The sequence below is a fragment of the Peromyscus californicus genome, unplaced genomic scaffold (genome assembly GCF_007827085.1).
Source record: "Peromyscus californicus insignis strain IS unplaced genomic scaffold, ASM782708v3 Scaffold_24__1_contigs__length_46423439, whole genome shotgun sequence".
Classification (NCBI taxonomy): domain Eukaryota; kingdom Metazoa; phylum Chordata; class Mammalia; order Rodentia; family Cricetidae; genus Peromyscus; species Peromyscus californicus.
The window spans coordinates 44,990,627-45,269,370 of record NW_026294535.1 but is presented as its reverse complement, the minus strand read 5'-3'; the positions used below and the strand labels follow the sequence as shown (position 1 = coordinate 45,269,370).

The 278,744-nt window shown below is 46.5% G+C and overlaps 15 protein-coding genes, 1 long non-coding RNA gene and 1 other non-coding gene across 41 annotated transcripts in view; 8 read left to right on the top strand and 9 right to left on the bottom strand.

The window, feature by feature from the left end:
- Positions 1-5,247: 5,247 nt before the first annotated feature.
- LOC128119967 (olfactory receptor 6C4-like) lies at positions 5,248-6,186 on the top strand. Its single transcript, XM_052753739.1, has one exon. The coding sequence runs from the start codon at positions 5,248-5,250 to the stop codon at positions 6,184-6,186; it is 939 nt and encodes a 312-aa protein (XP_052609699.1).
- A 15,523-nt stretch (positions 6,187-21,709) lies between these two features.
- On the bottom strand, positions 21,710-22,648 carry LOC128119566 (olfactory receptor 9). The gene has a single exon (XM_052752897.1). The coding sequence runs from the start codon at positions 22,646-22,648 to the stop codon at positions 21,710-21,712; it is 939 nt and encodes a 312-aa protein (XP_052608857.1).
- A 25,980-nt stretch (positions 22,649-48,628) lies between these two features.
- Positions 48,629-51,624, bottom strand: LOC128119958 (uncharacterized). 2 transcript variants are annotated; one of them, XR_008221737.1, is made up of 3 exons: positions 51,349-51,624; positions 49,952-50,083; positions 48,629-49,608 (listed from the first exon to the last, which is right to left on the bottom strand). It is a non-coding gene; the product is annotated as an uncharacterized LOC128119958 (long non-coding RNA). The 2 variants fall into 2 exon arrangements; XR_008221736.1 differs by lacking the exon at positions 51,349-51,624 and adding an exon at positions 50,367-51,337.
- A 10-nt stretch (positions 51,625-51,634) lies between these two features.
- On the top strand, positions 51,635-57,676 carry Tmt1b (thiol methyltransferase 1B). Its single transcript, XM_052753727.1, has one exon. It carries the CDS (start codon positions 55,155-55,157, stop codon positions 55,854-55,856), a length of 702 nt encoding a protein of 233 aa, XP_052609687.1. The 5' UTR covers positions 51,635-55,154; the 3' UTR covers positions 55,857-57,676.
- A 45-nt stretch (positions 57,677-57,721) lies between these two features.
- Positions 57,722-81,253, bottom strand: Itga7 (integrin subunit alpha 7). 5 transcript variants are annotated; one of them, XM_052753723.1, is made up of 26 exons: positions 80,816-81,253; positions 76,086-76,213; positions 75,906-75,985; positions 74,267-74,522; positions 73,625-73,756; positions 73,270-73,389; positions 72,261-72,468; positions 71,961-72,154; positions 71,630-71,718; positions 71,386-71,513; positions 71,165-71,260; positions 70,978-71,039; positions 70,698-70,867; positions 69,372-69,521; positions 68,752-68,867; positions 68,069-68,261; positions 67,182-67,262; positions 67,015-67,094; positions 66,842-66,916; positions 66,611-66,713; positions 65,942-66,118; positions 65,660-65,791; positions 60,974-61,087; positions 60,667-60,765; positions 60,453-60,578; positions 57,722-58,526 (listed from the first exon to the last, which is right to left on the bottom strand). In XM_052753723.1, exons 1-26 carry the CDS (start codon positions 81,019-81,021, stop codon positions 58,296-58,298), a joined length of 3,546 nt encoding a protein of 1,181 aa, XP_052609683.1. In that variant the 5' UTR covers positions 81,022-81,253; the 3' UTR covers positions 57,722-58,295. The 5 variants fall into 5 exon arrangements, with proteins under 5 accessions (XP_052609683.1, XP_052609678.1, XP_052609679.1 ...); XM_052753718.1 differs by lacking the exon at positions 73,270-73,389; XM_052753719.1 differs by lacking the exon at positions 73,625-73,756 and having other exon boundaries at positions 80,816-81,252.
- On the bottom strand, positions 70,097-70,198 carry LOC128120135 (U6 spliceosomal RNA). Its single transcript, XR_008221782.1, has one exon. It is a non-coding gene; the product is annotated as a U6 spliceosomal RNA (small nuclear RNA).
- Positions 81,254-89,848: 8,595 nt separating the features above from the next.
- On the top strand, positions 89,849-93,589 carry Bloc1s1 (biogenesis of lysosomal organelles complex 1 subunit 1). Its single transcript, XM_052753726.1, has 4 exons — positions 89,849-90,016; positions 90,671-90,743; positions 92,820-92,952; positions 93,410-93,589. Exons 1-4 carry the CDS (start codon positions 89,956-89,958, stop codon positions 93,518-93,520), a joined length of 378 nt encoding a protein of 125 aa, XP_052609686.1. The 5' UTR covers positions 89,849-89,955; the 3' UTR covers positions 93,521-93,589.
- Positions 93,590-93,712: 123 nt separating this feature from the next.
- Rdh5 (retinol dehydrogenase 5) lies at positions 93,713-99,869 on the top strand. Of its 2 annotated transcripts, none has more exons than XM_052753725.1 (5): positions 93,713-94,351; positions 94,914-95,258; positions 95,382-95,640; positions 98,955-99,118; positions 99,315-99,869. In XM_052753725.1, exons 2-5 carry the CDS (start codon positions 94,949-94,951, stop codon positions 99,536-99,538), a joined length of 957 nt encoding a protein of 318 aa, XP_052609685.1. In that variant the 5' UTR covers positions 93,713-94,351; positions 94,914-94,948; the 3' UTR covers positions 99,539-99,869. The 2 variants fall into 2 exon arrangements, with proteins under 2 accessions (XP_052609685.1, XP_052609684.1); XM_052753724.1 differs by having other exon boundaries at positions 94,919-95,258; positions 99,315-99,868.
- Positions 99,870-100,360: 491 nt separating this feature from the next.
- Positions 100,361-118,975, bottom strand: Cd63 (CD63 molecule). Of its 4 annotated transcripts, XM_052753711.1 has the most exons (9): positions 118,872-118,975; positions 116,301-116,399; positions 102,805-102,881; positions 101,674-101,862; positions 101,435-101,509; positions 101,247-101,342; positions 100,994-101,134; positions 100,667-100,810; positions 100,361-100,520 (listed from the first exon to the last, which is right to left on the bottom strand). In XM_052753711.1, the coding sequence occupies exons 3-9, from the start codon at positions 102,868-102,870 to the stop codon at positions 100,455-100,457; spliced, it is 777 nt and encodes a 258-aa protein (XP_052609671.1). In that variant the 5' UTR covers positions 102,871-102,881; positions 116,301-116,399; positions 118,872-118,975; the 3' UTR covers positions 100,361-100,454. The 4 variants fall into 4 exon arrangements, with proteins under 4 accessions (XP_052609671.1, XP_052609669.1, XP_052609672.1 ...); XM_052753709.1 differs by lacking the exons at positions 116,301-116,399; positions 118,872-118,975 and adding an exon at positions 103,449-103,539; XM_052753712.1 differs by lacking the exons at positions 116,301-116,399; positions 118,872-118,975 and adding an exon at positions 103,449-103,532 and having other exon boundaries at positions 100,727-100,810.
- Positions 118,976-119,469: 494 nt separating this feature from the next.
- Positions 119,470-128,551, top strand: Gdf11 (growth differentiation factor 11). Its single transcript, XM_052753703.1, is given in 4 exon segments — positions 119,470-119,637; positions 119,639-119,960; positions 124,760-125,157; positions 125,787-128,551. Coding segments are annotated over 4 exon segments (1,227 nt in total). The 5' UTR covers positions 119,470-119,511; the 3' UTR covers positions 126,168-128,551.
- On the bottom strand, positions 127,432-192,330 carry Sarnp (SAP domain containing ribonucleoprotein). 4 transcript variants are annotated; one of them, XR_008221735.1, is made up of 14 exons: positions 192,198-192,273; positions 189,319-189,371; positions 181,085-181,184; positions 180,859-181,000; positions 175,787-175,833; positions 173,675-173,742; positions 165,764-165,815; positions 163,367-163,440; positions 162,892-162,920; positions 157,540-157,565; positions 155,328-155,396; positions 137,365-137,454; positions 130,828-134,228; positions 127,432-128,929 (listed from the first exon to the last, which is right to left on the bottom strand). XR_008221735.1 is itself a non-coding variant. In XM_052753714.1 (13 exons), the coding sequence occupies exons 3-13, from the start codon at positions 181,085-181,087 to the stop codon at positions 134,187-134,189; spliced, it is 636 nt and encodes a 211-aa protein (XP_052609674.1). In that variant the 5' UTR covers positions 181,088-181,184; positions 189,319-189,371; positions 192,198-192,274; the 3' UTR covers positions 127,432-134,186. The 4 variants fall into 4 exon arrangements, 3 of the variants coding, with proteins under 3 accessions (XP_052609674.1, XP_052609673.1, XP_052609675.1); XM_052753714.1 differs by having other exon boundaries at positions 127,432-134,228; positions 137,365-137,448; positions 192,198-192,274; XM_052753713.1 differs by having other exon boundaries at positions 127,432-134,228.
- A 46-nt stretch (positions 192,331-192,376) lies between these two features.
- Ormdl2 (ORMDL sphingolipid biosynthesis regulator 2) lies at positions 192,377-195,873 on the top strand. Of its 2 annotated transcripts, none has more exons than XM_052753716.1 (4): positions 192,377-192,611; positions 193,717-193,891; positions 194,060-194,211; positions 195,381-195,873. In XM_052753716.1, the coding sequence occupies exons 1-4, from the start codon at positions 192,484-192,486 to the stop codon at positions 195,514-195,516; spliced, it is 591 nt and encodes a 196-aa protein (XP_052609676.1). In that variant the 5' UTR covers positions 192,377-192,483; the 3' UTR covers positions 195,517-195,873. The 2 variants fall into 2 exon arrangements, with proteins under 2 accessions (XP_052609676.1, XP_052609677.1); XM_052753717.1 differs by having other exon boundaries at positions 192,502-192,611; positions 193,640-193,891.
- A 339-nt stretch (positions 195,874-196,212) lies between these two features.
- On the bottom strand, positions 196,213-208,994 carry Dnajc14 (DnaJ heat shock protein family (Hsp40) member C14). Of its 3 annotated transcripts, none has more exons than XM_052753699.1 (8): positions 208,886-208,994; positions 207,604-207,741; positions 205,667-207,132; positions 201,257-201,363; positions 200,551-200,670; positions 197,500-197,660; positions 197,309-197,411; positions 196,213-197,158 (listed from the first exon to the last, which is right to left on the bottom strand). In XM_052753699.1, the coding sequence occupies exons 3-8, from the start codon at positions 207,074-207,076 to the stop codon at positions 196,948-196,950; spliced, it is 2,112 nt and encodes a 703-aa protein (XP_052609659.1). In that variant the 5' UTR covers positions 207,077-207,132; positions 207,604-207,741; positions 208,886-208,994; the 3' UTR covers positions 196,213-196,947. The 3 variants fall into 3 exon arrangements, with proteins under 3 accessions (XP_052609659.1, XP_052609660.1, XP_052609661.1); XM_052753700.1 differs by lacking the exon at positions 208,886-208,994 and adding an exon at positions 208,422-208,543; XM_052753701.1 differs by lacking the exons at positions 207,604-207,741; positions 208,886-208,994 and adding an exon at positions 207,321-207,429.
- Positions 208,938-213,414, top strand: LOC128119948 (transmembrane protein 198-like). 4 transcript variants are annotated; one of them, XM_052753705.1, is made up of 6 exons: positions 208,949-209,052; positions 209,388-209,471; positions 209,939-210,198; positions 210,991-211,572; positions 211,985-212,145; positions 212,266-213,414. In XM_052753705.1, exons 3-6 carry the CDS (start codon positions 210,024-210,026, stop codon positions 212,401-212,403), a joined length of 1,056 nt encoding a protein of 351 aa, XP_052609665.1. In that variant the 5' UTR covers positions 208,949-209,052; positions 209,388-209,471; positions 209,939-210,023; the 3' UTR covers positions 212,404-213,414. The 4 variants fall into 4 exon arrangements, with proteins under 4 accessions (XP_052609668.1, XP_052609664.1, XP_052609665.1 ...); XM_052753708.1 differs by lacking the exon at positions 209,388-209,471 and having other exon boundaries at positions 208,938-209,052; positions 211,988-212,145; XM_052753704.1 differs by lacking the exon at positions 209,388-209,471 and having other exon boundaries at positions 208,938-209,052.
- Positions 213,415-213,584: 170 nt separating this feature from the next.
- Mmp19 (matrix metallopeptidase 19) lies at positions 213,585-222,692 on the bottom strand. Its single transcript, XM_052753702.1, has 9 exons — positions 222,500-222,692; positions 221,984-222,069; positions 218,675-218,805; positions 218,176-218,391; positions 217,190-217,435; positions 216,489-216,608; positions 215,473-215,637; positions 215,193-215,320; positions 213,585-215,036 (listed from the first exon to the last, which is right to left on the bottom strand). The coding sequence occupies exons 1-9, from the start codon at positions 222,587-222,589 to the stop codon at positions 214,638-214,640; spliced, it is 1,581 nt and encodes a 526-aa protein (XP_052609662.1). The 5' UTR covers positions 222,590-222,692; the 3' UTR covers positions 213,585-214,637.
- Positions 222,693-241,692: 19,000 nt separating this feature from the next.
- Positions 241,693-264,908, bottom strand: Pym1 (PYM homolog 1, exon junction complex associated factor). 6 transcript variants are annotated; one of them, XM_052753697.1, is made up of 4 exons: positions 264,628-264,908; positions 259,674-259,786; positions 242,946-243,039; positions 241,693-242,599 (listed from the first exon to the last, which is right to left on the bottom strand). In XM_052753697.1, exons 1-4 carry the CDS (start codon positions 264,783-264,785, stop codon positions 242,119-242,121), a joined length of 846 nt encoding a protein of 281 aa, XP_052609657.1. In that variant the 5' UTR covers positions 264,786-264,908; the 3' UTR covers positions 241,693-242,118. The 6 variants fall into 6 exon arrangements, with proteins under 6 accessions (XP_052609657.1, XP_052609655.1, XP_052609653.1 ...); XM_052753695.1 differs by lacking the exon at positions 259,674-259,786 and adding an exon at positions 261,963-262,019 and having other exon boundaries at positions 264,628-264,781; XM_052753693.1 differs by lacking the exons at positions 259,674-259,786; positions 264,628-264,908 and adding exons at positions 261,963-262,019; positions 264,024-264,577.
- A 3,751-nt stretch (positions 264,909-268,659) lies between these two features.
- Positions 268,660-278,744, top strand: part of Dgka (diacylglycerol kinase alpha) — a 32,706-nt gene continuing 22,621 nt past the window's right edge. The window contains exons 1-2 of one of the 2 annotated variants that reach the window (XM_052753688.1): positions 268,660-268,784; positions 269,638-269,792. The gene's annotated coding sequence lies outside the window, so the exon portion shown is untranslated. Of the gene's footprint in view, positions 268,785-268,808; positions 269,793-278,744 lie in introns of those variants that run through there. The other variant, XM_052753689.1, reaches the window with a different exon arrangement.

Here is a 278,744-nt window from a genome sequence, read left to right as displayed (position 1 = left end):
GGACCACAAAGGGCTGTGTAGCTTTTACCTGCAGATGGATCCCCACAGCCCTCAGAGTGCCCCTCCCTGGAGCACACCACAGCAGATCAATCCCCTGAGGAGCTAATTCTCAACAGAGGGAGGAAAGTGGAGGAAGATGGGGAAAAAGAGAAGCAGGGAGGAAGTGGCTTCCCCTTCATTGTGCCTACCCCTAAGCTCCCTGCTGTTGGGCCTGGGTCTGGCTGGTCCTCCTCCTCACACCCAAGCACAAAGGGGAAAGCACATGTGGAGGAAGATGGTGTGTACAGAGTCCTTCTGCTAAGCACCAAGTGAGTTGGGCTCAGAAACCCTGTGCTCTAACTCCTTGGCTGGTTTCTCTAGGTGGGATTGTCAGCCATTGCCCCAAGGGCTGAAAAGCCTTTCCTGCTCTCAGAATTAGTCCTTAGCATTCTTTCCATTCCTGGAAAACACCTTTTCTCCCAGTGCTGGAGATGGAACACGTGGCCTTGTGGATTCTGGTTGGCTTCTTGCACTGGACTGTACCCATAACACTCCCAGGCCTGGCAAGCATTTGTAAACCCTTTTGTAAAATAGTGTTAATCCCTAAAGAAAATAACTATTGAAATAACAATGAGGCTGATTCTGGAAGAACTCCCAGCCCAACACAGGCCTTTGACTTACCATCTAGCTGCAGAGAGAAGCAGTAGCCTCTGAGTGTCAGAAATGGGAAATACTCTTTAGATCTCAGCCAGAAAAGACAGCACTCACAAGAGCAGATGACAGAGGGACCTGAGGGGATGCCCAGAGAATCAAGACTAGAGAAATAGGGCAGGTCCTTTCAATGATGTCACTTAATAAGAAAAACATGGCCATAGCTTGGAACCCAGTTAGATAATCAAGAAATATCTTCCTATTCAAGGTAGTCTGTTGTCTATTTGGCTCATTTTCCACTTGGGTGTGAAGGTGTGAGAAAGAGTCCAAATGAGGGACTAGGGAGAGGGCTCTTCAGTTAAGAGTGCTTGCTGCTCCTACAGAGGTCTGGAGTTCAATTCCCAGTACCCACATGGTCAACTCACGGCCGGTCTGTTCCAGGGGATCCAACACACCCTCCTCAGGCAGTGCATACACATTATACACAGACATACATGCAGGCAAAACACCCAAACATATAAAATAAAAAATTTCTTAAAAAAATTACAAGTGAGTCTTGATAAGCACACTATAGCATGCATGCATGTGCACACACACGGGCATACACACACATACACACACACACACACACACACACACACACACACACACACACACACGATTAATTAATTATCAATTAATTTTTAAAGTGTGGGAACCAGAAAGATGCATCAGAAATTAATAGCATGAACTGCTCTTCCAAAGGACACATTAGAGTCCTGGGCCCCCATGTCAGTTGACTCACAACCACCTATAATTCTAGCTCTAGGGGATACAACACCTTCTTATGGCTTCTACAGACAACTCACTCATGCTGGATAGACGGCTCGGGATTTAAGAGCACTGGCTACTTCCAATACTGACACACAGACACCTAATTAAAAATAAAATAAAACCTTTAAAAAAGACTTCTTATACATGACAATGTTCAGTTTTGTCTGTACAAAGCACATTTTGACAAGACAGGGAGATTGTGATATCATAATGCTCACTTGTGTCTTCCCAATGCTGCCTTGTGGCATCAGAGTGCTCCAATGTGTCATCACTACATTTTCTGGTCTGGTCATAATGTGACTACAGAATGTACCCTGTGCCATCACGGTGCTCCAATGTATCATCAGTATGCCTCAAGGTCTGAAACTGAGAATGCTGGGAAGGAGAGCAGAGTCAAGGAGTCACCAGTGAGACACAGAGGAAGCAAGATGAGAATGCCACAGTGAGAAAAGGTACCAAGCCACACAGCTAAATATATATAAGAATTATGGGTTAATTTAAGAGTTAGAGCTAGTTAGTAATAAGCCTACACTACCAGCTGAGTATTTATAAGTAATATTAAGCTTCCGAGTCAATTATTTAGGAAGCAGCTGCTGGGTATTTGGGAACAGGCAGGCAGGAGAGAAACTTCCGCATACATGACATTACACACAGAGAAAGAGAACTTAGAACACACAGCTCTAAATGTGATGTCTCCATCAAATGCCTCCCGTCAAGAGCTCAGGGAATGCCATGGAAGAGGAGCCAGGAGTGGGGGAGACAGGGGATGGAGGACCCGAGGAGAGCAACTGAGCAAAGCTCATATGAACTCAGAAGACTGGAGCAGCAATCAGAGGTCCTACGTGGGTCAGCGCAGGCCCCCTAAGTCAACTGAGCAAAGTTGTCCTCACTTAGAAGTCTGTTATTTTCTAATGAGAGACAGAAAGGGAGTGGATCCAGATGAGAGGTGGGGAGGGTAGGAACTGAGAGAAGGAAAGGGAGGGGAAACTGTATTCAGATTATATTCTATGAGAAAATGAGAAAAGAGTCTATGTTTAATGAAGGCAGAAATTGTAAAAAAAAAAAAAAAAAAAAAAAAAAAAACACCTCACTTCTTCAAGATTCCATATAGAATGACAATCAGCTGAGACATTAAGACCCATGGACTGAACAACTATTGGATTCTTGGCCTTCCTTTTGGGAGGCAGCCATTGTTGGTCCAGTCCAACCACAGCCCTTAAGTAAATCCACTATATGTGTGGGGGGGGGGGGGGGGTATGTGTGAGCCATGTATATACACACACAACAACAACAACAACAACAAAAACAAACTATTAGTTCTGTTTTCTTAGAGAACCCTGGGTAAAACACTTCACTTTCTCCCACTTCCACGGTTATTGCTTCAGTTCCCACAAGGCTATTACTCTGACTCATACGTGGAGGCAGCTCCCTCATGGGTCTGTTTGGAGCATCTTCCCTAGTTACCTGTTAGATTTAATTCCCAGTACCATTTTTGAGAGAGGATAATTAGCATTTCCTGGGCCTGAGTCTCAAGGCAATCGCTTATCCTCCAATGGTCTCTGTTGAGTAAATTAAACAAGAAGTACATTATTGAATCTGATATAAAGTTGGAAAGAAGCCCATGACCACCCTTCAGACAAAATACAAGCAGTGAGACTCTCAAGGGTTCACTGTTCCTGTATCCTGTTGCTTTCAATAGGCAGCATCTTCGGGAATTACAGGTGGAGTCTGTGTGGACCAATGAAAGGGGCAGTAAGTGACTGGTTAAAGACGAGGAGATCTAGAATCTTTCTTTCAGACAACCTCCCCAGAAGCCTGTACCTGTGCTTTGTGAGAAAGGAGTGCACACGTTTTGTTCAGATAGGAATGTTCCAATGTGTAACAAATTCCATCTACATCTGATGTCTCCATTCTGACTCACAGCACCAAGAATCCAGAAGCCTGAATCTGTGCTTTGTGAGAAATCAGGGAAGAGGTTAGTATTAAAAACTAAATTTTAGCCGGGCAGTGGTGGTGTACCCCTTTAATTCCAGCAATCAAGAGGCAGAGGCAGGAGGATCTCTGTGAGTTCAAGGCCAGCATGGTCTATAGAGCGAGTTCCAGGACAGGCTCCAAAGCTACACAGAGTAACCCTGTCTCAAAAAAAAAAAAAACTACATTTTAGTACTAGTTACTATTCCAGCATCCATGCTCATCCAACCTCTCCATTCTGACTCACCCCACCTAACATCCAGAGGCAAATCCCTCAGTACCTTTCCTGTGTTAAAAAGTGAGTATGTCCACCCTTCCTTGGGGCTAAAGACATCTGAATAAGAATGTTTTCTACTACACTCTGCAACTTTTCTTATTAAAGAACACATTTTGACCTGTTTTAAACATTTCTAATAGTCAAGGTAACCATGAAGTAAAAAGAAAAGTCTTTACAAAAAAGAACCAATCCTGGCCACTGGGATTTTTCCAAACGCTAGTCTGTGCACACAAAGATAGAATCACACTGTGTGGTGGGGGACAGCTTGCTATTTTAATGATATATTATAGTTGTATCAAAGTCACAAAATATATTTTAATGATATATTATAGTCATATCTAAGTCACAAAATATAAATTCCCTATATTATTCCACCATAGAAACAATTATAATTTTGTCATTTACCTATTCATATAATTTTATTGTTTACAATATTTTATTAACAGAAGAATGAAATGAAAATATGTGCACATTGACATGTGTGTGCTTATGCTGATTCCATTAGATTCTGAATCCATTCATATCTGATTAGATATGAACATGAAGCTTTGAAAGAAAAAGCAGAGAAATTATCCAAAAGCAAAATACTAATGAAGAGAAGGTGTTCCAGAAACCCAACTACCACAAGAAAATCTTTCCAAAGTCTCCTCTAACAGAGTTAGCAAATACTGAAAGAGCCTGTGGGAGAGCTTGGGAAACCCTTCATAAAAATATTGAAAATCTTGAATAACAATGCCATTACAGTAAACAAAAAAAAGGGAGGGAGGGAGGGAGGGAGGGAGGGAGGGAGAGAGAGAGAGAGAGAGAGAGAGAGAGAGAGAGAGAGAGAGAGAAGAAAGAAAGAAAGAAAGAAAGAAAGAAAGAAAGAAAGAAAGAAAGAAAGAAAGAAAGAAAGAAAGAAAGAAAGAAAGAAAGAAAGAAAGAAAAAGAAAGGAAGGAAGGAAGGAAGGAAGGAAGGAAGGAAGGAAGGAAGGAAGAGATTCATACAGAATTCAGTATTTGAAGTTTTTTTTTTTTTTTTTAGCTCTGTCCTAGGCACAAAACCTAAAACACATAAACAGGGGGGTGAAAAGGAGAGAGAGACAGGGAGATGGAGAGAGAATGGGAACTCCATCCTGCCCTGCGCTGTGGGTTGTTAGCAAACAGAGATTAAAGCAGAATAGAATACACAGAGTAAAGCAGGTGGCGAATGTGTTGGAGATGACAGCAATAGAGTGGATCATCAAGAAACTAAGGCTGGGGAGAGATGGGAGGCGCTATCACATCCTCTGAGATTTGAAGTAAGAATAAGGCATAAAAAGAAAAACTGAAGAAGATGCACCCAGGAAAGCCCAGTTGGTCATGGCACTGCTCTCAACCGAGACATAGGATGCACATTTTAAGAGAGACTTTGTGAAGGGCACGTTTGAAACCAGCAGACATGGTGTTTGGATCCAGATGGATTTCCAAAAAACAACTTTCAGGAGAACTCTGAGACTTCCTCTCTGTACTGCTAAACTCAGTTCACCTTCATCACCCATTTCTCTCTTTCTCAGCTTCACAGGGTATCAAAGCAGATGATAAAAAATCAGACGTTCAATGAATTCATTCTCCTGGGACTCACAGATGCACCAGAGCTTCAAATCTGTGTTTTCCTATTTCTCCTCCTCACATACATTCTCAGCATTATGGGAAATCTCACCATCATCATCCTCACACTGCTGGATTCCCACCTCCAGACACCCATGTACTTCTTCCTCAGGAACTTCTCCTTCCTGGAAATCTCCTTCACATCCACTTTCACTCCTCGAATGCTCTTCAGCATCTCTACAGGAATTAAGACCATCAGCTTTGCAGGCTGCTTCACTCAGTACTTCTTTGCCATCTTCTTTGGAGCCACTGAGTTTTACCTTCTGACTGTCATGTCCTATGACCGCTATGTGGCCATCTGCAAACCCCTGCACTACACCACCATCATGAGCAACAGGGTCTGCACCCTGCTGGTCCTCTGCTCTTGGCTGAGTGGCTTCCTAATCATCTTATTCCCAATCATCTTGACCAGTCAGCTGGACTTCTGTGCATCCAATGTGCTCAATCATTATTACTGTGACTATGGACCCCTCATAGAAATAGCTTGTTCAGACACAAGGCTGCTGGAATGCTTTGACTTTCTCTTAGCAGTTGTGACCTTGATAGTCACCCTGGTGCTGGTGATTCTCTCCTACACTCACATCATCAGGACCATTCTGAAGATCCCTTCTGCACAGCAGAGGAAGAAGGCCTTTTCCACGTGTTCCTCCCACATGGTTGTCATCTCCCTCTCTTATGGAAGCTGCATCTTCATGTACATAAAGCCTTCAGCAACAGAAGGAGTTGCCTTCAATAAGGGTGTGGCTGTGCTCAATACCTCAGTTGCCCCTTTGCTGAACCCCTTCATTTACACCCTAAGGAATAAGCAAGTAAAACAAGCTTTCAATGATGTGATCACAAAAATAGTGCATCTTTATTCCTTTTAGTGGCCTCAAAATAAATGGAAATGTTGGGTGACATTCAGGCTATGCCTCCTCTTTGTTGAAGTGAATTCTCAGGGAAGCTTGGTGTGAGCTGGTGTCTACAGTCTGTTTCAAACCAGTTCAAGACTTTCTGCTATCTACCTTTAAAGAACGAAAGGGGCAGAAAAATTATCTTGGCACACTGTATACAGAATACAACTAGCTAAAACTCTATTGCTTGTCATAAACTGGAGGATCAGCCTAATGACTGCACCTGTATTATTTCAATCATAATCTCTTGACACCTCAATTGATAATCATCAAAAATGCAAATACACTGTGTTAGAAATTGCTACCTCTTTCTCAGAAGAGATTATTATACTATGCAGAAAATTCTTTTCTAGATCACTTTTCTTTGGGCTTTAAACAATTGGTTTCTAGAGTTTCTTACTCTGATAATTCTTAAGATTACCTCTCTGAGCCGGGCAGTGATGGTGCACACCTTTAATCCCAGCACTCAGAAGACAGAGCCAGTAGGATCTCTGTGAGTTCAAGGCCAGGCTGGTTTATAGAGCGAGATCCAGGACAGGCACCAAACCTACACGAAGAAACCCTCTCTCAGAAAAAAAAAAAATTGAAATTGAAAACAAAAAAGATTGCCTCTCTGGCTGAGGAGATGGCTCAGTAGATAGAGTGTTGGCTTTGAAAATCTGAACCTGTGTTCAGATTCCCAGCACTTATGTACTAGCTGGGCATGGTGGCTTACACCGGTAACCCTAACATGCAAGAAAGGGCCAAAGACAAGCTGATTCCAGATATTCACTGGTCATTGACCTAAAAGGGAAGCCACATGCTCAGTGAGAAATCCTGTCTCAAATAATAAGTTGGCAAGCTCTTGAGGAAAGACACCAGATGTCAACATCTGGCCTCTACACCCTCACAGATAGGCAAGTACATACACACAGAGGGGGGGTGTATTTTTTAAGGCATCTCTTTAAACATACAGACATCTTGCAAAGTCATTTCCTATTATACAGCATTAGGTTTCATGAGTACTCCCAAGAACATTTCTAACTGTTTCCTGAGAACAAAATGAAAACTCTTATGATGGAATTATCTGGACTCGTTTTAAAGGAAGACTCAGAAAAAGAAAATTCTTAGGCAATCTTGGTGGTAATAGAAATCTGCTAAGAGAAAGCGAAGCAAGGGCATGCTTGAGATTTAGATAACACATAAAAGATGATTTCTGGAGAAGTTAGGGTGAGTATTTAGGGTGCTTTGTCATGTTCTACTATATCCACAATACCCAGCATTTAAGATCTCTTGGATGCTTCTTTGACCTTGCCAATCATTGTAGTCATGGCAGCCTGAGTTCCTGTACACACAGAGCCATCTGGGTTCTAATAGGTCAGTTCGTATTGTCTCTGCGTCCACTCCTCCTACCATTATCCTTTGGGAACAAAAACCATCACTGAATCTTGGTGGTTCTGGTGCCTCCTCAAAAACATCAACCTCATATCCTGGGTAGATGGAGGGCCTCATAAGGGGCAAATATTTTAGTGACTCTCATGCTCTTATGTATCCATTATATCACTCTTACTTTACTCAATCCCTTTGTTCATTCCTTTATCATCTTTCATTGAAATTAAGGTATTACCATATCACTGAACATTGGATATCACTTTTTCTAAGTTCTAAGAGCAACCTCAGTCCTTACTGGAAGGTGAGACCCATACTTTGAGAAAATGCTCTCAAGTAAATTCTAGTCTGCCAGCCGGGCGGTGGTGGCGCACGCCTTTAATCCCAGCACTCGGGAGGCAGAGCCAGGCGGATCTCTGTGAGTTCGAGGCCAGCCTGGGCTACCAAGTGAGTTCCAGGAGAGGCGCAAAGCTACACAGAGAAACCCTGTCTCGAAAAAAAAAAGAAAAAAAAAAAAAAAAAAAAAAAAAAAAAAAAAAAAAAAAAAAAAAAAATTCTAGTCTGCCTAGTTTTCCATAGTGGACTCTTAATAAAAACCTAATCCCAAGAGCATAATTCTGACTCCTGCTGGGACAAGTCATTCAGTCACTAAAATTCTTTCACTATGTAGGGTCATTCTTCCTTAACTAAATCCTGTATGTCTCCAACTAGATTATAAGGGGTTTCACCCTAATACCACAATCCCACTTATACAGAGACATTTTGTGTTTATTGATAACTGTTTTTAAAATGATTGCTCTTGCAGCATGCTGGAGGAAGCCAGAGAGAAATGGAGGGTGACACAAACACAAATTTCCATGGAAATACAATCTTAATATTATTCCTGCAGAGCCTGAAGAACTACTTCCCCATTCTCTGCAAGTCTGAACACTTTTCTTGAAAATATATAGGTCATTAAGGGCTTTGAACTCTCTGCTCCCCTTTAGGAGGTTGTCACACACTTGAGAACTGATGTCTCTGAACTGGTGAATCTCTATGGTGCCTCACAGATAGTAAATCATTATACAGAAAGGAAAAGCCTGCAAATCAGAGCTTCTCTAAGCAGGTGACCCAAAACCATAGTTTCTAAATCATTGAGTGAGTACTGTACCACCCCAGGTACTCCCTCTTGTTCATTCTAAGGAAATAATAGATCAAAACACCTTACTTAATATATTCACTTTATATGTTACTAGGCTTCATAAAAATATTTTCATATTCACGCACCCATACTGTCTTAAGGTTTCTATTGCTGGGAAGTGACCACGGCAACTCTCACAGAGGAAAACATTTAATTGAGGTGGCAACACACAGTTTCAGAGGTTTAGTCCATTGTCATCATGGCAGGAAACATGGCAGCTGGGAGTATGGCTAAGTGCATGCAGGCATGGTGCTGGAGAGAGAGCTGAGAGTTCTACATCTTGCACAGGCAACAGGGAGTGAACTGAGACATTGGCTGTGGCTTGAGCATATTTAAGACCACAAAGTCTGCCCCCACAGTGACCAAATTCCTCCAACAAGGCCACACCCACTCCAATAAAGCCACACCTCCTCATAGTGTCATTCCCTTTGGGGGTCATTTTCTTTCAAGCCACTACAATTCCACTCCCTGGCCCACAAAGGCTTGAAGCCATATCATAATGCAAAAATGCATTCAGTCCAACATCAAAAGTCTCTGTGGTGGTTGGAAAGAAAATGGTCCCCAAAGTGGCACTATTAGGAGGTATGGCCTTGGTGTAGGAAGTGTGGCACTATGGGGACAGGCATTGAGGTCTCTTTGGCTCAAGCTTCCCTCAATGTGACTGTCAGTCAACTTCCTGTTGCCTTCAAGATGTAGCAATCTCAACTCCAGCCCTATGTCTGTCTGTACACCACCATGCTTCCTGTTATGATGATAATGGACTGAACCTCTGTAACTGTAAGTGAGGCCCCTCAATTGTTTCCTTTATGAGTTGCCATGGTCATTGCATCTTTTCACAGCAATAAAAACCCAAACTAAGACAGTCCCATAGGCTATCATAGTCTCAACAATGTTTAAAAGTCCAAAGTTCAAAGTCTCTTCTGAGATGCATGCGATGTCTTAAATGTAATCCCCTATAAAATCAAAATCAAATACTTCCAACATATAATGGCATGGGATATATATTACTATTCCAAAATGTAGGGAAAGATGCAGAGTGAGAAAATACTGGACCAAAGAAAATCCAAAAACCAGCTGGGCAAATGGCAAATGCTGAATCTCCATGTCTGATGTCAAAACACTCTTCAGATTTCCAACTCCATTCACCTTGGTTGACTGTAACTTCTTTCTCTTGGGCTGGTTCCACTTCCTGTTAGCAGCTTTCCTCAACATGTATCCATGGCTCTGGCACCTCTAACATCTTTGGGTCTCCAAGGCAATCAAGGCTTCAGCTTCACAGCTTCACACTGTGGCCTCTCCATTCAGGAAAACCCTGACACATGCCTGGCCTCAGCAACTTTCCTTAGCTGAGGAGGCAAATTCCATAGCCCCTTTCTTCTATCCTTAAAGCCAGAACTATGTGGCCAAAGATGCCAAGTTCTGATGCTTACTGGGGCTAGAACATGGCCCCCTTGTTCAGCTACATCTTCAATAACTTTCTGTTTTCAGTGATTTCCTTCACTGCCTAAGCTTGGCTATCCTGAAACTGGATCTGTAGACCAGGCTGGCCTCAAACTCAGAGACCTTTCAATTATATCTTCACCAGATTTCTGGTTTTAATGGTTACCATCACTTCCTAAGTTTGGCTGTCCTGGAACTTGCTCTCTAGACCAGGCTGGCCGAAAACTCAGAGATCTACCACTCTCTGCCTCTGGAGTGCTGGGATTAAAGGCATACACCACCACACCTGTCTCTAAGCTTTTCATTAATTTCTTTTCACAAGTTGGAAATGTAGAAGTGTGGGATCTTGTCCTGAGTCACTGCTCCCTTTATTCCATTTCTTAATCTGCACTTGTCTATATGAAATAAAACTTGAAAATCACTCAGAAGTGTCCAGAGCCTCTGACAGGAATTCCTGGGCATCTTTCACAGGGACTATAAAACCCTAAAATAAAGGAGATGCTCCACAGGAGGGGAGACCAGAGCTGCCCTGTCTGCCTCTGTCTCCCTCCCTCTCTCCATCTCTGTGTCTGTTTCTCATTCTCACTCTCTTTTCAACATCTTTTCCTTTTTCCCAAATCCAGCAACATAGTTGGTGAGCTGGGTTAAACAAGTGCTGTTTGTGACACTCTATGGTCTCAGTTTGGACATACACAGCACTAGTACCTAGTAAATCCATTCCAAAACTCTTATGTTGCTAGAGTTTTTCTGCCTGGCCCACAGTCAGGACAAATCTCTCTCACCCGCCAGTCCCAAGCCGCTTAAACCCGATCAAATAAACACAGAGACTTATATTGGTTTCAAACTGTATGGCCGTGGCAGGCTTCTTGTTAACTGTTCTTACAGCTTAAATTAATCCATTTCTATTAATCTATATCTTGCCACGTGACTTGTGGCTTACCGGTACTTTACATCTTCCTTGTCCTGATGGCGGCTGGCAGTGTCTCCCTCTCTCAGCCTTTCACTTCCCAACCCTATTCTCTTCCTTGTTAGTGCCGCCTATACTTCCTGCCTGGCCACTGCCAATCAGTGATTTATTCATTGACCAATCAGCAACACATTTGACATACAGACCATCCCACAGCACTTCCCGTTTTTTTTCTTAAAAAGGAAGGTTTTAACCTTTACACATCTCCAAAGTCAGATTGGTATATTTGGGAATTTGGGCGTAGCTTCTCTTACTACTTCCTGCTGGAGGGGGGCGCTGTATCTTATGGGGACACAAAGAACATTGTAGGATTATGAGGGTGTATTCGTCTGAGCCAGTTGCCTTGAAACGGTTCTGGATGTTGGATCATCTGGGCCATGGTGTCATCGGAGACCTTTCAGGGGGTCTTGGTTGGTCAAACCTGATGTATCTTAATCTGGAATAAATCCATAGCCTCTGGCTTTCTGTGGGAACAAAAGCAGAATCTCCTTTTCAAAGCAACATATCCTTATATCCAAATTTTGAAGTCAAGGTACCTTTAAAATATGCATATTGGTTTAACTCAGTTTCCTTCACAATCAAATATCTCTCTGTAGTTAAGAATCCCAAAGACAACACAATCCAGATTCTCTGTGTAATATTTATCTTTACGTGGCTTATTTTTTATATTAATTTTACTGTCTCTTTAAAGACTTTATTTTTTAAAACTATGTATTTGTTTCTATATTGTATATATCATCTTTTTTGTCTCTTTTAAGCCTACGTATATTTTACACATATTTTAAACTATTACATCTGAATCTGTCTTATTGTGAATCTATTGCTTTAAGCTGCAGCAGCTGTGGCTGCTGGCTCCGCCCACCTCAGCTTCCCAACATGGCGTGGTACTTTACCACCAGCTCTGGGAGCTATCGTGGGTCTATGTTTTTACCCAAGCAGCGTGTAGCCCGGAAACCTCTTTTGTTTTGTACTAGCAAAGTCTAAATCCACAATGTAGCTTAATGTGCCACTTGTAGAGGCCTCATTCCCGCCATACTGCAGGTCGAGCGCGCACGCCAGCAACCCGCCTGTAGCTCAAACCAGCAGCTGCCGCTCATTTGAGAGAAACAATTAGGAACTGTTTTTAGCTCCGTTTTAGAATCTTTTTTCTCAATTTTTAGGTGGAAACTCTTGCCCCACGTTGGGCGCCATTTGTTGCTAGAGTTTTTCTGCCTGGCCCACAGTCAGGACAAATCTCTCTCACCCGCCAGTCCCAAGCCGCTTAAACCCGATCAAATAAACACAGAGACTTATATTGGTTTCAAACTGTATGGCCGTGGCAGGCTTCTTGTTAACTGTTCTTACAGCTTAAATTAATCCATTTCTATTAATCTATATCTTGCCACGTGACTTGTGGCTTACCGGTACTTTACATCTTCCTTGTCCTGATGGCGGCTGGCAGTGTCTCCCTCTCTCAGCCTTTCACTTCCCAACCCTATTCTCTTCCTTGTTAGTGCCGCCTATACTTCCTGCCTGGCCACTGCCAATCAGTGATTTATTCATTGACCAATCAGCAACACATTTGACATACAGACCATCCCACAGCACTCTTATACTGTGACAGCAATTCCAGTGCAAAGTCCAAATAGAAACTACAAAGGAGGGCAAAGTCTGAAGGCTTACAACATGTGTATTTAAGAAAGAGTTCAGATTCTCAAGGCATGACATCCAGAGTCTAGATACAAGTAAGTGGGTGCATGGCTCCCTCTAGTGGGACATCGTGTTCTTGCAATATTACACACACCTTGCCTTGCTCTATGGCTTTTAAAGATAACAATTATAAAATACTTTAAATAAAAAGGTAAAACAACTTAAAGTTATCCTGTGATTGAATCACTGCTTGAAGAATCACCTAAGCAAGCATTGCTCTCAAATGCAGACTGTTTCACTTTTGAGAAAATGTCAAACATTGCCTACCTCTTTGCCTACACAAAAATCAATCCACAGGGGATCAGAGACTTTAATGTACAACCTAAAACTTTGAAACTGCTAGGGAGAATATAGGTAAAACACTTCAATATATAATTATGGGCAAGTACTCTAACAAGGGCTCCAATATCACAGGAAATCATCCTAAGAATTGAGAGAGGGCAATAGATTAAAGTAATTCCACACAACAAAGGAAATTATCACAAGTCTCCATTTTAAAATAGCCAACTATATATCACACGGGAGAATGATATCTAAGATATATAAAAAATTACAAAAGTCAAATACAAAAAAATTATCAATACAATCAATAAATGAACTAATGGAGTATACAGTTCTCAAAAGTAGAAATACAAATGGCCAAGGGGTACTTGAAAAATGTCAAACATCCTTAGCCATCAAGGAAATACAAATTGAAATTGCTTTGAAATTCCACCTCACCTTAGTCAGGATGGCTATCATCAAGAAAACAAATGATGACAGATTCTGTCAAAGATGTCAGGAAGGAAGAATCCTGACGCTGCAGATGAGAGTGTAAGCTGATGCAGCCACTGTAGGAATCAATATGGGGGCTGTGTTATTTCCCTGAACAGCAAACAGCCATGTAGAGATGGCAAGGTCTATCTCAGCTTGCAGTTCAAGATACCACAGTCTATCATGACAGAGGAGGCAAGATCAGCAAAAGGTAAGATAGTAAGAATAGTAAGATAAGATAAGAAGGAAGGTAAGATAAACAAAGATAAACAAAATTGATCATCTTTAACTTGAATAAGTAAAAGATTCAAATAAACAAAATCATAAATGAATCACTAAACTACAGAAATGTAAACCATTGGAAGAGCTTCTTGTAAAATATTATACATCAACTAGTTGAATCACCTAGAAGAAATGTACTACCCACCAAGACTAGCATGGGACACCACAATTGTGCATTCTGATATTACAACTTGACTGTAACAGCATTATGATACACTATGTCATGGCACTGAATCTGGTTCCCAGGACCCACATCAAGGAACTTACAGCTGCTTATAACTCAAGCTCTAAGGGACCCTCTGCAGGCAACTGCACTCCTATGCTGACACAGACACACACAAATACACATAATTAAAAATAAAATCAATCTTTAAAAATATTCTCTTTTATGTAACAATGATCAATCATGCCATTAGAGATACATTTTAATATCACAGTTCAAACTACAGTGTCACAATGTTCACTTTTATCATCACAATGCTCCATGGTGTCATCACAAAATATTTCATTACCCAATGGTGCATTGTGGACTCAAAGAGCCAATGTGACCTCACAATGCTCTCTCATGACATCACAATTCTCAAATTTGTCTGCGTGATATTCCATTCTGCCATCACAATGCTGTTTCATTACACAACAGTGCTCAGTTTTCTGTCACAAAGATGCATTGTGATAACAAGGCTCAACCATGATATCACAATACAATGCCTTCACAATGCTCAACTGTTTTTAGATAACAATGTCCCATAAACCATCGCAGTGATGCGTCGTGAAATCACAGCTCCATTGTGACATCAAAATGCCACATTCTGTATTACAGGGTTCAACCTTGTCTTCACAATCCTTCCTTATGCCACCACAATGCTCCATGTTGGCATATCAGTGCTCAGTTGGGCCATCACAGTGGTGCATTGTAGTATCACATCTCCAGTATGACATCACAATGCTCCAATGGGCCAATACGATACTGCAATGTGACATCACAATGCACCATTGTGCTGAAACAATTTTTCATTGTGACATCGTAGCTCCTAAGTGCGGTTCTCCACTGTGACACCACTAGGCTCCATTCAATGTCCATATGATGTCTACACAACACAGTGCTACATTCTGCCCTCACAGTCCTTCATGTGCCACCACAATCCTCCATTTACATAACAATGCTCATCGTGATATCACAGCTCCTTTGTAATCTATCAGTGCTCCATTGTAGCATCATAGTGCTGCACTGTGATGTCACTGGTTCTACTGCTATATCCCAATGACCCATTGTGCCATTATACCTCTCCACTTTATATGGAAAAGCTCAGTCATGCCATCACATGGTGCATTATGACATCACAGCTCCACTCTAACATTACAGTGCTCCATCGTGACATTGAAATCATCAAATTTGCCATCAAATGTTACAATGTAGCATCAAAATGCTCCATTACATCACCACAGACTACTCCATTATGACATCACAACACTCAACTGTGCCAACATGAAGCTGCCTTGTGATATCACACTCTATCATGACATTATGATGTTCCACACTGACATCACAATGTTTCATTGTACCATCACATTACTTCATATTTATATGAAAGCGCTCAATTGGGCCACTACAATGGTGCATTGTGACATCTCAGAACCATTTTCACATCTTAATGCTCCATATTTTCATAACAATCATCAACTTTGCCATCACAGTAGTACGTTTTGGCTTCACATCTCCACTATCATATCACAATGTTACATTGTGACATCACGTTGTTCATTTTACTTTAACATTGCTGCATTGTGCCATTGAAGCTCCCCTGTGAAACCACAAGGCTCAATATTGCCTTTGTGATGCTGCTTTTCGGCAGGATAAAGTTCCAGATACCATGTCAATGCTCTACTGTGACATTACCTTAGTCCCAACTGAATGCTCCATTGTTGAATCACAATGTTCCATTAATGCCATCAGGATATATCAGGGAAGGTGGCACAGATAATAGGTATGATATGCTGGAATCCCCAAGGAATAGCTAAGGAAAGTAGGATAACAGTTATCAAAAAGAGGTGGGTAGCAGTTTAAACTCTGCAGTTTAGTAAAATGGGAAATTTTACAAAGTAAACGGGGTAGGGGGGATCAAGTTTGACTCAGAGGGATTGGCAGGAATGAGGAGCCAGCTCTCCCAGTGAGAAAGGGTGACTGCAGCCATGATTAAGATAGAGAGCCTCAGAAAAGCAGTATAGTACTCTAAGTAACATATTCTTTAAAAGAGAAAAAAAGAGGAGGGAATGTTGTGCAGAGCAGCAGCAAAAGAAAGACTGATGCCGGAAAAACCTCTTCTCTCACAGGAGCAGCAGCCAGGTCCTCTGTCACCACAGATCCACGAGTCACACTCATGGGAAACTCAGAGCAAGTGTCACAAGACTACAGGCAGAAACATGTCAACAGAACAACCTCTAAATAGGGGAGAGAACCTGAGTCAGAATCACTGAATCACACAGAATTCGTTGAACTGGAAACCTGATCAGAGCCAAAGTCTGCAGGGGAACAGAGACAAGGATTCCAAGCACCATGCTGGAGGACTGCCTGGAGGAAGGGCCAACATTCACAAATGGATTTCTGTAGGACCACCCTGAGTTGTGATGAGTACCTATGACCTGACTTCATGAAGGATAGCTCACCAATGGGACCAGCATCTGTGACCCCGCCTTGCAAAGAACTATCTAGAAGTATGAGAGACATCTGAGAGCTTCTTAATATCCTTCTGCTTCACTTTTTGTTCTCTCTCTCTCTCTCTCTCTCTCTCTCTCTCTCTCTCTCTCTCTCTCTCTCTCTCTCTTTCTCTCTCTCTCTCTCTCATTGTTAACAGTAGCCCTGCCATGGCCTGGATGCTCTCCTGTCTTGAAATTTCCTCCACCAAATAATTAGTCCATCACCTTTCAATTCAGTCCTCACTCAAGTTCTCAGGACACTGGCAGAATGAAGCCGGATTCTTTCCCATATGATCGTATTCATGGCCCCAGCCCAGTTCCCATGGAGTTTGCACTGGTTGTTTTTCCTGTTGTTATTGTTGTTGTTGTTGTTGTTTTGTCAAAATGTAACAAGCTATGTAGTCATCCGGAAGAAGAAACCTCAGTTGAGAAGATCCCTCCATCAGATTGTCTATAGGCAAGTCTATGAGGGCATTTTCTTGATTATTGATTTATGGGATGCCCAGGCCAAATGGTGGTGGTGCCCCCTTGGGCAGGTGGTCCTGGGTCATATAAGAACACAAGCTGGGGAAACCGTAGACACAAAGCCAGTAAGCAAAGTCCCCTCATGTTTCTGCTTCAGGTTTTGACTCCAGGTCCCTGCCTTGGGTTTCTACCTGGACTTCCCTTCATGGTGAACTGTAAGCCATAAGATGAAATAAATGAACCCTTTCCCTCCCGAGTTGCTTTTGGTCATAGTCTTTATCAAAGTGATAGAAACAAAACAGAGTCCTTGTTCCCCTGTGAAACCTCATGAGCTGGGTCTCCCACCAGAATGGCTCAAGGGATTTTCTAGCCCAAAGTGCCCAACTCCTCTGTTTTTCCAACAAACCAGTTCCGAGAGCTCAAGAACTGTATGGTCAGGTTTTCCCAGCAGTACCCCCACTTATTGGTACCAATTTTCTGTATTTGTTACATTTCCTGTTGTGATAAAATGCCCTGGCAAAAGTAACTTAAAGGAGAAAGGGTTTCTTTCAGTTCACAGTTCAAAAGTACTGTCAATTGTGGTGAGATGTCCTGTTTACAAGATCTTGAAGCAGTTGATCACTGACCCATTGCATCACAGTCAGGAAGCAGGAAACAGTGAGTGCTCATAGTCAGCTCCCACTCCTTTTCTTGCAGCCCAGAACCTGAGCCCAGGGAACTGTGAGGCCCACTTTTAGAGTGGTTCTTCTACCTCAGTTTACCTAATTAAGATAATCCCTCACAGGCATCCCAGTGGCTTGTCTCCTAGGTAACTCCAGATCCTGTGAAGCCAATAATATCAACCATAATGCCTCTTCTAAACTGGCATGCCAGACTTTCAGATGAAGGTCCTTCTGAAGAGGTGGAATGTGAGCTGAGACCACTTATATCATCCATAAGCTTTTGGGGATGAGTGTTGGAGCACCACCCTTGATAAGGCCTGGCAAGGAATCTGTCAAGATGAAGCCACTGCCACAACTGCTCCCTCCAACATCACCTAACTTCCACCTTTATCCTTGCCAAGTAAGACGGATGACCCAGACCCTGCCTCTTGACCCCCATGGTCCTGAGATAACTTCTACCATAAAAAACCACAACTTGGGCCGGGCGGTGGTGGCGCACGCCTTTAATCCCAGCACTCGGGAGGCAGAGCCAGGCGGATCTCTGTGAGTTCGAGGCCAGCCTGGGCTACCAAGTGAGTTCCAGGAGAGGCGCAAAGCTACACAGAGAAACCCTGTCTCGAAAAAACCAAAAAAAAAAAAAAACCACAACTTAATTTGTGAGAGGGAAGGGGTGAAGCAGGTAAATCCTCTGCCTCAATTCTTCTGTCTTCCATGTCTTCCAGAGGTGCCTCACCTTGGCTGAAGTTAGGCTATGAGTGGAACTTGAGCAATGGGGGAGTTTAGGGAGTTTAATCTTCAGCTGTCTAGACTCCAGAAAGAGAAACACAAGCGTGGTTTTTCTCCCCTCTCCCTTTGAGTGGACTGAAGGAATAGTCGGTGATGTGTGTAGAACACCTCTTCTAAGCTGTGTGCCAGTCCCTTCTAAGCCTTAAAGTCATGGCTCTGAGCAAAGCAAAGACTCTGCCTTTAAAGAATATACCCTCTAGCAAAGAAGGCCTGAGCTAAATACACACTCAAGCAAAAGAGCAAATGTTATCGTTCTGAAGTAGGTATATGCCGTGAGGTATAAGAGTGGCCACCATATGGTCCTACTTGAGGGATATTCAAGAAGGTCCTTCTGAAGAGGTGGAATGTGAGCTGAGGCTCAAATAATGTCAAGTTACCTGTGGTTTAAAGTATGAGTTTGTGGACAATATGAGCAAAGTACAATGACATGTATGTGAAAACTGTATCATGAAACCCATTCTTTCTTGTTTGCTAATTTAAAAATTAATTTAAAAATAGATAATTTTTTTAGAAACAGTAAAGTTTATTTTAATCCATAAAAAAAGGAATTTGTAGACAGAGAGCCTAAATGCCTAGGAAAGAAGAATCAAACCAGCAGAAACATATAATGTGAGTAATTATAAAGATGTGAAATGTGTATGGAGGGTTGATGGTTGGTGAGTATGAGGTGTTCCTAGAATGCTTTCTGGAAGAAGCAGCTCCTGGCAGGGCCTCCAGTTTTCTCATACCATGAATAACATTTGAATTATACATCCAGGTAAAACAAAGTGAATTTGTCGGGAACTTGGAAAATGATCCCACATAGAAAACATCATTGCATTTTGTATTACAAAATTATAAGGAAAATATGCCACTAGAGAAGTGTTTAAATACTGATTTATGTAATAGTTCCCAAACACTGCTTGCATCTGTGAACATAATTTTTACATTAGGTTTTGTGCCTGAAAAATAGCTAACTGTCCAGACATATAAAGCACACCTTACTCGTAGCACTTAAGAGGCAGAGGCAGGTGAATCTCTATGAGTTCACGGCCATCCTGGCCTCCATAGCAAGTTCCAGGCCAGCCAAGGCTACATAATGAGACCCTGTCTCAAAACAACAACAAAAACTGGTAATGTTGAAAATTCTTGTACTAATGATGTTTCATATCCAGTTACACCTTCTTAGTATCAAGTATTTCAGAATAATAGATGCTGGAAAGTCTAAAATGTGCATGCATGGATTTCTTAGATACTTGAATGGGACTTATCAGCAGATAACAGACAGAAGTGTACCTATGAACAAGGGAACAGAAGCCAACAATCACCACAGAGAGGTGAGGGAGCCCTCAGGAAGTCCAGGGGCTCACAGCTCCAACACCTGAAGCCCTCACCTTAAGCTTGCGTTCTTATGTTCAGACACTGACTCTGCCTGAAAGTAGTCCCTTGGGTTACATTTTGATGCATCTTGGTGTATTTCCAATCCACATGTCTCACCTTGTCCTTGATCATCTAAGGAAATGTGACTCACATTTGTCTTATTCTTTCATCTCAAGAAATTTTCAAAATCCTTTCCTCATCCTTCTTCTCTTTGGGTTATCTAACCCCAACTCCTTCCTGACCCTTGGACAACATCCCTGCCCTGAAACTTGAGGGAAAGGTGCTCAATTGGGCAATAAAACACAATAAAAATTCTTGTGGCAGGTAATTTGACAAAGTATTTCAAAAACACTTTTACTCAGCAATCCTGTTTCAGGGAGTTGTACTAGAGAAAATGTAGGTAAAGATATGTGTGAGTACGTTTATCTCAATGTCTGTAACAAATGTTAAATGCAAGGACAGGACATTTCTTAAGATTATAGAACCCATACTGTAAGATATGACAGAGACATTGAAAGAACTCCCTAGGAGCCATGGCACAATGTTCAAATGTCTTCAATAGAGTAGAAGCTGTTAAAACACAGTTTAGACAATATAATGTTATTTTTAATTTTTATAAACAAGCATGTATACAAATACTGAGTGAAAGCAGGCAGCAGTAATTTCCCAAAAATATTATTAACATTTTGCTGATAGATATATTTTCTTCTGTATGCAAATTTATTACAACTAACAGAGTTCCTTTTTGCAAACTGAGAAAGAAACTCAATGCTGTTTCTAGGCCTTCGTTTATACCTTGGGCACATTTTCCCTGCCTCTACTTTCTCCCACTTGTGACTAATAGCTGAGGAGGGTTCTAGAACAATCAAGAGCTGACTTTCCAGAGAAAGGGACATGTGCCAAATCCCTCCAACCAACAACCAAAGTGGACACCAAGTGAAAATAATGAACAGTTTTTTGAAAAAAAAAAAAAGGTACACATAAAGTAAAAGTAAGTTTTAAAAAAAGAACATAAAGGGGCAGGAGAGATGGCTCAGTGGTTAAGAGCACTGACTGCTCTTCCATAGGACCCAGGTTCAATTCCCAGCATTAGCATAGCAGCTCACAACTGTCTGTAATTCCAGGACCAAGGGACCTGACACCCTATGGCAAAACATATAAAATAAAAAATAAGTAAAAAAGGAAGCAGTGCAATTTCAAGAATTGAAGGCCGCATCAAACTTCAGAACAGAGGGGGAGAAGGCAGTATGTGTCCTCTACCTGAGACCAAAGGAGGGAATGAAAGGCACTTCTTTCAAGACAGCTGGAAAGAAAGTTAAGTCGAGAACACCAACATCTTAGGAGGGTCCAAGGAGATAGGGAATCATTCAGGAGACAAGTAATTAAATAGACCAAGGCTACAGCAATACAAGCAAAACTCAGGAGCTGAACTTGCAAACCAGCCAGTCCCTGTCCCTGTCCCTTACTAGCAAATGGGAATGATGTCAGAGAGAAAGGCTTACAATAAGGACTCACTGGGAGAAGCAGGAAGATGGATATCTCAAGAGCATAACCCCAGGAAGGCACTAAACCTCAGCCATGACCAGGAATCACATCATCACACAAGGTTATCTCAGCAGCCTTCCCCTTGACCTCCATTCCAGTCCTCAGCTCTGCTCTTATCATGAAGCCCAGTCAAAGTCTTAAGACCAGGTCCCAGAAACAGAGCTCTGAAAAATACACCTGTGTCTTGGATGCTCGGGGTGGGTGGAACACACCAATGCACAACAGACTGTGCCCTGTGGTTTCAGCTTCTCTTTTTCCTTAAGAATGCCCTTAGATCCAAGATCTTGGGAGGAAGGTAGAGTATGGTCAAGGACCCCCAAGGTATCTCTTCATGAGGCGCCTCATGGCCCCTATGACCTCCTTATTCCTCAGACTGTAAACAAAAGGGTTGCACATGGGGGTGACAACCGTGTAGAAAATGGAAAGAATCTGGTCTGTGTCCCCAAGAGAATCTGCCTGGGGTCTCATATAGGCAACAGTCCCAGTCCCAAAAAAGAGTATGACCACAAACAGGTGGGAAGAGCAGGTAGAAAAGATCTTTTGACGCCCCTCGGATGTTGCAACACCAAGTATAGTGGCAATGATACAGGCGTAAGAAGCCACAATCAATGAGAAGGGCGTGAAGATAAAAGCTACCGTGATGAAGAGATTCCCCACTTCACCCCAGAAAGTGCTTGCACTGGCCAGTCTCAGCACAGGCAGGATGTCACACAGGAAGTGATGGATGGTGTTGGCACCACGGAAAGGCAAAGTGAAGATGCAGACAGAGTGGGTGGTGCCAGTGATGATGCCCGCAAAGTAAGAGGCCCCCACCATGCTGGCACATGTTCCCTGGTCCATCAGCGTGGAATAATGTAGTGGAGAGCAGATGGCAGCATATCGGTCATAAGCCATGGCAGCGAGCAAACAGCATTCGGCAACACCAAAAAGGGCAAAGAAGTACATCTGAGTGAAGCAGCTGGCCCGGGCGATGATGGGGCAGGAAGACCTGAGGTCAGCCAACATCCTAGGCACAATGGTGGTGCTGTAGAGGATCTCCACCACGGAGAAGTGACGCAGGAAGAAGTACATGGGGGAGTGGAGGGCAGAGTCCGCCAGTGTGAGGAGGATGATCAGAGAGTTGCCCAGCAAGGTAACCACATAGACACACAGCACACCCCAAAACAGATGGCCCTGGAGAAAGCCAAAGCCCGAGAACCCCAATAAAATGAACTCTGTTACTTCTGTACCATTGTCACCTCCCATGTCCCCAAAGCCAGACTAGAAAAAAGAGGGGCCAGAGAAGGGTAGCCAGCCAGAAACCTTTGCAGCAGTAAGGATGAAGAGTCGTCCATGAGTGCAGCTCAGCTTGCTGAGGAGGATGCTGAGGATGCTGAAGAGGATGCTGAGGAGGATGATGAAGAGGATGCTGAGGAGGTTGCTGAAGAGGATGCTGAGGAGGAAGATGAGGAAGATCCTGAGGAAGATGCTAAGGAGGATGCTGAGGAAAAGCCTGAGAACTTCAGCTGACTCCCACCAAAAAAAAAAAAAAAAAAACTCCCAAAGAGGAAGAAAATCCAGAGAAGATGAGGCACACTTGCAGATCCTCTTACTGTTGCAAGATTTCTCAGACAAGTCTGCTCCACTCACCCAGGCAGGAGCTAGGAGCAAAAAGCTGAGGGCAAAAGCAGCTTCCTTCAAGAAGGGGGCTGAGGACGTGGATAGAAAACTGAGTGAGCAGACAGAGAACAAATAATCTGGGTCCACCCAGAGGCAGAAAGTGAGTGGAATAGGCAAGAGCAGGAGACAGGAGCACAGATCTGAGGACCACAAAGCGCTGTGTAGCTTTTACCTGCAGATGGATCCCCACAGCCCTCAGAGTGCCCCTCCCTGGAGCACACCACAGCAGATCAATCCCCTGAGGAGCTAATTCTCAACAGAGGGAGGAAAGTGGAGGAAGATGGGGAAAAGGAGAAGCAGGGAGGAAGTGGCTTCCCCTTCATTGTGCCTACCCCTAAGCTCCCTGCTGTTGGGCCTGGGTCTGGCTGGTCCTCCTCCTCACACCCAAGCACAAAGGGGAAAGCACATGTGGAGGAAGATGGTGTGTACAGAGTCCTTCTGCTAAGCACCAAGTGAGCTGGGCTCAGAAACCCTGTGCTCTAACTCCTTGGCTGGTTTCTCTAGGTGGGATTGTCAGCCATTGCCCCAAGGGCTGAAAAGCCTTTCCTGCTCTCAGAATTAGTCCTTAGCATTCTTTCCATTCCTGGAAAACACCTTTTCTCCCAGTGCTGGAGATGGAATACGTGGCCTTGTGGATTCTGGTTGGCTTCTTACACTGAACTGTACCCACAACACTCCCAGGCCTGGCAAGCATTTGTAAACCCTTTTGTAAAATAGTGTTAATCCCTAAAGAAAATAACTATTGAAATAACAATGAGGCTGATTCTGGAAGAACTCCCAGCCCAACACAGGCCTTTGACTTACCATCTAGCTGCAGAGAGAAGCAGTAGCCTCTGAGTGTCAGAAATGGGAAATACTCTTTAGATCTCAGTCAGAAAAGACAGCACTCACAAGAGCAGATGACAGAGGGACCTGAGGGGATGCCCAGTGAATCAAGACTAGAGAAATAGGGCAGGTCCTTTCAATGATGTCACTTAATAAGAAAAACATGGCCATAGCTTGGAACCCAGTTAGATAATCAAGAAATAGCTTCCTATTCAAGGTAGTCTGTTGTCTATTTGGCTCATTTTCCACTTGGGTGTGAAGGTGTGAGAAAGAGTCCAAATGAGGGACTAGGGAGAGGGCTCTGCAGTTAAGAGTGCTTGCTGCTCCTACAGAGGTCTGGAGTTCTTTTCCCAGTACCCACATGGCCAACTCATGGCCAGTCTGTTCCATGGGATCCAACACACCCTCCTCAGGCAGTGCATACACATTATACACAGACATACATGCAGGCAAAACACCCAAACATATAAAATTTAAAAAAAAATTACAAGTGGGGGCTGGAGAGATGGCTCAGAGGTTAAGAGCACTGCTTGCTCTTTCCAAAGGTCCTGAGTTCAATTCCCAACAACCACATGGTGGCTCACAACCATCTGTAATGAGATCTGGCTCTCTCTTCAGGCCTGCAAGGATACATCCAAAGAACACTGTATACATAATAGATAAATAAATCTTTTTAAAAAAAATTACAAGTGAGTCTTGATAAGCACACTGTAGCATGCACGCATGTGCACACACACAGGCATACACACACACACACACACACACACACGATTAATTAATTATCAATTAATTTTTAAAGTGTGGGAACCAGAAAGGTGCATCAAAAATTAATAGCATAAACTGTTCTTCCGAAGAACCCATCATATTCCCGGCCCCCCATCAGATGACTCACAACCATCTGTAATTCTAGCTCTAGGGGATCCAACACCTTCTTCTGGTTTCTACGGACAACTCACTCATGCTGGAGAGATGGCTCAGCAGTTAAGAGCACTGTGGCTACTCTTCCAGAGAACCCAAGTTTAATTCCCAATACCTACACACAGACACATAATTAAAAATAAAACCTTTAAAAATACTTCTTTTACATGATAATGTTCAGTTGTGCCTGTACAAAGCACATTTTGACACAACAGTTCGATTGTGATATCATAATGCTCACTTGTGTCTTCCCAGTGCTCCCTGTCTCACCACAATGCTCCCTGTCTCACCACAGTGCTCCAATGTGTCATCACTAGGCTTCCTGCTCTGGTCATAATGTGACTCAGAATGCTCCCTGTGCCATCACAGTGATGTTTACAATGCTACATTTTGGCATCATAAGTTCCAGGAGAACCAATGCCCATATCTGGCCCCCAAGGGTACCTGCACTCACATACACGTGCCTGCACAAAGATTGCACATAATTAAAAATAAGAAGAAAGAACCCCACTTTTGTAAACTTTTAAATTTTTGTTTGTTTTGTTTTTTGTGTTTGTTTGTTTGTTTGAGACAGAGTTTCTCTGTGCAGCTTTGTGCCTTTCCTTGAACTCACAGAGATCCGCCTGACTCTGCCTCCCAAGTGCTAGGATTAAAAGCGTGCTCCGCCGCCACCACCACCACCTGGCAAACTTTTTATTTTTTTAGACAGTATCTCACTATGCTGCCTTAGACAGGCCTTGAACTCACAAAGATCTGCCTACCTCTATTTTCCAACTACTTGGACTAAAGGTGTGCACTGAAAAAAGCCTTTTAATGTGTTTGAAACTGGAAAGATGTCTTGGTGGGTAAGAGCACTTGCTCTCTCAGAGGATCAAGTTCAGTTCCCAGCTCCCATGCCAACAGCTCTCAACCACCTGTTACGTCAGTCCCAGGGGACCTAGTGCCCTCTCCTGGCCTCCACAGACATGCGCACACACACACACACACACACACACACACACACACACACAAACACACACGAGTATGATCAACGGCGGGGTTAAAAAGAACTGTAATTATTCTATCACATCTAATATTTTGTATAAGTTAACTCACAAGCCAAACAGGACTTTTAAGCCTCAATAAATCTTAATTTAGAGTAGTCACTTTGCTTTTTAGTTTTAGTTTTTATGACAATATTTTTTCTAAGAATCTGGATTAATATTAACATTCTAGGAACAAAAGGTTATACTGTGTTCAGCACATTTTCAAATAACGTAGAAGAATATGAAAAAGAGAGAAAGCACAAATTGGTGAACTCAAAATGGTGTTTGAATGTTTATGGTATTATTCTATTATATTTGCAAATTTGAAATAAAAGTTTGAACAAAAGTATAATGATAATAAACACTTTTGAATATTTAAGAATTTCAAGCTGCACATGGTGGTTCACAACTATAATTCAAGTACTGGGAGACTGAGATAGAAATTGCTCTGAGCTTGAGGCTAGCCTGGGCTACAGAGTAAGAGATCGTCTCTTTTAAAAAATCCAAATAACTTGGGTATTAGTTTGCCCTCTGTCTTAGATAGGCCTTCTATTGCTGTGATAAAACATGACCAAAAGTAACTTCGGGAAGAAAGGGTTTATTTCTTCTTACAACTCTCAGGTTACACTCCATCCCTGAGGGAAGTCAGAGCAAAAACTCAAACAGGACCCTGGAGGCAGTAACCAAAGCAGAGGCCATAGAGAAATGCTGTTACTGGCTCACTCCCCATGGCTTGCTCAGCCTGCTTTCTTACACAACCCAGGACCTCCTGCCCAGGTGTGGCAGCATCCACAGTGTTCTGGGCCCTCCCCCATCAACCACTAATTAAAAACATGTCCCCCAGATTTGCATACATGCCAATTTCATGGAGTAATTTTCTAAATTATCGTTGTCTCTTCTCAGATAACTCTAGTTTGTGTCAAGTTACCAAAATATATATATATAGCTAGCAACTGAAAAAAATATCCAGCGTTGACTTCTGGCCTCTGCCTCAGAGTGGGAGAACACAAGTCTGTACTCCTTAAGTGTGGGATGTGTGTCAAATTGCTCGTGTAAGTGAGGAAAGGAGTATAAACCATAGGTCAACTTGGCCAACACTACCTCAGCCAAATGACCAAGGTCAGCATCAACACTGGTAAAGGTGAGGTTCATATCTTTAATAGGATATAATGAAAACATCATCCCTGTGCCTTTCTTCCCACAGCTTCATGAGTAAAATGTCTCACAGACTCCAATGGAAGCACATCCCTCAAAGTACCTGAGCAGTATCCCTCAAGGCTGTCAAAGTCACCACAATCAGACAATCTGAGAAACTACTGAAACATGACAACTAATGGAATACGCTATCTTGGGTGGGGTCTTGGACATTAAGTAATAACTAAGGAAATCTTAGGGGCTGGAGAGATGGCTCAGTGGTTAAGTGCACTGGCTGCTCTTCCGGAGGACCTGAGTTTGATTCCCAACACTCACATGGTGGCACACGACTGTGTGTAACTCTGGTCCCAGGGGATCTGATGCCTTCCTCTGTCTTCCGAGGGCACCAGGCACACGTGAGGTGCACAGACATACATGAATGTAAAACACTCATACACACAAAACAATAAAATAAGAAGTTTTAAACTAAGGAGATCTGAATAAAATACAGACTTTAGTTAGTCACTATGCATTAGTTCATTAACAGTGATAAAATGCCACATTAATTCCAAGTGTTACTAATAAACAAAAGGTTTAGTAAATGGGAATTCTAGATGCTATCAGCAATTTTCTTGTGACTTAAAAACTATTCTAAATTGAAATGTTACTCTTTAAAAGACTCTCTGAGGGATAGAGGTGGTGTGAGGAATGATAGGGAGAATTTGGAGATAAGTTCAGTGCTTATCTTGCAAGCTGAATTCAGATCCTCAGCACCCGTATAAAAAGAAAGAAAGAAAAAAGACACAGTGATACACCTGTAATTCCAGCATTGAGAAGGCAGAGGCAGGTGAATTCCAGGAGCCTGCTGGCCAATCAGTAGAGCCAAATCCATGTGCCCCAAGTTCAGTGAGAGAACCTGTTTCAAAAAGCAAATTAAAAAACAACTAAGGGGGGCTGGAGAGATGGCTCAGAGGTTAAGAGCACTGACTGCTCTTCCAGAGGTCCTGAGTTCAATTCCCAGCAACCACATGGTGGCTCGCAACCATCTGTAATAAGATCTGGTGCCCTCTTCTGGCCTGCAGTCATACATGCTGTATACATAATAAATAAATAAATCTTAAAAAAAAAAAAAAAAAAAAAACTAAGAAAAACAGCCAATACTGACTTCTGGTCTCTAAACACTTGAGCGCAGACACACACACACACACACACACACACACACACACACACACACACACACTTTGTAAGGATTTTTATGTTTGAGGTTTTTTTTTTAAGAGAGAATATTTTTTGAGGGGAAGGGTATTTCATTTTTTGCTAAAAGTAGCCCAGGCTGACCTCTAACTCATGATCCTCCTGCCTGAGCACCTAGAGTGCTGAGATTATAGTAAAGTCACATAGCTTAAAAGTTTATTTGCTGAAAGAGACACCATGGTAGAGAGAGACATAATAGGAATAGAGAGAAACCTGGTGCTCAGGAAGTTCCCAGAAATCCACAGGGATGACCCCAGCTTAGACTATAAGCAAGAGTGGGGAGGGTGCCTGAACTGGCCTACGCCAGTAATCGGATCAGTGAATACCCTAACCGTCATCATAGAGGCTTTCTCCAGTAACTGATGGAAGCAGACGCAGAGATCCACAGCCAAACACCAGGCCGAGCTCCAGGAGTCCAGTTGAAGAGAGAGAAGAGGGAATTTATGAGTAAGGGGCATCAAGATCGTGATGGGGAATTCTACAGAGACAACCAAACTAGTGGGAGCTCATGAACTTTAGAGTAACACCTGTGGATCCTCCACAGGACTGGACTAGGCCCTCTGCATAAGTGAGACAGTTGTGTAGCTTCATCTGCTTAAGGGGCCCCCTGATAATAGGATCAGGATACATCCCTGGTGCATGAACTGGCTTTTTGTAGACCCCTGCCTGTGGTGGAACACCTAGCACAGCCTTGAGGCAGGGGGAGAGGTTTGGACCTGCCTCAACTAAATGTACCAGGCTCTGCTGACTCCCCATGGGAGGCCTGACCTTCTTGTTGGAGAGAATGAGGGTGGGCTGGGGGTGGAGGCTTGAGGGGTGAGAGGAGGGAAGAGGGGGATCTGTGGTTGGTATGTAAAATGAATAGTAAAATTTCTTAATAAAAAAAGATCAGAGAAGCAAAAAATTTATTTGCTGACATGAGAAGTTTGGAATACATTGTTAAATGATGAAAACATTAAATTTTCAATACAAAATTTCTTCTGGTAGAGAGATAAATACATACCAGAGTATTAACAATGAAGATTCTTAGTGAGGTGAATTTGAAGAATTACTTATGTTTTTGTTAGTCTTTTGTAGCTCAGAGATTAAGAGGTCCTGCAAACACGTGGTGGCTCACAACCATCTATAATGAGATCTGATGCCTTCTTCTGGCACACACATACATGCAGACAAAACACACACACTGAGCATACAGTAGTGAAAATAGTACATAAAATATTACCCAAAAAAGAGGTTTGCATAACTAAGCAGTCCTGGTCAAGGTGTGGTCCCTCCATCAATCATCATTGCCTCAGCTCCAGCCTTTCTCACAAGGCCGCCTAATGTGTGTCAGAACTGCTTTAAAAGTCTGAGAGACAAACTCCCCCTCTGCCTGGCACCAGGTCTCCGCTTTTTCAGTCTTTCATCATCAGATTCCTGGGAAAATACCAGTTTGTGGGGAACCGTTGTTTTAATGGCCTGGTAGCCTAAAGGCAGGACATGGTTCTCTTCTTAGAATACCTTAGCTCCAGCTAGAATGATTACACTACAACCAGTTGGGCAGGACGCCCCGATGTCCCTCCAGGCAAAGATTCCCAGAATGTCAAAGAGCAAAGGGCAAGGTATGAGGAAGCCCAGGATAAGGCCCAGGGTGCTTGGGAATGTCTGCTCACTCACAGGAGAGTCGCTCTCCCCTGTACGATGTTTCCACACATGTGCTCTGTAGGTGAGTAATGCAGAGTCTGAGATGTGCCCTGGTGGAGGGACACAGCAGAAGTCATGCAGAGGGAACTGAAGAGCAATACGAAACAGAAGGGACCAGCAGCCAACACCACAGAGGTTGGAAATGAACGTGATGTCAGCCACGGCTCACCCCTGGTGCAATGGGGCTATGTGTGATGTCAGCCACGGCTCATCCCCGGTGAAGTGGGGCTGTGTGTGATGTCAGCCACGGCTCATCCCCGGTGAAGTGGGGCTGTGTGTGATGTCAGCCACGGCTCATCCCCGGTGAAGTGGGGCTGTGTGTGATGTCAGCCACGGCTCATGCCCGGTGCAGTGGGGCTGTGTGTAATGTCAGCCACGGCTCACCCCCGGTGAAGTGGGGCTGTGTGTGATGTCAGCCACGGCTCATCCCCGGTGAAGTGGGGCTGTGTGTGATGTCAGCCACGGCTCACCCCTGGAGCAGTGGGGCTATGTGTGATGTCAGCCACGGCTCATGCCCGGTGCAGTGGGGCTGTGTGTAATGTCAGCCACGGCTCACCCCTGGAGCAGTGGGGCTGTGTGTGATGTCAGCCACGGCTCATGCCCGGTGCAGTGGGGCTGTGTGTAATGTCAGCCACAGCTCACCCCCGGTGAAGTGGGGCTGTGTGTGATGTCAGCCACGGCTCATCCCCGGTGAAGTGGGGCTGTGTGTGATGTCAGCCACGGCTCACCCCCGGTGAAGTGGGGCTGTGTGTGATGTCAGCCACGGCTCATCCCCGGTGAAGTGGGGCTGTGTGTGATGTCAGCCACGGCTCACCCCTGGAGCAGTGGGGCTGTGTGTGATGTCAGCCACGGCTCATGCCCGGTGCAGTGGGGCTGTGTGTAATGTCAGCCACGGCTCACCCCTGGAGCAGTGGGGCTGTGTGTGATGTCAGCCACGGCTCATGCCCGGTGCAGTGGGGCTGTGTGTAATGTCAGCCACAGCTCACCCCCGGTGAAGTGGGGCTGTGTGTGATGTCAGCCACGGCTCATCCCCGGTGCAGTGGGGCTGTGTGTGATGTCAGCCACGGCTCATCCCCGGTGCAGTGGGGCTGTGTGTGATGTCAGCCACGGCTCATCCCCGGTGCAGTGGGGCTGTGTGTGATGTCAGCCACGGCTCATCCCTGGTGCAGTGGGGCTGTGTGTGATGTCAGCCATGGCTCATCCCCAGTGAAGTGGGGTTGTGTCTAAGATGCTGACGAATATAAAGTTGGTGCCTGAAAACAACTGGAGCCACTTTCAAGAAAACAGGGTTATGCAACTGCATACAGAATCGTGGCTTGGGGTTTCCTCGTCCTTCCCACGGCAGGAGCAGGATAGATTTCAAGGCAGTCCAAGTTACACCTATAGGACATCTATGAGAATCCTGTGCCTCCACCTTCTAGCTGAGTTGGTCCCTTAGAGAAGTTCTGTAGAATTCAGACCCGTTGTTTACAGGATTCAGTTCCAGTGTTTAAGCCCTAGCCTGAAGCTTGCCTTAGTATTCACACCAAAAACCATCTTTCTTGTCTCATATACTCTACCAAGGTGACCAAGATTTAGTTCAAGGTCAGTTTTAGAACAATTTACTCTACCTAAACTAGCTAGTTGTTGTTGTTGCTGCTGTTATTGTTGTTGTTGTTGTTGTTGTTGTTGTTGTTGTGCATTGGTGTTTTGCCAGCACGTATGTCTGTGTGAGGGTGTCAGATCTTGGAGTTACAGACAGGTGTGAGCTGCCATGTGGGTGCTGGGAACTGAACCCAGGTCTTCTGGAAGAGTAGTCAGTGCTCTTAAGAGCCATCTCTCCAGGCCCTCGTCTAGCTATTTGCATCTGTCTTAAGACAACTTGATAAGTAAGCTGTTTTAATTTACAAAAGTCATATAAGATTTCACTCTTCTGATTATTCTACAGCAGTGATTCTCAACCTTCCTAAATACTGTGACCCTTTAATACAGTTCCTTGTGTTGTGGTGACCCCCCCCCACCACAAAAGTATTTCATTATTACTTCATAACTGATTTTGCCACTGTTGTGAATCGTAATGTAAATACTTTTGGAGACAGAGGTTTGCCAAAGGGGTCACAACCCAAAGGTTGAGAATCACTGTTCCAGAGGACTGTATGTATGTGTATGTATTCCTTTACAGTGTGGTCTTATATATTGCCATTGAGGCATATATAAAATTTAAAGCAGGCTTCATTTCACTGGCATACTAAGGAAAGCTTATCTAAAAGTATCTCACTTCTACAACTTGCTTTGTGGCGGTTTTATATGCATCGACATTTTCCTACAAGAGACCATTTAGCAATGGAATGTGACCCTTTTGAAAGAAAGCAGGTCACTGACTTTTACAGATCAGGAAAGGGTTAACTGCAAAGGGTCATGAGGAATTGTGGAGGCTACATATTGATTATGGTTGCATGACTATGCATTTGTCAAATTTATACTTAATAGCGCCAGTTTTACTGCACATAATTTCACATTTCAGCAAACATGATTCAAAAACTGAAACAAGATGGCTTCAAGAGTCTAACACTGTGCTAATTGTGCTGGACTTTTCCCAAGAGATCATAAAACACACACACACACACACACACACACACACCCCTGGAAAAGCTATTGGCCCTGAGTCCCTTCTTGCTGGACTTTTCCCAAGAGATCATAAAACACACAGACACAGACACACACACACACACACACACACACACACACACACACACACACTCACACACACCTGGAAAAGCTTTTGGCCCTGAGTCCCTTCTTGCCTTTCCTGGGCTGAGGTTTTTTGTTTTTGTTTTTGAATGAAAAACAGTGAGTGAAGCTCTTACAGGCAATAAGAGAGAGCTCCTGAGAGAACTTAAGCCAAGCACTGGCCTCTCCACCCCCCTTCCACCCCAGATCATATTTACTCCTAACACGCCTCTGTCCAGATGCAACTTAATGATTAGCAAATACTTTCTCCCTAAAGCTGTTAAGTTTTAATTAATTCCCTGAGGTCACCCTCAGTTTCCTGTCTCCTTCAGGCCTGCTTCCCCAGCTTCCTAGCCCCAGGGACTCTGCAGCAGGAATTACCTGCTATAAATGAGGGCATCTCCACACAGCACAGCAGTAATTACCACCCCAGTAACTTCATAATTATTTTTGTCCCTCAACACTTAAAAAAAGGGGAAAGTTTGCTGCTCGGCAATGAACACAGTATTTGAGTGATATCCGGTTTTGTCCTCATGTCTGCCCTGGTGTGTTGGCCCTCAAAGGTGTTTATTACTGCCTTGTTTTGGTGACAGGAAAGCTAAGAGCCAAGTGACTGCAAAGTTATGTGGCCAATAAAGATGGAACTGAGACTTGAAATCCAGAGGCCAAATCTCTAGCTCCCAGTGCAGGACGCTCCCTAACAACACCCCCTGCTCTGCCCACATTCAGGCTCTTCTTCCTCCTGACTAGATCTGTGCCCACATTTGCCTGCTTATTCTCTGAACACCCAGATCCTTCCAACATCAGGAGACCATTGTCCTACACAGCCTCTAGACCCCAACTCCCTCCCTCACACCTGCCTTGCAGCCAGGCTCCTGGAGCTGGAGAGAAGGCAGCCTGTGGGGAGGTTATGGATCCCAGGCATGGTCCTCACTGCTCTGTCTCATCACCCTGAGCTCTGCCAGACTCCTCCCACCTCCATCCCACAGTTATCTATGATCCTCACTATTTATATTTGCTTATTCAGTCCAGATGTGCAACATAGGTAGCTTATCAGACTGTATAAAACACAGAACTATGACAAAGTTTTAAAGCAGGAAACAAAAGAGAAAGGAAATTACTTTTTAAAGGCACTGATATAAAACGGAGTCAGCAGAAAACTAATAAACATCCAAAGACCTATGTATGCCCTTTGTATGGTGGTGGGGGAGGCCCAAGTTTGTCTCAAAATTGTTTAACAGCCAACTCCAAAAGGACAGCCTAGTCCATTCCAGAGTTAACAGCTCCATGAGATAAAGAGAACAGCTATCCTTGGAACTAAAACCAGACAGAAATTTCCCCCAAGGACAGTCCTAAAAAGATGACTGTGATTCAGCCTTGACAGTGAATTTCCTGAGCTCAATCTAACAGCTGTCCTCAGCGGAGCGGACGGCACTGCAGGGAAGGCCCTTGGTGGCTGTGGGAGGCGCCAGATGCACCCTATGCTCTGCTCCTTCGTGACGGAGCTTGACTAAAGGCAGGATTTCTCAACCTTAGCACCATTAACGTGTGGAGCCAGAGGTTGTTCCGCGCATTTTAGAACGTTTGTCCTCTATCCACTAGATGTCAGTAGCCACCTTCCCACCAATGGTGAAACCAAACGGGAGATGTTTCCTGGGGCGAACCAAAATAAAAACTGCTGTTCCTATTTCTTTTTTGATGGGAGGAGCAACAGAAGGACTGACGTTTATTTTGATGGAGAGAGGCAACAGAAGAACTCTTACTTTTATTTTTATTATTGTTTTGCTGTTTCATTGAAGTATAATGTAAGGCCATAAAATCCACTCCTTTAACATACTTAATTCAGTGGATTTTAGATTCACGGGGTCATATGACCATCACCACTAACCAATTTTGGAAATTTTTTATGACACCAAAAGGAAACTGTGCAACTGTAGCAGCCCATTCCCATTCCTCTCCCTCCCCATGCCTTGGCTGGCAACCACTAACCCAGTGTCTCTCTGTAAATTTATATACGCTGGGAATTTTATATAAAAGAATCATTCTGATTTGGGGTATGCAGCTGGAGAGGGGACTCAGCAGGTAAGAGCACTGGCTGATCTTCCAGGGGACCTGGGTTCAATTCCCAGCACCCACACAGCTGCTCATAACCGTCCATAACTCCAGTTCCAGAGGATCCAGTGCCTCTTCCGGCCTCCACAGCTACCAATCATGCAAGTGGTGCAGACATGCATGCAGAGAAAACATTCATACACATAAAATAATTTTCTTAAAATGTAATATTTTTACATTTTATTCACTTTTAATTAAAATATAAATACATCACTTCCCCCTTCCCTTTTCTTCCTCCAGCCCCTCCCAGGTACCATCCTCCCAACCCCTCCCACACCTGCCCTCCTCTCAAATTTATAGTCTTTGTTAGTGTTACACACACACACACACATATATATATTTGTATGTGTGTATGAACAAATATATAACTACAACCTGCTGAGTTCTTTTTAAGGAGCTAATCCTCCCTCTCAAGCATCCATTAGTTGCCTTTGTATAGGGATGATTCCTCATAGTTTTCTCCTTTTCGAGTTAACGTGTCCCTTGATATCACCATTGCTTACATCTTGTTCGTGCGGCCATTTCTAGGACAGCCTTTTCAAACAGACTTCCTGGTATCCTGGCTCTGATCAGCTTCCTGTCCTCTCTTCCACCGTTTCCTGTGCCACAGATGCAGGAACTGTGATGTAGATGTATCTTTGGGGCCTGGACTCTTCACAGTCTGTTGATCTCTGCCACGGTGTCCAGTTGTGGGGTTTTGTGGTGGTCTCCATTTACTGTCAAGAGAAGCTTTTTGGTGAGGGGGGGGAACTTTTTGGTGAAGGGGTATAAAGTATATATATCTTTATACTGTGGGTATAAGGATACGATTTAGAACGCAGAAAGGAATTATGCTGGTCTAGTAAATGGACAGTGGTAAATCCTTTTCTAAGTTTCATGATCTCACTCGCTGGGAAAACTGGCCAGGTTTCTAGTACCAAGTGTGATTTCCCTCCTACTGAGTGGCCTTAAGTCCAGTGAACAGCAACCTGTGAGCGCCACTTACTGCGTGGTCATGGATATCTTGCTGTTCTGGTCGTGGTTGTGGTTCATGGTGCTGCACTATTAACTGCTTCCCTCCCTCGGCAGATTGCAGTATTTTCCAGTACCATGGAGGTGAAACCACAGGAAGCAGGCTTTCAGGTTAGATCCTGAACATGATGTGGCTTACACTTTTTATTTTACTTTACTTCCCTCTTTAAAGACTTCATTATTTTTAAACTATTTGTTTCTTTCTATGGCTGTCTATACTCATTTTCTTGTCTTTCTTAAGCCTACGCCATTTACATGCTGGAACCTGTTTAGAGGGGGTTTTGTTTTGTTTTGTTTTTTTTATTTTGTTTTGTTTTGTTTCTGTCTGGATCTGTCTTTACTGCATATCTTTAGTCTTTCTTACGTGTGAGCAAACTTTAAACTGCTAAGCTGCAGCTGGGTCCTTCATGTGACTCTATTGGCTGGCTCCGTCCACTTCTCCAGTTGTGAAAGCCAAGCCTAAGCCCATAGACCTGCAGGTCAGAGGTGTGTTTGACCTGGAACCACATTCACCCCCGCCCCAACTCTGGAATGCCAATGCCCTGCACTGTGGCAGGCATTTTTTACTTAGTTTTTTGTTTCTACTTATCGTGAAAAAAAAATCTGTGTAAGTGCTCTGCTGTACAGCAGGGTTTCTTAAAGGAGCCGTATCCTTTTTTTTTTTTTTTTCCAGATTTCTCAGGCTCTAGGGATATTTGAGAGCCCCACATTGAATGCCAAGATGTAGCTGGGGTTTTTTTATTCTTTACTCTTTGCTCTTTGGGGGCCTGCCATTCAGCTCCCAAATAAATACATGGAGACTTATTGTTTCTTATGAATGTCTGGCCTTAGCTTGGCTTGTTTCTAGCCAGCTTTTCTTAAATTAAATTATCCTGTCTATCTCCTGCCTCTGGGCTTTTACCTTCCTATATACCTTTCTTTTCTTCTTACATGGCTTTACTTCTACATTACTTGCTGTGTAGCTGGATGGCTGGCCCCTGGAGTCCTCTCTCCTTCTCCTTCTCCTTGATTTTCAGTCTTCCCAGATTTCTTCTCCTATTTATTCTCTCTGCCTGTCAGTTGTAGCATGAATCTTAACAGGTCTTATTAATAAAATCAAACCTGGAGCCAGGTATTGGGGTGAACACTGGAAGATCAGAGAAACAAAACAAGCCACAGCTTCCTCACCTCGCATTTCCTCAGCTGATCCTGTTTCCTCAGACTGGAAGCCTCTGAGTCCTCATATTCGAATGGATCTCAGTTGAACTGTTGCTAGAAGCCTAAAGGCTTAACCAGGCAAATGCTTCTAGTTTCTGGTCTTCACGCCTTATATATCCTTCTACCATCACTCCCTGGGATTAAAGGCTCACTTTCTGGGATTAAAGGCGTGAGTCACCATGCTTGGCTGTATCCTTGAACACACAGAGATCCAGGTGGATTTCTACCTCTGGAATGATAGGATTAAAGGCGTGTGCTACCACTGCCTATCCTCTATGTATAATATTGTGGTTATTCTATTCTCTGACCCCAGACAAGTTTATTAGGGTGCACAATATTTTGGGGAACACAATACCACCACAGTCAGTCCCACCTACCCTTTCTCCTGCCTTGCTATTGGCCACTCAGCTCTTCATTAGACCCATCAGGTGTTTTAGGCAGGCAAAGTAACACAGCTTCACAGAGTTAAACAAATGCAGCATAAAAGAATGCAACACATCTTTGCATCAATAAACAAATATTCCACAGCACAAATGAATGTAACACATCTTAAAATAACATTCCACAACAAGATCCAGCTCCAGTAATCCAAGTCCTGGTCCTAAGTACATTGTGTCTTCAGCAATCACCCTCAACCTCTGAGAGGCGACAAAGGGCTACGTCACTAGTCTATATTGCCTTGGGAGATATCTGGACTGTCCTGGCCAACGATTTGAAAGGTTTCTCATGCCTGATACTAGGGCCTTTGTTCATCTATGGTCCTTATGGGGAGTATTGTCAGCCCAAGTTCATTAACTTCCTTTAAAGTGTGTGTGTGTGTGTGTGTGTGTGTGTGTGTGTGTGTGTGTGTGTACACATACAATTATATGTATTATGTATAAGTTGGGGTAACTATAAAATATTATTCCTAGAGGCTTTTTCAAACAACCTTGGTGTGATTTGTCCCTTGTCTCTCCACCCTAGCTGGAACCCCCTCTCCATTTCTTAGCTTCCTAATAAATATCTCCTGTATCCTATTCCCTCTCAAGTACCCCACCATGATACCATCATATTTTCTTAGTTTCTGCAGCTACTCCACCCTGTATACTCACACCTGAAGATTTGGAGCTAGAAACCACAGTTTTGAAGGACATTTAGGCTGTTTCAATTTCCTGGATATTGTGAACATGGCTGAGTAAGGGCCTGTGGAGTAGAATGTCAAGTCCTTTGGGCACATGTCAAGGAGTGGAATAGCTGGGTTATGTGGTAGAATTTTTGTTTTTTGAGAATTCTCCATACTAATTTCCAAGGTTCATCAACATAGTATGTGTAAGTACTTCAATATTTTTATTGCCAAATAATATTGCACTATATGGATACATTATACTTATTTATTTATTCATTGGTTCATGGCATTTGAACTGATTGCACATGGGACTATTACAAGCAATTACTGTGAACATCCATGTACAAGTTTTTGTGTGAACCAGTGTTTTCCGATTTCTTGGATACATGCCTAGGAATGAAATTGTTGAGTCATGTAATGATGCTAGTGTCTTAAGAAACTGTCAAACATTTTCCAAAATGGCTACACCATTTTACATTCCCACTAATAGTGAATTAAGCTTCTAATTGTCTGTGTCATTATATTTGTTATTGTCTTTATTTTAATCATCTTAGTGAGTATGAATGGTGTCTCATTGTAGCTTTTAATCTTCATTTCTCAATGGTGGATGATGTTGATCATCTTTTGTGTGCCTAAGGCTATTTATGTATCTTCCCTGGAGAAACATCTGCACAAATCCTCTCCTCAGTTTTTTTTAACTTATTTTTATTATTTTTAGTTTGTGTGGATATGTGAGGCCTGGGGGGTATATGCATATAAGTGCAAGTTCCCAACGAGGCCAGAGCTAACCTCCCCCTGGGGCTGGCATTGCAGACAGCTGTGAACCACTGGACAAGGGGCCAGGAACCAGCCTGGGATTTTACTACCAGAGTGTAAAGATACTCCTTACCACTGAGCAGTCTTTCCAGGCCCCTTCCCCCATTTTTTAATCAAGTTATTTTTCATTTTATTATTAACTTATAAGACAGCATTGTGTATTTTGAACACAAATCTCTTCTAAGTTATGATTTTCAAATATATTCTACTCCTTGGATTGTCTTTTCACTTTATGGATAATGTTATTAGAAATTGGAAGTTGTTGGGCAGTAGTGGTGCACACCTTTAATCCCAGCGCTTGGTAGGCAAAGGCAGGTAGATTTCTGTGAGTTCAAGGCCAATCTGGTCTACAAAGCAAGTTCCAAGACAGTCAGGGCTACACAGAGAAACTATGTCTTGGGTGGGAAAAAGATACATGGAAGTAAAAAATATAGAGATGTTTGCAACTATAAACTTTTTCCCTGACCCATTAGTTATTAAGGAATACATCACTTAACTTCTACATATTGTGAGTGTCTTTTTTTTTCTGTCTTTTCAAATCATCAGCCTTCTTCATTTTTTTTATTTTTTATCTTATAATTTAATTTAATTTTGCATATCAGCCACAGATTCCCCTGTCCTCCCTCCTCCTGGCCCCTCCCACCCTGCTCCCAGCCCATCCCCCATTCCCATCTCCTACAGGGCAAGGACTCCCATGGGGATTCAGCTCAACCTGGTAGATTCAGTCCAGGCAGGTCCAGTCCCCTCCTCCCTTCACCCAGGCTGAGCAAAGTGTCCCTGCATAGGCCCCAGGCTCCAAATAGCCAGCTCATGCACTAAGGACAGGTCCCAGTCCCACAGCCTGGGGGCCTCCCAAACAGTTCAAGCTAATCAACTATCTCACTTATCCAGAGGGCCTGATCCAGTTGGGGGCTCCTCAGTTATTGGTTCATAGTTCATGTGTTTCCACTAGTTTGGCTAATTGTCCCTGTGCTTTTTCCAATCATGGTCTCAATTCTCGCTCATACAATCCCTCCTGGAGCTCCACCTGAGGCCTGGCCATGGATCTCTGCATCTGCTTCCATCAGTCATTGGATGAGAGTTCTACCACAACAGTTAGGGTGTTTGGCCATCCTATCACCAGAGTAGGTCAGTTTGGACTTTCTCTCGACCATTGCCAGTAGTCTATTGTGGAGGTATCTTTGTGGATTCCTGGGGACCTTTCTAGCACTTTGCTTCTTCCTATACCCATGGGGTCTTCATTTATCATGGTCTCTTTTTCCTTGTTCTCCCTCTCTGTTCTTGATCCAGCTGGGATCTCCCGCTCCCCTAAGCTCTCTTTCCCTCAACCCTTGCCCTTCATTACCCCTCCTCATGTCCAGTTTGCTCACGTAGATCTCATCCATTTCTCTGTTGTTGGGCGATCCCTGTGTCTTTCTTAGGGTCCTCTTTACTAGATAGCCTCCCTGGAGTTGTGAGTAGCAGTCTAGTCATCCTTTGTTTTACATCTAGTATCCACCTACGAGTGAGTACATACCATGTTTGTCTTTCTGAGTCTGGGTTACCTCACTCAGGATGATTTTTTTCTAGATCCATCCATTTGCCTGCAAACCTCATGATGTCATTGTTTTTCTCTGCTGAGTAGTACTCCATTGTGTACGTGTATCACATTTTATTTATCCATTCTTCAGTTGAAGGACATCTAGGTTGTTTCCAGGTTCTGGCTATTACAAACAATGCTGCTATGAACATAGCTGAGCAAGTGCCCTTGTGGTATGATTGAGCATTCCTTGGGAATATGCCCAAGAGTGGTATAGCTGGGTCTTGGGGGAGATTGATTCCCAATTTTCTAAGAAAGCACCATATGATTTCCAAAGTGGCTGTATAAGCTTGCATTCCCACCAACAGTGGAGGAGAAATTGAAGTAGATGTCAGAAAATGGAAAGATCTCCCATGCTCATGGATAGGCAGGATTAACATAGTAAAAATGGCAATCTTACCAAAAGCAATCTACAGATTCAATACAATCCCCATCAAAATACCAACACAATTCTTCACAGACCTGGAAAGAACAATACTCAACTTCATATGGAAAAACAAAAAACCCAGGACAGTCAAAAGAATCCTGTACAATAAAACAACCTCTGGAGGCATCACGATCCCTGACCTCAAGCTCTACTATAGAGCTATAGTAATACAAACAGCTTGGACTGGCATAAAAACCGACATGTGGACCAATGGAATCGAATTGAAGACCCTGACATTAATCTGCACACCTATGAACATATAGTTATTGAGTGTCTTAATTAGTGATTCTATCACTTCGATGAAACACCATGACCAAAAGGCAATTTGGAAGGAGAGGGGGCATTTGGGCTTATACTTCCAAATCATAGAATTCATCATCAAAGGAAGTCAAGACAGAGACTCAAACAGGGCAGAATCCTAGAGGAAGAGCAGAAGCCATGGAGGGGTTCTGCTTACTGGCTTGCTCCCCATGGTTTGCTCAGCCTGCTTTCTTATAGAACCCAGGACCACCAGCCCAAGGATGACAACACCCACAATGGGCTGGACCTTCTCCCATCAATCACTAATTTAAAAAATGGCCTACAGGTTGTTTTTGTTTTTTTTACAGCCCAATCTTATGGAGGCATTTTCTAATTTATGTTCCCTCCTAAAGATGACTTTAGCTTATATCAAGCTGACATAAAACTATCCAGCACACTACTTCTGTCTTAGTCAGTGTTCTATTGCTGTGAAGAGAGACCATGACCATGGCAACACTTATAAAGGAAAGCATTTAATTGGGGGCTGGCTTACAGTTTCAGAGGTTTAGTCCACTATCATCATGGTGGGGAGCATAGCAGCACCGTAGGCAGACATGATGCTGGAGATGTAGCTCAGAGTTCTATATCTGGATTCACAAGCAGCAGAAAGAACCAGCGCTTCTGGACCTGGCTTGGGCTTCTGAAACCTCAAAAGCCCACCCCCAATGACTCACTTCCTCCAACAAGAACACACCTCCTAATCCTTTCAAATAGTGTCACTCCCTGGTAACCAAGAACTCAAATCTACGAGCCCATTGGTGATCTGTGTCACATGCTAGTATTCCCAGTACCAGGGCCATAAAGGCAGGAGGATCAAACGTTCACTGTCATCCTTGGCTACATAGCAAGTTTGATGCCAGTCTGGGCTACATAAGATACTAGCTTTAAAAAAAAAAAGTAGGATGTAAAAGTTCCCAACTAGAGCTGGGTGTAGTGTTGCACGCCTTTAATCCCAGCACTCAAGAGGCAGAAGCAAGTGGATCTCTACGATTTCGAGGCCAGCCTGGTCTACAAAGTGAGTTCCAGGACAATGAAACCCTGTCTAGAAAAAAGAAAAAGGTTGTTGGGTTGCCTATTTGTCTCTTCAGCTCTGTTGGGTTTTGCTTAATTTATTTACGAGTCTGTTGTTGGGTGGCTGTACTAAGCAAAAACAATAACATGAACTCTGTTTTTTTTTTTCTTTTCTTTTTTAATGTTTGGTGACAAAGCCTCACTATATAGCTCTGACTGACCAGGAACTCACTATGTGCCCAGGCTAGCCTTGAACTTATAGCCATCCTTCTGCCTCTGCCTCCTGAGTGTTGGAATGATGGGCACGCATCACCACTGTTTTTGGTTGTTTCTGCTCTTTTGGAGGCCCGTCACCCAGCTCCCAAATAAATCACACACAGAGGCATATTCTTAATTATAAATGCCCAGCCTTAGCTTGACTTGTTTCTAGTCAGCTTTTCTTAATTTTAAATTGTACTGTTTACCTTTTGCCTCTGGTCTTTTTCCTTTTCTTACTTTTGTAATCTTACTTTCACTCCTGCTTTGTGGGTGGCTGTGTGGCTGGATCCGTCTTTTTCTTGCTCTTCTCTTTCTTTTCTCCCAGATTTCTCCTTCTATTTATTCTCTCTGCCTGCCAACCCCGCCTATCCTTTCTTCTGCCTTCCTATTGGCTGTTCAGCTCTTTGTTAGAACAATCAGGTGTTTTAGACAGGCACAGTAACACAGCTTCACAGAATTAAACAAATGCAACATAAAAGAATGCAACACAGCTTTGCATCATTAAAACAAATGTTCCACAGCATAAACAAATGTAACACATCTTAAAATAATATTCTACAACATACCACCTCACCTAGTTTAAGAAGAAAACTTTTCAATGATAAATAGGTAGAGGTTTAGTCTATTCTGAAAAAAAAGAAATAAAGATTAAAGCTTAAATAAATGAAACAATAAAAACAGAGAAAGTCAACAAAACAGAAGGTACTTCTTTGAAAAGAATTATATAAATAAGTTATAGCTAAACTGACGAAAACTAAGTATGTAAGAACAAGAAAAAGAGTCAGATTACTAAAATCAGGAAATGAGAATTTTGAGGTAATAATATCTTTCTAGTAGCTCCGCCATCTGGGTTTGTGCAGGGAAGCATCCCTCTGCCAAGCCTCCTGTAGGATCTACACTATTCTGTTTCTTCGTACCTCTTTAAATTTCTCATTGGAAACTAGGCGTGTTAAATAATGTAACTGACAGCTCTAGAAACCAGGTTTTGCTGCTGCTATTTGTTTTTGTGGTTGCAGCTGCTGCTGTATTTGTTGCTGTCTGTCTTTCCTCGACTGATTTTGAAGCCTCTATCCTTTGCTGTGTACGACCGCTAAAGTCTCTGGCTAGCTTCGCAGTCAAATAACGAAGCAGGGATTTCCTTAGATCTCTCTACCTTCCTGGTAGATGCCCCACCCTTTGCTGAGGGTGCTATACCTGCTGCCTTCAGTGCACTAGCAGGCTAGACCTCTGACCTAGAATCCACTTCCTGCTGGAGCAGCACCTTGGCCAGAAGGTGAGCGATGCACAACTGTGTACGTGTGCCGCCACAAGATCCCCAGGACTGAGTCAGAGCTGCTAAAAGGCCCCTCCGGACATCTCTAGAATTTCTTCATAAACTTTGGCCAGTCTGTCTTTTGCTTCAGTGAACAGCACCACCAGAAAATGGCAACTTTAAAAGTACTGCTGACTTTTGGAGGTAACCAAATCAACACAAGCTCTGTGAATGAGGCTGTTCCAACAATTGGCAAATAGAGACCCTTCTCTGAGGATGGGCTCTTTAAGAAGCATGAAGCTGCTGACCGCCTGCACTGCTGGTTTGAGAGTGGGTCTGAGGTTTCGAGGCTGGAAGTGGGAAAGGGTGAAAATGAGACTCCTTAAATACCACTACACTGGCTGCTCTTACAACACAAAGCCATTGCTCTAGGAGACAGGCAGGGGAATCACTTTGTGGGTTGAGACATCTTAGGTTCATTGCTAGAGTTCTGAGAAACTTTGATGTTGACCATTTTTGCTAATGACTTCTTGTTTTACTCCGCCATGCAGGAAGTGCTTCCGGCCCGCTCTGCTCTTTCAATCACATTTCTTTACTAGTCCCCTGGGACTCCGGGAGAGAAATAACCCAACATGAGAGTGCATATCGGAGCAGCCGCTGTGGAACTAGAAGGACACTGCCCAAAGAGATTAAAAATTGAACTACAAAAGGGCCCAGCAATCTAACTGGGTAATGCCTGGAGGAAAGGAGATGGTTCCACATGAAGACACTTGCACTCCCGTCTTCACGGCAGCATTTTTCAGGGAATGAAAACAAGTGTCCATTAACCAGCAAATAGATAATGAAACTGCAATGTGTATATACAATACAGTAAGATATTATATTACCCACCCCCATTTGACACACCATGGATAGGATCAGAAGACATCATTCAAGTGAAATAGGTTACATAAAAATAAAAATCCGCCGGGCGGTGGTGGCGCACGCCTTTAATCCCAGCACTCGGGAGGCAGAGCCAGGCGGATCTCTGTGAGTTCGAGGCCAGCCTGGGCTACCAAGTGAGTTCCAGGAAAAGGCGCAAAGCTACACAGAGAAACCCTGTCTTGAAAAACCAAAAAAAAAAATAAATAAATAAAAATAAATAAAAAATAAATAAAAATCCTAGCTGGGCATGGTGGTGGCACACGCCTTTAATCCCAGCACTTGGGAAGCAGAGGCAGGCACATCTCTGAGAGTTTGAGACCAGCCTGGTCTACATGGTGAGTTCCAGGACAACCAGAGCTGTGTAGAGAGACCTTGTCTCAAAAAACAAATAACAATATATATATATATAACAAAATACTGCATGACCTCACTTCTGTGTGGAATCAAAAACTTTTTTCACAGGAATAGAGAATAAAACAGGGACTGGGGAAATGACTCAGTCAGTAAGGTGCCTACTGCCCAAGCATGAAAACCTGAACTTGGGTCTCCAGCTCCCATGTAAGAGCTGGGTGTAGGCACCTATAACTCATCACAGGAAAGGGAGAGAATAGGCAAATCCCTGGAGATCAATAACCAGGCACCCTAACAGTGAGAAACACTGTCTCAAAAAATGACATGAAGAGTGAGTGATAGAAGACAATACCCAATACCAACCCATCCTCAAAACAGCCATCTGCAGAAATGCACACACACACACACACACACAGAAACATTTGGGTGTTTATTTGTTTGTTTGTTTGTTGAAACAGCGTCTTACTATGTAGCCCTAACCTGCCTAGAACTTGCTACATAAACCAAGTATGAGAGTTTGAATGTAATTGGCCCCCATAACCTCATAGAAAGTGGCTCTATTAGGAGATGTGGCTTTGTTGGAGTGGATATGACCTTGATGGAGGAAGTGTGTCACTCTGAGGGTAGGCTTTGAGGTTTCCTATGCTCAGGATACTGCCCAGTGAGTCACTCAACTTCTGTTGCCTGAAAGATGTAGCACTCTCAGCTCCAGCACCACATCTGCCTGCACACTGCCATGCTCCCTGCCATGATAATGGACTGAACCTCTGAAACTGTAAGCAAGCCACCCAATTTAAATGTTTTCTTTACAAGAGTTGCCATGGGGTCATAGTGTCTCTTCACAGCAATAAAAACCCTAAGACAGAAGTTGGTACTGGGAATGGGTTATTGCTGTGATAGGCCTGACCATGTGTTTGTCTGGAGATTTTTGGACTTTGGTACTTTGGGTTATGAAAGCAGCAGAATGCTTTAAAAAACTGCTTAATGGGTCATAATAGTAGAAGCTTGAAAGACAGAGGTGCTAAGATTTATTTGAATTGTGGGAGACTCACTCAAGAGGTTTCAGTGGAGAAGAATTTTAGTATGTTGCCTAGAAATCATTCTTGTGATATTTTGGTGAAGAAAGTGGTTGCCTTTTGCCCTTGTCCAAAGAGTCTGCCTGAGACTAAAGTGAAGAGTTTTGGATTAATTCCATTCACAGAGGAAATCTCAAAACAGCCTAGTATAGATTCTTCCTGTGGTTATTAGTGGTAACTCTAATGAAGTTTTATAATGAAAAGGACCAAGTTGAGCATGGTAAATTACAAAAAGTAAATTTTGAGTAGAAAAAGAGCACCAGGAAGTGGAATGGAGCAAAATCCTGTGTTCAAGAAGATAAACAATTAAGAAATGGAATAAAGAGAGTGGTCACCTCAGGGCAAGATCCCACCTGGCTAAGTTTCCAAATTGTGAAAAGTAGCTAAAGGAAAGTTTAGAGCTAGATGTGGTGGTGCCTGCCTTTAATCCCAGCACTTGGAAGGCAGAGGCTAACAGATCTCTGAGTTCTATAGAGCAAGTTTCAGGACAGCCAAACTTAGGCAGTGAAAGACAGAAAGCTGGTGAAGATGTCATTGAATGAAGGGGTTGTGTTCCAGCCCCAGCAAGCAGCAGAACTTGGCAGCCTCAGCCACATAGTTCTGGCTTTAGAGTTATGGATAGAAAAAAGGAGTTATGGAATAAAGCCACTGAGACCAGGCATGTGTCAGGGGTGCCCCTGAATGGAGGTCTAGTAGAGAGACCAGTGAGTGAAGCTGTAAAGTTGAAGCCTGGATTGCCTTAGAGAACCCAAGATGTTAGAGATGCCAGAGTCATGGGATACCTGCTGAGGAGAGCTGCTAACAGGCAGTGGAACCAGCCCAAGAGAAAGAAGTGGATTGCCGTCAACAGAGCTGAATGAAGTTGGAGATGTGGAGAGCGTTTTGACAGCAGACATGGAGATGCAGAGCTTGGAGTTTGCCCAGCTGGTTTTCAGTCTTGCTTTGGTCCAGTATTCCTTGCTATTCTTCCTTCTCTGAATTTTGGAATGGTAATGTATATCCTGTACCTTTATATGTTGGAAGTATGTGATCTGCTTTTTGATTTTGATTTTTACAGGGGATTACAATTAAGAGATTGCATGAATCTCAGAAGAGACTTTGAACTTTGGACTTTTAAACAGTTGTGACTGTGATAGACTATGGGGACTTTTGAAGTTGTACCAAATGCATTTTGCATTATGATATTGTTACAAGCTTATGGGGGCCAGGGAACGAAATGTGGTAGTTTGGGTGTAATTATCCCCCATAATCTCATAGGCAGGGGTACTATTAGGAAGTGTGGCTTTGTTGGAGTGCATATGGCCTTGTTGGAAGAAGTGCATTACTGTGGGGGTGGATTTTGAGGTTTCCTATGCTCAGGATACCACCCAATGAGTGAGTCAACTTCCTATTGCCTGCAAGATGTAGCACTCTTAGCTCCAACACCACCTCTGCCTGCACACCATCATGCTCCTCATTATGATGATAATGGGCTGAACCTCTAAAACTGTAAGCGAGCCCCTTCAATTAAATGTTTTCTTTGTGAAAGTTGCCGTGATCATGGTGTCTCTAACAAAGACACCAAGCTAACCACAAACTCATAGAAATCCACCTGCCTTTGCCACCCAAGTTCACTACCAACACTAGACCCTCAAAACTTTTATTTAAAAAAAAAATAAAAATAAAACAGGGTCTCTCTTTGTAGTCCTGGCTTTCCTGGAGCTTACTATGTAGACCAGACCATCCTTGAACTCAGAGAGATTCTCCTGCCTCTGCCTCCCAAGTGCTGGGATTAAAGGCATGCAACACCACATCCAGCCCTCAAAACTTTAAACAGTGGTTACCCCAGTGGATTAGGAAGAAATGGGATAGTAGGTCAAAGGCTACAAAGTAGCAGGCAAGTTCTACTAGTCTAGAGATCCAATATGCAACATGAAGACTATAGTTATAATACACTGTATTCAAATGAATAGATTTTAGCCACTCTTGTAACTCCAAATGGAGAAACTCTGTGGAATGATGGGCATGCCAGCTTGCTTCAGTACAGTAGCCGTTTTACTATCTAGATGTATCACATACCATATGTTGTATACCTTACTTTACACAACAAAATTTACATCACAAATTAGAGAGACAGAGAACCCTAAAAGTTTCTGAGGATTCAGTCAGCCTCCATCAGACCCCGAGCTAAGAAGCCTTAGAATGTCCCTATCTATCTCCCCAGAGCCAGGGTACCAACGGCAGGGAAGTGCAGCAGCCCCTTCATGAGGCCAGAGTTGCCAGGCTAGAGTGGAGTGGGTCGGCACAGGGTGAGGTGAGGACCTCTTGGGCTGTTGGCGGATTGGTGCCTGAGTGTGTTGCTCACTGTGTCAATGCAGTGTACGCCTGTCTTGAAAGGGGGCATGCAGTTTTGTTTCAGAACGCGCAGAATCATGGGCAACATTGGAAACTGCCACAGCTGATTCACGTTCTGTCCATAAGCTGCTTGTGGCGGGCAGGCCAATCGGACGCTGGAGAGGTAGAGAACTAAATATCTTCTTTTTTCATGCTGTAGATATATTTTAAATGAAGAAATGGCAGCAAGGGGTCCCTCAGGAGGGTTGTACTTTTGATGTTTATTGCCAACCAACCAAAAACAAATATTTTTACTTAAACAAATTTTTAGACAGGGTCTCACTATGTAACCCTGGCTGGCCTGGTATTAGCTACATAGACCAGGCTGGCCTCAAACTCACTGAGATCCACCTGCCTCTTAAATGTTCTTATTGTATGTGTACGTGTGGAGGGGGGAGGTGTGGGGGGGGGGGGGTGAATGCCACAAGTGTGCAGATGCCCATGCCCACAGAGACCAGAAGAGAGTGTTGGATCCTGTGGAGTTACAGACGGTTGTGAGCTGCCCTGTGTGCACACTGGGAACCAAACTGGAATCCTCTACTGAGCCATCTCTCCAGCTCCCCAACCAAAATTTGTTTTGTTTTGTTTTTTGAGATAAGGACCCATTCTTTAGCCCAGGCTGGCCTGGAACTCTCTCTGTAGATCAGGTTGGCCTCTGCAGCCTGGGATGAGGGTTAAAGGTGGGAGCCAACACACACAGCCAAAATGTTTAATACAGCTGATGTATATGTGATGGTTAATCTTCGTTAGCAGCTTCGTTGGATTTAAGATCTGTTGAAACACATCTCTAACATGTCTATGGGAAAGTTTTCCAGCAAAGTTTAACTAAAGAAGGAAGAGCCACCCTGAGTGTGGGTGACATCATCCCATGGGCTGGGGAAAAGGAGAAAGAGGGCGTTGAACACCAGCTTTCATCTCTGCTTCCTGACGGTGGACACCATGTAACCAGCTGCCTCCTGCTTCCCTGCCTTCCCTCATAAGGCCCTGAATCCCTTCGTTCTTAGACTGTGAGCCAGAACCAATCCTTCCCTAAGCTGTTTTTGATGGACATTTTGTCACAATGAGAAAAATAACTAATACAAAATGCAAGGATAATGTGCCTCTGTTAATATCAGCAGAGTTACTTGAGGCCCTTCCTGGACACAGGCCCAGGCCATCCTTCTCATGGCCTCTTCTTGCTTCCTCGCTGGGGAGTTCTTTGCTCCCCTACAAGAGGAAAAGAGTTAGAATTCAGGTAAATTAGTCTCATTCTTTCCTGCCAGGATAGTTTCAGCTCAATGGTTCGAAGCTGGATCCTCCTACCAAACTCGTAGGGAAGTGTGCCCCTCCCCCACCCCACCCCCAGTTGGTGTCCTGCTTCCTGTTTCAGGCCTGGAGCAAGTTACCCCCCTCACACTGCTCCTCTCTTGTCTGGCCCGGGGAACCTTTACAGAGCACTTCAAAATGAGACCAGAAGTTATGGCCTTCTCTACATAACTCATTCTCTGCCTCTCTGCCAAGGAGCCCTTCCACATCCAGGTGTTTTATAGAGAGGGGGTTTCACACAGACCTTTTCTTTCTCTCAATCCATGTTCAAGCTCCAGATTTTGGCCAAATCACACCAGAACTTTGTCTGTCCAGCTTTCATCAGATCCTAATGGGGGAGGAGCCGTCTCCAGTTCCACATTCGACGCCAAGCCACCTGGGAAGCAAGCACATGGCGTCATAGCATGGATTGATTTTTCACCCAAATCAATAAAACTTAGTTTTATATTAAGAAACCACGTGTCATTCCCTCTTTTGTTTTTGGTTTTTCTCTGTGTAGCCCTGGCTGTCCTTGATCTCACTCTGTAGACCAGGCTGGCCTCAAACTCAGAGATCTACCTGCCTTTGCCTCCCAAGTGCTGGGATCAAAGGTGTGCTCCAGAAATCCTGCATCATTCCTAATGTTAAAAAGTGTACTCTATTCTTTGCAGGATACTAACTGTAATGTCGTTGCGTTGAGGGATCTTTGGCTGAGCTGGTTAGGGATTGTAGGTCTCTCGGGGCTTCCAAGCCATGGGTGCAGACTCCAGTACTCTCTCTCTCTGACAACAGAGAAAATGGGGTTACAGCGTATTCTAACACATGCACATTGTGCTGTAACTCATACCTGGTGGCTTCAATTATTTTTTCTGGGAATAATAAAACATCATCTTAGAACACAGAAGGTCAGCAGGCAGGAGTCGTACACTGCGCACAGATGTATTTAACACAAGAAGCCCACAGGGTTCTGGGAGCCATACGCTCCTCAGTCACTCTTCCTCATGCTCCCTGTGAGTGTCCTTCTGACTAGAGGAAACTTAAAATCTAGTGCAGGGCAGTTTAACATCCACCCTTTTGAAATGTGCAAGTATTGCCTTGAATTGCAGGAACGGTATTTGCTCTAACTGCTTACAGACCCTGACCTTTACCCTGGTCCTAAACCTTGCCCCATTCCTGGTGCTCACCGATCCCTGACCCTCCAAGTTGAGAGCCCAGCCCCAGTCCCCGCCCCAAGTCCACACCTGCCTTACGAGATTTCTGGCCTGACCTGTGCTCACTGACCGGACCTCTCCCACCATTCCATCTAGGAGATCCAGCTCCTGCAGACCCTAGCCTGCCTAATCTTGACTAGATTTGACTTGAACCCCAGAGCTAAAAGGAGCGAGAGTATGAGGAACTGAGGGATGTTTCCATCTGAACAGCAAGAGGCCGTAGCAGGAGGCGTGAGCAGAGGCCATCACATGCGTGGCTCTATGAGCAGCACCAAGGAGTTCAGGCCTTGTGTTGAAGACCGTGGGAATTCACTAGAGAGTGGAGAGAAGAGAGGGTGGCAGTGAAGAAGTCAGTCACGAGACAAGAGACACAGTGTGCCAGCCAGGGGAGGGTCGTGGTCTGGCAAGGTCACGCCAGATCAACAGAGATGAAGGAAGTGTGTGATCTTACCAAGTCAGGAAGCAGAGCTGACAGGGCTTAGGGGTAGCTCACACAGGCAGAACTGGGGGGAAAAGAAAACATGAGTCCTGTCACCATTCCGAGTGTTGGGCTATAAGCGTGTGCTACACTGTACACAGTTTAAGCAGGACTGGGGCTAAAGCACAGGGTCTCGTGCATTCTAACTAAGCAGCCTACAACTGAGCCACAGCCTCAGACCAATACCGCGTGTGAGTTTTATTTAATTTGTTTTATTTAATTACACCTCCTTTAAAAAGGCAAAGTGGGCTGGTGACTCAGCCAGGAGAGGTTCCTGCCACCAAAACTGACAACCTGTGTTCGACACGCAGAACCACACGGCAGAAGAGCTGACCCCCAACAAGCTGTCCTCTGACCTCCACATGTGAACCTTGGTGTGTGCATGTGCATGTGCGCGCGCGCGCACACACGCACAAGCACACAACATGCGATATTAAATTTTTTATTTTGAAAATGTAATAAAAAAGTAAAGTTTGAGAAAGAGAAAGAGAAGATGTTTGATGTTTGGGGTGTCGCTGTGAAGTGCTGTCCTCCAGGTGAAATGACTGACATGATGTTTGGGGTGTAGCTGTGAAGTGCTGTCCTCCAGGTGAAATGACTGACATGATGTTTGGGGTGTGAAGTGCTGTCCTCCAGGTGAAATGACTGACACGATGTTTGGGGTGTAGTTGGCTGTGAAGTGCTGTCCTCCAGGTGAAATGACACAATGTTTGGGGTATAGTTGGCTGTGAAGTGCTGTCCTCCAGGTGAAATGACTGACATGATGTTTGGGGTGTAGCTGTGAAGTGCTGTCCTCCAGGCATGATGTAGCCATTGAGCTCTTGGTAGAGGCTGTGCATCTGTGGGGCAGATCTAAACAGGAAATTCTCTCTCTCTCTCTTGATTTTGCTGTTATTGTAAGACTGTCTTTAAAAATAGTCTTTGTAGCCCAGCATAGTGGTGCAGACTTTTAATCCCAGCACTCGGGAAGCAGAGGCAGGTGAAACTCTGAGTTCAAGGCCAGCCTGGTCTACAGAAGGAATTCCAGCACAGCCAGGACAACACAGAGAAACTCTGAATCAGAGAGAGAGAATTTAGTAAGGTGACCTCATAAAAATAGGTATACAGAAATCAATAGTGATAATAAATGAAGCAACAATCAATTATACGAAACAAATAACAGAGATTTCTAATAAACAACAAAAAGATGATAAGGCCAGGCATGGTGGTGCACGCCTTTAATCCCAGCACTCAGGAGGCAGACGCAGGCAGATCTCTGAGTTCGAGGCCAGCCTGGTCTACAGAGTAAGTTCCAGGACAGCCAGGGCTACACAGAGAAACAGGGTATGCATAGGTGCTCTGCGTAAATGTTGTGGCCGTTAGCTTGGTGTTCTTGTGAGTCTCCTAACTTTGGGAGTGGATGTGTCTCTGACTTGTTTTGCCTGCTCTTGGGACTCTCTTCCTCCTGCTGGGTTGCCTTGTCCAGCATTGTTCAGAGGGCTCTTGCCTTGCCTTATTGTATTTTGTTTTGTCATATTTGGTTGTTGTCTCTTGGAGGTCTGCTCTTTTCTGATGGGAGATAGAAAGGGAGTGGATCCAGGGAAGAGGGGAGATGATAGGGGGAGCTGGGAGGGGCGGGTGGAGGGGAAACTGTAGTTGGGATGTATTGTATGAGAGAAGACTCTATTTTCAATAATATATATATACACATACATATATAAATTAAAAGACAGTGAAATAAGAATAAACTTGCAAGGTGTGGTGGTTTAAATGTAATTGACCCCCATAAGCTCACAGGGAGTGCCACCATTAGGAGGTGTGGCTTTGTTGGAGTAGATTTGGCCTTGTTGGAGGAAGTGTGTCACTGTGGGGGTGGGTTTTGAGGTCTCATATATGCTCAAGCCATGCCCAGTATCTCAGACCACTTCCTGATGCCTGTGAGTCAAGATGTAAGGACTCTCAGCTCCTGCTCAGCACCATGTCTGCCTGCATACCACCATGTCGCACAATGATGATAACGGACTAAATCTCTGAAAATATAAGCATCCCAATTAAATGATTCTCCTTCATGAGAATGGTGTCTCTTCACAGCAATAGAAACCCTAACTAAGACGCAAGATATCGGATACTTATTGAGTATGTGTGTGTGAGAGAGAGAGAGAGATGGGTGGGGGCCTCATGTAACCTAGACTGGACTGGAACTCACTACCTGGACAAGGCTGACTTTGAACTCCTGATCCTCCTGCCTCCTTCCCAAGCTCTAGGATGAGAGGCATGTGTCACCTGGTTTCTTCAGTTCTAGGAACGGAGCCTCCTGCATGCCCAGTGAGCCCTCGACCCACTGAGCCCCACCCACCTCCAACATTTATATCAACATATTTTAAACCACTCCGGCAAGAAGCAGCGGAGAACCGGAGAACTGGCAGGAGATGGGGTTTATGCAGTTTCTTGGGGATGGAGCTTTCCAGGGTGGGGACTGGTGGCATTTCAAGTCTTGAGCTTGGGGTGAGCCCAGGGATTGGTAGGTTTTCGAATCCAGAGCTTGGACTCCCGTGTCTAGAGGGGCCGGGGACGGCCATTGTGGCCGTTGGGGTCCTCAGGGGAGGGCCCTGACCACCTGAGTGTCTCGAGGGACTGAGTTTATAGCTCAGCGGTGGAGCCCTTGCCTAGCAACCCCCACCCCAGCCCAACACAACAACAAAAAAGATAAAGAGAGAAAGAACCTGGTCACGGCGCCATTGCTGTGCAGCCCTTGAGACTGTCCACAAGGAGTTACCAACTGACCTCCAGAACTGTACCATAGCATGCACACACACTCAAGAGCATACATACAAACACATCATACATACATACCTATGTATATACATATATGAATATAATATATATGCATGTGTATATATATATGCATACATATAATAAAGGGTTTTTTTATTATTCTAAGTGCCCTCTTTCAGTGCGGAGCCTCGAGCACAGCAGGCCAGTGCTCTCCTGCTGAGGCCTGTTTCCAATCCCAGAGCCTTTCTTCTGACCCGTAACCTCCCTCCTTCTCATGACCAATCGGGCCTAACCCTGTACATTGTGTTAGAGCTCTGAGGGAAAAGTCTTTCTCAATGGAAGAGTTACAGCTCTGAAGGGAAAGGAAGCCTGGCAGTCAGGAGCCAAGGAATACCGCAGAGTCACACAAGAAAAACCCAGGAGGGAAGAACCAGGGAGGGCAGCGGCCTCTGCTCCGGCAAGAAGCAGCGGAGAACCGGAGAACTGGCAGGAGATGGGGTTTATGCAGTTTCTTGGGGATGGAGCTTTCCAGGGTGGGGACTGGTGGCATTTCAAGTCTTGAGCTTGGGGTGAGCCCAGGGATTGGTAGGTTTTCGAATCCAGAGCTTGGACTCCCGTGTCTAGAGGGGCCGGGGACGGCCATTGTGGCCGTTGGGGTCCTCAGGGGAGGGCCCTGACCACCTGAGTGTCTCGAGGGGCTTACAGGCATAACGCTTGGTCCCCATTTAGGGCAAAGGCATGCTGCTGGTCGTAAAATCCGAGGGGGTGTGGTAGGGGAATCCAAACAGAATTTCTGGGTTGCACAACCTGGACAGACCTGAAGACAATGAGTCAGCTTTGCCTCCAGCCTCTGGTCTTTGTGAGGCCATGATCTGAAACAGGTCCCCAGGCCCCCTTCCTCCCCTCCTCTGAGGTAAGTCAGCATGCTCAACGCTATTCATCTGCCCATCACACGGTGACATAGGCACTGCCGTGGTCCTTCACCCACATAAAACTTCTGAAGAGCCTGTGGGGCTGTGTGACCCATGCTACTGGAAGAATTTCATACACACGCTCCACCCAGGAAAGAGGATTACCAGGCAGGAGTCAGGGAGCAAAGTCCTGCCATGGGAGGACGGGAGACTTACATCTGCCAGACCAGCAGAGGCAAAAAGCCAGTGTCCCGGGACGCACCAGCTAGAGCGGGCATCATGGATGTGCTGGTCCCGTTCCTGCAGCTGCTGGTGCTGCTCCTCACACTTCCGCTGCACCTGCTGGCTCTGCTGGGCTACTGGCAGCCCATGTGCAAAACCTACTTCCCCTACTTGATGGCCAAGTTAACAAAAAGCTCCAACAAAAAGATGGAAGGCAAGAAACGGGAACTGTTTAGCCAGATAAGTGATCTTAAGGGGACCTCCGGGAAAGTGGCCCTGCTGGAGCTGGGCTGTGGCACCGGTGCTAACTTCCAGTTCTACCCGTCTGACTGCAAGGTCACCTGCGTGGACCCAAACCCCAACTTCGAGAAGTTCCTCACAAAGAGCATGGCTGAGAACAGGCACCTCCAGTACGAGCGCTTCATCGTGGCTTATGGAGAGGACATGAAACAGCTGGCGGACGGCTCCATGGACGTGGTGGTCTGCACCCTGGTGCTGTGTTCTGTACAGAGCCCCAAAAAGGTCCTGCAGGAAATCCAGAGAGTCCTGAAGCCGGTAAGCAAAGTAGCAAGGGTGTGGGCCTGGGGCAGGTGAGTCCGGCCTTGGCAGCTCCGGCGTTCAGGACCCCGGATGGGGAATCCCGGGAAGCTGATGTAGCTTACCCTCTGACAGCAGAATACGCCATCAGAATGGCCTGCGGTCTAGGATCTGTGTGGGACAATAGGATGCTATTAGGAAACACAGGGGAGTGTGCTCAGTGCAGTGGGGAGGGAGCTGTGAAGACACGGAAGACGGTGAGGTTTAAAATGAAGCGTTATGCTGCGGAGGAGGTGGGGGAACAGAAGGTTTTGAGTAGAAATGTCAGGGGGAGTACGGTCTCTGAGAGGTTGAGCTGGGTGTGGAAAGAAAGGAATTTAGGGCAATTTCCAAAGTTTCTGGCTCGCACCACAGAAGGGGGAGTGGATGAAATGGCCACTTGCTGGAATGGCAAAACTGTTCTGAACCGGTTGGGTCTCAGGATCTGCTAAGACATCCATGCGGAGAAGCCACACGGGTCGTTAGAAAATCAGGACATGATGTGGCCTGGAAAAAAAGAGCTATGGCCAGTATGACCTTTTAGTGGTAATTCAGTATGGGAGTGAATGAAACCCCTGGGAAGAGGAGGGGGGCGGCGCTTGAGGAAGCCCTGCAGTAGCCAGAACCCTGGGGTATCCTGGTTGTACTGGACACCAGAGTCTCAGGAGAGGCTGGGATCATGTCTCTATCTAGCAGGTATGTCTAACCCACAGCCCCTGGTTAGCTATGAAAGTGACCCAACACAAAACTGTAAATGTGTTTAAAATACAGTGAGACTTTTTTGGGTGCCTTTTCGTAACTTAATCACAAAGTTCTTGAGGGTGAACATGGTAGACAACAAGTGTCGTGTCACAGTGCTGGAAGGTCCCACGCCTGGACAAACCCTCAGTGTCTCCTGTTCCCCTCCGTACGGTCCTCGTAGTCGTTCTGTGAAGATCTCTCTCACCAGTCACGGCCGCCCAGTTACCAGAAGCTCCTTACAAGCACTGTGAGGGTGTGAGGAGGGCAGGAGCCCTTTGTTCCGTACACTCTCAGGCCAGAAGCTCTTACTTCAGAGAGATCTGACAAGCTGGGTCTGAGAGAAGGAAGGGGGCGTGAGACCAAAAGAGCAACGTGGAGTAGATAAGTGACCTTAACTCCCTCCTTCCTCCCTCCCAGGGAGGACTGCTGTTCTTCTGGGAGCACGTGGCTGAGCCTCGGGGAAGCTGGGGCTTCCTGTGGCAGCGAGTTTTTGAGCCCACCTGGAAACACATCGGGGATGGCTGCCACCTCACCAGAGAGACCTGGAAGGACCTTGAGAAGGCAGGGTTCTTTAATGTCCAAATGGAATGGCAGCCCCCTCCCTTCAAGTGGTTACCTGTTGGGCCCCACATCATGGGAAAAGCTGTGAAATAACCCTCCCCCAGGAGCCCATCTGCTCCCTCCCTGCCTGTAGTCAGAGCCACCCCAGTGAGGTAAAGAATGAGAGAACCTCCTCAGCACTGCTGCTGAGATGACCAGCAGCCTCAGTTCCTCTTACACAGTGAGGCTTTCCTCCCTGCTTTCTCCAGAGGTATAAAACTATACAGTGCCATACTGTCAACTGCAAAGCCCTGGACTTTGCCCACCCACCTTCTAGGACCCCTATTCTCCCTTTGTCCCCGTGGTGAAGTTCTCACTGCTGTTCTTTTGAGACGACACCCATGTGCCCCTTGGAACTAGTCACAAGCCAATGCACGTATTCCCTGCCAGACCTGCCAGACCACCTCAGCCTCCCTCCCTACTGCCCATTCTGTCCTGAGCTTCAGAGGAACAGAGAGAAGGCAAACCCTCAGGATGAGAGAACAGCACTCAATAAAACAAAGTTTTTATTGTCAAATACTTTTTTTTTTTTTTTTTTTTTTTTTGGTTTTTCGAGACAGGGTTTCTCAGTGTAGCTTTGCACCTTTCCTGGAACTCACTTGGTAGCCCAGGCTGGCCTCGAACTCACAGAGATCCAGCAGCCTCTGCCTCCCGAGTGCTGGGATTAAAGGCGTGCGCCACCACCGCCTGGCTGTCAAATACTTTTTAATAAATAGACAAAAACCACTAGGCTGGTACAGCTAAGGTCGGAGGACAGGGCGGGCTATGGAGGGAAGAGCCCCTGAGACAGTGACACAATCTCCTCCCTGACCCTCTGTCTAAGGCACTTTGGGGAGACGTGCTACACAGGGCGGGTGAGAAAGGGAGACCAGGACCCCTACTCCCCATCCTGCACCTTCCAGCCGTGCCCCGCAGCCCATCCCTGATACGCCCCCTCGTCTCACAGCATTCTAAGGGGAAGTCGGAGGGGTGGTTCTCATGGTGGGAGAGGTCTGTGCCCCTGAGGAAGTAGAGCTTGCTGAATCTCAACGTGACGCCACCAACCTACTCCATCCCCAGGAGCCATCTTGGGGAAGGGTGAAAGGGACCCGCAGGCCGGGCCTGGAGCAAGGGAAGCTAGGCAGTGACTGGCACGGGAGTTCCATCGGGACCCAGATCAGGGTGCCAATCGGCATCCAGGATGGGGTGCGCATCAGAGCCCTCCCACTGGGAGTTGCCCCAGTTACTCCTCTGGATGGTGCCCGTCTTCTCCTCCTTGAACTGCTGACGGTCTTCCCGGAGGATCTTCACTGCGTGGTACTGGGGCACAGCGGCCTCGGGGTGCTTTGCGCGCTTGAAGAATCCCAGCTGTAAGGACACCAAGACAGACCATGAGAAGCCTGCTAGGCTGAGGCCCCTAGAAGCCCCTCGCCATGCCTGAGCTAGAAAGAGCCAGCTGAAACAAAAGTGAGGTAAGCTGGCCAAATTCCAGCACAGCGGGCAGCCCCCGGGCTTGCTACCCATCAGTACCAGGGTCCAAGGTTCTCATTCACAGCCAGAGGACCAGAAGGAAACCAAAAGTGTAAAACCAAGGAGATCTCCCTTGGTCCCTGGAGGAGAGGCTGGAAGCTGAACCTCAGGACTTCACAAGCTTTTCTCTCCCACCCAAGCTTCTCCCAGAACACAAGATCCAAGGGATAAAACAGTGTCCCAGACCTCTCGAATACCCAGAATGATGACCGTCCAGCCTCGCAGACATATACCTGTGTGCATGTACACTGAATAGCATCCCTTAGGCCAGGGCTCTTGCATCCATGAATCTAACCCCTCACCTAACAAGGTCATGTTGGGCCTTGCATACTGAAATTCAGAACAGCCAAGACTCCTGCATGCTCAGATGGCACAGAATCTCCTTGCACAATCATCTTTGCACACTCATTCCCACAGAAAAGGCATGCATGGAACCCCACATGCCCACATGCTGACACACTCCTGGCCCACTCACTCCCTGTGCATGCTGCTGGGCTATGTATGCTCACACTTACAGCCTCACCCTTCTGATTACTCCTTACCTCAAATATTCGGTCCCTCATTACCCTTATGCACACTCCCCTCTTTACCTTGCACATTCCTGACCCCCCTCCCAATGCTGGATCTGTACTTAGACACACACACACACACACACACACACACACAGATACACGCGCATGTTTGCATATACACATGCACACACAACAGTTACCCCCACAGTCCCTGGACCCCCGACTTCCATGGCCGAGGGCTGCACGGCCAGATGGGCTCGGTGATAATTGGTTGGAAATGATGATCTTGGACTGTTTCGACGGAAGAAGCCACACTGGGATGTTGAGAAGGGGACAGAGGCAGAGGATGGGAAGGCTGAGGAGGGAGGAGGCCTTTATATCTGCCTGTCTCCCTTCTGTGGGAGTAGTGGATGAGACAGGTGTCCTGAGGCCAATCCTGAAGGCATTAACCATCCCCAAGACAACTGGGCAAGTTCTCCTCAACAGCACTGATGCCGCTCCAGAGCTGGTACACCGATGATGCACGCACACTTGTCACAGCCGGTGGGCAGGGCAGTCGACAGAGCCCCAAGGATGTGCTCTGTTCTGCACAAGCCCCACATGTGGCATGTGGCTCAGGGATGGGTCCTGGTGGGACATGAGATCCCCTGCACCGACATGTGCATGTGTGTGTTTATGTTGGGTCAATAGGATTCTGTCCCTGCTCTGCCAGAACAAGAACGGTTCCGTATGTGGCAGCTCCAGTCAGCTCCAAGCAGTTCCCTGGAGCTAGTGCTCCACGTTGCTGGCCTTGATCACAGTTTCCTTCCCAACCTTTGCTGCCACAACTCTGGTTAAATCGGACCACACTTTCTACTCCTGTGGCTTTATCTACCTTGGTTATTCTGGAAGTCTCACATGCCACTCCTCCCATCTACCCACACCCCTATCCTACCACTTCCCCATCTAAGGCCCCGCTCCAGGGAATCATCCTCCAAAGCCTGCCTTCCTCTGAGTTCCCACCGTCTCAACTCAACACCTTCCTCTTGTCCTTAACTACAAGGCTCTCCGACTCCCACTAGACTACACAATCCTTGAGGACAAGATCCACACTGGAATCCGCTCTGAAAACATCCAGGGCAGATGGAGTTCCTGGGGCGGGCAGGGTAAGTGTTCAAGGTAGAGTTGCTAGATGAATGCATGTGTGGGTGAGAGGCTAACCACCTTACTCTAATTCCAGTTCACACTGGTTCCATCCCTCCCCAAGCCTCACCTTCCACAACAGCAGCACCAGCAGGGCCAGCACCAGCAGCCCAGCCAGTACTGCCAGGAGGATGACCCACCAGGGGACTCCTTCTGCCACCACAGCCATAGGGTCCAAGTACACCATCACTGGGATCTGAGAAACGAGGAGTGAACAGGGCAAAAGCTGGAGTGAGTGGGAAGGGGAAGAGCCCCCCACCTGCGCCCACCCACGGGCAGCTCACCATTGTGGATGCATCTCTGAGCAACAAGTTCTTGATAGAGGACTTCACTGTGATGTTGGCACGGACGATCACTTCCAGGGACTTCACGGCCATGTACTCCTAAGGGATGGAGAAGGAGACGTCTAAATGCCCGTGTTCCCCTCAACCCTCTCCAGCCATTGAGATTACAGATGGAATAGTGCCAGTGCAGAGAGGGTGCTTCCGCCTGGCTTGGCTTTGGAGAGCGCTGCATTTGGACGGGGAAGAGTAAGCACCGAGGGGATTTTCGCCGAAGACACTCAGCCTGGAACCTCCGTGGTGCCCTCACCTCCAGAAAGGTGCTGTTCCAGAGGCGACCCCAGACATGTAGCACTGCCGCGCGATCAAAGCTGTAGAGTGGGCAGCTGAACACCACACAATTAGCCGTGCCCTGGGCGCAGTCCTAGGGAGAAGGGTAGGCAGGACCCTGAGCCAACAGGCCCGTGAGTTTACCATCTCTCCCATGCCCCTCATCTGACTTCAAACTCCTCTCCTCCAGGAAGTCTTCCCAAGCTAACCCTCTGGCCCAAAATAGCTACCTACCTCAAATCTGAACTATGTGGCTTTGGAACACATTGGGAGAGGTCTTTCACTTCTACAACAGGCAGAGTGGCTTCCTGAGTTGATATCTACTCAACTTATTGTCTCAATTTATTAAGCACCCAGTACCCACCTTAGTTAAGCTCCAAATCTCCTGCAAGGTACTTGCTTTTTGAGACAGAGTCTCCCTGTGTAGCCCAAACGAGCCTGAAGCTTATCCTTCTACCTTAACCTCTAAGTGCTAAGGCTGCTCTGGAGTGGGCAACTGTGCCTGGCATCAATGTCTTTCAAAAGAAGAAACTGAGTTTTAAGGAAGGCCACCAGCCTCCTTCAGGTCACAGAGCTAGCAAAGCTATCCAGTGGTGCCAGACATGGTGGTGGTGCACGCCTTTAATCCCAGCACTCAGGAGGCAGAGGCAGGTAGATCTCTGTGAGTTCAAGGCCAGCCTGGTCTACAAAGTGAGTTCCAGGACAGCCTGGACTAGGTAGTGAGACTCTGTCTCATAGGAAGGAAGGAAGGAAGGAAGGAAGGAAGGAAGGAAGGAAGGAAGGAAGGAAGGACAGAAAGAAAACAAGAAAGAAAAAAAGACAAAAAGAAAAAGAAAAAAGAGGAAAGGAAACCAGTCTAGTCAGTGGTGGAGCACAGATTCGTATTTGGCAAAGCCATGTTCTCACTCTAAACTCAAACTCACTGCGGGAGAGGCTGCCTACGAGGTACTGGGGCCAGGAGACCCACACTGTCCTCCTTCCAAGCCTGACTGCAGCCCAGTTGCCTAAAGTTACCTTTAGTCATCATTCGCCACAACTGACACACATAAGAATGGCTTGAGAAGGGGAGGGGGGGTCAAAGGCGGAGACCCACAGAGACCGCTGACCTGAGCTCATGGGAGCTCACGGGAGCTCACGGACTCTAGACCCACAGCTAGGGAGCCTGCATGGGACCGACCTAGGCCCTCTGCACGTGGGTGACAGTTGTGTAGCTTGGTCTGTTTATGGGGCCTCTGGCAGTGGGACCAGGATCTGTCCCTGATGCACGAGCTAGCTTTTTGGAACCTATTCCCTATGGTAGGATGCGTCGCTCAGCCTTGATGCAGGGGGAGGAGCTTGGTCCTGCCTCAACTTTGTTGAGGTGCCATGCTTTGTTGACTCCCATTGGAGGCCTGCCCCTTTCTGAGGAGTGGATGGGGTGGGGATAGAAAGGAGGTGGGGGGGGTGGAATGGGAGAAAAGGGAGGGGAAATTGTAGTTGGTAGGTAAAGTAAATAAAAATTAATAATTAAAAAAAAAGAATGGTTTGACAGTGTTTGGAGTTTTTAAAAAAAAAAAAGAAAAAATTTTTGTCAGGCGGTGGTGGCACACGCCTTGAATCCCAGCACTCAGGAGGCAGAGGCAGGTGGATCTCTGTGAGTTCAATGCCAGCCTTGTCTACAGAGCGAGATCCAGGACAGGCATCAAAACTACACAGCGGAAACCCTGTCTCAGGGGCGGAAAAAAAAAAGCATTTTCTGAGTGGGGAGGGTGCATGCTACCACACACATGTGAAAGTCAGAGAATGACTTGTAGGAGTTGGCTCTCTCCTTCCACCACGTGGGTCCCAGGGACGGAGCTCAAGTCTCCAGGCTTGGCAGCAAGCGGCCTTACTCACTGAGCCATCTCCCAAGCCCCCTTTTGGAATCTTTTATTTTTTTACTTTTGAGTAATTCTTTTATTTTTCTAATTTTGAGTAATTCAGAACTCTTTAGTCGATTTGTTGAAAAGCTATCTGCCTTATTTTATATAAAAGAGTCCAAATGATCAAACGATGGGGTTGGAGAGATGGCTTAGCAGTTAAGAGCACCTGCTGCTCTTGTTGAGATCCTGTGTTCAGTTCCCAGCACCCACAGAGCAGCTCATAACCATCCATAACTCCAATTCCAAGAAGTCCAATGTCTTCTTCTGACCTCCACAGGCACCAGGTACACACGTGGTACATCTACATATGCGCAGGTAAAAACACTCATAAACATAAAATAAATCTTTTAAAAATATTTTATAAAGAATCCAAGAGCTAGGGCTGGAGAGATGGCTGAGAGGTTAAGAGCACTGGCTGTTCTTCCAGAGGTCCTGAGTTCAATACCCAGCACCCACATGGTGGCTCACAACCATCTGTAATGAGATCTGATGCCCTCTTCTGGTGTATGGGCATATATGCAGGCAGAACACTATACATAATAATAAATAAATCTTTAAAAAAAATATTTAAAAAAAAGAATTTAAGAGTCAGGCAGTGGTGGCACATGCCTTTAATACCAGCACCGAGGAGGCAGAGGCAGGCAAATCTCTGAGTTCAAGACCAGTGGGGTCTACAGAGTGAGTTCCAGGACAGCCAGGGCTACACAGAGAAACCCTATCTCAAAAAAACATTTTATATATATATATGATATTACATGAGATGAAATGAGCCAGGGACAGATAGAAAAATGTCACATGATCACCTCGATGTGGACTCTGAAAGAAGGCACTGCACACGTGTGGTTTACGTACATATATGCTGGCAAAACACATACACGTAAAAATTTAAAAAACAATAAAAATCATTTTAAAAGAAACAAAGCCAGAAAAAAGTAAATAATAAATAGGTGCAGGCACAGGGGCATATGCCTATAATTCTAGCACCTGAGATGAAAGAAAAGGATTCCAGCTGGAGGGACACCAGGGCTGCAGAGTATGACATCCCTCCCTCTCCCAAAAGAATGAGGAGCGGGGTCCCAGTTCAGTTGTAGAGCACTTGTCTGGCATAGACAGGCCCTAGCTTAGTCTCCAACCCTGCTAAGTAAAGAGGGAACACACTGTACTTTATGGAACAACATGCTGCTTGGTTCTGAAATAAAAATAAACACAGTTAATAAATAACTAGATACCGTGACCCATGCTTGTAATCCTAACACTGTGAAGGCTGAGGTAGGATCGCCTTGAGTTCAAGACCGTTTCTAAGCTGGGCGTGGTGACACACACCTTTAGTCCCAGCACTCAGGAGGCAGAGACAGGAGGGTCTCTATAAATTCGAGGCCAGCCTGGTCTACACAGAGAGTTCTGGGCCAACCAGAGAAACCCTGTCTCCAAATAGAAAAAAAAAAGAAAAACTCTGTTTCTAAATAAAGAAAGAAACTATGTCAAAGTCCTTGTTATGCCAGCGGTGGTGGCGCATGCCTTTAATCCCAGCACTCAGGAGGCAGAGGTAGGCGGATCTCTGTGAGTTCGAGGCCAGCCTGGTCTCCAAAGCGAGTTCCAGGAAAGGCGCAAAGCTACACAGAGAAACCCTGTCTCAAAAAACCAAAAAAAAAAAGTCCTTGTTAAATGGGGAGTCTCTCGGAGCTGTCAATCCTGTGGAGAAGGCGGGGCAAGATGCTCACTACAGCAGCTAGTCCCATGTTCTTTAGCCTTGGGTTAGGTATCAAAGGGGTATGGGGAGGCTTCAGCCCAGACAAAGGACGAGGCGTGACAGAGTTCACCAACCGATTGCAACAACTGGCCAAGACCTCTGGGGCTGGACTGATCAGGCTGCCATGCCTAGGCTTAGCTCCACCCTCAATGTCTCTAACTGACATCTGTACCACCTGCTCACTGTCAGCACCACCCTAGGAGCAACAAGCATCCAGCTAAATACCACAACTCTGTGGGAGAGCGGGAAGCAAAACTGCTCAAAGGGGATATTTAGCCTAACGAATCCTGTGTACATGCTGTACTCTTAATCATGAGGACAAAGGAAGCTGAGCCTGGCGGCACATGCTTGTAATCCCAGCACTGAGAAGATGGAGGTAAGAGGCTGAGTCCACCCCAGCCCTTATAAAATGCGATGTTTTATATAAATGAGCAGGATCGATGGTTGGCTACCTCGCTGTCCCTGGAGTGGACACTGGGAGTTGCCAGGTCTGGGGTGTCAGGAGCTGCCTCCCTCCTCACAGGTACTGTCTCCCTCCAGCTGGGATGCAAACTGAGGCCAATGTGTCCCTGGTGCTGGAGCACCACATGCCCTGGCAGGCTGGCCTCCAAGGATGCCCGGCTCCCCGACATTCTGTGCACCCGTGGTGGCCACCTCCACCACACATGAACCCTCACTGTGGCTGTGCTGGGTCCTACTGTAGTGGGTAGCCATTCCAGCTTTGATCTGAAGTTCCAACCCCCATTGAGGCTTCGGTGACTGTCACGCCTACAAGGTGGAGCCGAGAGAGGACCCTGAAGACCCGAGATCCGGATGCACCGGCTCTCTTGGTTCCTGGACCCTGGACGCTGGAGGTAGACCCAGCAGAGTTCTCCAGAGAACACCGCCGGACTGCGCTACACCTTTCCCAGACCCTGTTACCTATCCCTTCACTTGTAAGTTACCCCACAAAATAAACCTCCCTTTTAACTATGTGGAGTGGTCTTAATAATTTCACCAATACTGCTGTCCTCACCAGGGTGATGTTTCTCTTTCTCTCAGCAGAGGACACTGGCCACCAGGACGTGCTGGGCTCCAGCTTCTCTGGAGGCTCCTGCGGCTCCGGCTGTTCCAGCTCTCGCCGCCTCCTATCCCTGCTGTCCACATCCTGGACGGGGAAGAGGAACAAGCAGTGAAAGGCCCTCCAGACACCATGACCCTCAGATGGCATCTCCGCTCCACCACCCGCACATACTCCCCCTGCTGCATGACATCCCTCCCATATTCCACCAGGCCCACCCTGCCTAATAAGCCTCACCAGGCGGAGGATGTTGGGTCTTGGAGAGCAGATCCCTTTCTTCCCGGGCCCCTGTCCGCCCTCCAGCTCCACCCGCATGGGGTACAGCAGCCACTTCCCATTGGCAATCTCGTGGGGCCACATGATGTTGAGGAAGGCAGAACCCAGAGTGTTGAGTGACTGGCCTTGATTGGAGACCTATGGGCCCAAAGCAGCGTAAAGAAACGAAGCTCAGATTCTGCGTGGACCCTACATCACAGAGAGAGGCGAGGCTGATGTGGGGGACCTCGGGAAGCACAGCATCACCAAAGCCGCACAATCTAGACCAGACTGGGCATTGTTCTTGCCTCATACCAAACCAGGACAAGCTGGACAGGTGTGGGGGGATCTAGGACAAGCCAGGGCAAAGTATTAAGGAAAGCTATAGACTCTGTCCAAGATCCCACTCCAGCTGAGGCCCCAGGAGACTCATTCCTCTGAGTTCTCAATGCCCCTAGGACCTGCAGGAGAGATGGCCTGTGCAGATGACTCCTGAGACCACAGCACCAACACATGCTTAGAGTCACGCCTGCCCAGTGCAGAAGCCTGGAACCCCAGGGCCACCACCATGCTGCCATGTGAGAAAAGAGCCCATACCTCGAGGCATGTCTCAACAGCCTCTTCTCTGAGGCCACACAGAAGGATGCTTACCGTGACCTCGTACTTGACCTTGCTGCCCACATCCCTCTCTGATCGCATGGCACTTTCGCCCTTCACCTCGCCAGAGAAGAAGAGTTGCTGGGGAGCGGCCACCCTGGTTGTGGGGAGATGAGAGGAGGGGCTGAGGAGGCCTGGGAGCCAGCCAAATGGAGCCAAGATGGTAAGGTGGAACCAAAGCCACGGACTGGGAGTGGCAGAGGGACCCACGCAAGCAACACCTACCCCGAAATGGACAGCGGCAACTCAATGAAGACATGAGCTCGAACAGAGACCGGGTGCAGCTTCTGCTCACTGATCCTGGCATGCAAACAAGGGAACGTGTGGGCAGTCGGCACAGGAACCTCCACGAGGCACTTGAAACCTCTCTACATAACCTAACCAGCCCCCGGTCTTACGTGGCCAACAGCAGCTCCACCTCCAGCTCTGTGGTCTCAATAGTGATTCCAGAGGTGCTGAGGATGAGGTAGAAAGTGACCTGCCGAGTGTGGAATGGCAGGTGAGTCAGGGGAGATGGGTCTTAAGAATGAGCCACTCAGACAGAGAAACAGCTAGATATGCCAACCTGGGCACCTCTCTTCATAGGGTTCCCCAGCTCACACTCGACATGAGAGGCGTTCTCATTGGACAGGCAGAGCGGCTTCTCCTGGATCAGGGAGGGAAGGATAGGTCAGTTTGGGTTACTGAACCCCTCAAGGTCTCATCTCACGTGAATACACAATGGAGTTTTACTCAGTCATAAAGAACAAAACTATGGCCTGGCAGTGGTGGCACATGCCTTTAATCCCAGCACTTGGGAGGCAAAGGCAGGCGGATCTCTGTGAGTTCAAGGCCAACCTGGGCTACAGAGTGAGTTCCAGGAAAGGTACCAAAGCTGCACAGAGAAACCCTGTCTCGAAAAACCAAAAAAAACAAAAAAAAAAAAAAAAAAAAGACTATATCATATGCAGGAAAATGGGTGAACCTGAAGATCACCATGTAAAACAAAACAAGCCAGACTCAGAAAGACAAACATCACACGTTCTCTCATATAAGAAAGCTTGCCGGGTGGCAGTGGCACACTCCAGCCAGACAGATTAGAGATCCCTACATCCCAGCACTAGGGAGGCAGAGGCAGGTGGATCTCTGTGAGTTCAAGGCCAACCTGGTCTACAGAGTGAGATCCACCACCATGTCTGCCTGCTATGATGATAATGGACTAAACCTTTGAACTGTAAGCAACCCCAATTAAATGCTTTCCTTTATAAGAGTTGCCGTGGTCATGGTCTCTCTTCACAGCAATAGAAACCCTAACTATGACACAGAGGAAGAGTATGGGAGTGACTATGATGAGCTAAGCATAGTGACATATGGGTCTGAAAATATCATAATGAGACCAATAACTACTGAAAAAAGTCACAAAAAGGAAATAAAAATTAAAGGAACCCACTGTGCCCTGTCCCAGGTTCTTACCACAGTGTCCAGGGTCCGGACACCTGAGTAATGTAACGAGGCTGGTAGGGTGACCAGGAGCTGGGCTTCGTGGGCGTCATCGCCATCTGCCTGAGGCTGGGCCGGATCCGAGGGCAGATTGGTGACCGTCAGCTCCAGGCCGATGAATGGCTGTCCACTCAGTGCAAACAGGGCCCTTGTTCCATCCACGTCCCTGAAGGATGGGACCCAACTCACTGTAGGACCTGAGCCTCCCACCAACTCCCTGCTTCCAGCCCCCATTCAAGTGCAGACTGCCTCTCCTCCCACCCCAGGCCCCCGAAACCATATGCAAGACAAACCAAGCCAGCTCTTTCAATGCACCAATGAGTCAGGAGACCTCCATTCTTATGCTAACTCCACCACTTTCTGTACGAACAGTGACCTCTCTGGGCCTCTGCTCTCCATCCACAACATGGAGCCAATCATCCCTGCCTCACAGAGGGGTGAACGTTGTGATGATGTGTCCATAAAACACATGGTATTATACAGACTAGGAACACTGTTCTCTGGCCAGGACCCTGTGGTCCCATCCCCGGCCCTCATCTTGGTCTTCTGAATCAGAGCCCTTGTCTCACCCCTCTAAAGAGGCTTCCTGCATTTGCTGAGGCCTGGCCCTCTCCCGACACACACACACACATACACGTGCTCTCTACCCTTCTCACATGGGCAGAGGCTGGAACTCGGTGTCGCTGGTCCGGGAACAGAATCGGGCCTGCACCAGCTGCAGGTTGCTTTGACAGATCTTATCTTCGCCACAGCCTTGCTTCAGGAAGTGGATCTGAGGAGTGTTCAGGAGAAGATCGTGTCTGAGGTGGAGGTCAAATGTGTCACCGAGGCATATGGTGCCTTAGAGACACATGAGAGTAAACAACTCCAGGCTGGTCCATAGGCAGACCACATTTCCCAGTCCAGACTGTACACGCTAGATTCCACACAGAGGCGGTGAAAAACAGTGAAGGCTACCACCACTGGGCTGCCGAGAGAGAATCACGCAATGAGCCCATGCTGCCCCTTCCAGCTGAATGGGAGAAAGGTGATTTGTCCATCTCGGCAGATGACGGGGCCTTGATTATCCCAGGACCCTGAGCAACTACAGGGAGTGAGGGAGCAGGAACACTGTCCTCTTAGACTAGGAGGGGGCACATGGCCATTGAGTCATTTTACCTTTGAGGTATTGTATCACGTACATACATAGGGTTGTACCGGGGCTCCATGTGTGGGTGCCACCGCGTAGGCACCAGGACCACTGTCCCTCCCAGCTCCACTCCCCACCCATGCTCACCTCTGTCCTCTGGGTGCTGGGCTGGTGAGCATTGAGGATGGGAGCCACACGGGGGAGCCCCTGGCCGGGAGCTTGCCGCCGTAACCGAGGGGTTTGGAGACTATACAGCAGGGTCACCACAATGGCCCGAAGTTTGTCTTTGACATTTTCCTGGAAGGGAAAGATTGTTCCTCACTGGAACAACCCCAAGCCCCAGCCCTGACCGAGGCCCCCACCGGTACGCTGAAGACTCTCCTCAACCTCGGAAAGGAATTGAGGGAGACAGAGACACAAGTGGGAAAAGTCGTGAGGATGAGAAGAGAGACCATGGCAGGAAGGAGCTTTCCCTTAGCGTGAGGACCGGACACCCATCCCTGTAAAGTGCCAGACTTCACAGATGTGTGAAAGCAGCAAAGAGTGGCCTATATAAAAAGTTCTAGGCCAGCCTGGGCTACATACAGACACTCCATCTCGATTTAAAAAAAAAAAAAAAAACAGCCGGGCGGTGGTGGCGCACGCCTTTAATCCCAGCACTCGGGAGGCAGAGCCAGGCGGATCTCTGTGAGTTCGAGGCCAGCCTGGTCTCCAAAGTGAGTTCCAGGAAAGGCGCAAAACTACACAGAGAAACCCTGTCTCGAAAAACCTAAAAAAAAAAAAAAAAAAAAAAAAAGAAAATCAGGCAGAGAGGCAAAATTAGGTAGAAAGGAACTCAAAGGGGGCACTGCTGAATGCCTAGATTTTTTAAAAAATATATGGAATTCTTCACAAATTTATGTGTCATCCTCAGACAGAAGTCATGCTAGCTTTCTTTGTCATTCCAATTTTAGTATATATGCTGTCAAGTTCAAAGATTTTTTTTTTTTATTCTTTTAATTGTTGGGGCTGGAGAGACGGCTCAGAGGTTAAGAGCACTGGCTGCTCTTCCAGAGGTCCTGAGTTCAATTCCCAGCAACCACATGGTGGCTCACAACCATCAATAGTGAGATCTGGTGCCCTCTTCTGACACACAGGCATACTGTATACATAATAAATAAATAGATAAATCTTTAATTGTGTATATGCATGTGTGTATCTGTGTGGGGGTATAAACACATAAACGCAGGTATCCAAAGAAGCCAGAAGGGTGTCAGGTCTCCTGGAGCTGGAGTTGCAGGGCACTCCTGGCCACCCAAGGTGGGTACTGGGACCCAAACATGGGTCACCTGCAAGAGCAGGACAATCTCTTATCTGCTGAGCATCTTTCTAGCCCCTTGGAGGGCTTACAACAAGGTGTGAGTGCGGCAGAGAAGAGGCAAAGAAAAGACATGTAATAATGGTGTCACTTAGAGACCAGAAGGCAGTGCTCACTTGCAGCTGGAACATGGTGTCTCCACAGACTCGGTCACGCTGGTGCTTCAACACCACAGTGCCTGAGGACTGATGCTTGAGGTCATCTGGGCCTCGACTCAGGAAAGTCACCCGTGGAACCTGGCCCCGGAGCCTCCGGTCTGTGTCCCCATCTAACATGTAATCCAGGGCTGTGGCATGGAGGGAGAAGAGTGAAGTCAGTGAGCTGAGGACCCTATTCCCGGGGTGTCCTCCTCTCCACCCTGGAAGCCATCAGAGAGAGCAGTGGGTGAGGACTCACCCACAGTAGGGTTGTAGCTTCTGGGCTCAGCAGTGTAGCTGAAACAGATCCTTATGTCCACGCTGCAGGGGAAATGGAGGTTCTTGAGCAAGCAAGACCCCAAACCAGCCCAGACCCAAACTAAGGAAGAGAGGCAGAGGAAGCGAGTGCGGCGTCCTCTCCGCTCTCCCGTCTCGTCTCTCCTCACCAGACCAAGCGTCCACCAGCACAGTTGGGCTGCTCCAGGTCGATGGCTCTTGGAGCAATGACGATCTCTTGGGAGACGTGAAGAACGGGTCTGGCCCTGGGCATGGAGAGTTCATTGGGTAGGAAAGGAGAGGGTGTGAGGTTGGGCATAGTCCGTATGTTCCTAGTGAGACTGGGATGAAGTCAGAGCTACAGGAGGGTCCTGACAGCCTGGAGGCCCACCTGAACAGCGCAGCAGTATCAGCCAGCGAGCCCACGAGCAGGTCTGGGTAGTCGTTTCCGTCCACATCCAGGCCACCAGACAGGGAGTAACCAAAGCTCTTGATGCCCACGGCCTCGCCCTCCAGCACCTGGAGACCAAATGGTCAGCCTCCTTGAACCCCACTTCTCCCAATCCTCCCTCCCCTGCCCTCAGCAGCCCTTACTCCCCCCAGGACCATCCCCTCACATCAACGACTCCCCTCACCTGTGAAGGTTTGACAACCACCCCCAGGCTGCTTCCGTGGTAGATAAAGACTTTCCCATCTCCATCAAAGGGAGCTCCCACGGCAATATCTGGGGGGCATGAGAAGAAGCATCATGGGGCTATGGAGGATGATGGACAAGGTCCATACCCAGTTTCCCTTGTTCAGTCCTACAGGATACGTTTCCAGTTGAGGAGCTGCACACATCATTTTCAATCCTCTTGGCCACTCCCTCCAGATATCATTAGCTCAGCTTGGCTGAGTTATAAAATCCCCTGCTCCCGATTCCACTCCACCCCTCCCCACACTGAGCTTTCCCAATCCCAGTCACACCTGGGAAGCCATCTTGGTTGAGGTCCCCCAAGACAGCCAAGCTGATTCCAAACATGGAGTCAGGGGAGCCACAGATCCGGAGAGGGGGAACATCTGCCCAGTGGCCACCCTGGTTCATGTACACATACACAGCACCTCCCAGCTCTTCTTGGCGCTCAAAGAAGTAAGGGGCACCCACAATCAGGTCTGGCCAGCTGTGGAAGAGGGAGACAGTATGGGGCCCTCTAGACCAAGGGAGTCGGGACAAAGTGCAGAAGCCACTCCTGGACCCAGGGGCACACTCCTCTTGTTTCCTCTCACCCGTCATTGTTGAGATCAGCCACAGCCAGCGAGTAGCCAAAGCCGGAGGTCAAGCGCTCCCCAGACAACACAACCTCAGGTACCAGGCGACTGGCGCTATCCTTGCGCAGAATGACCACGGCCCCCTTGTGGTTGGCACGAGGGGCCCCTGCCACAAAACTCAGCTCTTCTGCACGCAAGAGACCCTTCCCAGAGTCGATGGAGAAACCTGGGTGAGGAGATCACTTACTATGAGTGATTTTCCAAGGGTCAGAAGCCAGGTAATTCCCCTGGAGCCACAAGGAAGAGTTGCTCCCCAGTCACCACGGCTATGTCGGGACTATTCCTCCTCCCCCACCAGGGCCTAGAAATCCTTATAGCCCTCCTGGTCAGACACACAGGATGTGACACAGACTTGGTAAGAGGGGCTGGGCACAGCAACGGAGGTTGGGCCAGAACTACCACCATTCATGCCCAACCTGGGGAACTGGAGAGGAGGGATGTTCCTCCCATTTCCACACCCCGGAGGCCCATTGACATCCAATGCACCTTCTTTACCCCCCTCTTCCTACCCTGCCAGGGGAGAAAGTCTTTACACATATGGGAGGAAGACAAGGGCACAAGGAAGAGCTTGCCTCACCCAAATGTTTCCTGGGCCACATTTCATCCTTGTTCATATGCAGAAGAGAATATAAACAACTACGAGGGCCTCACCCACAAGGCTAGAGCTTCCTCCAACAGCAGCCCATCATCCACCCCCAGAGGAAGTTCCCTAGAGGTCAAGACTGTCCTTCCAAGCAGGGTTAACCCTGGCCCTCTCACTCCACCTGGGTCTTCCTCCATGAAGGCCCGTGGCTCACAGTCCTCAGGCCTGTCAATGTACCTAATTCTCCCCTGCAGTTTGGGCCCAACATGTATTTCCCTGGGCATATGTGTTGGGGGAGAGCAGAGAAGGAAAGGACACTCCCTGGGAGAGAAGCGGGAAGGCCAGGGCCACACCCCAGGGCCCAGGACGCAGGATCTTACAAACCTAAATAGCTATTCAAGGTCAAGTCTCCGGCTGGTCCTGTGAGCCGGTCAGCAGGGTCCAAAGTTTTATACACCAGCTGGTCAGGGTCTGAGCTATCAATGTTGGTCACAAAAAGCAACCCTGTGGGGGGGGCAGGTCGGAGAGAGACAGACACCAGGGAAAAGCCAGCAAGAGAAGGGAACGCAGAGTAGGGAGAGAGAGACGGAGAGAAAGGCCAGAAGAAGGTAAAAAGGGAAGGAGAGGAAGAAAGTGAGCGAAACCAAGAAGCCGGAGACAGAAGGATGGGAGCGTGGAGAGAGAGGAAAAGAGAAAGGATCAGAGTTAGAGTGGTTCTGGACCAGGGAGGGGTCCCTACCAAAGTAGCTGTTGGCAGGGACCGGAATGAGGCGGGGGTCTTGCTCCTTCTCGCCCCCAGCCTCGTAGGGCCCGTCATCCAGGTCTGCCGGGTCCGACGAGCCCTGCGCACAGAGCTCCACCCTGGCTGTGCCTGCAAGGACAGTCCTGTTAGTGCTCCAGGCAGGAGAGAGGCGCACCCCTTAGACCAGACTGCTCGGTGGGACAGACACACACGGGAAGCCCCTCCCCTCCTCCTCGGCCCCGCCTCCACCATCTACCTCCCTAGCCCAAGCTTCTAGGGTGCCCCCAGACACGGCATCACACTCACCGAGTGTCAGTTCAGCCAGTGGCAGCGTGCAGAGATGGGAATGGCAGTGATGAGGTGTGGGCTGCTGCTGTGTTGGAGCATGCAGGCCCTGGCCCAGCCGTGCATGTGGGAGCTCAAGCCAACATGTAGATAAACACACGGCCATGCGATGGAGAGGAGGGACCCCCATTCATTTATGTGCCAGCAAGATGGGAGTGGAAGGCATGGCAGTGTCCCAGTTCAATACGCCAGTGAACTCGTGGTCATGCTTGGCCATGTGCTGCTGGCAATCCCATCTCTGAGGTAAGAGGAGGTTTTGGTCTCCTCCTCCACCCTCCCCAGTGAATGACTCACCCTTCCAGTTATAGGTTCCTGGAGCCCCAAAGACGAGGTAGTGTCTGTCGGGGGAGAAGGTGGCAGCCGTGCCCTGCTGGCAGAACCCAAACTGTTCATGGCCCTGGGGGCGCCCCTCACAGAACTTCCACTCCCCGCCATCCAACTCATCACGGATGGCCAGGTCCTGGCTTAACACAAAGCAGCGGCCAATCACATCCCGAGTCTCCAGGATCTGGTCCACCCTCTGTCGAGACTCATATCGGTGCGCACAGGTCTGTGAGAGAATGGGAGGTCAGGTCATTCCCCTGTGTTTACCAGGGACCGACATGCTGCTCAAATGTATGTAGATTTTTGGCAGACACGCATACACACACACACACACACACACACACACACACACACATGCACACACCGTGCACATGCATACACCCAGCCATTGTGAGGTACTTATCCAGTACCCCATCTTAGCCACTTGAAGAAAGATGGTTTTGTCCTACATTCTACCTGGATACTCAGACATGTAGGTAACAGCACATAGAACATGTCATCCCTGATCATGTGACAACCTTGAAACATGCTGTTGGTGTGTGTGTGTGTGTTCATGCAGATATGTGCAGTTGAACAAGCATGCAGTATTAGTGCACGTGAAGATTAGGGGACAACCTTGGGTATCATTCTTCAGGAGCTGATCACTTTGTTTTTTGAGACAGTCTCTCTCCAGGACCAGGGCCCTTCCAACTGGCCTAGATTGGCTGGCCAGTCAGCCCAGGGGATCCTCCTGTCTCTGCCTCCCTGATGCAGGGGTTATAAGCACAACCTCCAAACGTTGCTTCTTTAATGTTGATTCTCGGAATCCAGCTCAGACGCCCATGCACTCTACTGAGCCCTCTTCCCAGTCCCTGTCCCTAGACCTCCTAAGTGACATCACCTCCAAAAAGAGCACACCCTAATATCTGTTCTCTGGGTATTCTCAAAAGCATGACTCAGCACACCGTGTTTCAGCAGTCCTTTCTCTCTACTCTTCCTTTGGACTTACGGACTAGAAACCAGACCACTTAGTTAACATTGGTTATAGTCCACGTCAGGGTGACTTCTATTGATAATTGTGTTTCTGTGTACGTGAGTGAGAGACACAGAAAAAGAAGAGAATTGTCATAACTAAAAGGCATGGTGCCACAGGACTTAGATCACAGCACTCAGGAAGCAGAGGCAGGAGGATTTCTTTGAGTCCCAGGCCAGCCGGGGCTACATAGTGAGACTGTATCTAAAAAACAAATCAAGATTTTCATAGCTATTTGACAGCGCCGAGGCCTCTGCTATCTTCACACGTCCAATCTCAGAAACTAGCGTGATGCCTGAAACTAAGGAAAAATTCACAGGAAGAATCTGACAGATGCACGGATGGATAGACGGATGGATGTTTTATAACATGTTATATACGATAAGGAAGGGGGCTGTCTCTTATACTTTTGTGTATCACCCAATGGCTCTAGGAATCATTCCATGTGCCCAGTTTGTATTCTGTAGGTGCACCTGTGTGCACACAATGTACACACATCACACCTGTGTGCACACAATGTACACACATCACACCTGTGCGCACACAATGTACACACATCACCGTAACCTCTGCGCTGTCACAGGAAGTAGTACTCACGACAATCTTGCCCCCGGGCCCCTGGCTCCGAACACTGACTCCCAGCCACTGGTTCTCCTTGCTTTCCTTGTGCACATTAGCTGAAGCGAGACACTGGGTATCGGGGAGGGAACAGGAGACCAAGTCCTGCCCTCCCCTCTTCACAGGCCGCCCCCCCCACTCCACCTCCCAAGGCCACACCTCCCTGGTCGATGTCCACTCTGTAGCAGTCTGTCTCCTCTAGGCTCAGGGGACAAGCAAAGAGGCCTCCAGTGCGGTTTGCTTGCTGCCCGGGAAGAGCCAGGGCCTGGGGAGCACCCACCAGCAGCCTGTAGGGTGGGACAAGGGCTAGATTCAGAGGCCGGAGTGCTCCAACCACCCCAGAGCTTCCCTGGACCCAACTCCTCAGTGCCAAGCAGAGTGTTCAAGTACTAAAGAGAAATAAATAAATAAATGTCATTTTTCGAGCCAGGCGGTGGTGGCGCACGCCTTTAGTCCCAGCACTCGGGAGGCAGGCAGATCTCTGTGAGTTCAAGGCCAGCCTGGGCTACAGAGCGAGATCCAGGACAGCCAGAGATACACAGAGAAACCCTGTCTTGAAAAACCAAAAAAAAAAGTCATTTTTCTCAAATCCTGGCAAGGATGTGTTAAAAGACCATGCCACGTATGTCCTTACTCTCTACATAAAAGACCAACAGAAAGAGTGGATATACACATGTAAATACACATGCCAGTCAGAGCAGCCTGCCAGGGTTGCCAGCCTAAGAGAACCGCCTGTCCACAGCACCTGTTCCCGACAAGCTTCCCCACCCCCTGCTTGGCCCCAGCCTCAGACTCTGCCCTCCTCCCTAACCCTAGTCCAGTTGAAACCCCGCCAGAGATGGCAAGAATGCCTGGAGCAAGAGCAACAGGCACACAGACTAAGCACCACAGTAGCTCAGGGACAACTTCAGAGGCCAGGCGAGAGGCTAGACATGGGCCTGCTTCCCTACACCAGCAGAGACCCTACCCACTGGGAGCTCTGCAAGCCCGAAACTCAGTCATGCCCACTGGTGTGGAAGTAGGAAAAGGTTTCCCGTAGCCTCTAACCCCACCCCTTTTCCTCCCCATGTCCCCACTCCCTACCCTGCTCCACCTTTGCCTCCCACCTCCACAGCCTTCTCTTCTCCTCTCCCTCCACCCCTACCCAGTCTTCTCTCTCTTACTACCCACCCCTTCAGCCTTTTTCTGAGTTACAACTTTCTTGGCAGAACAATTTTCCATGATTACAGCCAAAGCGTCTTCCCCAGGGGGGGACTGTGCTGGGAATGAAGGCTGTCTGGGTCCCCCAGGACTGAACCCCCCGAAGCCAGGAGTGACTGGGACGTGAGATGAAGTAACTGATACCCAGATGGCAACCGAGAGACCGTCTCTCTTCAGGAAAGGCTCCAGAGTGGTAGGCAGCAGGACAAGTCCCAAGTCCTCGTTCCCACACTCTTCCATGTCCCATCCTGGGGGTAAATCCCACAACTGTCGGGCAGTATTACAGACAGGCATCTGTGGGGCACTGAGCCAAACCCTTAGGATGCGGGGAAAGGTTCCCACAACTCCTGCCTCTCAGCAGCTGCCATGACATATCTGAGCGGGTGTCAAGCAGGGCCGGGGGAGCACGCAGCTGGAAAGATGGCTCAGCAGTCAAGATTACTGGCTGCTCTTGCAGAGAACCTGGGTTCCATTCCCAACACCCACACCAGGTGGTTCATGACTGTCTGTAATTCCCATTCCAGAGGATCTAATGACCTCTATGGGCATCCATACTCATGTGGGTGCACATAAATTTACGTGGGCACAGGGAACACGCACAAACACATAAATAAAAAAAATTAAAAATAAATCTTTCAAGAGGTGGGATGAGGGATTGGAAGGATAGCTTAACAGTCAGGGGCACTTGTTGCTCTGGCAGAGGATCTGAGTTTTGTTCTCGGCACCCACAAGGCAGCTCACAACCATACTTAACTCCAGCTCCAGGGGATCTAACATCTTCTTCTGGCCTTCGGCATGCACCAGGCATTGCAAGCGGTGCACATACATACACACAGGCAAAATACGCATATATATGTAAATATAACATATATATATACAAAAAACTTTTAAAATGGAGGACACAGGAAGAAAGAGGACATATATTCATCATTCATCTCACCACTGTTTACTGATACCCCATTATACACCAAGCCCTGGGTCAGGCACTGATTGGTAAGACGACATAGCACCTACGATAGGCCAGGCCCCAGGCTGGACACAGAGGTTGCCGGAATTAACCTTTACCACTCTCCACTTGGATTCCTAAGAGACGAGCCACACGCATTATCCCACTTGATCTCACAGTCCTGTAAGATAAGGATCCTTATCTTCCAGATGAGCAAACTCATTCAAATGCCTCAAGCAGCCTGCCCACATTTAGATCCACATCTGCCTAATTACTTGGTCAGTCCACTCTGTTGCCTGGCCTGTTTTCAGAAGGCTGAAAGCACTCCAGAAGAGGAAGGGGAGCGAAAAATGACACCCTAGGGAATCTAGGTGGTGGTGCCCTGTGACAACAAACTCTGGCTTTCGCACAAGTCCGAAATGCCTCAACCCGCAAACACTGAGGGTGTCGTCTGCTGCACCGGGGTTGTTTAATGTCTTTGTGCTTGCCCCATAGGAAGTGCCAGGACTCGTTTACTGGGCTCACAGAGACACCCAGTGCCTCCCCTGCTCAGTGTGCAGCTGCACAGCCCAAGAAGTAGAAGTGTGAGTGTTCAGTGTTCACATCTCCCCGGGAGGTCAAGGGCAGGAAGGAGGGAAGAGGCTCACGCGGAGAGAAGCTAAGAGCCCAATCCTACTCCTGGAAGGAAGAACCCAGCCAGCTCCTCCTAGAAGAAGAGCACCCCTTCACCTCTGCTCCAGCCACACTCTCCTTCCTGGCTTCATCCCAAGAGCCCAACAGCCCCAGGCCTTCAGACGGAACAGTAGTCATAGCCCCAGCTACTGCAAGAGGTGGGGTTTGGGGTGGTGCTGGCTGCTGGGTACAGAGTGAGCCTGGGGGCCTACTGCTGTATCCTACCAGAGCTCCAGCCCCAGTCCAGCCCTTCCCTGACCCTCTGGGAAAGCTGCATGGCCAGGCAGGCTCCCTCAGCCCGGGGCCCCTTCAGCCAAGCCTCTGGATCCAGGATGCTGTGATGCTGTTGCTCTCAAGCTCTCTGAATCCCAACAGGAGAGCTCCAGCACGACAAACACTTTCACAGTGCTCACTACAGGTCTTGTGCTATTCTAAATACTTTACATATATGAAGGACTCTTAATCCCCTCCCCCAAACAACCCCGTGTGATGCTGTTTGCCTTCGTTTCACAGTTGATGGGGATAAATGAGGCGACAAAATCGGAGCAAAGTAAGGTTAGACTTCAGAGTCTTATCTCTAGGTTAGATTGAACACAAAGGAGGTCTTCTCTCCGGGGCTACGGAGGGACTGGGCAAGGCAGCAGCTTATCCATGCCCCCAGTCAGCAGAATGCCCCCTGCTGGAGCAAATTGGAGCCAGACCGTCAGGCCCCTCTGGGAATGCCCCCAACTTGGCTCTGAGAGACAGAATCGGGGGCCACCTTCAGAGAAGGGGAAAATGACAACAGACCCAGCTATTAAAAATAACCTAGAATTTGCCTGGAAATAACTCGAGAGAGTTCAGCATGTCCTAAAAAGGCCTCCGGGCCTGGAACTCTAACAGATGGGGGAAGGAGGGAGGAGGGACGGATGAAGACCCAGCTTGCGGCTGGCTTGAGACATCAATTGGTTCCTATCTTTCCCAAAGGTTTAGAGAGTGCACCCTTCTCCCAGATGACAGGAATAATGGAAGGAGGAAGATGAAGGCTACCCCCACCTCCAGTGGGTGAGGAGAAATGAACTGTTGTCCATGCCTCCTGCCCCCAGACCAACAGTAAGGGGGAGAAGACAGTCCCTGGGGACAGCATCGATCCCAGTAATGGATACTTAAATGTGGCTTATGCATTGGCTATCGCAGGGGAGGGAAAAAAATGCCCTTTGGCGTGAGGGGGTGGGAAGCTTTCTTCCTGTTCTTGCCTACTTTCCTGTGTGGTAAGAACCAGGGGTACGGAAACACAATGAGCTGTAAATGTGTCTGTCTGCCACGGGACCTGAAAAAGATGACAACGGCCTTCTACATCTCACTCCTCCTTGTCTTTCCCTGCGATTGAGGTCTCTGGAGTTGGAGAGTCCCTGAGGAGGAAAGGGAGCAGTTTGGCGTCTTTACTGGATCTTAGCTGCTGCTGCTGCTGCTGCTGCTGCTGCTGCTGCTGGTGTTTGTGGCAGTAGTGGTGACAGCCGCCACCATCTCTTGCTGCTACTCAGAGTCTCTATTTTTCTGCCACTGTGTGTGACCAGCCATCGCTGCAGAGTGCCAGGCCCTTTCGGGTCTTCCTCTAGTCTCCCTGCCGTGTAGAGCTGTGTCACCCCTGGCCTCCCAGGGCCCTGCAGTCCTCGTTCCATCTCATGGTGATGCTCTGGCAGTATCTATTTGCTTTCTCTCCTCTTTCCCGCCCACGGTACCCTCATCCTCTCTGCCCTTGCCCAATCCTTCCACCCTATGCAGAGACAGAATGCCCAGCCTCCCTTCCTGGAGCAGTTCGCCCCTCTGAGGATGAAGAGGAGCCAGAGATGCAGGGCTGGAGCAAGGATGCAAATTGAAGGGAAAGGCAGAGGGAAGTGGGTCTCTGAGAAGAGCGTTGCTCTCCAACTCATCCCCAAGGCAAGATTCTGGAGCTGGGGATCTAGACAAGACCAGGCAAGGCTTCAGGTTAAAGTACTGTTGAAAGACTGAGAGATGGGTAGGTGGGGAGTTGGGAGGAGGGTAGCCCCAGGCTTGAGCCTGGGGACTCTGGGCGGGTACGGTGACTCACCAGCTCTGGGGTCGGGGCTGTAATTGTTGGTGCAGGGCTACCGAGAAGCCGAAGAGGCTGCCAGGTTCGCCTTCCTTGCGCAGGGCGCCCATCACATCCAGATTGAAGGCGACAGCCCGTGGTAAGAGCAGTCCAGCGAACAAGAAGCTAAGAAGGTAGCAAATCCCAGGGGGCCGGAGGGAATCGCCGCTCGGAATCCTGCCCATGGAACCAACCCTGCGAGCGCTCCGTGCTGGTGCGAGGAAATCGTCGCGCGCCTAGAGCCCCCAGTTCTCCCCAGGAGTGTTTCTGGTTTCCGAAATCTAGTTGATCCTTCAGAAGTCTTCCAATCTTTCACCTCGGCACCCCTCTTGAGCCCTCCTCTCCGCTGCCCTAGGACCAGCTAAGTACAGCTACTGCAGAGGGAGCGCCCGCGTGCGCTCCGGCTCTGCCTCCTCTCCAGGATGCCGCCCAGGCCCCGCCCAGGCCCCGCCCCCTGCCTCCCGCTGCGCAGACCCAGACACCCGCGCACAGCCTGGGATGCCCAGACCCTCAGCTCCGGGTGCAAACTGGTCTTGCACCCGCCGCACTCCCTGCCTAGGGCCCTGCCTCCCCAGCCTTGCACGGTGCACTCCTCCCTTCCCCCACCCTCCCCCCAAAAAAGTGGAGGCTGAGCTCAGGAATGCCGAGAGAAGTACAGTAGGAAGAGAGAAGGCTAAAAAGAGAAAGAAGGGTCACGGAGAACTAGGGTGAGGCTGAAGGACTACCTGAGAAGACAGATGCGATGATTAAAAACGGAGGACCTGGGCCTCGACCCGGAGTGGTCCTTTACTGATTCCGCCTCCCCAAGGTAGCGCAGCCGCACCTCTTAGGCTGTAGGAATCAAAGCGCTTCCCACGCCACAGAGCCCACAAATAGCTAGTCACAATGTCAGCATTCTAGGGACCAGAGAGAAGCGTACAGGGAAAACATTCAGCAGGTGTGGAGACTGGAGCAGATGGAGAGAAAAAAGGAACGGAGAGCAAGAGGAAGACCAAGCGTGAGCTCAACGTCTGCAGTGAAGGAAGAAAAAAAAAAGAGTAAAATAAGACACGCAAATTCAGCTGTGGCGAGGGAAGAGGGGGTCAAAGGGGGCAAAGATGAGAGACACTGGACCATGAGACGAAGGCATAGAAAAGGAGTGTCCTGCTAATAGATCTTTCCAGGGCATTTCCCACATGGCAAACTGGGCGGGGCGGGGCATGCCTATGAATCCCAGCACTCCGCAGGGAGAGGCAGGCAGGTCGCTGTCTCTTCAAGGCCAGCCTGGTCTACACGGAGAGTTCCAAGCCAGTCTGAGCTACAGAGTGACACCCTGTCTCAAAACAAAAGAGGGGGAACACCTGCAACCTCGGCACTGGAGAGACAGAAGAAGAGAAGCCGGCCTGGTCTACATAGCCAGGGCTACCAAGGGAGATGGTGTCTCAATAAATAAATAAGCCAGAAGGGGGTACAGAGTTTTGGACTGGTTCAGGCAGGAGCTGGGTGGCAGAAAGATCTCCATAAGCAAGAAAGACCCTGTCTCAAAAACAAGAAGAGTTCTCCACAGGGACCCAAGGCCTACCCGGCTTCCTTTCCCTTCCCCCACTCTGGGACATTTTTTTCCCATCTCTCTGCTATTTATAACTCTAATCAAGAAATGGTGCCAGGAGAAGAGATGGGAAATAATTTGGCAAAACGGTAGCCTCACAGCCTTCCACTTTGCCTCCTGGCTCCTCTCTCTTACCAGGCATTGGTGTTGTGTGTATCCCTCTCTGAAGTTCTGTTTTTACCACCCCACCCCGGCCTGGGCAGGTCACTCTTGAGATCTTTCTCAGACCGTTTCTCACTGTCACGACTGTCTCTGCCCTTCACGTAGCTCATATTTTTGTGATCTCTCTTCTTCCTTTCTTAAAAACTGCTTCTCCTGTGTCCTCATCTCTCTCCTTTGTTCGGGATTATACTTCTTTGGCAGAGGAAAAAGAAATGTGGGCTCGACCTCTGATCATAGGACAATATTTGCTGCCAGGTAAGTTAAAGTGCATGCGATAGTTCGGCCATCTTTGTAATGCTCTGCAGAGCTGTAGCACGCCTCTACACAGTGACTATGAACAGACACATATGCAAGGCTGGCACTACTGGGCTTCTACCTTCAATGTCCCCCAGTGTTTCCTCTCTGGTGTGTTCATGTCTCAGAGCCCTGGTCAGCAGGAAAGAGATGGCATGAAAATGGAGAAGAGCAAAACTGGGGTGGAACCCAGAACTTACAACTCCTCCCCAGGCCTCTGACTCAGGTCAGGATGCCTCTAGAGCCCCGGCTGCCTTCCTCTCTGCACCTGCAGCTTGGCTCGCCTCTGTCTGCACTCCACCAGCTTCCCATAATTCTTAGGCTGAAATCAGATGCCAAGAATCTGCCTCTGACCTCCTCTGCCCAAATATTTGAGAAGTCACCTCACCCGCCACAGGAGGAAGAAGCAGAAAATAAGAGAGATTGGTCACCCAAAATTAGCCTGGCTATAAATAGTGGGGCAAGGGGGGGGGGGGAACACGCAGGACTACTAGACCAGCTTAGTAATGAAGACAAATATATTTCCCTGAGGGATGATCCAGAGCAGAGCGTCGCAGGGCTGAGCCACACTGGGGGTGAACAGACATGAAGAAACTAGAGAAACCCCGAGAGTGAGGAAAAGTCAACATTAAACATCCTGCCAGAAAACGTCTTGTATTTGAGTCAAGAGTTTAGAAATTAGTAAGATTAATAAGCGATGCTCAGAGCCAGACATGGTACTGCACTCCTTTGATCCAAGCCCTCATAGGCAAGATCTTTAGTGTGAGGCCAGCCTAAAATCCAAAAGAGCTCGGGGCAGGGGCATAGCTCGGTGAAAGAACACCTGCCTAGCATCCATGAAGTCAAGGATTATAATTCCCAACATCACATATGCAGAAATACTGCATTATAACATTGATATAACATTCTCAAAATGATAAAACTATACAGATGAAGAGCACACTAGTGTCTGCCAGGGGATAAAGGGAGGTGTGGTGAGTCCAGGTATTAAGGTAGCTCCTTCACAGCTGCAGGCTCTGTATTGTGGTGAAGGTTGAATCTATACACAGGGTCAAACTGCACAGTACTACAAGCATAAATGAATACATATGTAAAGGATGTTTTAAAAATGAATACGGCTTGCAGATTTTTAATGGTATTGTACCGATGTCAGCTTCCTGGTTTTGATGTCACACTGCAATTACATACAATGTCACCATTCTAGGAAACTGAACAGAAGGTCCCCAGGCCTTTGCACATTACTTTTGCAATTTTCTCTCAGTCTAAAATTATTTCTAAAAATATTTTAATTGAGAAATGTCCATACCCAGCCAAGACAGTGGCCATTTCAGTGGCCATTTTCTCTGGTCCCTTCCCAATTCCCTAAACACCTTCCTCACCTGTGCATGGAACCCCTCTTACCAGCTCCCTAAAACATACTTTTTCCAGCTGTTGTCTCTAACTTATAAGCAAGCACTTCTAGAAGACACACTCCATAGGTCACTTTTCCCTCCACCCCCTCTGGCAACAGAAGCTTGGAGTGTATGTCAAGGGTCAGGCTTTCTCTCCCGGAGACACACAGCTTGAGGACTTTCTCACTCACCCCACCCACCTCTCCAGCACTGGAAGCCTTTGCTGGCCTCCGAATTCTGGCTGTAGCCAAAGCTCTTACTGTGGGAGTGGCTGGGAAAGAAAGAACATAAATGTGATTGAGTGAAGTCCATAGGGAAATGGCCTGACCACTCTGGCCTTTGAGGACCCAAAAGAAACTCTTGCATGTTGGAGAAAGGACCAAGGGGTCACTTCCCACAGGGAACCATTTAGACCATCTTAAGGGCCCCTTTTCTTTGAGCCCTGGCTATAGACCAACATTTGGAATTTGGCCACGCTGCCAACAGCCCCCTCTCTTGAAGCCTGGCCAAACTTCCCAGTATGTGAAGACTTCTCCACTCCCTCTCTGTCCTCCCTCCCTCAGCCCTCATCCAACCCCTAACAACTCAGCAGTTCCCAGCACTAAGGTTTGGCCTAAACAGTCCATTTGGAGTTTGTTCAATAAAGCTAACTCTGAGAGAGACCTCAAAGGAGCAGGGAACAGTGAGAAAACAGGAAGGTGGAGCTGCATTTATTCTTCTAAGGGGAAATAAGCTGGGCGCGAAATCATGCAGAGAAGTGAGCAGAATGAGATTTCAATTTTTTTTACTTTGTTTACTTGGAGAATTTGGGGTTTTGTTTGGTTGGTTGTTGTGGTTTTCCATTTGTTTGCTTTGTTTTGTTCTTTTGTTTGTTTGTTTTTGGAGACAGGGTCCACACACTGTAACCCAAGATGGCCTGGAACTTACTCTGTAGCCCATACTGGCCATGAACTTGTGGTACACACCCTGTCTTAGCCTCCAAAGGACTGGAATTACAAGTGTGAGCCACCTCACCCAATTTAAAACTTCCAAGTATTTGTCTGGAGAGGTGGCTCAGGGTAAAGGGTGTGCTATGCAAGCGTGTGGACTGGGGTTCTGATCCTTAGAACCCATGTGAAAACCAAAGATGGGCAGGCATGGAAGCCACCTGTAATCCCAGCACTCAAGACTGGGAACCTCTGGGGCAAGCTGGCTAGCTAGACTAACCAGTGTTGTAGATTATTTTAAGATGTGTCACGTTTGTTTACACTGTGGAACATTTGTTTAATGATGCAAAGATGTGTTGCGTTCTTTTATGTTGCATTTGTTTGACTCTGTGAAGCTGTGTTACTGTGCCTGTCTAAAACACCTGATGGTCTAATAAAGAGCTGAACTGTGGATGGCAAGGCAGGAGAAAGGGTAGGTGGGGTTGGCAAGCAAAGAGAATAAATAGGAGGAGAAGAGCAAGAGGAATCAAGGAGGGGGACATCAGGGGCCAGCCACCCAGCTACACAGCAAACCTCCGAGTAAGAGTGAAGGTAAGATATACGGAAGAAAAGAAAAACGTCTAGGGGCAAAAGGTAGACGGGACAATTTAAATTAAGGAAAGCTGGCCAGAAATAAGCCAAGCTAAGGCTGGGCATTCATAAGAAAGAATAAGCCTCCTTGTACTTATTTGGTAGCTGAGTAGTGGGCCCCTCAAAAGAGTAAAGAGCAGAAACAACCAACAACAAGCCAGAACTGGTGAACCTGGGGTTCAGCAGAAGACCCTGCCTGAATAAACTAAGTGAAGAACCCTTGAAGAGGGTACTCCGTGTCAACTTCCATCCTCAATACATACATACACTCGAGTGCACCCTCACACACACTCAGACCCAAGCAATACAAACACATACACCTGTAAGCACACTACAGAGAGAGTGGGGAGGGAGGAAGAGGGCTGGAGGGAGAGGGAAGGAAGATTTAAAGTGGAGGAGTCTTCCTCTGGAGATACATGGAACTCGTGTCCACTTTTACCAAAGTCAGGTGAAGCTAACGAGCTTCAACTACAGCAGAAACGGGAGTCACACAGTAAATAAGGACCTGGGCACAACCACATTAAAGATAACCCTGTAGAGATCAGCCGGAGTCCCCAGACACAGACACCCCATGTCCACTTCCCAGTTCTAGGGCAGAGGAACAGCCAGTATGTGGGGGAAAAAAGGCGGAGACTGATGTCTGCAGAATCCTGGCAGTCCCTAGCGTGAATGTCAGGAAGTCGTGCCAAGGTAGATGAGGGGAATACAGGATGATGCTAACACTTTTCTCTGAGTCACTCCTGAATTCCCAACACCAACTCCCCTCATTAGCACACCTTCTTATCTCTCTTAATTTATGTCTCTCCTTTCTGGTACCCCCGCCAACCCAAACCCTTCTCTCTCCAGCCCCAAAACTTTGGGAGTGAAGCACCAGGCATCTTCCATTCTGCCTGCTTTTTGCTTGCTCACTGCAGTTAGCAGCAGGAGCCAGAGCAGGAGGGGGTGGGGAGCCCTGGGTCACGCTGCCCTGTGATGCTCTCACTCTTCCCGCTTCTATTGATCAGCCCTTCTATAGAGCAGAACCTCTTCCCAAACGCTCCTCCCCTTCCAGGATTCCCTTTAGCTGGCACCCAACAAGCTCCCCTGAAAAGTGTTTAGGGTCTTCCCTTCCTGGGGTCTTTCCCGTGATTTATGCAAAGCAGACTCAGGCTTTAGAATTAGCCTGAAATTGTATCCTAATTCTGCCTATTAGGTGTTCCATTACTTAACTACTCCCTTCCTCAGATTCTTCATCTGCATATTAGAGATGATAGTAATATTTCACAGGATTGTTCTAGGAATTAAATGAACACACAAAGTGCTTGGCCTATTATGAGTGCTCAGGAAATGTTTATAATAGACATGTAAGCATATAGATACATACATATTATCCAACATTTTTATTTAGCTTTTGTGTGTATTTAGTGCGAGGGATTAATCTCAGAGTCTTGAACATGCTAGGCAAGCACTCCGCCACTAAGCTACATCCCAGTCTAGTCCCTACCTAAAAATTTTATCGTGGAGACTTGGAGAGATGGCTCAGCAGTTTAAAGCTCTTGCTACTTTTCTTAGTTAGGGTTAGCATTGCTGTGACAAAACACCAGGACCAAAGAGCAAGTTGGGGAGGAAAGGGTTTGTTAGGCTTACACTTCAGCATTGCTGTTCATCACTGAAGGAAGTCAGGACAGGAACTCACACAGGGCAGGATCTCAGGAACAGAATCTCATGAAGAGGCCATAAAGAGGACCTGCTTACTGGCTTGCTTCCCATGGCTTGCTGAGCCTACCTTCTTATAGAACCCAGGACCAGCAGCCCAGGGATGGCACCACCCACAATGGGCTGGGTCCTCCCACAGTGATCACTAACTGAGAAAATGCCTTACAGCTGGATCTCAAGGAGGCATTTCCTCAGCTGAGGCGCCTTCCTCTGATGACTCTAGCTTGTGTCAAGTTGACACACAAAACCACCCAGTACACTACCGTTCAGAGGACCTGAGTTCAGGTCACAGCATCACATTAGGTGACTTAAAACTGCCTTGAATTCTAGCTCCAGAGGATTAGGTGCCCTCTTCTGGCCCCCACTAGCACTGTGAGCACAGACACACATACATACAATAAAAAAATGAAAATGAAAGTTCCTAAATGTTATTATGACAGTTAATGAAATTCTGCTTAATTATGTCATTTAACAGTTTTGTGTTTCTTCTCACTCATCCTTTGATGGTTATACAGCTCCCAGGATATAGGATACTGTGGTGATATTGTGTTTCCCAAAATATTGTGTACCCTAATAAACTTATCTGGGGTCAGAGAACAGAAAAGCCACTAGATAGTTAGGATAGGCAGTGGTAGCACATGCCTTTAATCCTAGCATTCCAGAGGCAGAAATCCATGTGTTCAAGGATACAGCCAAGCATGGTGACTCTCGCCTTTAATCCCAGGGAGTGGTGGTAGAAAGCAAAAAGGTATATAAGGCGTGAGGACCAGAAACTAGAAACATTTGGCCTGGTTAAGCATTTGGCTGGTTAAGCTTTCAGGCTTTTGAGCAGCAGTTCAGCTGAGATTCATTCTGGATGAGGACTCAGAGGCTTCCAGTCTGAGGAAACAAGATCAGCTGAGAAGTTGGCCAGGTGAGGTTAGCTGTGGCTTGTTCTGTCTCTCTGATCTTCCAGTGTTCACCCCAATACTTGGCCTCAGGTTTGATTTTATTAATAAGACTCTTTAAGATTCCCGCTACAGGATACCACTCTTCAAATTGCTGAATGAGGGCCAGTAAAATATGAATTTCATCCTCAGGACCCATATGTTAAAAGAAAGATCTGAGCCAGGCAGTGGTGGTGTATGCCTTTAATCCCAGGGCCCGGGAGGCAGAGGCTGATCTAGAACTCCCCATTCTTCCACCTCAGAACTCCTGACAGGTTTGCATCAGCTAAATATTAATCTAATCACCTTTTAACAATAAAACTATTATTGAGTGGGTAAGCAAATTGACCAAATGCCCAGCATGTCTCCACATTTGGTGTCTTGTGGTTCATTCCTTCATTTGTTTGTTTGATTTCGCTTTGACACAGGATCTCTCTGTGTAGTCCTAGCTGTCCTGGAGTTCGCTATATGTGTAAACCAGGCCGTCCTCAAATCCACAGAGATCCCCCTGCTTCTGCCTCCAGAGTGCTAAGATGATCAAAGGCGTGCGCCACCACGCCGGGGTATGTCTGCACACTCGTAATGCACCCCAGAGCCCCAGTTGCTTGCGGGGCTGAAGCAGAAGGTTCCTGAATTACAGGCCATCCTGAAAAGCATAGGGAGTCAAACAGACAGACAGACAGGGAGGCAGGGAGGCAGAGAAAGAGACAGAGACAGACTGCAACAACAGCAATAAATTGATGATGTTTATAATTTTTCTTGTTGGAATTAATCCTGGAAGCATTCCTCCTTAGAGAGGCATTGCATAATTTACCTTTCACTTTGGCAGTAGCACTCTGCCACGACTAACATGGGTTCGCATTCCCTGACCACAAAAGGACAAGGATGGACTTGCACATTCACCACTCACAGCCCGCAACAGTCGCAAAGCTCCCTAGAAGGCCACTTAAGGTGCCTTAAAATGCTTCACTACCGTGATCACCCAGAGCTACCGGAACCTTGGTGGAGCGGTGGGATGACCAGAGGGCTGGGAAAGAAGAAGAAAGCGTTCTCTTCCAGCGAGAGGAAACTGGGAATCCAGTGAGAACCGGCCAGCAGTGCCAGGAAGTAAGGTGAGGGAAGGAAACGAATTTCAATGAGTTCGGAGAGCTTCGGCTACCCCAATAACAGATCGGGGGATGGACAGCATGAAGACACCAGCCCTCTCAGGGCGCATGTGAAAACTAACTCTTCAGCTGAATAAATAGGAAAAGCGCTTCCAACTCTGGAAAAAAAAAAAAAAAATCAGCCCCGTTAAAAGAACAGCTCACCCACCAGCCAACCCTCCACTTCCCTCCCTTAGATATTCACTGCCAATGACCCAACGCCTAAAAGAGAGGGCGGCTCCCCGTGTCACATGATGCTGCGCTCACGTGACCCCGCCCTGCGGGAGCCAAGGCGCGATTCAGCTCCCGCAGCCCGAGGGGGGGGGGCCCGTTGTGCCCACACACCCCAGCCCGGCTCGACCATGCTGTCCCGCCTGCTCAAGGAACACCAGGCCAAGCAGAATGAACGCAAGGAGCTGCAGGGTGAGCGCAGAGTCCCCCCGGCCGCCCCGGGCCCGCGGCCGCGCTGCTGCCGGAAGCCTGGACCTCGGGTAACCTCCCAGATCGAGGGGCGGGCGCCGGCTCGCGGGCCACCCGAGTGCTGGGCAGGGGGTTCGGGGCGGCGCTTGTGGGAACTCCGTCCCCTTGCCAACCCGCTCCGGTCCCCCTGGCACCGACCGGGTCCCTTCGGCGGCGCCCCGAATCCCGCCTAGGCCGGGTCTAAGCCCCGCCCCCGGCTCTTGACACGCGATGCCAATTGGCCCAGGCAGCCTCTCGCCCGGAAGTGGGCGAGAGCTGGGGACCGCCCCGCGGCTGGGCTCCAGCAGGTCTGCAGCCGCAGCTAAGGCCCAGCCAGACTGGGCATCCTGGAGTTACTGATCCACTGCCCAAAGTCGTGGAGAGGGGTGTCTGGGAATCGTCCTGGGGGTGCCTGAGGGAGTCCCTTCCCCGCCCAGGGTGCCAGCTTCCTCACCTCCAAAATAAAGGGGTTTGGTTTATTCTATGTATGTGAGGTCCTTTTTCAGAGGTCTGACGTTAGTGGGCAGTTTCCAGAAGAGGAGTAAGTGCATGGGGAGCCCATTAGCAGCCCCACCTCTCCGATACGAAGTCTACTCCAACCCTTTTCCCCTTCCCCAGAGAAGAGGAGGCAAGAGGCCATCACCGCAGCGACCTGCCTGACCGAAGCTTTGGTGGACCACCTCAATGTGGGGTACGGACCTCTTCCCTCAACTCGTTCCCTCCATCCACCCTGGTTAGACAAGGTCTGGGCCATCGTCCTGAGGGATCCGGGTGCCCCAGTCACCACCACCACCCCTCCCCGCCTAATGTAACTTCATGGAGACTTGAGTCAGCTTTGACCCCTAAGCAGCTGCAGCGGTTGAGAACGCAGCCAGAATTTCCCCTCCCCACACTAACGTCCCTGGCACCGCTTGATGCCATCTGGCCAGCTCGATTCACCCTGTTAAGTCCAGCTGTCACTTGGGTGGGAGGGAAGGCCAACCTCTCTCACCACATACCCCCTTCCCTTCCTCACCTCCTACTCTCTGGCAAGCCTGGAAAACAGCTGGCAGGAAGAAGGTGCCACAGCTGGTAGAAGTGAGGAAGAGCTGATGCCAAGAGCCGTGACAACCAGGCTGTCTTTTCCAAAACTTCCTTTCGGGTCTCCAGGGGCCCTACCAGCAACCTCAACCCTAAATGAGAAGGCCAGGGGTAGCCAAAGACTCGAGAAGATTTCCTGGACCTGTGTGTGACTCATAAGAGTGCAGAGATGGTGACTTGATAGTCCGTCTACGGGAAGCAAGGAGTTACATACTATGCCTTCCACTCGGGGCATGGGGCCGTAGCAGAGCTTGGTTGTCAATCCAGAAACTGAGTCATCCAAGGGAGTCATGCAGGCAGGGGGAGGGGTCATCTCCATTACTCATCTGAGGGGCGATCGGGGGAAATGGCTGTGGTTGGGGCCTCTGGTCTCCTTTGTCTCCAGACAGCTCTCTTCTCTCCAGGCTCCCACACTGGCACCTCCTTTGCTACCGTTTGTGAGGCTGGCTGGACTTCTCTCTTTTCTACTTGCTTGCTGTATGCCACCCCACTTTCAAGCTTAGAGGGAAGCTAAGCCAAATCCAGATTAGAAAGGGTTTTGTGCTGCTACCCACAGCTCCTAGTCTCCAGAAAATGAAACAAAGGCTTAGTGTGTCTCAGCCCTTGTCAGGTGCCCTGCCCACTTTCTTGGACCCCCCCCCCCAACACCCTTTGCCTCCTCTGCCCCCACACATTCCAGTGGGTGGTGGCACCGGATGTGGAGTCTTCTTACTGACCTAGAGCTTTGGGATAGGGAATGAAAAGGTCATCTGCTAGTAAGAGAGGGAACAGTGGTCACACAAAAGGCCAAGCAAAGAACATTGGTGGAAAATGGAGCACCAACCCGTGGTATGGTGGTAGCCACAGCCAGCAGTCTGATTGAGCAGGAGAGAAGTATTGCCTGGAGCCAGGACAGGAGTGTGTGTGTGTGTGTGTGTGTGTGTGTGAGAGAGAGAGTCTGTGTGTGTCTGTGAGAGAGAGAGGAGAGAGTGTGTGTATGTGTGTGTGTGTGTGTGTGCGTGTATGTTTGTGTTCACTCATCTTTATGGGTGGAAGGAGTAAGGGTGAGAGTTGGGTGTGATAGCAGATGCCCACATGCCTGTAATCCCAGCACTTGAACAGTAGAGGCAGAAGGATTAGGTCAAGGCCAGCTTCATCCCCATAGCAAGTTGAGGTCATCCTGGGCTATATAAGACCCTGTCTCAAAAGGGGGAGGAAGAGACAAGAAAATCTCTTGGGATAGGTTTATTTGACCCAGGATTCCTAAGGAGAAGGGTTTACTCTCCCATCCCACCCCGGATTCAGGGAGGGGCCTGATTTCCTTCCCAACTTCTTGCAGAGATCACTGGGCTTCAGATCACTGCCAGATGTGTCCCTGCTGCTGAATTTTCCCACGCCCCCTTTCCCTCAGCTTCTTCCTCAGGGATATCCCCAGGTTAACCCTCCCTACCCCATCTCAGCTACAGAGACTCCTTGAGAGGATAAGAAATGGCATGTTTCTAGTCAGCACCTAAATTGGCTTTCTTGGGAACCCGAGGGTTGGAGGAAGGAGCCTGCTTCATTTGGGTCACATCCAGAAAAGGCCAGAACCCCAAGGCTTCCCCAGTCCTACCTCCTGACTGATCTCCCACCCCTGTAATAGGCCCTGAAGACACCCCCCCCCCCCATGTACTGGGTGAGCTGACATCCTCCCTCCTCCAATCCGTAGTGTGGCCCAGGCCTACATGAACCAGAGGAAGCTGGACCATGAAGTGAAGACCCTACAGGTCCAGGCTGCCCAGTTTGCCAAGCAGACAGGCCAGTGGATTGGAATGGTGGAGAACTTCAACCAGGCACTTAAGGTGGGCCACACTCCGCACATCGTTGCCTTTTTCTGAGCCCCCATTGGCTGTCTTCAGTCTCATAACTGCCCCAGACCTAAGGTTAATGACGAACGGGGGGATGGCCCCAGATACTCCTTCTGGTGTCGGGAAAGCTAGAAAGGAAAAAGGCAGGATCTTGAGATACGGCTCAGTGACGTTTAGGGCCCTGGGTTCAATCCCTAGCTCTACAGAAAACCCTCAGTAGGGTCCACAGACCTGTTGTACCAGCTGCTCTGGAGGCTGAAGGAGGAGGAGGAGGATAGCTGGAGCCCAGGGGTTGAAGCCAGCCTGAGCAATGTTGCAGTAGTCCATCTCAAAGAAAGGCAGACAGACAGACAGAAAAGCAGTTGGTGTATCTGAGTAAGCGACCTCAGCCTAGGAGGCGTAATCTACCCACCCTGATTCCTGGCCTCCAATCTCTTTTCCCCCTCACCAGGAAATTGGGGATGTGGAGAACTGGGCTCGGAGTATCGAGCTGGACATGCGCACCATTGCCACTGCCCTGGAATACGTCTACAAAGGGCAGCTTCAGTCCGCCCCGTCCTAGCCTCTCTCCACCCTCCCAGACGGGAGGGAGACTGGTAGGGCCATCAATAAAACACAAGCTTACATTCTACGTGGTGTGTGGACGGAGTCACTAGCTCCTGTATGGTGGGGGGGGTTCCAAGGTGGTTTCCCTGTGTGACTAGTGACTTGGTGGAGGGTACAATATTCCTCTTCCTACACCTACTCTTCCTTGAACCTGGTGCAGGTGACTTTCAGCTGAGCAGAAAGTATCCTCATGCCTGCCCCGAGGAGGCCTCTGCTCAAAACTTTCTACTTCCAGACTTCAGTTTCCTGCAGAGAATTAAGTCAGGGAGCAGACCTAGTCCTCAGCTCTGGCTCTCTGCCTCCCCACATGCTCATGTGCTCTCCCGGCTGCCACTAAGCAGTGTCATGAGTCTGGGCCAGGTGGGAGATTAATTCTTAGGGGCACTTGAGGGCTGAGAAGGAAGAAAAATGACAGGTCCAGGGCCACCCACAGAGAGGGGCAGCTGCCATCCTTGGTAGTTCCCACCTCCTAGGAGACAGTGGCAAGGATGGTCAGGAGCCCAGGCTGAGATAGACCACCTAAGAGGGGGCAGAACTGCCCTCTGCCAAAACCTAGCTTCAGCCAGGCAGGCTTCAGCCTCTTAGCTCCTCCTCCTCCTCACCACTGCCCTCACCCCAAAACATACAGACACTTAACAGTCCTGCTCCACAGCAAGAGTCCACCCCTCCAGACTTTGGCCTTAGCTGTAGCTCATGTGGGAGCCTGGGAAGTCCAAGAGCAAAGTCTCTCAAGCAGAGGAAAAAGCTACAGCTTCACACATTGTGTGCCTGCCAGCTTTCCCCAGAGGTACGTAAGGGGTGGTGGGAGTGGGGTGCTATGAAAAGACCAGCTAGGGATGGCATGTATTGATCGTCCAAGATTCAAGCTTCGAGCATTGTCCACACATCATCCCTTTGATCTTCCACAACACCGGGATGGGCCTGGTGGGTAGTGTAGCTCAATTTGCTAAATGAGAAAATGGGTCCCAAGACAGAGTAAATGTGCCCAGCCTCACACAGTAACTTTGAGGCCACCGGGACTGGAATGCAGGGCTCTTGGTTCCAAAAGCAAGGCAAGGGATGCTTTCAGAGGGTTTTGATGTTCCTGGATTAGTAGCAGGTACAATGGTAATCCAGGTCCCTCTGCCCCCACACTACATGTTTGCACACAGGACCAGCTCAGGTTTATTTCATTAGCGACAAAGATGGTGTTTGCCCACGTCTGTTTTGCACAGTAAGCGGTTGCTTGCCAATCATCTGCGAAGCAGATAGTTTCTTGATTTGTCTGCTCAGACCAGACATTTCCCGCTAAGTAGATGTTAGGGACCAGGGCTAAAGGGGCAGAGGAAATGACAAGCTTTCCTGCCCAGTCTAGGCTGCCATCTGCAGGGCATCGCATCTAACCATGTGGCTGCCCCTGCTTCTGGGTGCCGTGCTGTGGGCAGTGCTGTGGTTGCTCAGAGACCGGCAGAGACTGCCTGCCAGCCACGCTTTCATATTCGTCACTGGCTGTGACTCCGGCTTTGGACGCCTTCTGGCACTGCAACTTGACCAGAAAGGCTTCCAAGTCCTGGCTGGCTGCCTGACCCCCTCTGGGGCAGAAGACCTACAGCAGATGGCCTCCCCCCGCCTCCACACAACACTGCTGGATATCACTGATCCCCAGAATGTCCAGCAGGTTGCCAAGTGGGTGAAGACGCATGTTGGAGAAACTGGTGAGTGCAGTGGAGTCGCTGAGGCTGTGGGGGAGGCATGGGGTTCAAATCCTCCCAGGAAGGAAATAGGAGAATGCCTCACCTCCACAAAACCCCCACCCTGTGTCTGTCATCTCCCCACAGGGCTCTTTGGTCTGGTGAATAATGCTGGTGTGGCTGGTGTCATCGGACCTACACCATGGCTGACACGGGACGGTTTCCAGCACGTGCTGAACGTGAACACGCTGGGTCCCATTGGGGTCACCCTTGCCCTGCTACCCCTGGTACAACAGGCCCGGGGCCGGGTGGTCAACATCACCAGCGTCCTGGGTCGTCTAGCAGCCAATGGCGGGGGCTACTGTGTCTCCAAGTTTGGCCTGGAGGCCTTCTCAGACAGCCTGAGGTGAGGGTGCACAGCTCCAGGCCCAGCCTGGAGAGGGATCGGGATCCTACTCAGACAGGTGCACCAGATGCTGGCACAGGCCAGGAGGATTAGAACAGGGAAATGGAAGAGGAGACAGGGTTACATGTAGCTGAGACCCCAAGCCTTATCACCTACAAGCTGTGTCCTTAAATGGCTTACACTGTGTGTGTGTGTGTGTGTGTGTGTGTGTGTGTGTGTGTGTGTGTGTGTTGAACTGAGACAAGTCTCACTGTGTCATCCTGACTGACCTGGAACTCACAGAAATCAGCCTGCCTCTACCTCCCCAGAGCTGGGCTTAAAGGTGTGCACCACCACACCAGGCAGGTTACTTATTTTTTGAGTCAGGATTACACTCTGTAGTCCAGGCTGGCCCCAAATTCTTAGCAATCCTCCTATCTCAGCCTCTTGAGCACTGGGATTACAGGTGGGAGCCACCACACACCCAGTTAGGTTATTTCTCTCTGTTTGGTTTTTTTCTTCCAAGTCTGTTAAATCAGAGTGAGACTTGCCTCATGGGGGTTCAGAGCAAAGTGAGGTGTGTTGGGGAAAGCCTTCTGCCCATTCATATGGCATTTACTTACACACACACACACACGTATTTATTGTGTGTATGCATGCACACATGAATAGGCACCATGGCATGCAGGTCGAAGCACACTTACGGGAGTCTGCTCCTTTTCTGAGATGATGAGGGTGGATGGCAAGAGGCCTTCCTTGATGATGGGTCGTCTCACCAGCCCCTCGTATCACTATTAATAGTAGAAAAACTAATACTTTCTCACTTCATTCTCTTGACCAGTCTACATGAATAGCCATTACTATAAGGCTACTTAGTAGGAGCTTTGAGACATGCCCCTAGGCCAGGTCTGCCCCTCATTTTTGAGGCAGGGTCTTACTATATAGACCAGAAGGCCCCCCCCTTTTTTTTTTAATTTTTATGTGTATTGGTGTTTGGCTTGCATGTATGTCTATGTGAGGGTATCAGATCCACTGGAACTGCCATGTGGGTGTTGGGAATTGAACCCTGGTCCTCTGGAAAAACAGATAATGCTCTTAACCGCTGAGTCAGCTCTCCTGTCCTTTTTCTTTCTTTCTTTTTTTTTTTTTTTTTTTAAGACAAGGCATCACTCTGTAGCCCAGACTGGCCTCAAACTCACTATCCAAGTGCTGGGATCACAGACACATGCCTCCACGCAGGCCTTACCATAACAGTTTAGACAATAATGTTCCAAGTTGCTGAGACTACAAAGGTGCTCAGAGGACCATGGGAGCAGCAGAGTCTCAGTTTGGGACAGAAGCCCAAGTTGTTCAGGTGGAGCCCAACTAGTAAGGAAGGCTGCCTTCATCATCACACCCAACAGACAGCTTCACTGTCTCGTGCCCCCCTCCTGTTCTTCCAATCAGCATCGTGGAACCCAGGGACACTGGGATCTCTACCCAGGCCAGAGCAGGGCAGTGGGATGGACCCTCCTCGAACCGTCAAGTCACCTACCAGCTGATACCAGTCTAGACCCCTCACACCAGACTCAGGACTCAAGCTTATGTTTCGGAAGCTACAGCATGAGGCTCTAGATCGAGAACTGGCAGCCTGCAGCTATCACCCAGACGGGCTCAGCTGCCTTCGGGCTAATAATGGTTTTTATACATTTATATAGTCACATTGTAAATGGTTATATAAGTACATTAATTTTGCCAGGTATTGTGGCACACACCTTTAATCTCAGCACTCAGGGCAGAAGCAGGAGTATCTCTGTGAGTTCAAAGCCATCCTGGTCTACATAGCAAGTTCTGGTCCAGCCAGGGCTACATGGTAAGACCCTGTAGCAAAATAAATAAACACATTAATTTTGTCTGGCCTGTAGTACCTCAAAATTTACTATAAAGAAAAAGTAAGGGATGGGGTAGGGAGAGGCTCACCAATTAAGATTGCCATGTAATCACGAGGGCCCATACCCACGCGACACAAGGCCTTCTTCCGGCCTTCACACACATGTCCATAGAGACTCACACATGCACACATTTACATGAATCTTTTTGAAGAAGGGAACAGGATGCTAAGATGGAAGGATCCTGAGTTCAGAGTTATTCTGGACTACATTACCAGCATGAGGCTTTAGGCTTGATCCCAAGCACCCACCACCACCAAAGGAGAAAAATAATAAAGCTTGCTAAACATTAATCTAGTTATCAGAAGAAAATATACAACAGAGATGTGCTTAGTGAGATCCACCCACAATTCCAAGACTAGGGAAGTTGAGGCAGGGGTTTGAGGCCAGCGTGGACTACAAAACAAGATTCATTCTCTCTGTCTCCCTCTCCCTCACCCCTTCCATCTGTCTCTCTCATATACACACACACACACACACACACACACACACACACACACACACTCTGTCTCTCTCCCTCCCTCCCTCCTCCCTCTCCCCTCCTGCCTCTCCCTCTTAGCATGGTGGTACAGGCCTATAGTCCCAGCACTTTCAAGGCCAGCTTCTACTTCATAGCAAGTTCAAGCTACATGAAAACCTATCTCATAAAAATAAAAAAATTTTCAAGCCAGCAAAATGGCTGGGCAGTTAAGACATCCTGAGTTCAGGGGACATACATGGTAGGAGAGAACCAAGTTGAACTCTGACATCCAGACATGGACAGTGGCACACACACACACAGTAAATATACAATTTTTTTTAAGTAAAAGAAAAGTTCGAGATTAGCCTAGGCTATGTAGTGAGACCCTGTCTCATAAAATAAAATTTAAAAAATGAGAGAGAGAGAAATATTCAGACTATCATGACAGCTCACACCTGTTATCCAAATACATGGAAGGTAGAGACAGAAGTTACCAGGAGTTCAAGGCTAGCCTGGGCTACATGAGACCTTGTCTCAGAAAACAAAAACAAGGGGCCAGAGAGATGACTCAGAGGATAACAGTGATTCCTGCTCTTGCAGTGGACCCAGGGTTGGTTCCCAGCACCTACAAGGTGGTTCATCACAGCCTGTAACTCCAGTTGCAAGGGATCTGACACCTTCTGACCAGTGAAGGCTCCTGCACACACACGGTGCACACGAACTCATGCAATACACATATAAATATTTTTTAAAAGGAAAACAGAGTGGAGATACCTCCCCTGGGCTGGTGACGGTGTGGCGCCGTCTCTTACCTACCATGCACAGCCCAACCAGCAATAGCCTTTCCTGTCAGGACACGTCCCCACCCTGCTGACAACTTTCCATCTTAGATCCCTCCCTCTGGAAACTAGGGTATAAACCCAGAAACCCTTCCGCCCACCCTCCAGGCGGGACATGGCTCCATTTGGAGTACGAGTCTCCATTGTGGAGCCTGGCTTCTTCCGAACCCCTGTGACCAACCTGGAGAGTCTGGAGAACACCCTGAAGGCTTGTTGGGCCCGGCTACCACCGGCTACACAGGCCCACTATGGGGAAGCCTTCCTCACTTCTTGTGAGTAGCTGGGCACATGTGAGGGCATGATGGGAAAGAGAGAGGGCCAGAAAGGCCAGGCCTCGTAGGGAGGAAAAGGGCAGGCAGGGGGAGGTGGTGCCACGCCCCAAACTGGGCAGGTGATCTTTAAGACAGCCTAAGATGGGATGGAGGGAGGCAGGCAGCATGGGCACGCTAACTACAAGCATCTTCCAAGATCTCCAGGTGCAGCGCCGCATCATGAACCTGATCTGTGACCCGGACCTGACTAAGGTGACCAGCTGCCTAGAGCATGCCCTGACAGCTCGTCACCCCCGAACCCGCTACAGCCCAGGCTGGGACGCCAAGCTGCTCTGGCTGCCTGCCTCCTACCTTCCGGCCAGCCTGGTGGACGCTGTGCTCACCTGGGTCCTTCCCCAGCCTGCCCAGGCAATCGACTGATGCCAGCTCTCCATTTATGTCTGTCTCCACTCTGGTGCTGCCCCGTTCCCGGCACGGAGTCGGCTCTCAATAAATATGTATTGCTTTAAAAGGCAAAGTAGGTGGGCAGAAATGAAGGTACCTGTTGGAGCCTGGCAAGATTTAGCATCTAAAATCCCTAAACTGCCTAGGACCGGACTCTCTGGCCTCTTTGGTGCCTGCAAAACTTCTGTTGTCCACTGGGGGGCGTAAGGACCTGCCCTGCACTTAGAGATGCTCTTTGGAGCTGCACTTGGAGAGATGGCCACCAGAGGGCACTTCTGGCCGATCTGTCTACGTGGGGTAGTGAGCGTACGTTTGCACCTGGCGCGGCATTATCTAATGTTTCCGGGGACAGGTGATGAGAATGGTCAGGGCAGGGCTGGGTGGCTTCCCTGGGAGAAGGAAATACTTAAACTCCCCTATTATCTAAGGCAAGAACCGGGGACACTGGCCACACAGGTCAGAGACAAGCAACTAAACCATTCTGCAAGGAGCCTGGTCTTGAGGACTGAGGGGGAGGAGTCTGCCGGCCCTCGGAGAATCAGAGGGCCGAAAAGTTGTCCAAAATAGACACGGGCCAGGCTTTACCACGCAGGCCCCTTGTGGAGCACCCCTTTGACTTAGGCAGGACACTGAAGGCAGGCAACACAAGCCGGGTCGGGGAGAGTACTCAGTCCTCCTCAGATCCCACCACCAAGATGCCCCTTTCCCAAACTCCCCTGAATGTGCCTGCCTATTCCCAGAGACAGAAAGAAAAGGAAGGGGCCATCCATCACTCTAAGATAAACTGAGACCATCTCCTTTTTAGGTCTGAAAAAATAATCCGTTTAATTGAAAACCCTGGAGAATCCACTCCCTTAGATGAAAAGACGGAAAAGGACCAGACCCCCCACCCCTACATGACTTCATAGCCACTTCGGATACTTTTCACCAGACAGCAGGAGAAGATGATTCCCAGGACCTGAAAGGAGAGATGGAAGTGAGGGTGGAAAGGAGAAAGGGCCAGCTTCCCCAGACCCATCCAAATCCACTCTTCCAGGCCAGTCCCTCCTGCTCCCCAGATGCCCTGGGCTGATTCAGACCCCCCCAACCCACAGCATATCTTACCTCCACAAAAGCAATGCCCAGGGCTGATTCAGACCCCCACCCACCCACAGCATATCTCACCTCCACAAAAGCAATGCCCAGGGCTGCTGCAGCCACCAACAGTATTTTCTTCCTCAGCCAGACCCCTATACTCTCCATGCAGCCCTGAAGGGAAGAGGCAAGCATGAATACCAGCAGAAATGTCCAGCCTACCTCTCTCCTGGACCTCCTGTCCCCTTCTCCCAACCCCTCTCCTCCCCAGATCTCATCCCCAACCCTGACTCCATTAGCACCTCTCCTGCCTCCTGAAATATTCCCAGGTGTCCCCAGTCCAGTGCCGCCTCCTACCTGAGTGTGGATCGTGGATTTCTTGAAATCAGTTCCACAGCCCACAGTAATGTTGATGCAGCAGGAGTCAGGGACTCGGTCCTTGGCCATACCAGTAATGTTCTCCCAGTCTGTGTAGTTATTGGCTCCACAGCACCCAAACTAGGAGAAGGAGGCGGGAAGGGAGGAAAGGTTGCCAAGTGGAACCTTCACTCTAATTCAGCGATGAGACTCCTGAACCCCCGCTCCCCATCTTCCCAGCCTTCCCACTCACTTCTTTCTGCAACCCGTCCAGAACCAAGGCCGTGTTGTTGTCTTTAAGGTAATTCTGCATCTGCTGCCGGAAGTTCTTATTAAACTCTGACTCCACCTACGAGTAAGGAGGCATGTTGTAGAGAGCGGGATCCAGGCCCTAGAGTCCCAGAGTAACCCAAGCCAGGGCTCCCCTCGTTCCCCGCTTACCTTGTCTCTAAACACATAGCCCGCAATGGCCACGGCCACCTCCACGAGCATGATGAGAGACAGGAAGACAGCGAACTGCAGGAGCACAGGACGGGCGTTGGGTGTGAAGTCCAGATCTAAAGGGCTTGCTCTGACCCAGTCAATTCCTGGAACACTCCCGGTGCTCCTCACCCACCCACCTCACCACAGAAATGCCCTCTGGTACTCCCAGGAGTCACGCTGCCCGACACCCCACTCACTGTAATCATAAGACAGGAGTTCTCCTTGCAGGCCCCACAGCAGCCCACAAAGGCCACCAGGAAGAGGAAGGCGCCCACTGCAATGATGACCACAGGCAACAGGGAGCCAGGCGTAGTCTCGTGGGTGATGGTCTGATTCAAGACGACCTGAACTGCCACACCAATGGCAATCAACCCCACTGCACAGGCCTGGGGGGAAAGTGAGGGTGTGGTCAGATCCTCCGTCCAGTAGCCCTCACACCTGACCCCCACCCAGAAAACAGATGTTTTGCTTGTTTGTTTTCCGAGACAGGGTTTCTCTGTTTAGCCCTGGCTGTCCCAGAGCTAGCTCTGCAGACCAGGCTGGCCTCGAACTCACAGAGATCCCCCTGCCTCTGCCACCCGGGTGCTGGGATTAAAGGCGTGCGCACTGCCACCACCGCCTGACCCAGAAAACAGTCTTAACACCTCCAGGACTGACCGTGGAGAAGGAAGTCTGCCCATCCTGGCCCCACGGTGAAGGCTGGGAAGTTGTTCAGGACAGACAGGTGGCATGCCTTCCTTTAAACAGCTCTTCACCCCAGGATGTGCATTACTTTCTACAGACTCCCAACTACACTTTCCCAGAACTGCCCCCTCACTCCAGTGACTAAGGTTCTAGGGCCAGCTAGGCCAGCGGAGAGGGAGAGGGGATAAGAGCAGCTTCTCAGGGCAGGAGCAAAGGAAGGTGGGCAGAGCCCTTCCTTCCCCCAACATGATGAGAGGATAGAGAAGAGATATGAATAAACAGGGTGGGGAGTGGGGTAAGCCCGTGGCGATACCATCGGGCCGTTGGCAGGTTACCCCACTACCCCATATCACAAATGGTTGGGTCACCAGACAGGAAGGGCCAGGAGGGGGTTGGGTGGCGGTGCTGTCCATCTAGGGTGGCCGTTCTCTGCCCAAACTCTCCTCTGAGGTCCCGGAAAGCAGGGGGAAGGGGGGTGCGTTCCGCCTTCGGCCCTTTCTTCAGGCTTTCCTTCCACATCTGGCCTCCAGCTGCCTTCATTCCCGGGTCCCTCGCCCCCTCCACGGCTCCCGCTCCAAGGCTCCCCGCACCCCGCCGGCGCGCCCCGCCCGTCCCTCTGACCCCCCACCCCCGCCACTACTCACGCAAAAGGCCAGCAGAAGAACGTAGAGCAAAAACTTGACACACTTCATTCCTCCTTCCACCGCCATGGCTGCTGGGCCTGGGGCCGCGGAGAGCGCGGGGATTCGTCAGAGCAGGCCGCGGGGGGCACGGGCTCCGCGGGCTCCCGGCCGCCGGCCCTCGCAGCCTTCCCTGCGCGGCCCCCTTCGCAGCCCTTCCCACCCGGAAACCCGCGGTCAGATCCACGTCTCCCTGCCCCCTCCGCGCGCGCGGCGGCGGCGGCGGCCGGACAGGGGTAGGGGCGCGCGCCACGGAGCGGGGGGGGGGGGGGCCTGCGCCGCGGCCTCGGGGCCCCGGGGCGCACGGGGAGGGGAGGGCGCGGCCGCGCTCGGGGCGGACCCCGACCCCCCGCCGCTGGCCGCGGCCCCGCGCCGAAGCCGGTCCTCGGCGGGCCGCGACCCCGGACCCCGGACCCCGGGCCTCCCTTCACCCGCAGCGCGGCTGGCGCCCCGCGGGGCGTCGCGAACTTCGAGGTGGCAAAGTTGCTCCGCGAGCCCCGGGGCGGGCGCGCGGGGCGCGGCGCTGCTTGCGGGCGGCCCGGGGAGGGGGGCCCGGGCTCCCCCAAAGGCGCCCCCGGGGGTCCCTCGGCGGGGCCCGGCAGCCTCACCTGCGCTCGCCGACGTGCCACCGTGCTCTCCCGCCGCGGGTCAGCCGCCGTCTCCCTCCCGCGCCCCCCTGCTCGCGCCCCGCCTGCCGCGCCGCCCCGCCCCGGCTCCAGCCAGCCCCCTCCCCCGCGGGGTGGCCGCCAGCCTCCCTCATGTGACGCGGGAGCAGCTGCGGCCTGAGTCACCGGGGCTCACGAGGGGGGCGGGCGAGCCCCCCGCCCCGACGGGGCCACGTGGCCCCGACCCGGAAAGCTTGAGCCGGGAGCTGGACCGTCAGGGCTCCCCGGGGGCCCTCTCTGGAACCCCACGGCTTCCCTCCGGTTCTCGCCCCAGGGGCGGAGGGGCAGCCCAGGGTGGCCGGTGGGCAGAGATGAGCCCCGAACCTCCCGCCCCCATCCCCGGGCGCGGAAGGCTGTGGGTTGGCTGGAATTGGGTGTGGCCAGAATAAACACTTTCAGAAAGCCCCTGGCTTCACGTCTTAGGAGTCCCCCAACATTCTAGACTTTCTGTCCCCAACTTCTGCATTTACTGGGGCTCCTGGGCTGAGGAAGCCCTTGTCTAGAGCCGGTCCTCGCGTCAATTATAACACGTCAGAGCCTGGGCCCTCCTTCTGGGAAAAGATTAACCAAGGCTGCGCTCCCTAGCTCCTGAAGAAAGGACACTAAGGCTAGCAAGGCTTTTCTCCAATGGACTTCCCCGTCTTATTCCTCTTCTCATCAGAAATGGCGAAGCCGCCGCGCTTTAATCACACCGTTAATCCCAGCGCCTGGGAGGCAGGCTCTGTGAGTTCGAGGTCAGCCTGGTCTACAAAGAAGAGTTCCAGGGCTGTTACACAGAGAAACCGTGTCTCGAAAAACAAAACAAACAGACCAAAACAGAGAAAGAGCCAGGCGGTGGTGGCGCACGCCTTTAATCCTAGCACTCGGGAGGCCGAGGCCGGCGGATCTCTGTGAGTTCGAGGCCAGCCTGGGCTACAGAGTGAGCTCCAGGACAGGCACCAAAACTACACAGAGAAACACTGTCTCGAAAAAACAACAGTGAGAGAGAGAGAGAGAGAGACAGAGAGAGAGAGAGAGAGAGAGAGAGAGAGAGAGAGAGAGAGAGAGAGAGAGAGAGAGAGAGAGAGAGAGAGAGATGTCAAAGCCGGGTGAAGGCAGGAGCTGGAAATACCTCCCTCCTTTGTGTGCCACTACTGGTTCCCAGAAGGAGCTGCTGTGAAAAGCTGAAAGGGAAACGGCCTTCACACTCCTAGCCTGAGCTCTATCCTTTCACATGGGCGCCTTCGGCGAGTTGCTTCCTGAGTCTGAAGGGAAGAAAGTGTGCACTAAGGAACAATTAGAGCAAAGGGCCAGCCTGGCGGCGCATCTGCAATCCCAGCACGTTCAAATCTTTGTCGTTTTTCAAGACAGGGTTTCCCTGTGCAGCCCTGGCTGTCCTGGAACTCACTCTGTAGCCCAGGCTGGCCTCGAACTCAGATCCATGTGCCTCTGGCTCCTGAGCGCTGGGATTAAAGGCCTGCCCCACCACACCCGGCACACTGTCAAGTCTTAAGCAAAAGAACCAAAAATTCAAAGCCATCCTGAACAATTTAGTGTCACACACACACACACACACACACACACACACACACACACACACACACGCCCCTTTCTCTTTGGAGACAAGGTCTCAATGTAGCCCAGGCTGGCCTGGAACTCCCTGTGTAGCTCAGGGTGACCTTGACCACCCTGCCTCCACCTCACAAGTGCCGCCATTACTGTGTTCACAAGCCCATCTGATTGATGCATCAAACCCAAGGTTTGGTAGGCCAGCACTCTGCCGTATCCCCAGTGCTAGTGAGACTCACAGTGAAGAACAGGGATGCAGCAGCTCTGTGGTAGAGCACCTAGCATGAACAAGAGTCCAGGTTTGGTTCCCAGACTATGAAAAAATCGAGACATGGTGGTGAGGCCTCTTGTTCCCAGCACTAGGAAGGTGAAGGCAGGGGGATTGAACGTTCCAGGCCATCCTGGGCTACACAGCAAAACCCTTGTCCAGCGTGTGAATGAGCCTGGGTTTAATCAGCAGTATGAAAACCAGTGGTATACACCTATAATCCTAGCACTTGGGAGACTGGGGCAGGAGGATCATTTAATTATGTCAAGTTCAAGACCAGCCTGGGCCACAAAGTGAGACCCTATCTCAAGAAAAAAAATAAAAAAGAAAGAAAGAAAGAATTCTGAGCTGAAGATGTAACTCAGTTGGAAGAGTGCTAAAATAGTATGCAAAAAAAAAAAAACTGGCTTGGATTCCTAGCTCCATATAAACCAGGCATTATTATGGTACATGCCTATAATTCCTGTCCTCCTGAGGTAGGGGCAGAAGTCTCAAGAATTTAAGATCATTCTTGACTACCTAAGGAGTTTGAGACCATCCTAAGGTATGAGACTTTGTCTCCAAAAGTAAGTAAATAAACAAGTGATAAATCAGTATCAAATAAATGAAGAACCTTGGCATGATAGTGTATACTTATTATTCCAACACTCAAGAAGCTGAAACAGGATGATAATGACTTCCAGGCCAGCTTGGGCTACATGCTGGGACCCTGTCTCAAAAAAAGGAGGAGGAGGAGGAGGGAGAGGGGGAGGAGGAGGGGAAGAAGAAGGAGAAGAAAAAAGAAGAAGAAGAAGAAGAAGAAGAAGAAGAAGAAGAAGAAGAAGAAGAAGAAGAAGAAGAAGAAGGGGTGGGGGCTGGAGAGATGGCTCAGCTGTTTAGAGCACTTGCTCTTACAGAGGGCCTGATTTCAATTCCCAGCATGCACACGGCAGCCCACAACCCCTGTAACTCCAGTTCCAGTGGATCTGATGGCCTCTTCTGGCCTTCTTGGGCATCAGGCACACATGTAGCACACATACATACTCGAAGGCAAAACACATATAGACATAATTACTTTTAAAATAAGATAAGGGGTTGGGGGTTTAGCTCAGTGGTAGAGCGCTTGCCTAGCAAGTGCAAGGTCCAGGGTTCGATTCTCAGCTCTGGAAAAAAAATAATAAAAAATAAAATAAGATTTTTAAAAAAAAAAGCACGTATTCTAGGGACTGGAGAGATCACTCAGAAGTTAAGAGCACGTGAGTGAACATAAGGACCTGAGTTCTGATCCACATAAAATAGGTGGGACCCACGAGCACCCTGGCACTGTTCACAGGGTTAACAGCGCTGTTAACAGGAGGATCGCAGCCGGGCGGTGGTAGCACACGCCTTTAATCCCAGCACTCGGGAGGCAGAGGTAGGTGGATCTCTGTGAGTTCAAGGCCAGCCTGGACTACCAAGTGAGTTCCAGGAAAGGCGCAAAGCTACACAGAGAAACTCTGTCTTGGAAAACAAAAAAAAAAAAAAAAAAAAAACAGGAGGATCGCTGGGACTTGCTGGCCATCAGCCTAGCTCCAAGTTCAGGGAGATGCCCTATCTCAAGGGAACAAGGTGGAGAATGATGAAGCAGGACACCCAAATGTTGTTGGCTGTTTTCACTCTTTGGGCTCTTTTGCTTTTGGGGGCCTGCCACCCGGCTCCCAAAAATATACACAGAGACTTATGATGACTTATGAATATCTGGACTTAGCTTGGCTTGTTTCTTGCCAGCTTTTCTTAAATTATCCCATCTACCTTTTGCCTCTGGGCTTTCACCTTTCTCTATTTCTGTATTTCTTTCTTTCCTTCTTACTCCGTGGCTGGCTGTGTTGCTGGGTGGCTGGCCCCTTTCTCCTCCTCTCCTCCTTTCCTCATTCCTTGATTTCTTCCTCCCAGATTTCTCCTCCTATTTATTCTCTCTGCCTGCCAGCCCCTCCTATCCTTTCTTCTGCCTGCTATTGGCTGTTTAACTCTTTATTAGACCAATCAGGTGTTTCAGACAAGCACAGTAACACAGCTTCACAGAGTTAAACAAATGCAACATAAAAGAATGCAGCACATCTTTGCATCATTAAACAAATATTCCACAGCATAAACAAATGTAACACAACTTAATTTTCCACATCACCCAACGTCCTTTCCTGACTTCACACACATACAGACATACACCACACATAACAGAGAGGTAATATGCATGAAAACAGACAGACCTGGAGGTCATCATGTTAAGTGAAAGCCAGTCCCACAAAGATAGGCATCACATGTTTTCTCTTATATGAACTCTGGATTTTTAAAAGGACATGAAAGTAAATGCAGGATTACTGTTAGGGATGTAGAAGGGAAAAGAAAGCAGAGGATGAGTAAGAGGGAATAACAGGGGGCTGGAGAGATGGCAGAGTGGTTAGAGCACTGACTGCTCTTCCAGAGGATCCAGGTTCAATTCCCAGCATCCACATGGCAACTCACAACTGTAACTCCAGGATCCAACATCATCACACATATATGCAGGCAAAAACACCCATAATTTTTTTTAAAAAAGAGGGAATAACAAGGGTAAATATTCATGCAAGGAAATGTCATAAAGCCAGGCGGTGACAGTACACACCTTTAATCCCAGCACTCAGGAGGCAGAGGCAGGTAGATCTCTAACTTCTTGGCTAGCCTGGTCTACAGAGTGAGTTCCAGGACAGGCAGGGCTACACAGAGAAACCCTGTCTCGAAAAACCAAAAAAAAAAAAAAAGAAAGAAAGAAAGAAAGAAAGAGAAATGTCATAATGAAACCCTAACTATGTCCCTCATGCAGCTCAGCTTGTGTCCTGGAGACCTCACTGGGATAATGAGGGAATGAAGAAAGGGCAGGCATATGTACAGAAAAGCTGAGATGGGGTGGGGCATGTGTACCTTCTGACGGAGAAGCTCCAGCATGCAATGCAGAAACTCAGTTTACTGTGTACAGTGACTTGAGGAGGGGTGGGAGCATCTGTAGGGGAGCGGTCAGGCTGTAAACAACAGGGGGAGGAAGCTGCTGTTTGATGCTTTCTGTGAACTCTGTCAGCATTCACACAGCAACCAAAGGAAGGCTTTGCTGATTCCCTGAGCCTGATGTGGGAAGACTGGGGAGATGCTTTGCCAATTCCTGTGAGTCTGTGGCACTGGGGTCTTTAGCATGGCTAAAGACTGCTCTGTACACATTCACTCTGGGCTTACTTCACTTCCCACACAATGTAAATCTACTATAAAAGAAAATGCAAAGTTAAGGCGATGGGCCAGTGGGTGGTGGCTCACGCCTTTAATTCCAGCATTCAGGACGCAGAGCCAGGCGGATCTCTGTGAGTTTGAGGTCAGCCTAGTCTACAGAGTGTGAGTTCCAGGACAGGCAGGGCTACACAGAGAAACCCTGTCTCAAAAAAAAAAAAAAAGATAAGGCAATGGTCTGGGCTGGCTGGGCCGAGAAACAGTTTCCAGAATTACATCCTCCCAGGAGAAGACATCAAGCACATTCTAGACCTGGCTCTCCCTTTTCATGCCTGAGAAAAAGAGTATTCATGAGTTTTCTTATTGTGCTTCCATTAGATGCAAGGCCTGTACTGGGCACAGGGCAGCAAGGAGAGAAAGAGAGTGCGTCTGTCCTCTGCCAGAACACAGAACCGTGTTCTGTCCACACTGACGGAGGGCAGAAACTCCTGTGAGCCACAAGAACTCGGGGAGGGAGTAGATTCCTCAGAGGTGAGTAGTATTCTCCGAGGTAACCTTGATGAAGGGGCTAACGCTCAGCTTCAGGGTTGGGGAATGAGAGACAGACATGACAGCAGTTTATTGGGCTTGGAGCAGGGTACCTCATCGATAGAACACTTGCTTATCATGCTCAAGGCCCTGGGTTCCTTCTCTATCAATGCAAAAAAAAAAAAAATGTAAAATAAACTTTGCTAGCTTTGATAGAGATGTGATAATGCAAGGAAACAGTCTAATTCTTTAAAGATGCATACTAAAGAATTGAAGGGCGCCATGTCACGCCTGTACTGTGTTTGGAATACTTTGAAATAATAAATGAAGCTGAACGATGACTAGTAACAGGATGGTGAGTTCTATTACTAGTTATTGCTAGTTATTATTAGTTCTATTACCCGAGGCCACCTTGGGTATGTCCCAAAGGCAAAGGTGATGGGAATGAAACTATCGAGAAGCTTTCAAGAAGGTGATATCATCCTAGAGACTGGGTTTACACTAAATGAATGGACACACGGAAGACACTGAGATGACAGCCATCATCCACAAGAGGAGGATGGGGCATCAGTCGGGAAAGGTCACCTAACACAGAAGTTCCAGACTGAAGTTGGATGTGAAACTCAGGAGACAAGGGACAGCCTAGAGACAAGAGCCTAGTGTGTCCGTGCTACTCAGGAATCACCTGAGTCCAGTAGTTCAGAGCCAGCCTGGATATCATATCGAGAAACTGTTTCTTAAGAATTAATTAATTTACCTATAACTGGATGAGCAAGGAGGAAAAAAGACAGAGCCTCTGGGAGCCTTTATGTTTACAAAACGCATGGGTGTGGCCTGGGGAGATAGCTTACCCAGTAAAGCACTTGCCGCTCCTCCACACACACCTCCACACCCGTGCACACACCTCCACACCCACACACATGCACAGAGGAAACAGAAACTGATCCAAGGGACCAGTAGAGGGTTAAAGGGAGAGGACATAGCAAGGCTGGGCCTCTTTGCTATGCCAGGCTTTGTGCTAAGAACCTTCCCCGGTTCACTAAGGGCTGATCCTCACAGCAGCCCTTTAGGTCAATATTGTCATTCCTGTTGGACATTTATTTATAGTGTGTGTGTGGAGGTCAAAGGACAACTTCCAGGAGTCGGTTCTCTCCTTCCACCCTGTGGTCTCCAGGCGTAGAGGCAACTGCCCTTACCTGTTGGCCTCTTTTTTATTTTAGAGATAAGGAAACAGGCTTGACCATGTGGAGTGACATTCCCAGAGCCAGTTAGGACAGTCTTCGAATTTTGTTTGCTTTTTTTGTTCTTTCTTTCTTTCTTTTTTTTTTAAGACAAGGTCTCTGGCTGCCCTGGAACTCAGTATGTAGACCATACTGGCCTCGAATTCACAGAGATCCTCTCTGCCTCTTGAGTGCAAGGGATTAAAGGTGATTGCCACCACACCCCACCTGTCTTAGAACTTGAACCCAGATCATCTACAAGAGAGAGAATGGGAGCATCATCACCCAGGAGAGGAGGCGGTCACCCAAGGTAGGAAGCTCAAGACTGCCATGCAGTAGATACACCCTACAAAGAGTTAGAGATGCAAAACTCTAAAGCCCATGCCTTTTTCCCTTTCTCGGGAGACTTGTAAATGAAAGCAAGAAGGGGGAGGGTGCAGGAGGAAACTTACAGAGCAGCAGGAGCCAGAGTGCCAAGTAGTGTGGCGGTCAGCTTAGGTGAGAAGCAGGAGGTGGCCATTAGGTGGTGTGGTCTCCTGAACTGTGTCAGGGACACTGTTCTGGGACCCAGGAGCAAAAGGAAGAACTGAGCATAGCTGAATGAGTAGGGGGAGAGTTGGCATGAAGACGAAGAGGATTGGGAGAATAAACCAGTATAGAACTCCGGGGAGTCGGGAGGGGAAGGACCCGGTAGTCATACTACCCACTTCAGAGTCAAATTCCTACAGAATATGATGGTATTGTGAGGTGCTGGGTATGATGGAAGAGGAAGTGTGTTTACAGGTATTCAGTTAAGGAAGATGAAAAACTCTGGAGATTGGGGCTGGAGAGATGGCTCGGGGGTTAAGCTGTTCTTACCATGGTCCCAGGTTTGTTTCCCAGCACCTATATAGCAGCTCACAATCATCTGTCCCAGAGGATCTGGTGCCTCTTCTCAACCCCCCAGGCACTATACACACAGTACAAATACACACACTCAGGCACGCATCTATATACATGAATATATTTTTTTAATTATGGGGATCAGTGGTGGTAATGGTTATAAGATACAAATGACTTAAAGCCATTTAACTCTACTTAAAATGAGCCAAATAGACGGGCTCCACATACTCAGTTCACACGCAATCCTATGTTGAGTTTTGAATCTTAAGGCCCCATCCTTGAATAATAAGGGAAACACTTCCAGACTACAGAGGAAAGAGCTGTGACTACAGATCTCTAGGTCCTGCTGGCAGAAAGACTTGTAGACCATTCCCAGCACAGCTCCCCAGACAGCCTGACACAGCTGCTCTTGTACCAGTACTGAAAGCATCCCTGAGGGGAACATAGCCCACACACGGGGAGAATCCTTCTGCTCTGTTGGCTGGCAGAGTCTGGAGACATAGAGAAGACTCTGATGACCCACTGTGACTGTTCCCACTGTTTCAATAGATCACCGTATTACCCAAGAGGACACATTGCCCAATCCCCTTATGTCCTCACTGTGAGGAAACAGAGACTCAGAGAAATAAAGCTAGTCCCTCAGAGTCAACCTGCAGGTCAAAGTAGGGGTGTCATGTCTGTCCCCAGCAGGATGCTCCCCAAGATGGACTCCCCTGACACCTTGTTCTGTCAGCTCACAAGTGGCACGACCTTGGCAAAACTCTTGTCCAGCCTAGTGGCAGGAAAACAGCTCACCTTCTCACCTCACGGGCAGCTGTGAGGATCAGGAAGGGAATGCAGAGGGCTGGCTTTGTTCCCTTAAGATAGCAAGGCTCGGGGCTCCAGGATGGTTTGGCAGGAAAGTGCTTACCTGGCATGTATGAGGCCCAAGGTTCAATCTGCAGCACTAATAAGAAGTTAAGGGGCAGGGATGTGGTTCAGTTGGTAGACTGCTCTCCAGCCATGCATGAAGGCCCAAGTTCAGCCTACAGCCCTGCACACACTGGGCATGGTGGCTGCAATCCCAGAATTTAGGAGATGGAGGCAAGAGGATCAGGATTTAGAGGTCATCCTCAACTACAAAGAGACTCTGAGACAGACGTGCCTGGGCTACCTGAGTTTGTTTGTTTGTTTGTTTTGAGACAGGCTCTCACTATGTAGCTCAGGCTGTCCTGAAACTCACTATGTAGACCAGGCTGGCCTCCAACTCACAGAGATCTGCCTGCCTCTGCCTTCCGAGTGCTGGGATTAAAGATGTGCGCCACTATGGCCAGTACATTATCTTTGGACTTACGGGAATTAAATAACTTTGCTTGCCTGCCAGGTGGTGGTGCCCAGCACTCTGGGAGGCTGAGGTGGGCGGATCTTTGTGAGTTCGAGGCCAACTTGGTCTACAGAGTTAGTTCCAGGACAACCTTGGCTATACAGAGAAACCCTGTCTCAAATAATAATAATAATAATAATAATAATAATAATAATAGTAATAATAGTAATAATAACAATGTAAAGAAAATAACTTTGCTCTGATGGGCTGGAAAGGTTGCTCAATGGTTATTGTTCTTCCAGAGGACCTGTGTTCAGTCCCCAGCATCCACATCAGGGGATACGGCACCTTTTTCTGACTTCCATGGGCACCTTCATGTTTCTTCTGAGACAGGGCACAGATGAGCAATTGATAATGAGACAAGCAAAGCTAAGGGCTTGTTGGTTACCTCGTAGGTCTAGTCCTTGGACCTGAAAGCCAAAGACTCTCGGCAGGAACTGGGGAGGAACTCGTCCACTCACTCATTCCATGTACTCAAAAACTAAGTGATTCTAGTCCTAGAACTGTATGGAGATGAGTAGGACATGGTCCTGCCTTTAAGATCCTTACAGGCGGGGCTGGAGAGATGGCTCAGAGGTTAAGAGCACTGACTGCTCTTCCAGAGGTCCTGAGTTCAACTCCCAGCACTCACATGGTGGCTCACAACTATCATTCTGTAATGAGATCTGGTGCCCTCTTCTGGAGTGCAGGCATACATGCAGACAGAACACTGTATACATAATAAATAAATAAATATTAAAGAAAAAAAAAAGAACCTTACAGGTAGCTCTGGGGAGATTGCTTGGCTGTTCAGAGCACTCGAGGCTCTTCTAAAGGACCAGAGTTCTGTTCCTAGCATCCACATGGTGGCTTCTGACTGTAACTCTAGTTCTAAGGGACCTGGCACCCTCTTCTGGCCTCCCTGGCACAAGGCACACATGCAGTGCACATACACACTCAGGAAAGATACTTATACACACAAAATGCAAACAAATAAATCTTTTTTTTTAAAGTAAAGGTGGCTACAGCCTGCAGACACAGATGAAACTGTAATGTGGTGATGTCTATATTGAAGAGAGGCCCTGGATCCTGGGAGCTGCCTAGCACGGGATGGTGGGTGTGGGAGAGCATCAAAGTACCTAAGATGTGCCAGGCATGGTGGCACGTACCTTTAATCCCAGCACTCAGGGGACAGAGGTAAAGGGATCTCTGTGAGTTCGAAGCCAGCCTTATCTACCTAGAGAGTTCCAAGTCGGCCAGGGCTACCCAATGAGCTCCTGTTTCAGAAACAAAGAACCCCAAGGTGGTTGCCAAAGAATGAGGGCTTTCTAAGGGGTACCCTGAACGCTGTGCGCAAACCAGTAAGGTCCCTTGCATGCGTGTAGGACTGCAATGGGACAGTGGAGAGAATGGGTAAGGAATGCTGGGAATGCCAAGGCAGACTCTCTGGTCCTCCTCACACACACCCTACACACACACACACACACACACACACACACACACACACACACACACACACCATCCTCTTCTGGACTCTCTGGTCCTCCTCACACACACCCTACACACACACACACACACACACACACACACACACACCCCATCCTCTTCTGGCCACCACTTTGATCGTCACAGCCGCGTGCTCCCTTAACTTCCCCCTGAGATTGCGTTTCCCTCCTGCTGTCCCCTCACCAGCGCCCCTCGTCTGACAGCTCAGGCCGAGCTCCGTCAGAGGCTGTCCCAGCCCATCTGTCAGCGTGTGACGAGTACACCCTGAGCTCAGACCCTTCTTGACCAGGTATGTGGCGCCCCCTGCTGGAAGGCCCCGTCCAACCCTGAAGTTAGGGTTTCAAGGCCCTGGAGGCGGAGCGCTAAGTAAGTAGGGCACGGAAAAGGTGGGGAGACCTGGAAAAACCAAGAGCGAAAAGGAAAGCGCAGGGCTGGAGGGCTGACATCCCCTGAGATGGTTAGGGGAGGTTGACTGGAGTCCTGAGAAGGCTCTCTGGGGGGCTGGAGGCAACGGAAGTCATGCCCCCTAAGGAGTCTTTCTTTCTTTTTAAAGATTTATTTATATTATGCACAGTGTTCTGCCTGCATATATGCCTGCAAGCCAGAAGAGGGCGCCAGATCTCATTACAGACGGTTGTGAGCCACCATGTGGTTGCTGGGACTTGAACTCAGGACCTCTGGAGGAGCAGCCAGTGCTCTTAACCTCTGAGGCACCTCTCCAGGCCCCCTTAGTGATTATTTCAGTCTCCAAACTACTGTGCCTCCACGACCACCGCTACAGTCCCTAACACAATCTTTGGATCCCGGACCCCAGCTTCTCTTAGAGAGGCTGGAAAAGTTAGCGGGCTGCCCAGGGACCCAGGCAAGATAAGTATAGGGTGTGGAGAACATGATATGGAAAGGGGCAATAATTATACAGTAAGGGCCTCTCGGGAGCCGTAGGGTTTGTGGGCTGAGGCCTTGGAAGGATCCACTCCTTCAACATACCACCTCAGCCACAAAAAGCCTCTCCACATCCCCAGAGGCCTATACTACACGGGCAAGAGAGTAGGGAGCTAGGCCTCCAGGGACGCCCTCTCCCCTGAGCTACATACATAATTCAACCATGCCATCCCTCCCCACCCACCCCAAGAAAGCCAAGTGCCAAGGAAAAAAGCCGCTAACTCCCCCAATAAAGCCTCTGAGGGCAAAAAGTGAGAGGAGATAGGCGTAGGCAATCCTGTTACCACCATACCTCCATGCCCTGACCTCACCTAACCTCAGAAGCTGAACAGGGTAGGCCCGGGTAGCACTTGGATGGAAAGACTGGGAAAAATCTCTCAAAGGAGGCAGAAGGCGGGGAGGGGTGCTGCAGGACTGGGAAGCAGAATAGTCCTCCATCCCCGCAGCAGCCCCTCTGAGCACAGCCTTGGCCTCGAACACAGGGCTGGGAAGCAGAATAGTCCTCCATCCCCGCAGCAGCCCCTCTGAGCACAGCCTTGGCCTCGAACACAGGGCTGGGAAGCAGAATAGTCCTCCATCCCCGCAGCAGCCCCTCTGAGCACAGCCTTGACCTCGAACACTGGCGACGGAATCCCCGGGGCAGAAGTTCTTGTTTCTAAGGTTGTTAACAGACCGCACACCCTCAGACGCACTTCCGTCCCTCCGCCAGGTCCCGCCCCTTGGTACATGCCTCCTTCTCACCGGCAGCTCACCACCTTCAAACTTAAACACCAGCCTCAAGCCCCTGCCCACGTTTGCTATGAACCAGTCAGGACCTTGAAGGGGGCGGGCCTGAAGGTTGCCTGGGTAACGCTAGGAGAAGGGGGGCACCCCTAGGAGGAAGGCAGTTACCAGGGAGACCAGGACAGTGGGCTGGGACCCAAGCCAAGGTTGGCACATACTGGGATAAGCAAAGGGTGGGTGGGTTGTTAGGTTAGTCGGTCGGTTGGCTAGTTGCTTGCTTGGTTGGTTGGTTGGTTAGTTGGTTGGAGACAAGGTCTCTCTGGATAGCCTGGGCTGACCTTGACTTACAGCAATCATCCTGCCTCAGCCTCACGACTATTCAGGTTACAGGCATGCGCTTTTACCCCAGCCAAGCAAAAGTCTTATTGTTCCTCTCTGTTCCAACTCCTTTCCTATGAAGCAACCAGCGGCCCCTCCTCATAACCGGGTCTGGGGCACCCGGAGTGCTGACGCTCTGAAAGGAAACCCAAGCGATCCTGCACCTGAAAAGAATCCTAAGGGACCAGGCCTGAGAAGTCAAGGAAAGAGGTGATTCCACGGGGGATTGGAGAAGGGACAAGGCTTACTGTATTTCAGAACTTGGGTTGACGGTGGTGTTCACCGGTCCAGCGTTGCCTCCCACTCCTAGGTTCCAGGTTGAGGAAAGGCACTTCCGGACTTGAAGTCTAAAGGGCAAAATAGAATACCACCGGGCTGACACTTCATATGACTCCACCAGAGGGCAGGATTGTCCGCTTAATGAATTACCTCTAGTCCCCGCGGCGGCGCGGTAATCTGTCTGGCAGATTGTTCCTGCCTCCTTGGTTACTTGGCCCACAACAACCCGTTATGGACACAAATACACAGTTTTCTCCACCCCACACCCAGCTCTAACCAGGTTCCCTTAGTAAGGTTCATGCAACCTTTTGATCGGAGCAGCTAAGGAATACATTAGTGAAAAGGGTCCTGCCCTGCTGGGTGTCACAGTGTGAGGGTTACAAGCAGAATCAAGAGGTGATGACTGACACTGTTTGAATTGTGCGACAGACCTTTAATCCTCACAACGTTTCAAAAAATAGCTGTAGTATTGTATTCCCCTCTTACAAAGAAGAACTCTAAGGTGTAAAGGGGTTCAGTAACTTGGGCTGGCAAGATGGCTCAGCAGGTAAAGGCACTTGCCACCAAGCCCAGGGACCCACATGGTGGAAAGAGAGAACTTACCCCAGAAATTTACTGTGCTCCCTTCACTCTCGTGTACACTTGAGCTCACACTTGAGGGCTCACACATGCATGCACACACACACACACACACACACACACACACACACACACACACACTTATTCAAGTTCACATAACCAGAAAGGGAGGTTGCTTAGATACAGGCAGCCTAGTTCTAGCAGAGAAGCTAGAGTAAGGAAAGGACTCCTGAACGATTTAATCTCAAAATCTCATCTATACTGAGACCTAATAAAAGAGTTACTTTGGCCAAGAGATTTGGAGAGTGGAAGTTGTGTGCTAGGGATCAGGCTTTGACAGGCTAAGTGCACACACACCACACTGAGCTCCTGAGCTCCAGCTGAGTTGTCCTAAGGAGACAGTTCTTCCTGGGACGATAAGACTGGAAAGCTACACCCGGGTATGTAGTCTGGGTGACTGACATTCATTAAGCGAAGCCTGCAGGATAGGGCACATCTGAGGGGAGAGGACTTCTCCTCTTGATCTGTGATGTCTGAGGTGCCTCAGGTTCTCTGGACTATTATGCACCTAATGTCTGCTGCTTGGAGGGAAGGGCTGGCTGGGTCTTAGCATCTCACTTGTCTTTGCATCTTCCACATTGGACAAGAGCATGAAAGCTGTGTTCTCTAAAGAAACAGAAAAAGGAGACACCATTTCTGCTCTCATGGGGTTGGCAGGGTGTTGTTGGTTTGTTTTGTTTTTGTTTTTGTATTTTCAGAGACAGGGCCTCACTATGTCACCTTGCAGTCCTAGAACTCTCTATATAGACCAGGCTGACCTCAGACTCACAGATATCTGTCTGCCTCTGCCTCCCAAGTACTAGGGTAAAGGTATGAGCCACCATGCCCAGTTCACAATATTTTACAGGTTTTAATTCCAGAGAGGAAAGTTTATACATTTTATATTTCCTTAATTTTTTTTTCGAGACATGCCTTCCTACTGAAGTTTATACATTTTGATCAGTGAACATTTTGTGAGATGGCAAACATTTTCAGTTTGCTAAGGGATCTCCAGAGACACGGGTCCAAGAGCTCTCTGAAGGCTGAGGCAGGAAGATAACTGAGTGTGAGGCCAGCCTGGGATGCATTTGAGACTCTGTCTTGAAGAAGAAAGGGAGGATAGGGAAAAGGGTTTAGGGGAGGTGGAGAGGGAAGAGAAAGAGAAACTGAGGTCCGGGAAAAGGTAACCAGTGTAAGAGACCCCCTTGAACCCATTTTATCACTTGGCATTCCTTCTTCACACCTGAAGACTGAGGCTGGCCCCACACCTGAGCTGCCCCCCTGTAGCTTGCTGCCTCCACGTCAGGCATCTAAACATAGACCTCTCTCGCACCCTTATGCCTTAAACTTCAAGCTCTTATTCAGACATGTAAGACCCTGCGAACAAAGGCATGGCTGGGAACGCAGGGGTCCAAACTCCAGGCACCACTTTCAAGCCCCGTCTCATCCGGCTCTTTCCCCCATGGCTGCACCCTTCCCAGCCCGATCGCTCCCTTTGTTCCATTAAACCTCAATTTCAAGCTCACGGGCCTCCTAGCTAGTTTTCTTCCGGTCTCAGTACTTGCCATCACCTCCCCAACTTCTCAGCGTGTTCCCGGCCTCTTCCTCTCCTAACTTCCTTGAGACCTATGATAAGCCGGCCTGGTGTTTCACTTGACGGCTTCTTTAAACATCCTGGGCTACCTCAAGTAGCCGAGGCTATTCTTCACATCCCCATCTCCCCCCGCCCCCCCGGGTGTCTCTCCGTTCCTCCTTCCTTCGGGAGACTCGCGCCTTCTGCTCTTTTCCCTGCACCTGATCCCGGGGGGCTCTCGGAGCTCTCTGCCCGTGTCTGCCAGCTCCCCTGCCCGCCTCTCCCGCTCTCCCCCGCTCCGCTCGGCTCCGTCGATGATCCCGGTTAGCCGCCCCTCTGTGCGGTCTACCTTTGTCTCTGACTCTGTCTGCGCCAACTGTCCCGCTAGTTTTCCGTCTTTCTCTCCCCTCGGCGACTTCTCTTCTCTTTTGTCTCTCCTCTTCCCTTCCTCTCTGGGTCTCTCTGGGTCTGCCTCTTCCCCCACCCCCAACCCCACTCCTCGCTCCGTCTGTCCCCGGTCTCTCTGCCTCGGTCCCTCCCGACTCCCCCTCCCCCTCATCCCTCGCTCGGTCTCTTCATCTTTCTCTGGGCCCGTGCTCTCTCGCTCCCTCCCTCTCTCTCTCTCTCTCTCTCTCTCTCTCTCTCTCTTTTCCTCGGCTCTCTCCGGCTCCCTCTCTCGCCTCGGATGACAGCGCTACCTCTTTTGTTGGCTCCGCAGCCAATCGCGGCCGCTGACGACACGGGGGCCGGGGCTATAAAGGGCCCGGCCCGGGCTCGGGCCCCCCCAGCCGCCCGCCCCGGCCGCCCGCCCGCCCGCCCCGCCCGTGCGCCCCGCCGCCCCCGGCCCCCGGCCCCCCCCTCGGCCGGGCAGCCCCCAATCCCGCGCCGCCCGGACCCCCTCCTCCTCCTCCTCCTCCCTCTTCCCTCCGCCCCCTCCCCGCGGGACTCCGGCGTCCCCGCCCCCCAGTCCTCCTCCCCTCCCCTGCAGCATGGTGCTCGCGGCCCCGCTGCTGCTGGGCTTCCTGCTCCTCGCCCTGGAGCTGCGGCCCCGGGGGGAGGCGGCCGAGGGCCCCGCGGCGGCGGCGGCGGCGGCAGCGGCGGCGGCGGCGGCGGCCGGGGGTCGGGGGGGAGCGCTCGAGCGGGCCGGCCGCGTCCGCGGCGCCGGAGCCGGACGGCTGCCCCGTCTGCTTGTGGCGGCAGCACAGCCGCGAGCTGCGCCTGGAGAGCATCAAGTCGCAGATCCTGAGCAAACTGCGGCTCAAGGAGGCGCCCAACATCAGCCGGGAGGTGGTGAAGCAGCTGCTGCCTAAGGCGCCGCCGCTGCAGCAGATCCTGGATCTGCACGACTTCCAAGGCGACGCGCTGCAGCCCGAGGACTTCTTGGAAGAGGACGAGTACCACGCTACCACCGAGACGGTCATAAGCATGGCCCAAGAGAGTAAGTGGGCTGCGGGGTGCGCGCGGTGCGGTCCAATCTCGGGAAGGACCCGGAAGCCCTTTCTGCAAAAACTTGACGGATTGGGGAGTCTGGCCACTCCACACAACTTTTTCGAGCAGTGAAGATGGGCAGCGGAGTTGAGTGCACGCCCCGTTGGGGAGGGGGGTGGCACGTTGGGGGGAGGGCGGCCAAACCGGGCAGGTTGTGAGATAGTGCTTCCCACCCCTTGTGCGGAAAAAGATTCAAGTTGAAGTGGTCCAGAAACTGGCACCCAACAGTGACTCTCCTTGCAGCGCTAGGCGGGGAGATTCCGTGACTCGTGCAGTCAGTCCCAGCTGGGCCGCAGTGCCATCTGCCCATTGCTTTGGCACCAGCTCCAACTCCTACCTAGGGCTCCGTGAGGCGCCCACCAGGCTGCGGAGAACTGAGGTTCCTCTAACCGCACAGGCATAGGACCCAAACCTGGTGTCCCTCCGACTGACACCTTTCCTCTCTGCACCTGATCTCGCTCGCACTGGGCATCCCCTAAGAGCTTGAAGAGCTTTTCCCTCTTGTACAGAAAGAGTTCGAGCAACTCAACTCCACTGCGCTTGCGACTTAATGAGTATCATTTGGTTACTCCCACCTTAGTGTTCTGTCCCGTATCCCTGTCCTACCCACGGCTGGAGCCAGAGAAGACCCAGGGAGAAAGAACTAGATGGGGGGATGGGAGAACCCAGGCATCCGAGCCCCTGGCCAAACGGAGGATGAACACTCTAATAGACATGAGCTGCTTTGAAATTTTATGGCCTGGAAAATCCAGGCCAATACTACCACCCCCACTGCCTGCTCTCCCCAGGGTCAGGTGACTCCCTCCTCCCCTCCCCCACTGACTGTCGTGTGTGTGTGTGTGTGTGTGTGTGTGTGTGTGTGTGTGTGTGTGTCCCCAACTCCAGGGAACCAGGCTTTCTCTATTCCCTAGTGGTTTGGCAAGCCCCCTCCTTTGGTTTTTATGACTCTGAACAGAAGGGGGGGGAGAGACTGGTTTATTGGCAGATGGGTCATAAAAAGCTGGGGGCTGCGGGAAATCCTAGTAGCCCACCCCCAATGGTAGAGGTACAGGAACCCAGGTGTGCATCTGGAAGGTTGAGTGCCTGGCACTACCACCCAGTTTCTGCAGAATTCAACTCCAACTTAGTCAGGCTTGTAAAGAAAACTCTGAGAACCAGAAAACTCTCTCTCTCTCTGGTGTGTGTGTGTGTGTGTGTGTGTGTGTGTGTGTGTGTGTGTGTGTGTGTAGGCATGGGGATCTGATCTTGGGTTCTCAGTCTCCCTTGTTCTTAATGCTTCTACTTTTGGAAACCATAGTCAGTCTGAGATTGCTAGAGGCAGGGATGGGGAAAGGATTCTATCTAGAAAACAGTTGTAGAGAAATTATGAATGACCTAAAATTTTCTTATTCTGGTCTGTGTGGTGTAAAGTGTGTATTTCCAGGGTGAGTGACCGAGCTGTGGGCTTCCCGTTGCCCTTCACTATTCCTAGCATCCCTTAACCAAAAGGCTTGAGCCCAGAATTAACTCTGGTAGTGGGGAGCAGCAGAAGTGCAGGGAATGAATGCCTGAATTGGGCAGTGGAGGTGAGCCCGGGGGTGGGATACCGGGGGGTGGGAGCGCACCAGTAGCTGAGGCTGGGGTTTCACCCTAACTGCCATTTTAGTACCACTCCAGGACTTTAGGTAATCCAGGAACTGGGTTTCAAAACCAGGTATTGTACTTCCCCTTTAAGAGTCTAGCTGCGACCTTAAGAGAGGGAGGGGGAGCTGAGGGGAGGGGAGGGAGAGAGAGAGGGGAAAAGGAAAAAGAGACTTTTATAGTCTAATCCCCAGGGACCCGCTTTAATAAGAGACTTGTGCTCTGCTAATCGGGGGAGGTGTTTGTCAGCAGAGATGGCCTCTGCTCCCCTCCCCCTGCCTCCCCTCCCCCAGCCAACCCCGGACCCCAGCCCCCACCTTTCCTAGGCTGTTCTGCCTGCCCTAGTTCCCTCTACCCTCTCACTCTCCCACCCTAGCCTGCATCCCTGGGAACCCAGCCCCCTGCTCTTCTGGGAGCCAAGCCCAGCCCCTCAGTTTGTCTCCTGTGCTCACTAAGAGGCCCCTGCCCTCTCGCCCAACCTCCTGCCCCTGGGCCATCCAGCCTGAGTTGGGAGAGGGTGTGTGGTGGGGTGGAGGCTGTAGGCAGAGAGGGGGTTGGGCCTTTGCTGAAAATAGTGCAATGACCTCTCTCCCCCATCAGCACCGCCTACTAAACCTGACCTGCCGCCTGCCACCAACCAAATCAATCCAACACAGATGTGGCCCCTTCCCCTCCCCACTAGAGCTGGGCGAAATGGGTGTTGGGGACTCTCCAGTCCTTTCCTCTGTGGCTTTACCTGCTCCTTTGTTCCTTCTGCACCTCACCATCTCCACCCCAGGAGGCTTGACTCTCCTACCTTTGCCCTCTTAACCCCTGCCCACTCCAGCCTAGCCCACCCAGCCTCCCACTTCCCAAACATTTCCTCTCCTTAGTGCGACCCCACTCTGTTCCTCTGCTGATCTCCTCTAACCTGCCTTCTTCATTCTTACCTTATCTTCTCCAACTTCTTCCCCACATCTTGTTCCTTAGGAACACTGTCTGCACATACACAGAGACATATATGTGGATTCCCTGTGGTAGAAAAGAGAGGAACCCTTGTCCAAAGGAACCAGGCTTAAGAGGGTATCCTATTGCCTTGTCTCAGCTTTAAGTGGGCTGCTTAGTTTATAAAATGAACATTTATTCATTATAAAATCATAATAATAAGCTATTATTTTCCACACTATTTAACGCACAGAATTATCTGTATCACACCGGGAAGTATGGTCAGTAAGGTTAGATAGTGGGCAACAAGCCAGGCAATGGGTAAACTTACTTTGGTTGCTGCCAGAGAAGAGTCTGGGAAGAACCTGCCATTCAACATAATTTACTGCTTGACATTATGGGACACACAGAAACTACCATGACGACAAAACAGTCTCAAGACAAGTATAAACTTTCAGAGAGATAAGAACCTAACGACAAGAAACAGATGGTTCTAGCTGGACCTGGTGGCACTGCATGTAATCCCAGCTACTCAGGAGATTGAGGCAGGAATTTCTGAAGTTCAAAGCCAGCCTGGGCAACTCTGTCTCAAAATAGAGACCGGGAATGTAGCTCAGTGGTAGAGTGCTTGCCTAGCAGGTGTGAGGCCCTGGGTTTGCTCCCCAGTAATACACACACACACACACACACACACATGCACATGCACCGCACACACCACATGCACGCATGCACAAATAATCTATGCTCCAATTAGATGTGATATGCCTTTGGACTCTGATCTCTTCAGTATCTTTCCTGCCCCAAACTGTCCTCCTAATCTTATCCCTACTCTACGTCAAGAGAGAATATCAGAACACTGGGATCTTGGAAGAACAAAAGGAGAGGTGCTACAGGACATGGTGTGTCATGTTCTGAGGCTATAGTCATTAAGTACTTTCTCCCTCACCACATTTGGAGAACCCTCCTCCTGGGGTGATGGGGAGCTAACCAGAGACAACAGATTGTGCAGGTGGTAATGCTGGGTGTGACAGGCAAGGGCCTAGACATCGTCACCACACTTCCATGGCTCTGGAAAAACCTCATACCATTCTTCCTGCCTACAGTGAGAATGGACATACCTGTCCAAAGGCTACATGATCTAGGGCATCTCTAACACACTTAGGAGGTCAGGAAGAGCTAGGCATCATGGCACAGGAAGACTGTTGTTAGCTGAGGCCAGCATGGGCCACTTAGTTCCAGAGAAGCCAAGGACACAAAACAAAGCTGCCTCGAAACAACAAAGACTGAAAAGAGTTTAAGGAAAAATGAGAGGAGCTGGAATAGAAGGGAAGGGAGATATCGAGACCTAGCTGGGCGGTGGTGGCGCACACCTTTGATCCCAGCACTTGGGAGGCAGAGGCAGACAGATCTCTGTGAGTTCAAGGCCAGCCTGGGCTACAGAGTGAGATCCAGGACAGGCTCCAAAGCTACACAGAGAAACCCTGTCTTGAAAAAAAAAAAAAAAGATGGCTGCTTACAGTTGACTTGGTGTGTTAAGTATTATTTCTGATGCTCTGGGCAAGTGGGACACTCCATAGTTTTTCCTTCTCTCAAAAGCCGAGATGAGTATCTCTGCTGGCAGCAGTAGAAACACAGGAAATGGTTGGTCGTTCCATTCTGTAAGATACGCTGTTGGGAATAAGGAGCCTAGATCTGAATTCTGGTTTACTTTATAAATTTAGCCCACACTCCATCTCTTTGAACCTTGGGCTGTTTCCTCTGATGCCTCCTTTGCTTTTTGGGGGGTGGGCTGCCAGGCTCCACCTCCTCACTAGACAAACCAGGGCAGAAATGGGGCAAAGTAACTTGAGGGCAGCAGGTACAGTAAGAGATACAGCTTCTATGAAGAACACTAAAGATCGGAAAAGGCTAGAGGCAGAGAAGGCTTCGGAGACTCAGTAACTACCTTAGCAGGTCATTTGGTCGGTGGATCCTCTGTGCTGGGAGAAATGGTATAGGGAAAGGGTATTGATCAGTAAGTAAACAAATTTATCATCCTAGAGATGAGATGATTTTAGGTACCAGAGACATAGTAGACAACAAGACACAGAAGGGTGAAGAAGAACTGGAAAACAGGCTGAGAAGAATCTGCTAAAGCCACCCAGGGCTGCTAAACCCCTCTGCAAACACCCTTTGCTGACGCTGTGCCCCCTTCTCTCTCATCAGCGGACCCTGCAGTGCAGACAGATGGCAGCCCTCTCTGTTGCCATTTCCACTTCAGCCCCAAGGTGATGTTCACAAAGGTCCTCAAGGCCCAGCTGTGGGTGTACCTTCGGCCTGTGCCCCGCCCAGCCACAGTCTACCTGCAGATCTTGCGACTGAAACCCCTAACTGGGGAAGGGACCGCAGGGGGAGGGGGTGGAGGCCGGCGGCACATCCGCATCCGTTCACTGAAGATCGAGCTGCACTCGCGGTCCGGCCACTGGCAGAGCATCGACTTCAAGCAAGTACTACACAGCTGGTTTCGGCAGCCGCAGAGCAACTGGGGCGTGGAGATCAACGCCTTTGACCCCAGTGGTACAGACCTGGCTGTCACTTCCCTTGGGCCAGGAGCTGAGGGGCTGGTGAGCAGGGGGCCTGAAGTGGTGGTGGATATGTGTAACCTGTCCCCAGGAGATAGGGGTCAGAAAAAAAATCAGGAATGTGGAGGTGGGGCCAGGAACTAATTCCAGAGGAGGTGGAGGTGGGGTGGCAAACTATCACTTCTCAGGGATTAAGCCCTGTAACAGCTGAAAACTGAAACTGGATTGAGGTGAAGGTGTCAGTTAGTGGGAGACCCGTGGGAACACAAAACTGACCCTTGTCTGGGCGTGGTGTTATCTAATCCTAGCACTAGGGGGACCAGAGAGGAGGATCAGGAGTTCTAGACTATTTTCTGCTACATAGCAAATTTGAGGCCAGCCTGAGCTATGTGAGATCCCATCTCAAATCAAAACTAAACAACCTGGCCCTTGATGAGGCCCTGGGCCAAGGAACTGATGAGGTCACACTGCCAGGAAAGGAAGAATGAAGCAAAGTGAGCAGCAGAGCTAGCTGGATGGCAGAGAAGTGGGTAGATCTGTGGGTGGGGGCAGTGAGCCAGCGAAGATGTCAATGGTTTCTGATCTGATGCTCCTCTTGAGATGCAGGTAGGAAAGTAAGAGAAATTGTTCAGGGCTTTGTCACATCTCTTTCCCCTCTCCCTGACCCTCAGCATCCTTTCATGGAGCTTCGAGTCCTAGAGAACACAAAAAGGTCCCGGCGGAACCTAGGCCTGGACTGCGATGAACACTCCAGTGAGTCCCGCTGCTGCCGATACCCTCTCACGGTGGACTTTGAGGCTTTTGGCTGGGACTGGATCATCGCACCTAAGCGCTACAAGGCCAACTACTGCTCCGGCCAGTGCGAGTACATGTTCATGCAAAAGTATCCACACACCCACTTGGTGCAACAGGCCAACCCAAGAGGCTCTGCGGGGCCCTGCTGCACCCCTACCAAGATGTCCCCAATCAACATGCTCTACTTCAATGACAAGCAGCAGATTATCTACGGCAAGATCCCTGGCATGGTGGTGGATCGCTGTGGCTGCTCCTAAGGTGTGGGCTACAGTGGATGCCTCCCTCATAAACCCTACCCCAAGAACCCCGGCCCTGGTCCCCATTCCCCCAAACCCTAGAGCGCCCTCCACCTCTTCCCGTGAACATCACACCTTGTTCCCTGACCAAGCAGTGTGCAATACAACAGAGGGAGGCAGGTGGGGATGGAGGGTGAGGGGTTGGGAGGAAGGAAGGGCAGTCAGGGTGGAATGTATCTGAGATTTGCAGGTGAGAAGGTTTGGCAAGAAGACAGAGATGTAGAGACAGAGAGAGAAGACGGAAGGATGGAGACAGGAACAAATAGAGCAGCACTGAGAAGGCAAAGGAGTAGAGGCTAAAGACTAAGAGACTAGACAGAGACAGAGCAGAAAGACGGAAATGGGAGTACAATGAAAGCCCTGCCCCAAGCCTCCTTTTTCTACCAGCAAGGCGAGAGGCTTGGTACAGTTTGGGGAGTTCCCCTGACAACTCAGTAGGAGGAAATCAAAAGTCCATTCTCCGCTTCTTCCTTCTCCCCTTCCAGCAGTCGTCAGAAGTGGAGTGAGGATGGGGCAAAGGAAGGGCCTGGGAATTTTTTATTTATTTATTTATTGTGACTTTTCATTTTTTTGGTATTTGGCTTTACTGGAACGGGAGGGACCCTGCCCACTGCGCCCCATTGGTCCTTACTCCCCAAGCCCTGCTCTCCCCAATACCAACCTACTTAAGCACTTGTATTACGCCTCCAGGGTTGGGAATGGGGGTAAAGGGCAGGAGGGCTGACACATGGAAGCTTCTAACCCATAATCACCCTAACCAACCTTCTTGAGCCAAACGGGTTGAGCTGAGTGGTCATGGAAACAGAAAGTTCAGACTTAAGAGCCGGGGGGAAGGGAACCTCAACATCCAGAATCTATGAGAGCTACTAAACTACCCCTCAGGCCTACCTTATTCATGGTATTATTTAGCCAGAGGGTACAGCCTGCTTATCCCCAAATTCCCCTCAGCCAAGAGACCAAAGAGCCTGTGGAATGCCCCTGCTCTCAGCCTCTATCTTCAGGTCAATAAAAAGTAGAAATCCCAGAGTCCCCCAGGTCTGGGAAGGGTTAAGGGTCAAGAAAATAGTAAAGAGGCTGAAGGTTACAGGGCATCTGAATCCAAATCACTGCTCTAGGCTAGGGAATACAGCCAGCAGACCAAGGTGGAAGGGATTCTGAAGGGGGGACATTTTAGTCCCCCTACCCCAAAGCTCAGGGTGGAAGAAGGGAGAACAAGGGAGCAGAGTGTCTATAATTTTATCTTTTATTTTTGGAATATAGCAGTACCTGAAAGCAGGGAGGGGACAGTACAGGCATGTGACAAGGCCAGTTACAGCAGAGGATGGGAGGATGGAGAGTCCTTGGTTTGGAAGGCTTAGGAAGCAGGCAAGCAATTAGTTGCCACTTCAAGTCACTAACTGGGCCCATTCATTCCTCCCACAATCCTGATCCACCCTCCTCTGGACTCACTGTGCCTCAGTTCCTTCCCCTTGATGGAATGAGAAACAGCAGCACCCGCCACAGCCAAGAGATGAATTCTGAGCACTTACCACGGGCACTTTATGGACATAAAATACCTCTCGCTGTGGGACTAGATAACCAGGGCACCACAATGTGAGGCTTAAAGGAGTCACAGGCTTCAGAGCACAAGCACCCTCTGCCTCTCAGCTGGACAATGCCTGAAGCCAAGGAGCTGAAAATCTCCACACCCTAACCATACCTCACCAGTGGCCTCTTGGCTCCAGACAAGTCTTAAGAGGATGGGGGGAGAGGGGAGATTACAGCAAAATGATCACGTGTAGAGCCGGCCATTATGGTAGAAAAAGTACTGAACTGAAGCCTGGCCAGGAAGGTCTGTGCTTCCTAAGAGCATGTTTCTCTCACTTGGGCCAGACCATAGAAAGGACAAAGGTATGTGACTATCCTTGGCACCTAACTCCTATTCTCATAGTGAGAAAAGGAGGTAAGATGTCTCCTATGAGGAATGGACAAGGGTTAAGCCTTTCAACTCACTTCCCATGTAGCAGCTGTGAGTCCCAAGCCTCTCCTCTCTGGCCCTGTTCTTCATCCTCTTTTTCTACCCATCTTAAAGAACAAGACACATTTGACCATCAACACTAACCACACTTCCTTGGTGGAGGAGAGGAATAGAAAAGCAGAGAGAAGATGCTTTCCTCCAAGGTCAAATGCCTCTTAATCTTGGAAAAGGTAAGGAAGGGTCGGATAATTAGTTATCAGGTAAACTTCTCTACAGTTTAGAGAGCTGGGGCATTAAACTTCAAATATTGCCTCTTTATTACCACCAAGTAAATACCTTTCCAGGGGGAAGGGGTTCTCTTATGAATACAAACCTGAGTTAAGCCTCAGTTTCCTGGTCTTTCCTATCCCCTAAGAGGCTTGAGGACATGGCCTCGCAGTTGAGTAGGACCTGGTACTTCTCACACCTTACCTGCGTGGACTGGCCAGTCTCCTCTGGAAGTATCGTTACTAGTGTAATTCTTTCCTTGTGTATCTGTTACATCATGTGTGTGATTGCCTTTGTTTGTTAGGGTGTTTGAGGACAGGGGCTGACAGGGGCACTGGAATGCCAGGAAAGGACTTCTCCACTGAAACCAAGGTTTCCAGGAAGGAACCATTACAAAAAGGCCATCAGGCAGTTTTCAAGTTATGTGACAAAGGGCAAAGATGGCCATAGGGTGCTCTGAGTTTTGGGACGGTCACATGACACAATCCAGCACTTGAACCTGAAAAAAGAAAAATAAAAGCAGTCAAAGAGTTTAGAATTCAGTGGTGAGCTCTTCTCCCTAATTGAGGGTCACGTTTACACTGGGAGACTAAGAACTAAAGGATCTAAGAAAAGAACCTTTTTAAGAAAAAGAGGACTAAGAAGATGAGGACCATGGAGCAAGAAAGGAAACACTAAGGGTATGGGGAATGATGACTGGGACACACAGATAGAGGATGGACAGAGGCTGGGAAAGAGAGGACTTAAGGCTTAAATCAACCGGCAGCTCCCCATTGTAGTTAAGTGTTTCAAATGCTGAATCCACTATAAAAACTCCCACATGCCTACAGCACAATTCATAAGGCATCGGAGCCAGGGGTGGCAAAGTAATCTTGCTGGAGTCCCAGGACTCACTGAACCACTTGGCTCTCTCTGTCCCATTTATTCCATCAAAGCTTTCCTGCCAATGAGCTAGACTAAAGGGGCAATGCTTAGGCCTCTTCTCAGTCTCACCCACCTGCCGCCCCCGAAAGAACCCAGACTGCATAAACGGGTGCATTTACAAACACAAAGGCGCAGATTACTCCACTCACCACCTGACCCCCATCCTCTAGCTGGAACCTACTTGTGGTGGGGGTGAGTTTACCACTTATCCTAGATCTGTTTTTGCTTGGGTAAATTTCAGAGTTAATGCTCACAGAAACTACTATGTAAACTAATTAGGAATGTGTGCTTAAGCACATCATAACGTCATTTAATTAATACTGTAACCCTCACAGTAGTTTGCAAACAGTCACAGAGCAATTAAGTAGTAAGGTACAAGGAATCGGACCCAGGTAGTTAACACGCAATAATATGTTTTAATCTATTTAATCTGTTGTTAAATGATATGAGAGGCAGCAAACTGAATTCAGGGACAACACAAAGTGAGAAAGTTGAAAAACACTTTGGATCCAAAGGGTTGGCAGGGTACAGAACCTTTTCCAATGTCTTTCAAGAGAAAAACTAGTGAGCTCAGGGATGGGATGTAGCATGGCTGATAGAGTGCTTGCCTAGTGAATATGGAGTTCCTGCCCAGCACCACATAAAATAAGGCATACTGGCACAGGCATGTAATCCAAGCCCTACAGAGGGAGAAACAGAAAGATCCAGAAATTCAAGGTCACCCTCAGCTTGCTTCATAGCCCATTTGAGGCCAGCCTGGGCTATAAGAGACTTACCTCAAGAAGAAAACAAGAAAGGGATATTAGATTTTGGAGGGATTAATAAACAGAAAATAAGTGCCACTGTCTATCAGAGGCCTTGTATGAGAGAAGTTAAGAAAAACTTATCTGTGAGTTTGAGACCAACCAAAAAAAAAAAGAAAGAAACAAGAAAAAAATTATTCTAGCCAGGCAGAGTAGCACACGCCTTTAATCCCAGCACTCGGAAGGCAGAGGCAGGTAGATCTCTGAGTTCTTGGCCAGCCTGGTCTACAGAGTTCCAGGACAGCCAAGGCTACATAGAGAAACCCTGTATTGAAAAACCAGAGGGGAAAAAAGTCATCTTGTTTCAACTATCTGAATTCCCTCCTCCCTGTTTCTCATGTCAGACTAACACGTCTCAAAGACTCAAGAAATATTGCTCTTATACCTTCCTTCCTATAGCCGTCACCCCTAAAGTTTCTACCTCCAGCAGTTCTCAGAGATGGCAGAACCATCAAAAGGTACAACTGTACAGCTAAGGGAGCCAGCCCTCACTATGGCTAGCACAGATCCCTTAAGAACTTCTGGGGAATGTCGATGTATCAACCACAGAAGACTGGGAGATGAAGAACAGTGCTTGGGTCCCAAACCTAGATGTCTGTCTAGCCAAACAAAATGGACTTGGGTTCTAAAGACTAAATTAGTAAAAACATAGGCATTCTAATCTACTCACGCTCATTGTGTGGAATGACTAAAGGACACAGAAGAGGACGTTCAGGCTTAGAAGTTAAGAGAATCTTCTGACCATTGTATGAACAGCTAGAGAAACGGAACAAAAAGGGTTAATTAAAAGAGAAAAAAGAGCTGGGAGGTGGTGGCGCAGCCTTTAATCCCAGCACTCGGGAGGCAGAGCCAGGCGGATCTCCGTGAGTTCGAGGCCAGCCTGGGCTACGAAGTGAGTTCCAGGACAGGCGCAAAGCTACACAGAGAAACCCTGTCTCGAAAAACCAAAAAAAAAAAAGGGAAAAAAGAGCCAGGCAGTGGTGGTGCATGCCTTTAATCCCAGCACCTGGGAGGCAGAGCCAGACGGATCTCTGTGAGTTCAAGGCCAGTCTGGGCTACAGAGTGAGATCCAGGACAGGCACCAAAACTACACAGTGAAACCCTGTCTCAAAAAACAAAAAAAAAGCCCTGTGGAATAAGAAGAGGACCTGGGGCTAGTCAGTAACTGCCTACTGCTCAAGTATAAAGATCCTGAGTTTGGACTCCTAGTTCCCACATAAAAAGGCAGGTCCAGTAGCATTTGTCTATAATTCCAAAAATGGAGGTTAGAGACAGTAGATCCTTGGAAATTATTGGCTGGCCAGCCTAGCTAAGTCAATGAGTTCCAGATTCAGAAAGGGGCCCTGTCTCAATAAATCAAATGGTGAGAAACCTGATGTGGACTACCAGCTTCAACAGGCACACATACCTACCTATATGAACACATGTCTATGTCATACACACATAAAAGTAAAACCACAAAAAGACTCTTAGCCAGCCGTGGTAGTAATCCTAGCACTCAGGAGGCTGATGCTGAAGGATGCTGTGAATTCAGAAGCAGCCTGGACTACAAAGTGAGACACTGTCTCAAAAATGAGGGTGGATGAGAGCAGAAAGAACCCTAGGTTGAGTGGAGTATGTCTCTGCAAGGTTATGGAGGACAAAGAGATAAAGATCAGTGCTGGGTTGTGGAGTCTCACACCTTAATGAGGGGAGAGGGGCTCTCTGAGTTCAAGGCCAGCCTGGTCTACAGAACAAGTTCCAAGACATCCAGGGCTAAATGGAGAAACACTGTCTCAAAACAACAACAACAAAAAACAAAACAAAAAAAATCACATAGATACCAGGAATGACTTTAACATTGAGGAGGCAGAGGCAGGCAAATCTCTCTGAATTTGAGCCAGCCTGGTCTACAAAGGGAATTACAGGACAGCCAGGGCTACCTACATAGAGACATTCTGTCTCAAAAAACCAACGCCACATTGAAGGACCCCCACTGCTACATTCTATTATCAGCATCTACTTTATTCCTTCAATATTTATTTATTTATAATCATTCTGGGATACAAATACTAAAGAACCTATACTCTGTCTCCTAATACAAAACACCAATTCTCTGGTTTTCAGATGAAGACACTGTGGAGATGAAAAAAGTAACTGGAGGTTACAGTTTTGTGTAAAAAGGGGGGGGGTGGGGCTGACAGAAGAGAATGATGGGAAGAGAAACTCACCCAATTACATCATTGCTGTGGATGAGGTGATATAAGTTTAATCAACTTTTCCTTCTGTGTTCAGTTTTTCCAAGGTCTCAGAGGAGACTAATTTCACAATAAATGGCAAACTTTGCTCTGTTCACCACGGCACCATTGAAGTTCTCCTAAACCTTTCTAGCAGGCCTGAGTCTGCCCCAGGAGTGTTGTGATTACAGGCACACATCATGCTTTATGGCACAAGACTGCAATGTTAGAAAGGTTAACTTTCTATTAATCAAAAAACCAGCTGGTTTTGGTAGAAATAAGGACAAAGATTTACATCACAGCAACACAAGATTTAATTATGGTAGCAAAGTTTTCAACTAAAGTAACTTTTATGACCTTCCTAAAGAAATCTCCCAAACCAAGCATTTATTGATCCAGAAATACAGAGATTAAAATGAGAAACCCAAGCAGGTGTGGTGGTGTTTGCCCGTAATCACAGCTCTTAGAAGGCTAAGAAGGCTGAACCGATTCAAGGCCTCCTCCAGGTTGCAGTGAGATCTCTCTCAAAAACCAGGAGAAAAAAGAAGGGACATGAGGAGAGGACTTAACACATCGAAAAGGCTAAGGAGCAGGTTTCAGACTTACATGTAACTTAGAGAAACAAGCAGTCTGCTTAGTCAGCCAAACCTCTGCTAAGTAGGTGACTCAGAAAAAGAGAATGAATTTTAGTGACACCCACGACACGTTCCCACCACAGCTGCAATAGCACTCTGCAGCAGAAGAGGACCAAGGAGCACAGAGCCTGACTACAAAGTGCAGCCATAACGTGCTTACCCAGCAGATACATCCCTGTGTCTGACCCCACACTGGGATGGGGAGCAAAAACACCAGGCATCTTGTTCTACTTACATCCCAACAACCTAGGTAACAACACTTAGCATCTCTGACATCTGGTCTTGACTCAGGTGTCTATCCTTCTACCAAAGGAGTGGCCAGCCCAGTCACCTGCTTGAGCTATAACCACCAAGGTCCCACACGCTGACCTCTGCTCTAATCAGACAGTGCCATGCCAACCATCCTGGGAAACGGGGCCCTTTCATAATGGATTCTATTTTATCCAGTTAGGCTTCATTCAATGTCCCATATCTTATTCTTTACATTTCCTAAAATCTCCCACACTTTCTCCACATTATCTCAACCTCTATTTATTTATTTATTTGGTTGGTTTTTCAAGACAGGGTTTCTCTGCATAGCTTTAGATGTCCTGGAACTCACTCTGTAGACCAGGCTGGCCTTGAACTCACAGAGATCCGCCTGGCTCTGCCTCCTGAGTGCTGGGATTAAAGACATGCACCACCACCACCTGGCTATTTCAACCTTTGGGTGACTTGGCCTCATCATGAAAAATAAATAAAAGCATATCTGTGGGTATGAAAAACATACTAAGTAGGCTTAAAAGATAGACTCAATCTTTTCTTATCTTCTTTTCCATGGGATGAAGGCATTACAGTTAATTCCCCCTAATATTTGCCACTGACACTCTCTCTGTGTGGTTTTCCTAACCTAGCTCTAGGAATTTAAAGGAGCACCTAATAAAACACATGTTTTCTTTTCTTTCTTTTTTTATTAATAAGCAAAATAATTAAAAACAAAAATATAACAACCTTAAATGCAGAGTAGCAGTTAAACCAAACTGCTGCTGGAATTCAAGGATGTACCAAGGTACACGCTTCCTCACTGTGAGGCACATGGCTGTGTGTGTGTGTGTGTGTGTGTGTGTGTGTGTGTATAAAAAACCAAGAAGAATTTGAGAAATGGAAACCACTATGGGGCAGAAAGCATGAACTTTTCATTATGCAATCCCAAAACGCTCTGCTCTTTTCCTTTTCTTTGCCTGTAATGAAAAAGCAAGAAAAAAAAATTAGATCGCAAGACAATAGCAGATTAAGTTCCTGGCAGCTTTAATCCAAACCCACATTAACTGTCAAAAAGGCCCAAGACGGATTGTAGTAGACTATTTTAAGGTGTGTTACTTCTGTTCATGTTGCAGTTGTTTAGCTCTGTGAAGCTGTGTTACTGTGCCTGTCTAACACACCTGATGGTGTAATAAAGAAGTGGCCATTAGCAAAGCAGGGAAGGACAGGCGGGGCTGCAGGCAGAGAGAGTACACAGAGGGAGAAATCTGGGAGGAGAAATGGAGGAGGACATCAGGGGCCAGCCACCCAGCTATACAACCAGCAAGCCACAGAGCAAGAGCAAGATTTACGGGAGTAAGAGAAACTAAGCCAAGCCAAGTCTGGACATTCTTAAGCCTGTGTGATTTATTTGGGAGCTGGGTGGCAGGCCCCCCAAAAGAGCAAGAACCCTCAACATGAGGTAACCACTGACTTCAAGCCAGAGACTTTGTTCCTGAATCCTTCCAGCTACCCAGCCAGAAGTGGGGAGGTTTAGAGAAAGAGGAAGGGTGAGAAACGAAGGCAAAAGGCATCCATACACATAACACAAAAATAAAGGTTAAACAGAGTGAGAGGTGGAAAAAAGATTAAGTGAGAATGGGGGAAGGAAAGAGTGGCAGGAAATGGGAAGACGTGAGATTTCAGGAGGACAATGGGTTAAATAATACTATCCACAGAGCAGTTGGAATAAGGCAGTAGCTATGCCTTAGGCCTCTAGTCCACAGGGAAGTTGATTCTTCAATGCCGAGAGAGTAAGTTGGAGAAGAAAGGTTGTTTGCAAGAAAGTCCTTATTATGGATCCCTCCCTCCCTCCCTCCCTCTCTCTCTCTCTCTCTTTTTCTCCTTTTTTTCTTTCTTTTTTCTTTTTGGTTTTTCAAGACAGAGTTTCTCTGTGTAACAGCTCTGGCTGTCCCGGAACTCACTTTGTAGACCAGGCTGGCCTTGGACTCAGAGATCCACTTGCCTCTGTCTTCTTAGTGCTGGGATTAAAGATGTGCACCACCACTACTGGTAACCTCAAACACGTGACCCTTTTGCCTCTGCCTCCTTCAGCAAATCCTACCAGCGTGCTCCAACACAACCAGTTTTTGTTGTTGTTGTTTTGTTTTGTTTTTTTGTGAGACAGGGTTTCTCTGTGTAGTTTTGGACTCTGTCCTGAACCTCGCTCTGTAGAATAGGCTGGCCTTGAACTCACAGAGATCCGCCTGGCTCTGCCTCCCAAGTGCTGGGATTAAAGGTTTGCGCCACCAATGCCTGGCTTGTTTTTGTTTTCAACCAAGACTTTCCCCTCATGTCTGAACATTTATTCTTTAGCAGATTCCATCTTGTAAAGTGGTGCTGTTATGTCTCTAAGCATAACATAACATAAATAACTGATAGCCTAGCTACTTTTAGATACCTATTTAATTACCAGGGTCATATGGTGAGTACAATGTTATGTATATTATGCATCTCTTAAAGAAGGCACAAACCAGCTGTAAGTACCTCAGGAAAAAGCACTTGTGTCCCTTATCTTCTTTTCAACTACTGCCCCATAACAAAGGGAAGTTTTCCGTAATCAATTCACATTGCAGGTTTGATGTCGTCTTTTTTGTTTTTGTTTTTGTTTTTAATTTATTTATTATGTATACAGAAGAGGGCGCCAGATCTCATTACAGGTGGTTGTGAGCCACCATGTGGTTGCTGGGAATTGAACTCAGGACCTCTGGAAGAACAGTCGGGCTCTTAACCTCTGAGCCATCTCTCCAGTCCTTGTTTTGTTTTTTTAAGCAGAATATACTCCAAGCCCATTTCACTTGGACTAATGACACAAACTCCTCTGGTCCACAGAAACTGCCTGAGCTTCAGAGCTACTCCTTCCTTATAGACAATGATTCCAACCAAAGCCTCTGCTCCTACTACCCTCTTTAACCTGGAGAAGCCAATGTATGCACTTAGTCAAATACCTAACAACAGCTTCCATGTAAGAAGGAAATAGTTCTACCAGAACTGAAGCAAGCTCATCTTGTTAATCAGTAAGTAAGCAGATACTTACTACAGATAATATTTTATTTTAGTGGAACAAAGTCTACAGATTCCTTTAGGTTTTTTCCTAATGAAGAACATAAATTTATTTGACTATAATTTTTTAAACTTATTTATTTTATGCGTTATTTATTTTATGTACATGCTGGGGATCAGACACAGGTCCTCTGCAAGAGCAACAAGTGCTCTTAACTGCTAAGCCATCTCTCCAGCCCTTGATCTATAATTTTCATGGCATATATACTTATTTATAAAGAAACTTTAGGGAATAGCAAGATAGTTCAGTTGGTAAAATGCTTATTGCACAAATAACCATCAGAACCCACATGAAAGCTAAGCAGTGGCTCATGCCCATAACCCTATCACTGGGTGAGGGAAGACACATGCCCACAGCCTAACACTGGGTGAGGAAAGACACATGCCCATAACCCTATCACTGGGTAAGGGGAAGGAAGACACATGCCCACACCCTATCACTGGGTGAGGAAAGACACATGCCCATAACCCTATCCCTGGGCGAGGAGAAGATAGGCAGATTTCTGGAGCTCAGTGACCAGGCAACCTAACCCATTGGTAAGCTCCAGGTTCAGTGAGAAACCATCTCAAAAAACAGAGGAAAGCTGGGTGGTGGTGGTCCATACCTTTTATCCCAGAGAGGCAGAGGCAGGCAGATCTCTGTGAGTTCAAGGTCAGCCCGGTTTACAGAGCAAGTTTCAGGACAGCCAGAGCTACACAAAGAAACCCTATCTCAGAAAAAAACAAAAAACCAAAAAATAAAAAAAAATTTAAAAATTCTAGAAGGATGAAGGAAACAAGTGGGAGTGTTAGCCAAGCAAGTCGGACACCCTGGGTTCAATCTCCAGAACAGGCACAGCCGGCGGTCTGGAGTAAGCTGGAGATCAAGAACGACTCCCCAGAGTTGTCCTCTGACCTCCACAGAAGCCTTGACATGTGAGGGCGTGTGCATGCATGTTTGCACACAATCCTGGTGGGGTTTTTGTTTGTTTGATTGTATTATTAGCTCTATGAAGCATTCTAAATATAGTTTACCTCTGTATCCTCAGTAGTTCCAGTTCCAGCTGAATTTGTCACAATCCCAAATCTCTCCTTCCTTTTTTTCAGCTTCTCATCATCCTCAGACTGTCAACAGATTGAAACAAGTTAGTCTCAATTTACAAAGTTTATAGGAATAAAACTAATTTATTGGTTACAATATGCAAGTCAACCTTATATCTCAAGAACCAAAAATCACATAAATTGAAAGACAGATAAGAAAATAAACACCCAGCCGGGCAGTGGTGGCAAACGCCTTTAATCCCAGAACTTGGGAGGCAGAGGCAGGCAGATCTCTGTGAGTTTGAAGCCAGCCTGGTCTACAGAGTAAGTTCCAGGACAGCCAGGATGGTTACACAGAGAAACCCTATCTCAAAAAAATAAATAAAAAAAATAAAATAAAATAAACACCCTAGTGTTATAGCTTAGTCTCAATTTGACCCCAAGGACTCATGTGTTCTAAGTCTGGGGACTACCTAGTGTGACAATAGTGGGAACGGGAGATCTTTAAGAGGCTGGGCATTAAAAGTCCTTGGCTAAGTCATGGGTAGTATTACTTCAGAAAGGATTAAGGTTGTTCTTGTAGAAGTCCGAGTGGATTCTTGTGAAAACAAATTATTCTAACAAATCTAACCTCTGCATCATGTTTGGACTTCTTGTTTGGAAATGTGATCTTTTCATCCTGCAACATTCCTGCCATCATGTAAGGCAACCAGGGAGATGGGGGACCCTTGCTGTTTGGGCTTTCAGCCTCTAAAACTGTGAGCTAAGCAAGTTTCATTACCAAGTTACTCAGCCTCAAGTGTTTTCTTATAGTATTAAGAGATGAATACAGTTAACATATAACGTGTTATACCGAGAATAACTGAAACTTTTATGTTAAGTAGGGTCTCAAAACTCCTAAGTAGAGCCGGGCAATGGTGGCACATGCCTTTAATCCCAGCACTCAGAAGGCAGAGCCAGGCGGATCTCTGTGAGTTCGAGGCCAGCCTGGTCTACAAAGCGAGTTCCAGGAAAGGTGCAAAGCTACACAGAGAAACCCTGTCTCGAAAAAAAAACCAAAAAAAAACCAAGAAGATATCTGAACTACTTGTCCACTACTCACAAGTTCCAATATATATGGCAAGCAAGGAAGGAAAGAACAGGGCCAGAATTATATTTCAGAAATTTGCTAAGACAATCAAGGGTTTGACTGAACTATCCAGTAAGTCACAGAAAACTCTAGACAATATATAACTAACATAATCCCTGAGTATATGTCTGTCATCACATGTATGCCTAGTGACCAGAGTCCTGCAGAGGGTGTTGGATTCCCTGGAACCAGAGCTACAGTTGGCTGTGAACCACCATGCAGGGCTGAACCACTCCTCTGGACAAGCAGCCAGTGCTCTTGATTGCTGAACAATTTCTTCAGCACCCAAAAAAGTTTTAAAATAAGACAGGTGACAACAACAGCCATCTACCAGAGTGGCTCTGGATATTTTCCAAGCAGCTGAGATTCATGTCTGCCCAGTAACTGGGGAGAGTATTTCAGCTTACTATGAGTGGGAGTTGGTCATTCTCTTAAAGTTTTTTAAAGATCCAGGCTGCAGCTGAGTAGGGTGTCGCACGCACACCTGTAATCACAGTAGCTGGGGGAGTGTGCTAAGATTCAATGACTGGTGATTGGGTGTAACTAGAAAAGACAGTAAAAGAGGAAATACAAAACAGATAAATAACTAAGTTATTTATAACTCCATAAACAATACTGGAGAAAGCAGAAAGTCTGGCTTTTTGGTTTGTTTGCTTTGAGTCAGGTTTCTCTGTGTAGCCCTGCTATCCTGGAACTCCCTATGTAGACCTGGCTCCTTCTCACTCAGAGATTCCCCTCCTGGAATCAAAGGCATGGGCCACCATGCCAGGCTTTTTGTTTTCATTTTTGAATTGCATTCCTGTGAGGTTCTTCTAGGTTAGATTTTTTTTTGTTTAAATTTTGATTTTTGTTTGTTTAAATCCCAAGAATTTATATCCCATAGGCCACACTACGTCTCTGAGTATTCCAAAACCAGGGGCCAAACCAAAGATAATCAAGAGAAGTACAGAAACACAAGAAATTGCCTTTGGCTTGGGAGGAAGAGGCAGGGAGATCTCTGAGTTAGAGGTCAGCCTGATCTACAGAGTAAACTTCAGGACAGCCTGGGCTACACAGAGAAACCCTGCCTCAAACCGAAATAAATAAATAAAATGAATAAAAAAATTTCAATTTTCAATTCCACACTGAGAGAGCACCTAAACAAGCTCACAACACAATACACCACAGGTGAAACGGCCATTATTGCGAGCACAAGCCTGCGGGCCACGCACCTTACAAATTCCATCACAAAACTCATGTGCATCTGGAATATGGTGAGCCAGCATTTTAATTATTATATTGTTGTTATTATTATGTGAATATGATAGGGGACACCTGAGGAGGTCAGAGGTCACCTTTGTAAAGTCAGTTCTCTTCCATTGTCCATGGGTTCTGGGAGTGGAGTTGAGATCATGAGGTTCGCACAGCAGGTGTCCTTACCTACTGAAGCCTCTCTCCAGCCCAGTGGGTTTTTTGAAAAGGTCTTGTGTAGCCTAGGCTGGTACTGAACTCCCTAAGTTCCTTAGGATGACCTTGAACTACAAGATCCTCCTCCCATGTTGGGGGTGGGGGGCAGCCCATTCTGTAGTTTTAATTCTGATTCAGAGTCTGAATTCACCTTTTAAGCTGAAAGGTGAGAGAAGAATGAGCCAGGAAAAGGTCCTGACAAATTATCTGACTCCATACGAGCTTCTTTTTTTTTTTTTTTTTTTTTTTTTTTGGTTTTTCGAGACAGGGTTTCTCTGTGTAGCTTTGCGCCTTTCCTGGGACTCACTTGGTAGCCCAGGCTGGCCTCGAACTCACAGAGATCCACCTGCCTCTGCCTCCCGAGTACGAGCTTCTTTTTTATTCAGATCTGAGGACTTAAGAGTTTAGGTAAAGCCCAGATATATCTTCCTCAGTCCAACAAAAACCCTGCCTGCCTTCCCTCCCCAACTCAAAACCCTCAGCTCTTTTCTAGTGCTCCTCCTCCTCCTCCTCGCCCTGCAGGAAAAGCAACCAACAGTGCCAGTGAATCACACAGTTCTGACGATCTCCCCAACCTGACCCTCGCAGCACTGACACTATCTCATAGAAACAAATACACAATCAACGTCACACCATCCTGACAGGCAGGTTCTGATTCATGGGTTAGCCAGACCCATCTGAGAAAATGACCACAATCAAAGGACATCTCTCTCTGCATTCATCAGGCCAATGTTCCCGAGGCCATGCTCAAGCACATAAATGAGTTCACTCATCTGCAGTTAGCAGAGACCTAGTGCAGTTTGTACTTGTCAACCTTTCCCTTCATCAAATAGTCCCTCAATCCTTCAACTCCAAACACATTTTCTTTTCTCATGAATACTCCTGTTCAAGAAATAAATGTTTCTATCTGAAATGCTTTATTTCCCCATCAAATGTAAATTCAAAACACACAACTTACATCCAGGACTAAATAGAGAGCCTTTGTCTCAAATATAAGCAAAACAAACAAAAACCTCATTTATAAAGTAAGAATTGTGCACACAGATGAAAAGAACAGGGGATGGCAAGATAGCTCAGCAGGTAAAGACCCTTGCTGTCGCCTGACACCCTGAGTTCATCTCTGGTACCCACCTAGTAGAGGGAGAAAAACAACACACAGAAGAAAAATGAACATCTCCCGGTGGTGGTGGTGGTGGTGGTGGTGGTGGTGGTGGTGGTGGTGGTGGTGGTGGTGGTGGTGGTGGTGGTGGTGCACACCTTTAATCCCAGTACTCAGGAGGCAGAGAGGGGGGATGTCTTAAGTTCAAAGCCAGCCTCATCTACAGAGCAAGTTCCAGAACAGCCAAGGCTACACAGAGAATCTCTGCCTCAAAAAACCAAAGAGAAAAAAAGAAAAATGAACAGAATAACAAAAACAGGATAGGCTGGATGTGGTAGCTCATGCCTATAACCCTAGCACTCAGTACAGTGAAGTCATCACAAGTTTAAAATCAGCCTGGACTACAAAATGAGACTATTCCCCCCACCCACCCCCAAAAAAGGACAAGGAGAAAAAGACAAAAAGAGGAAGAAGGCCGGGTGGTGGTGGTGGCGCACGCCTTTAATCCCAGCACTCGGGAGGCAGAGGCAGGCGGATCTCTGTGAGTTCGAGGCCAACCTAGTCTACAGAGTGAGATCCAGGACAGGCACCAAAGCTACACAGAGAAACCCTATCTCAAAAAAACCAAAAAAAAAAAAAAAGAGGAAGAAGACAGAACAGAACAGAAGCATAAAATATACTTGACAAGCTTTCATTTCAACATTTATTTATTTGTTTATTTTTTGTTTGTTTTTTGTTTTTTTTTTTTTTGAGACAAGGTTTCTTTGTGTAGCCTTGGCTGTCCTGAACTAGCTCTGTCAATCAGGCTGACCTCGAACTCAGAGATCCACCTGCCTCTGCCTCCCGAGTACTGGGATTAAAGGTGTATGCCACCACTGCCAGCCTGCTAAACATTTATTTTTATTTTTAAATTGTGTGTGAGTATGTGTACATGCCTGAGGAGGCCAGAATAGGGTGTCAAATCCCCTAGAGCTGCCCACATGGGTTTTGGGAACAAACTCAGGTCCTCTACTACAGCAGTATATGCTCTCCAGTCCCCATCACTGCATTTCCCACTAGAAAGACAGTGCAAACCTGGCCCTTTAGAAGGCACTCTTAACTTTTCCAAGCTGACTTCTCTCCTTATTCCCTTTTATATTTGCCAAGTCCTCAAGGAATATGAACAAAAAGACCCATTGAAAGAATGACTAAGACATTCAAGAACTTCTAAGATATGAATCACATGAACAAAAGTGCTTACCTTGCCAGATGGCCTTTAACCCCAGTGCTCGGGAGGCAGAGCCAGGCGGATCTCTGTGAGTTCAAGGCCAGCCTGGTCTACAGAGTGAGTTCCAGGACAGCCAGGGCTACACAGAGAAACCCTGCCTCAAAAAAAAGTGTTTGCCATACATAGTAACTATCCTGAGGTAGATAGATGTCAGGTGGTATCACAGTGACTGTTGTCAGGCTGCTTGTCTTACTCAGGTGGCCGTGAATTGTGACACTGCTCTTGCCTCAACTTCCCTGTTCTAGGATTACAGGCAGATAGCATACACAACTCGTGTGTGTGTGTGTGTGTGTGTGTGTGTGTGTGTGTGTGTGTGTGTGTGAGAGAGAGAGAGAGAGAGAGACAGACAGACAGACAGAGACAGAGAGACAGACAGGTATCTCTGTGAGTTCAAGACCAGCCATGGTTACACAGTGAGACTCTGTCTCAAAAAAGAAAAAGGATTTACTTCACCCTAAATACAAAAGGAATGTTTTAAAAATATCTCAGCTGTTCTAAGGGGGCAGAAAAGGAGGTACTGGGTCATAACTACACAATTTACTTCAGAGTTTGTGGCAACCGTTTCCACTGCAGCCAGGAATTAAGCACACAGTAGAAAATTACCTACAGCAATTGGCAACTAATACCATAGATTTTTTTAAAAAGTGATTTTTCTCATTTTTCTCAGCAGAATATCAACATTAATATCTCTTATCCAAAAATGAGTTCAAACTTTTGTTGGCTTCTAAACTCAACTTTTATCTTCAAGATTCAAATTCAAAAGAACATTTTAGAAAACTTACTAATTTTATGTTGAATATACAAAGACTGCTCGTACGTAGACTGATATAATTAGTGCCCTGTGGGCAGTAAATTCAAGCATTCAAAACAGTCACCACTCTAGATCATAAAAAGAAACCACAAGAAACAGTGACCTGAAGTGTAATTCAGGCACATTTAAAAATTTTGAACTCAGAAATTCCCAAGAACACCAAAGTAGTCACTGGACTCAAAATTAGAAAAATATTCATTATCATTATTATCTTAAGAGACCAAACAAATCTGGGTACTCTTTTACTGGTGAGTGCAACAAAGTTATTCATCCACCAGCCCTCTTACACCAAGTGAGGACAAATTCCAATCTGGAGACCTAGATACCTCTACAAGTAGAAAGAACCTAAGGCATCACAATTAATTTTCCCTCAGGAAATCCTTCCTTTGGAGTGACTAAAGAAGCTTGATATGAGCTGAGATAACTGTCTTCTTGGCCCCACCCCACCCCCACAATATAAGGATGTGAGCCCTTGAATGTTAGTGCTCTACCACTGAGCTCTAACCCCAGCCCCAAGCCAGTTATACTTTGCAAAATACCAAACAAGTAGCTAGTGCTTTCTGTAAATGGATTATATGCACTAAGATGTCAGCAGTTCTCAGGCTAATCTGATTTTCTAAATGAATTTAAGGTTGTAAGGCAAAAAGGCCTTAGGCTCACCACCTGAATCTACCACCATGTGACTGACAACAGGATGAAAAGCAGAGCCTAGGGGACAGTGGAAAATTAATGTCGACATGGCCTTGACTTCCCACAGGTAAGCGTTATGAAACACTCCAGGGTGAGTGACAACACTGGTGGCTTCTCTCAGAAACACTTCAATGCTTGAATACACAGCTGTCTGCTCCCCGCTTCAATGCCTGAAACCCACCTGACCTTGTTTTTTCCTGAGTCTTTATGCCAGCCAGTGCAGAGAACACAAAGTGGTCCCCCAAAACTAATGTGCACAGTGAAGGCAGATTAAAGGTGAAACACCAGACTAGTGGGAAGCATGCCATCTTAGCACACACGTGGTAAAGAGGTCTAATATAACACTCCTTAAACACATACACAATAAAGTTATCTTTCCTACACTCACCAGTCTCTGTGACATCAGAATCTTTTCTGGGGCCAACAGAATGTGAGATCTGGAAAGCCAAATTGACTCAGAGACCACCGAGGACCCCTGTTTTCTATCTTTGTGGGTTTTTAAACTAAAGTCATCATCACTCATCACCAAATACTCTTCCCACAAGTTCCTATCACCTTTTCTGGGCACCCGCCCCCTCGCCAGAGGAGGTCATCTCAGCCTTGCTCTCTAGCTGATTGCAGGACAAAGAAAAGCAGGTGGAGGAAATGAAGGCTTCACACTTGAGACCCCAGGAAACCAATTTCTATTGAAAGTTCCCACCTCCTTCCCTTAGAAGCCAGGAAGTGATTGCTTTTAAGGATAAGTGATGCAGAGCTCGGCAGAAATGTCAAGAAGTCGATAAAGGGAAGTAAAACTTTTAAGAGAAAGTGAATGTTATCATAGCCAAAATATTCAGACAGTAACAATGCAAAAAAAGGATTTACTTGAGCACTCAGAAGTGTTTACTTGGACTGTTTAAAAAAACACAGCTCCATGATGTCATACCAACCTAATACATACGGATCTCAAAAGGTCAGCTTATAGAGCTGTGTTCTTTGTTATTATTTATTAATATTGTACATATGCACACACACGCGCACACGTGTGTATGTGTGTGTGTGCGCGCGTGTGTGTGGTATGCCTGTACTGTAACAGTTCACGGTGTGCACTTAATGGTCAGAGAACAATTCTTGGGAGTCAGTTCTCTCCTTCAACTACAGATTCTTGGGCCTGAACTCAAGCTGCCATGCACTCTCACCTCTGAGCATCCTGCTGGACTACTTCAAAGAGCTAGTTCTCTTCGTTGTTTTGAGACAGGGACTTACTGTGTAAACCTGGCAGGCTGGTACTTGCTTTGTAGACTAGACTGGCCTTAAACTCAGATATTCACCTGCTTCTCCCTGGGATTAAAGGCATGCACTACCATGTCTTGCCAGGAACTGTTTTATGGTGATATTTTATTTGTACTGAAATGTGATTTTATTTGTATGTTAATAATAAAGTTGCCTGGGGGTCAGAGCTAATAGCAAGTCACAGCAGAGCTGGGCGGTCGTGCGCACGCCTTTAATCCCAGCACTTGGTAGGCAGAGGTAGGTAGACATCTCTGTGTGGTCAAGGATACAGCCAGCATTGGAGACACACGCCTTTAATCTCAATACTAACCATAGAAGATCTGGAGGTCTGTACAAACAGGCAGTGACAAGGTGGTCATGTGGTTGGGTTTACAACCAATGAGAAGGCAGAACAGAAAGTCTATATAAAGACAAACACTCGCCGGGCGGTGGTGGCGCACGCCTTTAATCCCAGCACTCGGGAGGCAGAGCCAGGCGGATCTCTGTGAGTTCGAGGCCAGCCTGGGCTACCAAGTTGAGTTCCAGGAAAGGCGCAAAGCTACACAGAGAAACCCTGTCTCGAAAAACCAAAAAAAAAAAAAAAAAAAAAAAAGACAAACACTCAGGAAGTAGGTCTCTCTCTTGGCTGAAGAGGATCGCTGAAGCAGGAAGGGTAAGGCTCTTAGCTCTGACCTCTTGGGCTTTTATCTTTACATTGGCTCTGTGTTTCTTATTTAATAAGACGGTTGGTCTTAAAAAGATCCTGGTATTTACTTATGTATAGTCATACTTAGAAATATCTACAATTATATTTGACAAAGTACTGATAAAAAATTTCAAAAACATCTCATCAAATCCAAATAAGGCTGCCATCTGGCTCTATTTCCCCCACAAATAAAGACCTCAGCTACAGAGATTTTTTTCTACAAGTCAAGGAGGGGGAGGGGGCGAGCTGGAGAGGTGGCTCAGAGGTTAAGAGCAGTGGCTGCTCTACTGGAGGTCCTGAGTTCAATTCCCAGCAACCACATGGTGGCTCACAACCATCTGTACTTAGATCTGGTGCCCTCTTCTGGCCTGCCTTCTACATACAGGTAGAATACTTACATAATAAATAAATCAAAGGGCACTGGGTGCTTTTCCAGATGACCCAGGTTCTGACCCAGGTTCAACTGCCAGCATCTACATAACACCAGTTCTAGGGAATCTAATGCCCTCTTTGGTCTGCAAAGGCACTAGATACACAAAAAAACATACATGCAAGCAAAATACACATACACATAAAATAATAAAAAAAATTTTTAAAGAAAAGCAAGGAAAGAATCATATATACCTATTACATTCCCAGAATTCAAACAGAGAAGCAGTGAGAATCTTTCACAAGCATAACTCAACAAACAAAAATATGCCAAAGGCTTGAATCTGGAAATTGAGAGCACCTTGAGCAAAAGAATGAACTATTTTTAAAAAGGCAACAAGATCAGGACACACTTGTGCAGAGTCAAGAGTAGGATAATTAGATTCAACCATGAAAAGACCCTTTAAAACTGATAGAGAAACAGGAGTGTCAACAGAACGGGGAAAGGGATTTCTCTGAAGACACAGACTATTCCAGAACACTAATGAGGTCAATTCTCTTAGGCCTCTCAAAATACTGTTTATTTTCAACTGCTCCTTCTCAAAAATCACTTCCACACAAATGGCATGATAGTGAGAATTCTGTAACTGCTTCTATGTTATATCCTAGTTAATTCTACATCAAAACAGTCTCTATAAAGTCCACACTAAGCATTTCAATCTCAGTATGTTTCTGTGAAATAAATGAGAAATTAAAAATAAATAGGTATAAATAAAAGAAACACTCCACTCCAAAAACAAAACAAACACAACACAAAAAAGTCACAGAATATGTAGGTGAGAAAAGAAATTAGCATGTTCTAGATTTTGACAGAACACCCTAGACTACATTTATAACTATCACTGCCATTACACTCAGTAACCGCCAGAAGAGTCTCGATAGGACACTGCTCAGACATTTTCATTTTCCTGGAGACCCTATTCATGACCAAGGTTAAAGCTGTGCAATTCCCACTCATCAACTTGTTTGTCTGGTTTTTGTTTTTTTGAGACAGGGTTTCACTGTGTAGCCCTGACTGACCTGGAGCTCATGATTTTCATCTGCCTCTAGAGGAGGGCTGGGATTAAATTTCAAAATAAAAAATAAATAAATAAATAAAAAAGTCCAGATGAATTCACTAGTGAATTTTACCAGACCTTCAAAGAACACCACCAATGCTTCTCAAACTACTCCATAAAACAGAAAAAGTATATTACCAAACTCTTTTTCCTAATGAACATTCTCATCAAGATACTTGAAGGCTAAGGATGTATACTACTTTGTAATTAAAAATTATCCTTTTGGGCCAGCAAGATGGCTCAGGCATAAAGACAGTTGCTGCCAAGGCTGACAATCTGAGTTTAATTCCAGGGCCCACACTGTGGAAGGAGAAAACCAACTTTGGCAAGCTGTCCTAACTTCTACAGACATGCACACAGTGGCATACACACCATCACCCCCATAATAAACAATTTTTAGATTATAATTTTAAAAAAGATGTCTTAAGAAAGGTGGACATATGCATAGGTGGACAACGCTTCCTCCACATGTTGTAAAATGAAAATCTAAGTGCCCAGTGTGGGATATTTTCCTATGAATTATAAAGGCTCCCAAAGTAACACAGCCTATTATTGATGCTATAAAATAAGACCTCATTACTGAATACACAGCATTCTTTGCTACTGGGACACAGAAATCAAGCTAGAACTGACTGGGAAACTTCCTTCCTACTGGCTAGCTTTCACAGTGCCACTACATAGAGCACAGAGGAGAGGGGGCATAAAACTCATCAATGCACTTAGCTAACAGTGGACCCTGCATGCTAGAATACCAACAAGACATGCCCACCAGTGAAATAATGGTATGACCATTGTGATAGGTGACCAACTGCTTTCTGATTGATTTTCAGAACTGTTCCACATGTGGGAATTCATGCCTTGTACTATAAGCCTGGTCAAAAGCACATGGTGAGGGAGGATATAATCCCTAGGTGGGAACCTACAATTTTTGATTTGCTAAATGGACACATTGTCAAACTATCTTCTAAATATTTATATTTATACCCACAGGCTACTCCTGCTCTCAACCTTAGCCAGAAAAGCTACTTTTTGCAGTATGTAGCAGTCATGCAGACTCGTAACTAGTTAACATGCTAAGAATGCTCAGCCCTAAACGGGATATGCATATCAACCTCTCATATAAGGCTCAAATAATATCAAAGAAAAGGGGAGTATTAGAAATATAAGAGTTAGGTCTAGAAATGTGACTCAAAAGTTAAGAGCACTTGTTACTCTTGCAGTGTGTTGGAAGCATAAGCACAAAGGTCCTTGTTCCCACAGAACTCCAGAGAAACCAAGAATGTTAAGCAACATAGGATGTCTCTCCAATGGTAAAGATGTCAAAAACCTGTTCTTCAATCCAGAAAGCTGGGAACCAGAAGTGAATAACAGCTTGGTGATCTGCATTATCTGTTGGGCTAGGCCATATCAAGCTCCTATAACCAGGACCAGAGGTGGCAGTCAGGGGCTCCCCAAGTTCCCACAACCAGGACCAGAGATACCTAATGTAGGGAAAAGGGGCTAGCTAAAGAAACCCACCCTGACCCTGGAGCCCAGAACTAGTGAAAGAAACACAGCCTGGATCTGGGACCCGAGCCAGAGAAAAACATTTTATCCCTGAACCCAGAACCAAAGAAACATGCCCTGACTCTGAAACCAGTGCCAAAGAAACACACTTTGTCCCTGGAATCAGAGTCAGTGAAAGAAATATGCCCTAGCCTTAGAATTAGAGCCAAAAGACTAAGAAAGGCCAGTGAAAGAAACACAATTTAGCCCTACCAAAATGTGAGTGAGTGTTGCAACTCTGGAGGAAAGGTGTCCTGACTGTTCCAGGAGTCAGGCAATACCTTGGCTGTAATGGGACAGCTCTGCTCTGGAGGGAAAGGTATCCTGACTGCTCAGGAGTCAGGCTATACCTGGAGTTGGGGTGCAGTGGGGGATGGTCTCACCACAGGATATAGCAATCCTGTTCCTCTCCCTACTTAAGAGGGCTTCCCAGCAGAGCTCTGCTTCTTCTCCGGCCCAAAACGTTGCTTCTTTTGCTTTACTCTACTACAGGGGAAACCCCTGCAGAAATATAGCAATCTCCACCTTGCTCAGTCTCCCAAGGGAACATCTCTGCAAGGATTTTTCTGCTCAGTCCACTAAGGGACGTCTCAGCAAGGTTCTTCTCTGCACGGGCAAATGAAGACCTTCATACCCAAGACTCTTTTGAGACAGAGATTTGGGAAAAGAGGAATCCAGGAGGGTGGCTACCTCTATCAGGGTGAGAAAGAACAACCAACAACTGAACAGGCAGGGTGGTTTATATAGGATTTCTTAGGAGCGGAGTTTCTCCAGGGAGAAGATTTTCTGTCCAGGGCTTAGTTTTTTCTGCTTAGGGATTGGTTAGCTTTGTTGATCAGGGGCAGAGATGGCCCTGATTTCAGAGGCAAATTGTGTTTCTTTCACTGGCCTTTCTTAACCTTTTGGCTCTAATTCTAAGGCTAGGGCATATTTCTTTCACTGACTCTGATTCCAGGGACAAAGTGTGTTTCTTTGGCACTGGTTTCAGAGTCAGGGCATGTTTCTTTGGTTCTGGGTTCAGGGATAAAATGTTTTTCTCTGGCTCGGGTCCCAGATCCAGGCTGTGTTTCTTTCACTAGTTCTGGGCTCCAGGGTCAGGGTAGGGTTCTTTAGCTAGCCCCTTTTCCCTACATCTAACAGTCTAAATGGCTCTTACATCTGTATAGCCAAAGGCTCCCCCAAGCTCCCACAACCAGGACTTGAGGTGGCTAACAGCCCAAATAACCTCTACACTATCTGCATGACCAAAACCAGGCCAGACCCTTCCCTAGGCTGTTAAGCTAGTACAGGCAGCCTATCTCTAGATCCCATCTTTTTAGAAGAAATTACACGTACCCTGAGTTGAGTTACAATGTAATTCCGCTTCAGCTTCCTTATGCACTGGGAAACTTTATACCAAGAAACTTTTTTCCAAATTATGCTGTGTTTAAATTTGTTGGGAATAACCCGCCTGGGATCAGACTCCAAGTCTTGATCCTGGCTGACGAAGTCAATCTCAACTCTTGCTGTTTGCTTTCCTGCCTGCTGTGACTACCTTCAGGGTCCTCCTCAGCAGAGGACCCAAGTTTGACTCCCAGCACTTATATGGTAACTCAAAACCGTAACTCTCATTCTAGGGAATCTGACACCTTCTTTGATCAAAGCCAGCCAGGCCTTAAGCTCTCACATCCAGTCAGGTCTATAAAGTGAGACCCTGCAAGGGGCAAAAAAGCTGTTAGGTATTCTTTAATTTTATCTGAATGGTGCCTATGTGTATAACTGCTATCCTCCTCAGCAATGCTCCAAATAATATTACGTGTTAGCTTTTTGAGTGTCAGTATCTTAAACTTCCCTAAGCTTCTACAATCCATAGATCAGGAAAATTTCCTACCAAAACCACCCCTAACAGAGTTGTAGCTGTAGTTCCATAGTGGAGTGCTTGCTGCTTGAGTCTCTAGGTTCCGTGCCCAATACTGCCCGCCCACCCCATAAGACTAAACCACACATATACACACACACACACACACACACACACACACACACACACACACACACACACAGCAAAACAAACAAAACCCCAATTAACACACAATACAGTCCCACACCCCAAACCAAGCACCCCATTTCCTCTTATACAGATTTTTGTAACTTTTAAATTGGTGTGTTTGTGTGAGTAATACTTAAAAACAACAACAACAACAAAGATGTGTCTAACCTTAAGGCAGAGTGTGAAAACAGAACAACTGAACAAAGAAAACACCATTACCATCTAGTTAAAATTAAGATTATCTTTTCAAAAACTCTGGGCAGAAAAAAAATAAATAATTCTGCACTGGAAGTGTAACAGGAAGGAGAAAAGGTTTGGGGCAGGGGAAATGATGAGGAGGGAGGTGAAGATGTATTTGTTACAAATAAACTGGATAAACAGAGGTCAGAGAGTCCCCTCTACTATTCACTCTTTAAGTAGCACCTTTCTCTCCCTCAAAGTTTGTTCCACTGGGTCAGTGGAGAGAGGAGGTTTTTGTTTTATTTTTATTTTTACCTTTTTTATTTTACCTTAAATAGGTAGAAGAAGATTAGGAAAAACAGATACAGGACTCTACATTGCCTCTCTGATTTTTGAGACAGCATATTATACAGCCCAGGCTGGTGTCGCACATGAGCTCCCCTGCCTCATATCTTCAAAAGTGTTGGGGTCACAGGATGAGGCAACACACACTGGATGGAACTGACTCTTTAATATCTCAGCATATTTCAGAGACAATCTTCTCAAAATTAATAGTCTATTAAATTTCTCATCTTAAAGCAACTCACCACTAACCAATGATAAGCGCGCGCGTGCATACACACACACACACACACATATATATCCCGTGAAAATACCCAGGGATATCTAGGGCAGTTGTAGAATGTTTGACAAGCATGTACAAGGCCCTGGATTTGATCACCAGCCCCATTACCATCTACCAATAAGAATAACAAATCTAGAGAAAGAAACTTAGTAGGATAGTTACCATATGAAAAAGCTCCAAGTGTGGGGAAATCTGGTAATATTCCAGAAAAAGAAAGATAAACTAAAACTAGTAAGGTTACTTTCACTAGGCAAAGAGGAAGAGTATGGGAAGGCAGAGTTGACTAAGTTTCTATGTAATGTCTAATGCATATAACACATTTATAGAGCTAAGAACTGAAATGCATGAGCATTCATGAAAACGTCTGCCAAAAACTGCAAACACTCTACTTCCTCAGTTTTAAAACGTGCAGCCCAAGCTGCACATCTGTACTATGAAAAGTTGAGACTGTGGTTAAGAAGGGGGGGGAGGTATAAACATTTTTTTCTTTGTAGCTCATCTGCTTTTACAATCGTCCTCCTTTCTTTAATCATGGATTGTGACCTGTAGCTAAGTCTACTGACATTTCAGTAAGGCAAGGCCTAAAGTTCAAGCAGTCAGAAGTAAGTCCTGTACAACGGAGATGACAGAAACATCAGCAAGAAGAGGTACCCTCTTTCTAGCTACAACCTACACGATCTGTCCCATACCTATCGAAGGAAATCTGTGTGTGGGGAACTATGAAATTTAAATATAAATGGCAGAATTAAAACAGGCTACACTGGAACACAGGTCCCCAAGATGAGATACAGCTAGGTGTACTGACCTGACTATATCATAAATACAAACCTGACTATGTAACAAACTCTGGGCAACCAAACAATTACAATGTCGGATCAGGTGTGGTGTGTACACCTTTAACCTCAGCACTCAGGAGGAAGACAGGTGGAGCTCTGTGAATTCAAAGCCAGTCTGGTCTACATAGGAAGTTCTAGAACACTGAATATACCAGGCATGATGGCAGGAACCTTTAATCTTAGCATTTGGGAGTCAGAGGCAGGGGGATCTCTCTGAGTTTGAGGCAGCCTCATCTACATGAGCTCTATGATAGCCAGGACTACATAGAGAGACCCCATTTCAAAAAAAAAAAAAAAATGAAACACTGGTTGCTCTTGCAAATGGTAATCAATTCTTTTTTTTTTTTTTTTTTTTTTTTTTTTTTTTTTTTTTTTGGTTTTTCGAGACAGGGTTTCTCTGTGTAGCTTTGCGCCTTTTCCTGGAACTCACTTGGTAGCCCAGGCTGGCCTCGAACTCACAGAGATCCGCCTGGCTCTGCCTCCCGAGTGCTGGGATTAAAGGCGTGCGCCACCAACGCCCGGCGGTAATCAATTCTTGACACCACATGGCAGCTCACAACCATCTGTAACTCCAGCTCCAGGGAATATAATTACTGGCTTCTGACTCCTAAGGCACCAAGCACACACATGGTGCCCAGACATATACACAAGCCAAACACTCATACACACAAAGTAAGAAAATATTTTAAAAAAAATTTTTAAATTCGGGGGCTGGAGAGATGGCTCAGAGGTTAAAAGCACTGGCTGTTCTTCCAGAGGTCCTGAGTTCAATTCCCAGCAACCACATGGTGGCTCACAACCATCTACAATGAGATCTGGTGCCGTCTTCTGGCTTGCAGGCATACACGCAGGCAGAACATTGTATACATAATTAATAAATAAATCTTTTAGAAAAAAAATTTTTTTAAATTCTAGTGGTCTAAATATATGGTTTGACAGATACTTCTATAAAACTGGGCATGGAAGTGTATGCCTGTAATTCCAGCTACTGGAGACACTGTAATAAGAGAATTTTGAGTCCAGTTTCAATTACAGAGTGAGACCTGGTCAAAAAAAAAAAGTGTGTGGGGGGGGACCTAGGAGAATATAGCTCATTGCAGGGGCTGGAGAGATGATTCAATGATTAAACAATGGCTGCTCTTCCAGAGGACCCAGATTTGATTCCCAGCACCCACATGATGGTTAACAACTATCTGTAACTTCTGTTACAGGAAATCTGACACCCTCTTCTGGCCTTCAAAGGGGCAGTAGGCCCAAAAGTATATAGACATATAAACAGATAAAATACCCATACGCATAATTAAAATAAGCCAAGACAGATGGCCTGAATTTAAACCCTAGAGCCAAGATGGTGGGAAAGAGAGAACTGAATGAATCTTACAAGTTGTTCTCTGACCTCCACACATGAGCCATGGCACTCATGTACCTGTACACATATATAGATAAACAGACACAAACACAAATACACAGGTAAAAATATGCATACAAAAAGAGGATGGAAAGCTGGCTCAGTGATGAAAAGCATTTGCTATGCAACCATGAATACCAGAGTTCAGATCCTAGCACCTAGGAATAACCAAGCCAGATCGGGCAGGAGTGAAGTCACTTGCACCTGCAATCTCAGCACTCGGGGCATGGAGGCAGGAAGACCACTGAGCCTTCCTGCCTGCCAACATAGCAGAAAAATATGAATTCCAGGTTCAGGAGAGATTCTGACTCAGAAATGAGGCAGCAACAGAGGAAACCTGGGCCCTTCCCCAGCGTCTGCACGTGCACACAGGTGTAGGCACCTGACATACACATGGGCACACCCAGGCGGCCAGAAGAGGGCATCGGATCCTCTGGAGCTGGAGCACAGCTGGTTATGAGCAGCTGACACAGATGCAAGGAGTAATGCACTCTTGACAGCTGAGCTAGCTTCCCAGTCCCAGAAGTTGTTGTTGTTGTTTTAAGTTGTTTTTTTTTTCTGGTTTGAGCTAGCCTGCTACCACTTAAACTAAGAAATGTACCCCCAGTCTCACAAAACTAAAATTAAAAGAACAAGTACAGTAAGGAAAAAGGAGAATCCTTATCATTTTCCCCAGCATAGCTAACAAAACTCCAAAGACAAGTGTGCCCTGAAAAGTGGTCACCCCAAAATGGTATCAACAAAATCAACAAAGTCATCTTGCTTAAAAAAGTAAACAGTATCAGTTAGCAGATGATCAGAAAAAAAAAAAGAAAAATATTTTACTTTTGTTCTATATGACCTTCAAATTTTATTCTAGGTACCTGCTTTCTCTTTAATTCCCACTATACCTGCATCAGGGTAGTTAAATCACATTTTAACATCACTTTAGTCCACACTGTTTTTTTTTTAAGATAGGGTATCACTACAGAAACCAGCCTGCCTCCCTATATCCAACAATATATCGAAGAGAAACAGGCTGTGTTTTAGTTGTCTGGGTATAAGCTATGAAAATATTCTTAAACCAGGCGGTCGTGGCGCACACCTTTAATCCCAGGACTTGGGAGGCAGAGCCAGGTGGATCTCTGTGAGTTCGAGGCCAGCCTGGTCTATAGAGCGAGATCCAGGACAGGAACCAAACAAAGCTACACAGAGAAACCCTGTGGGGGGGGGGGGGGGGGGGGGGGGGGGGGCGGGGGCGGGGGGGGGGATAATCTATAGGACAAAGTTATTTTGTTTACAGTTCATATGATATAATCAATAGTAAGGCAGTGATATTCAAATGACTTATAAAAATGAAGTGCTAAGAAGCCAGCTTTACAAAATGACTTCATGAAGTCATTTCCAATCTGTATAGGCTTCCCAGGCTGTTCTAATATTCTAAAAACAGCAGTTACAGCAATATATATTACCTTTCTAGAGATGGAAGAGACATTCAAACCAAATCTCTGTGCTCTTTCCTTTAGTTTATCCAAGTTAACCTACAAAAATAGAGATACATTAAAAAATAAGAATAAAAAACAGAGAAGGCAGAAACTATGGTCTAAAGCTGAGTTCAAATAAGCCTACTGACGTCAAACACACCCTATGTGCCAAACTCAGGAAACACGTGACACCTACTCATCCCAATGACAAAAAGCCTCTTCTGAAATGTGGTGAAGGTGAAGGGTTCGGTTCAGCTCTAACTCCTTTATTCATCAATGGTCACAAGGGCTTAAGAGGGCTCAAGATCAAAGTAGGCCAAACACTGCTTGAAAAAACTACCATATATATAAACCATTCTCTCTAAAAACAAGTCCATCATTGACAGTCCAAATCCATGAATTCCTACCACACAAGCTCTAAAAGTAGTTTGTGTGACTGGTTTTTACTTTTCTGAGACAGGCTCTCCCACTATGAAGCCCAAGATAGCCTTGAACTCACTATATACCCCAGCATGGCCTCAAACTTGCAGCAATCCTCCTGCTTCAGCCTCCTGAATACTGAGATTACAAACTCTGCTAAGTGATTCCTAATTGTTATCTTCAAGCAAAGACAAACTTCTCAGCTTTAGAAGACAAATGATACTACTCAGCTCAATTCTCTTTCTTTTCTTGGAAGCCTTGGTATGATCATTAGAACATGTTAACTAATAATAACAATAATAAAATATTTCAATTTCAGTTACAATACTAACTGAAGCAGGATTTCAGTTGAATATATTTTACCACAATATGTTTCTTTTAAAACATGCTACCTAGTCACAAGGGCCCAGAAAATACCAGTCTAATTCTACATTTTTAATTCTTATATGTATATAACATATACATATCTGTGTATAATTTTTACATATATAAAAATACATAACAATATTTGTGTGTGTGTGACATCTGACCGTGTAGCCCTGGCTTGCTTGGCTCTGTAGACCAGGCTGACCTCCAAGTGCATAAAGACCCACCGCCTCTGCCTCTGCCTCCCTCCCAGGTGCTGGGATTAAAGGCGTGCACTACCATGCCTGCCTTCTCTTCAGTTTACAGGCAACAGTAAGAGACAGAAGGCTGGGGATGCAGCTCAGCTGGTGGAGCGCCTGCTGGGCATGCACCCTGGGTTTGATCCCCAGCACCATATGAAGTGGGGCAGACAGAGTGCGGCCAACAGAGTGAAGTATGCCTGCAATCCCAGCATTCTGAAAGTAGAGGCAAGAGAATCACAGTTCAAGGCCATCCTCAGCTGACCTGGGAATCATGAGACCCTGTTTCAAAAAATTAAACAATTAATTGATTTTTAAAAAGAACACTATCTACAGATAGAATTTATTAAGTTGCTTCTACAGATTGTTTGCTGTCATTAAGAATCAGACATTGAACCAGGCGGTGGTGGCGCACGCCTTTAATCCCAGCACCCGGGAGGCAGAGGCAGGTAGATCTCTGTGAGTTTGAGCCCAGCCTGGTCTACAGAGCGAGATCCAGGACAGGCACCAACACTACACAGAGAAACCCTGTCTCAAACCCCCACCCCCTAAAAAAATCAGACACTGGGGCTGGTGAGATGGCTCAGCAGACAAAGGTGTTTGCGCCATAAGCCTGGCGGTTTATCCCCAGAACCCGAGTCAAGGTGGAAGAAGAGAACCAACTCCACCATGTTGTCCTCTAATCACCACATACACATACACACACACTGTGGCATGCCCCTCTCCAAGAACAAATCTTAAAAAAAAAAAAAAAAAAAATTTAATCTCAGCACTCGGGAGGCAGAGGCAAGTAGATCTCTGAGGTCTACAGAGTGAGTTCCAAGACAGCCAGGATACACAGAGAGACCCTGTCTCAAAGAAACAAAATTAATTAATTAATTAGAAAAAATTAGGCATTACCAAAAGCTGTAAGGCCTAAAACTTCAGGGTCATAAAACCAAGGGGTTATCCTTTAGCTAACAAAAATCTACTTATCCTTTCAAAGCGATGGCTGGTAGGAAAGGATATCTATAGTAACTTGAAGATGTGGCAATTTTTCTATCTTCCCCAGACTTCAAATACTTAAAATTCAAGGCACACTATACTGAAAAGTTAGCAAACTCTGACAGAGATTCTATCTGTAAAACTGCACAGGATTCAGATCTGCTTGCAAGAGATTTTAAAGGGTTTCATACCATAGGCTTGGTGTCAGATGACAGACCTGGGGGAAAAAAAGGTTAATTATTTAATATTGTTAAAACTCATAAAATTAAATCTTCAAATCAAATTAAGAGCATCAGCATAATACGCACGATAAAAACCCTTTAGACATACATGAGACCTTGTCTCAAAATTTTAATTAATTGATTCAAAAAGAACAACACCTACAAACAGAATTTAAGATACTTTCACAGACTGTTCTGTGGTTATAAGAATCAGACACTGGGGCTGGTGAGATGGCCCAGCAAGTAAAGGTGTTTGCGCCACAAGCCTGCAGTTCATCCCCAGAGTCCAAGTAAGGTGAAGAAGAGAACCAACTCCATGTAAGTTATCTTCTAGACATGGGTTAAAAAAATTGAAAAACATACACCCATACAAAAACTTACAAATATTCACAGCATCATTAACTGTATCAGATAAATAGTGAAAGCAATAAGCTACTATCAACTGATAACTGGTTAAATAAAACGGGGCATAGCCATATAGTGGAATATACTATAAGCAATAAAATGAATGAAATATTCTTTAATATCAATCTTGGAAACATGTTAGACTGAGAATGTTCAGTGGCAAAGCACCATTTATATACACAAAGAGATAAGACATACATGTCTGGCAGTGGTAGTTCAAGCCTTTGGGAGGCAGAGGCAGGAGGATCTTTGTGAGTTTGAGGCCACTCTAGTCTACAGAGGCAGTTCCAGGACAGCCAGGGATACACAGAGAAACCCTGTCTTGAAAACACAAACAAAAAGAAAAACAAAAAAAGATATACAGAACAGGCCCAGTGATGCAGATCTGTAATTTTAGCATTTGGGAGGCTAAAGGAGAAAGATCGTAAATCTGAAACCAGCCTAAGTAAGCTACACAGCAAGTCTGAGTCCATCCAGGGGTACAAAGTGAAATTCTGTCTCAAAAAAAAAAAAAAAAAAAAATTAAGTACTATACTAAATGAAAAAGCTAATTACAAAAGATCACATATCATACATGCTTCCATTTGTGTGAAGCTAAATTTATAAATGGAGATAAACACCAGTAGTTGACTAAACACTAGGGTAGAAGAGGGAATGAATAACTGGTAATAGGTACAAAATTCCTTTCGTGGGTAATAAATATCAGATTCACTGTAATGCTGCAGAGGCCTCTGAATAAACTAAAAAACTCCAATGAATTACATACTTTATGTATGTATACGATGGCTTGAACGAGAAATGTCACCCAAAAACTTGAGCATTTGAACAGGCGCCTGGCCCCTAGCTGGTAGCAGTGTGTAAGGAGGTTCAGGAAGTGTGGTCCTGCTGAAGGACGCATCACTGGAGCTATGCCTGTTTCAAGCTCACCCTCTGTGCTCTGTGCCTGTCTCACGATGTGAACTCTCAGCTCCCTGTCCTGCCACCATGTCTGCTGCCTGGCGTCATGCCTCTGCTCCACCATCATGGACTCCTATCCTTCTGGAACCATAAGTCAAAATAAATTCTCTCTTCCTCAAGTTGCCTTTCATCATGACGTTTTGTCACATCAACAGAAAAGTAACTAATATAGTATTTATGTAGCAGAGAATGGCCCTGAACCCAAATCCTCCTTCATCCACTTTTCCACCCTCAAGAGCTGGGATTACAGGTAGGCACCACTATACTGTGATAATTATTTGTTCCAAACTGTAACAGGGCCCAAGATCTTAGTAAGCCCTGAGACCTTAGCACAACTGATTCCAGGATGGAAGTACCATTCAGGCTGTAAAACTCACCACATAGACCACATCACCTGCCAAAACTAAAGCAAAGGCCTAATCCATCAAATTCCATAGTCTCTAAATGTACTAACCTTGCTTTTTGGCTTCTGAAGTTCTTTCCACTCCTAGCTAACTGTTCTTGTTAACTGAAGTATGTCAACCAAGGACATAGTTTTTGTGTATAAAAGCTCACCCTGGGAAAGGCTTATACACTGGGATCCCAAACACCAAGTGTATTCATCAGCAAAGACTTTATTTTTTTTAATGTATTTATTTTTAATTTTATGTGCATTAGTGTTTTGCTTGCATGTATGTCTGTGTGAGGGTGTTGGGTCCCCTGGAACTGGAGTTACAGACAGTTGTGCACTGTCATGTGGGTGCTGGGAACTGAACCCGGGTCCTCTGGCAGACCGCTGAGCTGTCCCTCCAGCCCCATAACGACTTTCTACTGACTTAGACCCTTTCTATTGAGCAGTCTTCTCGGGGGCTACCCCAGAACAACACTTTTTAAACTTTCAACTAACCTTTATTTCTCATAGCTTCCCGCTGTAGACATTCAAATATATATGAACTATTAAGTGTCTGTCTTATGCTCTGGTTCAAAAAATATTATTTCCTTTCACATTTCCTAAATTCTTCTAAGAGTCATTCTGTAGTTTGTTTGTTTGTTTTTCGAGACAGGGTTTCTCTGTGTATCCCTGGCTGTCCTGGAACTTGCTCTATTGACCAGGCTAGACTCAAATTTAGAGATCCTCCTGCCTCTGCCTCCCCAGTGCTGGGTGGGATTAAAAGTGTGCACCACCACTACTCGGCTTATTCTGTAGTTCTAATGTCAGAATGTATAAATAACACTGCAAATGTTACTTATATATTACATTATTGACCAAGTTTCCTTTTCAGATTATTAATTTTAGCTTTTGGGGGGGTACAGAGAAGAGTTGTTTTTTGTTTTATTTTATTGTTTTGTCTTGTTTTTGTGGTGTTTTGAGACAGGGTCTCTCTACATAGCCCTGGCTATCCTGGAACTCAGAAAGATAGGTCTACCTCTGCCTCCCAGTGCTGGGCTCAAAGGTGTATACCACCATGACCAGCTTTGAAGTTGTTTAGACAGAGTCTCACTGTAAATCAGGTTGGCCTTGACTCTTGGTGACTCTGCTTCAGCCTCCCAATGCTGGGATTATAGCACTTGGGCCATATCATCTGGCTTAATTTTTGCTTTTATTTTTCTTCATAAAGCATCATCTTTTAAGTCATCTCTGTAGTACCCATACCAATTATACTGAATTTCTTTTGATATAATCAACAGCGACAAAACATGTCATTTCTAAAATATTAGTGATGGCAACCAGGATTTTTCTTATTCTGTTATAAAGTGCTGGGAACAAACCCAGGGTTATGCTCCAAGCCTTGGTGTTTTTGTAAGTATAGCAACCCGACCTCTTTGGGACATTTTTTCTCAACACATTAAATTACTGAAAGATCACAAGATAACAGGATTGGATTGTAGCTACATTAAATCCTGGAGAACAGGTCCTATATTCTTTTCTAAGACACAACTTTGAAGCCATGTGAGATGGTACATGCCTTGAATCCCAGCCCTCAGAAGGCAGAGGCAGGTGGATTCTCTGAGTTAGAGGCCAGTCTAGTCTATATAGAGTTTCAGGTCAGTCAGGGCTACATAGAGAATATATATGTATGTATATATATGTAACTTTCCTTTTTATTATTTTCTTTTTAAAAAATAACACATTTATTGTATGGATTTAAAAAAAAAAGCAAAAAGTCTTTCAAAATTCCAGTAACATGACCTGATTAATACAAACAAATCAGTGTATATCCTTCTGATCTTTTCTTCATGCCCATATACTTTCTCTTTTATAACTAAAACAGTAACATATTTGCTAATATAATTATAGAACTTGCCTTTTCATTTATGTTCCTAATTGATAAATATTTTATACTTCTTTGAGGAGGGTAGGTTTTAAGGATCAAACCTAGGGCCTTGTTTATGCTGGGCAAGCATTCTTCTACTGAGCTACATTCCCACACCTAGAATTCTTTTGGTAGAGTCCCATGCAAAGTTGACCTCAAACACCCTATGTAGCCAATGATGACATGAACTTGATCCTTGTGCCTCCACGATCCAAATGCTAGTATTTCAGGCAAGCATTGTCACGCCTGGTTTACATAGTACTAGGGCTCAAAACCAGGGCCTCCTGCATGCTAGGCAAGTACCTTACAAACTGAGCTACACACCCAGCCACTAGGCTTCTTTTTTAAGACAGCCCCCACACCCACCCCATCTTTCTTTCTTTCTTCCTTTCTTTCTTCCTTCCTTCCTTCCTTCCTTTCTTTCTTTCTTTATTTATTTTTCAAGATAGGGTTTCTCTGTGTAGTCTTGACTGTCCTGGAACTCTAGGCCAGGCTGGCCTTGAACTCTGAGATCCACCTGCCTCTGCCTCCCAAGACTAAAGGTGTGCACCACCCCTCAGTTAAGACTTTTTGTTGTTTGTTTGTTTGTTTGTTTTGTTTTGAGACAGGGTTTCTGTGTGTGGCTTTAGAGCTGGAGCCTTTCCTGGAACTCACTCTGTAACCCAGGCTGGCCTCGAACTCACAGAGATCCACCTGGCTCTGCCTCCCGAGTGCTGGGATTAAAGGCATACACCACCACTGCCCAGCCAGGTTTTTTTTTTTTTACTACATAGCTAAGGCTGGATTTCAACTAGCAATTCTCTTGCCTCAGTCTCAGTGCTAGAACTGCAGGAATACACTGCTTTACCCTATCTTAAAATATTATATTTTGTGTGTATATGGGAGGCCAGAGGACAGTCTCAGGCATGGTTCCTCAGGCTCTGTCCACTTGGTTTTGTTTGGTTGAGACGGGTCTCTCACTGGCCTAGAGCTCACCAATTAGGCAGGTTGGCAGGCCAGAAGGTCCCAGGTATCCCCCCAGCCTCAGCCTGCTCAGCCCTAGGATTATAAGCACGCATCACCATATTCTGCTGTTTTTTAAATCCGAGTTCTGGGGCTCAAACTCTCCTCAAGCACTTTACCCAGTGAGCCACCTCTTCAGCCCTTAAAATAGCATTTGAACATTTTACGTAGTCTACTGCACGACAGTATACACTTAATTAATCCTATATTAGATACTTTTTTTCCAATTATTGATCAATATATGTGATGCTAACCTAAGTCTCATGGCTAAGTCTAAGTGTATCAAAGATCACTTCTTTGTTAAGCTCTTAAAAGTAAAATTGTGACGTTAAATACAGTCTCCTTCACTTTTAGTACTTATGTTTAGCTCAGAGCCCTGAAAAAGTACACAATAACTTTATGCTAATAAGACACAAAAATAAGTAAACAAGATACTAGAAATTTCTCAGATGTCCTAGGAAAGGAAAACAAATGGTGAGATCTCCTCTATCATAATTTCAGAACCTTCTCTTAATCATTCCTAAGGTCTTAAGGGTGCAAATGCTATTAACTCTTTAAGGGCTTCTAGAGCCAACAAATCTACTTTAATTTGGAGGAATGAAATCTATTCTCAGAAAAGAAAGAAAGAAAGTAAAATTTCTCAGAAGAACCTCTGTATTCTCACCTTTTGTTGGAACAGAAGAAATTCCAAACCTGTAGGAAAAAAGACAAGCTGAATTTTAGGAAGCTGTTCACACTCTTAGTTGTCTGTGTCCGTGTCAAGGGTACATGACACTTCTTCCTTGTGATCTCAAACTTTGCAATCATTAGCTAATTCTAACAACCCCATGAAAGAGGTTCAGTTTACTCTCCTTCTCACCAAGAGTCCAAGAGTACACTAAAAGTCCTCAGACTCAGGAGCAGCTGTCTGTTCCTGACTTTTACCTATTATAAAAACCCTGACCATTGATGACAAAAACTAACGCATAAGCGATAATATTCAAATCAGCAGAAATGTTCTGACTATGGCCCAAACTGTATTCATTAATTTTAATGAGAACACTACTCCACTTAAAATCAACAATTATATCTAGAAACAAAGATCTGACCTCCTGCACTAAACCTCTCCACCTTGTGTCCACAGGGCTAGAAACACTCACCTAGCTGCCCGCGCAGCCTTCTTGCTCTCCAAGCTTACAGGGACATTGAATCGTTCAGCCCTCTTCTGCATTCTCTAAGTGATGACAGATGAAAATAGAGAAAACTGTAATGTCTTGTTTAAAAAGAAGCTGGTTAGGGTCATTTCTTAAGGTCTAACTGAAAACACTGACTACTTGAGACCATATCAAGTAGTATCCATTCTTAGGCTTAACACAACAACTGTTTCCAGAAAGCAAGCACGTGTGCACACACACACAAAACTATTATTACATTCACATTCTCAAAAACAACAACAACAAAAAAGAGTAATTCGCCGGGCGGTGGTGGCGCACGCCTTTAATCCCAGCACTCTGGGAGGCAGAGCCAGGCGGATCTCTGTGAGTTCGAGGCCAGCCTGGTCTACAGAGCGAGATCCAGGAAAGGCGCAAAGCTACACAGAGAAACCCTGTCTTGGAAAACCAAAAAAAAAAAAAAAAAAAAAAAAAGAGTAATTCTACACAAACCCCAAAACCCAAAAGTTGTATTTGGTTGCCCTGTGAAAAAGATCAAAGGAACATCTTGGTTCCAGTACAAGTAATCTAAAAGTTAAAAAAACACTACTTGACTGAATTCTAAAATACATAAATTTCTACTTTGAGCAGGGCAGTAGTGGCACATGCCTTTAATCCCAGCACTCAGAGAGGCAGAGGCAGGTGGATCTCTGAGAGTTCAAGGCTAGCCTGGTCTATAGAGTGAGCTCCAGGACAGCCAGGGTGACACAGAGAAACACTATCTCAAAAAACCAAACCAACCTACCAAAAAAAAAAAAAAAAAAAAAACCCTCTACTTTGAAAATACAAAGTTTAACACAAGATCTCAAATGAAACCTGTTTTCATACATCTTGAAATAAGAATCCAAAGAAATTTCACTCTTACCAGCTACTAACTAACAATTTAAAGGGAACATCTACCATTGCTACTTTTCCAAGACACAACTTCTCAAACTCTAATCCTATGCCTGTGAAGTTACTATTAAGACCACAGTGGTATATGTAGCAGATGACAGTTTTAAGGTAACTGCTCACCCTGCCAGCCCAAATATTTTCCTGAGTAGGTAGAGAAAGAAACATCAATTGTCAATATTGAATTTGTCTATTACTAATTTTTTTACATTTATTTATTTTTAATTTTGTGTGCATGCATGGATGTATGCATCTATGCTACAACATATGTAACTCACTTGCTCCCTTCTAACATATGGTTCCAGGGGATCAAACTCGGGTTGTCGCTTTAGCCACAGGTACCTTTACCTACAAAGCCAAATTAACAGCCCTAAATGAAAAATTTTAAATGATGTAGACAGAAGAAAGGGTTAAAAAAAGATGGCCAGGCACAGTGACATGTACCTAGAATCCTAGCACCTGGGAGGTTGATTTGTAAAGATTATATTTGGGGCTAGCTTATGCTACACAGTAAGATGCTGTTTCAAGAAACAAAAAACAAACAAACAAAACCAGCCTGGTGGTGGCGGCAGCGGCGGCGCACACCTTTAATTCCAGCCTCGGGAGGCAGAGCCAGGCGGATATCTGTGAGGCCAGCCTGATGTACAAAGCGAGTTCCAAGACAAGCTCCAAAGCTCCACAGAGAAACCCTACCCTGTCTGGGGGGCTGAGGGGGGGAGGATGGGGACTCAGTGGGTGAAGGTGCATGCTGTGCAAGTCCTAAAACCTAAGCTAGAATGCCCCAGAACCCACATTAAAAAAACAAAAAACCAGAACCATGTAAAAAGCCAAATGTGCTAGTACACATCTGCAAACCAAGCACTCCTGTCACAAGATGGTGGAGATCTGCTAGAAGCTCTTGACCAGTCAGCCTGGGGCACACAACAAACACAGCACCAGAGACTAGAGACCAGATTATGCCAGGGAGATGTTTGCCAGGGAGATAGTTCAGGGGGTAAAGTTGTTTGCTGACTAAGTTTGGTCTCTGCAACCCACATGCTAGAAGAGAACCACCTCCCCCAACTTGTCCTCTGACCTACACATGCAACCACACCCACCCACTCATCCACACAACTGACAGATAAATAAAAGGCAATTTTTTTTATCCTGTTTTTTTTTTTTTTTTTTTTTTTTTTGCAATACAATTCAGTTCTACATATCAGCCACGGATACCCTTGTTCTCCCCGCTATGGCCCCCCTCACCTTCCCCCCCAGCCCACCCATAAAAGGCAAATTTTAAAAATGTTTTTAAAAGAGAGAGAGAGACCCCTACCTCAACAAAGTGGAAGGCTAGAACTGACTCCAGAAAACTGTCCTCTGACCTCCACATGTGTACCATGGCATTCATGCACCCTCACCCTAATAAATATTTAAAAAATGAATGAGACAGGGATTGCTACTAAAAAGAATACTTACTTCAGTCTGAGGTATTCCAGATGTAATTTTTACCACCTTTTTTTCTGATGCCCTGGGAAAAGAGATTTTTTAAAAAAATCAGAAAACTGCTATTTTAAATTAAAACCTTAGAAATGTATAAGAATTTACCCGAGTCATGTCCTCTGCCCCATATATGTCTACTACCCTTTAATCTAAAGAAACATTAAGTCCATAAGAACTCTGGTTCCTTGAACTGTTGTCTATTGAGAGGAAAAAATTAAAACTAAGCTACTTTAACTAAGGTGTCAGAAAGTAATCAGCAAAGAAGTCAGGCTGAATAAACTGGGCTAAAGGGACTAAATCACTCCATGTGCTTTTAGGAACTTTACAGTGACTTTTGAACCCTCTTTCCAACCTTCAATTAAATGCAAGCTCTCCACTCTCATCGCAGTATTTTACCGTGATGTACAAGCCCTGATTTTGATCTTCTCTAAGTCCCTGCTGCTCCCGTGGGATTTCAGCTCTAGTGAGAACAGTCAAAGCAGAACAAACAAAACTGCCACAGGAAGTGGAGGAAAAAGGCTAAGGAGATGGGGTGTTGAATCAGGAAAACATGGTGAGTTACTGGTCAAAAGGTTTAAGAGAAAACAAAAGAAGGGGACCACAGGGGCAGCAGACAAAGTTCAGAAGTCCCAGGATAAATGGAAGGGCATTAACTCTCCAACAAACAACTCCCATAAAACCGTGGGTCATAACCAGTCTCATTAAGGCCCCTTATTTAGAGACATGGGCAGCTTTTGTTCCAATATCCTAAACACTTTTCCCATTTGATGCCCTGAAAGGTAGTAATGGTTTAATGACATTTCAGAGGAAGCAATTCTGGAACAGGACCTGACTCTGTCCTCCATCCTTTTGTTGGAGGTCCTCAGACCAACAGGCAAGCAATGGATGCCCCCTGCTGACCATAACTAAGTCTTACAATATTTAACAGCCTTGACTTGGGGGGGGGGGGGGTTTACACGTAACTTCAGACCAAAGATGATGTAAAGAGATTTCCTTTCGGATATATAAGGGATTCAGATCAGCCCAGAAATATTCAGACTGTTTTAAGAAATTTTATCAACTCTCCATCTTTTCATTGCTTTTTTCTGAGACATGGCTTCTCCCATGAGGTCAAAGCTATCTTCACACTCGTAATCCTCTTGCCTCCACCTCTCATTACAGATGTACACTACACACTCCCCTACTTCTCTTTTTAAGACAGGGCCTCATCCTGTAACCCTAGCTTGGCCTGTAATTTCCAATATAGACTTGGCTGGCCTTGATCTGCCCCCCTCTGCTTCCTAAGTGTTGGGATTAAAAGCATGGCCACAGCCAGACATGGTGGCACACACCTTTAAGTCCTGCATTTGAGGCAGAGGCAAGAGGATCTCTGTGAGTTCAAGGCCAGACTGGTTTATATACCAAATTTCACGGTAGCCAGGTCTACATAGAGAGACCCTGACTCAAAAACAAAAAAAAGGCATGAGCCATTAGGCCCAACAAGACTGTTCTTTTAATGAAATTAGACTTTAAATAAAACAAACTTCTGTGACTTTTTCCTGATTAAGATAGAGGGGCAAAAGCCAAATATGGTGGCAAACACCTTTTAAATCCCAAGGCTTGGGAGGCAGAGGAAGGCAGAGGCAGTCTTCCCCATCAACTTCGGGATAGTGACTTCCACATTCTCATCTGGTTTGTTTTTTGTTGTTTTTGAGACAACTGCTCAAGAATGACATTGACCTCTGACCCTTCTGCCTCCACCTCTCACTGGGATTATAAACATGCAACACTGCATCTAGTTTTACGCAGTGCTGGGGACTGAACCCAGGGCTCTGAGCATACGAGGCAAACACCACACCAACTAAACTACAGTCCCAGCCTCCATGTTCACATCTTGAAAAACAATCATTACAGTAGACCTCAGAGTAGAAAGGGAACCCAAGAGGGAACTTCCTCATATTATATACCAATTCCTTTAGACACAAACTCAGGCAATAAATACAATTACATCCTCATAGGATTCATGGGAAATTTCCATTCTTCATTGACTAATTTCTCTATCCAGTCACATACAAAAAGCATTCCCCTAATGTATTAGTCAGGGTTCTCGTGAGTAACAGAACTTACGAGATGAAAGTCTCTCTTTCTCTTATATGTATATAAAGAATTTATTGGAAAGACTTACAGGCTGCAGTCCAACTAATCCAACAGTCGCTAGCTATCAACACAAAGTCCAAGAATCTAGTAGTTGCTCAGTCCCACGAGGCTGGGTGTCTCAACTGATTATCTGTATATTATATGCTGGAATCCCAAAGAAGTAGGCTCCAATGCCAGTGAAGGAATGGATGTGCTGACAAGGCCAAGGCAAGCAGGTGAAGGATGAATGAACCCTTCCTTCTTCCATTCTCCTTATATAGGCTTCCATCAGAAGGTGTGGCCCAGAGTAAAGGTGTGTCTTCCCACCTCAAGATCCAGATCAAAGGCATGTTGTCTTCCAACCTCAAGATCTAGATCACAAGTGTGCCCTCCATTTCTGGACTGTTCATTCCAGGTATAGTCAAGTTGACATCCAAGAATAGCCATCACAATCCACCCTCTGTCAACTTGACACACAATCATATCTCCTTATATCATGATTAATTTCCAAATGAAAAGAACCAGGTCATAATAACTCCTAAATATATATATCCCATGTACAATTGTAAATGCATTATAAATTTAGAATAGGTGGCAATGTCCCTTGAGGGACATCCTTTTAGCATCTAAAACTTAAATATGATAACCACTGATATTCTCTTGATGTTAAGAAACTGAAAGAAAACACAAATATCTGTACAAACGCATTCTTAACAAAATACAGCAGAAGCACTCATGTCAACTGGTCATGTGGCCTTAGATGGTGTTTAGAACTACCTTCCTCTACTACCCATTCTGTATTTCCTCCACCCTCTGCAAGCACTTCAGCAGGTCTTTGGTCTTTTCCTGAAGGAATGACCCATACCTTCATTCTTGGGGGGTCTGTGCCGTTTATCATCCCTTCTGGATTAGACTGTTGTGGTTTCCCATTCATTTTAATCACAGGGCACAGTAGCATCAAGAGACGCTCTAATGGAGCTCCTGCAGTCCAGACATGATCCTTCTTACCTACATTGTGGAGAGGCAATCCAATTTCCCCATGGTAATCTGAATCTATCAACCATCCTAACAGTTATTCATTTCTTAGCCTGTTGGTTTAAGGGCATTTAAAGTCCAAAGCGGGCCTGAAGAGATGCCTCAGAGGTTGAGAGCATTGGCTGCTCTTCCAGAGGTCCTCAGTTCAATCCCCAGCAACCACATGGTAGCTCACAATCATCTCTAATGAGATCTGGTGTGCTCTTCTGGAGTGCAGACATACATGCAGACAGAGCACTGAATACATAATAAATAAATCTTAAAAAAAAAAAAGTCCAAGGTGACCAAGGAGAAGTCTGATATTCCAGTTCAATGGAATGTTTGTTATGGTTCCTGGTAGGATTACTATATCCTCTATGGAACCAAACTTCTAGATCAGCAGAATTTAGAGCTGTGGGAACAGGAATCAAAAACTTCCCTAATGCATCACTAGGGGTGATACGGTGACCCTAACTATTTTCTTTTCCACTCCTTAATTCCTGGACCCATGGATCCTGGCTATAGGAGAAACAGTACCATATACTGAACACTGATTCAGAGCATATACTGCCTTCTGGAGAACCTTGCCCAAGCCCTCAAGATGCTGCCACCGAATTGGCACTGTAACGGTGTGTTCAAAACACCAAAGTTCATTCCATCTTTCTGTTAGGCCAGCTGCTTCAGAATGGTGGGGAACATGGTAAGACCAGTGGATTCCATGATCATGAGCCCACTGTGGCACTTCTCTGGCTGTGAAATTAGTTCCTTGGTCAGAAGCAGTACTGTGTGGGATACCATGTCAGTGGATAAAGCACTCTGTAAGTCCATGAATGGTGATTTTGGCTTCATTACATGCAGGAAAGGCAAATCCATAACCAGAATAAGTATCTACTCCAGTAAGAACAAAGCATGGTCTTTTCCACAGAGGAAGTAGTCCAATGTAGTCAACCTGCCACCAGGTTGCTGGCTGGTCACCCCGAGAATGGTGCCATATATGGGGCTCAGTGTCAGTCTCTTCCGTTGGCAGATTTGGCACTCAGCAGCAGATGCAGCCAGGATAGCCTTGGTGAGTGGAAGTCCATGTTGTTGAGCGCAAGCATAACCCTCATCTCTGCCACCATGGCCACTTTGTTCATGGACTCACTGGGCAATGAAGGAGGAGAGAGGAGAGAGGCTGACTCTCCACAGAACGGGTCATCCTACCTACTTGATTACTGAACTCTTCCTCAGGGGAAGTCACCTTTTCATGAGCACTTACATGGGGCACAAGTGTCTTCACATTCTTTGCCCATTTGGAGAGATCTAATCACATAGTTCTTCCCCAGATGTTTTCCTCACCAATTTTCCAATCCTGCTCTTTCCAAGTCCCTGACCATCCAGTCAATCCATTGGCTACAGTCCATCAGTCAGTGAACAATCACACATCTGGCCATTTCTCTTTCCAAACAAAATGTAATGCTATGTATACTGCCCGAAGTTCTGCTCACTGTAAAGATTTCCCTTTGCCAGTATCTTTCAGGATGTCCCAGAAAGGAGTTGCAATGCTGCAGCTGTCCACTTCTGGGTAGTACCTACATAATGTACAGAACCATCAATCAACCAGGCCCTAGTCTTCTCTTCCTCAGTCACCCGATCAGAGGCTACACCTCATGAGGCTGTAGGTGCATGCTTGGCACAAAGTCTGTCTTTGTGCTGCCATGCTTCCTGCCATGATGATAATGAACTAAACCTCTGAACATAAGCAAGCCATAATTAAATGTTTTCTTTTATAAGAGTTGCCATGGTCATGGCGTCTCTTCACAGTAATAGAATACTAAGACAGAAACTAATAGCTTTATAAGTATTTGACAGAAATCTATCAAAATGATAAATGCACATTCTGTGTGATACAGCAAATCTTCCAGTACACATTCATCCTCTGGATGTGACTTGAATAACTGTGAGAATAGTTGGATACAGACATAAAACACTATAATTATTGTTTTTACGAATAAATGTTTATCAACAGGAGGCTGATAAGATAAATTACTATTCCTCCAATGAAAGTAAGTTATTAATTGAAGCCAGATGTGGCTGCTCATGTCTATAATCCCAGCACTTGGGATTAGATGATCAAGGTCATTCTTGACTAAATGGCCAAGTTCCACACCAGCCTGGGCTACTTCATCAGACCCAAAGGAGACGAGTGTAATTACTAGAAAGGATAAGGTTCCAAAGTTAATAGCCATTATATCTGGATGATAAGTACAAGAGGGTTCATTATACTATTCTCTTAACTTTTAAATTATTTATTTGTACTTCCTATAATAACAAGCTAAAAAAAAAATCACAAACAACTGACCACTTGCTAGAACAATTAACATCATAGGGTTGATGCAAGGATTAAAACAGAATATTAAAATTATGTCTAACATATAACATTTAAATAAATTATCAATGTAATATAAAAAGATTCCCAGATAGGAAAGAAAAATCAGGAAACAATGTGCATAGCACCTAAACATGTACCCACATATTCAAATACACACCCACACACTCCATGTTAAACACCCACAAAAAACTACTAAAAACCTTTGTAAAGTTTCGTGGAATGTGCTCAATTTCCTTTTAGATGTTTTGAGTGTTTTGCCTGCATATATGTATGTACACGTGTGTAGTGCCTGCAAAGGCCAGAAGAGGGCACTGTATCTCCTGGAACTGGAATCACCCAGGTTGTGAGCTACTATGCGAGTGCTGGGAACCAAACCCAGGTCTTCTTCAGGAATAGTACATACTCTTAACCATTAACCATCTCTTCAGCCCCTGAGTTTTCTAGCTTTTTTTTTGTTTTTGTTTTTTTGTGGTGTAAGGGATCAAATCCAGGGTACTTCACTAAGCAATATACTCAGCCCCTTCATCTGCAACTTCTATAATCTTCTATGATCTATTTAACACCTTCCCTTCTTCCCTGCCTCTCTCTCTCTGTATATTTTGCATTTTAAAGGTTTTGGTCTATTCCAGCTATCCTAAAAATTGAGAATTAAACACTAGGCCTTATACATGTCATGGAAGCCCTCCACCACTGACCTATAGCCCCAGGTTCATACACTGCCTTTTAAGAAATGCACTTGCTGGGCGGTGGTGGCGCACGCCTTTAATCCCAGCACTCGGGAGGCAGAGCCAGGTGGATCTCTGTGAGTTCGAGGCCAGCCTGGGCTACCAAGTGAGTTCCAGGAAAGGCGCAAAGCTACACAGAGAAACCCTGTCTCGAAAAACCAAAAAAAAAAAAAAAAAAAAAAAAAAAAAAAAAAAAAAAAAAAAAAATGCACTTAACAAAACTATAGGCACACACCTGCAATACCAGCATCAGGAGGCAGGACAGGATGACTATGAGTTTTACACCTTGCTGAGCTACACAGAAGATCCAGTTTCAGAACTAACGGCACTGCTATGAAGAACAAAGACGGTAGGAGGACTGCTCCATGCCTGATGTCTCAAAGTGCAAAACGGCTACAAACGTGTGAAAAGAGCCCCAATAAAATGTTTATGATTAACCTTGAAGGATAATTTAAACAAAGCAAAATCTACTTTCTACTTCGGTATTTTGTCTTTTTTTCCTCCACTGTAAATCATAAATCATAGAGGGTAAACTTACATGAGATACAGCTTCTACCAATCTCTCCCTCTGACAAAACTCCTTATACACAGTTTCACACTTTTCTACAAAAGTAAAGTTTTCTGTAAAAGTATAAAATTCTATGAGTAAGGTTTTACAGGACTGGACATGGTAGAGCATGCCTTTAATCCCAACACTCTGGAGGCAGAGGCTGATGCTAAGAAATTTATACTGCACAGGGAATCATAGATTCTAAACTAATAATCTATTATGGTGGCTCACAAAAGAACAAAGGCTAGGAGAACTGAACTGTGCCTGTCTTGAAGTTAACCTGGTTCTAATTATCTAATACATAGCACAGAGAAAAACTCATTTTTTTCAATGGAAACATACCTCAAGCAGGGAGACCTTTCTAAAAGTACCTGACCTTATCAGAAATGAAAGGTCAGGGGGAATGTGTAACAAGTAAACAGAATGAAACTTTAAACCAGTATTTTTTTAAAGCACTATCTGGGAGTCTAAGTATTTAGTTGGTAAATGCTTGCCATACAAAACCAGAGGGACTGTGTTCAAGCTACAGTCTCCCTGTGAAAAAGACAGGTGTGGAGCTGGTGCCTTAGAGATCAGCACTACAAGGTAAAGACAGGAGACGCCTGGGCCTCACTAGACAGTCACTCTGCTCTGGGTGAGCTCCATGCCAGTAAGAGACCTGGTCTCAAAAACTAGGTGGAGTCAGGTCAGGTGCACATCTTCAATCTCAGCACTCAGGAAGCAGAGGCAGGTGGATCTCTGTGAGTTCAAGGTCAGCCTGTACTACAAAGCGAGTCCCAGGACAGCCAGGGCTACATAGTGAGACCCTGCCTCAGGAAGAAGAAAAAAAAAAAAAACTAGGCTTAACAGTGATTAAGGTAGACACCTGACATCATCTTCCACATATATATTACACACTAGCACACCAAAAAATAGAACTTTCTGCTCTTATTTAGATTATTAAAAAGGGCTGGGTGTGGTGGTGCACACCATTAGTCTCAGCACTTGGGAGGCAGAAGCAGGTGGATCTCTGAGTTCTAGGACAGCCTGGTCTACAGAGCCAGTTCCAGGCACAGCCAGGGCTAAAAAAAAAAAAAAAAAACAAACCCAGATTATTAGAAAGGAATAATTACACATCAACAGCTTTTTCAGGAGGTTCTTCCTCTTTAACAGGCAGTTCTATGGGCTTTGGTTCTTCTTCCTAAAACCAAATGAAACAACACGGTTACCATAAATCAAGAATATCCATTCAGAGCAAGGGGGTAGTGGTGTACACCTCTGATCCTAACACTTGGGAGGCAGAGGCAAACAGATCTCTGAACTTGAGGCCAGCCTGGTCTACAGAGCAAGTCCCAGGACAGACAGAGCTACATAGAGACAAAAAAAAAAAAAAAAAAAAAAAAACCAAACCCATGACTGGTACTGGAGAGATGGGTTAGCACTTCAGAGTGTATACTGGGCCTGCGGTGGTGGCACACAACTTTAATCCCAGCACTCGGGAGACAGAGGCAGACAGATCTTTGTGAGTTTGAGGCCAGCCTGGTCTACAAAGAGATTTCCAGGACAGCTAGAGCTGTTACAAAGAGAAACCCTGCCTTTAAAAAAAAAAAAAAAATGCATCCCAGCACCCACATGGTGGCTCACAACCATCTGTAATGAGATCTGGCACCCTCTTCTGTATACATAATAAATAAATCTTACCAAAAAAAGGCAAACTGCTCTTCCCAAGGACCCAAGTTTGATTCTCAGTACCCATTTCAGGAAGCTCCTAACTGCCTATGACTCCAGCTCCAGGGGATCTGAGGCCTCTGGCCTCCACAAGCGCTGCACCCATGTGCAAATAACATACCTACATAATAAAATAAAATCTTCAAAAAAAGTTTTAAAAACAGAAACCCATTAGAGCCAGCAAGATGGCTGGTCAGAAGGCAAGAGTCTGGTAGTGTTGTGCTCGTGCCTCAAGACCACCACAGCGCCGACGTCCAGTGCAAACCACATGGGGTTTACTGATAAGCAGCAAGCCCTGAGTTCTCAGGGTGAGGGGTTTTTAAAGGGAAAAACCTCAAGCAGGGTAGTACAAGCCTTTGCATCATATGACTGGGTGAGAGTGTGTAGCCTTTGAGTTTACTGGTTGGGGATTACAGTTACCTTTTCTGGGCAGGCCTGGACAAGTCCCAGGCTCTGTCCTTGAGCTGCCATGGAGGCTGGCTAACCTAGTACATACTGACTGTGGGGGCTGACTCAGTGGCCCAGGCTCTGTCCTTGAGCTGCCATGGAGACTGGCTGGCCTCACATGTTCACACTGACCCATGCACATAGCTCTAAGTTGGTGAGGGGTCCCAGACAGTAAACTGGCTGTACCTTGAATAGTCAGAGTACGAGTACGTGCAGAGAGGGAGCTACTGCAAGGACTATCTATGTCTTTTGTTCATGGCCCTCCCAGAAACTGCTTGCTCAAATCTCAGGAAACTGAAATTGAGGCCTGATCTCTGAGAGAAGACTGAGTAGCCTGTCATGGTGTCTGCTTGGCCCTTTCAGTAGTATCAGCTTGAAATCCTGAGTTGGAACTAAGGAAAAGTCAGAATCGGTGTGCTGATCTACAACCCAGCAGTCCTACAGCAAGACGGATGGCTGAGACAGGAAGGGTCTGGGTTACTAGCCCAGAGTACCCAGCTCAGCAAACAGTCAGACAGCCCTGCCTCAAACAGGGCGGAAGAGAACTAGTTCCGAAAAGTTCTCCTTTCTATGCGCTTGAGCCCAGTATTTCACACACTTACACATTTTTTTTCTTTGATCTCAGCACTTGGGAGGCAGAGGCAGGCAGATCTCTATGAGGAGTGGATGGGGAAGTAGACAGGAGGTGGAGGAAGAGAATGGGAAGAGAGGAGGAAGGGGAAACTGTGGTTGGCATGTAAAATAAATGAAAAAAATAAATAAGTAAGGAAATAAATAAGGAAACAAACAAACAAACAACAAAGAAAGTAAGTAAAGAAAGAAAGAAGTTCAGGTTATCCTCAGCCACATAGTGAATCTGAGGCCAGCCTGGGCTATGAGACCCTAGCTCAAAAACATTAATTAAAGTTTATTAAGAAAATAAAGGAGTTCCATCAAGAGACAACACAGAACTCGAAAATGAACCAGTCTTTGATTCCTCTCAAGCATCCAAGAACTCAAAGGAGGGACAATAAGCCATTTAGCCAAAGCAGTGGCACATTATCAGGCCAGTGACGACCTTCCCAACTCACCTCGGTCTCATCTCCCAGTACATCCTCTTCGTTCGCTTCCTCTTCAGCTAAAGAACATTAAAACATTCAGGTCAAGTCCTGCTATAAAGCCATCCTCATCACTGTGATAGATAACATTACAACCTCTTTGCTTTCCCAAAATTATATTCAATAATGATGGTAGAACCAATCTTTACAAAATAAGCCATATTTAGAGAAGATAAAACCAGATCTCTATCTAATGTAAGTATAAAATTGAATTCCATCTGAACTGAATAACTAGATGCAATTAGGTTGTAATGAAGTCACACTATAAAATTAATTTAAAACTAATTAGGACAGGGTATAGTGGTGCATGCCTTATAATCCCAGCATTTGGGAGATAGAGACAAAACAATCAGTAAATTCAAAGCCATTCTTGGTTACAGAAGCCAGCTTAGGCTATATAACACCCTGTCTCAAATAAGCAACAAAAAAAGTGTGTGTGTGTGTGTGTGTGTGTGTGTGTAAAGATAACAGTTCAATTCCCAGAACCCACATAAAAATGTCAAGCATGGTAGTGGTGGTAGACCCTTGTAATCCCAGACCTGGGGAGCCAGGCAGAGCCAGATCCCAGGGACAGAGCCCGACTAAAATGACAAGGTGATGGCTCCTAAGAACAATACTCAAGCTTGACCTCTAGTGAGAGCAAGAGGGAGGAGACCAAGAGAGAGACAGAGAGACAGAGAAAGAGTGTGTCACAGAATAACAAAGAAAATATCTCTGAAAGTGGTGGAGGGCTAGAAAGATGCCTCTGCCATTAGTGGCTCACAAGCAAAACAACAAGAGATTTAGTAGTGGGAAAGGAGTTCTTTAAAAAATAAGCAGACAAGCAAACAAAATGGTAGGTACTGAAGAGTTGGCTCAGAAGAGTACTTGCTGCTAATTAGATTCCAGCATTTAAATCGGGCAACTCACACTACCTGTAATCTCAGCACCAAGAAATCTGATACCTTCTACTGGCCTCCTTGGACACCCATACACATATACATGCACACATACAAAATAAGAGAAAATATTATTTTCAAAACTATGCACTACTAAAAAATACCCAGGGGAAAAAACATAAAAGACCAATGACAAAGATACTTGTGTTTAAAACCAGCAAGGTAGTCCATGCCTGCCATTCTAGCACTTGTGAGCAAGCAGTAAACCCACAAAACCAGGAACAGAGGTAGTTTAAACAAATTAGCAAAACTAGGCCGCTTGACAGGATAATGCCAAATATAGGTTTGTGTAGATAAAAGAACCCTGAGTGGGCTGGAGAGATGGCTCAGTGGTTAAGAGCACTTGCAGAGGACCTGGGTTTGGTTCCCAGCATCTACATGACCACTCATAACCATCTACCTTTAACTCTAGTTCCAGGGGATCCAACACCCTTTTCTGGCCTCCTCAGGCACTAGGCACACACACAGTACATAAATACACACAGGCACACACCCATATAAATGAAATAAAAATAATTTTTCCTTTTAATTCTTTGAATCTTTTTTTAATGCACATGGGTGTTTTGCCTGTTTGTCTGTGCACACGTATGTAGTGGCCTTGGTGGCCAGAAGGGGGAATCCTCCTCAGGACTGGAGTTAGAAATGGTTGCGAACTGTTATGTAAGTGCTGGAAACTGAACTTGGGTCCCCTACAAGAGCAACTAGTGCTCTTAACCACCGAGCCAACTCTTTAGCTCCAAATAAAACCTTTTCAAAATAAATATTTTTATTTTTTAAAGAAAAAAAAAAAAAACCTGGCTGGATGGTGGTGGTGCACATCTTTAACCCCAGCAGTCAGGAGGCAGAGGCAGGCAGATCTCTGTGAGTTTTGAGGCCAGCCTAGTCTACAAAGCAAGTTCCAGGACAGCCTGGGCTGTCACACGGAGAGACCCTGTCTCAAAAAAAAAAAAAAAAAAAAAAAAAAAGAAAAAAAAACCACCCAAAACAAAAAACCCAAAAAACAAAAAAAAGGAAAAGGCCGGGCGGTGGTGGCGCATGCCTTTAATCCCAGCACTCGGGAGGCAGAGCCAGGAGGATCTCTGTGAGTTCGAGGCCAGCCTGGGCTACCAAGTGAGTTCCAGGAAAGGCGCAAAGCTACACAGAGAAACCCCGTCTCGAAAAACCAAAAAAAAAAAAAAAAAAAAGGAAAAGAATCCTGATATCCTAATATTTATAAGGCAATTTTAGGAAGCAACTTGGCAGTACTAAATCATATTAAATACATATTTATACATTTGTGGATATATAATAATTACAATATTAATCTAGGTATATACTATATAATCTCACAGGCACATAGAGAAAAGTAGTTTATAAGAGAACCATACATCCTAACAATAATAATAATATGTAATATACAGTACTATATATTACATACTCATAGCACTAAATCACCTAGGGCTTGGAGGAAATACAGGTGTCTGTCCAGGAATGGAACAAAGAACGTGGTAACTTGGCCGGTGAGATGGCTCTGATATTTGCTACCAAGCTTGATAACATGAATTCAATCCCTGGGATCCACATGATAGAAGAGAACTGACCCTGAAAGCTGTCATCCACCTGACTTTGGGATGTGCACCACGGCATGTGTACATACATACACATACACACACACACACACACACACACACACAGACACACATAAATGTAATAATTTTTTTTTTAAATGTGGTGACTATATACCACAGAAAGCCACTCTAGAAATGGAATGAATAAAGCAAATAACCACAAAACCTCATGCCAAAGATACAAGTTTTAGTTTATTTCTGTGTGTGGGTGTGTGTGAGTATGTATGCAGGTGAGTACACCTATGTATGTGTGTGGAGTCCAGAAGAAGTTAAGCATCCTGCTCTAACGTGGTCTGTCTCACATCCTTGAGACAGGGTCTCTCACTGAACCCAGAGCTTTCCAGCCACAAAGCTCCCAGGATCTGCCCACAGCTACTCCCCAGGGCTGAGGTTACAGACCTACACAGATACCCAACTCCCACTTGGGTATTAGGGAACCAAACTCAAGCCCACATGATTATGCAGCAAGAGTCCTTACCCACTAGATCATCTCCCCAGATCTCCCATGTATACAACTTAAAAATAGTAATAATAGCCGGGCGGTGGTGGCGCACGCCTTTAATCCCAGCACTCGGGAGGCAGAGGCAGGCGGATCTTTGTGAGTTCGAGGCCAGCCTGGTCTACAGAGCGAGATCCAGGAACAGCGCAAAGCTACACAGAGAAACCCTGTCTCGAAAAACAAACAAACAAACAAAAATAGTAATAATAATAATTAGAGAAAAAAGTGAGACATACCCATACCAATGATAGAAATTAAAATATTGTATTAGGCAACATATCTGTGGGGCGTTTACCCAACCACCCCCACAGTTCCCCAGAGTTTTCTTGAGTGCGAGCAGCAGGAAATATTAGATAGAAGGATTTATTGCGGAGAATATCGAGGAGATAAACAGATAGAAAATAAAGGATAGCCTCGAGAGGGCCTGGAACCTATTCCAACGGGCCCTGACTGTCTTTGCCCCAGGGTTTTTATAGAGATGCCAAGGGGTGGAGCAAAAGACCTCCTCCCCCAGCACAGCCAAGTGCAGACCATCCCAGACACCTGCACTTAGGCCCGTGGTTTAATCATCCTCTATGCGGACCTGCTGGGTAAAGCCGCGAGGAACCCGAGAACGGGCTCCCACACATATCTTATTTTGTATGTTGATTCTATATGTTTGCATCTATGTGATGCATGTGTACATGTGCACATGTATAGGCCAAAGGTGTTCTGCTCAACTGCTCTCCACCTTATTCTTTGAGATGGGTATCTCACTGAACCGGGAACTAGCCTGGTGGCAGCAAGCCTAAGGAATCCTCCTGTCTTCACACCCACAGCACCCACAGGCTTGTGAGACTACATCCAGCTTTTTACATGGGTGCTAGGATTCAAATCCGGGTCCCCATGCTTGCAAAGCAAATGCCCTTATCCACGGAGCCATCTCTCCAGCCCCTGAATGTATCCTGACTATATCAAATACATAAGAATGGGTGTCTAAGAGTATTCAAAGGAAGTAAAACGAGGAATGGGAATAAAAGAGAATAAATAAAAATTAGAAAGATGTGTACAAACTGGGATGATAAAATGCACCTTACATGGAGGGGGCTATTTATTTTCAAGGTAGAATAGGGGGATATGAGGGCCAGGAGGAACCAGAGATTACCTAGTTTAAGGATTTCAAGGGTCCAGACACTTGTCTTTGATACTGTGAAAGATAAACACTTAGCTATGTAAACAGTGACTGTTCAAACATATTTAGTGAACTTTTGGACAAGATAGATTAAAATTAAAGCCTTCAAACTCTTAAACTAGTGACAGCATGATAGCACTGTATATACATACATATATACATATATACATCATACACACACACACACACACACACACACACACACACACACACACACACACACTAAAGGTATGGCCCCACCAAATTGTTCAACTGGGCCTCAAACTTTGATTCTCTTACCCCAGCTTCTCAAGCACCTGAGATTACAGGACTGGCTAATTTTATAAATATTACTTATTTTATATGTATGAGTATTTTGCCTGCATGTTATGTATATACATCATGTACACCAGAAGAGGGCATCCGATCCCCTGGAACTGGAGTTGCAGATGGTTTGAGTCACGATGTGGATATCTGGAACTGAATCCAAGTCCTCTGCAAGAGCAACAAATGCTCTAAACCACTGAGCCATCTCTCCAGCCCCTTCCATGATGATTTTTAAATAACATGCTAAAATAACCACAGCCAAGTAGGCAACATGACAAGACCCCATCTCTTCAGTATACAACAAATAAAATATTTTAATACACACACATATAGTTTTTTTGAGACAGGGTCTCACTATATAGCTCTGGCTGACCTTGAACTCACTCTGTAGCCTAGGCTGGCCTCAAACTGATTCTCAGGTCTCATCCTATTGGGTACTGAACTACAGACATGTACTACACCATCCAGCTCAGCCCAATAGTATTTTTTGGTAATTTTTTTTTTTTTTTGAGATAGACTCTTACTTTGTAAATCAGATTGGCCTTGAACTTGAGGTGATCCTCCTGCCTCTGCCTTCCAAGTGCAAGGATTAGAGGCATGAGCCACCATGACCATCTCTAAAAGTTTTCTTGATGTTGTTAATTTAGACCTTACATCACCAATGACCTAAGAGAGGAAGAAATCTTTTCAGTGTCAGAGCTTGAAACTTACTGCTTCCCTCATATCATGTTTCCTCCACAAAGTACTCACCATGTTCTTCAAGATATGCCTGGAGCCTATTGATAAGATCTTGTTTTATTCCCTTGGTCTCTAAACCACGAGCAAGACATTCTTGCTTTAGTTCAGCAAGCTGGGAAAAAACAAACAAACAAACAAACAAACAACTTTTTAAATTCCAATGAATGAAAAGAGGTGGTTCTCACAAAAGAGAGGATAATGATCACGATGATGATAAAGGTCAATTCCCAACTTGCAATTATTATCCCTGACCAAGACTCTGGATCCACAAAGGTAGCTTATTTTTCCTTTAACAACATTCAATATACAGTAGGACTTTCTAACATACATTGAAAAAAATCACACTTTAGTAAAATTATAATCTATTTGTACAACTGTTTTTTTTTTTTTTTTAAATAACTAAGGGGGACAGTTCTAAAAGATTACTCTGCCACTAACTGGGGAGGGGCGGGAGGGATTTTCAATCTTCAATCAGAAAATCCAGTGTCCTAAATGGAGACTGTCCCTACCATCCAGCTACAGTCTGGTATGGTAAAAGTGTGTCTTCCCGCACAGTTTGTGTCGGAAGCTTGGTCCTCAGTGTAGTCATGCTGGGACTATTAAGAGGTGGAGCAGCCTGACCTAGTGGCACACAATATTAATCTTACCAACTGTCCTGAACTCTCACTAACTGCAGGCTTTTGGTCCTGCCATGTAATCTCTCCTCAAAATTGCTGCCATCAGCCTGGTGGCAGTGGCGCACGCCTTTAATCCCAGCACTCGGGAGGCAGAGCCAGGCGGATCTCTGTGAGTTCAAGGCCAGCCTGGGCTACAGAGCGAGATCCAGAACAGGCACCAAAACTACACAGAGAAACCCTGTCTCAAAACAAACAAACAAAATAAATAAATAAATAAATAAATAAGTAAATAAAAGTTGCTGCCACCATCATGTCATATGCTATGACACTGATACCAGGGCAACACTATGCTACTGCGACTTTCAGTCTCCAAAGTTGGGAAATAAATAAATCTCTGTTCTTTATAAAGTACAGCCTCAGGTATTTTGTCAAAATGGTAGAAAATTGACTAATTAACACCTATTATCCCAAAGGTGTTATTACAATATACCACACACACATCTATAAAAATAATCATTGTAGAGTTAGATTGATGTGTTAGCTGGCTTAATGTCAACCATGAACTAACTAAAGGCTTTATCTACATCACCACAGAAAGTAATTTAACACCCTCCCATAGCGTAGTGTTTAGGTTTTTATTTGCTGTTGCTGTGCTGTATATCAAATCCAGAGCCTTAAACGGACTGAGCAATTACTCTAGCTCTAGAACTATACATGTCCCAGCCCTATTAAAAACTTAAATCACACAGCAGCTATGATTTCCTGGATATGCACAAAACTGGACCACATCAGCTCCTTGCCATGCAAGAGCAAGGGGATCTTCTCTGAGAATTTATACACAGTTAATGGTCCATGGGGGATTTCTTCAGTGGTGAAACCAATGGTAGTGTTCATGCTCCCATAAAGAAACTCACTGGTGCTCTTACAGATAACCCTACCCAATGAAACTCACTGGGCCACAGGAAAAAAAACAAACTACATAAGTGGAAGGGGGACTAGTTGGGAAGAGGAAGAGGATTAGTGGGAGTGAGAAGGGGGCAAGAGAAGGTAGGGGTACCTAAATATCATCAAAATATATTATGTACATATATAAAGATGCTACATGAGACACGTTTTTATAAACAACTAATATATGCTAATAAAAACACTGAAAAATATTAACATATGAAAAAAAGAAGCCAGATGGCGAAAAGATTGGAAATCCTACCTCATCAGGATTATCTGTAAGGACAAAGCACACCTGAGAAACGCACATGATATACAAATGTAGGAGCAGGTACCTCCTACATAACTGACTTAAAAGGGAGGGTCACGATACTGGAAACCTAGGGACTTATCCCAGTTCTGTCCCCATTCCATTGTTAGACATGCTTCCTTTTTCTTAACAAACTGTCTCCATTTCTCCCAGACACACACTTTTTAAATCAGTGAAAATGTATACTTACCAATCTTACAGACTACAGAAGGAATGACAATGGGTAACTGACAGGACTAAGAGAAAGGACACCCACATCAGAAGTCTCCAAACTGCCTGTAACTCCAGAGAATTTAACAACCTCTTCTTTCCTCCTTGGGGCTCTCTGGCCACCTGCATCACATGCACAATGCCCACACACAGACACACAATTAAAATTTTAAGTTTGCTGTGACATTATGCCTTCTAAGACCGTCAGAAGCTGCACTCATAGGGTCTCAACATGACTGCCTAACAAGAGCTGAACAAAGACAATAAACACACTAACATGGAGGGAGGGGCAAGTCTAGGAACCTCAACCCCACACAAAGAACTACAGCCAACAAGGAATGCTGAGAGAGTAGGAGAAACAGTCTTCCCCAGAGAACGTAACAATTGATTATCAATACCAATGGTCAACCCTAAAAATATACAAAAAAGTAACATACAGACTGAGCGGGTTGTACTTACATATTTAGGTGTGTATATGTAGAAAGACATATGCATGTAATAATAATGAAAAAAAAGGGACCATGAATTTGAAAAGGGGGTACATGGGAGAGTTTAGAGGGAGGTAAGGGAAAAGGTAAATGATGTAATTATATTATAATCTCAAAAACTAAAAGAAACATTTTTAAATTTAAAAAGAGGGGTATAACTCAGTAAAAGTGACTACTTGCTATATATGATGTCTTGGAATTGATCTTCAGTGCCACATGCATAAATAGACGGAGTGAGCTGGAAGAGCTGGCACATACATGCCTGTAATACAGGACTCAGAGGATAGAAGCTGAAGAATCAGAAAAGGTCAAGGTATCCTTAGCTAGATAGTGGGTTTAAGACCAGCCTGAGTTATATGAGACCCCATCTCAAAAAATAAAAATAAAAGTAGATATATATGTGAAATCTTCTATTTAAGATTCAAATCTTCAATCATACAAAAACTAGTAGAGGGCCGATACACGGTTCAACAGGTAAAGACACTTGCTGCGAAGCCTGATGAGTGGGCTCCATCCCTGAGACCCGTGTGGCAGGGAGCTGTCCTCTACCCTCCACATGTGCTCCATATTGCCCATGAACACACACACACACACACACACACACACACACACACACACACACACACAAATTATTGTAAATGAATGAAGATTTGGCTCAACAGTTTATCAAAAAAAGAGAGCCAGAGGCTAGAGAGATGGCTCAGTGATTAAAAGTTTGCTGCTCTTCCAGAGGACTCTGGTTCCCAACACCTATGTTAGACAGCTCACAACTGCCTGTAACTCCAGATCCAGGGAATCCAACAGCCTCTTCTGGTCTCCACAGGTACCCACACACATGGCACACATGCATACAAATATACACACATGCACACAAATAGAAATAAAAATAAAGACAGTCAGGTGTGATGGCATATGTCTTTAATCCCAGTACTCAGGAGGCAGAGACAGCTGGATTTCTGTAAGCTCAAGGCCAATCTGGCCTACATAGAGTTCCAGGCCAGCCAGGGTGACATAGTGGGACCCTGTCTCAAAAACAAAAAAAAAAAACAAACAAAAAACATTCTGCTGGAGCTGGAGAAACGGCTCAGCAGTAAAGAAGACTCACTGCTCTTGCAGAGGATGCAGGTTCAGTTCTCAGCACCCACATGGCTCACAACCATCTGCAAAGCCAACTCCAGGAGGGATCCACCTCCATCTTCTGGCCCCAAAGGGCATTGCACGAACATGGTGTACCCACATGGAGGCAAACTACTCATACACATAAAAATAAATATTAAGAACAAGCAAAAAGATAAGGACCTTAGGGTTTTAGGGAAAGAAGTTACCACCAAAAATAAGTGGAGATTATACACAACTGAAATTATAGATGCTTGATTAAACTATGCAATAGCTTTCCTAAGATGGATATACACTCTTTAAATACTTGTTTGTGTTCATGTTCATGTATAGAGGTGTGCACATACCCTACCACAATGTAGAGATCAGAGGACAACCCTGAGTGTCACTCTATACCTTCCACCTTATTTGAGGCAGAGTTTCTCGTTTGCCACCGTACTGTGTACTCCAGGCTTACAGGCTGACAGCTTACAGCTTTAGGTGTTTTCCGCAATACTTTTCACTTTATATACTGAGACAGGATTTCTCACTTGAACTCAGAACTTGCCGTTTTGGATAGTCAATCTAGTCGCCAGCTTGCTCTGGGGAATCCTCATATAAGGCGAAAAGTAAAAGAGGAAAATGTCTAAAGTCAACCTTGGGCCTCTACATGTATGAATGCATACACTATACACTCATATACATACCCATACATACAAGAAGGATAGCGCTCAGTCTCAACAATGAGGTCACACTAAAAACAAGCTAGATTTAATTCTACCTTTACCACCTACATCTAGGTATTACTGGAAATTAATGTATAGTCTTATGCCTCAGTTTCCTTACCTATAAAATGGGAATACCAGAACCAATTTTATAGGATAATTATGAACATTTAAACTAGTAAACCAAGCGTAGTGGCTCATGCTTATACCCCTAACACTCATAGGTAGAGGCAGAAAGACCATGAGTTTAAGGAACAACAGAGTTCCAAGCCAGCCTAGGCTACATAGCAAGACACTGTTTTTTGTTGTTGTTTTTTCTAGAAAGGGTTTCTCTGTATAGCCCTGGATGTCCTGGAACTCACTCTGTAAACCACACTGGCCTCAAACTAACAGAGATCCGCCTGCCTCTGCTTCCTGAAGGCTGGGATTAAAGGCATTCACCACCACTCTGTTTTTCTGTTTTGCTTTGTTTTTAAATAACCTCTTTTATTGAGACTGAGTCTCTCTACATAGCCTTGGCTGTCTTCTAACTCACTATGTAGACAAGCCTGGCCACAACAAACTCAGAGATTCACCTACCTCTGCTTCCCACATGCTCTGATTAAAAGTGTTTACACAAAGTAACCTGATCATCTGAGTACCCAAGTACCTACATAGTGGAAGGAGAGTCCTGACAGTTTCCTTTGGACCTCCAAGTATGACATGGCACAACCCACCCTAACATATACACACACAAAAAAGGAATGTGAGGGCTGGCCGGGTGGTGGTGGTGCACGCCTTTAATCCCAGCACTTGGGAGGCAGAGGCAGCCTGGGCTACAGAGTGAGTTCCAGGAAAGGTGCCAAAGCTACACAGAGAAACCCTGTCTCGAAAAACAAACAAAAAAAAAGAATGTGAGGGCTAAGAGATGGTTCAGCGGTTAAGAGCACTGTCGGCTCTTCCAGAGACCCAGGTTTGATTCCCAGCACTCACACAGTTCACAACTGGTCTGTTCCACCAATTCTACACCGTCCTGAAAGTGCTCACCTGACATGCCAGCCCAGCAACCTGAGTTCTACCCACTGACACCACTGTGGGAAGAGAGAACAAACTCCCAAAGTTGTCCTTTGTTGTCCACATGTATGCCACGGCACATACAAGCCAACATTCAGACACATACACACAATAAAGTGAAAATTTAAAAGAAATTTAATATGAATTTTGGAGACAAACTGCTTGGATTGACAAGCCAATTATTAGTTGTAATAAGTGAACTAGGGCATATTAGAACTAGGGCAAATTAATCTATTACTATATCAGGGCCTCAGTTTTTCTTCTGAAATGAGGATGTAGAGGCATTTTACTTTACAGAGTTATTATGAGAATAAAATCAGCTAACATATATAAATGTCATCAACTGGTGCTTGCCACACAGCATGTATGTCAGCAAATGAAGAACAAATTCATTTTGAAGAAATAACTTATGCATGGTAGTTGGAGGGTGATAGTGTAGAATAAAGAGATTAGCAGAGATAATAAAAAGGCCCTCTGAGGCAGAAGAGACCATGGTAATAGTCCTAACCAGAGAAGTCTTTCCTCTAGAGCCCATCCTCAACACTGCCAAAAGAACACAAATTGATCAGATCAGTCTCCTCCTCTCAAATTTTCAAAAGCTTCCCTACCTATGCTACAGCTACAAGAATAAAACTGCTCAAGGCTACAGAGATAGATGACTGAGTAGTTAACAGAACTCCTGCCTCCTACTGAACAAGCTACACCTCATGAAATCCCAACACCCGAGAGGTGATGGAGCCAAGGGGATCATAAATTTTAAACCAATGTGGGCTATATAGCACTGTTACACACACACACACACACACACACACACACACACACACACACACACACAAACTGCTTATACAAGTTAAGACTCTTTTTAGCCAGGCAGTGGTGGCGCATGCCTTTAATCCCAGCACTCGGGAGGCAGAGGCAGGTGGATCTCTGTGAGTTCGAGGCCAGCCTGGTCTACAGAGAGTTCCAGAAAGCCAGGGCAGTTACAAAAAGAAGGTTCTTTTTGTCTGAGTTAAGGATCACCTTGAGCCTAAGGTTAGTCTGGAGTAGAGAGAAGCCCTATCTCAACCTAAAAAAAGAGAAGAAGGTTTGAACAGTTCAGCAGGACCTGAGTTTTGATCCCTAGAGCCCACCGACAATCAGAGGAGCTAGCACTCCTACAGTGGAGGCAGACACAGAAAAATCCTCAGAAGCTGGGAGGCCAACTCGCCTGGCATAGGCAGCATGAAAAAAGAGATCCTGTCTTAAACACGGTAGTAGGTAAAAATGGACACAAGAGATTGTCTTCTAACTTCCACAAATGTGGATGCCTGCATTCATACAAAGGAACACACAAAGATTAAAAAACAAATAACAACAAGAACCCCTACCCCAACACTACTCTAATTTACTTTTTTTTTTTTTTTTTTTTTTTGTTTTTCGAGACAGGGTTTCTCTGTGTAGCTTTGCGCCTTTTTCCTGGAACTCACTTGGTAGCCCAGGCTGGCCTCGAACTCACAGATATCCGCCTGGCTCTGCCTCCCAAGTGCTGGGATTAAAGGCGTGCGCCACCACCGCCCGGCCCTAATTTACTTTTATAACCACAGTTTTACTAACTTTCCGAACTATCAGCAACATCAATGTTGACATACTTCATGTTTCAATAACACAAATATTTCACTGTTCTCAACGCTATTATATACCTTCTGGTTCTCTCCACCATCGAGTTCCTTTTATCATGATTAATTATAAATCTGGTTGTTCTACTTCAAGACATTCTCAACTACAATTCAGTCTTTCCAACTGAGTCAGAAGGACTATATTGCTACCAACTTTTCAGAAATTTGCATTTGATAAGGACTTACGTATCAATGCAGATGTTTTAATCCTTCATACTTCAAAGCTTGTTCCTTTCCTCTGAACTAAAGTCCCAATTTCTCTTTATAAAAATGGAAAGAACTTCGGTTTTTTGAGACAGGGTCTTTCTATGTCACCTTGGCTGTCCTGGAACTCACTATGTAGACCAAGCTAGCCTGGAATTCACAGAGATCCACATGTCTCTGCTTCCCAAGTGCTGGGACTAGAGACATGCACCACAATGCCAGGTTTCCAAAGAGTTGACTTTTTTTTGGGGGGGAGGCGGGGAGGAAGTTCAAGTCAGTTTTTTTCTGTGTTTAGCCCAAGTTGTCCTGGAACTTAATTCTGTAGACCAGGCTGGCCTCGAACTCACAGAGATCTGCCTGCCCCTGCCTCCCAAGTACTGGGATTAAAGGTAGCACTACCATGAGTTCAAGGCCAGCCTGGTCTACAAAGTGAGTTCCAGGACAGGCTCCAAAGCTACACAGAGAAACCCTGTCTGGGAGGGGGACGGGAGCAAGGGGGGGACGACCACCACTCCCCAGTGGAAAGTGTTTTTCTTTTTCTTTTTCTTTTCTTTTTTTTTTTTTTAAGGTATTAAAAATCCTAAATCAGACCAGGCGGTGGTGGCACACACCTTTAATCCCAGCACTCAGGAGGCAGAGACAGGCAGATCTCTGTGAGTTCTAGGCCAGCCTAATATACATATCAAATTCTAAGCCAGCAAAAGCTACATAGTCCCTGTCTCAAAGATAAATGAAATAAAATAAAAACTCTAAGTCAATCCAAAAAGTTAGACTACTCAATCAAGATCAACATTAGAGTCTAACATTGTCTTCAAAGCCAGAATTTATATGGGTTCTTAACCAGAGGTCTATGGACTCCTCAGGGCTACAAGGTAATTTTATAGAGCCCCTTACATTGCATGCAAAGTACTGTACATGCCTTTTTCTGGGGAGAGGGTCCATACCTTTCATCAGAGTTTCAAAGATATCTGTGACCTCCAAAAGTTTAAGGAGTGCTCTAGAGAAAAAGCAAAGACAAGCAAACATGATTAAAGAGTGAGTCCTGCTAGGCCCTCAGGAGCGCCTCATGTGCTCTGAACACTATACAGCACCTGAAATCAGGTCAGAAGACATTAGATGGATTTATTCAACCAAATGCAAGTTTATTGAAGTAACAAATATTAATATGCTAGAAGGAGGAACTCCTTAAGCAAATATAATATCCATAAAGGAAAGTCATAGAACAACTAGTGACTTACTCCAAGATTTAAAAAGGGGAATGAACAAGAAAACATAAGATATCACACTAATTTTTAATCTCTTTCACCTAAAAATTAATTTTCTGTGTATATTTTATAATATGTATAACAGTACAGAACTACGTAACTTATACAGATAAATAAAATGGAGTAGTTGCTAAATTTTTCTTACTTGTTCAAGTAATCATTAGGAAACCACTGATAATTCATTTCAGCACCATCAATTAACAGTAACTAAAATAACATAAAAATCCACTAATGAGGTTGGGAGTATAATAGTTAAGAAACATATTGCTGTCAAAAGGTCATATCACCTGAACAGATTAAATTACAGGGACATTTTCTTCTCTTTCTTTCTTTTCTTTCTTTTTTTTTTTTTTTAAAGATTTTATTTATTATAAATACAGTGTTCTGTGTGCATGCTTTGCAAGCCAGAAGAGGGCACCAGATCTCATTACAGATAGTTGTGAGCCATCATGTGGTTGCTGGGAACTGAACTCAGGACCTCTGGAAGAGCAGCCAGTGCTCTTAACTTAACTCTGAGCCATCTCTCCAGCCCACAGGGACTTTTTCTACACACACTTCACTTACACTTTTTAAGAAGGACAAAAAAACTCAACAATTATTAAGGTTTTTTCAAGATTAAAAGTGATTTTCTCTCTCTGTGTGTGTGTGTGTGTGTGTGTGTGTGTGTGTGTGTGTGTGTGTGTGTGTGTGTGACACACACACAGAAGCAGGTGCCTAAGGACACCTGTAGAGAGGATCAGCTCTTGGAGCCGGTGTCCAGGTGGTTGTGATCCACTTGACGTAGGTGCTGGAAACCAAACTCTGGTCCTCCAGAAGAGCAAGTGCTCTTAACCACTAAGCCATTTCTCCAGACCCAATTACCAACTTTTAAGTATAAAAGAAGTTTTCAGGGCTGGAGAGATGGCTCAACAGTTTAAGAGCACTGGCTGTTCTTTCAAAGGACCCAGGTTCAATTCCCAGGACACACAGAGACTAACAACTGTCTGTAATTCTGCAGGCACACAGACATACATACAAACAAAATGCCCGTACACATAAATAATCTTCTTGAAAAATTATCTCAATACAGTAATTAAAATAAAACAAAAAACAAAACAAAACAAACCAGGCATGATGGTGAATGCCTTTAATCTCAACACTTGGGAGGCAGAGATAGGAGGATCTCGGTGAACTCCAGGCCAGCTAGAGCTACACAGTGAGATCCTGTTTCAATAAATAAATAAATAGAACAGTTTTTAGTTTTTACTGAGTAAGTTTGATTTGTACCAGGTTTCCAGGATAAGGTGACCAAAACAACTAATGGCAAAGCTACTTGTGAAAACACAAACAATAATCAACATGGTTTCTTAATTCTTCCTAAGAAGAATTACTGTCCTGACAGAATAATCATCGAAGTGTATGTAAGTCGAAATATACGAGAAGTACGATTACCAAAATTTACAACTCAAAATAGGTCCTGTGGTTCAGAAAGTCACCAAGAAGTGACACCAAGGAAAGATGGCTCAGCGGGTAAGAGCATTTACTGCGCTGGGCGGTGGTGGCACATGCCTTCAGGCAGAGGCCAGCCTGGTCTACAGAGCGAGATCCAGGACAGGCACCAACACTACACAGAGAAACCCTGTCTTGGAAAAGACAAACAAACAAACACACAAAAAGAGTAGTAGCTCTTGTAGAGGACCCCAATTCTCTTTCTCAGCACCCACATCAGGCTGCTTACAACTGCCTGTAACTCCAGCTCCAGGAGATCCATCACCCTCTTCCAACCTCCTCGGGCATACATTCACACAGACACAGACACGTAAATAACAAACATAGATTAAAAAATAATAATAACACCAAGAGACCCAGGGCCCTTCCCAATGATAAAGAGGACAAGCAAAATCCTAATGTTTTCAAACATATTTCATACATTTCCAAAATACTACAGCTATACCTTCTCTCTGGGGGTAGAACAGTCTCAAGGGAGGGCAGCAGGCTGAGACCCTCCTGAGAAAACGCAAACTTCACACACTCGGAGCTGCCTCGCCCCGAATTCCAGGGGAACCTATCTGAAGGCCTCTCTCTGGCTCCAGATTCGAGGACGGGGGCGTAACCCCGCCAGTTGAGAGAGGATGGAAACAGGCTCCGGGTTGTCTGGGACATGCTCGGGTAAACACACGCAAAGACGCCCCTCTACGCCAGCGGGGAACCTCAGCTGCGGGACTGGAGGAGAACGCGTCACGCTGAGGAGAAAACGTAATGTTGGGTCCGCACGGGCCACGGGCGAGGACCACTGACGTAACGCAATCTAATGAGGAAAGAGCAGTACAAAAGACAGAAGAAGGCGCCACAGCCGAGCGGGGAGTGTGACAGATACTAAAGAACGAGAAGAGAGCCGAAGCGATAAAACCCTGAGGAGAACGGGTTTTACGGGGGGCCTAAGGAAGGAGGCACAGAACTGCAACGGGAGCCGGGAAGGAAGGCAAGCGCCTAATGGGAAACACGCAGGAGGCGGCGCAGGACCCCGTGCAGAACTCGGTCTCCAGAAAGCCGCATCCCGGCCCTCCCGGTAACGGTACCTTCAGCTTGTGCAGCTCCACCGTCTCGGTCGCCATCTTGCTGCGCTTACCCCACAGACCCCAGCGCGGCCCCGCCAGGAGCCCAGGCCGTCCAACCAATCGCCGTCGCTCTTACTCCCACCCCACACCAACGGCTCTCCCCATTAGTCAATGGCGGCGTCGCTCTCACGCCTCTCGGCCACTTTCCACGGCTCCCTGAAAAGGTGGGCCCAGGGGAGGGCGGGGTTTGCATGGCCTAACGATAGAAAAGGCGGCCAACCGCACGGCCCCACTGCAGAGCCGACCAATGACTGGGGCAGCGCAGGCTCGCTCCACCAATAGGAGGGCGCGGACGGGCGAAGGGCGGCCACTTCCTGGAGACCACAGGTGGGAGCCTCGCTGTGCCCCAGCCGGACGGGCTTCTGAAGCTGGCAGGTAGGGGCTGTGCGGAACTTAAAGAGGCTACCGAGCGAAACTGATGGGAGTACTGGGAAGGGCGGCGGCGAATACGATTCCGTGAAGAGAGCTTTAAACCGACATGCGAAAGTGGGACTCTGGGAGGAGCATAGGCGGACTCGCTACTTGATTTGGGGAATGTGGGGACAGGCAAGAGCAGGTTAAAAAAATAGGCATTAGCATTAGCAGAAGTTTAAATGCCAAAAGAGCCCTAGAAGGGTGAGGGCTCCATTTCTTGAGGGACTGAACTCAGGTCCCTTCCTAGACTAATTAAAAAACTGGGTAAGTTCTTGCAGCTGAAGCTACTGGCTGTTGACATGCCATAAGGGTGAGAGACAGAACAGACGAGCCCCAGAAAAAGATGGGGACCAGAGGTGGCTTTACCCTCGATGCCTTCTTATTGGTCTCTTGATTAACTGCATAGCTTTCTTGTGGAACTCTGGGTGTGGGTGACCTCTTTATGATTCAATAACTTCCTCAAGAAAGTAAATTAAAATACTCCCAATTCCCCTGATGCTTCAAGTGAATGTCACAGTCTAAGCTTACTGCTTCATGTTATAGTTGAAGTGTAAAGATGGGAGTAAAAATCAGCATGTTTCTATAGTAGGGAGGACCTTTTTTTCCCTTTCTTAGAAACAAACAAACCACTTGTGTGAGTATGCACACTAATGATGGCAGGTATGGAAGTCGGGACAGCTTGCAGGAGTCTCTCCTTCCACTCTGTGGGTCCTGAGGAGCCACCTCAGGTCTTTAAGCTTGGTGGCAAATGCCTTTTCCAGCTTAGCCATTTCGAAGACCCTCTTGCTTTTTTGTTTGTTTTGGAGAAATGATCTCACGACAGTCCTCATGCCTCAAACACCTCCCAAGTACGGGGATGACAAGCATGAGCCACCACACCCAGCTGCTTCCATCTTCTCGAGTTTTAACAAAGTCTTCAGTTTTCCCTTTTTTTGCATGCTAGGGGAATTCTTTCATTCCCAAGAGTTCAGGGGATTTTGGCTTTTCAGGAGACAACTGGGGAACAAGCTCAATCAGGGTTCAGAGGAGACTGAGTTGGACTCCTGCCTGACCCTCACTGTGGTAGGATGAATGTGGGGGTGGCACACAGCGAAGTGAACCCCAACACTCGAGTGATGAATAGTCGGGGCATCTGGCTGGCCTACATCATCTTGGTAGGACTGCTGCATGTGGTTCTACTCAGCATCCCTTTCTTCAGCATTCCTGTTGTCTGGACCCTGACCAACGTCATCCATAACCTGGTGAGCACTAAACCACACCCTTGTACCCAACCCAGGTCTATCCCAACCAAAACAAAGTAAAGTCACCAACTGTTTGGGAATTTATGTCTTCCTTTTGGGATCTTAGCATAATTCTTGATCCAAAGGACTACTTTCTAGCCTTCATTCTGTCCCTTTCCTTCTTCCCAGGCAATGTATATCTTCCTACATACAGTGAAAGGGACACCCTTTGAGACCCCTGACCAAGGAAAGGCTCGGCTGTTGACACACTGGGAGCAGATGGACTATGGACTACAATTTACCTCCTCCAGAAAGTTCCTCAGCATCTCTCCTATTGTACTGTGAGTCCGGGGATAGAGGAGATGCTGGTCACAAGTGGCCTACGAGCCAGGGAAGATGAGCTAGGGGTTGGGGATGGCTCAGTCAGTCACGTGCTCACCACACGCACTCATGAGGACTTGAGTTCAATCCCCACAATCCCCAGCACATATGTAAAAGCCAGATGTGGCCACACAGAACCACGGGTGCCTATCATTCCAGCACTGAGGAGTTGGAGGCAGGAAGAGCCCTAGGGTTTGCTAGGCAGCTAGTTTAGCCAAAGTACTGCACTTCAGAGTCAGAAAGAAACCCCCACCTTACAAAAAAAAAAAAAAGGTGGTGGAGAGCGATCAAGGAAAAATCATGTTGACCTCCGATCTCCAAGCATGGACATGTACCTACATACACAAACACACACACACACACACTAGTGTGTATAGGACTAGCATACTAGTCCTAAGCCTACAGAGTATTATAAAGTACAAGGTAATAGTCAAGCATTCCTTGCTAGTTCTATGGTAATAAGGAAAGGGAGAAGGGACTGAAAATAAACCAAACTCCTGTCTAAATCCAAGTGATTTTACAATCACAAAAGAAGCAAATAGGTAAAGGCAGAATTGATATTAATGGTTAAAAAGTAAAACTGATTTGGGGAAAGGAAGCAAAAAGGGCTCCAAAAGTCATACAGGTGCTGGGCGGTGGTGGTGGTACACGTCTTTAATCCCAGCACTTGGGAGGCAGAGGCAGGTAGATCTCTATAAATTGAAGGCCAGCCTGGTCTATAGAGTGAGTTCCAGGACAGCCAGAACTACATAGAGAAACCCTGTCTCAAAAAAAAAAAAAGTCATACAGGCTGAAACAGCTTTGGCTGTCATTTGCAATTTATCATTAACAATTAGCAAACAGGAGTTGGGGATTTAGCTCAGTGGTAGAACGCTTGCCTAGCAAGCACAAGGCCCTGGGATTAGTCCTTGGATTAATCCCTGGGATTAGCAAACAATATAATTTATAATGTCTAGTTATATCCCAAACCTCATATTAAATACTGTTGATTTAGTTAAAGTAGTTTTGGACTGCAAAGGACTATATGCAATAAAACTAGTAATTCAAAATAGAAAAAACAATCACTGGAAAAGTATGAATGTGGGTATGGAAGGCCAACCTTGGTCATCCTATTTTTTTTTCTCCCTAGCTACCTACTGGCCAGCTTCTACACCAAGTATGATGCTGCTCATTTCCTCATCAACACTGCCTCACTACTCAGCGTACTGCTGCCTAAGCTACCCCAATTCCATGGGGTTCGTCTCTTTGGAATCAACAAATACTGAAAAATGGGTTGAGAGTTCTGCAGGCATTGAGAGAAGGCACTGGAACAAAGAGATGTAATGGTTTCCCTTTCTTCTGTACCTTGAAAGCCTGAGAGATAAGACAAACCTTTCTAAACTCCAAGGAGGAAGAAATTGAAAAATGGGGTTCCTGGGCCCAGCCTTAATAGGGTTAGGATTCTCTGACTCAGGAAAGGTGGATGAGGTTAAGGGCCACACCACTCTTCTCTGTACAGCAAGAAGCCATCCAGGCTTGGGCAGCTTGTCTGGTGATTATGTTTTCCATGTCTTCCAAACCTACCACCTTCAAGTTCTATTTTGCTGTATATTTTCCTTAAAATAAAGTCTTTTCAGTTGTGACTGAAATTTCATAAGCAAGAAGAATAGAGAGATGTTCTCATAATGCTGGGGAGGAAATATGGAACCCTGACTTACTATAAAAAATTTAAGCAAATTTTTATCACTACTCCTTTGATCCATTACGGGGTACCCTTCACTCTCAGCTAACAGCAAGGAAAGAATCCTCAAAAAAGAAAAAAGTGCTCCTGGCTAGGTGTGGTGGTGCAGGCCAGCCCTCAGGAGGCAGAAGCAGAAGAATCACTGTGGCTGGAGGCCAGCCTGGGCTACATAGTAAGACTGTCTCCAAAAGAAAACAGAAAAGGACTCACAGCTACATGGGCAAAGAAAAGAAGGAAGATAGAAGTTGCCAGTTATATATTTATAGAAAGATAATCCCCTGGCTTTAAATAGATATGTACATACAAATATGAACAAACTTAAAAAAATACAAACCCTTGGCTCACAAGGGGGCCTCTGGGAACCCCTCTATCCTTCCCCCTCACCCAAGGGCACAGGGCATAAGTCTGCTTTTTAAAAATTAATTAATTTTGGCCATCCTTGCAACAACAAGCCTGAAGTTAGGTGGTTTCCCATAAGTGAAAAGTCAGAGGAAAAATTCAGTTTCCACTCTGAATTCTGTATCTCCAAAATTAGGGCTACATGCTTTTTCTTTTAGCTAGTACATCAGGGTAACGGGGGAGGAACCCCTGAAATAGGTTAAGAAATAAGATACACTCATTTAAAAAGGGGTGTGTTTCATTTGCTCTGAGAGCAAATGACAAGATAAAGGCATAGAGACCCCAGAGAAATCCCCAGTTCCCACACCTTAGGAACATACTGACTGGACTAGGTCCAGACCCTAAGCTCTTTGCTCTAGCCACCTCCTATTTCTTTGGTATTGTCAGAAGACAAGATTCAGTTCCTAGGTGTTGGGGAAGGGGGGGATAGGTCATGGACTTCCTCTAAGTACTGAGTGAACAATTTAAATTTTTCCCTTTTTAAAGTATTTAAAAATAAACAAATCAAATGCCATCCTGTGCTGTACACAGCCCTTTTGACTCCCTGACATTGATTTGAGGAAGGAAGAGAAGGGTGTCAACGCTGGAAGGGCCGCCTCACTTTCTTCCGCCGTTTAGGTTTGGCTTCTCCCTTGGGTACTGTACTGTTGGGCTTGGAGGTCGAAGTGGCCCCAGGGCCAGGGTGAGGCGCTGCAAAGAAGTTCCCATTGGACATCTGCCCTGGGGGTACTTGAAAGATCCGGCTCAAGAAATCCTGCAGGTCAGCAGGAGGGGCCTCTGGAGTGGCCCTGAGGGAGAAAAAATACAGTGAGGCCGGAGACATTACAGTTAGCTACCGAAATTAACCACACAGTGGGTCAGTTCCCAAACCTAAAGAGCTGGGCATCTGAAACCATACTCACAACTGAAATAGTGGTTAAGTGAGAAGTAACACCTACCTCTGCCGACCACTGGTGCCAGGAACTCGAGAACCAAATGAGATGTGGTAAGGAACTCTGTGGGTATCTGGAGAGATTCCCACACGCTGGCATCCAGCCCACTCTGCGAATAGAGATAATTACCCAAAACATCCATTCACAGCAAATGAGATAAAGAAATATGATCTTGTACTTAGAGGTCAGAAGTGTACCTGTGATGTCATAGACCTTTCCATCCATCAGTGCAAAGTAGGTGATCTTGAGACCTAACATGCTCGACTCTGCCCAAAAGTCTCCCTCCTCAGCAGGATGCAGCCTGTTACACTCAGCACAGTATCTGGCACTCTTAGGTTCCCGGTCCATTTCAAACCTCCTGCAACCCAAAACAAAAATTCCTTAATACTTTTCAAGTGGTCATTACTGTCAAATATAGCCAAACACTAAAAGTTACATTTACTCAGCTATAATATCTGCTTCTCTATACCCTGCCTTCAACTTTCTTTTAGTTTGAGGCAGGGTCATGGTATGTAGCCCAGGCTAGACTTAAGCATATAATGTTTCTACCTTAGACTCCTAAATGATGGGATTACAGGAGTGTAGTTCCACACTCACTTTCACGTTTCTATATTTAAACTAATGTTTCTTTCTTTCTCTAATGTTTTTATTAGCATATAACAATTATAGACAATAATGGCTTTGATTATATTTTCATACATGTATACAGTATATTTTGATCCTATTCACCTCCTATTATCCTCTCTCTTACTCCCATTCCCACTGATACCCTTCCTCTTCCCAACTAATGTTCTATTTTCATGTTCTGGCCCCACCCACCCACCTTTTGTGTGTGTGTGTGTGTGTGTGTGTGTATGTGTGTGTTTTGGGGAGAGAGTTGTAGAAACCTAATTAGTTTCATTAGTGTTGCTTACAAGGGCATGGGCACCTTACCAGTGTCTATATAACTTATGAAATTTTCTTTCTTTGAGGACAGCCTAGTCTACAAAGCTAGTTCCAGAACAGCTAGGATTGTTACTCAGAGAAACCTTGTCTCAAAAAATAAAAAAAAAAATTTAAAGAAAGAAAAAAGAAATTTTCTCTCTTCCAACAACCATTAACTGCCTAGAAATCCTCAAAAAGGTAAGGCCTTGTGAACCCTTTCTTTTTTTCCTACTGCTAATTATATGATACACACACCCCAAAAAGCCACACCCATGTTAAAGATTTTACAAAGGTGATTGATTAGAACTAATGTTGACTGTGGGATCTGAACATTGCGTGTCTATAGCCAAATTATGTTGGACTACCTTTAGCCCCTTCAGTAACCATTCACTGCCCACTTGTGTTTCCCTCACAGCCTAGTGACCATTAGGAAGTCCTTTTGAGTAGACTAACAGACCACTAGCTTCCACCAGCTCAGAACTAAGACTGTCATAAGCTTACACCTGAGGCCTACCTGACTCCCATCAGTGCAGTTAAAAAATATCTTGAGTTGGAAAGATGGCTCAGGGGTTAAGAGTGCTGTTGCTCTTGCCAAGGACCCAGGTTTAGTTTCCAGCACTCACACAGTGGCTCACAACCATCAGGAACTCCAGTTGCAGGAGATCCAATGCCCTTTTCGACCTCTACAGGCACCAGACACACATGGTACATATATGTACATGCAATCAAAACACTCATACACACATAAATCTAAAAGAAAAAAATTTAAGTGCTTGATTTATAAGTTTTATTCTTTAACTATAAAAATTTGGACTGGTAAGATGGCTCGGTGGGTAAAGACATGTGCCACCAAGCCTGATGACCTCCATTCATCCCCAGGGTTCACGTGGTGGAAGGAGAGAACTCCACCAAGTTGTCAAAGGACTTCCACTTCCACACCTCTGGGTACACACACATGTATGTAGCAAGCAAATTTACATGTAATTTAAAAGATTTAAGAAAAATAACTTCAGGAGCTGGAGAGATGGCTCAGCAGTTAAGAGCACTTGTTGCTCTTACAGAGGACCTGGGTTTGATTCCCAGCTCACAACAATCTTAACTCCAGTTCTAGGGAATTTGATACCTTTCTTTTTTTTTTCAAAGGATGGAATCAGTGTCATTTTATTTTGGTTTTTAAATTTTATTTCTTTTATGTGTATAAGTGTTTATGTCTGTGTACCACATGCATATCTGGTACCCTTGGAGGTCAGAAAAGGGCACTGGGTATCAGATCCTATGGGACTGGAGTTATAGATGGTTGTGAGCCACCATGTGACTACTGGGAATTGAACCTGGGTCTTCTGGAAGAACAGCTAGTGTTCTTAACCACCAGTCTCCAGCCCTTGATGCCCACTTCTGACTTTTCTCCAGCACCAGGCACACAAGTAGTATGTATATATACAGGCAAACACACATAAAATCAATTTTAAAATCTGAAAAATAAGTAAATAAAAACTTCCTAAACTGTTACTATGTTTGAACATGGTTTGGCAGATAACCTGAATCTATGTTCCAGGCCATGGTCATTCCTATGTGGCTACAGAATTAACTTTTATTCCCTTTAAGGTGAGATATCTCACATAGCCCAGCCTAGCCTTGAACTTGATATACAGCTGTGAATGGTCTTGAACCTCAGATCTCCTGCTTCCACCACCTGAATGCTGGCATTATAGGCATGTGTCATCACACCTGGTTAATGAGAGCTGTATTTTGGCATCAGTAGTTGAGACCATCAATCTTTTTATTTTAAAGATTAGATTTTAGCCTGGCAATGGTGGCGCACACCTTTATCCCAGCACTCGGGAGGCAGAGGCAGGTGGATCTCTGTGAGTTTGACGCCAGCCTGGTCTACAGAGTAAGTTCCAGAACAGCCAGAACTACATAGAAAAACCCTATCTCCAAAAACCAAAAAAAGAAAAAAGAAAGGTTTGTTTTTATAATTTTTAAGATATATGTATGTATGCATGTAAGTATGTGTGCATCCCTGCAGATGACCTCAGAGCCAGAGCAGTCTGGCTAGAGCTGTAGTTACAGACAGTTGTGAAGCATCTGCTGTAGGTGCCGGTAGCAGAAACTGGATCCTCTGGGAAAACAGCAATGCTCTTAACCATGGAGCCATCTCTCCAGCCCTAAATTCTCAGTCTCTTAGTAGGAGGGCAAAAGTAGACGACTTGGGGTCTTTTCCTCATCGTCTGTACTCCACAGTCATCAACAACACTCCAAGGAAGGCCTCTGGTTCCCAAATCTCTCGGCTGTAGCTGTCACACCCGTGTCCTGTTTCATACCTATGTTTTCCTTGGCACCGGCTACACATCATAGTATTCATTGCCTCCTTGAGGTCATCTTGTAGCTTCGACAGAAACTCATTCACTGACCGGCTCAGCTCATTCTCTGCCATTCGTTTCCTAAAAGGAGAAAGGCTTTCTAGGTCAGGGTATTAAGGAAAAAGAGAGACAGATCTGGATGCTTCGACAGCAGTGGTTCTCAACCTTCTTGATGCTATGACCCTTTAATACATTTCCTTGTGGTATGGTGACCCCCAACCATAACATTATTTTTGATGCTACTTCATAACTGCAATTCATATCTGATAGGCAGGATATCTGATATGCAACCCACGTGAAAGAGTCATCTGGCCCCGAATGCTCATGACGCACGGTTGAGAGCCACTGCTCCAGAGGCTGCTGACTCAGCTAAAATGACAATTTAAGCCTTTCTGACTGGAGTCTCCACTCCAGGGCCTTCTACTGAGGATTTTCCATCTACTTCACCTGCAATGTCCCATTTTTTTTTTTTTTTTTTTTTTTTTTTTTTTTTTTTGGTTTTTCGAGACAGGGTTTCTCTGTGTAGCTTTGCGCCTTTCCTGGAACTCGCTTTGGAGACCAGGCTGGCCTCGAACTCACAGAGATCCGCCTGCCTCTGCCTCCCGAGTGCTGGGATTAAAGGCGTGCAGCACCACCACCCGGCTGCAATGTCCCATTTTAAACTCACATCTCATACTCCTTCCGCCTCTCTGGGTTGCTGACAATGTCCCAAGCTGCCCGCAAAACTTTGAAGGCCTCCTCAGCCCTGGGATGATGATTTTTATCAGGATGAACCTACGTAAAACACAAAGAAATTTCATCACAAATCAATTCCAACCCTCCTCTATCTCAGGTCCTGCGTGTGTGTGTGTGTGTGTGTGTGTGTGTGTGTGTGTGTGTGTGTGTGTGTGTGTGTGTGTGAGCATATCCATATGTACGTACATGCACACCATGTGCATGCCTGGCACCCATGAAGGGGGGTCACATCTCCAGGAATGGGAGTTACAGGCAGTTGTAAGCCACATGAGCAACAAGTGAGTACTCTTAACCTCTGAGCCATCTGTCCAGACCCTTCTCTTTTTTTCTCCCCCAGACAGTGTTTCTCTGTGTAACAGCTCTGGCTGTCCTGGAACTTGATTTCTAGACCAGGCTGGCCTTGAACTCACAGAGACCCGCCTGCCTCTGCCTTCAGAGTGCTGGGATTAAGGTCAAGCACCACCACCGACTGCCCAGCTAGGTTTTATTGTTTTTTTAATTGTGTGTATATACATGTGTGTCCATGTGTGGATGTGTGTACATAAGTGAGGTGCCTCTAGAAGCCAGAGGTGATAGATCCCCTTGGAGTTGGAGCTGTCCAGCATGGATGCTGGGAACTGAACTTAAGTCCACTACAAGCCTGTGCTCCGAACTACTAAGCCATCTCCTTAGACCCTCATGGGTATTATTATATCAAAGAATTCTCTTTCCTTATCCTTTTAGAGAATCAATATAGTTTCATGGTCAATTACTATAGCTTGTGGAAAGATCTGAAATTCAGGCTTTTCTTTTAACATGTATGGCCTTGAATTTTTTTTTTTCCGGAGCTGAGGACCGAACCCAGGGTGCCTTGAATATTTTTATCTGTCATAGATTTTTAAGAGGATTAAGAGGATTAAATAAGAATATCAGCCGGGCGGTGGTGGCGCACGCCTTTAATCCCAGCACTCGGGAGGCAGAGGCAGGCGGATCTCTGTGAGTTCGAGGCCAGCCTGGTCTACAGCGCGAGATCCAGGAAAGGTGCAAAGCTACACAGAGAAACCCTGTCTCAAAAAAAAATATATTTTTTTTTTGGGAGATGTCTCAAAAAAAAAAAAATATTTTTTTTTTGGGAGATGTCTCAAAAAAAAATATATTTTTTTTTTGGGAGATGGCTTAGTGGGTAAAGGTGCTTGCTGTGTAAGCATTAGGACCTGAGTTCACATCCCCAGAACTCACATAAAAGCTGGACTATACAGAAATCAAGTGTCTATAAGCCTAAGCATCCCTACTTTCCTACGAGGAGATGGAAAGTAGAGACAAAAGAGTCCTCAGAAGCCAGCTAGTCTAGTATAAGCAGTAGAAAACAATGAAGAGATGCTGTCTAAACAAGGTAGAAAGCAAGGACCAACACCTGAAGCTGTGCGCTGACCCCACCCCACCCCACATGTGTGACCACATTCATGAACAACACAGACAACATTTCCATATAAAGTATGTGTCACAGAATCTGGCTCTAGGATGATCTTCCATCCCAGTTTGTCTGGAACTATCCCAGCTTAGCTCTGACAGTCCCATGTATCAGGAAACTCCTAACCAGACAAACAGGGATATGTGAATCTTCCCAGCAGACATTTAAAGCCCTTGCATTTTAGTTTTATTAACAGTCTTAACATAAAAGTTTCCAATATGTTGCACCTTCAAACTCATTCTTTTCCAAGTTCAAATTTTCTTATTTGGCAGGGCACGGTGGTGCACACCTTTAGTCCCAGCACAAGAAAGGCAGAGGCAGGCAAATCTCTGAGTTCAAGGTCAGCCTGGTCTACAAAGCAAGCTCCAGGACAGCCAGGGCTGTTATACAGAGAAACCCTGTGTAGAAAAACAAAACAAACAAACAAATTTTTTATGTGAAGTTCCAAGTGGTAGCACATTCCTATAAACCAAGCAGTAGGATCCTAAATTCAAATCCAGTCTCTCCTCTCTTCCTCTCCCTTTCAGATCAGAGGTGAGCTCTCAGCTACTGCTCCAGCACCATACCTGTCTGCTGCCATGCTTCTTGCCATGATGGTCATGAACTCATTCTCTGAAACTATAAGCAAGCTCCCAATTAAACGCTTCCTTTTATAAGTTGCCTTGATCATGGTGTCTCTTCACAGCAATAGAAAAGTAACTAGGAGACCCTCACATCTGAAACTTTCTATTAGTCTGCCTTTCTGTTCCAGAAATGAAAGTGTATTAAGATCTCAGAAGTTTTTTTATATGTTTTTTCAGCCTTTTCTCCACAACAAATAATAGCCTATCCTCCTACAGCTTCCTGATTTTTCCCATCTGCACACCCAAAAGCACAGAGATGAGTCTCATCACTGATGCCAAATAAAAAGAATGCTTTTAAACTTCACAGTCTCAAGCTAATATAACAGCCCTTTAAAGGTATTCACACTGGGGCCTAGGTTATATAAGAGAAGCCAACAGAAATTCTAGCCCAGAACAAGTGAGATTTTTGGGGTAGAACCGGGTATATAAAGGACGAGGGAACACTTCTACTCCAAGACAAGTTGGAAAACAAGAATGTTTGTAAGAATGGTATTCTCCAAGAGAAGATGTCTGCTAAAAGACATGATGGAGAAACAAAGGAGTTCTACTACTATCAGTAACTATTTGAGGAACAAAGTAATTGTTATCTACTCTAAGAATATTCCAGGCCATCCACCAAGGAACATGTCTTTTCCACCAAATTAAGTTCCTTCTAAGTTATCAGTCTGGGGCCTGATTGTACTTCCAACTGTCAAGGAAAACCTTGGGTACCCATTCCACTCTATGTCATAGAGCCACTGTGGTAATCTGTGTATTGTAATGTTTTATTAATCCAGGCCCATACATTCAGTCAAATCAGCCTCAGGTGCAATTTTACACACATTACTTATATTCATACTATAGTTTTACTTGTACAAACAGAAATAGCAAGAGCAGGGCTGGGGGCTTTAGCTCAGTCGTAGAGTGCATGCCTAGAATGAGCAATGCTCTAGATTTGATCCTCAGCACGGCAAAAAAAAAAATTTAATTTCTCTCAAGTATACAGTACATCAAAACTCCCACCTACATAGTTAACAAAAGCAACATATCTTCATGCATATACATGATATACATGTCTCTCTTATGATTTTTGCTCCTTTTTTCTTTCCTTTCACATTCTGGGTCTTAAAATACCTGTTTTCAGGTTAGGAATGTGTGTATATCAGTGGGACAGCACCTGCCTAGCATGCACAGGCCCTGGACTCCATCCTCAATCTCACAAGAAAAAAGGTGTTTTCTTCTTCCTGGTCCTGGAATAACCACTCATGTGGACATCCTGAATACTCCCACACTAGGTCTACACCTGCCTCACTAGGGGAGGCTAGTTTTCTCCATGTTTAAATCTCCTGTTGGGGCTGGAGATTTGTCTCAGTGGCTAAAATACTTGGTGGTCTTGTAGAGGACCCGGGTTCAGTCCCAGATCCCACACAGTGGCTCACAACCATAACTGACTCAAGCTCCAGGGGATCCACACTCTTCATCTCCCCGGTTACCCAGCTGCACATGGTATACATGCACACACGGAGGCAAACCTCATACACACAAAATAAATCTAAAAAGGTAATTTCTTGCCAGGCACTGGTGCACGCCTTTAACCCTCGGGAGGCAGAGGCAAGTGGATCTCTGTGAGTCTGAGGTCTACAGATCGAGTTCCAGGACAGCCAAGGCTACACAAAGAAACCCTTTTTTCTTTAAATTCCTCCTTTACCATTCATGGTAATGCACACTTACAATCCCAGCACTTCACAAGCAAAGGCAGGGGAATCACAGATTCAAGTTAGCTGGAGCTACACAGCAATTCCCCACCCCAGACAACAAGACAAGAATTCCTGTGTTCAGATGAGAGCAACTAAGGTACTGCCTGACTGGGCCTCTCCCTAACCTAAGTAAAAGGATTTCATTTAGCTACTGCAGAGTGAGTGAGTTCAACCCTGCCTGTTATATGACACCCCCTCCCCCCAAAAAAAACTCATGACAAAAGACTAAACAGAGAGAAAGTTAGATCCCTAGTCAGAGAAAAGTCTTTATGACTCTTTCCTGAGAATGTGTCCTTTAGCTAGGAATAGTGACAAGTGCCTATAAATCACAGCACTCAGAGATGGAGGCAGGAGAATCATGAGTTCTAGGTTAGCCTGTCTACATAGTGAAACCCTGCCTCAGAAACAAAACAAAGGGATGCAATCCTTCAGCTCCAAGTTGGCCTCCTGCTCATTCTTCCCTTAATTTTACACTCCCTAAAACTGGAACAGAAAATACAAAACAGGAAGGAGAAGCAGCAAAGGATACTCACCATCACCGCTAGCTGCCTATAGGCCTTCTTTAGTTCAGTATCTGATGCTGTAGCTTCAACCCCCAGCACATGAAAAGGGTTGAGTTCATCCTCAGGAACCCCAGCCATGGTCAAAAGGCGGGCCACTTCCTCTTCTGGCTGGCAGTAGCGCCCACTAGCTGCAGGTGCATTACCTTGCTTATTAGTCCTCTGCTTGACCCAAGGCAACTCCAGCCAGTTCCACTGAACTAATCTTACCAGCTGCTGCCATGCCCTGCTATCTCGAAACAGACTCAAGCCACGATGCAAGGCTGGAGAATCTAGCCAAGAGAACATCCAGGTGGTCTTATCCCTCCAGCCTAAACGGTCACCCAGGCCCACCAAAAACCGCCAGCCCAACTGTAGACAGCCCAAAAAGAGGGCAAGAGCCAGAAGTAGGAAAGCACCCACTAGCCTAAGAAAACGGGTGAATAGCCCTGCTGCACAGTAAAAGCTCTGGCTTAGAAACTGGGCCATTACCTGGGCCCAGCCCCCCAATCTCCCTGCCCAGACTCCCACCCAAACTCGAAAAAGGTCCAGATCACTGCCTTTCAGCTGCCTGCATGCATAAATGAGATGGCCACAAGTTTCTACATACTCTCCCACCAATACCAGAAGTTCAATCAGCCACCAGAAGCCCGCCTGTCCAAGCTGACATAGTTCCTCTACTCCCCACAGTCCCAGGCCTCTGCGCTTATCTGCCTGATTTCGTTTTCGGCCCAGCCGATGACGACCAGGGGACCTGGGATCTCTGCGTCCACTATCCCGAGTATCCTCCTTGGTCAAAAAACGGTGTCTCTGCCTCCGGGATGGGGGTTTCTTCCCACTGGACACACGTGAGAAATCACTGGGAAATTTAAGAGGCTCCTCATCATCATATTCTTCTTCTAATTCTTCATCTTCCCCCAAGGCTGGAGAGGTGCAATGGTGGCAGAAGTTGCTAGAAGGGCCATCTCCTTCCTCAGAGTAAATCCCTTCAGGGACTCCAGGGCTTCCCTGGCAGTTACAAGCAGATGGAATGGAAAGAAAAGAAGGGCTCCCATCCTCCTGGTACCCAGTCTCATTATCTCTTGAGAGTTCCTGGTCCACTCCTGACTCTTCCGAAGACGCATCACTCTCGTCAGGGTAACCTCCTTCCCTAGGTGGTCCCGGACCCCTTGGAGGACCATGGCTTGGATCCGACCAGTGGGCTGGGTTTGGGGGCTGTGTGTACTTAGGACCAGAGTGCTCTGTGAGGCAGCGTGTACCATTAGGAGCAGTCTCCGTTGAGTCCCTGAGTCCTGAGAATGAAAGTTTTTCAGGGTCCACAGAGGGTCCTGAGGTCCTGAGGGAGGCACCACAGCTGTGATGGGCTCCACACAACCCTCCTTCTCCGGGGTGCTTCTGGGCCATGACCCCGGGGCTTCCTGAGGATTTTAGGTCACAGCCATCATGGTGAGTTCTACTGCCTGCAACAAAGGCATCAAGTTGGGAATGGTCAAGGATAGAACCAAGAGAGAAAGTTAAACAATGCACCCACTCCCCCTACCGCGGAGGCGCAAATTCTTTGGGAACATTCGCTAACCCTAACAATAAACCCCAATGAGACTGACCACAAACCTGCTTGCACCAACCCCGACCTCAGACACCCCCTTACCCCCGAAATCTTCACGCTGTTTCTTCTTTTCCCCAGGAAACTAAACTCTTCGATCTGGGAGATGGGGGGTGGGGTTACCGCAAAGGGTGTGGTCTGGGGGGGGGATTACTCTTAGGAAAAAAAAAAAAAAAGACTGCCTGAAAGAGAGAGGCCGCAATCTGTCAGAAAAGGGTGGGGACGGTACAGCTTCAGAGGAAAAGCTAAGGGCGGCGCTTAAGAGGTGCCCCGGCCAAAGGCCCCCCGAAAACCCACCGACCGGGGACCAGGGGCAGAGGCGACGTACCGAACAGCGGCGGTAACTCCTCCCCCTCGAGCAGCTGCGCCTGAGGCCAGGGGGAGCTACGAGAGCAGCTCCCCCGGCTCCGCCTCCCGCTCACGCTCCGCTTCCGCCTTCCGTCCCCGCCGCGGCGGCCTACTTCCACTTCCGGGGTCACCAGGGGGGGAAAAAAGACGGGAAGGGAAGAGAAAAGCGGTTGGCGGCGGCGCGAGCCGGCGCGGCGTCAAGCCGAGGGGGCGGGGCTAGGGCGCCCAGGCCCCGCCCCTTAAAGTGCCCCCGGCCGCCCTGCGGGCCACACACAGGTCGCGCTACCGCCAGCGAGCCGGCGAGCTCTCCACTGGGGCCTGCGGGCCGTACTCCCTGTCCCCGCTGAGACCGGAAGATGAAGGGCCGCCGCCAATCCGCACATCGTCTGTGGCTTGCAGACAGCCAGCGCCCTCTGCCTGCCCAGACCCTTCCCTCTCTCTGGGCTGTCGGGCCGGAGAGGAAGAGAAAAGTGTGTGTGTCCCGGACTAGCAAGCCCCCTGACTGACTACACACGACACTCCTCTCCCAGACCCAGCTGACGAGCTCCCACACCGCTGATCCTGCCCCTTGCGAATGCAGCTCATGCGCCGGGCCAGGGAGTGCGGCCAGGGGATCCGGAGCGCCGCTCCCCGGGGCTCCGAACCCAGCCGAGAGTTACCGAACCCCGCACTCATCGGCATGCTGCTTTGCATCTCATTTGCATAGCAAGCTTGGGGTCGACGCCCGCACGCGCCCCCACCCCTTCGCAGACCCGTGTGGCTCCCTCCTCTCCTCTAGACACGCTCCTAAAGCCTTACAGTTCTGTCATTGTCCCTGCCAGGCCCGTCTGGCTCCGCAAGTTTTTTCCACCCATGAGCACCCCCACCAGCACGGGTAAAAACCCTTCCCCGCATCCCGGATCCCGACCACCCGGTTCTCCAGAAGACAATACTCCAATTCTCTGGGAAGTGGGAGAAACCAAGCTGGACCTGGGGGTGCGTGGGGACCCGGGCTTTGAAAACGTCAAGTTGTCGATTAATCTCCTCGGCATTCAGACACTTTGCATCTTAGTCTTGGTGGGAGTCCCAAAATTCTTCATTAGTATGGTTAGGGGGGTCCCTGATCCTGCATTAGAGAAGTAGGTAGCCTGGGTTCCCCCCACACACAGGGGTAAAGATTGAGGGGGCCCGCCCCGTGATGTCATCCCCCCCCCCATACACACACCCTGTCTCCTTCCTCCACACACACACCCCTACCCCCAAGCTAGTTGCATTTAGCTCACAGGGTTTGGGCTCGGACTTGCAGGAGTTTAGGAAGCAGCGAGCACGGTGGGCCTGGAGGGTTGCCTGCGGCCAACGGCCACCCCTATGCCTAGGAGCTCTGGGCTGGGGTGAAGCTGGAGGTCTAAGCAATTCCACCCCTTTGCTCTCTCCTCAGCCCTGGAGGGTGGTGAGTAGTTTACACCCTCCCTAACCTCTCCTTGTTTAGCGTCCCAGACTCTTAAGCGATTGAGAAGAACCCCGGGAGTTCTCCAGTCCCTTAGCCGAAGACCTCAGTGTCCAAAAGACCGCAAAAGGAACGTGCATCCGCATCACCCTATCAGTTTCCCAATGCCAGCCTCTCGGCAATCCTTCAGGATCAGAATTCAAATCCCATTGGCAGCCCAGGCATGCCAGGATGAGAGGGTGGGTGGAACAATTCCCATGCCTGTCTCAGGCGAGTAGCAAGTGGATACCAGGATGTGAGATGTCTGTAGGCAAGGCAAGCCTGCTTACTCCATGTAGGGCCATGGGATTTGGACGAGCTGTATTCGGCTTTCCCCAGCAACTCCATCTCGGCATGAAGCCAAGACTTCAAATCTTGACAGGGTGATTGGATAACTCTTAATTCCTTATCCAAAACTCTTTTAAATGTCTGTTCCCTTTCTTCCTTGGAGGTTGCATTTAGCTCACAGGGTTTGGGCTCCGACTTGCAGTTTAGGGAGCAACAAGCACTGGCGGGAAGGGGGGCCGGGGTGCCTAGGACCTGTGTCTAGGACCCCTGGGCTGAGATGAAGTTGGTCTAAGCAATTTGACCCCTTTGCTCTCCTCAGCCCTGGAGGGTGGTGAGCAGTAGTCCTGAGACCCTAAGATGACTCATTGCCTCCTCTTCCTTCCTCTCCTCGTTTCATTAACACTGCCCTGTCCGATTCGGCTGGGGGGTTGGTACTGAGTCCCAACTGCAGATGAGGGGAGTTGCTTTTTAGTTGGAACAGGTCTTTTTTTTTTTTTTTTCAAAAGAAATGGAGGGACAGAATCCTCAAGATCCTCATGGTTTCTGCTCTGTTCTCTTCCAGGTTTACCGACCCCCGCCAGATAGTGATGGGTGGATGAGAGACGCTGACTCCAGCCTCCCACTCTGTGACTATCTCCCCGTCTGACATGGAGAAAGCCTTGCTGCCTCTGACTATAACATCTGACCCAAGGCCCTTTAACCAACAACTCCCAGAGCCTCCGGACCTGAGATGTGTCTTGGAACCCCAGGACAGCCTTGAGTTGGCCCCTGCCCTGGTGTGTGCTCTCTGCTGCTGCTTCGGAATTATCTACGGCTGCTTCGGTGAGGGCGGGGCCTGGGGGCGGGGCCTGGGGGTTGGAGGCAGGGGTCTGGGGGCGGGGCCTGGGGCGGGGGGGGGGGGCAGCTGCCTGAGACTGCTGTCCTCAAGAGTGATTCCAACTTCTTCCTTGTTCCTGTACACTTCACCTCCTCTGTCCGGAGATGCATGCCCTCGGGGTTTTCCATACGGCCTCTGCCGGCTTCCTGTCCTTCTGCTTGCTCGTGCCCTCTGGCTTTTGCCTCTGGCCCTGTTATCTGCCTTTATTTGTCTCCTACCTCAAAATTCCATTCCCAGATATCCTCCCCACCAGAGAGTTCAACTTTCCTCAGAATCTGAATCGGTCTGTGGTGATTTCCTATGTACCATGTCTGGAGGAGGAGCTAGACATTGTCCTGTTTTCTCTCCACAACGCATTCACTCTACCTCCTGATTTCTCCACCAACCCCTTCAGAGTCTCTGAATGTTCTGTTTTGTTTTGTTTTGTTTTGTTTTCAAGACAGGGTTTCTCTGTGTAGTTTTGGAGCCTGTCCTGGATCTTGCTCTGTAGACCAGGCTGGCCTCGAACTCACAGAGATCCGCCTGGCTCTGCCTCCCGAGTGCTGACTCACCACCCAGCCTTGAATGTTCTTTGTCTATCACTGGGCTTATCCTTTTCTTCCCCTTGCCTGGAGGTCCCCATGGTATGCTCCTCCTGGCTTCTACTCCTTTGGTTAGCTGTTCCTTTCCCAAGACACCAGAACCATCCCTGTAGGACCCCCTTTCTGTCTCTCAATGCCTCCTGCCTCCCTTCCCAGGCTACCGCTGCTTCAAGGCAGTGATGTTTCTCTCCGGTCTGCTGTCAGGAGCTCTGGTGATCTTCCTACTGTGCCACAAGGAGCGGGTGCTGGAGACACAGTTGAGCCTGGAGGTGAGCGCAGGCATCTCGCTGGGCATCGGACTCCTCTGTGGTCTGGTCACCATGCTGGTTCGAAGCGTTGGGCTCTTTCTGACTGGTCTCCTGCTAGGTCTAACCCTGGGCGCCGGAACCTTATTGGGCACTGAACCCATCTACCAGCCACATTCGGCCTGGGTGCCAGTCGGTGGACTGATGGGGCTGGCGCTGCTGGGAGCCCTGCTCACACTTCGGTGGCCTCGTCCATTCACAGTCCTAGGCACAGCCTTGCTAGGTGCTGCGGTGCTGGTGGCCTGTGCTGACTACTTCTTGGAAGGGCTGGCACTGGGCACTCGGCTGGGTGAACGCCTGCAGGCCCTCCCGGAGTTGCTGCCTCTTTGCTGGTATAGCTGGGTCTTACTGGGGACCTGGCCGATCTTGGGGGCTCTTGGGACACTGGCCCAGTGGAGACTCATGACCGAGGAACGTGGAAGCCACACCAATGGTGAGTTACTGCTGTGGTACAAAAGCAGCCAACCTGCCCTAATACTACCCCAGATTCCTACACTTGAGGGGAAGGGAGAAGATTGAGAGGTGAGGACTGGGGAGGACTCCATGTCAAATAGAGCGGGCCCTGAAGCAGAGTTAAAGCTGGAATAGCCAGAGGAAGTCTGGAAAGAATAAGAAGGAAAAAATGCCAAGAGATACAGGGGAGAGTTTTTTACGACTGTTATGAGAGGGTAGAGGAATCCCAGAGGAGGAAAATACAGAAGAAATCTAATAACTGAAGGGAAGTTGGGGCTTGAGAAGTCCACAACAGGAAGGCCAAGTGGGTTTCTATGGAATTTGATTCTCTTTGGAGTTGGTGTTCGGGACCTTAAAAAGCTCCCCTTGACTCTGTATTGCCTGCTCCCCAGCAGTGATCTTGAGCCACCAGCGAAGACATCTCCAGCTCCTCCGGATCCATCAGCAGGAGGCTAAGCGGCATCGGAACCCGTCTGGAGTGGGACTGTGCGAAGGCAGCTACCGGAGCCGGCTTCCCCCCAATATCCAGAGCCCTGGTGACAGGCTGGCTCCAGTGAGTGGGAGAGTGGGGCACCCTGGGGAGGATGGGTCAGAGCGAACAGTGATGGCCAGGATGAGCTGAGGACTCTGACTCAGAGCCCCCTTCTGCCCTCTCTGCCCTGTGTCCACTCAGAGTTATCTCCAGAGTCTCCGTGAGTGCCAGCTGGAACCAAGCACCCAGGCCACCGCCCCCCACACTACCCTGGACCTGGATTCTGACTGCATTTCCACCCGTCTCCTGACCACACCTTCTCACTCTGCCCAGACCTGAGCCTAAACCTCCAGAGATACTGACAACCCTAGTGAGGGCAAGAGACTGCTAGGTGGATAGGGCCTGAGCCCACAGGACCCACACACATTTCCCTACCTCTTGGATTGGGGATGGGCTCAGTGCTCAGATCAACCCTTTTAGAGACAGGCAGAGAGAATTCTTACAGATGCAGGAGAGTGAAAGCACAGGCACCTACCTCTGTCCAGGAGTAGAGACGCCCTGGTCCCTAGGGACACTGACTCCAAACCAACGTGGTTTACCCAAAACAATTTTTTTTTCCTTAAGTTCCTGTAATGCTGAGATGGAACCCAGAATGTTGCCCATAGTAGGCAAGCATTCTACCACTGAATTACAATCCATTCCCAAATATCCATTAAAATGTCTCAGTGTGCCTTACTATGGTAAAATATGGGGCTTTTTTTTATAGGACCTATAGAAAATTGGGGAGCTCCCTAAGGCATTTGATAAGTTTTTTTGGTAGGGAGAATGGCACAGAAGTACTCCAATATCCCCAGCCCCCAGGCTCCTTATTAGGGGTAACTGGGCTTCTGCTTGGCCTTTCTCTGTGGACCCCATAGTCTGGAGTCCCCTCTACCTCAGTGGGGAACACAATCCTCCATGGTGCTTTCTCCTCTCTCTTCAATGAGGGAGGACCACAGAGTCTGCCTCAACTCCCCTCTCTCCAAAAGCTGGCCCCTTGCTCCAAAAGAGCATTGGCTCGCATGGCTGACTCTTGCCTTTTTGCTCAGAGGGACCTGGGCTTTGGGTCTGCGTGGCAGTCAAGTGCCTTCTCTGACTCCCAGTGTAGGTGATACTAGTTTCCTCCTCAGCCAGAGTTTGGGTCCAGCCACTAACCCCTTCTAAGTCTCCCTCCTCTGACTCTCCTGAGCAAGTCGGCTTCCTGGTTTCCCGGACAGTGTGAAGGAAGAATATCCCTCCCCTGAGCAGCAACTCTGTGATGAGGGAGGAAGAACAAGGGAACACGGGAATAAAATGGCGTTGAAAATTCAACTGGGGAGTTGAACCTCAACTGTTGCTTTTTACTTTCTTTGCATCACAAAACAAAGGCAATCTGTCCCCCTAAAGATCTGCTATGGCACTTTTATCATATACACTGTGTATAGGATGCATATATACGTATGATATATATATATATATATATATATATGAATATACACGAAGTTAGCCTTTATTAAATACAAATGTGTCAGACCCGTCAGACACTTCACATATAGTATTTCATATAACATAGCAACCCTGTAACATTGATATTAACCTTATTTTGTTAATAGAGAATCCAAGGCTTTACAAGGGTAATTAACTTGCTGAAAGCCACCGTCCAGTGGCTCAAGGATTCCAAAGCCCTTGCTCAGTTTACCTGCTGTGCTGTTTCTTCGGTTTAGGTGGGAAGAACAGAACCCAGGCATCCAGTGGCCCAGCCACTGCCTCCTGTCAGCTAAGGACCCAACTGACAGCCAGGCATGGTCACAGTGCCTTAAATTCTTTAAAAAAAAAAAAAAAAAAAAACACAGAACACAGGGGCTGGAGAGATGGCTCAGCAGTGAAGAGCACTGGCTGCTCTTCCAAAGGACCTGGTTTCAATTCCCAGCACCCACATGGCAGCTCACACCCATCTGTAACTCCAGTTCCAGAGGATCTGACACCCTCACATGGGCACACATGCAGCAAAACACGAATGCACACAAAAATAAAAATAAAAGAATGTCTCCAAAGCGAATTCCAGGAAAGGCGCAAAGCTACACAGAGAAACCCTGTCTCGGAAAAAACCAAAAAAAAAAATAAAAAATAAAAAATAAAAATAAAAGAATGCTATCCAGGCATGGTGGCACATGCCTTTAATCCCAGCACTCAGGAGGCAGAGGCAGGTGGATCTCTGTGAGTCTGAGGCCAGCCTGGTCTACATAGAATATTTCAGGATAGCCATAGCCAGTGCTATGTAGAGAGAGACCTTGTTCAAAAAAAAAAAAAAAAAAAAAACAACCAAAACCCTGATCGACAATTTCCCTCCACCAGAGAATAGATGGCACACTTGAAAGAGCTATATGACAAGGAAAAATGGGAATTTGGGACTAATTCAGAATTAAGGGGGCATCTTCTAGGAGCACAGGAAAATGGTGTCCAGAATTGGAATATTTAGGGGCATGAGGTCTATGGCTAGGGCCAATGCTATAACATCTGCACAATCCTAGTGAGCAGATAACATTGATTAGTTCTTAGGCCCCTAGCGGGGTGACATTAGTGGGGGATGAAAGGGTGGCAGAGTCTGTAGTTGAGGGAGTCATGTCCAAGATTGAGTCCATGGTTGAGGGAGTGGTATCCAAGATGGTGTCTGTGGTGGGGGGAGTAGTGTCCCCAGTTAGCGAGTTAGTGTCTGGAGACTGAGGACGGCAGTGCATCCAGTGTGTGATATTTCTGGGATAGCCCTTTGCCACTCGAAGCTGCTGGTTAAGACGCCAGTAGTCTTTGCCCTTGAAGAAGTAGACTTGGCCGTCTTGCCCGCTCATAGCTGCTGAGGGTTGGTCTGGCACTCCAGTAAACAATTCCTTGATTGGTTTGGGGTAGCGGCTGAAGTCAGTGCTGGCCAGCTCGTCCCATTGCCAGTATCCTGAGCCCTGATTTGGAGTGGGTGAGAAGAAGAGAATGAGATAGCTTAGGACCTCAGAGGCTGATCCAAACTGCAGAAGGTCCCCCTGTAAGGGTGAGACTTGCCCCTCAGTATAAGGCAGCCTGGCCCTCCTCAGAAGAGATTATCCCTGACTTTGCTATACCTTAAAAAGGAACACCTTTTTATTAACAGGCCAATAGAGCGCTGCATCCAGGTTGGGTTCTACTCTGTTGAGTTTCATGGGAAAGCCAGGAGACATCTTGAAACCCACGTACCGCCACACCTTGTTTCCTGAGAATGGTAAAGGAAGAACAAGTTGCCTCTGTCATCAGACGGGAGCTTTCGGTCCCTCTCTCACCCTCTCAGAAGCTTCTCGATGCCCCCTCCCGTTTTCAGCTTTTTAATGACCAGGCCCTTAAGCAAGACCTAAGTACCCCACTTACCCTTGAAGAAATGGATCCATCCTGTTCTAGGAGAGTAGACGGCAGCATCTAGGTTTCCAGGGAGCCCCTCCCAAAGAGCAGACACTCGGAACAAGGGGCCCGGACCTGAATCTGTTACAGTCCACACGTAGTCCCCCTTGAAAGCATAGGTCTTCCCACGGGGTCCTGAGAGCAGAAGCATGTTAACAAGTTTAAAAGATAATGAGTGACCCATGAGTGTCTCAGGTAGTTTCCGGACTGGCCACTGATGGGCCCTTCAAAAATTCACTCAACTTCAAAAAAGGCAGAGAAGGAAGACACAGTGCTGAGTCTCTCCCTTCTTCACAGCCCGCCAGTTAGTCAGCTGTTCCTCTTTGGAGAGCTAGTGCCCCATTCCAGGTAGCTTTAAAATCTTAAAACCAGGTACAAATAAAATCCTCTCTAATAGACATTGCAGCCAATTCCATCTGGCTATGTTTCCACTTTTTTGTTTGTTTGTTTGTTTGTTTGTTTGTTTGTTTGTTTGAGACAGGGTTTCTCTGTATAACAGTCCTGGCTGTCCTGGAACTCGCTCTGTAGACCAGGCTGGCCTTGAACTCACAGAAATTCACCTGCCTCTGCCTCCCAAGCACTGAGATTAAGGGCGTGGACCACTACTGCCCAGCCACGCAGCCCTCTTTTGTTTTGTTTTGTTTTGTTTTTCGAGACAGGGTTTCTCTGTGTAGCTTTGCGCCTTTCCTGGAACTCGCTTTGGAGACCAGGCTGGCCTCGAACTCACAGAGATCCGCCTGGCTCTGCCTCCCGAGTGCTGGGATTAAAGGCATGCGCCACCACCGCCGGGCTCACGCAGCCCTCTTTTAATTTGACTCTGAGCGTTCCCTCTCCATGCTACACATCTTCCCTGGTCACCAGCCTTTTCCTGGGGTCCAGCCCCCAATGCTCCTGCTTTGGTCCCACATCATCCCCATCTGTCCAGGCCCTGGAGTCAATAGACTGCCCTCATTGCCTGTAAACAGCCTATTCGGGAAGGGCCTCACCCAGCATTGTGGCATCCAGTTCACTGCTGCAGGGGTTTGGCATGGGACTGGGTTTCGTGGTCACTGGTGACACAGTGGAAATCTCTTCCTCCTCATCCTCTGTGTCTGGGCTCTTCTTGCCTGCAAAGTGAAGTAAGGCAACGCACTCAGCTTCTCTACCTGTCTGCTGTAAGTTCTGCTCAATGGCCCCACAGAGATGGAAAAGGGAATTCTAAGGAGTTTCCCTTTGTGGTCCGCAATAGACAGGAGACACAGTTTTGTTTTGAGAAGTACCAGAGGGAAGGAAGTTTCCTGAAATGTATATTCTGCATCTTCAAGAATGGGGTTGCCAGGCATGGTGGTGTACACCTTTGATCCCAGCACTAGGCATGTAGAGACAGGAGGGTCTCCATGAGTTTGAATACAGCCTGGACTACATAGCAAGTTCCAGGACAGCTGGAGCAGGATAATAAAGACCCTGTCTCAAAGCAACAGGCAACAATAACAACAAAAGAATTAGGTAGGGTGTGAGGGAAGAAAGTCCAGGAAGGGAGATTAGACATAAGAGTCAAACATAGAGACAGTTTTTGAAGATGAATAGCTTGAAGAACTGGGCAGAGGAAGAGGCGGGGGGGGGGGGGGGGAGCCATTTTACTCCATGAAAGCAACTATTGTCTCCTTGAGCCTAGAGAGATATTAGTCAGACTGACTCTCATGCTCACCATAGAGAGCCTGGATCCCTGCTACATCATCTGGGTGCAGCCTGAAGTAGGGCTGGTAGCCAGCGTAGACAGGAGCCATAAGTGCCTGAGTGTATCGGGAGTGCCCAAGTCCCAAGGCATGGCCCACTTCATGGGCTGCGATGATGCGCAGGTTCACTCCTTGGTAGGTCCCCTCAGTCCAGAATTCATCTTTATCGAAGTGTACACTGCCGAGCTCTGGGATATCAGCATGGGCCAGGACCTTTCCTGGGCAAAGGCAAAGGTAGACGGTAAGGTTAGAGTCGACAGAGCATCATTTGCTGACTATGTACTCAAGCTACGTTCAGATGTGATAACACACCTGTAATCACAGCACTTGGAAGGTGGACACAGGAGGATCAGAAGTTCAAGATCAGCCTCAGCTGCATAATGGGTTTTATGTCAGCCTGGGCTACACAAAATGCAAGATGCACCGCCATAGCTAGCCTAGGTGCTTCTTCCGGACTTCCTAGTCATCAGTCAGGGAAACCCAAAACAAAATCTTCACCTCCCCAGCCACTCCTCTGTGAGCGGGTCTCCTCTCAGGGTGAGGTTTGAGAGAGGAAATGAAAGCCAGGCATAAGATTGAAAGAGGGGAGCTGCTAAGGGCCTGGCTAGACAAGAAACGGCTTCTCTGGGAAACAGTAGAAGGTCAGAGTACCGGGTGTCTTTGGGCAGAACCGACAACCTGAACCTTAAGATCTCAGAGTCCAGCCGGGAGGTGGTAGCGGCGCACGCCTTTAATCCCAGCACTCGGGAGGCAGAGCCAGGCGGGTCTCTGTGAGTTCGAGGCCAGCCTGGTCTACAGAGCGAGATCCAGGAACGGCGCAAAGCTACACAGAGAAACCCTGTCTCGAAAAAAAAAACAAAACAAAAAACAAAAACAAAAAAAAAAAAGATCTCAGCGTCACTGGCTCAAGGAGACAGTGTATTGCTGAGTCTGTTGAAAGTCAAGAACTAGTGCCTACCAGGCCCGTCAAAGGTGTTGGAGCAGTATGGGCTTTGGCGGCCATGGAATGAGAGGCGGATATCAGCCCAACCAGCCTTCACCTCCCGGAAGGTCAGGGGGGCCACGCTGCTCCAGTACTTGAAGGCCTGATGCAGGGCTGCCCGAGCTCTGGAGGGTAAGAGGGTGGAGGGCAGGTTCAAGACGCGGTATGTCAAATGCTTCTTTCTCCAGCGGCCTGGTGAAGGGACCAGAAAGTAAGTTAGAAACACAACCAAGAGAGCTGTTCAGGGTGAGGGTGCCCGCTGCCCTCCATCGCAGGTAACTCAGCAAGTATTACCCACACATCGCAGGTTACTCAGCAAGTATTACCCACACATCGCAGGTTACTCAGCAAGTATTACCCACACATCGCAGGTAACTCAGCAAGTATTACCCACACATCGCAGGTAACTCAGCAAGTATTACCCACACTCAGGGCCAGGCAGCCTTCTCCGTCCCTTCCCAGGCTCAGTCCTCACCCAGAAGCAGGTATTTAAGGGTCTTCTGGTTGAAGGGATCCTCCAGACCACAACGGGGCTGCTTCATGCGGGCCCTTGTGTCATCATCCATCTGACCTGAAACTGGCAGCTGGGATGCTTCCTGGAAAGCTCTAGAAAGAGAGAGAGGCCGGTGCACAAGGGCAGGGCAGGTGGATCTGGAATGGCTGGAAATTGGGGATGGATCTTTGGCCTCCTCCTGCCCGAAATAGTGATAAAGAATGACACAAGGTCTTTAAAGCTGAAGAGGACACTCCAGTCTCTAGTGCTCATAACTGGGGCTTTGTCTTCTAGTCTGTAGAAATGGTGGCACTCCAACTTCATCTCTCCATTTTCAGGATCTTTTGAGGAAGACTGACCTGAAGTATAGCCTTCCTCTCCTTCCTCACATTCTAGCTTTCTAATCTAGCAGGTGAGCAACCCCGCTCACCCCCTGGCCACCCTCTGGAGAGTCTCCCTGCACAGCTGTTGTGCTGCCCTCTGAGGTCCTACCCACTTCAGCCCCGCTGGGCCCTCCTCCCGGCCTGTACTGGGGCAACCTCACCCACCCATGGCCCGTCATAGGGTCTTCTGTCGTAGGACCATAAAGAAAAAGACGGCAGCAGCAAAAATCAGCCAAATACAAAGGAACACAGAATAGAAATAAATAAATAATGAATGAAGCGTCCACAAAAGGGAACATCACACCAAGTCAATCTGTAGCTTTATGCATGCGGTGCCTCCTGTGGGCTGTAAATGTCAGTGTTTTAGCTGTGAAGGAGGAGCATCCAAAGGAGTCTCCAGGCCTTGGAGAATCCACAGGCCATGTTTCTCATTTTGTTTGTTTGTCTTTCCAGGCAAGGTCTCACTCACTCTATAGCCTAGGCTGGCCTCAAACTCACTTTGTAATCCAGGATGGCCTTAAATTCATGGCAATCCTCCTGCCTTAGCCTCCTGAGCACAGGAATTAAAGATATGAGCCACTGTGTCTAGCTGTTTGGGTTTGTTTTTATTTTTAAGATTTATTCTTATTTTATGTGTATCATCAGTGTTTCCTCTGCATGTATGTAAGTATACCACATGTGTGTACTGCCTACAGAGGTCAGGAAAGAGCATTGGATCCCCTTGAACTGGAGTCATAGATAGTTGTGAGCTGCCATGTGGGTGCTTGGAACCAAACCTGGGTCCTCTACAAGAACAGACAGTGATCGTAACCACTGAGTCATCTCTCCAGCTTCATTTGCTTTGTTTTTGAGGCAAGGGCTGGCTAGGTGTGCATGGTGGCTCATCCTGTGATCCCAGCACTTTCGAGGATGAGGCAGGCAGGAGTGAGGATGAACCTCACTCACTACATCGCAGGTTCAGGACCAGCCTGGGCTACACGAGACCCTATTTCAAAAAATCAAAACCGGGAGCTGGAGAAATGGCCCAACGGTTAAGGTGTTGCTTTTACAGAGGACCCGGGTTCAATTCCCAGCATCCACATGGTAGTTCACAACCATCCTTCACTCCAGTTGCAGGGATGCCCTCTTCTGACCAGCTTGGGCACTAAGCATGTACATGGTACACATACATATGTGCATAAAATAAAAATTAATAAACCAGCCGGGCGGTGGTGGCGCACGCCTTTAATCCCAGCACTCGGGAGACAGAGCCAGGCGGATCTCTGTGAGTTCGAGGCCAGCCTGGGCTACCAAGTGAGTTCCAGGAGAGGCGCAAAGCTACACAGAAAAACCCTGTCTCGAAAAACCAAAAAAAAAAAATAAATAAATAAACCAAAAAAATTACATCAAAATGGGCCAGTGAGATGGCTCAGTGGGTTAAAGGACTTGCTGCCAAGCCTGAGTACGTAAATTCAATCCCCAGGCCCCACATGGTGGAAGGAGAGAACTGGATCTCCAAATATGTACCATGGGATGTGTGCACACACCCACACAAATAAATAAATGTAATAAGAAACTGTAAAACCACTCGGGAGGCAGAGGCAGGCAAATCTCTGTGAGTTCAAGGCCAGCCTGGTCTACAAAGCGAGTTCCAGGAAAGGTGCAAAGCTACACAGAGAAACCCTGTCTCAAAAAACCAAAAAAAAAAAAAAAAGAAAGAAAGAAAGAAAGAAAGAAACTGTAAAACAAGCAGCCCTAATTAAACTCAGTGGGTCATAGAGAAAATAGAAGAGGATCTTGTTTGGGGAAGAGACTCAGGAGGAATGGAAGGGAGATGATAGAGCAATGGGGTGAATGACACACGTGTGCACACACACACACACACACATACACGGACACACACACAGGCGCACACACGCACACATACATACGTGTGTGTGTGTGTGTGTGTGTGTGTGTGTGTGTGTATGAAATCATCAAAAATAATTTAAAGGTGTAATGACAGGGACTCCAGCTCAGCATGGTGGTTCACACCTCTAACTATAGCATAGTAGAGGCTGAGGCAGCAGGATTGCAAGGAGTTCCAAGCCAGTCTAAGCTACAGTGTGAGACTGGGATCAAAAAGTAATAATAAAAATTAAAAAAAAAAAGATAAATACTCAACGTGTGGTCCAAGCTAGCCTCCAGCTCTTTTGCTAAAATTTTTGTTCTTAACTGAACGGTGGTGGCGCATGTCTTTAATCCCAGCACTCAGGAGGTAGGAGGCAGAGGCCAGTGAATCTCTATGAGTTCTAGGCCAGCTTGGTCTACAGAGCAAATTCCAGGACAGTTGGGGCTACCCAGAGGGACCCTGTCTCTGGGGGGAAAAAAAAGGATTTTCATTCTTGTGTGTGTTTCTATGAGTAAATGTTGTTAACATACGTTTGGGTGCCTAAGGAAGCCTAAAGAGGGCATCAGATCATTCGGAGCTGGAGTCACAGGAGGCCGTGAGCTTCCTGGTGTTGGTGCTGGTCCTCTGTAAGAGCATCAAGTACTCTTAACTGCTGAGCCATCCTTCCAGGATTTCATCGTTTCCACTTCTCCCTTTTTAAGGCAGTGTCTCACTGTATAGCTTTAGCTGTCCTGGAACTCTCTGTGTAGCCCAGGCTGGCCTCACACTCACAGAGATCTGCCTGCCTCTGCCTCCCGAGTGCCGGGAATCTGGAACTAAAGGCGTGGACCATCACACCCGACTCTTCTTTGCCTCCCCAGGACTGAGATCACAGCTGTGTGCCACCACACCTGATCTGTGGGCTCCTCCTCCTGATTCTCCATCTCACCTAGACAGATCCCTGCTGTGGATTAGGGTCAGGCAGAGGTGAGCCTGGGAGAGGGGAGGACTTGACACCTCCGATAGGAAAGCATGTACCTTGTGACCTTAGAGTCTCACCTTAGGGCCTCTGTGATATCTTCCAGCCTGAAGTCATCAGCTCCTTCCAGAGGCTTCTGTAGATACCCATACTGCAACAGGTAATCCTACAATGCCATGCAGGTTGAAAGAGGTTTAGTCTCGGGGTACAGCTTCCGAGTGACGGAACAGAAGCAGAGCATGGTGGCGCACACCTTTAATCCCAGCACTCGGGAAATGGAAGCAGGCAGGTCTCTGTGAGTTCAAGGACAGCCTGGTCTACATAGTGAGTTCCAGACCAGGCAGGGCTACACAGGGGGACCCTGTCTTAAACAAACAATCCAAATGACCTAACAGACCCATGAGGAGAGAAGGGGACAGATACGAAAGGACTGATGCGTGAGTGAGGGGGCCTCCGATGGAACAAGGAGAAGAGCAGGAGGTGGGCAACATAGATCAGGGTGCCGAGGAAATAGGGAGAGGCAGGTAGGTTGTAGGGCAAGAGGGAAACCTAGAGAAGACTATAGCGTGCTAATCCCTGTCAATCAGGGGACTCACCAAGACTGCCTCCTTCTCTGTAGGCCCCAGAGCCCGGCCTGAGACTGTCATGGGAAGTAAGAAGGCCAGCCACAACTGTTGCCAGTCCATGGTCCCAGCGGACAAGAGCTCCAGCGGTTGCCTGAGCCCTCTGACCTGAGACTTCTGGGAGCCTGGAGGAGCAGCCCTAGGCCGGGGACTCTTACCTCCAAGGTCTTCGCTGTCAGCCTCTGGTCCTCTTTATAAACCATCTGTGGGGAGCAGTGGGAGGTGACTCAGCCCAGAGAGATGTTGCAACTCATCATTAACTCCTGCCCTACCAAAGAAGAGCGGAAGCCAAAAAAGCCCCTAATACTCCTTCCCCCAGAGCCCTCTGCCGGAGACCAGATGACTTTCTGTACTGCTCTGGGGTCTGCCTCCTGGAGGGGTGAAAGCCAGAATCTCTAGACAGATTAGGACAGGACCAGGGCTGCCCCCTAGAGTTGGACATTCCCGCTCCTGGGGGATCTGGGGCCAGCAGAGCCCTCAGCTTCACATGTCCATTTGCTCCTGACAAGGGAAAATCAATCAGAGCGAAGAGGTAGGAGGCAGTGTGAGTTCCAAGTGAAAGGGTCAAAGGTGAGACCTGCCTCTCTGGATTTGTTGTTGTTATTTGAGACAGGAAGCATCTCTCTACATATTCCTGGCTGGCCTGGAACTCCCTATGTAGACCAGGCTGGCCTGAAACTCCCTATGTAGACCAGGCTGGCCTGGAACTTCCTATGTAGACCAGGCTGGCCTGGAACTCCCTATGTAGACCAGGCTGGCCTGGAACTCCCTATGTAGACCAGGCTGGCCTGGAACTCACAGAGCCACCACATCCAACTTTGAGGTCTGTTTCTTTGCAACTAAGATCAAGTGGGGAGTTTATTTTAAGCCGGAATCTAGCTTCGCGGCCCAGGCTGACCTTGAGCTCTACATCAAGGCTTCTTAAACATTTGCCATTTGTGACTCTTTTTGCTAAAGAAAAAAAATTTTACCAGATATATTGTTTATAAAATAAGTATTACAGGGACTGGAGACCTGGCTCAGCAGTTGAGAGAACTTGCTGCTCTTGTAGACAGGCCCCGAGTTCTGCTCCTGCCACAGATGCCTCCTCCACAATACCGCACACAAACGGCATAACACAAGCATACGAATTTTATGTGTTTTGTTGTTGCTGCTGCTGTTGTTTGGTTTGGTTTGGTTTGGTTTCGAGACAGGGTTTCTCTGTGTAGCCCTGGATATCCTAGAACTATAATATTAGCACTTATGAGTTGAAGGAAGATCAAAAGTTCAAAGTCATCCTTAACTATATAGCAAGTTCTAGGCCAGCTTTTAGCTATGAGATCCTGCCTCAAAATTTTAAATACATAATTAAAGCAATTTTTTTTTTTTTTTTTGGTTTTTCGAGACAGGGTTTCTCTGTGCAGCTTTGCGCCTTTCCTGGATCTCACGCTGTAGACCAGGCTGGCCTCGAACTCACAGAGATCCGCCTGCCTCTGCCTCCCGAGTGCTGGGATTAAAGGCGTGCGCCACCACCACCTGGCTGTTTTATTACTGTGAAGGAAGAATTATTCCAGTCTTGGGGGGACAGGGGCACATGGTGGCACATGCCTTTAATCCCAATACTAAGAAAGCTAAAGCAGGAAGATCTGTATGAGTTTGAGGCCTCTTGGTCTACCTAGCAAGTTTGAGGCCAGCCAGGGCTTTGAAGAGAGACCCTGTCTAAAAAAAAAAAAAGGTGAAGGAGGAAAGAAAGAAAGGGAGGGAGGAAGAGAAGGAGGAATGAAGGAAGGAAGGGAGGGAGGCAGGGAGGGAGGGAGGGAGGGAGGGAGGCAGGGAGGGAGGGAGAAAGGAAGGAAGGAAAAGGGGAGGGGACTGCAGAGATGACTCAGTGGTTAAGAGCATTTATTATTCTTTCAGAGGACCCAGGTTCAATTCCCAGCACCACATGGTGACTTACAACTGTGGTTGGTATATTGTGCACCCCAATAAACTTCTCTGGGGGTCAGAGAACAGAACAGCTACTATATTAAACATAGGTTTAGGCAGTGGTAGCACACACCTTTAATCCTAGCATTCCGGAGGCAAAGATCCGTCTGGATCTCTATGAGTTCAAAGCCACACTGGATGTTTCTGGATCTCTATGAGTTCAAAGCCACACTGGATGTTTCTGTATCTCTGTGAATTCAAAGCCAGGCATGGTAACACACATTTTTAATCCCAGGAAGTGATGGCAGGAAGCAGAAAGGTATATAAGGCGTGAGGAGCAGGAACTAGAGCCTTTTTTAAGCTTTTAGCTTTTAGCAGCAGTTCAGCTGAGATTCATTTGGATGAGGATTCAGAGACTTTCAGGCTGAGTAAACAAGATCAGCTGAGGAACTGGCAAGGTGAGGTGGCTGTGGTTTGTTCTGCTTCTCTGATCTTTCAGCGTTCACCTCAATACCTGGCTCCGAGTTTGTTTTTATGAATAAGACCCTTTAAGATTCGTGTTACATCATAACCATCTATAATTCCAGCTCCAGGGGATTCAACTCCCTCTTCTGGTCCCTGAACACACCACACCAGGCACCCAAGTGCACAGACACACATGCAGGCAAAACATTCACACACATAAAATTAAAATATAAATGTGGAATATTCCTTTACACTGTGTGAATATATGTTGCTGTGATTGGTTTAATAAAGAAGCTGATTGGCCAATAGCTCGGCTGGATTTTCAGGGCGGAGAGAATTCTGGGAAGAAGGGTGGAGTCAGAGGAGCCGCCAACGCCAAGGAGACAGGGGGAGGAAACAGATGAAAGAGAGGTAACTCCACATGGCAGAATGTAGATCAATAGAAATGGGTTAATTAAGTTGTAAGAGCTAGTTAATAATAAGCTTGAGCTATCGACCCAGCATTTATAATTAATAATAAGGCTCTATGTGGTTATTTGGGAGTGACTGACCAGACACAGAGAAACTCCATCTACATATAGATGTTTTAATTTTAAAAGGGAGAGAGGCAGGGCTTGAAGTGCTGCTTAGCCTGGCCCTGAAGGTCAGGGCTCAAATGATCCGCTGTGGCCTCCAAAGTACTGAGACTACCTGAACTGCCACCCTAGCTTTTTGTTTTGTTTATCTAGATATTAATTTTTTTTAGTTAAAATTACATTTAGTTACGTGTGTGTATGTGTGTGGGAAAGCAGGTGGAGGTCAAGACAACTTTCAGGGGTCCATTCTCTCCTTCCACTGTGGTTTCCAGGAATGTAACTCAGGTTTGTGTTATAAGAGGAGATGGAGTGCCCGAGGGAAGCTTGAGCATGGCCATGGAGAACCTAACTGGCCTGTTACCTGGTTCTCTAACACGTGCTCTTCCGCACACCACACAAACTCTTGAGTTTTGTTCCAGCCCTTTGGTTTGTTTTCTTTGAGACAAGGTCTCACTATGTAGCCCGGGGTTGGTCTGGAACTCTGGGATTACAGGGATGCACCACCAGCATCCCTGGCTAACACTGCATCCATTGTCTCCCCATCAAAGTCAAACCCCTGCATCCTGGGTGACATGTGGGGACACTCACCACTGTAACGACGAGGAAGAACAAGCACATTCTTGATGCACAGTGAGGAAGGTACGGGGATGGGGGATAGGTCAAATTCTTGTTTGCGGTAGGTCCTCATTTCTGACCCATTCCCTCTCTCTGGGACCTCCCACTCCAGGATAGAGGTAGGGGAATACTCCTGACTAATTGCCCTCAGTGATGTTGGACCCATGTGACCCAGCACCCAGATGGGTAAGATTTGGGTGACTAAGTCCCAATTGTGACAGAAAGAATACAGAGAACCTCAGAAGGTATCATCAGGCTCAGTACACCCAGGAGATGATGGCATTTGGGAACAGCCACAACTCAGCCCCCTGCAAGGCTCCTCCTCATCTCTCCTCTGTCTTTCTAGTCCTCACCGAGTTACTCACTGTGGCTATGGCAGGCCTAAGGGTACAACCACATTCCAGAAACCAAAGCGTCAGGTGAGGGCTGAGCAGGTGGTGGAAGCTGCCGAACGGTTTGCCTCCTTTAAGTCTTAGCGCGTTAAGTTGTCACCTCTTTACCGGAAAGGAGTGCATCTCTAGTGAGCCGCTTCAGGCAACACAGCTGGGAAACACCGGTGTCACAGACTCCAACGACATCTGCACATCGCTCTTCAGTTTCCCGGAAAGTTAACGTAAACAAATAAAACCCCTGGAACCAGGAGCTGTAGTCAGGGTCTGTGTTCAAGCGCAGGATGACTAATTCCGCTACCACTCTGTGTCATGACCACCCCTGCCTACAGCCCCCACCTCTGAGCCAGGCTGACCCTGCTTTTTTTTCCCCCCTCTGAATGTGTCATTTCTCACTGGGGGAGTTTTGGGAATGTGTGCAAAGGGTTAGGACTTGTGGCAAGCCTGTTCTAAAAAGAGAAGTTGGCTTTGAGAGAAGGAACTCCGTTGACTTGTTGCTCACTCTCTTCCTGTAAACTGGTGTCTCTCTATCCACAGACTATGGCAGAAGACATTTATATAGATGGCTTTTTTTGTTTTGTTTTGTTTTTAGTATAGATATGCTTTTTAACTAAACAGTATCAGAGAGCAATAGGGAGACTTCTGGGAGTATTTTTCTAGTGACCAAAGGTCATGGGCTACGGGCAAGAGACAAAAGCATGTAGTGGTCTCTAGGCCCATGAGAAGCAAGTTTCTTAGCCCCTTCTGAGGGCACTTACCCTGTGGAGGTTGCCAGATGTTGGGCATCTGAGTAGATTAAGGGCAAGTCCAGATAGGCTACGGATACAGCTCAGTGGTAGCACATTTGCTTGACGTGAATGGGGCCCAGAGTTTGCCCCAGCAGTGCAGACTAAAAGGCAAATCTCATTCTGAACCTGAGAATTGTAGGGGTGAAAAAAAAGTGCATGTGGGACTGGCGAGATGGCTTAGAAGGAAAGGCCCCTGCCCCTGAGCCTGACAACCAGAGTTGGGTTCCCAGGGCCCCCATGGTGAGCGGAGAAGACCTATTGGTGGAAGTGTCTTCTGACCTACATTGCAGGTTGCTACACATGGTACCTACAAATACAATACATCAACAAATAGAGGATGGGTAGGTAGATAGATAGACAGACAGACAGATAGATGATAGGGAGGTAGATACATACACACACACACACACACACACACACACACACATACATACATACATGCATACATACATATATAAATACATCTTTAAAAACTGTGTTTGGAACAAGTTAAGGCTGTCTAGATCCAGACCTTGACATGTGGAAAGTTGAGAGGGGGCTAGCCTGTGGTTTATTTTCCCTGAGGGAGTTAGGAGAAAAGTCTTCCATGACTAGTGAGGTTAAGTTCATCAGTCTGTTACCCTGGAAACCTGTATTTATCTGAGTATCCCTCCCCCCGCCCCACACACACACTCCTTTAATTAGTCATCAGTTTCTAGAAGCCATATGGAAAGTGATGACCAGGACTGTGCACAGCTGGAACGGGTTAGTGTCCGAGGAAGTGGGAGGGGCTTAGGAGGGATGATTCAGGGACTGGGCAGGCACATTCTGTTCCCATGATGCCCCAGACTTCAACACTGCCAAATCCTGTATCTTCAGTTCTTCCCAAAGCATGAAGAGTCGAGATCTGCTCCCCTTCACCTACTCATCGAAGACTCCCTTGCTGGGGAATTGCTGGGAGCCTGTAGTAGACTTCCAGGCAGCACAGTGCCCACTGCCAGAGGAGATAGCGCCTGCTCCAGGAACAGGGAGTAAGGGACGAAGAAGGTAGTTCGGGGCTCTCACTTTCTGGGATGGCACGGAACAGATAACCCAACAGGGTTTTGCTCCTTCTGGGAACGCTGACCATTTCTTTCACAAAATGCTGGTCTGCATTGATTTTATGTGGGAAAGCACTTTGGCCTTTTGTCCTCTCTCTCTCTCTGTGACCCCAGGAAACAGTTCTGTCATGACGTTGGAAAATGTTTGGCTCCCCTTCTGTTGACAAAGGTTCACTAGGGAGCTGGCCAAGAAAGAGTCCCGGACAGGCCTCCACTTTCGCAGAGGACTATGGGGATGGAGGAGGCGGCTCTGTTCCTCCAGGTCAGCAACTAGAGAGCATGCTGTTGGGGAGCTCAGATTGCTAGAAGGGAGAGGTAATGGCCGGTCCCCTTTACCTCGGTTTTGTCCCTAACACTTAAAGGGGAGACGGCATTCACCAGTGGGCTCCTGTTGTTGCATTTTGATTCATTAATTTGGCGTTGGGAGCAAGGTTGATATTCTGGACAGACTCATTCTATCCATAGAAAAGCAAAAGAGGACTTAAAAGTACCACAGGGGCCAGGTCTGTTGGTCCACAGGTGTGATCTCAGCAGCACTTGTGATCAGGAATTCAAAGTACTCCTCAGTTTCACGGTGAGTTTGGCACCGGCTTAGATGGGTCAGTGGTTGAGAGGACTGGGTTCCATTCCCAGCACCTGCATAAAAGCTCACAATCGGGCTGGAGAGACGGCTCAACGGTTAAGAGCACTGGCTGCTCTTCCAGAGGTCCTGAGTTCAACTCCCAGCAACCACATGGTGGCTCGCAACCACCTGTAATGAGATCTGGCGCCCTCTTCTGGCCATGCAGGCAGAACACTGTATGTGTAATAAATAAATCTTTAAAAAAAAAAAAAAAAAAAGCTCACAATCGTCTGTAATTCCAGTTCCAGGGGATCTGATACCCTCTCTGACCTCCGCAAGCACCAGACATGCAAGTGGTGTACAGAACACACACGCTGGCACAACACCCATACACATAAGGTAGAAAATAAATAAATCTGAGCCGGGCGGTGGTGGCGCACACCTTAATCCCAGCACTCGGGAGGCAGAGGCAAGCGGATCTCTGTGAGTTCGAGGCCAGCCTGGGCTACATGGTGAATTCCAGGACAGCCAGGGATACACAGTGAGGCCCTGTCTAGAAAATTCAATAAATAAGGATTTGAAAATAAATACAAAGCAAAAATAAAGAGAAAGAGAAGAAAAGAGAGCAGATGCTAACGGGATGTGATTCCAGCTTGAGTTCAGGCTCACACAGCCCCTTGGCTGACCAGGAAATAGTTTTTTGTTTGTTTTGGGGGTTGATTTTGATTTTGAAATCTCATTTATTTCTTCTCCCTTTCCCACCTCCTGCTTCTCCCTCCCCCCACCCCCTTCTAGACAGGGTTTCTCTGTGTAGCCCTGGCTGTCCAGGAATTCATTCTGTAGAACAGACTGGCTATGAACCCAGAGATTCACCTGCCTCTACCTCCTGAGTGCTGGGATTAAAGGCTCAGGCCACCACTGCCGGGCTCTTTTTTTTTTTTTTTTTTTTTTAGATTTATTTATTTATTTTATTTATTTTTTTTTTTTTTTTGGTTTTTCGAGACAGGGTTTCTCTGTGTAGCTTTGTGCCTTTCCTGGAACTCACTTGGTAGTCCAGGCTGGCCTCGAACTCACAGAGATCCGCCTGGCTCTGCCTCCCGAGTGCTGGGATTAAAGGCGTGCGCCACCACCGCCCGGCTAGATTTATTTATTTATTTTACATGAGTGCTCTAGCTGCATGTACAACTTTTTGCCAGAAAAAGGCATCAGCTCTCCACTATAGATGGTTGTGAGCCACCCTGTGGTTGCTGGGAATTGAACTCAGGTCCTCTGGAAGAGCAGCCAGTGCTCTTAACCACTGAGCCATCTCTCCAGCCCTACTCTTCTCTCTTTTTTTTCTTCTAATTGAGACATAATCTTACTATGTAGTCCAGGCTGCCAAGGAATTTGAGATCCTCTCCCTCAACTTCCCAAGCGCTAGAACTTCAGTCACAAACTACCCACCTGTCCCTTATTGTCCATTTCTTAACAAACCCTCAGTCAGGGTTGGGGAGATGGCTACCAGGAAAGTGTTTGCCTTGCAAGCACAAGGACCTGTGAACCCATGGAAAGAAACACAGGTGCAGGAGCCTGGAGTGATGGGTCATAGGTTAAAATCAGTGGTCCTTTTAACCAGGCGGTGGTGGCCTTTAATCCCAGGACTCGGAGGCAGAGGCAGTCAGATCTTCGTGAGTTTGAGGCTAGCCTGGTCTATGAGTTCCAGGACAGCAACAACTACAGAGAAACTCTTGCCTTGAGAAAAAAAAAATGCACAGTACCTGAAGTAGAAGAATCCCAAGTGTCTTAGGGTTTCTACTGCTGCACAGAAACACTGTGAGCAGCATGCAAGTTAGGGGGGAGAGGGCGTATTTGGCTTACACTTCCATATTGCTATTTATCAGCAAAGGGAGTCAAGACAGGAACTGAAGCAGGGCAGGAACCTGAAGGAAGGAGCTGATGCAGAGGCCAAGGAGGGGTGCTGCTTACTGGCTTGCTTGCTCAGCCCGCTTCCTTATAGAACCCAGGACCACCATCCCAGGGGTGGCACCATCTGTGATGGGCTCTTCCTCACTCCTCACTGATCACTCGCTGAGGAAATACCTTGCAGCTGGATCCCATGCAGGTGTTTTCTCGGTTGAGGCTCCTTCCTCAGCTTGTGTCAAGTTGACATTAAACCAGCCAGTACACCAAGTTTCAGGCCAGTCTGAGTTTCCTGGTGAGTTCAAGGACAGCCTGGGATACATAGCAAGACCATATCACACAAACAATAACACACACACACACACACACACACACACACACACACACACACACTTGTATGCTGTATTGGAGGAGGCTTAGTGTGTAAAATACTTGCAAAGTAAGCACAGAGACTAGAGTTTGGATAATCACACTTATAAATCCTAGTGACCCATCTGTAACCCCATTGCTGGAAAGGCAGAGACAGGGCATCCCTGGAGTAAGTTGCCTACCTAGATCAGCCAAATTAGCTGGGAATTCTGGGCTCAATTGAGAGATCTCACTTCCATATATAAGGTGGAAAGTGATCAAGGAAAACACAATACATCACCCTCTGACTTCCCATGCATATGCACACAAACATGTGAATACACATGCTTGCACATACCTGTACACATGCAAAAATCCACTGTGATGTATTTGTGCATGTGTTTAAATGAAGATGTTACAGAACTGTCCGCCTATTTTCTTTTTAAAAAGACTTAATGTGTATGAGTGTTTTGCCTGTATATATGTACGTGTACTATATATGTCCTTAATGCCCACAGAAGTCAGAAGAGCGTGTCTGATCCCCTGGAACTGAATTAAGGATGGCCATAAACCACCATATGGGTCCTGGGAATCAAACCTGGGTCCTCTGAAAGAGTACAAAGTGCTCTTAACCACTGAGCTCTCTCTCTAGGCCCCCATCTACTGTCTTTGAAGTCATGACAAAAGCCATGAGTCATCAGGAAGGATACACTGAGAGGAAAAGAACTCAGAGAGCTTTGTAAACCAAACATTGGAATGGGTGGAGAATATCCACTTGATCTCTTGCCATAGACTAAAGCATGGCCATGGTGGTCAATAACACTGAGAACTGATCTGCAAGGGTCTTAATCTCCTGCCATGGGACTGAAAACGGCGGCCAGCGGCAAAAAGGGCATCAAGCAGAAGTGAATGGTCAAGCCTGGTGGCATGGGCTGGGACAGCAGGATATCAAATTCAAGGTCAGCTTGGGCTACGTAGTGAGGTATGCTGGGAGATGGCTCCATGGGTAAAAGTGATTGCCGTGCAATCTTGAGGACCAACATTCTGATCCCCAGAACCCACATAGCAAGTCCATAATCTCAGTGTTCCTATGTGTGGTGGTTTGAATGAGAATGGCCCCCGTAGGCTCAAATATTTGAATGCTCAGTCCCTAGTGGGTGGAACTGCTTGGGAAGGACTAGGAGGTGGGGCCTTGTTGGAGGAGATGTGTCACTAGGGGTGGGCTTTGAGGTTTCAGAAACCAACATTGTTCCCAATTAGATCTCTCTCTCTCTCTCTCTCTCTCTCTCTCTCTCTCTCTCTCTCTCTCTCTCTCTCTCCCTCATGGTTGTGTCTCAAAACGTAAGTTTTCAGTTACTGCTCCAGCACCATGCCTGCCTGCTGCCATGCTTCCCAGTCATAATGGTCACAGAACTCTAGCTCTTTGGAATCACGAGACCCCAAATTAAATGCTTTCTTTTAAGTTGCCTTGGTCTTGGTATTCACGACAACAGCAGGAAAGTAAGTAAGACATACAGGAAGAGGAAAAGTGGACATTAGAATTCCTGAACCCTCACACCTCATGTAGCTCAAGTTGACTTTTGACTCACGGTGTAGTTAAAGGTGTCCTTTAACTTCAAATATTTCTGCCTCTGTCTCCCAGCACAAGCATGTGACATCAAGCTTAATATTTCTTTGTTGTGCTTTGGTTTTTTGATTTTGGCTACAGTGTCTTGAGACAAGGTCTCACTATGTATTTTTTAAAATTATTTTATGTGCATTTGTGTTTTGCCTGCATGTATGTCTGTTGTGAGGGTGTCAGATCCCTTGGAAATGGAGTTACAGACAGTTGTGAGCCACCACATGGTTGCTGAGAATTGAACTTGGATCCTTTGGAAGAGCAGTCAGTGCTCTTAACCACTGAGCCATCTCTCCAGTCACCCTCACTATGTATTTTTTTTTTCCGGTTTTTCGAGACAGGGTTTCTCTGTGTAGCTTTGCGCCTTTCCTGGGACTCACTTGGTAGCCCAGGCTGGCCTCGAACTCACAGAGATCCGCCTGCCTCTGCCTCCAGAGTGCTGGGACTAAAGGCGTGCGCCACCACCGCCCGGCCTCACTATGTATTTTGACTGGCTTGGAATTTACTGTAGAAATCAGGCTGGGAGCCAGGCAGTGGTGGTGCATACCTTTGATCCCAGCACTCTGTGAGTTCGAGGCCAGCCTAGTCTACAGAGCAAGTTCCAAGACAGGCACCAAAGCTACACAGAGAAACCCTGTCTCAAAACCAAAAACAGCAACAGAAAAAGAAATCAGACTGGGCTCAAACTTGAGTTATCTTTCCAATCACTGCCACCTGGATTGCTGGGATTGTAGACATGCACCATCACTCCCAACTCAGACCTTTTAAATTCATGCCTATGTGGACAGTTTACAAAGAGTCCACAAAATATCTTTTAATCATTTTATGTGTATGAGTGTTTTGTCTGCACGCATGTCTGTGCACCACATGTATGCCTGGTGCCCAAGACTGTGTGAGCCTCCATGTGGGCACTGGAAATGGAACCTGAGTCCTGTGCAAGAATAACAAATGCTCTTAACCACTGAGCCAATTCTCCAGCCATAAACTTATTTCTTTTTTTTTCTTTCTTTTTTTTTTTTTTTTTTTTTTTTTGTGTGTGTGTGTGTGTGAAGGTGTCAGATCCCCCAGAACTGGAGTTACAGACAGTTGTAAGCTGCCATGTGGGTGCTGGGGATTGAACCCGGGTCCTCTGGACCAATAGTCAGTGCTCTTAACTACTGAGCCATCTCTCCAGCCCTTATTTTTATTGTGCATGTCATGGTGCATGTGTGGAAGTCAGAGGACAAATTGCTGGAGTTGGTTCTCTCCTTCCACCAAGTGGGTTAATTTTGAAGAGAGAAGAGAGATGTAGACACCACCTCCTGAAGTTCTTGGGAGACTAAATGGAAAAGACTGTCCAGCATAATAAGTCTATTTATAATCAAAGCATGCAAGAGGATCAAGAGCTTAAGGTCATCCTCAGTTACACAGTGAAGTTTTTTATGGTAGCCTGTGCTAAATGAAACCCCACCTCAGAAGACTGGGAGGGATGTAAGATCTGTCAGCAGGTAAAGGTGTTTTCGGCCAACCCTGACAACCTGCGTTCAATCCCCTGGACTGGCAGAAGGAGAACTGACTCCCACAAGATGTCCTCTGAGTGGTACTCATACACTCCCGCACACATACACACACAATAAATAAATGTAGATTTTACAAGTTTTTATAGAGGAGAGAATAAACCTATCTGCTGCTTTGAAAACAGGCAGGACGAGGATAATTTCCAAACAACTGGCCTCTCAGTACCACCTAGTGGACAGCTAAAAACAATACAGGCTCTGATCCCAAATGACCAGTCCTAAAATAGCTCACTTCCAAATTCCTAGAACCTTTGCTACCTACACATGATGGGGAGACCATAATGAAGGAGAAGTGTGGAGTAGCCCCCCAGCCTCGGGAATAGAAAAGAAAGCCAGGAGTTAAGGTGCCTTTTCATAAGCTACATTTGGGGAACTGAGTAAGTTCCAGAGAAAGTGATGCTTTATTCCCTCATTATTGGTTATAGCAGTGGCTTTGGGACTTTGAACATATATGTACACATACATTACTTATTACACACACACATACATTACTTACACACACACACACACACACACACACACACACACACACACCCATACACGGGGCACATATTATGGGCTGAATTATACTCTTACTGTGATAGTATTTAGAAGCAAGACTTTAAGGCAATAATTAGATTTAAACAAGGTCATGAGATAGGGTGCCCTTGATAGGATTTATCAAAGGGGATTCTAGGATGATAAACTCAGGAAAGACCATATGACAGTACATAAGAGGGCAGCTACATGCAAGGCAAAATGAGAAACCTCTCGGGATTGAAATACTGGTTGTAATTTTTTCAACTGATTTTGTAGGGGAAGTAAAGTTTCTCCTTTATACTCTTCTTGCTTGTTAACTTGATGCATTTGGGAAGAGGGAATCTCAATTGAGGAATTGCCTACTTCAGATCAGCCTATGGGCATGTCTGTGGGGCATTTTCCTTAGGAAAATTGGAGAAGGTCCTAGGTGAGTGGTTCTCAAACTGTGGGTGGAGACCCCTTGGGAGGGTCGAATAACCCTTTCATGGGGGTCACTAAAGACCATGGGAAAACACAGACGTTTATAATCCACAACAGTAGCAAAACTGCAATTATGGAGTAGCAGTGGAAATAATTTTATGGTTGTGGGTCCCAACAACAGGAGAAACTGTATTAAGAAGTCACAGCATTAGACAGGAGCACCGTTCCAGGTGGTCCTGGCTTGTATAAGAAATTGAGCGCAGCAGAAAGGCAGGGAACAAGCCAGTAAGCAGCATTCGTCTCTCTGGTTGTGTTGCTGTTAGTGATTGGTTGGTTGGTTTGGTTTGGTTTGGTTTGGTTTGGTTTGGTTTGTTGGTTGGTTGTTTGGTTTGGTTTGGTTGGTTTGGTTGGTTGGTTGGTTGATTGGTTGGTTTGGTTGGTTTGGTTGGTTGGTTGGTTGGTTGGGTTTTGTTGTTTTGAGACTGGATCTTACTATGTAGTTCTGGATGGCCTAGAATTCACCACATAAACAAAGCTGAATTTGAGCTCAGAAATCGTTCTTCCTCTTCCTCCCAGGTGCTGTGATAAGGGCATGGACCACCATGCCTGGCTCCTGTGTGACCTTGAGTTCATGCCTTGACTTCTCTTGATAGGCTATAGACTAAATGAAGTAACCCCTTCCTTCCTCAAGTTGGTTTTGGTCGGTGTTTTATCACAGCAACAGAAAGTGACCTAGAGCGGCTCTCTCCCAGTCTGACTGGACCTGAAAATCAAGTCAGCATCAGAACAGCAGATGAGAGCACCCGGGGTGTACTCAGTTATGTTTACGTGTGCATGGGGCACCTTCACACGGGCAATGAGGACACAAAGAAGCCGCTAGGGCCAGAAGCTTGTAATATTAGGTTAAAGTCAACTGTGAAAATGAGAGGAGAGGAGAGGTGGGGCAGTTATTGGGAAATGGGAATAAGAGAAAATAGGTTAGTTTAATAAACTTTACTTTTTGTTTTTTGTTTGTTTGTTTGTTTTCCGAGACAGGGTTTCTCTGTGTAACAGCCCTGGCTGTCCTGGAACTCGCTTTGTAGACCAAGCTGGGCTCAAACTCAGAGATCCACCTGCTTCTGCCTCCCAGTGCTGGGATCAAAGGTGTGTGCCACCATGCCCAGCTTTGGGTTGGTTTTTGTTGTTATTTGTTTGTTTACTGAGTCTTATGGCTTCAAACTCACTATTTGGTCAAGGATGACTTGAACTTCTGATCCTCCTGGATTCCTCTTCCAAGAGCTGGGAATACAGACATGTGCCACCACACCTGTATAATAGGTTTTGCTAATAGGTTTTGTTGGTGATAGAGTTCTCTCAGTCCCAATTCCCCATCTCTGGTGACAAGAATGTCTCCTTCCTCCTGGAAGGAGGTACCTTCACCTTGTGCCTTATCTTCGGCTTTCAGGAAGAAAAGGGAAAACAAAAAGCACCAGTATTGTATTTTCTTCAACTTAAAATACCCCGTATGCTAAAGTGGCATATTTCAGTATGGTCTGCTCTAAATTCACCAGCTTCATGGGCCATGTTCTTCTATGAAAGGTAACAGGCCCATTTGAAACTGAAAGCAAGTTTGGCACAGAGCTGTCATACCACTAAGACCTTCAAATACAGGCCAGGTCTTCACTGCCGGACTTTCATGAGGTGTTTGCTAGTCACATTATTCAAATTCCATCCTTGCTGGGCATGGAGGTACATGCCCATAGTCCTAACACTAGGGGTGTTGATGTAGGAGGATGCTTGAGGCCAGTTTAGGTAACTAACATAGAAAGGCCCAATCTAGGGGCCTGGGCATAAGTCTTTAATCCCAGCATTCAGGAGGCAGAGGCAGGCAGATTTCTGAGTTTTAGGCCACCCTGGTCTAAAGAGTAAGTTCCTGGACAGCCAGGGGTACACAAAGAGACCTTGTCTCAAAAAAGAAAAAAAAAACTATTATGATTATATTGGGAAGTGGGCCTCTGGGAGGTGATTAAATCATGAAGGCAGAGAATGGGGTCATTGTCTTTATAAAAGAAGTCCTGGGGAACCACCTTGTCTCTCCTCTACCCTGTGAGGACACTCTGAGAAGGGACATTTTTTGAAGCGGAAAAACAGGCTCTTACCAGATACCAAAACTCCAGAGCGCTATCTTGAGTTTCCCAGCCTCCAAACTACGAGGGGTAAATCTCTGTCATCTGAAAGACCCATAGCCTATGAGGCACTAGTTGTGACAGCGGCCCAAATAGACTGAGACAGCCACTGTTCTTACACAGTAACTACTTTTGAGTCGCTGAGACCAAAACACCTGGCAGCAACAACTCAAGCAAAGAAAGGTTTACTTTGGTTCATAGTGTCGGTGGACTGCGGTGGGGAAGGCACGGGTGTGGTCACGTGTGGCAGAGGCTATTCACATCGAAGTCAGCCAAGGAGCAGAAAGCAGGACAGGAGCCAGGCACAGCCTTCAAGGGCCTGTCCCTTCACCAGCTTGGCCTCTCTCCCATAGGTGTTACAGCCTCCCAGAGAGCTACAGCAGCTGTGGAAAAGGCATTCAAAACATGAGCCTTTGGGGAACCCTCCAGATAACTGTAACACCAGAATAAATTCTCTTAGCGACTCCTCGGCATGTTACTACCACATAGTGTGGTAGTTTGAATGAGATGCCCCCCAATAGCCTCATGTATCTGAATGCTTGGTCCCCGGTGGGTGGAACTGCCGCAGAAGACACTTGTTGGGGGAGATGTGTCACTGGGGCTGGGCTTTGAGGTTTCAAAAGCCCTGATCATTCCCAGTTGGCTCTCTTCTGCGCCATACGCTCTCAGTTCCTGCTCGGGTGCTGTGCCTGCCTGCCTGCCTGCCTGCTACCATGCTCCCTGCCATGATGGTCACTGGCTCTCTAACTAACCTTCTGAGACGGTCAGCCCCACTTGACTCTTCTAGAAGTTGCCTCATCATAGAAATTGAAAAGTAAAGTAACTGAAACACATAGCAGTTAATTACACCTGATATCTTTAAAAAAAATTTTTTCCCCCTTTGAGACATGATCTTACAATGTAGCCCTGGCTGGCCTAGAACTTGCTAGGTAGAGTAGGCTGGCCTGAAACTCTGAGTCCTGAATACTGGGGTTAAAGGTGTGTACCACCATACCTGGCTTCTATGTGGTTTTAATAAAGGATTTTTATCAGTACTGCATAAATGAGGTTAAGAACATCCTGCTCTTGCAGAGGTCTAAATTCAGTTACCAGCACCCACTTCAGACAGCTCACAACCACCTGTAATTCCAACTCCACTTACACAGACACACGCAAGTATAAAAATAAATCCTTAAAAACGATTCTTTTTTTGTTGTTTTTCAAGACAGGGTTTCTCTGTGTAGCTTTGGCACCTTTCCTGGATCTTGCTCTGTAGACCAGGCTGGCCTCAAACTCACAGAGATATGCCTGGCTCTGCCTCCTGAGTGCTGGGACTAAAGGTGTGCGCCACAGCCACCTGCCATGATTCATTCTAATTTTGAGGCAGTCTAAGGCAGCTGAGGATGTCCTTTATTTTTTAATTTTTAAATCTTATGGGGGGGGTCTTAGAGTTTCTATTACTGAGATGAAACATCATGATCAAAGCAACGTGGGGAGGAAAGGGTTTATGTGGCTCACACTTCCACATCACTGTTCATCACTGAAGGAAGTCGGGACAGGACTCACACAGGGCAGGAACCTGGAGTCAGGAGCTGATGCAGAGGCCGTGGAGGGAGCTGCTTCCTGGCTTGCTCAGTCTGCTTTCTTTCTTTTTTTTTTTTTAAAAGATTTATTTATTTATTTTGTATATAGTGTTCTGTCTGAATGTATGTCTGCACTGCATACCAGAAGAGGGCACCAGAACACATTATAGATGGCTGTGAGCCACCATGTGGGTACTAGGAATTGAACCCAGGTCCTCTGGAAGAGCAGCCAGTGTCTGAGCCATCTCTCCAGCCCCACCAGCCTCCTTTCTTATAGAACGCAGGACCACCAGCCCAGGGAAAGCACCATCCATTAAGAAAATGCCTAAAGGCTTGCCAACAGCCTGATTTTATAGAGGCGTTTTCTTGAGGTCCCCTCCTCTCAGATGACTTCAGCTTGTGTCAAGCTGACATAAAACTACCCAGCACCGGGGGTGGGGTGGTGGGGGTGGGGGGGTGGTGATGATGTCAGGCAGATTACTACACCCAGGAATCCTGCAAAGCAGACGTGTCTCCTTAGAGACAACCTTTACTCTCTTAAAAATTTGTCTCAGCCGGGGTGGTGGTGGCGCACGCCTTTACTCCCAGCACTCGGGAGGCAGAGGCAGGCGGATCTGTGTGAGTTCGAGGCCAGCCTGGGCGAGATCCAGGACAGGCTCCAAAGCTACACAGAGAAACCCTGTCTCGAAAAACAAAACAAAACAGAACAAAAGTCTCACATTAGCAGTGAAGACTCAGGTATCGCCCTGAATTAAGATGTCCTGCCTCTGCTCTCAGGGTGCTAAGACTGCAGGCTTGTGCCCTGTGTTTTATATTGTGGGAATTACCCAGGGCTTCATACACACCAGGTAGGTACTCTGCCCACCTTCACCCTCACCCCACCCTTCAGGAACTTATACATGTATGATGTGTATGTGCATCACACATGCAAGATATCAGAAACTATGTATAAAGTCATTGTTGTGTTCCTACAAAAGGGAACTCAGGCTTTTGGTCTCTCATTGGTCCCAGTCAAGTACTGATTATTAGCTGTGTTCTTTTCTGTGCATGGTTCAAAGCCTTATTTCAGCCGGATATTTGAGAATTTACCTGTTAGACTCTAGGAACACAGTAGCCCGCACCTATAATCCCAGCACTGAGGGAAGCAGATGCAGGAGAATCACAGCCTGGTTTGCCCAGTGAACCCGTTCCAAGCCAGCCAAGGTTACACAGAGATCCTGTCTCAAACTAACCAACTAGTTTAGGAGCTGGAGGAACCCACGGTCTAATGCAGGGTGGTTGAGAATGAGACAAGCATAATACAAGACTGACATTATCATTACAGGTAGGGAAGATATCTCCGTTGGTGAAATGCAAGCACGAGGCCCTGAGTTCACCCCTCGGAGGGGCAGGGGAGCCGGTCTAAGGGGGCAGAGACAGATGGATCCCTGGGACTTACCAGCCAGTCATCGAGCCCCAGGCCCTCAAAAAACACATTTGTGCGCTACCATGGGCACACAGACATAGACATGCACACACACACACACACACACACACACACAAGAGATGTGTAGCTTAGCTAACGTTTAGGGTAAGGATTCCCAAAGATCCAAAAGCTAAGAAAGATTGGGAGAGGGCAAGGATTTAACAGGGTTGGTTTCTGTGGGACTTCTGAACTCCTGAGAGCTGAGCACGGTTGAGGCCTCTCTTTTCTCCCCACTCTTCTATAACCAAAGGTGTAGCATGGGTAAAACCAGAACTGAAAGGCAGATCTTTGGATGTGTCTTGACACACATCATCACTTTGCCCTGGTGTCTGTGGGAGCCGACAAAGATTCCAACTTGTGGTTTGTTTCCATTTTGACTCAAGGTCAGATAGTCCGAGTTTGCTTTGCCCCATAAAGCTGCATAATAGGATGTTTTGGCCAAAGGCATGGTTACCAGGTGCCTTATGCTTCAAGGCCTAATTACAAGACGCTTTGCCATAAGGTGTTATCAGGTGTTTAGAGAATTAAAAAAGAGTCTACACTTGTTTGTACTTTGATCTTGAGAGGGGGTGGTCTCTTGTCTCTCCCCTTGCTAGTATAAAAAGCCCAATAGGAATAAACTCAAGGCGACTGAGTATTTACCCAGGGCCCTCCCGAAGCTATCCTGTATCTTTTTCATCTACGTCTGTATTTTTTAACTAGCATTTTTCAATTCCTCACTGCCCTACTTCAAGGACCCTTTGACAGGTCAGGGCTGGACTCCAACAGGTGCCATTTTAGGCAGCATCCAAGGCAAAAATTCAAGAGCTACTCTAGGCATTCCAAGCAAATCACAATTACCTTCAAAAGCAGCGAGGAAGGAACATCGGACTCACTGCCACGTGGTACACCACCACATACATTCATATGTTTGTTCTAAAAATTTCACTGGATGACAACACTGACTTCCGCTTACTGAGGTCTGACTTGGTCATACATTACTTTCTCTGTTGAGATAGTCTTACCCTGTAGCCCAGGTTGGCCTTGAAATGCTGTTAATCCTGTCTCTGCCGACAGAGAACTATTTATTACAGGTGTTCACTACCAAGGCCAGCTGCACTCAGTCTTAAAAAATTAAGGGCTGCTGTGTGCAAGACCCTGGGTTCAATCCCTCGCACCATTAAAACATTTAAACTTGTGTCTTCTTTCACCAAATTGGCAACCCAGAGTTGAGAACAGAGCCAAAGTCTGACCACATGTTGTCTACTCCAATTTATTCTTACTTTCTTTAAAAAAAAGAGGTTTAGGGTAGCCATGGAAGTAACTCAAACACTGTGAACAGGAACAAAGACTCCAAGACTTGGGGTACTCCTGTACCCCAACCCCAGCTCTCAGACTCCAACCCCCGGTTTTCTTTTCAACAAGACACCCAGATCAGCAGCAGAGGTACCTGGGGTGGTCACTGAGAATCTGAACACTGGGAACGGGAGGGGAAAGTCCAAAAACAGGAGCTGAGCACAAGGGAAGGAATGGAGGAGAGCCTAGGGCTCTGGAGGATGGAGGTGGGCCACAGGTGGAAGTGAGCCAGGATGGGGTGCCCCGCCTGACTGCTGCGGCCCACACCCCCCGGACCCCAGAGCACCCCATGGTTTGTTCTGCAGTCCATTCCCCGACTCCGAAGCCTCACAGGCCCAGCTCCAAGTCCTCCAGCTCCTCTTCCAGAGCCCTCCGTCGGGCCAGCTTCTCCAGCTGCTCTCTGCTGGGCTGGCTGACCTCGCCGGCCTGGATGCGCTGCTGCAGCTCCTCCACCTGCCGCAGCTTCTTCTTCAGGTTCTTGATCTTCTTGGCTTTCTCTGTGGTGGCAGCGGAGTCGGCTGCATCCGGGGCAGCTGGAGGGGCGGCCTGACAGCCCTGGAGGGCACTGGGCGTTTGGGCCGTGTCTCCCAGAGACACCTTATCGAGAGTCCTGCTCAAGGCCTCCGCCTCCTTCTCCTGCTGCTGCCGCCTCTTCTCCTTGCGCTTCAGGTTGCGTTTGGCGGTCTTGGAGAGGCCGGCTTCACCCCCTTCAGGTCTGCATGGCGTGACCGGAGTGGTGGCCTCAGGGCTCAGCCCCGGGGGAAGTTCCGGTTTACTCTTGAAAAACTTCACGTACTTGTTTTCATAGCTGCAGGAAACAGAGAGCTTGAGCTTCCAGATGCTGCCGGCTCCCTCCCCTGTCTCCCACCTCACTTCCTTCCCATTCCATCCCCATCTCCTCTGCCCTTCAGGCTCCCTAGTCTTTAGGAAGGTTCTAGAACTCAAAGCTCTGGCTCTCGGACCGCTGTCCAGAGGTTCTGAAGAACAGAGGTCAAAGGCAGACTGGCTGGGGGACCCTCACTCACCCCTCAATCCCAGCTCCTTCCTCTCCTTCCACTTCCTTGGGGCTCAGGCGAGTCATCCCTCAACTCGAAGGCACAATACTTGTGCAGGGACCCCACTAAACACCCTTGTTAGCCTAACCACGCACGCACACTGGAACCTCCTCTTGGGGCACGTATCCTTCTTTGACCCTCCGCTGCTTGCGCCAGGTCCCGTCGGGTCTCTGTGTGGAGGCAATGTACTTGCCTGAAATGACAGAAATTAAGTTGAGGTTAGTCTCCCTCATTTTCAAATATTTTCCAAGACGAGAAAAGTGTTCATAAGTGAGCACAGCTCCCCCAGCACCCCTCTATCCACTAATGCAGGGTAAGGGCTCACCATGTAGACCAGGTGGGCCTTGATCTGAGCTCTCCCACCCCCACCTCCTGAGTGCCAAGGTCACAGGCATCCGACGGCCCAGCTCAGGCACGTTCCTCATGTCAACGCCAGTCTTCTGCCACCGACTCACTGGCACTGTCCTTGCCCTCAAAGAGCCACTGCCTCTTTTTTAACTAACATATGCACGACAGACCAGGGAGAGAAGCATTCTTAAAAAAGTACAAGGCAAAGGAAACATCAAAAGCACTAAACGAACCAGATCAGAAAGGGGCCAAGCAGGAAGTACGTGGGGAAAGGGCAGGGGAGACTGAAGGAGGAATTCCATTTAGATACTTCGAGGAAGACAAAACTTTTAGGAAACCAGATTAGAAAGCCATCGGAACACGTGGATGTAGAGGACACTTGTTCATACACTAACTTTTATTTTTATTATTTATGTACATGTGTCTCTATGTGAGTGTGTTGAATTATTTAGAGCTGGAGTTACAGGTGGTTGTGAGCTGCCCAGTGTGGGTCTGGGAACTGAACTTGGGTTCTTTGGAAAAGCAGCAAATACTCTTAACCACTGAACCATCTCTCCAGCCTCCATATGTTTAAATTAGCCAAAAGCTGAAAGCAATCTAAAAAGCCTTGGCCTTGGTTCATATATACAATGGAACACCGTGCTGTGGGTAAAAAGAAACAAAGTTAGATATGAATTAATAAATATTCAGTAGTGGTACTGAAAGTGTTCATAGTTTACTAAGTGAAAAAAGCATAATTTACTAAGTGGAAATGCTGTTTCTCATTAAATTCAGTAGCTGCCCCTAAGCAACTGCTGTCCTAAATCAGCATTTGCAACTTGGCAGTGGTTAGGCTGCACTGGCCATAGCCAGGCGGGAATTCTGTTCCCTCAGGCACCGGCTCCACCATGGTAGCTAAAGGGAACTCTATCTAGATCTCTATCCCTCTATAGAACTCAGGATTCAAAGGCTGAGGTGAAATTCTGCTTACTCACAGGGCCTGAATGACAAGTGGCTGACCTCCCCTCCTAGCTCGGGTCTCCCCCAGAACAGGTGTCCTTTCACTCAGCACCAACTTAAGAACCCTGGCTACACATGGCTCCTCCCTACCACTTCCTGTCAGCTAGTTGCTGACTCAGCTTCCTAATCCCAGGTTAATTTTAATCAAACAAATGTAGTGTGTCTTTGCATCATTAAACGAATATTCCACAGCATAAACGAATGTAACACATTTTCAAATAATATTCTACAACATGGAAGTTGTGATTCACACCGTAACTCCAGCACACATTACGCTGAAGCAGGAGGAAAAAGTTCAAGGCCGGCCCCAGCAACACAGGGGTTTGAGGACAGCTCAGGACAGAAGAGATTATCTCAAAACAAAACAAAACAAGCCAAGTATTCTCAAAATTAGCCTAAGGACTTACTTTATGGTGTGTGTGTGTGTGTGTGTGTGTGTGTGTGTGTGTGTGTGTGTGTTTTGTTTTGTTTTTTAGACATGGTTTCTCTGTGTAGCTTTGGAGCCTGTCCTGGATCTCACTCTGTAGACCAGGCTGGCCTCAAACTCACAAAGATCTGCCTGCCTCTGCCTCCGGAGTGCTGGGATTAAAGGTGTGCACCACCACTGCCCGGTTACTCTTACTTTGTTATAGTATGCATTTCTTTATGCAATAGTAAGAAATCGTATTTATTTCTTCAGAAAAATCTTGTTTTTATTTATTTATTTTTGTAATATGTGTGTGTGGGCACATGAGTGCAGGTGCCTGTGGTGGCCCAAAGATATTGGATCCCTTGGAGCTGAAGTTATAGGCAGGTGGTTGTGAGCCACTGGATGTGGGTGTGCTGAGAACCAGCCAGGTCCTCTGGAAGAGCAATATGAGCACCTGTTGAGCCAAGCCACATCCCCAGCTCCTAGAAAAGTCTTAGCTATTAGGAAGTTGTTGGTCAGCTCACTGGAGAAGACAAAATCTTTTCAAACGTCTAATTTTTACTTCAAAGGTTTGAATTTTATGGAGCTGTAGAGATGGCTCGGTGGTTAAAACTGGCTGCTCTCCTAGAGGACCCAGGTCAATTCCCAGCACCCACATGGCAGCTCACAACTGTCTGTGACTCCAGTTCCAGGGGATCTGGCACCCTCACACAGACATACATGTAAGTGAAACACCAGTGCACATTTAAAAAATGAATTTTATTATTAGCAACAAACAGTGAACATTGTTTTACTTGAAACCACAGGCTTGTTTTTATTTATTAATTTATTTTTGTTTTTTTGAGACAGGGTTTCTCTTTGTAGTCCTGGCTGTCCTGGAACTCACTCTGTAGAACAGGCTGGCCTCAAACCTAGATCCACCTCTTATGCCTCCTGAGTGCTGGGATTAAGGGCGTGTGCCACCACCACCACCACCAGTTGGCCAAACAACACAAGAACACACTCACATAGAGCCATTTTCTGACAGGAAAATGACTGTCAGATCTCTTCACTTCTATAATCTTTCAGAGGTCCTTTCAGGGAACAGGGTGTCCCATGAACAGAAGGCCTGCTTAGCTTGCAGCTCAACAGGGGTTCCTCCTCCAGGCCACACCTGCCGCCTTGTGTGGCAGAGCTGCGTCACCCTGCTCCCCTTCAGTCACAGGGAAAGTTACGCACTGAAGACAGTGGTTTAATAAACACGACATTTTCATCATGGAACAAGTGACCAGGCCCTCTTGTGAGCTGTGTGCGACAATGAAGGTGCCCTGATGCTAGTCTAGCGGCTTTACCCACTGTGTCTTTGCATCACCAGTGCACAACAACCCAGGGAAAAAGGAAAAAAAAATCAGTATTATCACAAAAGGGGTTGGGGACCCCCCAAGGGGCTGTGGATACTTAAGACCCACTGGGGTATTGTTTGGTCCCATTCTTGTTGAGACGAGGGGAGGACTTAATGGTCCATGCAGCCTGTGTTTAGAGACAAAGAGAAAAATGTGGAAGGACACACAGCCGGGCTGTGATGCTCCTTACATTAAGAGGGATAACTGGTTGGAGAGATGGAAGAGATCATTAATTCATTAATTTCTCTATTTATTTATTGGTTTTTCAAGACAAGGTTTCTTTGTGTAGCTCTGTCTATCCTGAGACCTGGTCTGTAGATCAGACTGGCCTCAAAGTTAGAGATCCAATTGCCTCTGCCTCCAAGTGCTACATGGAACGGCACACCACCGTGCCAGGCTAGAAATCATTAATTTCTTTAGTAAGAATGACTGGAGGAGACCTAGCTCATTGCTCAGAGTGCTGGTTTAGCACCCCAGCACCACATAAGCCAGGCATGGTTGTAACACTAAAACTCTGACTTTTATCTGTGTGCACGTGTGGATGCCAGGGGTGCGGTGGAGTCACAGGCAGATGTCAGATGTCCTACTCTGACTCCTCTCTCCAGCCCCCGTAATCCCAGAATTTAAACACAAACAAACAAAAAGCTAATGAGAGCAGTATATTTTAATAAAAAATATCATTGTGGGGTATGTCTGCACACACACAGACGTAACACAGTGCCCAGGCAGAATCAAGAGGACAACATTCAGGAGTCCGTGCTCTCTTTCCACTTTCACATTCTAGGGATTAACTGAAGGTCTCGGGTCTGGACAGCACTTATCTACTGAGTCATCTTCTGGGCCCAAGAATTATTCCTATTTAGAAAAAAACAAGTATTGTATAAAAATATATAGATATAAGTAGATATCTAAATATTTGAGACAGGGTCTTGGGTCTCCCAGGCTAGTCTCAAACTTATACTACCAACCCAGTCTATGCAGGGTTTGTGATTGTTACAAATGAGCTACCCCCCAGGCCCACAAAAAGCTTTAAGGCTCAGTGGGTGACCTAAGTCTGATCCTCAAGACCAACATGGTGAAAGGAGAGACCAACTCTGGTTTCCACACTTGCACCATGGCACATGTGCATACATATACACTAAATAAATATACTCAAAATAATTAAAAAATATTTTTTAGAGGGCCAGAGAGATGGCTCAGCAATTAAAAGCACTTGCTGCTCTCTTTTTGAGGGCCCAGGTTCAATTCTTAGCACCCACACACAGGCTCATAAAGTGAAAAATGAGTTTGGAAGAGAAGTTCACTCTGAAACCAAAAATCAAGAATGTAGATGGGGAAGGGAGGCTGGAGAGATGGCTCAGAGGTTAAGAGCACTTGTTCTTGCAGAGTGCACAGATTTGATTCTCAGTACCCACGTGGAGGCTAACAACCATCTGTAACTCTAGCTCCGGGACATCTGTGACACCCTCTTCTGATCTCCACAGGCACCAGGCACATACACAGCACACAGACATACATGCAAACAAAACATTCACATACATAAAAAATAAGCCTGGGGGCAGGGGAGACTGTAGGTGGCAACCTCAGTCTGGCTGAGCCAAGGATGCGCAGACTGCGGATGCCAGTCCAGGACCTTACTGTCTGGCACATGCCATGCATCAAGAAGTATCTGTGAAATGAGTCCTTAGTAAAAAGATTGTTTTAGGGCTTTGGGTAAATGAACAAATCCTTCATCTAATACAGTGTTCTAAGTCAATCAGGCACAGTGAGAAGGTAACTCAAAAACACAAAAATCAAACAAAACACTGGAGATTCAGAAAGCTAGTTAGAAAAACAGACTGCAAAAGCTTTAGCCTGACAGGGTAGAATGGACTAAAATAGAGATTACAAAGGGATTCATCGTGCTGGCTAGTTTTATGGCAACTCGACACAAGCTAGAATTATCTGAAAGGAGAGAACCTCAGCTAAGAAAATGCCTCCATAAGATCCAGCTGTAGGGTATTTTCTTAATTAGTGATTGATGGGTGGTGCCATCCCTGGGCTGGTGGTCCTGGGTTCTATAAGAAAGCAGGCTAAGCCGGGTGGTGGCATGGCACACGCCTTTAATTCCAGCACTCGTGAGGCAGAGCCAGGCGGATCTCTGTGAGTTTGAGGCCAGCCTGGTCTACAGAGTGAGATCTAGGACAGGCACCAAAACTACACAGAGAAACCCCGTCTCAAAAAACCAAAAAAAAAAACAAAACAAAACAAAAAAAAAAACAAAAAAACACCAGGCTGAGCAAGTGTGGGAAAGCAGCTCCCCTCCATGGCCTCTGCATCAGCTCCTGACTCCAGCTTCCTGCCCTGTGTGAGTTCTTGTCTTGGCTTCCTTCAGTGATTTGGAAGTGTAGGCCAAATAAACCCTTTCTTCCACAAGCTGCTTTTGGTCACAGCAATAGATTCGTTTATCATGTATACAGTGTTCTGCCTGCACATATCCCTGCAGGCCAGAAGAGGGCACCAGATCTCATTACAGAGATCTGTAATGAGAACCAACCACATTACAGACGGTTGTGAGCCGCCATGTGGTTGGTTCCTGGAAATTGAACTCAGGACCTCTGGAAGAACAGTCAGTGTTCTTAACCTCTGAGCCATCTCTCCAGCCCTGTCATAGCAATAGAAACCCTAACTATGACATTCATGCTAGATCATCACCAAACAATAATATGCAGGAATTCACTGAGTAGGGGCGAAGTTAGGGGTCAAATACATTTCACCTCTGGCTAGCTAATCCCAACCTTAACATTTTAGCATAAGAAAATAGTTCCCCCCCAAAAAAACAAAAACAAACAAAAAAGACCAACTCACAGCATTATCTATAGGCAGCTAAATTAAAAATAAACTTTATATCCAATTTTACAAGAATGGGAAAATACATTTTCATTTCAAACAAGGGTTTAGAAAGATGGCTCAGCAGTTAGAGAATTGGCTGCTCTTCCAGAGACCTGGGTTCAGTGCCCAGCACTCATATTGCAGCTAACAATTGTCTGTAACTCCAGTTCTAAGGGGTCCAACACCCTCTTCTGGTCTCCACAGGCACTGCATGCACACAGTGCACAAACATGTAGACAAAACACCCACACACACTCTTTTTAAAAATCTCAATCACTCAGAGGGATGGCATTCTCAGCGGGCATATACACTTGCAAGATTGGCAACCTGAGTTGGGTCTCCATAGTACACAGCAGAAGAACCATCAACTCCCAAAAGTTGTCCTCTGACTGGTAAATGAGGGCCCCTTGGAGTTGTGGGACAGAAGGGGGGGAGCGCACGTGTGTGTGTGTGTGTGTGTGTGTGTGTGTGTGTGTGTGTGTGTAAGAGAGACAGCACAAGTGTGAGAGAGAACACCCAACATACAACCAAACAGGGTTTCTCTGTGTAGCTTTATGTCTTTCCTGGATCTCGCTCTGTAGACCAGGCTGGCCTCAAACTCACAAAGATCCGCCTGCCTCTGCCTCCCGGAGTGCTGGGATTAAAGGCGTGCACCACCACTGCTGGTGAGAAACCCTGTCTTAAAAAACTAAAACAAAACAAAAAACCTTTACATTTAAACCTAAATGGCGTGGAGAATGACAGTTACATAAAGGAGTGAGGTTATTTTTATTTTGGCTGTCTCAGAAAGTATCTAATACAATGTAAACAGGACAGGAGTAACTTTTATACTGTACTGTTTAGGGAATAATGACAAGAAAAACTTTACATATTTCATATGGATTCAGTATTTTTTGTTTTTCTTTTAAGAGATGGAAAGCTAAGTGTGGTAGCATATGCCTATAACCCAGTGCTTGGGAGACTGAGGCAAGAGAAGTGGATGGCAGGAAACCTGGGGTCAGTCTGGGGCACATAGTGGGTACAAGGTCAACCTGTGCGCTACAGCAAGATGCCGTCTTAAAAAAATAAAGGTACTGGAGAGCTATGGCTAAAAGTGCATACCACTCTTGCAGAGAACCCAAGCTCAGTTCCCAGCACATAGGTCAGGCAGCTCCCAAGTGCCAGCAACTCCAGCTCCAGGAGACCCAACACCCTCTTCTGGACTTTACAGGTACCTACACCTAACACACACACACACACACACACACACACACACACACACACACACACACACACACACTGGGGAGGAGGTTCTTGCTATGTCACCAGGACTTCTGGGCCTAAGTGACCTGCCTGCTTCACTCTCCTCAATAACCAGGACTGTAGGCACATGATTGCAGACACATACCTTACAGTTTTGAATATTTCAGTCCAGGGTTGGTTGAATTGGCAGGTGCAAAACCCACAGGTACAAAGTAGTAAATGGGTCATAAACTAAGAGCAGAAAAAGTAAAAACAGCCATTGCAATGTGAGAAGACTTGACTTAAGATGGTTTACATAGTTTTAAGAGGAAAAAGAAAATAATATTTTGATTCTATCAACAGGATCCAAAGACAGCCGAGATTTGTACTGGAGAAGACATAAAAGTGTGACAGAGGACTTAATGTGGTGTTGTTCACATGTATATTCTTATTTTTCATACCGTGTCTATTGGAAAAACATATGGTAGTAACATTTATGCACACATGGATTTTAAATGTTTATGGAGCACTTGCTGTTGTGACAGTCACTGTGAACAGGAGCTATAGATACATTAATGAATAAAGCAAGCACATTCTTGCCTGCTTGTAGCATATACTCTAGCAAGGAGATAACATGGGTACACATTTCAAGGTGTCCCAGTGGACGATTTAAACTGCAAGTGGTCAGGCAGTGGTGGCGCACACCTTTGATCCCAGCACTCAGGAGGCAGAGGCAGGGGGATTTCTGAGTTTGAGGTCAGCCTGGTTTACAAAGTGAATTCTAGACAGCCTGAGATACAAAGAAAAACTCTGCCTCAAAAACAAACAAACAAGCCGGGCGGTGGTGGCGCACGCCTTTAATCCCAGCACTCGGGAGGCAGAGCCAGGCGGATCTCTGTGAGTTCGAGGCCAGCCTGGGCTACCAAGTGAGTTCCAGGAAAGGCGCAAAGCTACACAGAGAAACCCTGTCTCGAAAAACCAAAACAAACAAACAAACAAACAAACAAAACAAAAAGAAGAAGGGAAGGACAGAAGGAAGGGAGGGAAGGTAATGAGCACTGAACACTGCACACTGGTTCAACATCCTTAATCCAAAAATCTAAAATCTGAAATGCCCCCAAATCTGAAACCTTTTGATTGTTGACAAGACGCTTTGAGTGGAAAATTTAACGTAATACAACCTCACGTAATAGGTCACAACCAAATCCAAGTACATATATCCAAGATACTTTATAAAATTAAAATTTGTTTCAGTCCAGTCAAGACTACATAGTAAGGGCTTGCTTTAAAAAAAATAAAAATAAAAATAAGACTGGGGATGGTTTCAAAAAACCTTTAATCCCGGCACTCAGAGGCAAAGGTACATGGTATCCCTGTGAGTTCAAGGCCAGCATGGTCTACATTGTGAGTTCCAAGATAACCAGGACTACTAGAGAAAGCCTGTTTCAAATAATAAGTAAGTGAATAAATAAAAATACACTTTTTAGGCTGTTATAAAGTACATATGAAACATAAGAGAATGCTGCTTAGATCTCATCCCCAAAATATCTCATTATGTATATACAAACATTCTAAAATCTGAAAAAAGCCCCAAATCCAGAACACTTCAATGCCAAGCATTTTGGATAAGGGATACTTATCTTGTACACTCTTTTCTCGTTACATACAAACCTATGATAAAGCTTAATAATCTATAAATAGCAAATAACAGTAAAATAGAGTAACTATAACAATATACCATAATAAACACTGTGTAAGTACAGTATCTCTAAATATTGCACTGTACTGTATTTTTTTCTTTTCTTCTTCCTTTTTTTTTTTTTTTTTGTTTTTTTGAAACAGGGTTTCTCTATGTAGCCCTGGCCAGCCTGGACTTCACTCTGTAGACCAGACTGGCCTCGGATTTACAGAGCTCTGCCCGACTCTGTCTCCTCGGCGCTGGGACTAAAGGTGTGCACCACCACGGTCCAGCTCGCTGTACTTTCCTTTTGATTCTCTACTCAGCCATGGGTAACTAAAACTACAGACAGAAAGGGTCAACATTTTAGCCTAAGGTTTGAGAGAAGTAAGGGCAGTGAGGAAAGAGAGGGAGAAGCTACTGAACGAAGCCCTCGAGACACCAAGAGCCCAGTATGACAAAGGAGCACCTATTTTATGTTAGCTTGGTTCCATCCTCTGGCCTTGATGGTATCCAAAGGTGAAGTCAAAAAGGGAGAGGTTTGTCGATTCCCACCCCTAGAAATAAAAACCAAGGGCAGAATATCAGGACTTTCAGATAACATTTTTAGTCAGAAGCTACAAATTAGGAGCTGCTGCTATAGAAAACTTTAAACTATTTCCTTAACTCTACTAGCAAAAAACCCCTTTCTTTTCATTGTATTTTGTGCATGGTGTGTTTTGCCTGTGTGTATCTATGTGCACCACGCATGCCTGTGGCCTGGTTCTTTGGGACTGGAGCTACAGACCGTCACGAGCAGCTTTGTGGGTGCCAGGAATCAAACCCAGGTTCTGTACAACAACAAGTGCTCTTAACCATCGAGCCAACTAATCCCAATAAAAGCTCTTAGGATGTCCAGGGACTTGACTACAGAGTTGAAGAAAGACAATACATAGTAACACAGTGAGGCTTGGGAGTATTTATTCCAAGTAACCTGGGAATTAACTGGTAAAGATATGAGTCCCTGGGACCTGCTCCAAGTAAAGAGATCTGGGACACAGGTCTGAGCTTCTCAGGACTAACAACTGTAAAACTTGGGGACAGTTTATTTTTCTTTTTAAAGATTTGCTTTTGTTGTTGCTGTTATTATTAGGAAGGTTTATTTTTGTTATTTTTAATTATGGGTAGGTGTGTGCCTGCGTGCAGGTATATGCACATGAGTGCAGGTGCCCACAGCTGGTGAAGGCTGAATTCCCCTGGAGTTATAGACTGTTATGAGCTGTCTGATGTAGGAGCTGGGAACCAAACTCAAGTCCTCTGGAAGAACAGCCAGTACTCTTAACTGACGAACCGTGTCCCCAGCTTTATTAATTTTAATTATGTGTATATTTGTGGGTACATGCATATGAGTGTAGTGTCTGCAGAGGCACAAGGTCCCAGATCCCTCTGGAGCTGGAGTTATAGGCGGTTGTAAGTCAGCTAACATGGGTGATGGAAACTGAACCTGGGTCCTCTGGAAGACCAGTATGTGCTCTTAACTCTTAACCACTGAACCATCTCTCCAGACCCTGGGTACAACTTCTAAAAGAGAAAAAACAGAGCCAGTGAGAAGGCTGGGTGGGTAAAGCTGCTTGCTTTTGGACTTGACCACCTGTTTGGTCCCTGAGTCCATGTGATGGGAGGAGAGAACTAACATCTGTAAGATGCCCTCTGACCTTCACAAATGGACTGTGGCAAGTCCCCTCCCAATGAACAAGTACATAAATAAATAACCGTGAAGAGAGAAAAAGTACAAAAAGAGAGTGTCCAGGCTAGAGAAATGCCCATGGTCACTGCTCTCGAGGAAGGACAGAGCTACGCCAAGGAAACAAGTCTGAAGTGACAGCCAGTGGAAGGGCTTGCTGGATACTACTGTGGGTCAAGTGTTCCGCACCGTGAAATACCACAGAGACTAAGGATGGGGGGAATTAGAAAGTATTGTTTTGCTAATTTGAAATATTAATTTATCTTCCAAAAATATATAGCCTCAAGAAAGTACAGTTCTACAGTCAGGCTACAAGTGAGTTAAATGTGATACACTTATTTTGATAACCGCATGAAAAACTGCTATCCTAAGTACTCAGGATCATCAATAGGAACAAGATGCCTTTAGTTTCGAGAATCTACAGTTCACGAGGAAGAGACTGAGGCAGGAGGACTGCCATGAGTTGAAGGGTTGCTTGAGCTACATAACAAGGAACAAAACAGCCAGTACTACATATCAAACCCTCTCCCACAAAACACACACACACACACACACACACACACACACACACACACACACACACACACACACACACACGGGTTGGAGACATTACCTCAGTTGGTGGAACACTTGCCTCAAATGTCCGGGTTTAACAACCAGCACTGCATACACTGGCCATGGCAATACATGCCTGTAATCCTAGCATACAAGTGGTATTTGAGGTAAGAGGACCAGAAGCTGAAGCCAGACTTGGCTATCTGTGTAAGACCCAATCTCAAATATACAACAAACCAATAAAAATAATTTTTTAATTAAGAGGACGTAGACAAGTCAGGCAAACAAAGAGTTGATGACGGCATCACACCAGAATTTCACACCATGTCCAGTTGACCTAAGACAGCAAATGGACAGAACCACCACTTACAAGCTAAGCACACGGTCTTCAACAAGTCTGTTTTTATTTTACTTGTGATAACATCACACTATGTAGCCCTGGCTGACACAGAAATCACCAAGACCCACCTGCCTTTGACTCCAGAGTGCTGGGATTAAAGCTGTGTGCCACTAACCCTGACTAAATCTGGCAGAGTGGCTCAGGACTGAAATTCCAGCACTCAGGAAGCTGAAGCAAGAAGACTGCCGTGAGTTCAAGTCCAGCTTGACTTAAAGAGACCTCATCTAAAACACAGCAGGGGGAGGAGACTATGCTCATGTTACAGAACAGTGTCTTTTATCTTGAGACAGGATCTTATGTGGCCCAGGCTGGCCTCAATCTTGTTATGCAGCTGAGGATGACCTAGAGCAAGCCTCTAAGTTAGTCTCTGGCTAAGCCTGTAAAGCAGCGGTTCTCAATCTGTGGGTCTTGATCCCCCTTTTTTGGGGGGTGGTCTAACAACCCTTTCACAGGGGTCGCCCAATGGAAAACATTATGATTCATAACGGTAGCAAAATCACAGTTATGAAGTAGTAACAATAATAATTTATGGTGGGGGTCACTACAACACGAGGAACTGTATTCAAGGGTCACAGCACTGGGAAGGCTGAGAACCACTGCTGTGAAGGATTTTCTCGATTACATTAAGATGGGAAGACCTATTATCCTAAAAGTAGATAACACCGTTCCCCAGGCTGGGACTCTGGACCGCACAGAAGAAAGCTGGCTGAGCACCACCCTTCACTGTTCTCTGCATCCCAACTCTGGACAAGCTCCACCCCCAGGGCTTCCTTACCACGATGGACTGCACTCTTGAACTGTGGCCCTGAATAAACCATTTCCCCCATGGCTGCAATTGTCTGGGCTTTTCTGTTGTTTGTTTGTGACAGGGTTTCTCTGTATAACAGCCCTGCCTGTCCTGGAACTTACTCTGTAGACCAGGCTGGCCTTGAACTCACAGAGATCCGCCTGCCTCTGCCTCCTGAGTGTTGGGATTAAAGGTGTTCACCACTGTGCCTAGCTCACAAAGGCTGTGGTAGGGAGATGCTGCTGCCTGAGGGCCTGAGTCGCCAGCATGAAATGAGCTAAGCTGTGCAGCTGTTTAAGAATTTCCCCCACAGACAGAAAAGGTTACAGATACGCAGTAAAGCAGATTCAAAAGGAAAAAAACTCTAAACAGGTTACAGTGTGTTTAAAAAAATATCTGTAGGCTTAGGAAAAAAAGGGATATAGACAGCCATAAAAAATAGCTTAAAAATAATAGTCTTTAAAGAGAGTAAAAAGAAAAAAAAAAAAAGAAAAAGAATAAGCCATGTGGAGATCAGAAATACACAGGGAGTCTGGATCCTGAATGGTGTTGTACTGACTTTAAATGTTTTGATTGCTGATGAGCAAACAGCTGCTGAGAGACACTGGTTATAAAAACTACTAAGTTACACCAACCTATATTTTTAAAATGTCTTAATTTCAAAATGAAAGTCAAAAAATGTTATGTTGGGGAAGAGGTTATGCTTTTGTTTCCGCAGAAAATGAAAGGCTGTGGTTTATTCAAGGTTGATAGAGATCAGATTTGATCAGGGAAGACCCTCTGGAAATCCTGGTCACAGACATAAAGAAATGAACCTTAAAACAAACAAATAAACAAAAAACTGAAGACAGGTGACATATATTTTACATGCTCAATCATAAAACAAAAAATCATCTTTGGCTGGCTTGCGTACACTGCACAGTCTATACTTGTGTTAATGCAGAGATGTACGTTACCTTTGAAATTTTATGTGTTTTCAGAGCAAGGGGACCAAACACCAATGAAAATGGGTGGCCCAGGTGACCCAGCCTCTCAGTGTGTCTGCTGCAGTTTCCTCAGAGTTCTGCATCCAGAACAGCTTCAAGGCTGCCGGCTGAGATGGTTCAGCCTCACAGACTACTTCAGCCAGACTTTAGATAAGTCCTACATTTTCCCATCACATCAAGACTAGACACAGCTAACTCTCCAAGGACTTGAACATTATCCCAATTTTCCCAGGGTCCCCCAAGATGCCAGCGCCCCCAGACAACAGGAAGCAGTCTAGAGAACATAATACCCACATTCCCAAGAGGTGGGATGGGTGGTTTTTGGTCATTTGGTGGGTTATGGATGTTTGTCATTGTTTAAGGGGTTGGGTACAAGTTGTTATTGGTCCTGGTCAGGAAGAAAGCTGAACAAAGGAGTTAGATTCAGGGATCTTTTTTTTTTTTTTTTTTGGTTTTTCCAGACAGGGTTTCTCTGTGTAGCTTTGCGCCTTTCCTGGAACTCACTTGGTAGCCCAGGCTGGCCTCGAACTCACAGAGATCTGTCTGGCTCTGCCTCCCAAGTGCTGGGATTAAAGGCATGCGCCACCACCGCCCGGCTCAGGGATCTCTTTCAAAAGGGAAAAAGGGGGGATATAATATAAAAATGATGAGATAAAAGGGTAGATTGTTGAGTCAACTTTTGAACAGCTACTAGTCTCAAATATTTTACATTGGTATTGATTCTGGTATATTGATACAAATTTAAAGTTATTTTGTTATACTGAATGTATGTTTCTACTCTTGTTTGGGGTATTGTGCTTATGCAGCTCATTTAAAAATGTAATGTATAATTTAAAAATGCACGTCAGTAGTTAAGTCACTAAATCAAACTTGTAGTCAGTATGTTTTCAAGGTCAAACAGATATATATTTTAGATAGATAAATGGTCTTCAAACACTTTAAGACCTATAGAATATGGCATTTAAAATGTTTTGTTAACATAGGGATTTTTATAACAGTGAGACATGTCTGCTCCTAGCAGCAACAATTTACTTCAGAGAAGATGATGGGCACTGAAGAAACTCCATAAGGAGTTTGCTTTCACTGTGGCAAGGTTAGCCATTGGGCAAAGAAACTGTTCTTGTCTTGACTGCTGCAGTATGCTATACAAACTAGACAAGCAGGATAAAAAGGAAAAAGACTGTGGAACTTTGCCAAGATAAAGCAGAACAGTCCTTCAAAACTCCTGCTTCATAGAAAAGTCTGCCACACATTCTACAGGACACACAGGAAAACGAATGATGAACTTTGCTAAGACCAGGTGGGACAGTCCTTCAAAATTCCTATTTCATAAAACGTCTGCCAGATATTCTAGGCCTGTAGGCTGACGATGGATGTCCCCAACGTTGCAAAAGAATCTTGGGTGACTATCCAGGCAGCCAGCTGTTTCTGTCAATTCTTATAGTTTTGGAAGTTGCTTGCTCTGCACTTCCTGTTTACTCAGGTAATATTATATGCTTCTGGGGATCTTTGATGAAGTTGAAGACTAGATAGTTATAGTAATAGTTTTCCTTAGTTATGATAGAAGGTAAATTAGGTACAGAGCTTTGGATTCACCAAGATAGGATTAATAATTTAGAGTATTTTCTCTGAATTTGCCAAATACAAATGGACTGGACAGTGTAAATGTAATTCTTACCTAATAATTGTTCTTTTGTTTGGTGAGTTTTTTTTGGAGACAGGGTTTCTCTGTGTAGCCTTGGCTGTCCTGGAACTCACTGTGTAGACCAGGCTGGCCTCTACCTCCCAAGTGCTGGGATTAAGGTATGCGCCACCACCACCAGCCTGATAATTGTTCTTATTGTATATAGTTTTACTGTGTTAGAGTTAAAATCTTTCCTTTTTATTTAGATAAAAAGGGGGAAATGTGAAATAATTTTTTGTATACTGTAAAAATATGTCACTCTGACTGGTTTAATAAAAAGCTGAATGGCCAATAGGTAGGCAGGATTTCTAGGCACAGAGGATGCTGGGAAGAAAGGCAGAGCTGAGGGGAGACATGGAGAGAGAACAGGCAAGATATGCAGGAGGAGAGATAACAGCCATGAGCCATGTGGCAGCACACAGATAAATAGAAGAGGGTTAATTTAAGTTATAAGAGCTAGTTAGAAATAAGCCTAAGCTATCAGCCAAGCATTTATAATTAATAAGTCTCTATGTTGTGATTTGGGAGCTGGCTGGTGTGACAGGGAAAGACTCCCTACAAGATGCTGTGTGTGGAGAATCACACCTATAAATCTAGCAGCTGGAAAGCTGAAACAGGAGAACTGCTGTGAATTCAAGGACAATCTGAGCTACATAGTGAATTCCAGGATAGCCTGGTCTACCAAATGAGACCCTACCTCAAAAAGCTGAAACAAACAAACAAACAAAAACAAAACAAAAAATAGAAATAAACATGTTAGGAAGAAACTCCAAATAATCTGCCTTAAAAGGAAAGACTAACATCCACTCTTTACCTGGGCTCCTAAGAGACTACCCTCATAAAACACAAATTAAGGTTGGGGGGGGGGGCGGTTGGAGAGATGGTAAGTACTACTCTTCCAAAGGACCGGGTTCGATTCCCAGCACCCACAAAGCAGCTGACAACTCTAACTCCAGTTCCAGAGGGTCTGATGCCCTTTTCTGGCCTCATTGGGTACCAAGCACACATGTGATGGACAGACAGACATGCACACAAAACACCCATAAAAATAAATAAAAAATTTAATGAGGAAAGGTGAATTTTTACAGTGGGAAGACCTCACGAACACTACTTCAGACAGCTAACAGTGTTACTACACACGGGGCGGGAGGTATGCATCCTGTGGTCTCCTTCCAAAAAACACCTAATCTAAAGTTAATCATGATGGAAACATCCAACAGTTGGGGAGGGTGACATATACCTGGAATCCTAGTACTCAAGACGCTAAGGAAAGGTGGATCTAGAGTTCAGACAAACCTGGAATGTGCATGCGTGCGTGCGTGAGTGCGTGTGCGTGTAGGTGAGAGTGTGTGTGTGTGTGTGTGTGTGTGTGTGTGTGTGTGTGTGTAAAGAAACACAGAGGACACAGAACTGGGGATGGTGGAGAATTAAATTCCAATAGAAGGGTAGTCTTCAAAACATGTGCTTAGCATTGCTAAAACCTGCTGGGGAGAGTGGCTCTGGGTAAATGCACTGCTGCGCAAGCATAAGACTTGAGTTAAAACCCTGAACACCACTTGGGTTGGAGAATTGGCTCAAGAGTTAAGAGCATTTGTTGATCTTCCAAAGGACCCAGGCGGCAGCTCATAGCCATCTGTATCTTCTGACCCATGCACCAGGCACACACATATATATTGGCAAAACACTCATAAACACACTCATAAACATGATAAAATCATCTTTAAAAAATCACCAGTGCGCAAGTAAAAAGCCAGGTGTGGCCATATGCACCTGTGAGCCCGTACCATATGGGCAGAAATGGAAGACTGCTGAGGCTTGCTCCAGGCTCAGTGAGAGACCCTGTCTCAAGGGAACTTGGCTGAGGTAGAACAGGACACCAGCTGGCTTCCTCTGGCCTCTGAAATCACGAATAGGCACATATGTGCATATATACAATACACACTCATACCCATGTACCCATCCCCTAGAAAAATATCCTAAAAAGCCCATCAAAATGATTGAGGGCAAGTAAAGTCTGAGAAACTGACATTAGGAGACATGAGACCTATATGCTAGATGAGATCCTGAATCAGAAAAAGAAATTTTTTTTTTTTGAGATCAGGTCTCCATACTTAGCTCTGGATGTCCTGGAACTCATTATGTAGACCAGGCAGAGGGTTTTTGTTGTTGTTGTTGTTGTTTGTTTGTTTTTCAAGATAGAGTTTCTCTGTGTATCCCTGGCTGTCCTGAACTCACTCTGTAGACCAGGCTGGCCTCAAACTCAGAAATCCACCTGCCTCTGCCTCCCGAGTGCTGGGACTAAAGGGGTGGACCACCGCCTCTAGCTTAAGGAAGTTTCAATACTTGGCTTGCTTGTTTTTTGAGACAAGGTCCAGATAACCTAGGCTGGCCTCAAACTGTAGCAATTCTCCTGTCTCTGCCTCCCAAGTGCTGGGAATCCAGGTATAAACCACCATGCCTGGCTTGAACAACATATGACATTAGTTACTAATGTAGTGATGCTGATTAGTTAACTGTGAGAAATGTACTTTAACAATGTACGATGCCAGTAAAAGAGAAAGGCACCAGGTATACAGGAATACTTTGTAGCATCTTCTCAACTGTTCTAAAAACCAATATAAAGTCTATACCATCTCACTGCTACAGAATAAATAAAATCTAGACAAAGCCTTAAGAGAGAGAAATAACAATGGAAAGATTAGAAAAGTCAAATATGAAATGTGACGGTATAACCAAAAGTGAGACACTCGGCATTAGAAAACAAAGACATAAGCAGCTCAGGAGAGGGACTGTGCCAGGAAGAGCAACGACAGGCAAGCAACAGATTAAGCAGTGAGGGGCTAGAAACAGCAGGTGAGACCTCATGTTCAAGACATGGACTTTAACAGTGGCAACCCATGCCTACAATCACAGTGCTCCCCCGGGCGGTGGTGGTGCACGCCTTTAATCCCAGCACTCAGGAGGCAGGCGGATCTCTGTGAGTTCAAGGCCAGCCTGGTCTACAAAGTGAGTTCCAGGACAGCCAGGGCTACACAGAGAAACCCTGTCTCGAAAAAATAAACAACAACAACAACGACAACTTCACAGTGCTCATGAGGCTGAGGCACGAGGACCGCCATGAAGTCATGAAGTTGAGGGCGGACTGGGCTGGCTACACAGCGAGGCCTTGATGGAAGGCAGGAGAGAGAGGAGAGAGGACAAACACCTGCCCGTGACTCAGAGAGAGACAGAAACGACAGGCCTTCGTTCTTCAATGACACAGAAAGTGAGGGTTTGGGGCACAAAGGAAGAATTAAAGGCAAAGTGACAGAGGTCTGGAAAAAAGCTGGTGAACTAGCCATGGGAGAAGTTAGGACACCAGAAGCAAGAACTGGCAAAAAGCTGTGATACTGACAGGAGTTAACGCTGTACTGAATCTTAACCTGAGTTTTTTCTTTTCTAGCAATATGTTACAGACTAAAATCAGAAACCAAGAAAAGAGTTGATGGATAAAGACAGTCATGTGCAGTAGTGAACTGATGCCTGTAATGCAGGCTTAGGTGGGAACAGGGAGAACAGGAGTTCAAGGCCAGCCTGGACTGCAAGAGACTTTGCCTCAAAAAGCCAAAAATGCCAAAAAATAAATGTACAAAAATGATAAAGAGGGGGCTAGAGAAATGGCTCAGAGGGTAAAGCATTTGCCACACTAATATAAGGACCAGAATCAGATTGCCAGCATCCACATTCATGCTGTGGGCGGGTGGTATGACTATAATCCCAGCACTTGGGAGATAGAGACAGGATCCCAGGAGCAAACTGTCTTGCTAGACTAGCTAAATCACCACACTCTGGGTTACAGTGAAAGATAATGCCTGAGATATAAGGCGGGGAGGGATGGAGGAAGACGCCTGGTATCAACATCTGGCCTCCACATGCATGTGGACCTGTACCCACACATGCACGTGCACACAAGCAGGTACACACATTCACACACACATGGAACCAGAAAACCTAAAGAGGGCAAAAAGCTGCCTCTGTGGATTTGAGACAGTCAATATGGTGACTGGTAAAGAAGCTAAAGTGAAGGGGAATACCTGAAAGGAAAGTAGTGTCACAGATGAGGTCCAGGTTGTAGTGATCCTGAGGTGTAGCTGAAAATACAAAGGTATGTCAATGATCTCGTGCTCAGGAACTAGGGAGTTCAGAGTATTCCCAAGGTGCTAGAGACAGGTAACAACAAAACAAAAACAGAAGGGCTAGAGAGATGGATCGGGGACTAAGAGTGGCTCTGGCAGAGGACCTAAGGACCTGGGTTCGATTCCCAGCACCAATACAGTGGCTGACAACTCTAACTCCAGTTCCAGGAGATCTGATACCTCTTCTGATTTCTGTGGGCACCAAGCACACAAATGGTGCACAGACACACACACAGGCAAAGCACTCACACACATAAAATAAGTCTAAACAAAACAAAACATAATTTGTGGGCAGTAGATAGGAACACTGGTTTTACGGGAACTTTATAGGAACCACTATAATTGCAAGGCAACACATTACACAAGGGTCACAGGAACAGCAGGAAGTAGGAGGAAAACAAAAGAGCAGTTTATTCCTTTTTTTCTTGTACACAGTCACAGAAAACAGAAAACACCTCTGGTGGCAGGGCAGGGCCAGATGAGTTATGTGGATAAAAAGAATAATAAGGTATACATCAAAAGCTGCAAATTGCCCATCATGGCAGTGGCAGTGTGTGCCTTTAACTCCACAACTTGAGAGGCAGAGGCAGGAGGATCTCTATGCCTTTAAGGCCAGCCTGGTCTACACAGTGAGCTGCAGGCAGCCAGGACCACATAGTAAGACCATGTTGTGGGGAGGGGAGTTTCTATTTAAAGGTATGGCACAGTGGTGCATGCCTTTGATCCCATCACCAGCGAGGCCGAGGCAGGTGGATCTCTCTGCATTCAAGACAAGTTTGGTGTGTAGAGGGAGTTCCAAGCCAGTCAGAGGTACATAATGAGACTCTGTCTTAAAACGCACAACAAACAAAAACCCAGTTGCTAGTTAAAGACCTACTGAGTAGAGACTATAAGGAAACTCTTTGAATGCAAGACTAGGGACCGGTAGCAGAAGTACCACAATGTGGGACGCCTACCTACAGGGAACATGTAAAGCAAACCAAGAAGCATACATGGCACATTTTAAACACACCATGCACACACTGCACACTCACAGGATCACTTCTATGAAACACCAGAGTCAGTGAATACACGTGAAGACTACAATGAGGGATACAGAAACAGTAACCAGGCGCTTGCACTGCGTTTTACAAGTCTTTCACATGCCTATATGACCATCTCCAGGTCAGTATTGCTGTTGTGCACATTATTCTAAAGACAAGGCAATTAGAATAAGACAAAAATATCTGGAAAACTAATTCTCAGTTTCACAACAAACACAGACTTCCAACATTTCAGACAGCTGGACTGGAATTCTACTCAAGCTGTTCGGAATAACGGGGTTCTATTAATTGTCAAAGATGTTGAAAGAAAGGCCAGTAGATACTTTCCTGTTCGTTTTCTCTCACTTTAGATGGAAAACTCCATCAATGAGAAAAGTCAAGTTGAAAGTTAAATTCCTCTTCCCTTCGTGTACCTCTGGACTTCAGTGACCCCCAACAAATGAAGATGAGGCAAAGAGTGAGCAAAGCACTATGTAGCAATGAGATCTTCAGCAGATACAGCTTGGAGAAAAAGAACGAAAACGGGCAGGGTAGAGAGCAGGTATAACAGTAAGGAAGGGGGGAGGGGGAAGAGGGCTGGAATTGGAGGGAACTGATAAGTGTGGGAGCCCGTGAAGCTGGAGAACCCTGGAAAGGTATGGGACTCCAACAGCTAGAAATAGCCGAGGCTCCTAAGGGTCCCGGAGCAGGGGACATTGAAGGACCCCCAGGGTTTGGGAGACCGGAAGCAGAGACCCCCCAAAACACGAGACCAGAAGGGGGCGCAGGTGATAACCCACAGGAATGAATGGGGAAGGCGGTCCGGGGGCGGGGCAAAGGAGGGGCCCCGGGATGGGCGTGGCACGAACCCCTCTCCAAGTCCGAACCCCTAACCCACGCGTCCCGAAAGAAGCGGCTCCGCGATCCCCGCACTCACCGCCGGTCTCGTCAGTTACATAGGGAGTCGCCATCTTGAGAACCCGAACCACTTCCGGCGTGAGCGGGCTGGGGTCCCGCCCCCTCCCCACCGGAAGTGGAGTCCTCATCATAGCAAGCCACCATTTTAATCTTAAAGAGAGACTACACCATTTCCCTGGCCCGGGTGGAGGGAGAGGGAGGGTAGACGCTCAGAGCCGTTTATAAAGTCGTGGGCGCTTTTACTACCACCGACACCATCATTTAACGCCTGAAGCATGTAAAACGGTCCTCCGGGCTCCCAAGAGAAGTCCCGGCATAAGCCCTCTACTTCTAACCCCAAACTAGTGCTCGCATGGCCCAAGGCCCGCGGGCACCCAGTACAAAGGCTGGCAAAAGGGGAAAGGCACAGACAGGGCCCTGGGCTGCACCCAACGCCAGGGCGACGGCTGGCACGGGGCAGAGACGTCCCGGGGATGCCTGGGACGCGCGGACGTGGCTGGGCTCGGACGTGAAAACCCCGGCCAACACTTGGGAAGGTGGGCGGGTCGGCTTGGCACGCCGACGACCCGGGACGGAGACCTGCGGAAGGGGCGCGCAAAGACGGGGCGCTGCGGGTCGGTCACCTGTCCCCGTGGCCTCGGGGGTGCCGGCGGTTTCCATGACACCGGTGGGCGGGCAGCCCTCGCCAGGTCTGCCCCCCGAGAGTCCGCCGCGCGGTGCCTCCTCGCCCCGCTCCCCAGCCGCGGATCCTCCCGGGTCGGAGGGCACCGGGTGAAGGCATCTGGGCGGACCCAGTTAGTATTCTAATGAGCCGCGCCCGAGCGTGCGTTCGGAGCAGCTTTGGCGACCGACCGCCGGCAGGGCCACCCTCCGCACTCTCGGGACGTGCGGTGTTAGCCACTCCCTTTGTTAGGTTGTGCCCTGCCCGGTGGGTGCCTCGTTCTTCCAACGAACCCCAAGGGTCGGTCGTGTCCGTGTCCCCCGTGCCCCACCCCCTAACTCCCCACTCCCCAGACTTCGGCAACTTAGTTCCTCCGGGGCTGAGTCCTGTTAAACTTGTTTCCCCTGCAGCCCGGAAGGTACTAGCTGCAAGCTCTTCTCAGGTGTCCGGCTCTGCCCTCCTTCCCCAATTTATTTTCTTTCCTTAACTCTTTCACCTTCCTCTATTGCCCCTCTCTGGCTTAGGTGAATGTCCAACAGGGCCTCTCGAATTGAGGAGAAGGGGAAAATATTAGTGACTACCTCAGCAATACACATCATGTCCCACTAAAAACTAAGGGGGAGGAGCCGGGCGCCTTTACTCCCAGTACTCCGGAGGCAGAGACCGATGGATCTCTAATTTCGAGGGCAGCCTGGTCTGTAGAGGTAGTTTCAGGACAGCCAGGGCTACAATTAGAAACTCTATCTCAAAAATAAATAAATAAATGGATAAATAAGTAAATAAATAAAATAAAAAATAAAAAACAAGCTGACAAGGACCTTAACTAAATTCAGCCTTAGAAAATTTTGCAACTACACATATTGCCTTCTTTACAATTCTCCGAACTGTGATTTCTCTCCCTGGGATCCAACTCAAGTCTCAAAATCACATTTAAACTCTTTGCATGTACTACAAGTTATTGCAAGTGTTCTAATAATTTTTGGGGGGTGGGGGGCGGGGAAACAGGATTTCTTTATGTAGCCCTGCTGTCCTGGAACTCGCTCTGTAGCCCAGACTGGCCTCGAACTCACAGAGCTCCACCTGCCTCTGCCTCCTGAGTGCTGGGATTAAAGGCATGCACCACCACCGCGCGGCAATACTTCTAATCCCTCACTCGTGTGTGTGTGTGTGTGTGTGTGTGTGTGTGTGTGTGTGTGTGTGTGTGTGTGTGTGTTGGGGGTGTGGTGCTGGGGAATGGAACCTAGGGTCTAGCTAGCCTGTGCAGACATCCATTCTGACCAGTCCACCCCAGCCCGCCAGCCCACACCTGTACTTCTCTCATCAATTGTACTTCAGCCCTGCCCATCTGGTACCCTTTCCTCAGAGAGGAAAAGGAGATGAGAATACAGAACCGTGCATGACTCTTGACAGAACTGCTTCAAAGTGGTTTCTACAACTTTTAATGGACCTGCTCAATGAGGGGAAATCCTAATGTGACCTGTTTACTCTCTAACCCTGGACACTCCCCATCACCGTACCCCTCAGACATCCTGCCCCCATCTCTGAAGGTTGGCAGGAAGTGAAACTCAATTGTCTGTTTAGTCGCCCAGCCTTGGACCCAGCCCTGGGCCCCGGATGTGTACCCCCACCCAGAGGAGGAAGAAGAGGCTGGGAAAACAGGCTTGTTTTTTCCTTTCCCTTTGTTCGTTGTGGTTTCTTTCTTTCTAACTTTTATGATGTGGTTGATTAAAGAGCTGAGCACCTGGAACTGTAGGCATTAGACACCTCCTCCTTAGATGTTTCTTTGCTTTTCTTCTTCCACCCCCACTGACAGCTGACTTGGGGTATGATGAAGCACAGACCCTAAAGGCACAATGACGAATAAGACCAAGTGCCTCTCATTCTTTATTAGAGAAATCATATTCCAAATGATTTTTTTTTAACATAGGAGTGTCTTTAATTTAGGTAAGGACTGATTGGAAGAGTGGTTGGGGACATAGTATCATTTAAACAGTCTTTGTTTAGAGTGATCAAGAGCTGGGGAGCTTTATGTGCATCTAGCCTCTTGCTTCAGTCTCTGCTTTTGCTTATCCTACAGAACTAAGAACGAAAGTGTTTGTTGAAGCCAAGAGGGGTGGCATACACCAGTAATCCCAGCACTTGAGAGGCTGAGGCAGGATGGCAAATTCAAAGCCAGCCTAGGCTACATACATACTGAAATCTTGTCTCAGAAAAGAAATAAAATAAAAGTTTGTTGACTGTGAGTAAGGAAGCTATATAGGAAGGTAAGAGAAAGCTTTGCCAACAATGAAGAATCAGGGCAGTGGTGGCACACTTGGGAGGCAGAGGCAGGTGGATCTCTGTGAGTTCAAGGCCAGCCAGGTCTACAGAGCGAGTTCCAGGACAGCCGGGGCTACACAGTGAAACCTTGTCTCAGAAAACAAAACAATGAACAAAAACAATGATGATGATGGAGTGATGATGATGATGATGATGGAGTGATGATGATGATGGAGTGATGATGATGATGGAGTGATGATGATGATGGAGTGATGGTGATGATGGAGTGATGATGATGATGGAGTGATGATGATGATGGAGTGATGATGATGATGGAGTGATGATGATGATGGAGTGATGGTGATGATGGAGTGATGATGATGATGGAGTGATGATGATGATGGAGTGATGATGATGATGGAGTGTGATGATGATGGAGTGATGGTGGTGATGGAGTGATGATGATGATGGAGTGATGATGATGGTGATGATGATGATGGAGTGATGATGATGGTGATGATGATGATGGAGTGATGATGATGATGGAGTGATGGTGATGATGGGGTGATGATGATGATGGAGTGATGATGATGATGGAGTGATGGTGGTGATGGAGTGATGATGATGATGGAGTGATGATGATGGTGATGATGGAGTGATGATGATGATGGAGTGATGATGATGATGGAGTGATGATGATGATGATGATGGAGTGATGATGATGATGGAGTGATGATGATGGGGTGATGATGATGATGGAGTGATGATGATGGGGTGATGATGATGATGGGGTGATGATGATGATGGAGTGATGATGATGATGGAGTGATGATGATGATGATGGAGTGATGATGATGGTGATGATGGAGTGATGATGATGATGGAGTGATGATGATGATGGAGTGATGATGATGATGGAGTGATGATGATGATGGAGTGATGATGATGATGGAGTGATGATGATGGGGTGATGATGATGATGGAGTGATGATGATGGGGTGATGATGATGGAGTGATGATGATGATGGAGTGATGATGATGGGGTGATGATGATGGGGTGATGATGATGATGGAGTGATGATGATGGAGTGATGATGATGATGGAGTGATGATGATGGGGTGATGATGATGGGGTGATGATGATGGAGTGATGATGATGATGGAGTGATGATGATGGAGTGATGATGATGATGGAGTGGAGTGATGATGATGATGATGATGGAGTGATGAGGAGAAGGACAAGGAAGAGAAAAAGGAAAAAAAGCAATGAAGAATCAGGATGCAAATCAAAACAAAATAAAACAAAAAAGACCTGGAACAGAGACAATCATTCCCCATTTCGTGATCTGGACCTGCAGTTAAAATTAATAATTAATTATAATAATAAATAACAATACCAAACCCTATTACTCTAGACTCTAGAGAGAAGTTGCTTCAACAAGCTTGTCTCCAAATATTTGAGAACTGCTTAGTTCTCCATTTCCACTAGAGGGCCTAATATATTCTTTTTCTTTTTTTCTCCGACCCTACTGAGCCCAAATATTTATATATATGAGGTGTGGGTGTGCACACAACACATACAGACAGATACATTTCCAACCAGCAGTCTCTCCTCCCACTGCTTTCTACTCCCAGATATAAAGGAGGCAATTCCAAGAGCCCCGGGCTTTGTTACTCTCCTACTTCAGAGGAGGGGAGGAGGGGGGAGTTAGGCAGGGCTTGGGGGCGGGGCCTGGGAGCAGGATGCCTGGGTCCCCAGTTGCGACCAGTAAGTCCCTAGGCCTTGGTCTCTTCTTTCTTACCCTCCCAGCCTCACACCATCCATGCTGCCCCAAGAGTCCTGACAACTCCGGAGGACAGGTAGGAGGAACTGAAAGACTTTGCCTTCAGCTACTACCTTTGCCCAGACCCTTCTGTGTCATCTGCCAAGGCCAGAGGGTAAAGTGCCAGGGCTGGGTATGGAGAAAAGGTGAACACAGACAATCGTGCTCAATACATCTGAACCTCCACCCTGGCCTTAAGGAAAGGATATGGATTTTGAGAGAAAGAGGTGTGCATAGACAAGTCTGAAGTGGAGCTGAGGAATCCGGAGGAGAGGTGGGCAATTGTTTCAGGCAGGGTCAAGCAATGCGGAGCCATGTGGAGAGGGAGATGCACCTAGGTCTTAAGTTAGGAAGTGTGTCACTCTGGCCTTCCCCCTCAGGGTTCTCCTGAACGTGGAGTCATTGAGTTGGGCAGGTGAGTCCAAGATGACGATTTGGAGACTGGAGGGCGGACCAATTGCTGACCAGTTGCTGGGTGGTTCCAACCTGACCCCTACCTTGGCCTCCCGTGGGAGAGGCTGTGAATAATTAGAAAGAAGAGAAAAATAGAAGTAGAGCTGCCCCAGGCGTGGGAAGACAGAAGCGTAGGAGTGGAGAAAGTGGCACAGACCAGAGAGCCCTGGAGATAAATCTGAAGCCCAGAAGAAGGCTGTGCTGGAAAGCTGGCAACAGCGGTGGTCTAGGGAGCGGCGGGAGGGCAGGCTGGTGGGGGGCGGGCAGTGTGTCGTCAGGAGCTGGGCGGCCCTGCGGCGGCCGCAGCTGCCTAGCCCGGGAGTCCAGTCCCGCTCGGGCTCCTTCGCCCCAGCTCCTCCGACGACGGTGAGGTGAGCTCTCCCGGGGCAAGGTAGGAGCCCCGCCAGCCCCGCCCCACTCGCACACTATCGCACCAGGGCAGAAGGGCCGCGGAAGGGGCCGCCCCACCGGCTGGGTGAGGGCTGCCGCGTCCGGAGGAGGGAGGAAGCGCTGACAGCTGGAACCCGCTGCTGGAAGCGTTCGCGCTGGGACGCGGGGAGCTGCCGGAGGGGCTGGCTGCTGCAAGACCCGGGTAAGCCGCGTTTCCCCGAGACCTTACCCCCACCCCGCTCGGTCACTAGGACAGCCGGGGAGGCTCAACTCCTGGGGACCTCGGAAGAAAGGTCCCTTTTGGGAACCCACAGTGCCACACGGGTGAAGAAGGGTTCCTCTGTGGCCTCCCATTCTTTCCACACCTGTCGCGGGGAAGTTTCTCTGAAAAGACCGGGTGGGAATCCTTCTCAGCTTTAAACTCGATCACTAAACCTGATCAGCGAGGAAGAAAAGCAGATGTTATTGGTCATCTCCGCACACCCTCAGAAAATACAAGCCCACATCCCCCAGCCACGCCAACGTCGTAACTTCCTCCGGCACTCAGAGCTTCGACACCCTCCGCACAGGATCATAACGTGCCACCCCCTCTTTCAGGCAGCACAATTATCCCTGATGTTTGTGGCGATTTAATGAATTCTGATGCTTCAACAGCAAAAAAATTCCCCCTGACTAGTTAGTAGCAGGGATGGGGAAGAGAGAATGGACTCTCAACCCTGGGCTCAAAAGGAGGCACCATCCCTGATATGGTGAAGTCCAGCTCATCAGGCCTGGCTCTAAAATTAGGAGTGCCTGAGCTGTGAGGTTTCTTGCTGGGACATCCTGAATGTCGTAGAGACAGCTAGTTCTTGAATAATGGTGAACTTGGAAGTGAGCAATGAGGCGAAAAGGAAACTTTAAACGTCAGTGCCAGTCGTGGAAACCTTAGCTATTTGATGACTGCAATTCTAGTATTCGATGTTTAAACTCAGATCTAGAGAATGAGAGGCACCAAGACTTGGTGGAATATGCTATGGACAGAAGTCTTGACTGCAATCCTGAGTCTGTCTTACTGTCTTTCTGAGCCCAGGATGTTGTAAGGTTCTTTCCCTCCCTCCAAGTCAATTTCTTCAGGTCTCACCCTAGGTTGGTAGAGGTGAGTCAGGAAACCAGGGGAGGGAAGGGACGGGTGAGTCACAAATAGCTGAGGTAGGGCCATGGACCCCACCCTTCCAGCCCTGCATTTGTCTAGACTAGCCCAGGTTATAGCCTCAGGGTCGGGTTGGAGCTGAAAGAACTTGTTCCGGGCCTTTAAGGGCCTGGGATCCTGCAGTTTGCTCCCCTTCAGGGCCAGGAGCGTTCATACTCTCAGTGACAGAAGTCAGGGCAACTGAATAGATCCCCAGAAGCCCCCATGTCCAAGGTCCCAACCCACAGATGTCCCTGATTCTATAGTTTCTGGCCACCTCATTGCTCAGAGGCAAATTCATGATCTTGATGCTACTGCATGTCTGTACCTGACATAAGTATTTTTACTTTGGGGTGGAAGGAACATAACTGGGCTTCACTACTTGTGGAAGTCACTAGAATTTGTGAGTTCTTGGCTTAAAAGTTTCATTTTTTTCCTAATACCCAAATGTGTTTCTTTTCTTTTTTTTTCCCCCACGTTTTTTCGGGGAGTGGAGGACAAGTTCTCAACAAAATTGCCCGTGTTATCCTTGAACTCACTCTGTAGCCCAGGCAGGCCTTTCATCCTTCTGTCTTCTGAGTAGCTGGAACTGCCTATACCACCACAACAAACCAGACATAAAATTATTTTCTGTGCATTACTTTATATACTATTGGCTGATGTTTACTGAGTTCTTATTCTGTATCATGCAGTTTGCTATGTACACTTCCTTCTATAAACTTACTTAAAAACCACTCTGTGACTGATTAGGTACCTCTTTACTCTGTTCCACTCTCCCTGCCGTTTTATTTTATTGGTAAATTTGAGATAGTGTGTATAGCTCAGTAGAAGGCTTACCTGGCATGCTTGAGATCTTAAGGCCTTGGGTTCGATCCCAGCTTTAAAAAATTAACTTGGTTCAGTGAGTAAAATGAGTCATCCAAGAGCTAGCATTCTAACTTGTACCTAATTCAAAAGTCCATTCTTGAGCAGGGTGTGGTGGCAGATACCTGTAATCCCAGCACTTAGGAGGCTGTGACAAGAGCTATATAGTGAGACCCTGGCTCAAACACAAACAATAAAAGGAAACACATTCTCAGTTTCCATTATTTCCTCTCCAGGTGTAAGACCTGGGGAGCCAAGGAAGGGATTGGAAAGAAGTGTCTTGGCCTCTCTCCTTCTCATTGTCCCCTGTTTCTTCTCCCTCAGATTCCATCTCCCATAGTCCATCCTCAGCAGTAATCAGAGATGCTAATTAAGCTATTCGAGCTCCATTGATCATAAGACTCATATATCCATTAGCTCTGTTGGCAGCCGAGGATGGATTATTACAGCCATTGGTGAGAGCCAGCAAGGCAAAGTCCTTTCCTCGGGTGTCACTGTCCTAACAGACCCTTTTCAAGTGTCCTCAGCGAGTCCTTGGAACATGGATGTTGTGCTGCGTATGTCATGGGACAAAGGTTTCAGAGGACATCTGATGCCATCAGAAAGGAAACGACTGGGCTGTTCTTGTAGCCCCAGCTGCCTCCCTGTACCCAGGCCCATGTTCCCTAGATCAGTGGGTAGAGGTCAGAGTGTTTTGGAGTCAAAGCCATCTGGCCTTGAAATTCTGATCTTTCTGTCTCCATCCACTTCCCAAATGCTGGGACTACAGGCATGTATCATCATGCTCGGGTTGTGTGGTGTTGAGGACTGAATTCGTGCATGCTAAGCCGGTACTCTACTAACTGAGCTACATCTCCAGCAAGGCCAGAGTGTTTGATGGAATACCTCAATGGGTGCCTTTTAGCATCAGTCACAAATTTGACAGCCACGTATTTAGTACCTACTATCTACCCTCCAAATTATCTCATACTTCCCCGACTGCCAAGTGGACACTCGGTGGCATTCCCTTTATCCAAACTTGGATTAATAGTCCCCCAAAAATGACTACTCAGGTCTACACAACCATTTGTACAACCAATATTGAAAGATTGGCCAGGCGGTGGTGGCGCACGCCTTTAATCCCAGCACTCGGGAGGCAGAGCCAGGCGGATCTCTGTGCGTTCAAGGCCAGCCTGGGCTACCAAGTGAGTTCCAGGAAAAGGCGCAAAGCTACACAGAGAAACCCTGTCTCAAAAAACCAAAAAAATAAAGAAAGAAAGATTGAGTCCACGCTGAGTCCTGTTCTAGGTACTGAGGATAGAGTAGGAAAGAAGACTGACAAGTTACTGCTTTTGTGAAACCAACGTTTTGGTAGAATATGAACACTTAAAGAAGGGATTAAAATTTTCTACTTGTGATTTGAAGGGGAGCCACACCTGCAATAGAACAAATGAAAATAAATAATAAAGAGGCTGAGGCAGGAGGTTTGCATGACTTTCAGGCCAGCATGGGCTAGTGAGACCCTGTCTCAAAAACAAAAACAAAACTGGATGGAATATCCAGGAAGTTTTCGTGGACAAGTTGGTGTTTTAGGTGAGATGGCTCTGCCAGGAATAGGGAAAAGTATCCTAATCAGGCAGGACTGCGGAAGTCATGGTGATAATCAGGTAAAAACTTGGCGTGCGATGGAGTCAGAAAGCAGTATGTGGCAGGGAGAGTGGAACAGGGTAAAGGCAGAGAGGCCTTCCTGTGTCCTCTGCTTATCAGTTGTCTTGGGCTGTTCCAGCCTGTGACTTCCTTGAGCTTCAGCTGTATCTTCCGTCTCCTCTCTTCTTCTTCCTTTTTTTTCTTCTTCTTCTTTTTTTTTATAGTTTTTAGTGTGAGTGTACGTGTGTGTGTGTGTGTGTGTGTGTGTGTGCCAATGTGGCATAAGTGTGCAGGTCAGAAAACAACTTTGTGGAGTTTTTTCCTTCTTCTTTTGCCTGTGAATGGGTTATGGGAATGCAGCTCGGGTCTCCAGGCTTGTTCCGCAAGCTACTTTAGCCCCTGGACCTTCTTAACAGCCCCTCTTGTTTTTTCAGGGTTTTTGTTTTTATGTTTTGAGACAGAGCATAATCAGACTTTTTTGTCGGGACAATCAACTCCCCAATAATGACATGGAGACTTATTATTAATTATGAAAGCTCAGCTGATAGCTTAGGCCTGTTTCTAACTAGCTCTTATAACTTAAATAAACCCATTTCTATTAATTTACATGCTGCTGTATGACTCGTGGCTTTTACTTGTCCTCCTGCATGTCTTGCTCCCTCTCCACCTGGCTGTCAACTCCACTTTCTTCTTCCCAGCGGTCTCTCTGCCCCGAAAATCCTGCCTAGCTATTGGCTGTTTAACATTTTATTAAACCAATCACAGTGACTTGTCTTTGTACAGTGTAAAGGAATATCCCACAACATTTCCCCCCTTTGTCTAAATAAAAAGGAAAGGTTTTAACTTTAACATAATAGGAATATAAACAATAAGAATAATTATCAGTTCGAGGCCAGCCTGATCTACAGAGTGAGATCCGGAACAGGCACCAAAACTACGCAGAGAAACCCTGTCTCAAAAAACCAAAAAAAGCCGGGCAGTGGTGGCGCACGCCTTTAATCCCAGCACTTGGGAGGCAGAGGCAGGCGGATCTCTGTGAGTTCGAGGCCAGCCTGGGATACCGAGTGAGTTCCAGGAAAGGCGCAAAGCTACACAAAGAAACCCTGTCTCAAAAAACCAAAAAAAAAAAAACCAAAAAAAAAAAAAAAAAAGAATAATTATCAGGTAAGAATTACATTCACAATGTCCAGTCCATTTGTATTTGACATATTTGGAGAAAATACTCCATTAGTCTATCTTTTTTTTTTTTTTTTTCGGTTTTTCGAGACAGGGTTTCTCTGTGTAGCTTTGCGCCTCTCTCCTGGAACTCACTTGGTAGCCCAGGCTGGCCTTGAACTCACAGAGATCCACCTGGCTCTGCCTCCCGAGTGCTGGGATTAAAGGCGTGCGCCACCACCGCCCAGCTATTTAGTCTATCTTGATGAGTCCAAAGCTCTATACCTGATTTACCTCCTATCATAACTAAGGAAAACTGCAACCATAACTATCTAGTCTTCAACTCCATCAAAGACCCCTGAAGGATGTAATATTGCTTGAGTGAACAGGAAGTGCAGAGCAAAGCAATTTCCAAAACTATAGAAATGACAGAAACAGCTGGTTGCCTGGATAGTCATCCAAGGTTCCTTTGCAACATTGGGGCATCCATCTTTGACCTACAGGCCTAAAATGTCTGACAGACCTTTCTATGAAGCAGGAATTTTGAAGGACTGACCTACCTTGTATTGACAAAGTTTGACAGTCACTTTCTCTTGTGTCCTGCTTGTCTAATTTGGACAGCATACTGTCAGCAGTTGAGGCAGGGGCAGTTTCTTTGTCCAGTGGCTAGTTTTTGCCATAAAGAAGCAAACTATATGGAGTTTCTTCAATGCACATCATCCCTTTTTGAAGTAAAATGGTGATACCAAAAGCAGGTGTGTCTCATTGTCATGAAAAGCCTTACAATTATTAAAGCATTTTAAATGCCATATTCTGTAGATTTCTGAAGTATTTGAAGACCACCTGTCTATCTAAAATATATCTGTTTGACCTTGAAAATATACTTAACATGACTACAAGTTTGATTGTTACAGGTGACTAACTACTAACCTGAATTTATTATTCTAAAAAGTTAGTAATAATAAATTTCAAGGACTAGAAATTTACATTACATTGTTAAATGAGCTGCGTAGGTACAATACCTTAAAGAAGAGTAGAAATGTATATACAATATGTTCTAACAAAATAACTTTAAATTTATATCAATATACAAAAATACCTTAAACAAGAGTAGAAATGGTATAGCAAAAATAATATCAATATACAAAATTCCATGCCAATGTAAAATATTTGAGACAGGTGGTTGTTCAAAAGTAGACTCAACAACCCATCCTTTTATCCCATCATTTTTATACTATATTCCCCTTTTTTCTCTTCAGAAAGAGTTCCTTGAGTCTAATCTCCTCTGTTCATTTCTTTTCTGACTATGACCAATAACAACTTGTACCCAACCCCCCTAAATGATGATAAATATCTATAACCCATTGAATGACCAAAAAAACCACCAACCCCATCTTCTTGGGAATGTGGGCATTGTATTCTCTAGACTGCTTCCTGTTATCTGGGGGCACTGGCATTTTTTTAGGGAACTCTGATTGGGGTAATGTTCAAATCCTAGGAGAGCTAGCTGTTGTCTAGTCTCAGTGTGATGGGAAAATGTAGGGCTTATCTAAAGTCTGGCTGGAGTGGTCTGTGAGGCTGGACCACCTGGGTCACCCGTTTTCATTGATGTTTGGTCCTCTTGCTCTGAAAACACACACATTTTCAAAAGTAGCATACATATCTGTTTTAACACAAGTATGGACTGTGCATTGTATACAAGCCAGCCAAAGATGATTTTTTGTTTTATTGTCTGAGCAGGTAAAATATATGTCACCTGTCTTGTCGTTATTTTGGATTTCTTTATGTCTGTAGCCAGGATTTTCAGGGGGTCTCCCCCGCATCAGTTCTGATCTCTATCAACCTTGAACGAACCCACAGCCTTTTGTTTCCTGTGTAAACAAAAGCATAACCTCTTTCCCAGCGTAACATATTTTTTGGCTTCTATTTTGAAGTTAAGACATTTTTTTAAATATATAGGTTGGTTTAACTTAGTAGTTTTTATAATCCAATGTCTCTCAGCAGCTGTTGTTTGCTTGTCAGCAATCAAAAATTTAGTCAGTTCAACATCATACAGGTTCTAGACTCTCTGTGTATAGACCATCTCTACATGGCTTATTCTTTTTATATTATTTTATTTTCTCTTTAAAGACTTTGTCTTATTATTTATAAACTTTTTTATATGACTGTTTATACCTGTTTTCTTTTTTAAGCCTATGCACATTTTTAAACACCTTGTAAATTGTTTAGAGTTTTTTTCCATCTGAACCTGTTTTACTGTGTATCTGTAACCTTTTCTGTCTGCATGAGCAAAATCATTATTTTTTTTTTACATTTTATAAAACCTTTATTTTTTTTTTATTTTTTTTTTTTTGGTTTTTCGAGACAGGGTTTCTCTGTGTAGCTTTGCGCCTCTCCTGGAACTCACTTGGTAGCCCAGGCTGGCCTCGAACTCACAGAGATCCGCCTGGCTCTGCCTCCCGAGTGCTGGGATTAAAGGCGTGCGCCACCACCGCCCGGCTTATAAAACCTTTATTGACAGATAATTCACATAGTATACAATTTGCCTGTTTGCACAGTTTGATATCCAGCATCCTCATAGGCCCATGCCACCAGCACCACTTTCTATTTTAGAATATCTGTCTTCAATTTCATACACACATATAATGTATGTACATTCCACATTTTTTTTTTTTTTTGGTTTTTCGAGACAGGGTTTCTTTGTGTAGCTTTGCACCTTTCCTGGATCTTGCTCTGTAGCCCAGGCTGGCCTCGAACTCACAAAGATCTGCCTGCCTCTGCCTCCGGAGTGCTGGGATTAAAGGTGTGTGCCACCACCGCCCGGCCCACCTTATTTTTTTAACTGAACATAATATTTGCAATTGTAACCATTTTTAAGTTCACAATTCAGTGGCATGAATTACATTCAAGATATTAATTACACTCATGATATTCATTATTTACTCTCATGATATTAATTACATTTGTGGTATTCATTGATTACATTCACAGTATTCATTTAATAACTATATTTATGATATTCATTAATTACATTAATTGTATTGATTTATTACATTCATGATATTATGTCCTGACACTACTGTCTGTTTGTGGGGCTTTTCCTTCACACAAAACAGAAACTCTGTACTTAGGAAATCATTGCTCTATATTCCTTTCTTCTCCATCTTGGGATAACATTTAATCTTTCCGTCTCTATGAATTTGTATATTCTATATATTTCATGTAATACAATTCTATAGTATTTGTCCTTTTTTTAAATGAAAAACATTTTATGTACAACTGCAGGAGAAATAATATACACATAGCTGGAACATAAAAACAGGTTATAATTCAAGAGTCCAGGGTTATTTGAAACTGGAAAATATTTTCTCTGTAGAAAATAGTAAAAATGATAACATTTCCTGTAACTGGAGTTTTCCTGCCTGGCCCACAGTCAGGACAAATCTCTCTCACCTGCCAGTCCCACAGCCACTCAGACCCAACCAAGCAAACACAGAGACTTATATTGCTTACAAACTGTATGGCCATGGCAGGCTTCTTGCTAACTGTTCTTACAGCTTAAATTAATCCATTTCCATTAATCTATACCTTGCCACATGGCTCCTGGCTTACTGGCATCTTCACATGCTGTTTCTCATCGTGGCTGCTGGCAGTGTCTCTCTGACTCAGCCTTCCACTTCCCAGCTTTATTCTCCTCCTTGTCCCACCTACTCTTCCTGCCTAGCCAATGGCCAATCAGTATTTTATTTATTGACTAATTAGAAACACATTTGCCATACAGAACATCCCACAGCACTTCCCCCATTTTTTTTTTTTGAAAACGGAAGGTTTTAATCTTAACAAAGTAAAATTACATATAATTTGGGAATTTGGGCGTAGCTTCTCTTACTACTTCCTGCTGGAGGGGGGCGCTGTATCTTATGGGGATACAAAGAAAATTTTAGGATTATGGAATAGTCCATGAGGGTGTGTTGTCTGAGCCAGTTGCCTTCAAATCGTTCTGGATGTTGGATCATCTGGGCCATGGTGTCATCGGAGACCTTTCAGGGGGTCTTGGCTGGTCAAACCTGATGTATCTTAATCTGGAAAAAATCCATAGCCTTTGGCTTTCTGTGGGAACAAAAGCAGAGACTCCTTTCCAAAGCAACATATCCTTATATTCAAATTTTGAAGTCAAGTTACCTTTAAAATATACATTTTGGCATAGCTCAACAGCTTTTACAATCAAATGTTTTTCTGCAGTTAAAAGTCCCAAAGACAACACAATGCAGATTCTCTGTGTAATATCCATTTTTACGTGGCTTAATTTTTATACTACCTTTACTGTCTCTTTAAAGACTT

Bases quoted from the DNA above. Each gene is read 5' to 3' on its own strand.
- LOC128119967 (XM_052753739.1), top strand. From the start codon at position 5,248: ATGATAAAAAATCAGACGTTCAATGAATTCATTCTCCTGGGACTCACA.
- LOC128119566 (XM_052752897.1), bottom strand. From the start codon at position 22,648: ATGGGAGGTGACAATGGTACAGAAGTAACAGAGTTCATTTTATTGGGG.
- Tmt1b (XM_052753727.1), top strand. From the start codon at position 55,155: ATGCTACTGGAAGAATTTCATACACACGCTCCACCCAGGAAAGAGGAT.
- Itga7 (XM_052753723.1), bottom strand. From the start codon at position 81,021: ATGGGCAGGATTCCGAGCGGCGATTCCCTCCGGCCCCCTGGGATTTGC. The intron at 71,514-71,629 runs GTGAGGGGAGTC...TTTGGTCTCCAG, and splicing joins TGGTTGTCAAACCTTCACAG to GTGCTGGAGGGCGAGGCCGT. The intron at 67,095-67,181 runs GTTGGCATATCT...CACACTCGGCAG, and splicing joins CTATGAAGAGAGGTGCCCAG to GTCACTTTCTACCTCATCCT.
- Bloc1s1 (XM_052753726.1), top strand. From the start codon at position 89,956: ATGCTGTCCCGCCTGCTCAAGGAACACCAGGCCAAGCAGAATGAACGC. The intron at 90,017-90,670 runs GTGAGCGCAGAG...CCCCTTCCCCAG, and splicing joins TGAACGCAAGGAGCTGCAGG to AGAAGAGGAGGCAAGAGGCC. The intron at 90,744-92,819 runs GTACGGACCTCT...TCCAATCCGTAG, and splicing joins GTGGACCACCTCAATGTGGG to TGTGGCCCAGGCCTACATGA.
- Rdh5 (XM_052753725.1), top strand. From the start codon at position 94,949: ATGTGGCTGCCCCTGCTTCTGGGTGCCGTGCTGTGGGCAGTGCTGTGG. The intron at 95,259-95,381 runs GTGAGTGCAGTG...ATCTCCCCACAG, and splicing joins GACGCATGTTGGAGAAACTG to GGCTCTTTGGTCTGGTGAAT. The intron at 99,119-99,314 runs GTGAGTAGCTGG...GCATCTTCCAAG, and splicing joins GGAAGCCTTCCTCACTTCTT to ATCTCCAGGTGCAGCGCCGC.
- Cd63 (XM_052753711.1), bottom strand. From the start codon at position 102,870: ATGGCGGTGGAAGGAGGAATGAAGTGTGTCAAGTTTTTGCTCTACGTT. The intron at 101,135-101,246 runs GTGAGTGGGAAG...TCCTTCTCCTAG, and splicing joins TGGACGGGTTGCAGAAAGAA to TTTGGGTGCTGTGGAGCCAA. The intron at 100,811-100,993 runs GTAGGAGGCGGC...TCTTCCCTTCAG, and splicing joins AATCCACGATCCACACTCAG to GGCTGCATGGAGAGTATAGG.
- Sarnp (XM_052753713.1), bottom strand. The intron at 173,743-175,786 runs GTGAGTTGGGAA...ATTTGGTTTTAG, and splicing joins TACTGGGAGATGAGACCGAG to GAAGAAGAACCAAAGCCCAT. The intron at 162,921-163,366 runs GTGAGTGTTTCT...TTTTTCCTACAG, and splicing joins AAGGCTGCGCGGGCAGCTAG to GTTTGGAATTTCTTCTGTTC.
- Ormdl2 (XM_052753716.1), top strand. From the start codon at position 192,484: ATGACTGGGGCAGCGCAGGCTCGCTCCACCAATAGGAGGGCGCGGACG. The intron at 193,892-194,059 runs GTGAGCACTAAA...CCTTCTTCCCAG, and splicing joins CCAACGTCATCCATAACCTG to GCAATGTATATCTTCCTACA. The intron at 194,212-195,380 runs GTGAGTCCGGGG...TTTTCTCCCTAG, and splicing joins AGCATCTCTCCTATTGTACT to CTACCTACTGGCCAGCTTCT.
- Dnajc14 (XM_052753699.1), bottom strand. From the start codon at position 207,076: ATGGCCCAGAAGCACCCCGGAGAAGGAGGGTTGTGTGGAGCCCATCAC. The intron at 201,364-205,666 runs GTGAGTATCCTT...TGTTTTACGTAG, and splicing joins ATAGGCAGCTAGCGGTGATG to GTTCATCCTGATAAAAATCA. The intron at 197,661-200,550 runs GTATGAAACAGG...TTTGGGTTGCAG, and splicing joins CGGTGCCAAGGAAAACATAG to GAGGTTTGAAATGGACCGGG.
- LOC128119948 (XM_052753704.1), top strand. From the start codon at position 210,024: ATGGAGAAAGCCTTGCTGCCTCTGACTATAACATCTGACCCAAGGCCC. The intron at 211,573-211,984 runs GTGAGTTACTGC...CCTGCTCCCCAG, and splicing joins ACGTGGAAGCCACACCAATG to CAGTGATCTTGAGCCACCAG. The intron at 212,146-212,265 runs GTGAGTGGGAGA...GTGTCCACTCAG, and splicing joins CTGGTGACAGGCTGGCTCCA to AGTTATCTCCAGAGTCTCCG.
- Mmp19 (XM_052753702.1), bottom strand. From the start codon at position 222,589: ATGGACTGGCAACAGTTGTGGCTGGCCTTCTTACTTCCCATGACAGTC. The intron at 222,070-222,499 runs GTGAGTCCCCTG...ATGGCATTGTAG, and splicing joins CAGAGAAGGAGGCAGTCTTG to GATTACCTGTTGCAGTATGG. The intron at 215,321-215,472 runs GTAAGTGGGGTA...TACCATTCTCAG, and splicing joins ATGGATCCATTTCTTCAAGG to GAAACAAGGTGTGGCGGTAC.
- Pym1 (XM_052753697.1), bottom strand. From the start codon at position 264,785: ATGCCTTCACCCGGTGCCCTCCGACCCGGGAGGATCCGCGGCTGGGGA. The intron at 259,787-264,627 runs GTGACCGACCCG...TCGTGATTTCAG, and splicing joins CCCCGAGGCCACGGGGACAG to AGGCCAGAGGAAGCCAGCTG. The intron at 243,040-259,673 runs GTACGGGCTCAC...CTGTCATTTCAG, and splicing joins CTTCCATTTCTGCCCATATG to GCAAGTACATTGCCTCCACA.